This window comes from Cricetulus griseus, chromosome 6, assembly GCF_003668045.3.
Source record: "Cricetulus griseus strain 17A/GY chromosome 6, alternate assembly CriGri-PICRH-1.0, whole genome shotgun sequence".
NCBI classification, from domain to species: domain Eukaryota; kingdom Metazoa; phylum Chordata; class Mammalia; order Rodentia; family Cricetidae; genus Cricetulus; species Cricetulus griseus.
The window spans coordinates 140,959,734-141,248,091 of record NC_048599.1 but is presented as its reverse complement, the minus strand read 5'-3'; the positions used below and the strand labels follow the sequence as shown (position 1 = coordinate 141,248,091).

The 288,358-nt window shown below is 46.6% G+C and overlaps 1 protein-coding gene across 2 annotated transcripts; it reads right to left on the bottom strand.

The window, feature by feature from the left end:
• Window positions 1–68,992: 68,992 nt before the first annotated feature.
• On the bottom strand, window positions 68,993–244,771 carry Med27 (mediator complex subunit 27). Of its 2 annotated transcripts, none has more exons than XM_027423097.2 (8): window positions 244,526–244,762; window positions 241,431–241,575; window positions 174,056–174,186; window positions 119,544–119,637; window positions 90,836–90,943; window positions 83,602–83,643; window positions 70,976–71,053; window positions 68,993–69,432 (listed from the first exon to the last, which is right to left on the bottom strand). In XM_027423097.2, exons 1-8 carry the CDS (start codon window positions 244,621–244,623, stop codon window positions 69,298–69,300), a joined length of 831 nt encoding a protein of 276 aa, XP_027278898.1. In that variant the 5' UTR covers window positions 244,624–244,762; the 3' UTR covers window positions 68,993–69,297. The 2 variants fall into 2 exon arrangements, with proteins under 2 accessions (XP_027278898.1, XP_027278897.1); XM_027423096.2 differs by having other exon boundaries at window positions 68,994–69,432; window positions 244,530–244,771.
• Window positions 244,772–288,358: the final 43,587 nt, after the last annotated feature.

Here is a 288,358-nt window from a genome sequence, read left to right as displayed (position 1 = left end):
GGGGTGGCAGGGAGTCAAATTAGAGAAAGAAGCTGGGATGGTAGTATATGCTTGTAATCCTAACACATGGGAAGCAGAGGCAGGAGGATCACAAGTTCCAGGCCAACCTGAGTTTCATTGCAAGACAAATGAACAATGGGAGGATATGGGACAGGGGAAACAGAGGTCAGAGACAGAGAGAAACTGGAGGATACCTTGCTGGTTTTGAAGACAGAAGGAGCAAGGAATGAGGAAGGGTAGGGTATGGGCAAGCTTCCCTGGCCTGCAGCATGGGTGATTTAGGACCTTCTGATCCTTAGAGCTGTCACATAGTCTGAGCAGCTATGTAGAAAGTCAGTTTAATGATCAATCCACTCCCTAGCCGCGCCGCCCCCCCCCATTTCCATTCTGCAGTAAAGCATTGGGAGCCCAGTGGGGGCTACCCTGCCTTCACAGGAGGCTCCTTAGTCCATATCTAACTCTTCGGCCACTGTATGACCCTAGAAACATTCTTGACCTCATGGAACCACCATTGCTTCCTCGATTGAAGGGCAGCACCCAGCTCACAGTGCTCCTGCAGAATAAGTTAAGGAAAGGTATTCTGTGTGTGCATGCATGCATTTGTGCATGTGTGCATGTGTGTGTGTGTGAGAGTGTGTATATGTGTATGTGAGTGTGTATGTGTGTGAGTGTGTTTGTGAATGAGTGTGTGTGTGTGTGTGTGTGTGTGTGTGTGAGAGAGAGAGAGAGAGAGAGAGAGAGAGAGAGAATAGGCTAGAAGACAGCCTTCAGTGTTCAGTAGGTGATGTCTTCCTTGTTTTTGAGGCAGAGTCTCTCTGAACCTGGAACTAGCCGGTCGGTAAACTAGATAGACACTTGCTTGTCCCCTCCCTAGTCCTTGATGTACAAGTGTTTGCATGACTTTAAAAAAGTATTAGTATTAATTAATTAATTTTTGAGGCAGAGTCTCACTCTGTAGACCATGTTGGCCTTGAATTCACAGAGATCTACCTGCCTCTGCCTCTAAGTGCTGGGATTATAGGTGTGCACTATCACAATTGTCTTGGCTTTCTCTCTCTCTCTCTCTCTCTCTCTCTCTCTCTCTCTCTCTTCTGAGACAGAGTTTCTCTGTGTAGCCCTGGCTGTCCTGGAACTGGCTCTGGAGACCAGGCTGGCCTTGAACTCAGAGATCCACCTGCCTCTGCCTCCTGAGTGCTGGGATTAAAGACGTGTGGCAGCATCATGCTGCTTCTTCTTCTTTTCTTTCTTTATTTTTTTAAAATTTTATTTTCATTGGTGTTTGACCTGAATGCCTGTGTGAAGGAATCAGATCCACTGGAATCTGAGTTACAGACAGTTGTGAGCTGCCATGTGGGTGCTGGGAATTGAACCTAGAAGAGCAGCCAGTGTTCTTAACTTCTAAGCCATCCTGCCCCAAACCCCATGTGAGTTCTGGGAACCAAACTCAAGGCCTTGTCTCACAAGGCACTTTCCCAGCTGAATCTTTCCCACATGGTATTCTGATCATGTGCCCAGGCATTGACTCTGCTGGGGATCTGTAAAAGTGCCAATGAGTTTAAGGAACCCGGGGCCAGGCAGCCAGGCCAAGGGCACCATTAAAGCCCCACCCCACCTCTATGAAGGTCAAGTAGCTTGTTATAGCTGTTGGGTAAGGATCAGCCTGCCAACAGGTTTGGCTTGGCCTGATACTGTTTTGTAAAATAAGAATGTACTGGCACTGCATTAAATTTGAGTAATCTTGGGTTAAAATTCAATTTGTGTTTCTCCTCAAAGACTGGAAAGAACCCAAGGCCAGAGGCCCCAATTCCTCCAGTGTGGACTGGTTGTTAGTATTCAGGCACTTGTACTGGCCTGTCCTTGGGGTTCTGACAGGATACACCCTCAGCTGCAGCCACGAAGAACATCGATGGCCTGTGCACATTCATTATGTTCCCTTTTAAAAGGGCCCTGCTGTAGTGGCATCTTGCCTTGCCAGTGAACTTATAGTAGTGGCCACACCATTTGGGCGTGGTTTTAGGTGCAGGTGTGGCCCTTTAAAGGTAGAGGAGCTGCTACAAGTTTACTCACTGGCAGGGCAAGATGCCACTACACCCTGCCTACGTCCCATCCTTTTCTCTCTTTCTTTCTCTCCCTCTGTCTGTTCCCCTCTCTTTCTCCCTCTTTCCTTTTTCCTCTCTCCTGCTGCTCCTATCTCGGGAGGCCAGTCTCCCTGCCTTCTCCTTTTTATGATCCCTTTCCCTAATTAAAACAAAAACAAAAACCTCTCTACTTGAACCCTGTCACATGGCGTCTTTCTTGAGTGCTGCTTTTCTTAAATTACAACACTGGTGGGAGATCAGGAGCAGCTGCCAATCAGGACTCGGCTTGTGGCCCTCTTTGCTATAGTCCTTACTGTTCCCCAGAGCCTTCCTGCTGCTTTCCCTGAGGCGACCTGCTGTCCCCATCAAGGCATTCTGCTTTGTGACCCCTACCTTCTGTGCCCACTGCTGTGAACATCCAGACTTTCTCCTGTCGCCAAACCAGTAGCCCCACCGTGTCTGGGCCTGGACACAGCTCCCCAGGTGCCTGCAGCCGCAACCCTTGCAGCTCCCAGAATTTGCCATCTGCCTTCTTGCCCCATTGCCACCCATTAGTTGTGCTGGTCACAGATTTCCATTTGTTCCACGTCCTTCATCTCTTCCAAAATATCACCAGGGAGTCCTTCTGTGGCAGAGCTCACAATTTAATAAATTAATCATGTCCTTATTTGGCAACACAGACTTGCCTGGAAGCCACGGTGTAGCCCAGGCTGTCCCTGAACCAGAAGCAATCCTTCTGCCTCAGCCTTCAAAGTACTGAGATTATAGGAATAAAGTTAGTGCTCCTAACCTATGGCTTATTTATTTGAAAATTGTATTTACTTTCTATGTGGTGTTAGGATGAACTCAGTCTGTGTATGCTGGGAAAACAATCCACTAAGTGACATTCCTTGCCCTGAGTTAAAAAAACTTCATTGTGTCTATTTTTTTAAATACAAGATTGCACTCTTTAGCCCAGGCTATCCTAGAACTCTCTATGTTGCCCAGGGTGGCCTTGAACTTTCTACTGTCCTGCCTATCAACCTCCAGACTACCATGGTTATAGTGAGACCATCACACTCAGTTGAAGAGTAAGAGCTTTTAAATAGACTTCCTTTTTAGAGAAGTTTTAGGTTGACAGCAGATGGAGAGGAAAGCATAAAGGTTTCCTATGGTCTTTCAAATTCTCAGTCTCCCCTGACAAGGTGGAACCTGGTACAGTGTGAACTCACAGGACACATCACAATCACACAAGATCTAGAAGTGACATTAGGGATCGCTCATGGTGTGGAATGTTTTGTGGGTCATCCTTGCCCTAAAATCTCCTCTGGATAACTGAGGCCAGGATCAGAACTCTGGTTTTCTTTGAGACTCCTGTCTGACCTTTGCTCATCCTGGAATGGCTAGCTTTGAGCAGTGTTCCCAAAAGGGAAACTGAGGGCAACCTAGGGAAAGCTGGTGAGAGTCAGAAGACTACCCCTGTCTACTCCTGTTCTGTTGTGGCTAGATGCATCCCTCTGGCCCAGAGTTCTGAGGACTGACTGGCAGGCAGTGTGGGCTGCAGCTGGTATCAACGAAGTGTCCTGGGGAGGGGAATGGGAGGCTGTACCTTTAAACACAGATTAGCAGCCCTTTCCCTCTCCCTCTCTGTGCATCTCCTTTAAAGAGAGAGCTTGTCAAGGTCTGCATCAATAATAGATAATGGGGCTTCACCATGGCAGGTTCCAGCCAGAGGCTGTTTTGATATTTTCTAGAGAATTTGTCAGCAATCGGACAGTGGGGAGAGGATAGAGGCGGGAGAGGAGGGGGAACAGGGGGAGGGAGTGCCTTAATTAATTTGTCCTCATTTGCATTCTTGCTGTTAAATAATGTATCGATTGGTCTCTGAGTCTCCAGCCCTGGCCCCTCCCTCTGGGTCCTGGAGTCCATGAGGGATGAGATTACACAGGCCTTTGACAGCCAGGGTGGGGGCAGGGTGGGGATACCTCAACAAGTCTCAGGAGCCCCACTGAGCCTATCCTGGGGCAACCATAGAGGGATGCTTGTGTCATCTGGTCTATTCTTGACAGAGCTGGTCCTGGACCCAGTGGTCTGCAAGAAAGCTGGCGTAAAGTCTTGAGGGAACCCTTGGATGCTCACATTAAATCTATTTTGTAGCTGGGAAAACAGGCTTAGAGAGGCCAGTCCATTTTACAGTCCACACAGCCAGGAAATAATGAAGCCAAGATTTGCTGTGTAGAATTGGTATCGGGTCAGCCTCAAAATTGGCAAAGCTCCCCTCCCTCACCTACAGTCTTGAGGAGCTCATCCTGCTGGGGAAGCTGCTCTGTTCCCTGGTCCAGGCACTGAGAAGGTGGCTGCAGATGGGCTTTGGGGTGGAGATGAGTTGACTGGGGCCAAGGAGCTGACAGTCCACACTCCTTGAATGCAGAATGGACACTGGTGTGGGGAAGTTTAGGAAACACAGTCAGTCTTGACCTTGGGAAGGATGTCCTAGATCCTCATGAAAATGGGATGTGACTGCTTGGTGAGCAGTCAGCACCTGTCACCAGGGGCATTTCATGAAAGCTGTAGTCTGCTGCCAAGGTCATCTGCAGCCAGGTGACAGTTCTCTGCTCCAGCTGTGAGTTTGATTCAATTAGCGTCTACCAGTATGATGGACTATAACACGGCCAGTAAAAGGATGTTTTTCATACACAAGGGCACACTGACCACCCCGGAAGGAGAGCAGTATGCTGTACAATGTCTCTCTAGCTGGTGCTTGAGATGGTGGAACTTGGGCTAATCATTCTTTAATCGATGTTTCTGAATTTTTTTTTCCAAGACAGGGTTTCTCTGTGGCTTTGGAGGCTGTCCTGGAACTTGCTCTTGTAGACCAGGCTGGTCTCGAACTCACAGAGATCCACCTGCCTCTGCCTCCCAAGGACTGGGATCAAAGGTGTGCGCCACCACCGCCCGGCTGTTTCTGAATTTTGATTACATTCTATTTATTTTGGTGGTAGGATATGTGTGCTATGGCATGCATATGGAAGTCAGAGTCCAAGTTTTGGAAGTCAGTTCTGTCTTTTACCACATGGGTCTTGGGGATTGAACTCAGTTTGTCATGCTTTGTAGCAAGTCCCTTTATCCACTTAACCATCTTGCCTGCTATGAGTAGTCCATTTTCTTCCACACAGCATCTCTTGTATGTCAGCCTCCGGCAGGAAGTCATTGCTGCAGGTTATGAAGGCTTTAGAGGCAGATGGAGCAGAAACCTCCCTTTTGGGACCCTGAGCCCCTGATGAGAAACCAGCATTGTGTTTTATGCGTGTGTATTAGTCAGAGTTCTCTAGCGAGACAGAACAGGGTTCTCTAGAGGTTTTCTTTATCTTCTATCTGTCTGTCTGTCTGTCTGTCTGTCTGTCTATCATCTATCTATTGTTGGACCCAAAAGTGAAGTCCAATTCCGGGAGATGCACCCCACAGAGTCACTCACAGAACACAAGTTCCATTCAAAAGCAAAAGGATTTTATTCCAACGTGTTGGGGTCATTCACTGGGAAGAGAATGGCCCCAAGTTTCCAAAGCAGGCAGTTTTTATGTCTTTTTGGTCACTAGGCAAGAGTATGATAACATATTGATTGGCTATAACATACATGAGTCATTTACTGATTGGTTGGGAACTGAATTTACAATTTTGCCCACAAGGGGTTTGGAATGTTATTTTGGTTTTTACACCTGCAAGGTCATGGGACAGCTAGTGGTTTTTCTGGGAACAGGGTGACTTATACTTATTTTCAAAACTTGGGTGCTCTGGAGCAGGGTAACTCATAACAATTTTTAGAAACCAGAGAGTTGTTGAAGATAATAGAAACTAGTAATAATAACAATTTCCAGAGACTGGTCATCATGACCGATCATTTCATGTGTTTTTTGTCCCAGAGCTGTGTGTGGCCAGAGTGATTTTCAAATACATGCTGGTGGGTATCAGGCTAGGCTTGAGTTGGGGTCTTTCACTATCTATCTATCTATCTATCTATCTATCTATCTATCTATCTATCTACCTATCTATATCTATTTACCTGTCTGTCTGTCTGTCTGTCTGTCTGTCTGTCTGTCTGTCTGTCTCTCTCTCTCTGTCTGTCTCTCTCTGTGTGTCTCTCTGTGTGTGTATCTCTCTCTGTCTCTCTGTCTCTCTGTCTCTGTCTCTCTGTCTGTCTCTGTCTCTGTCTCTGTCTCTCTCTCTCTCTCTCTCACTCTCTCTCTCTGAGGCTGGATGTCTCAGCTGGTCTTCAGTATACACTGGAACCCTGAAGTAGGCTCTCATGCCAGTGAAAGAATGGTATTGCCAGGAAGAGGGAGAACAAGCAGGCAAAGGGAGTGAACTTCCTTCTTGTATGTCTTTATTAGGCTGCCAGTAGAAGGTGTGGCCCAGATTAAAGGTGGATCTTTGGGTCTCAAAAGATGCAGATTAAAGGTGGGTTTCCCCACTTCAAATGATTTAATTAGGAGAATTCCCTCATAGATGTACCCAAACACTTGGATTTTAGTTAATTCCAGATGTAGTCAAATTAACAACCAAGAATAGCCATGGCAGTATGACGTGTATGCCCAGTGGGTGTGGGTACATGTGTGCGTATATGCAGGTGTCGAGCAGAGATCAACTTTAAGTGTTGTTATTAGGAGCTATTACCAACTCTCCCTTTATTTTCTTTGAGACAGGGGTCTCTCAATGTAGCCCTGGCTGTCCTGGAACTCACTGTGTAGACTGAGCTGGCCTTGAACTCACTGAGATCCTCCTGCCTCTGCCTCCTGAGTGCTGGGATTAGAGGCGTGTGTCACTATGACTGCCATCCCACCCCCTTGTCTTTTGAGACAAGCCTCTCACTGGGACCTGAGACTGCCTTATTAGGCTAGTCTGGCTGGCCAGTGCCCCAGAGGTCTGCCTGTCTTTACCTCCCTGGCACTGGGGTTACATTTGTGCTGCCATGCCCAACATTTTTACATATGTTCCTGAATTCAGACTCAGGTCCTCAGGCTGAGACATCTCCCCAGTCTCCCAGTGTTAAATTTCTGTACTGCCCTGGCTGAAGCCACACCAAGTTATTCCTTCATGACTTTCTTTCCCTACCCTCCTTACCAGTACAGAACAGACTGACTGGGATGGTCCTTTCTTCTTTGCCAAGCTTACATCAAAATCCTGGGGATTTGGGGAGGAAGGATTTGTACCTCCCTTTTCCGAGGAAGATGTTCTGTGGATCACTCACTCAAGATCACATATTCAGTAAAGGGGGCCTGGGGAGCAACTGCCTGCCCTGGCTTTGTGGGCTGATGTCACCAGCTCTCTTCCTATCTATCTTTAGCACGGGTGTGCCAGGAGCCCAGTCATGGTGATGTGATCTGGTAGAGCCAGGCTTTTGGAGTTGTGGCCTCTGTCAGGTTCAGGGCCATTCTTCCCATGGAACTGATCCATTTCTTTCCTACTCTAAACCGCCTCTTCTTTTCTGGGCCTTCATTCCCACCCCCCCTCCAGTTGGGGCAGTATGGGGGAGGGGCACTTCTGCAAGCTAATCCATGGTTCAAGGCCAATGTGTCCCACTCTGACATCTGTGGCCCCACATAGGCCTCCTTTTCAAGGGAGCCTAGGGCTCTACCCTCTTCGTTGACAACATCTTTGCATCTGGGGAGGGCTTTGGGGGCTGACCTTGCATGGGATGGGTGGGACTGGACTCACTGCCACTAGATCCCCTCTCTGCTTGTAAAACCTCTGACTAGCTGATCAGTTCACCTAAAGACACTGGGTTTGGTGCTCTAGGCACAAGTAAAGCTGGCACGGCACCATTCCATTTCACAGGTAAATAAACTGATGCCTAAAGAGGATAAGTGATCCATCAGAGCTCAGCTGCCTGGGTTTGGAACCTGAACTGGGAAGCCCAGGTTGGAAGGCAGGGGAAGCAGGAAGAGAGCTACCTCTGTTTGGGACACAGGTGGAGGCTGCTGTGAGTCATCCTACAGGGACCTGAGCACCTATGAGCTGACTGGGACTCACATCTTCACAGGCATCCCCAGAGCTCAGGGGGCTTGCAGAACCGTGGACACACATTAGAAATTGAGTTTACAGATCTATTCAGATTTAATAGCGGATACTGGGGCGGCAGAAATGGAGTTTATAGACACAAACATGTAGTTACAGCTGTAAAGATAATGACAGAGCAATCATCTCCTCATTTGTTTGTTCAGCAATGTCTACTGAGCCCAGTGGAGACAACAGGCTGGGTTCTGGGGCTATGCAGATGAAAGAGGTGCAGTTCCCACTTGTGACCACAAGGGAAGCCCTAGGATTGAGGGCAGAGCAGGTGGCTCCTTCAGTGGCAGAAGAGAGATACTTCCTGTTAGAAATAGTCTCAGAGGGAGCCCCTGACGCAGTTCCTGGTGGGTAGGGGAGGAAGGGGAGAGGCCTGAGGAGCTCTGGTACATAGACACACAGACATGCAGAAACGCACGCACACACAAGCATATAATATGGAGGTATAATTAAGGCTCGATGAAATTTTGTAAACTCTGTAGCGCCCTTCCAGTTTCAGGTAGTCTCTCTACCGTATTACACCACAGGACATTGCCATCAATGAAGTTTACTGTCCTCTTGAGAGCTATGTGATTGAGTTACCTAAACAAAGAAAGAAAGAAAGAAAGAAACAAACAAACAAAAAAGTCAAGGCTGGAGAGGTGGTTCAGTGGTTTAGAGCATTAGATTCTCTTCCAGAAGATGTGGGTTCAATTCCCAGCACCTACATGGCAGATCAGAACTATTTGTAACTTCAGCTCCAGGGAACCTGTCTCCTCTTCTGGCCTCTGAGGGCACCTTCACACATGTGACATACACACAGAGACAGATACACATACACATAAAAAATTTACAGAAAAGTCTCATGTTTTAAGTAAGCTTACAGTTTTGTGTTGGGCTGCATACATCATTATCCTAGGATGTATGTATGTGGCCCATGGGCTGCAGGAGGCATACACCTGGGATGGGCCATCCTAGGCAAGGTCCCCCTTCATCCTCTGATACCACTATGGACCATTTTGCCAGCTGTAGAGTGCTATTGAGATGAGCCATACCTAATTCCTCAAGAGTCATTTGTGATGTATGAATCAGTCACTTTTCGTAGCTGGGCCACATCCCATAATAACAGGCCATTGGTTTCTGCACTGCTATACTGATGGACTATTTCTAGGCTCTGGCCATTCTGAACAAAGATCCCATGAACCCCCTGAGAACCTTCCCCAGGAAGGAGTATGTGTTTCAGATCTCCTGGAGACCTGTGGGCCAAAGCACCTAGTTTTCAAGTCCTCAGTTCACTTCTCAGCACCGCAGAAAACTAGTGTTGGTGACGCACACTCACAGATCCTGCACTGAGGATATGGAGGCAGAAAGATCAGAAGTTCAAAGTCATCCTCAGCTAGAGGAGTTCAAGGCCATCTTGGGCTGTGTGAGAGCCCGTCTCAAAAGCAAAACAAAACAAAAAAGCCCACGCTAAACCATTCTATGCAGTGGTTGCATTTTTCACACCTAGGAAAACCGTGGTGCTTTTGATTGAACTGTGACCCCAGTAGATATGCCAAAATTCTATAATATTCCCATTCTGTGGATATGAGCTCATTCAGAAACAGAATCTTAAACTGGGTGGTGGTGGCACACGCCTTTAATCCCAGCACTCAGGAGGCAGAGGCAGGCAGATCTCTGTGAGTCTGCCGGCAACTTGGTCTACAGAGTTAGTTCTAGGACAACCAAGGCTGCACAAAAAGGTCCTGCAGGTGGCACAGACAGGAAAGGGCTTGCTGTGCAGGCATGAGAACCTGAGTTCCATCTTCAGAACCCAAGTAAGAGATGTGCATGGCAACATGCTTATCACCACAGTGCTGGGGTCAGGATCAGAGATCCTGGATTGGCCAACTGGCTTAGTTTAATTGGTGAGTTCTAGGCTCAGTGAGAAAACTTGTTTCAAACATAAGATGGAGGGCAGCTGGAGGGATGACTCAGTGGTTAAGAGCATTTGCTGCTCTTCCAGAGGACCTGGGTTTGATTCCTAGCACCCACATAGTGAGTCACAACTGTCTGTAACTCCAGTTTCAGGGGCTCTGATGCTCTCTTCTGGCCTTTTCAGGCACTGCACACATATGGTGCACGTAACGTGTCTACAGGCAAAACACTTGCATGCATAAAATAAAAAATAAATCTAAAAAATTTGAAATGAAAAAATAAGATGCAGAGTTGATCAAAGAAGATGCCTGATGTCGACCTCTGACCTCTGGCTCCACATACATGTGTACAGCTGTAACTTCACATATCCAGAGAACAGGCCTGCCAGTGCCCTGACTTTGAGCCTCTGGCTTCCTGAGTGGGAAATGTGGTTCCTTTGTGTTATGGAAATTCATTGCCACACATGGAGCCAGGTTGTCTCTGCCCTCACTCCTTATCTCTTCAGGTATTTGCTGGAACTAGAGATGCCCTTCCTTTTAGCCTCTTCAACACTGTAGTATTCCATGCCTCTGATCTTCTGGCTTTACATTCACTCAGTGGCACTGTCTTAGAGAGGGTTTCTGTTGCTGTGAAGAGACACCATAACCTCGGTAACCCTTATAAAGAAAACATTTAATTGGGATCGCTTACAGTTTCAGATGTTCAGTCCATTATCATCCTGGTGGGAGACATGGTGGCACGCAGGCATGTGGTGCTAGAGTTGTAGCTGAGAATCCTGCATCTTGCTGGCAACAGGAAGTCAATTGAGACATTGGCTGGTATCCTGAGCATAGGAAACTTCAAAGTCCACCTCCACAGTGACACACTTCCTCCAACAAAGCCATACCCACCCCAACAAAGCCACACCTAATAGTGCCACTCCCTATGAGCTTGTGGGGGTCAATCCCATTTAAACTACCACAGGCACCAACTCTGTTTCAGCATTCTGTATGGTCTATTTGCTAGAAGAAGAGCCTGTGCAGCAGTGGGTCTATGTTCCTGCACCTGGTGCAGAAGATCTCCCATACCCTGAGTGTCGGATGGATGATTGATTGATGCTGGATGAATGCTTACACCCTGTAGCAACTTGGTAGTCCCATTCGTGGTGCAGCTGCCCAACCCTTGCACAGTGAATTTTCCCCAGAAGGCACTAGCATGTGAGCCAGGCCTGGGGGTGGAACTCTCTTCCTGACCATGGAGTTCAGAGATCATTTTTGCTTCAGCCAGCCTGGCTTTGCAGTCTGCAGGGTCAGTGATTAGCATGAGGCTTAATTGGCTTTACAGAGTCATAGTCTAGGTGGCATCTCTTATTACTTCCCTGTCCCACTAAGATCTTTGACCCCAAGTGCAGCAAGAGTTGTCATCTCTGCAGGAAGAGGACAGAAGCTCCCAGGACACTCAATCCCTGAGAAATAAGGACACTGGCTGGGAACCTCCATGGACAGGGCTGTAGGCTTCCTGGACCATGGGACTTCTAAGCTTCCTCTGTGGGTGTCTGAACTGCACAGTCCTTTGCTGTCCTGGGTCCTTAGCCAGCTTAGGGACATGTATATGTCACACAACCCTTCCCTGGGCTTTTGTGTGAGTGGAACCTCTCTGGCTTGTGTGCCACAATAGCTTTCATACTTGACACCCCCAACCCACTATGTAGCCAAGGACAACCTTGAACTTCTGATCCTCCTGCCTTTACCTCCCAAGTGTTAGGATAACAAGCATGCAGCATTTTACCTGGCTTGCAGTCTTGTGGTAAAACCCAGGGCTTCCATGCTAGGAAGCACTCTACCAACTGAGCCACACCCTTAGCCCTCATTTCCCTGCTGGGACCTCAGTCAATGTGCAATGTGCAACAAGGATACCAGCTCAGCTAGCTCTTCCCTCAGTTTCACCAACTTCTCTAGGGCCACTACGAGAGCCTAGGTTCCTGGTGCTTGCTCATGGGAAATGTCCAGGCACTCTAAAGTCAGCCTAGGTGGCAGCTCTTTCGTCAAGCCCTGCCACAACCAGTTCTGTCTCCTTCCTGCCCACTTGCAGACTTTGCCCCATCCCACTCTCCACACATTTGTCTTTGTCCCGGTGACTAGCCTTGGTCCAGCATTGCCCTGAGCTTGGTTTCAGCCTCAAATACAGTGGGAGTGAGCTCTGCTGCCTCTGCCTACAGACGACAAAGCTGCAGTCCTGGGAAGTGAAGCAGTTTGTCTCGGGCCACACAGTCTGAAAGTAGCAGAGATCAGGGCCTCTTCCTCTCCATGTAGACTTTTCCTCCCAGAGCTGTCCTTCTCTTGTGCTGAGCACCATAGAGGGAGTGGACCCCAAGGATGAATGCAGGCTCTGCCTATTGGCCTGGAACTCCCTGAGGGAGGGAGGAAGGAGGAGCTGGCTGTGTTCTTCAGGCCTGGAGCATAGGGGTCAGGGAGCACCCATCCCCTCAGAATTTGGGGATTGTCTTAGGGTTTCTATTACTGTGAAGAGACACCATGACCATGTAACTCTTATAAAGAAAAACATTTAATTGGGTCTGGCTTACAGTTTCAGAGGTTTAGTTCTTTATCTTCATGGTGGCATGCAGGCAGACATAGTGCTAGAGAAGGAGCTGAGAGCTCTACATCTTAGTCTGCAGGCAGCAGAAGCAACTGTGTACTGGGCATAGCTTGAGCATATATGACACCTCAAAGCCCACCCCCACAGTGACACACTTCCTCCAAGGCCACACTACTCCAATAAGGCCACAGTTCCTAGTAGGGCCACTCCCCATAGGCCATGAAGCTCCATCTCTGTCTCCTTCATGCTGCTTCTTACCCACAGCTTCCAAAGACCTTCAGTTCACCACACCTAGCACAGGACTTGGCATGTGGGGGGGGGCACTTTGCAAACACTGGCTCAGTATAATCCCATTGGCACTAGCTCAGAAGTGAGAAGTGAGAGCAAAGAATGTTCCAGAGGCCAAAGGCACACCTGGGAGCCTCCAGCTTCGACTGAGTCTGTTTTCTGTCTCTCTCTGTGAATCTCAGAATCCTTTGTAGGGCACTCAGAATCTAGCTTCTACCCTGCTTCTGTAACCACCTTTGCCTACAAACTGAGGCTGAGTCCACCTGCGTACATCACTGCCTTTGTTTCACTATAGGGGAAGTAGACCCCAGAATGAGGTGAAGGTGTGTGAGAGAGAGGCCCTTGGGAGAACTCTGTGCCTCAAAGGAGAAGGGAGAAGGAAGCAGAGTCAGATGATGGTCTTTGGAGCAGGCAGCACCCTCCAGTCACATCCCTGCTCTATGGGTAGTACCTGGAAGTTCCTGGGGCTGAGGGAGCATCTATAAAGAGCAGGTGCTCTAGAAGCCCTGCTGCAGTGACCCTGGTAGTTTGTGCAGGGTTGGAGATTGTGGGCAAGAACTAGGGTGCAGAGGGACACATAGCAAGACCCATATGGTAGCCACAGTGAAAACAGTGACATGCACTCCATGGTGCCATAGACAGTACGGGGCTGGGATCCTGACTGTGCCCCTCTCCTGCCCCCAGCCAAGCAGCATTGTACATTCACTGGAGGAGTGGTCCTGGTTCAAGATGTCCATGTCCTCTGATTCCGAAGCGGCAGAAGAGACAAGGAAGGGAAGGGGCTGGGAGAAGGAGGGAGAAGTGTTGAGGTGAGTGGCCCTTCAGCTAATGAGTGGAGAGACAGCGATCACAGGAAAGGGCAGTGCAGAAAGAAAGGCTGAGATAAAATGTGTTGAAAGTGTGGAGTTAATGGAACTACTAAGTGGTTCATATTTCCCAGCTAATGAGACCCCTCCATGGGGGGGGGTGCGGGACAGAAAGCACTGGGGCTGAATGACTGAAGGCACTGGAGTTAATGAAGTCACCGGAGACTCGGAATTCCTTGGGCGAGTCAGACACGCTCTGTGGCAGTGCTATTTTAATTCAGTCTGAGGTTGACCAAAAGAGAGAAAGCTGCTTGTCTGTGAATGTGGAGCTTGGGGGACAGGAATGCTGAAGAATTCAGGCTTGGGGGTGGTGGTGTCACCTCACTCAGACCTAGGGCAGATGCAGGGACAGGGAAAAAATGAGATTCAACTATCCAGGGAGGCAGTGAGCACATCCCAGAGGATACTCAGAGCCAAATGCCCTCCACAGACAGGTGCACACCTGAACCCATCAACTAATATTTATATAGCATGGCGTGTGTGAAGGGCAAAGACCAATAGGACTCTGCTTCCATGGGGCTGAGGCTTAAGCATTCCCAGCTTGAAGCTGCATCTTATTCTCTGGGCACAAAGTCCCCCAATGCCCACCTTTTGAGACCCATCTGGCACCTCTTCCTCCCTGCTGCTGTGCCAGCCTTCTGGGCCCTTTCTTCAGGTTCTCCTTGATTCAGGACTTTGCACCTGTAGCCTCTCTGAGAATGTTCTCAGCTGCCAACCTTTAGGCTTCAGGTCTTTGATCAAATGTCACTTCCTCTAGGGGGTTCTTCCTGATTCCTTCGGCCACAGCAAAGCTTTTGACGGTACTCCATTTCCTAGGCTTACAAATGACTGCTCACAATGCATGACTCAAAACAATAGCAACTGTTTTTTGAGACAGGGTTTCTTTGTGCAACAGTCCTGGCTGTCCTGGAACTCACTCTGTAGACCAGGCTGACTTTGAACTCAGAGAGATCCACCTGCCTCTGCCTCCTGAGTGCTGGGATTAAAGGCGTGTACCACCACCACCCGGCAACAAAAGCAATTTTAAAAAGATTTTCCTTTTTGTGTATGAGTGTTTTGTCTGCATGTACATATGTACACCATGTGTGTGCCTGGTACCTGAGAAGGTCAGAAGAGTATATTGGATACCCTAGAGCTGCAGATCACACACAGTTGTGAGCTGCTGTGTTAGTGCTGGGAATTAAACTCAGGTCTTTGGCAAGAGCAGTTGGTGCTCCTAACTGCTGAGCCATCTCTCCAGCCCCAAACAATAGCAAATTATTTTCTTAATTCTGATGGGAGAAACAAAAATCTAGCCAAGGTGTTGAAAGGGTGATTCAGAGAACCTTCTATGCCCCCTTGATATCCTTAGGCTCTGCAACCCCTGGCTTTTGACAGTATCACTCTGCACCCTCCCCATGTAGCTTCTGGTGTGTGTGTGTGTGTGTGTGTGTGTGTGTGTGTGTGTGTGTGTGTGTGTACAAAACACACAATATTGGTCATACGTGAGAAAAGTCGGGAGACACAGAAGGAACCCAAGAAGTAGTTTAAGAGGTTCAGATTCTTTGAATTTCATTCTAATGTCTTTGCGGTTCAGTCCCACCCTGTCACCACTGCCCCACAGCCAGCACCCAGCATAGGAGAGGTTTCCGTGGGTGGGTGAATGGATGAATGAATGAATGAACGAATGCAGCAGTTTTCTTGTCTGCGGCCACAGAAGCTGCTGTGTTGTTAGACCTTGCATTTCCCGCTCCATTTCTCTTTTCCCAGCCTCCATGTGCAGTTAGATCATTGACATTCACAGAACTCCTCTTTCCAGCATTGATTACTAGGACAGAGCACCCCACCCCCAGGCCCCGTCACCTTTCCTGTCCCTCCTCACCAAGCAAGACTCCATCGAGCCTCCTGATTAATTCCCTTCCATGAACGTTCTGATGAAAACTGTGTGTTCATGACTAGCAGCCTCTGTGTCCTGGATCATTTCAAAGCCATTTTGCTCTTTGTGGCTTGTATTCATTAGCTGTGGCAGAGGTCATGAGGTCTGGGCTGGCTCAGTGGGGCCACCTCGGAGCAGGCAGTTTCCCTGGAAGGGAAGTTATCCCAGCCTGCTGAGGGTGATAGGTCACTGCTGGCCAGACCTGGTGGTGTGGAGTCCATGAGAGGGAGCAGACACCTGGCAGGAGAAAGGGTTGCTCTCAAAGGAATGAATATTATTAGACTGAGCTGCACGAGATTTCTGATATGCAGGCTTTTGTGCTCCTGTGAGAGCAGCAGGCCAGTGGAATCGGATTTTCTGGAGTAGATTGTGCAGGGAGGGGGAGAAGGAGTGGACTCTAGAATGCAGGTTGCCACAGGAGTGGTCATTGGCTCCTGGAGGGTGGTTCGGGGTGCTCCTATAGGGGTGGGGGGAAATTGCTCGCATTTGAAGCCTTGGAGCCCAGAGGCCTGGGCTCTGGAAGCTGTCTGTGGTACTGGACTGCAACTGTTGGGGCCGAGCCTGTGGCTTAGGCGGGCCACCTTCCTGGAATGCCGGAGTGTGGTGCTGTCCATGGTTCTGAATCTCTGTTGTTGGGGCTCAGGTGTGTGGCTCTTGCTTGAGTGCTGTGGAAGAGTATCCACCTTCTCTCAGGAGTCCTGAACCAAAGAAGAAAGTGGCAGAGGTCAGAGGTCAGGGTGAGAGTCACTTGCCCTACAGAGGCTGTTGATCAGACATAGCTGCTAGCTGACTCTTGGGGGAAGGATGACTTTAGTTCTCACTCTACTGTCATTGCTAAACTATTATTGCCTCTGGGAACATACACTCTATTTCCCACTATGTCTCTGATGCTATCCTAAAAGCAAAGGTCAAATAAGCCTGGGTCTCCACACCCTCTGTCTAGACTGACCCTCCTGTCTCTTGCCTGTAAGCTCCTTGCAGGCCACTTGATTCTCGCTGTTGTACTCCTGTGCCCTGCCACCTCATCACCTGACCCCTCGAGTCCCCTCCTCACCACACCCTTCCAGGAAACCTCTCTTGACTACTTCAGCCCAGCGTGGCCTCTCATTCCTCTGACCTCCTTTTGACCTCAGAGCTAAGTTTAGCAAGCAATGCTTTTCAAGGCATTCTTTCTCAGTTTTCTCTTTCTCCCTACCAGCTGCATGCTCCCAGGGGACCTGGCTCTTGCTTTCTCTGTCCTTGCTGCAGAGCCAAGGCTGCTGTGTGCATGAATATCAGTGGCAGGCAGCACCATCAGCTACCATGAGTGAGGGCTACTGCTGTGCAGGCACTTTTTTGAGCTATATCTCACTGGAGACTCACAGGAAATCTGCAGAGTTGGTCCTATTATGTCATCATCATAATAGGAGGCTCAGGGGGACCCAGTAGCCTGCTCAAGCTATGGAGGCATGAGAACCAGAGTTCAACTGAAGGTCTGTCTGGCCCCAGAGGCCAGCTCTGAGTCACCAGCTAGTCTATCTGAGTCATGGCAATGACCCACAACCGAAACTCATTCTGCTGCTTACTTAGGGTGAAATTGTGCCACCAAGGGACTGGTGTTAGAGAGTGTGTGTGGCGATCATGACTTTTTACCAGGAGGGACCTGAGAGGGCTGAATCACTTTCCCGCCTTGAACAACATTCTCATTTCTTATGAGAATGGCATTAATGTCTACAAACATATTGAGCACCACTGCATACCCTGCATTATGAACTATGATGAGGACTGGGTCAGATAGCCACAAATACAACACAGGCTGGCAGGTCAGTCTATGACAGAAACTTTAAGAGAGAGAATTAGAAAATAATGTCACAGCTCAGCTCCAGACCAGGGTCCCCACCAATAGATGGCACTAGCTTCTATGCTTTCTTTTGGAAAGACCCTGGAGTATTCTAAAAGCTGTACGGACTCCCTAGAGACAAAGGGACATCCAGAGCTATGGCTCTGGAATTTTCAGGAGACAGCGAGTCTTAGACATCACTTACCTAGGGGTTACTTGACATTATGAAGGTATCAGCTGACATGTTACCCAGAGACCAAGGTAATCCATGTTGTGTGCCTGTAGGCATGTATGCATGTATACATGTGTGTACCAGTGTGTGTGCATGCTGGTATGTATATTGTGCAAGTGTGTATACATGTGTGTGCATATGTGTGAATGCATGTGTGCATGCAGCTGTTTTTTGGTGATAGGCACACACACACACACACACACACACACACACACACACACACACATTTTTATGTGCCTGAATTTCTTTTCAATTAGAAATATATTGGTGCTGACAGGGAACAGGAGCAGCAACATGGTGTAATCATAAGGCTACTGAGGCGTGGATGCCTGATGGGGAAATAAGATAAGCGGAAATCAATTCTTCCCCGGATCTGTGTGTGCAAAACTCCAACCAGGGAGAAAGCGCTGCTTCCTCTGAGTGGCTCTGGAGCAGACTGGGTGGAACACAGGCTCCCTGAACAGATCAGCTCCCAGAGTTTACAGGATGGGTGGACAGGGTAAGCAGGATGCTCAGCAAAGCTTGCCCTCCCGCTCTCTCTCTCTCTCTCTCTCTCTCTCTCTCTCTCTCTCTCTCTCACACACACACACACACACACACACACACCACAGCACATTCCCTGAGATGTACTTGGGCCAACCAGGCTTCATCTTAGCCTGTACTAAGCGGGCAGGCTTCATGTTCTGACACAGTGGCCCCAGTTCCCCAAGCCCACCCTGCATCTTCCTATGGGGGCTGTCCCCACATCAGAAGACCTGGTAGTTTCTAAAGAACCATTCTCTACATCCTTTGATGTTGCCCTTGTCTCCCCCAGGTCTTCCAGAGAACAAAGGAATGATTGAGCGGTAACGGGTCCCTGGTGCCTGCCCCTAGTCCAGGCTCCTGTTACTGGGGAGAAATTTGATTGCTGGTTTACTGGCTTCTTTCTCCCCCCTCTCTGGGAAAGTCCATGCCTGTGGGCTTCCTGAGAGCAAGAAGGGCCTCTTAGTTGCTGCCACTCAAAAGCAGGGGCCTTCCACTCACTCAACAAACACTGGTGATTGCTGCATGTGGATACCATTATAGTTCCGGGATCAAGCAGTTGTCAGATCTTTGAACAAAAGCTTGGCCTGAGCAGAGGTTGGGATCTGATAGACTATGCACTGATTAAAGAGGCTTCAGGGCAAATCCAGGTGCTATCATTTATCAGATGTAATACCCTGAGCAAAGCACTTAGCATCTCCTAGCTTTACTTTTTCTGTCTTTAAAATGGAGACAACCAGAGTGTAATAGTGACTTATTGCTACACAATAGTGCTACATAACAAACCATTCCCAAATCTTGGTGGTCTGCAACAGTACACATTATTTCTCACACATCTGGAGTCAGCTAAGAGGAAGGGTCAGGGTTTGTGCAGCCTTGATGGACCCACTCTTTTGTCTTTGGGCAGGAAGACTGTCGGCAGGGGTAGCTTGAGTGACCTGAATTTGCTTAACACATCTTTCATCCTCCATTAGACTAGCTCGGTGTGTTCTCAGGGTGACAACAGAGGCACAGGAGTGAGAGGCCCAAATCCTTCAAATCACTTTGGTGCTGGCATTGAGTCAGCCACAGGGAGCTTCTTGGATGAACCAGAGTGGGACTGGATGGGACTGCACAGTTGCACAGCAAAGGGGTCAGGGGTCAGGGCTGTGTGAAGTGCCAGCTCTCTAATCATTTACTGGGCCTTTCAGTTCTGGGTTGTTAAGGGGTGAGAGATGAAGGCTCTGAAGTTCTTAACCCCATACCAGCTCCTAGTAATACTAAACGATGGACACCAAACAGAAAGGCTGGAGATCTGGACAGGGACAGGGGTCCAGGTAGGTTTTCTTGTTAAATGAGAGGGGGAGACTCTAAGGTGAGCTGTATATTTAACCTGCTGGAGGCCCTGGCTAGGTCAAACTGTGTCCACTTTGGTGACCTTCAATTCTTCAGGACCATCAAGTCCAGCAACAGCTCCAGGCATGAGTTGTAAAAGCATTCTTGCTGTCCAAATGTCACAGTTTTAATGTGAAATATCCTCATAGGCTCATGTTTTGAGGTCTTGTTTCTCCATACTCATGCTATTTTGAAGGGGGTGGAGCCTTGAGGAGGTAGGGTGTGGCTGGTCAAAGGGTGAGGTCACTGGGGGGTGGGCCTTTGAAGTTTTAGTCAGTATCTTTTCCTTTCTGGTGGGTCATAATGAAAGAATGCCTGCCACACTCTTGCCACTATGCCTTCACCATCCGGAGGGGCTGTAGATCTCAAAACAAACAAACAAACAAACAAAACCCCCAAAACAAAAATACCAGAAGCCCATGTGAATCTTTCTTCCCTTACGTCGCTCCTAGCAAGTATTTTGTCGCATAGAGGAGAGATGGCTACACAAAGCTTCCCAAGAGAGAGGATGAGAGCATCCATGTCAGGGTGGCTTGTTGAGGGCCAGAGGTGAGGCAGAGGAGCAGATGACCCCTGAAGCCTCTTCTAGTCCATTTCTCCCGAATACAATGGATATTTCCCAGCCTCCTTTGCAGTAGCCTGAGTTCTGGCCAACAAGATGTGGAAGAAAGCACTTAATGCCACTTGTAAGCTGTGGTGCAGTCCACTCCTGCACAGTCCCTGTTGTACAGTAAGGTTCACCAAGCAAAACGGCTGCCATCTTCATCGGGTCAGCTACTACTGATTGCAAGAGTGCATCTACAATTGGCATGCCCTCATAGAGGAAGGGGGTGGGGACAGTCATTGACTCTCACCTGAGGGTCCAGCAATTCCTTCCAGCCATCTCTAACAGTACATGCCTTTGGAGGTCTCATGAGGTATCTAGTCTGGGGAAGGTTCAGTGAGGGGCTCTCTCTGTTCTGCTATGATGAAGCGATCATCACAGGAGCACAGATTTTCCAGTGCAGCTGCTTTGGGGTCCCCCATGCTCTGGTCACTAATCTCCCACCTACGTTCTATAAACAAGCCCAGTAAACTCATTGGTTCTCCCCAGGGTGAATTTTAGTGGCTCTGTACTTTGGTTTGTCACTGGGACTTTATGAAGAGGAGGTAGGCATTGCTTAGTCTCCTCAGGGAAGGGATTCTCCCAGGGGTCCCATCACTCTTTCTTGTCTGGTGGCAGAGGGTCTGGTGAGAGATTTCATGGCTCTGGAGTAAAAGTCAGGAAATTAAAACCTAACAGTCACACTCAGCCCTCTCCTTGCTTTTGGAAATAAAACTTTATTGGAACATGGTGGTGTTGATTCCTCTTATTGCATTTATAGCTGCTGATACCTGCTGTACTGTTTTTTTTTTTTTAATTGTAGTGGTAGAAATGGGTAGTTGCTGTTACCTGGCTGGCAATGCTTATGGTATTCCTGTCTGGTGCTGCTCCAGGGGATGATACAAGTTTGAAGGAGACTCGGGTACTGGCTTTCCAATAGCAGACTTTGAGCAAGACACAGGCAAGAAGGACACACTTCCCATGTGGAGTCATGGAAGCCTGGGACCTGCCTGATCTTGAGGTCAGCTTACTCTAAAAGCCCAGTTCTGGAAAGAGTGCCAAGGTGCTACCATCTGGGAAGCCAGCTCACCCAGGAATGAGGCTTGTCTCCAGGTTGGGGTCCAGGAAGGAGCCAGACTGGGACTGCTTGGTCACTCAGACCTGTGACCTTGCATTGTCATCTGGGAGATGCCTCTTGTATAGAGTGGAGAGGCCTTTCTCTCCTCAGACAATGCAAAGCAAGGAGGGCAGAGGGAAAGAGACATTTCGGGCAGCCAGCTCTGGTGCCAGCCTGCTGGCATCACAGTCTCCAGGCCCATCAAGCTTGGCAACTTGAGCTCTGCTGGGGTTTGTCTATTACTGGGGTTTGTCTATTACTGGGGCTTGTCGATTAGCAGCTGGCGCCATCTACGTCAGGTAGCATCTCTCCTCAGCTTCAGGTTACTACCTATGCAATGTGATCAGGATTGCCCGAGTCCTACAGTTGCTGAAATAGCAGGGCCTTCAGCCCTGAGATACACCACTGCCCTCAAGTGCCACCTGTGGACACATATTCCCCATGTCTGTTCCCAAGAAATCCCCCAAAGCTTAACCTTGATGGCCTGGCACAGCTGCCTGAACCTGGGAGCGACATGCTCATTGCAGATAGGAATAAACTATCTTTTTCTGCCCTTCTGGAGGTTGTGGCCTAAGCACGACTGAGGTGATGGGAGAGCCCAGAAAGGGTGGGGAACTGGCAGCCATAGTGGGCCAATTGCCAGAGCAATATAAAGAAGGACACAGAGAGAAAGAGGGCTGTATTCTCAAGCAGACTCAGTCTCTGGGAGCCACTGGTCACATGGAACTTTCTGGATGTTGTGCTTGCAGCAGCAGTGAAGGCTAGCTGCTTCCTTGCCTCAGCCTGGGTGTGTAACACGTGACTGCTGAAGCCTGGAAAGTGCCTTCAGCCCACTCTAAGTTACTCTTCCACTAGTCTGCACTCCATGTGGCTGTTTCTCACCTTGGGTGTTTCTGTCTGGCCATTCCTTGATGGTTCCACTGGGTTCTCCTTCAGGACCTCCTTCCCTGAAGAACAAGGCTGTCTCACTTCCCAGCCTCTGCCTTCTGTCACTTGAGCTGTCCTAAATGGGATTTCCCTGGAAACCTGGACTGTTAGTGCTGAAGTTAGACCAGAGGCTGCTAAAGCTGTGTGTGTGTGTGTGTGTGTGTGTGTGTGTGTGTGTGTGTGTGTGTGTGTGTGTGCCTGTATGGTTCCTGGTTTGCTGGGTGACCTCAGATAAGTTAGTTAACATCTCTGAGTTTTAGTTGAGTCACCTGAGGAGGCAGTAGTAAATGAGGTATAGAGAGGCCTTGGAAGGTATTTGTATCCTGTGTGTTATGCCATATACCACCAGAGGAGCCTGGAGATAGCAAGCAATTTGCTTTTAATCACATTGCCAGTCAGGAAAAACATGAGTAAAGCTTAACTATCAAAACTGACTGCTTGGTGTTTTTTTAAAAGGAGGGAAGAAACTGACAGAGAAGATGTGAAGTCCAAGCTTCAAAGACAAAAGGCTCTGCAAAGCAGAGCTGTGGGGAGGGGGGCTGAGAGGCCAGGGTACCTCAGAATTCCTAGAGAAACCGGCCTCACCAGGGCCTTGTAGCCAGAGCTGCAGCAGGATTCACAACTCCCTGAGGTACAGCAATTTCCTCTGAATTGAAACATTCCATCTAGAAGGGAAACTCCAAAAGTAAACAACAGGTAAGTCTCAGGAAATCCCTGAAACTTAGCAGATGGCAAGTTCCCTCCCTGTCCAAGGTTGCATAAAACCAGTAAGAACAGCAGAGGAGAGGAGACTCTGCTCTGTTGAGTCATGCCTGCTAGTCATGCAGAGAGCTCCAGGGTCCCAGTTCTGTTTTCCATGCTGGGGTGGGCTGATGCAACTGCCTTTGAGTTATTTCTGCTTGGTGAGTACCATCAGTAATCTCATTGGTTTACCAAGTTGGGCTTTAGTCTGTCCTGTGATCACTGGGGTAAGTTTGTTCACATTTCCCCAGGAATAGTGTCACACGTTTCTACCCTGAGATGTTGGCAGATTTGTGTCCCAGTCCTAGTCTCCATTTTGTCATCTGTAACACAGTAACTCGCTTACAGAGGCTGTGTGGGAGCATTCTCCATACAGTTAAAGTTAAAGCTGGCACACAGTAGGTGCTAAATAAATAACCTCAACTGTTGTAAAGTTGGGCTCATCAGGAAAAGGACCTTCAAGGTGTCTGTTTAGTCCTCTTTTACCATATCCTCTGAGCTTAGAGGAATCCATGGCCCTGGCATTGCAGGAGTGACAACCTTGGGGGAACCTTTCCCTGGGGAGTGGTGGGTGCCTTGCTGAGAGTCAGGGGTGAGATCCATTGACCTCCAGTCTTCAAGTTCCCAGGAACCACTGAGATCCCGAATCCTGCTTGGCTGCTCCATTCTCCCTGAGGTCTGAGCTGTGAAGTAGAGGAGTTGGGCAGAGAGAGGGAGGGAGGCAGACAGGGAGGAAGGAGGTCTGGCTTCTCACAGACATGCCCTGGGGTTCCCGAAGACTGTGAATTCATTAGCTATTGCAGCTTTGAGAGTTGATTAAAAAGATGATCCCCCAACACTTTTTTCCCTTTCTCTTTTCCCTTGGTTCTTTCAATTTTCAGCCAGTGGTCCCTGGGGGCACAGCCAGCCTAGGCGAGCAAGGCTGTGCCTACGGATAGAGGTGGGGTCCATGGGGCTCCTGTGCTCCTCCCACTCCCCCTCCTCCCCTTCTTCTTGTTCTCTTCTCATTTTCTTCCCTCCCTCCCTTTCTTTCTCTTTGCTCTCCTCCCCTGTGCTCCCCTCTTTTGCTCATTCCCCAGGCCAGAATTGGACTCACCTGCCAGGCACAGTGGTTGCCTGATTAAGGGCGGATTGATTGGCCTCGGCTCTCATTAGCATATAGTTAGCAGTGACCTGCTGCCTGGGCTGACCTGAATGGATCCATTGCTGGTGGGAAGATGCTAGCTCAGGTCAGGAGCTCAGCTTGGGGACAGAGGGGGCCTCTTGTGAGGGTGGGGTGTGAGCTGGAGAGCAAGCCTGCAGGAGGCCAAACATGCTCTTGCCTCCTCTAGAAGGGGGCCTGGGATGCAATGCCTCCTGGGAGCCTGGCCACTGAGGGAGTAGAGAGGCCCCACCCACCCAGGGTAGGTGGTGGTCTCAGGCCTGAAGCCCCTTTCGACTCTTCAGTCTTTACTCTGCAACAGAAACTGTTCAGGGCTTGGGACTTTTTAATGTCTGGACCCTGCTTGGTCTGTCTGTAGCCTCACATGAACAGAGATGGGGTGGGGCTATATTGGTCCCTCAGCCTCTGGAGGAATACAACCTAAGGCTTCTGTCTGTGCCAGGCAAAGTCTTCCTGTTTTCTTAGTGACCATAAAGGGTACAGTGTCGTCATACAAAGCGAAACCCAGAAACACTGGGGATTGGTACAGTGGACATCCCCAGAGCATTGTGTCAGGGGAGGCATCCAGCCTGGCCACTGAGGGCTGTGGAATCCTAAGGGTGGGGTAGGAGCCTCTGGGTGAATCTTAGCCTTTCTCTTGTCCCCTGTGCCGACTGATTGTATGGCCATGCTGACCTTCACTGGTGGTGATGGTGTGTGTGGTCTCTTAGTAGTTAGCTTTCAGAGACTTGTATTATGTGTGTGTGCACATGACTCCAGGTACCCTGGAAGGCCAGACACATCTCTGATCCTCTGCAGCTGGAGTCACAGGTGCTGGGAGTCACTGGCAACTGAACCTGGGTCTTCAGCAAGAGGAGTATGCATGCTCTTGCCTGCTGAGTCAACCCCCAGTACACAGGCACATTCTTTTGAGACAGGGTTTCTCTGTGTAGCTTTGGAGCCTATCCTGGCACTCGCTCTGGAGACCAGGCTGGCCTCAAACTCAGAGAGATCCGCCTGCCTCTGCCTCCCGAGTGCTGGGATTAAAGGCATGCACCACCAACGCCCGGCCTCACAGGCACATTCTTTTCAAACATGTAAAAAGGGCTGTTGTGAGCCCCACAGTCTCAGGGATCTCATCTGTGATCTCTCCCAGCATCACCAGGGCACTGCACAGTGCCTGAGATGGGGGTGCTGTGCAGGTGTTGGCTGTGTTAATACACTTTAGACTCCAGGTGATTTAGGGGCTTGTCTGTTTAGGGATCCTGGCTCTTTTCTGGGGCATTAGCCTGAGCTTTTAGAAGCTAACAGGGTGGATGAAGTCAAGTCCAGATAACCCTCTGGCAGGGAGATATGGGTGGGGAAGAGAAAAAGCCTGAGAAGCAGTCCTTGGTCAACAGAATAGATGGCTCCACTGGACTGGCCAGATATCTACATCCCAAGCCATGGTGTGAGTCCCTGGGATGTGGAACCTCCTGGGTCATGCCGCTTCAAGCTCAGGCCCAGGTAGGACTGTAAAGATGGCCGCTGGACTGGAACTGCAAGCCCAGACCTTGGAACAAGGCTGGCCTGTGGGCGCTCAGCTTAATACCTGGGCTTGTGGATTCTCTGGCAAAGCCAGACAGTGCCAGTCAAGGAGGTGAGGCAGTCCCAGCTGGCTGGACCGGAGAGGCTTCCTGTGAAGTCGCAGCCCTTTGAGACACTGACTAATAAGATTTCCTTCTCTTTCTAAGCCGAATGAGTCAGTCACTTCATATAGGATCCCATCTGTCTGTTCCATCCCTGCCAGTCGGTTTCTAGGCCTCTGGCCAATTAAAAAAAAAAAAAAAAAAAAACCAACTAGCTTTGTATGAATCTACTGAACAGCTAGTCCTGGTGAATAGTGTTTTGCCTCCATGAAAGGAGGCCTCTTGGCTGCCCTTGTAGATCCTGCCTTGGAGAGAACCTCAAGTTGTGTGGACAGAGAGCCTGAGTGGTGTCCAATTTAGGATCAGGAGGCAGCAAACTGCAAGGGGATGGACCCCAGCTAAAAAGGCTAAATAGGTCTCATCATCAGGGGTCTGTATGGGACAGAAAGTAGAGATCTCACTGTCCTTGGGTCTTTTTGAGTTTTGGTACTTGGTACCCTGGAGGTACTCTGGGCTTCTTTCCTGACATAACTGGATGGGGGCGGGGCAGGTACAGACAGTCTAGCTCATCACCAGGAGTGGTCACACAACGGTGTTTTCAGTCTCCTCTGTGCCTCTCAGACAGTTGGCCTTGATAATGTCCCAGGGTTGCCTGAGGCTGAACAAGCTGCTGAAGCCAAGGGCATGGGCTGGGGCACCTGAATGCTGTTGGTGACAGGTGACAATGTTCCTGAGGGTAGCCACCCCGAGGCAGATTTGAGCAGAATTAGCAAACTCCTTTAAAGCTGGGAGAACTGTCTGTGTGGCTGGCTAGGGTAGAGCTGCTCAGGGTGAGAACTGAATAGTGGTTTTGCTAGCAAAAGCCCTAGTTCCAGAGGCTCCAACAGGCTGAGCTCGGCCATTGCCCTAGTACTTCTAGTATGCCAACTGAAGAGGCTAGTGATGGCAAAAACAGAGAGAAACTGTTTCACTAATGTGCACCCACATGGCAGCTCACCATTGTCTGTAATTGCAACTCCAGGAGTTTTGACACCTTTATAGAGACACAAACACAGGCAAAAACACCAGTGCACATAAAATAAAAAATAAAAAATAAATAAAGTGTGCCTGCTTAATCAGCCCTGGCCGGGTATGGTCTTGCTTATCACTCTCTTATGGTCTGCAGGGTGCCCTGAGAAAATCCTTCTTGTCTGAGGGGACAAGCTGGTTCTCAGGGGGTGGACACTCAGTTCCAGGGTGCATCCTCGCCCTCATGGACAATCACCATCATCTGGCGGTGCTCTGTCCTATGAAGGTTTCTGGTATCTACGGTGACTGCATGTTGAGGACAATGGCTGTGGACTATTATTAGGTCCCTTTGCGGTGCCTGGGACAGGGCACTGAAAGCTAATAGTAAGATGCTCGTGTCCCTTACCTTGTGATGTTGGTCTTGAAGGAGAATGAGAAGTTAGTCATCTCCTGGTTCTAGGTAGGTATTCTGTGAGCAACTAACAAGTCTGCAGGCACGTGACCCATGTCAGAGATGGCACATGACAGACAAAGGCACAAAGACTCATCTGGCCTTTGTTTACCTGTCTCTAAGTGAGGAATCATTCTTCATTTTGTTTGTTTGTTTGTTTTTCAAGATAGGGTTTCTCTGCATAGCTTTGGAGCCCATCCCGGAACTAGCTCTAGTAGACCAGGCTGGTTTCAAACTCACAGAGATCCTCCTGCCTCTGCCTCCCAAGTGCTGGGATTAAAGGAATGTGCCACCACTGCCTGGCTGAGGAATCAGTCTTTGTAGCAAACATCTCTTCTAGGTGCTTTACAGGGGGTGTAAGAGCACTGTGCCTAGCCCACCATGAGCAAAAGATCTGCTGGGAGTGCCAGTTAGAGATGACCCTGGGCAGACAGATGGAAGTTGTCCACAAAGGAAGTGGGGACTGGACCATGCCTCTGGGAACCACTTAGTGCAGGGGAACCTAGCGGGGTGCAATCAACCTGCTTATCCTACTCCTACTGCCCCCTTCTTTCAAAACTTTTTCATCATTGATTTGTGTGAGTGTGTGTGTGTGTGTGTGTGTGTGTGTGTGTGTGTGTGTGTGTGCATGTGAGAGCTGGGTGTGAGTGTGAAGGGCAGCAAGGACAACTTGTTGTAGTTACTTCTCTCTCTCCTTCCACCATGTGGGCTTCATGGTTATTGTCTTTACCAGATAAGGCATCTCAGTGCCCACCTACTCCTCTTTGGGTCCCTGGTGCACACCATCGATTCCTGGGTCTGGCAGTCTTTACCACGCTGCTTAAAAGCCTGACCTGCCTACCCTCCCAGCCCCGTCTCAGGTTCCCGCTACCTCCAGCCACTCTGGTCGTGCTCCCAGAATCCCCATGACTCTTAAATATCGCACCAGGGCCTTTGCACAGGAAATGCCTTTTGTTCCACAACACTCCACTTCTACTTCCTGTTGTTGCCGTCAGTTTATGTCTCTGGGGCCGCCCAGGCCTCTTGCTCTGGTTAGAAAAACCGTGTGGATTTCTGCCCTGCGTGTGTTGTCTCAGACAAAGTGACAGGAGTAGGAAAAAGGGGACTCTGGCACCAAGAGCCTTGTTGCAGACCCCATCTGGCACAGGTGCTGTATGGGCAAGGGTACTTAGTGAGTGCCAGTCTCTCTGCAGTTTGAATGCCACTCCGCTCTGGCTAGGGGCCAGCTGGAGGTGGGGTGAAGGGTTTTCTTCGGCTTCCCTAGAACTGTCCAATGCAGCAGCTGCCTTGAGCTGGCAGGGTGGTGAGGTCCTGTGGGGACCTGGAAGACATTCAGGCCACAGGCTTGCAAGGCTCGGCTGGTGGCAGGCTCTGCTCCAGCCAAGTGACCTCTGCCTGTGACCCCTTTGGCCATGCTGTGTCCTTAGCTAGCAGAGATTGGGGATCACCAAAGGGAAATGCAGTCTCCTCAGGACCTGAAACCTTCCCTGTGTTTCCAAGGACTCAGGGCTCCCCCATATCATCTCCCTTCATAAGGTCTTTGGCTGGCACTAACCATCAGCAGGGACTGAGCATCAGACTTGAGACCAGACACTCAGTTTCCTTACCTGTGTACTGTGCACAGCAGCCCCGACAGGTCCTTAGTTTCCCTATCTGTTCACTGTGCACAGCAACCCCTGACAGGTACAATGAGGGTACCTGGTTCACAGGGCTGGTGTCACCCAGCAGTTAGTTAAGACATTTACTGTTCTTGCAGAGGACTCCAGTTCAGGCACATCAGAGAGCCTACCACCTGTAATTCCTGCTCTAGGTGACCTGGCACCCTCTTCTGGCCTCCAATGACACCAACACTCATGTGTGTGCACATACTTACACACACACACACACACACACACACACACACACACACACACACACTTTCCACAGTAAGCCTTTTAAGAAAGTGTCTGGCACTGAGCAGGTCTTGGCATTGTCACTTCTCTTCTTTGTCCCTGCACTTTGCTGCTTTTCCAGAGCATTGTCCCCATCATCTCCACCCTACAAGCACACACCTCACTTTCCCCTCATCTTAGAAGTGGGTTCCCAGACCCTTCTGACAAACTGATGATTTAAGGTACCTGACAGACACCCTCACCAGTAAGAGTGGTCTTTGACAGAGAAAGAGGGCTATGATGCTCACTCCAGCACTGGCATTTGTGGAGAGAGCTTCTGAGTCTGGAGATGCTCTGACTGAGAATAGAGAGCTTCAGACAAAGAACAGGATGATGGGAGGAAGGAGAAACTGGAGGAACTTGGGTCCCCAAAACATGCCACAGGAAGCCCCAGCTTCTCTCTGCCAGGCTATGTGACATTGTCCAAGTTTCTTGACTTCTCTGAGCTTCATGGTCTCCAAAGTGCCGGTAATAATTGGGTAATTCTCATCTCTGGGGTCCTTCAGTAGAGCCCACCGTATCAGAGGGACTCGGAACAATGTGGGCACTGCCTCCATTGCATTTGTTCTTATGGGAAGGGGTTGGTGGTACAGTCAACAAATTCATCACCTGAAACCTGACTCCCAGAGCATGTCTGAGAGGACTCAGCAGAGGTCTGGAGACAGGCACATGTGTCCAGATTCCTGTCAATCTGGTTTCTCTGAGACTTGCTCCGGCTAACCAAGTTTGTAGCTGAATGAGTTTCCGGAGGGAGGTAGGTCCAGCCAGGCCAGGAGACTTGGCCAAGGTCACAAAGTCCCAGGACCTCCCTTTCTTCCTATGCCAAACCTCCTCCTCTCAAAGCTTTCCCTGGTTTCCCAGGGTCTAGCCAGTGGGATCATTGTGAGCCCAAGTGACAGGAACAGGCCAGGGAGGTGGAGAGCAGCAGGCAGGGAGTCCATTGGACATCCAGAAACTCAGAGCATGAGACAGCTGGAATTTTCCAGGCCCTGTCTGCAGGAGCAGTGACCCTGGACAACCTGCCACTCCACACAGAACACCTGGCAATCATCCTCAGATGGCTTCCAAAGGCTCTCAGGAGGAACGAGGATACCTAGAAGCAGGGGGCTCCACAGCCTCCTAGCTCCTGCAGCCCAGTCATTGGAAAGCAGGGGTTACTAAGCTCAGACTCTACAGCTGCTCAACTTCAGCCTTCTGGTACCCAGAAGGAAGAAGCCTGCCATGGGGATTGGAAGGGTAGCACAAACAACAGAATGCTTCTGTCCCCAGGTCTCATAGCCACAGTGGTGGGGAAGTGTGGGGAAGGCAGGAAAATTAAGTGAAGGCCAATTAAGTGATGGTGGGGGGAGAGGAGTGAAGAGATGCTTCATCTCCAGAGAAAAATTAAATCACACATTTGCAGAAAAATGAGTGAACTTAGAATATATAACATGAAGTAAGGTCACAATCTCAGAAAGAAAAAAAAAAGCGTCTAAGTGCATGTACATGTGGGTGTGGTATAACACGCAGAAAGAGAATGAGAGAAACTTAATATTAGGGAATGAAGAAGGACTAAATGCAGATGATGGACATGAGTTAGAGAGAGTAGAAAGCTAATTGTCTTCCTAGGTCTAGTGCTTCATGGATTTTTTGTTTTGGATGGTGGATAAGTGCATAAAAATATATTCGATAGTGAAAGTGTAAAATCCATCACAAAGCCCCACAGTTTCTGTTCCAAATGGTCACTCTAACTGCATAGACTTTCATTGAGTTGTATAGTCTTTAAGTGTAATTTTTTTAATTTGCAACTTTTTTCTATAATAAAGTTTCATTGTTGGTTTTTAAAAGGTACTGGGTTGTGTGTGTGTGTTGGGAGGGCTGTCTTCTTATTCATTGCCTCCATTCCTCCAATTTCAGGTCCCAGAACTCTGGTGCTGAGTCAGGGCTAGGTCCCTGCTAGAGTTCCCCTGCTACCGTTCTCAATAGACATCGCTAATCAGTCTGGGTGCTCTTTTCCTTGAAACCAACCTCCTGTGCTTCCAGAACTATCATTAGAAATCAGGACACACTAGTATGTGGAGCTATTGGTGGCATGATATCTGGGATGTGGCCTGTGTCCAGACTATTGCCTGGACCCAATACATTCCACAAGAGGTCTCCGGGCTAAGGTGAAGGGATTCTGGAGTTGCCTAGGAGAGAGAGGTTATAATATGAGCAGGGACAAAGGCCGATGTGGTAAGCTGGACTCATGCCCATCTTCCTGCCTAAATGTTTATATATAGTGTTATCTAAAGGCAACTATGACAGGATAACATATACATTTAGATTCTAGGGGGTCTCAGTCCTTGTTCCTGACATTTGGAGACCCCAGTAGTCTCTGGCCTGGGCAGACTGTCTCTGAGGATGCTTCATAGTTTGGCTTCAGGATAGGGTTGGTACCTGAGGAACCATTGTGTGATGAGGGCTGGACCATTTTTTATGATGGTGCCTTGGGGATCCAGGACTGTTTTGCTTGTGGTATGATGACAGTCAATGAAGCAAGAGTTGGGAAAAAAAAAACAAGAGAGTCGAGAGAGGCGCAATGTGGCCAAGACCGTGTCAGCCTCTGCATGGAGGCTCGAGGGATATTTCTGGGAGGCAAGGAGACAATTGGAGGTTAGGAAAGGTGATGTCATCAGTGCTCTGCACATGCAGGCTCTTCTGGACTCAGGTTCAGCATGGTGTCATGTTCTGAAGGTAGAGTGTGGGCTCTCAGGTAAAAATTAATCCCTCTTCAGATCCAAGGGAAACATTGGTAGCTTTACCCCACTGGAGCTTTCCTAAAAACCAGCTGGGGCGTGGGTCAAGAGTGTGGCTCAGTTGTCTGTGAGTGTGCACAAGCGTGTGAACAAATGCCTGTGAATGAATGGATTCTCATAGACCAGGGCCCCTACATCCAGCACCTTAGAGGCCACCTGGAGGCCTGTCTGTCCAGCACATGGGTGGATTGCACAGGGTGGACCCTTCTTATGTCTGGCTCCTGGCATCCAGGGCCATGTTTGGGAGACTCATTCATTCGTAGTTGATGATCTGTTTTCACTGCTGGGTATTGGTACAGTGGGTGAGAAGACCACACTTCATGTCATGTGCTATTCCTGGTTTTCTGAGTGATTGTAAACAGAATTGCTAGGAATGTTCTGGCAAAGGGAGGTCTCTTCCTGACACACGTGTGTTACTAGTTAGAGCAGAGTCGCCAGGGCTCTGTGTTCTGCTCTATCAGACATTGTCAAAGCTTTCCAAAGGGCTGTTCCATATCCCTCCAGCTAGTGGAGGGAGCGGGCTGAGGTTGGCCCACCCCCTGCCCTCCGAGGGTCCTTTCCATGCCAGCTGCGATTAATGTCACACTGTGGCTTTATGCCTGTGTCTCCCTGATGACCAGTAGGTCTTGAGCATTGGAATCCTGTGGCCTCTGTAAAAGGCCTGTCCAGTCTGGTTCTCTCTAATCCTGATCAACAACTCTCGCTGACTTGTCTGTAAGCTTGTTTTACACAAAACTCCTTATTCTGTGCAGTGTCCTCACTACAGGCCACCTTTTCACTCTGGTGGACAGACCTCACCACAGCCTAATATGCTCATTTTCCCCCCTGGTGGCTGGTGCTGTCTGTGTCCTGCTATTGACACCGTCACTAAATTTTCTAAGGTCTCTCCTCATCATCTTGCACAGACAGCCCTCCAGTCCTTCCAGGCTGGACTTTGGCTTGCCTGTGAGGAATGCTTTGGGATAATGCTGGCCCTGTGACAGTGGAGTTGCCCCACTACATTCTGGGCAGGGAATACCTGTGTCTGGATTTGTTCTCTGTTTTGTTTATCTTTCCTGTGTGGGTCCCTTACCAGCCCTGAATGGGGTCTCCTATAGCCCAGGCTATCCTTGAACTCTGTATATAGTCGAGGCTGACCCTGAACTCCTGATCCTATTGTTTCTACCACCCACATACTGGGATAGCAAGCATATGCCACCATGCATGGCTTGGCCAAAGGAAGCTTTGATGCAGTGGCCCAGACTTCTGTACCCAAGGTGACTTTCCCTCACAAATATAGTGCTGACATCAATTATTCAGTCTGAGCATTCCTGAAGGAACTCAGAAACATGGGCCAGGCTTTTTGTTGTTGCCCCTCCCATCCATCAAACCCGCATAAGGCAGAGAAACAGAGATGGGCATCTGGGAGGGGTGGAGAGTGGAGCACTGCAGGCTCTGGTGACTCTCACAAAGGGTTCTAGGCTCTGTAGAAAGAGCTGTCACCCACACAGGGCCTTTGATGCCTCCCCAACAGCTGCTGATGAATTGATCTGCTACTGTGCATAATTCATGAGCCCCCAGTAGCCGTGAATTCTGAGTGGATCTTGGCCACAGTATGGGCAAAACTAGGCTGGAGAGAGGGGTGTGGTATATGAGGCCTTCGGCTACCCATGCTGCAGTCACAGGAGATTCTTTCAAGAAGGTGTGGGGAAGCAAAGGAGGCTCCAGGGCTTGGAGAATGTGGCCCATGAAGAGGGGTGACTACTTGTTGGGGTTCTCCGATGGGTGGGAACACTATCCCATCATCTCCCTTAAGCCAGAACACACCCTTCAGAGGACCCCCAAGGGACCCCTCAGCCCACCTCAGCACACACAGCTAGCTGGAATCCCTGGGGCAGATGGCTGGCTCTGTAGCATGGGCCCTCAATAAGAACTCTCCCCCAATAAGAACACGATTATAGGCTGGTAAAAAGGCACAGCAGCTAAAGTGCTTGGTATGCAGCCTGAGGACATGAGCTTGGATTCCCATCACCCACAAATAAGCCGGGCTTGGGGGTAAAAATCTGTAACTCTACGGGGAGGAACTGGGGGTTGGGGGGGACAGGGTGGGTGTGGGAGACAGATGGATCCTGAGGCTCAGAGGCCAGCTAGTGGAGTTTAATGAAAGACTTTGTCTCAGAAAACAAGGGCTAGTAAGATGGCTCGGCAGGTGAGAACAGTTGCTGCCATGTCTGATGACCCAAGTCCATCCCCAGGAACCATATGGTAAAAAGAAAGAGCCAACTTCCACAGTTGTCCTCTGACCTCTACACACGCACTATGGTACCCTCTCCATGTATAAAGTCTAAAATAAGGTAGAGAATCAATTAAAGAAGGTTCTCAATATTATCCTCTGGCCTTTTCATACTACCTACACAGGTACATACATGTACATGCATTTGTACAGGCATGAAACATGCACACACACACACAAACACGCACACATACACACTCATGCACATACATACACAACAATGTACACATGCCCATGTACACACACACACACACACACACACACACACACACACACACACACACACACTACAAGGCTGAGACCCTCAGGGAAGGTGCTTCACTGCATCCACAGTTGAGCCTGGTTTGCCTTCCAGAGGTGATAGTCGCTTGGGTTGAGTGTCCCCATCCTGCTTGGCTCCCTGGGGCTGGGGGTTGTCTGTCTTGGAGTGTACCCTTAGGTAGTGCCTTGGAACCAACTGCATAACTCCAGCTGAAGCATGGAGCAGGATCCAAACTAAACCAAGAAGTGCAAAACACATTTGCCAGCTGGTTGAGATGCTGTTCAAACGTGGTGACTCAGTACCCTGACGTCAGGCTCCCAAGCCCAGCGAACAGCAGAACTGCCAACACACTGTGCACGTACCTTCCCCGCCTCCCTCCATTGGTTTTTGTTTTTCTTTTTAATTCTGGAGTCTTGCTATGTTGTCCAGGCTGGCCTTGAACTCTTGGGCTCAAATGATCCTTCAGCCTCAGCTCCAAGTAACTGGAATTATAGGATGTGGGACAGCACACCCACCCTACAGACTTAAAAAGGGAAGATCTACCCCTAATGGACTCAGGTTTGGTGGTTGAGATGGATTACAGAATAGCCCAGGTGGCCCCTGCCTGGCTAGAGACAGATGCTGGGGGGACCTGATGCTGCTCCTGATTTTCTCACTGGAGCCTAGCCAGAGGTGTTTTTCAAATAATTAGGTTGTACCTTTTCCCCCACTTCTGTTTTGGTTGACAACATTGATTTTTTTTTCTCATAGTATAGATGTTTTTCAAACTGAAAAAGTAATACATACATCAATGTTTTATTGTTCCCCATGCTTTTCTGTATTTAAGTTTTTTTCAGCATTAGAAAGTGTGTGTGTGTGTGTGTGTGTGTGTGTGTGTTTAAAGCCCCCTAAGTGGAGATTGGAGAAGCTGAAAAAGGGGCTGGAGTGATGACCCAGTGATTAAGAGGGCTTGCTGCTCTTGCAGAGGACTGGAGTTTGGAGTTCTCTCAATTCAGGTAGCTCGCAACTGCCTGTAACTTCAGTTCCAGGGAATCTGATACTCTCTTCTGGCTTCCAGGGAGGACTGTATGAATATGCCCGCTCCCACCCCACACAAATGAAAATAAACCTTAAAAAAAGAAGAAGAAGAAAGGAAAGAGAAAAGGGCAAAATGCTGTGCATGGTTGTGGACACCTTAACCCCAGAGCTCAGGAGGTGGAAACAGGAGCAGGTGGGTCTCTGTGTGTTAAGGATAGCCTGGTCTACATTGTAAGTTTTAGGCCAGCCAAGGCTACATAGTGATGCCCTGTCTCAAATGAACCAACCAACCAACAAATAACACAGAAACAAGCAGCCAAAACAAATAAAAAAGCTACGTCCCCCCAGTCCCAGTATTCAGAGATGAACCCACAAGGCCTGTCTTCTAGGACCATGGCAGCATGAGCAGGGACATCGCCCCAGAGCTAGCTGTTTTTTCTATCATGGTAAAAGCATATAACATACAACATCTTTGCTTTTATGAGACATGATGTCATATAGCCCAGGCTGGCCCTGAACTCCTGTTTCTCCTGCCTCGATTTCCCAAGTGCTGGGATTATAGGTGTACGCCATCATACTAGCTGAAAATTTGCATTTTAGCCATATTTTAGCACACACTTCCATGGCATTAAGTATATGCTCTCTGCTGTCACCACCTTCTTCCTCACCAAGAATTTCCTCACCTTCCTGTTGCTCACAACTCCATGTGAGCAGCCCCTGGGGACCAGTGAGCAGTGAGTGGGTGAGTGGGGTTGGAGACAGCTCATTGTTTTTCCCTTGTGGATTAACTGTAGGTATCAACCTGGCAGGAGTTAAAAGTAACGTAGATAGGCGAACGTGCTACACCCAAGCGACTCAGTGTCACTGGGAGAAATGAATTAAAGCGAAAGTGTCCCGGGCTCATGCACAGGAGGACAGCAGCCCTGTGCAGGCGATGCCTCTCCCTAATTACTATTTAAATTCAGCGCAATCACAATCGATAGCTTTTTTCTTTTTTAACAGAATTTGACAAACTAATGCAGAAAGAAAAGATCAACCTGTAGGTCATGACCTCTTAAGGGGTCAAATGACCCTTTCACAGGGTCACCTAAGACCAGCAGAAAACACAGATATTTACATTATGACTTATAACTGTAGCAAAATTAGAGTTATGAAGAAGCAACGGAATAGTTTATGGTTGGGGGGTCACCATGACATGAGGACCTGTATTAAAGGGTCACAGCATTGGAAAGGGTGAGACCCACTGAGAGGAAATAGCTCAGGGAAGGTGAAGATGCCTGCAGTGGGACAGACAGCACTAACCATGTTAAGAGGAAACGGACACATGGCTACAGCAAGTCTGTAGCAAAAGAGCCCCGAGTAAAACCACGGCCCCGAGAGGAGGGAGGATTAGGGCAGAGTACTGAGTGGTTCCCCAAGAGGACTAAGGGAGAGGTGCCAGGGAGATGTTCTTGGGAGTTGGCCTGGAGAAAGGGACCAGGGAGAAGGAACACAGCAATGGAGGGCTCACAGTGAGAGCCAGGGAACCCAGGGAGAGAGAGTCAGAGAACAACACAGGTTGTGGGCACAAGGAGGGCTAGCACTCAGCCATCCTTAGAGTTCTGGGTCTGTCCTCCTGTATCTGCCAAGATTGTCATGTTGCAAGCAACAGAAAGCAACTGAGAGGGATTTTAGGAAGAATGGTGGGCTGGTGTAGCTGGCAGTGATGGCGCCCGCCAGTAATCTCGTCAGTACTGGAGACATAGGGAGCCTCTGCCTGTCAAGCAATAAATCAAAATGTATGCAATTCTTAACTAATTCAACAAAACATTATTTTTAAAGAGCTGTAAAAAGGTTTATGAACAGGTATGTTAGGACAGGATCACATGAGTGTGAACAAAAGAGAAAATAATTGTTACAGTTACTGTTGTCACCTTGGCAGCATCTGGACTCACCTCAGAGACAAGCCTCCGGCATGCCTGTGAGGGATTGTTTAGCCTCTGGGCATGCCTGGGAGGGATGTGTTTATTAGGTTAATTGAAGTATGTTGATTCACCCTAAAAGTGGGTGGTGACATTCCAGGACAGGGCCCTAGATAACACAAAAAAGGGAAGCCAAGGCCCCTGGGATGACTCAGTGGGTAAAATTGCTTACTGCCAAGCCTAGTGACCTGAGTTCTTTTCCCAGGACCAACATCATGGAAGGAGGCAAGCAACTCCCACAAATTGTCTTCTGAATCTCTACCCATTTGCTATGGAAGGCATGGTATATGTATGTGTACATGCACACACAAATACTTTCATACACACACACACACACACACACACACACACACACACACACACACACACTAAACAAACCAGTCAGTGGTGACACACACCCTTAGTCCCAGCCCCCAGAGATCACAGGTGGATCTCTGTGAGTTTGAGGCCAGCCTGGTCTACAAAGTGAGTTCCGGGACAGCCAAGGCTGTTTGAGACAGAGAAACCCGTCTCAAAAAATAAAAATAAATAAAAAATAAACAAACAATATTTTAAAAAGAAAGCTAGTTTAGTGTAGCGGTCATTGTCTGTTTTCTGATTTTTAGATACAGCATGACCAGGTCCTGCTTACTCTGACTTCCCCTGGGTGATAGACTGTACTCTTAAACTGTGAGCTAGTACAAGCCCTTTCTCCTTTAGTTGCTGTTTTTTGGTGTTTTTGGTGTTTTTATCACAGCAACAGAGAAAAGAAACCAAAACACTTGCAAATGTTTGCAGGAATGCGGGGAAACTGGAGTTCCTGTGCTCAGTTTGGGGGAGTGAAAACGAGCAGCTGCTGCAGGAAATGGTGTAGTGGGTACTCAAAGCAGTGCAGCCAAGGGCCAGTGAGATGGCTCAGCAGCTGAGGAAGGTGGCCTCCCAAGGTGACAACCTGAGTGTGGGTAGAAGGAGCGAAACAACTCCCAAACCTTGTCTTCTGATCTCCACATACATGCGCACCACACACACATATGGCCACAAATAGAGAAATAGTAGAATATTGAATGCATCCTGGAACTAGATAGGATGAGCAGCTTCTTGGCAGTAGATACCCACTGCCACAGCAGCATCAGTGTAGCCCAGGAGGGAGTGGTCCACCATACCTCAGGTCCATGGCTGGGTGAAAAGTGGCTATCTACATGATAGAATGTCACTCACTCTGCAGAACGAAGGACCTGGTGACATATGCTCCAACACGGATAAGCCTTGTGGACATTCTGCTGAATGAGAAATAGGCAGTCAGTAAAGGTCAAACGTGGACGGGTCCATCCAGGCACCTGAGAGATTCGAGTTCAAACACTGAGAGCAGAGCAGAGGTTGGGGCTGGGAGGACGGGCTGGTGTTTGCCGGGACCGTGGGGGGAGTATGGAGTGTCTCGGAGATGGATGGCAGTGGGTGCTGCACAATGATGGTGCCGTGCTTCCTGCCACCCAAAAGCCCACCCTGAAGATGATAAATTTCATGGTATGCATATGTTAGCATAACAAAAAAAAAAATCAAAGAGGCAATGGAGAAGACTGGTAAAGAGGTCTGGGCAACAGGAGTGCCTGGCTGTGCTCTGCTCCTTAAAGAGCACAGTCCTGCAAAAAGGAGCCCAGGAAGCAAGGAGGCTGGTCCCTACACGACACTGTGCCAGTAGTGTAGAGGTAGAGCCCCAGGTAGTGTCCTTCATAGGAAGACAGGAAGGCCAGAAGAGTGAGGGACCCAGGCTGAGAGCTTGGAAGCTGCTTGGAAAAGTGATATAAGAGTAACTTCACCGGGGGGCCATCCTCACAAGAACAACACAGAGGGTGGGTGCCTCCAGAAACTAAAGTGACTACAACGTTGCTAGTCAGTCAGCGTTGCCTTACTGGACCATAGCATATAAACCACCTTGGATGGGTGGGGATTGCTTGGTGGTCCATGACAGAATAGAGACAGCCTGGGCCCGTCTGTGACCATGGCTACTGTCTAGAGGGCTTTGGGGTACAGCTTCAGTCTCATTCTGTGACTCATTCTGTGAGAAGGCCTTGGGCTGGGGTATTGGGATGCCCTGGCTGAAGGGATGATTGACAGGAGGCTGACGTTGCAGAGAGCCTGGAAGGTGGGCTTGGGAGGGCTCACTGTGATTGTGGTCTCACATCTGAGGTCTCGGTGATGCTCGTGGAAGACCCATGAGACAAGTGATGTCCACTTGTTTGATCCCCACTCTGAGGATGTGGGTTGGACACCTCACCCCTCTCAAGGAGAGCTAAGCAACCCTTGGCTTCTAGATGTGGTGCTGCCTCCTGAGCAAGGCTATCCATCAGCTCACACTGCAGCCAGCCTGGCCTCCTAAAGGCCACATAATGAGAAGATGCCAATAAGATATTTGTGTTGCTCCCAAGCATCTGCTGAATTGGATTTTCCTCCTACTGCCCCCTTCACGCCTCCAGATCCCCTATCCAGGCTTTTGGGTCCAATTGGGGAAGGATTTTTTTTCTTCTTTTCATTTTCTGTATTGGGTTTAATTAAACCAAGGTATGCATGACCCTGTCGGATCACATCAAAATGGGCCACTTTGCTGCATGAGGGAAAACACCAGCATAAATTATTGATTCATCGTCATTGAAATTAATCTGCCAATGACTTTCGTTGGCTGGGGTTGGGGCAGGGACCTGGGGCACCCTGTGATGTGCCAGCACAGACAGCGTTTGAAAGTTCCATCTCAGAGTGACATGAGATTGAGTCACAGGCAGCAAAAGGTGTCAAAGATGGGCACAAACTAAGATACCACTTGCGATGGCTCAGATGCAGTTTATGAAGTGGCTCTCCTTCAGTCCCTGAGTCTTGACCCTCCCCCCACCCAGGGCTGAGGTTTTAAGATATGGGAGGAGAGAGCAGGTTCATGACGAGCTATTTGAAAATTAATTGGGAAAGACAAAGTAACACAAACTCTAAAATTGTCACTCAAAACAGTGTGTATCAAAGAAATTAAATCCCAAGTTACAGACTATGGAACAAAGGTAATTCCAGGTCCAGAGTTATTTACTGGAACAATCCAAGTCTGTACAAATCTAAGATGGTAGACAAAAGTAGACAAAAGGGACAATCTCCAAGGCATTTTGTGAGGATGGTGTGGCCTTAATGTTCTGACATGAAAGTTATGGTCAAGGAAGCAAAGAACATTGTGGGTCCTCATGAAGACAGTTGTGAGAATCCTCAGGCTTCCTGGCAAGTGAGTGGACTCGCTTCTGGAAGGCAAAGTTGGTTTGATATTCAAAAGCCAATGAACACAGTAGAGGAGGGAGGTCACATGATTATTGCTGAAGAATTATCCAATAGTATTCATAAAGAAAAGCTCTTAGAAAACCAGAGAAAGGAGATTTCTTGCCTTGAGAAATAGTATTGTGGGGACTGCTCTCAACTTTCTATAGTTCCAGCTATATAGGGGTGCAGTGCCCTCTTCTGACCTCTGCAGGAGACTGCACTCACGGACACACCCCAACACCCCGCTTCACATACACATAATTAAGAAATAATTTTTTTTTAAGAGATAGGGTTTCTCTGTGTAGCTTTGGAGCCTGTCCCAGAACTTGCTCTGTAGACAAGGCTGGTCTGGAACTCACAGAGATTCACCTGCCTCTGCCTCCTGAGTGCTGAGATCAAAGGTGTGTACCACCAATGCCCAGCAAGAAATAAAATTAAAAAAAATTCAAATTAGGCATCCTAGAGGCAAAGGCAGAGAATCTCTGTGAGTTTGAGGTCAGCCAGATTTATATGGAATGTTCCAGGCCAGCCAGAATAAAGCAGTAAGACCCTGACTTAAAAATTAATCAACAAACAAATAAATGCCCCTTCTTCCAGCCTAAGTCTGAAGCACAAGGTTCGGTCTCTTCAGCTCTTTTAACAATGCACTACCCTCTTTGATGCAATTAGAATTAGAAGAGAAAAAATTGTCAGCCTTTGTAGGTGATAAAACTGTACACATTCAAAATCTAATAGAATCTGCAGAGTACCAAGAATCATAAGCAAATTTAGCAAACTTGTTGCGTATACAGTATCCTTATTCTGAAACAAAAGAAGAAATTAGACAAAATAACACTTGCAGCAGCATCAAAGAAAACAAAAACCAAGGAAACAAAATAGGAGCCGGGTATGGTGGCATACATTGATAATCTCAGCACTTGTGAAGCTGAGGCAGGAGGATCATTACTTCAAAGTCAGCCTGGGCTACATAGTAAGACTCTATTTCAAAACACTGAATGAAAAGATAAAGAATAATAAAACTGAGTGTGGTGGGGCACATGCTTGCAAGCCCAGCTTTTTAAAGGCAAAGGTTCAGGGTTATCCACAGCTACATAATGAGTTCAAGGGCAGCCTGTGCTAAATAAGATCCTGTCTTAAAAGCCAAAACAGAGTAATAATCAATTATAAATAAATAAATAAATAAATAAATAAATAAATAAATTTAACCTGTGTCCTCAGCAGCCAGAGCTCCTTACTGTGGTGCCATCTCTCCTGCCTCAATAATCAGCTTTTGTTTCCTCACTGCCTCAGTATTTTTAAAACTTATTTGATTTATTTGCACTTGTGTGCATATGTGCGTGTATGTGCCTCTGTGTGTGTGTGTGAGAGAGAGAGAGAGAGAGAGAGAGTCTGAGGAATAGGGCATCGGTTCTCCTGTATCTGGAGTTACAGGTGGCCTGGTGTGAATGCTGGGAACTGAACAGGTCCTCTTCAGCAGCGGTACATACTCTTAACCGCTGAACCATCTCTTCAGCCCCTCCATTTTTTAAAAAACAGGATCATAGCCCAGGCTGGCCTTGAACTTCAACGTAGTTAAGGGTGACCTTGAATTTCTAATTCTCCTACCTCTACCTATCCCCCCCCCCCCCCCCGCCCTTCCCGGGCTGGGATTACAGGCATGTGCCATCACACCTTGGTGTTTATGTGATGTTGGGATGAAACTCAGAGCTTTGTGTATGTTAGGTAAGCCCTCAACTCAGCCAACTCGCAGCCTTTTAAATAAAAGTCACCCCATGTCTGTGTTGGAAGGTTCTGCTGCAAAGCAGCAGCTCTAATCTCTGGGTGTTGTGATTATGAGATATTTTTATTTCTTCTTTGTGCTATTCTTTATCTCTTGCTTTTGAAAATAGTGAACATGTATTATTTATGTGATAATTTATCAAAAGAACTTATTAAAAGAACTTTACAGCGCATTTTATTGCTTGGGCATTCTCTAGGGACTACCACCAGTGATGCCGGCAACTGACAGGCTCTTATTTGTAAGCAAAGCAAATTGCTTCCTGTCCGCTTAAGCAGAAAATGAAGTCACCAGCCAGGTGTTGGGGCTTTTGGGATCTCCAGAGGCCAGAGGACCCAGCTGTGAGTGCAGAGCCTGTGAAGACAGGAGGAAGGGTCTGCAACAGCAGAGCTGGGTCAGTAAGGATGCTGAGCCATTGTCACTGCTTGTTCCCCGTGGCACCGGTCAGTTCTGCCACCCAGGGCATTATCACTGCTGCCCTTGATCATGCCCCCGTGACCAGGCCTACCTCCACTGCCCTTGCTCCTGTCCACTAGCCTCTGGTGAAGGCCTGGACCATGCTGCTGGGGCACCCGCAGGGCAGGAATGTATGTTTGCTCTGGACAGTTGTGACAGGGAAGGGAGGCTGTGTCTGCAAAGCAAGATCCTGTGTCTAGAATAAAAAAAAAAAAATGGAGTCGGAGATGGAGAGTGGAGACCAGGCTTTGTCTTCTGGTTCAGTTCTCCCACTGGTGACCGGGTCACACCCCCACCCACCTCCCTTATACATTCTTATCCTTATCCTCTGCTGCCCTGTCTTTAGGCCAGGATGTAAACCATCCCAGCTGTTTCGTTGGCATCTGATTAGAACCACAGGGCTCCTGCATAGAACCACAGAATGTCTACATCCTTCTCTTGTCAGCCTGCGATAGGCTTGATGGAGCATGCAGGAGGTAGGTAGAGGGGTGGGGTTGGGTCTCGGCCAGGGTGTTCTAGCTCAGGCGCTGTGATGGCACAGCACCTGCATGCTGCATCTCCTGGGCCTCCTGTTGTTTCCACTTCCCTGTTTCTTCTCCAGAGGACCCCTGCCAGTTTCCACCTTCTCGTCCCAGAAACTGGCTCAGAGCTGTAGCCCCATCGCCATGCCTCTTTGTGGTTCGTCTCCCTCTACTTGGTTTAGACTATAACTGTTCTCAACAAGACTTCGCACCCAGAGCCTGGAGAGATGACTCGGAGGTTCAGAGCACTGTGTTCTTCCAGAGGGTCCAAGTTTGATTCCCAGCAACCACGATTGCTCACAAACACCTACAACTCCAGTTCCAGAGGATCTGTCACCCTCCTCGGTCCTCTGCAGTTACCAGGTCCATGGCCCACAAACACACATGTAGAAAAGCACTCATACACATAAAAACAAAACACAGGACACTAAACTTCTGTCTTAGTCAGGGTCATTATTTCCATGAAGAGACACCATGAGCACGACAACTCTTATGAAGGAAAGCAAAATTAATTGGGTCTGGCTTACAGGTTCAAAGATTTAGTCCATTATCGGCATGGCGGGAAGAACGGCAGCACACAGGCAGACATGATGCTGGAGAAGGAGCCATGTCTGGATTGGCAGACAGCAAGAAGAGAAAGAACCAATGGGCTTGGCTTGGACATTTGAAATCTCAAAGCCCATCCCCAGTGACACATTTCCTCCAACAAGGCCACACCTACTCTAACAAAGCCACATGTCCTAATCCTTTCAAATAATGCCACTCCCTATTAGCCTTTGGGAGCCATTTTCATTCAAACCACCTCACCGTCTTTGTGGTCATTGAGCATCGTGTTCCTGGGCATCCTTGTCCCCATGAGCGTGACCAGTGGAGAGATTTGAGTTCCACTCTGACGCAGAAGTTGGAGCACAGCCTTCAGGTGTTACCCATTCCTAGGTTACCGAAAGTAACTCTCATGTGCCCGGAGCAAGGGAGGGGTGCACAGGGCTGCATGTGGGGCTAAGAGGTCTGTCCTTGGTGGACAGAGGGGAGCTGATGGACTGGGCAAGCTTATTCCTTGTCTCTTTGTTTTAGCACAGTCGTTGTATTTCCAGACCCCTTCAGCTTGGTGTAGCCCTATGCTGGTGCTGGCTATGGAAAGCCTAGGGGAGCAATGGGTCACTTCTAGTCTGGTCCATAGAAATCTTTGTAACCTCTCTTGTCCTGCTAATACACCCCATGGCAGAGCAACTTTGATCCTGGACTCTGAGTACTGTGGGCAGCCCCCTGGTTAGCCTCAAATGCACTATCCAGCAGAAGATGGCCTTGAACTTGTGATCCTGTCTCCATCTCCTAAGAGATGGGATGGCAGGCATGGGCCACCTCCACAGGCACCAACTATGAAATGGCCGTAGTCACAGTTCTATCTTCTGCCTTGGAAAAGAGGGGTCTCCACCCCCCCCCCCTTCTTCAATTGAGTGTGCTTGGTTCTGCTTCCACCAATAGGACCTAGCAGATGCAACCTTCTTCCACGTCTGGCTCCCCAACCTCCTGTCTTAGACTGTGCTGGATGAATTTTGGTCATCCTCCCTCTGGCTGGCGTGGAACAAGACTCTTCCTCCTCAGAGCACCCGTGAGCCTCTACCAGAGCAAGGGAAGATGGAGAGGAGCAGCCATCTCAGGGAAGGGAGAAGGTTCTGGGGTCCCTGGTTGCTCCTGCTTTTACCCATATTTCAGCTTGTGCATGTTGGCCATGTCCCCAGCTCAGATGTTTTGTTACTTGTCCTTTGACTTGGTAGCCTTGTTATCCTTAGGGACCTGGTGTGGAGGGTAGTCCTCTGCCAGCACCCAGGGCCGGCTACTCTGTAGCAAAGGCAGGGCTCCTCCCTGGCCGAGTTTGTGGCCATCCTCTGTCCCCTAGCTCAGCCCTGTTACAACACCTACTGACTTTCACACCTTTGTACGAAACAGGCTAGTGGCCCAGGGAAGATTAAGGGTGAAGCCACACCTTTCCTCCCTGATACAGGAAAATCCACCAGAAATCTTCATGCAGGCCTCACAGGGGAAGCTAGCAGCTTCGCCGAGGAGGCCTAGACTTGGGGGGAGGGCAGGTATTTTTAACTGAAAACTTGTACCAGAAGAAAGGCCGCTCCAGACCCAAGAGGGAAGGACGTCATCTGGCTGTCATCTCTCGTGCTCCAGGTTCCTCTAAAAGAGGGAAAAGCCTGGGATGGCTTGAAAAGCCACCCTCTGTGCCCGCCCACCTGCTACAGCTGCACCCGAGCTGTTGGGAACGTGAGAAAGGCATGGACAGTGGGGATCTGAAGTTGCCTTAGGTTTGCCCCAGGGTAAAGGGAGTTCACTTCAACCACTGGGCTCTCCTCCAGCTGGAGGCACCCGAGGTGCAGAGGGCCAGTGCCACCTCCTATCCTTACTCCAGTCCCTCAGCTTTGGGACTTCCACAAGGGCATGGTACCTGTTGGGTCCTGGGCCTCCTGTGGGTGTTTTCTTTTGCTTTGTTTTTGACAGGCTCTTACTGTGTAGCCCAAGCTGGCCTTGAAATCATTGTGTTGCTCACGCTGAACTCGGATCCTTTAGCCCTTTGCGCTGCTGGTTCCCACGGGGCCAGCTCTACTCAGCTCCCCTGCCTGAGTCCTGCCTGTCCTTCTGCTCTCATTTTAGAAGTCAACACCTGGGGAAGCCCCATTTGATGGCTACAGAGCCACATGTCACTCTTCCACACTCTTTGTGACCCTACAGACTGCTTGTCCCTAGGGTCCTGCCCCTAAAGGGCTGAGGGAAGAAGGGCCCTTTCAGGATGTATGCAGCCCTGGAGCACGTCCCTGTCCATCCTCTACACTATAGCTGGTGACCTAAGGGAATTTCCTTATCCTCTGTAAAATCTTGGCTTCTCTGTGAGCTAAAGGAGAGAAGACAGTCTCATGTTGAGTATTTTGTGATGGTTGGTGGTGTGCTGTGAATAGCCCTAACTATCTAGGGAGTCTGAGTGAGGCCATGGGCAGGGACCTGGGCCTGGGTCACTCCAGACTGTGAGAACACCCACTTTCTCTTGGATTCAGGCTTCACTTACAAACCCTATGTGACTGCACAGCTGACCTGAACCCTGCTTCCCACTGCTTAGAGACAAAGTGATAAACCTGGGGAGCTATGGGAGGGGGCTGAAGCTGTCCCAGGACACCTCCCTATGTTGCCCCTGCTCTTAGGTTCCCAGCTCAGATGTTTTGTTCTTTGTCTATTCTTTGACTTGGGGAGGTTCTTGTTACCCGGGGCCATTCTCGGGACCCAGCACACAGCCCATGCAAGGTGGTACCTCTCAGATGGCCTGTTGACAGGATTTTCTGTGGCACCTTGTCCCATAGCCAGTCAGTCCCAAATAAACACACAGAGGCTTATATTAATTACAAACTGTTTGGTTGATGGCTCAGGCTTCTTATTGGCTAGCTCTCTCTTAACTATTAACCCATTTCTATTAAACTATGTATTTCCACGAGGCTGTGGCTTACCAGAAATGCTCCAGCATGTTTCTCCTTCAGTAGCTACATGGGGTCTCTTTTGAGACTCCTTCTCTGCCTTTCCTCTTCCCAGAATTCTCCTAGTCTGGTTGCCCTGCCTATACTTCCTGCCTGGCCACTGGCCAATCAGAATTTATTCATCAGTCAATAAGAGAAACATGTCTTCACAGCATACAGAAGGACATCCCCCATCAGTGGCTTTTTTCACTTTATACCTTGTGGCAAAAGGACTTACACTGTTTTAACTGAGATACTTGACATGGATTATGCCGTTTGCTGGCACTGTGTAGGGGGCCGGGGCTGGTTCTAGTGTAACCCATTTCTCAGGAGGGCCATGTTCTGAAGTTGAGAGTGCCGACGAGTTGGGGACACAGGGTTCTGATGGCCAAGGGTGGTGTATGCAGCCATGAGCACCACTTAGTCCTTGGCCGGGGTCAGGGACCAGGAGGCAGTAACCAAGGAGGAGGGAGGCTCTGCAGCTGCTTTGGGAAAGCTATAGTGACCACGGCTATAGGAGGCAGAATAGGGAGTATGGAGGAAGATGGCCGCATGGACCTGTGTAGGGAAGAGGCAGACAGGCCAAGGGCTGCATTTTGTGCCTCTCCTGGTCCCCTGTGCCTTCCTTGCCCAGCTGGGGTGCTTAGTCCTCAGCTGGAGCAAAGTATTATCCTTGGCAGTAACATGCACATCCCAGCCGTCGTTTGTTTTCCTGAACCACAGCTGTTAGAGTCCCAAGGGATCCCTGGGAACCCTTAGATGCACAGCTCTCTGCTCTATTCCCCAGCTCAGCAGTGTCCAGGTGGGAGCAGCCCTCAGCACCAACTATGCTCCACATGGATTGATCACTCTCCCAGAACTGTCTGAGTATCCCATGTTGCTTTGCCAGTTGGTTTTTGCCTCTTGGCAGCCTGACTTTAGATGTCTGGTGGGATGAGTTAACATGACAGTCCCAGCCTCAAGGCTTAACCTGAGTTAAAGTGAGGATGCCCTCAATGCCACTTGGGCAGTCAGCAGGACCTTGAGAGGTATACACCACTTTTCAGGTGGCCACCAGTGATGAGCAGGGCTAGTGCATCGTGTGGGGTAGCACTTGCTGGGCCACAAGGTACACAAAGGGCTGGAGGAGCCCTCAAGATTAGAAAGTGGCTCCTGGAAGTGAAACTGTGATGCTAATGACATCACTGAACAAGCTGCCCTAGGAGGAGGAGAGCTGGGCTTTCAGGACAGTCCCATTGGCCACACAGACCCAGAGGTGGAGCCAGCTGAGCCCACACCAGTCCTAGCCCAGTGGCCTAGGCCCTGCCTTGCTGCCAAGAGATAAAGCCTGGCCAAGAGGGAGGTGTAGCCTCGCCCTGTCTGGAGCAGCTTTGGGATGGAGGCTTGGCTCCACCTTGTATAGGAAGCAAGCTCCCAACAGCTTCAGGAGCAAAGCCAGCTCTTATGACAGCCAATTATCTATGTCTTTTCTCCTCAAAGTCAAATGACCCCCATATTTCAGAAGTGGCTCCTCTGTAGGTGGCTCTGACCCAGTTCACTTGAACTTACCAGGAGGTGTGGCCCTGTCATCCCAGAAAACAATAGCTGATTGGGCCAAGATTGAGGGCTTCCTTATCATTTTCCTGAAGAGCATCGTAGCTTCCACCCAGACAACACATGGGGGCTGAACTAACAATGCCTGTGGCTCCTTTTAACCAGGAGAGACTTATTCCATACCTAAGAGTCACTGAGGTGATAACTGAAGTGGCAGCTAATTCTTATTTGTCTGCGAACCTGCCATTCCTTCCCGGCAGCCTTCTAGTCCACACTTGTTTGCTTCTCCTGGCAGGGTGCTCATCACACTGAGAAGCCAGTGCCGTGGCCACCAGATGTCCCATCTCACCCATCAGCATGCTCAGGGTCCCAGAGTGAAGCTGACAGTAGGGACAGCTGATTAGCTGAGCCAGGCACACATCCTGCAGGGCTGCTGAGGTTTGAGGTCTGGGATAGATTAGGAGGGAAAAGAAGAGCTGGGTTCCTTCTGTGTCCCTCAAGCTGTGGCACCCCAAATCCACTCCTCAGCAGCCGGCTCCCTCACAGTATCTAGCCCCTCCTATAGCAAGAACACCTCCCATCCCCTGATGAACAGGGGTCATTGTGCAGAGGTAGGGGCCTGCATTTGGGGTCCCCTCATGGGTTTGGCAGTTTGGAGACGGGTCTCTGCAAACCAAATGCCCTGGTGTTAACAACATCTTTCTGGCCCAGGCCTGGCATTTACAGAGAAGACAAGTCTATTTCTGTGGCCCTAAGCACTGCTGGGCTGGCTGAGATTTCCTCTGCCAACAGCAGTTTTCTGGCACCCTCTGCTCAACCCTGCTGCCTCTCTGCCCCTTTTAGGCAGCTCTCCTGTATGGTTTGAGTACATCCCACCCTACTTAGACCCTCTCCCTCCCACTCTGCAAAGAAATCCCCGAGTGAGGCTGTACTCCAGATACCTTGTTGAGCAAAGACTGAGTCTGGCCTAGCTGGGTCTAGCAATTGGGTCTAGTTGCCTCCTGCCCCTGGTATAACACTGGCTTTCCCCTGGGGATGACTCCACCCGTCCACCCCAGCTTCCCAGCCTCCAGAATCATGAGCCAAATAAACTCCCACCCAGTAAATGTCCTGATCGTGGCCTGTGGCACTACTATAGGTATAGACAAGACAAAAACTCCTGCTTTGGGGGAGCCCAGCCAGCAAAGGGCTTCAGTACCAAGATGATTGATACTACCCAGAAGTGCCTGTCACCCCACCATTGTTATTTATTCAGCCCACCCTACCCAAAGGTCAGGCTGGAAGACCAGCAGATGAATTTGAAATTGTGGGAGGGGATGAGAAACCAGAGCCCAAGTCAGACATCTACTGCCATGGCCTAGTGCCAGCAGCTTTGGGACCCATCCATCTACAGCCTGAGGCAAGTCAGACAATGAGGGGAGGTGACGTCATGGTTGCACGTGTGGTTCCTGATGGTCTATCTCGCTTTGGAGATATTTCCGGAGCCAGTTGCTGGGAGCTGAAATGCCAGCTTCTTGCCTGGTACTCATGTTGATGTCACCACCCATCCAAGTTCATTTGTGGCAGGATGACGGACGCCTCACATATGTACACCCACATGAATTGAGGCTCAGAGGAGCTAGGATGAAAATCAGAATATCTTTGTTATTTGATGGCGGGAGGTGAGAATGGGAAAGGCTTGCACTAAATGCCCAGCGTCAAGGATGGAGGACAGAGTGACAGATTGTAAGATGACACTGGAGGGATGGAAGGGTGACCTGTGTCTCATTTGACCCTTCCTCTCTCCCCTTCACTCACTTGGGAGGCACAGAAGGCACCCTGCCACGCCAGCCAAGAGACAGTGGGTACTTGCTGCCTTTGTCCCATGCCTGACCTGTGGTGTGAGCTGGTTCTGTGAAGGTTCCAGCACTTGTCAGATGAAAAGAAACTCCTCCCTCCCGGCAGGCCAGAGCCTTGACTTCCACTGACACTATCACGGTGTATATTTTAGGGGGCTATTGGCAGGAAGGGTGAGTACATTTTGCATGGGAAGAGAAGTGCAAACCATTTGGGGAGAAAGGGCCAACTGTGAGGACATGAAATATGTCCAATAACTGGCATGAGTTTTGGGGCCTCTGCCCTCCCTTGTCCAGGGGCCAGGAGGAGGGGATTTATGTCTACTGAAGAGAGGAGGAGGACAACAGGGGAGGGCAACGTCATAGAAGGCACTAGCTTCCTGCCTGCTCCCTGTCAGTCCTCTGCCTCTTCGGGGAGGTGAAACAAAGCTCTGAGGACAGACACCAAGAGCATGGGGACAGAGAGACACTCCAGGAGACAGACAACTCTTTGGCGAAGAGTGCAGGCTTCCTGCAAGTATGCAGATAGGTGTGTCATCTTGAAAGGGGGCGGGCCCAGGGCAGCCTGAGTGACTGCTCTGACAAAGGGTAGTGACTTCCTGGGAGACTCAGAGGCAGAACCACCCGCCTCCAGTGGCATAAGATGTGTGTGGTAAGCCATTTGTTGCGTGTCTAGTTATACTCTGACAGAGAACCAATGTCTGAGCCTGGGTTCACATTGGCCCTTCCAAAAACAAAAGTGCTAGTGGTCTGATTAATGTGGGAGATGGTTCAGTGTTGCTGAGGGAGCCTGATGACCTGAGTTCCACCCCCAGAACCCATGTAAGAAAGCCTGATGCAGCAGCCCTACCTGTAACCCCTGCACTTCCACAGTGAGATGGAGTGCTTGGGGGATGAGACAGGAGGGTCAGCTAGAAGCTTGGTTATACAGCACAGTGGCAGAAACAAGAGAGACCCAGTGTTAGTATACAGGCATCTGTCCTGGCCTGTCCTTGGGGTTCTGACGGGATGCGCCCTCAGCTGCAGCCTCTAAGAGCACCACCTGTGCACATTCACTGTGTTCCCTTTTAAAAGGGCCCTGCCTACCTCCCATCCTTCTCTTCCTTTATCTCCCTCTATTTATCTGTTTCTCTCTCTCCTTCCCTCCCCTCTCTTCCCCTTTCCTCTCTCCTGCTGTTCCTGTCTCCGAAGGCTGGTCTCCCCCTTCCCTTTCTCCTTTTTATGAACCTTTTCCCTAATAAAAAAACCCCTCTTCGTGAACCCTGTCACATGTCATCTTTCTCTTGCACACTGCTTTTCTTAAATTAGAACATTGGTTCCCTGACTAGGAAGGCTCTCCTGGTGTCTCCCCCTGCCCACAGGCAGTTTGAGGCATGCCAGGATACTGAAACCCGGTTCATATACGACAGCCTTGCTTCTCCTGATTGCTGGTCCTTCCATCCAAAATTGTCATGATTGGTGAGCCACTCCACCTTCCCCACCTTAGGCTATTCCCACGGATGAGGACTCATTTGTCTCCCAAGCCTTGTTTCTTTTTGGCCTTGTTAAGTCCTGGTATCAGGCAACCATGGCTCTCTTGGGCTCTGAGCCCTCGGCCCCCACCCTTTGCTCGACAACCCACTGGGTGGCCTTTGCCAGCCTAGTACCCTCTGGTCCTTCAGCCCCTGCCCCTTGATTGACGAATCATTGAGGTGGCTTGTGCCTTTCATGCTTCGTCCTTGCTTGATAAAAGCCAATGGATCTTGTTCTGCTTTACTCCTGTGGAATGAGCCTACCAAAAATCTGCTTCTCAGCACTTTGTAATCACTTCATGCTGGGACCCTACTCACCTGCTTCACATTCAATAGCTCTGCTCTCTTCCACCTGCAACAAATCTGCTTTTGCATTCGCCGATGGCTTTGCCTTCCATTCAGTACCGACAGTTGGTCTCTGGTGGGGTTATCTACTTCTGACCATTCCCCTGGATATGAGGTTTTCTTTCTTGAGAACAGTCCTTTTCTTGCCTTCTGGCTTTTCTTGAAGTCTTGGTACCAGCTGACTGTGTCTCTCTTGGGCTCAAAGCCCTTAGCCCCCACCTTTAAGTGATGTCTCACTGGGTGGCCTGTGCCTGCCTTGAAATTGACCCTCTCTGAATTCCTGGGATGCTAGGAAATGCAGACTCTTGGGTCTTACTTCTCTGCCTCACTCCTGGGAGCTGTTTCATTATCTATACCTCCTTGCTCCAGTTGGGATGTCTTTTGGAGACCCACCACCATTCCTAGTCAGCTACTGTTGCAGGACTAGGAGCTGATGGCCATAGAGCTGGAGGCCCAAGACTACCAAACACACCTGGGTGATGCTGTGGGGATGGGAAAGGATCCAGTGCTTTAGGTCCTGGACTTAGATCCACCAAAACCAGCATTTTGCCAGGTCCAGGAGTCACCTTGATGGTTCCACAGAGCCTGGACACTGAAGTGAAACAGTCAGCTACTCCAGGATGTGACTAGCACCCCAGCTTTCCCAGGTCCCCCAAAGATGAACGATGCCCCCCAGGTCAGCAGGAAGTAGTCTTGAGAACATGGCATCCTCATCCCCCTTACCTGCTAACCCTTTCTAACCCCTCGCCTTTTATAGGAAATAAAAAGGGAGGAATGTTAGTATTCAGGCATTTGTACTGGACTGTCCTTGGGGTCCTGTCTCCAGAGGCTGGTCTCTCCCCTTCCCTTTCCCCCTTCTATGAACCCTTCCCCTAATTTAAAAATTCCCTCTGCTTGAACTCTTTCGAATGGTGTCTTTCTCTTGCGACTGATTTTCTTAAATTATGACATCCTGCCTCAAAACAAGGTAGGAGAGACCAAACTCCTGAACCTCATGAACTCCTGTAACCTCCAAATGAGCCCATGACACACAAAGACACACACACACACACACACACACACAAAGACACACACACACAAAGACACACACACATATACACAAACACAAAGACACACACACACACACACACACACAAAGACACACACACACAAAGACACACACACAAAGACACACACACACACACACACAAAGACACACACACACAAAGACACACACACACACACACACACAAAGACACACACACACACACACACACAAACACAAAGACACACACACACACACACACACACACAAAGACACACACACACACACACACACAAAGACACACACACACACACACACACACACAAAGACACACACACACACACACATATACACAAACACAAAGACACACAACCACATGCACAGACACAAACACACACAGACACAGGCAAAGACACACATACACACAGATACAAAATCAGTATTTCTTCACACATGGGTTAAAATTTTCTTTACATACAGTGGAGTGGCCTTGTGAACAAGACTTAGCTTCCCAGGTTCTCATCTCCCTAATTTCCAGGCATACGCTGCACACAAGGGTTAGATAAGGGAAGGGCCTTTGCAGACTTTTTGTGCAAGGACAGAATCCTCAAATGCTGAAGAAGAGAGCCTGTGGCTTGGGGCTAAAAAAAATTAAAGTTGTTGCCTATGGCTTGATGGCTTAAATCAGTGATCGATACTTGTCATGGGGCGGGAGTTGCAGGCATGGTGAGTCAAGATGAAAAATGGTACAGAGGGGCGGGGAGGAGAGCGAGAAAGCGGTCCTCTGCTGTCCTGCACCAGCCCTGGCACAGACAAACTTCAAAGTGGAGATGGGAAGCCATGGGCAGACCGCTGCTTAAAGCGCAAGATCACGAAGCTGCTTTCTCTCCACAAGGCAGAACTATGCTAATTAATTGCCTTTCTTGACTAAAGATGGATGCAATAACCTTTAGCTGTGTGAAACAGCAGCAGCAACCAAACTAATGTGGTCTGGACACGGGCTGGCAGAATGGAGGTGTTAGTGACTGTGGGGAGCCCTGACATAAATCCTGAATCCAAGAACAAAAAGCCAAGCGAGCCAGCGAGTGAACAGACAAACCAAAACCCAAATTAACCAGCAATTCTCAGTTCCTCCAGAAGGTAACCTAGAGAAGCAGAAAGTGAGCTTGTAGGATGGGGCAATTTAAAGCTAACAGCCAGACACGTCAGTTCAGTCCCAAACATGGACTTCGGCCTCAAGGTCCAGGATGGCTGCCTGATCATCTGCCATTGATCACATCCACATTAGCAAAAATGGGAGGAGGGGACAGAAAAGGCTTCCCTCCTCCCTAAGGAGATGCCACAAGTTATACCTCAGTCACTCATTCTTGCTATAAAGGAGCGGGGATGAGAAGTCTTTGACCCACAGGGTTCTGTGAGAAAGGAAGTGTAGATCCTGGGAAAGGATCTTTCAAGTACCTTCTGCCCAAAGCTGCTACTTCAAAACCCGCCCCTGGCTGTGGGTGACCCTGGGGAGGGGAGGCCAAAGCCTGGGAGGAAATGTAATGGCACAGAATATTGAAGGAGTGGAATTAGTCATGTAAATTCTGACATTTAAGTCATAAAGCCAGAAAACACAATCTCCAGACAGAACACAAACTTAACAATGGCTCCATTGGCAACTATTGCCTGACCCTCTAGGCTTTGGGCTTGTGTGCATCTTACCTGGAGCCTGGGGTCCTGGGAAGGACCAGTCAGCCTCTAGGCAGACACACCAGCCATGGGGACATGCTAGGGTTAGCCAGGCTGTAAGGACAGAAGGCACAAAGCAAAGGTGGCTTAGATCACGGCTTCTTAGACTCGTGGGTCATGACCTCAGGTTGGAACTTCATGTGAAACTGTAATAAACTTGGCATCAGTCAAAGGCTTCTGAAAGAAAAGGACCAAAAGTAATAAAAGATCAAACATGTTGTGAGTCTGAGGTTTTGCAGGCAACATTGGCCCGGGTTTCGTCTCCCAGTGTCAGGTCAGTGTCAGCCTTGGTCCCGAACGCATGAAACATGAGCACCATGTCACACCATGCAGCACCCACGATCACTGCCCCAGTCACCTCAGCTCAGATGCCAATCTCCTGTATTTACAAGTTGCATATTTCGCTACATATGCAAAGGTTTTTGCTCCTAGAGAAACATAATTTAATTACAAAACCCACAAAGACTTGTGTTTTCCTACTATCATGTCTCAGCATGTGAATTCCAAATTACTATACATTTGAATTGTATTGTACTAAAGTGTTTAGTTTTTAAAACTGCTGTTTGAGTTGCTGACTTCAGCTTCATTTAAAAAAATTACTGAATAGGGGACTGGGAGGGGTGGCTTAGTTGTTGTGAGGATGAAAGTTCGGTTCTTAGCTCTTATGTCAGGCAGCTCGCAACTGCCCATAACTCCAGCTCCCGGGGATTCAATCCCTAGCCTCCCTGGGCACCTGTACCCTTGTGCACAACTCCTGCCCCCAGAATTAAGAATAAAAATAAACTAAAACAGTAAGTCATTCACGGAATCTTGACATGGGATTAAGACAGGATTTTCAGTAATTTCTGCAATGGTCCCGAAGAAACTCTTGCTGTGGTGTACCACGTGTTTGTGTGAAGCAGTGTTCTCAGCGCTGACTGTCAAGTAAACCCCAGATTCTGCTTGAGTATCCCCTCCCCCACTGACGTGCATGCATGGGAGGCAGAGCTTGATGCTAGGCGGCATCCTTGGCTGCTCACCACCTTATTCTTTGAGACAGGGTCTCTCACTAAACCTGGAGCTCACTCACACAAGCAATCCTCCTGTCTCTTCCTCCCCAGCGCTGGGATTACAGGTGCGCATGGCTGCACCCAGCTTTTTTTGTTTGTTGAAAATCACACAAGGGGCTCCAAGGTGCATCCGACTGTGTCCTTACCCTTGTCCCTTCCTGCCCCACCCCTCCTGCTGAAGAGCTGTTCAGGAGCTCTGTGGAGGGAGTCTCAGTATGTGTTAGTCAAAGGTTTCATTCTGGTTTCATTGTGGTTACAGATTGGGGGGGGGGAGCAAAGAGACCTACTAAGCCAGAGGCCTCCTCACCCTCAGCAGGAGGGCCACAGCACCACTGTGATGACATGGGCCTCTGGGTGAGGAGGCATTTGCCAAGTGTCTCCATGGTGATGTCATTTCTTCCTTGCATGTCATTATTTATAGATGACCAGGCCAGGTTCACACTCAGAGGGTGAGGAATTGCTACCAAGCCTTGTAACCTTGTTCTTTGGTGACCAAAGCAGGATGAAATACTTGAAAGCAGGTGTACTGGGGCCCACATGGACCCTGGGGACAGATTCAGGGACTGAAGGGTGTTTCAGGGGCCACTGGGGAAGGCTGAGAGGAAAGGGGGCTTGCTTGTGGTGGTGGGAAGTCTGGCCATGTGGTCACCTAAGGTGGAAAAGGAGATTCACCCAGAGAGCCCCACGCTGTCCTTAGACTTCCAGCAAAATGTGAGGAGTCTTTAGCTATCCACTGTACAGCCGTGGGAGGAGATAGGCTACAAAGCTCTGCTTACAGCCGAGCTAAAGGAGCCGTTAGTACAAAGAAGACATAACTTGCTGGGTTTGAAAACAAACCCTTCCTTCCTCCATTTCCAGCCAAGATCAAAGCTAGGACAGGAATGTAAGACCATTGGTGAGATCTCAGATTCCCAAAGTCTTTTGTGCTTGATATCAAGTCAATTTGCTTTTAGCTCTAGACTCACCGTCCATTGTCTGATCTCAGGAATGGGTCTGGGCCCCTTTACTTTTTCCTTTGCCTGCTGGCATGATGCCACATTTTGTCATATGACATTACAGGAAAAAGGGTTTTTTCCTGTAATGGCTCCAGCCACACTACACACAGAAGGAAGCCAGAATCCTATAGAGCAAAGCCTGTCAGCTCTCAGGTCCCGTGTGTCAATTTCAGCAGAAATAGGTGGCTGCTTTTCTGGCAGCACTGAGCAGCATCTAAGTAAGTCTCTTTGGCTGTGTGACTGTCACAGTGCCCATTCCTGAGCTAATCACAAGGAGCAGGCATGTGATTGTGTGGGTGTGAGTGTGTATGTGTGTGTGATTTGGTGTATATGCACGTGTGTGTGAGTATATGTGTGTGGGATTTGGGATGCGTGTGTGTGTGTGTGTGTGTGTGTGTGTGTGTGTGTGTGTGTGTATGTGTATGTGTGTGCGCACGTGCGTGTGTGTGGTCTGGCCAGGAGTTCCCTATTCTAGAGTAGAAGAGTAGGTGGATTTTAACCAACCAGATCAAAGCACATGATAGATAGAGGCAGGGGCGGGTGCTCCCCAAAGACAGAATTCGGTTCCTCATCATGTGGCTATGCCGGCCGCGGCATCTCCAGTTTTCAGATCACTCCCTTGGGGCAGCCACAAACAGGGCTCAAGGCAGGCAGAACTCCTGAGAGAGCTCAGCAGACTGTGATGTTCCCAGAGGTGTTCATGTCCCAATGCAGAGCAGTGACTCTGGGTGATGAGTGAGGGGTCAAGACCTCATCAGTGAGCCTCTAAGTAGATTATCTTGGTTATTGGGCTGTGGACCATGACCCCGGGTCATTAATGGTGTAAGAAGGGTGCCAAGTGAGGGTATGGCTCACTTGGAGTCAGAGCCAGAGGGTGGAGGGCATGGCTTACGGAGGACGTGGCCAACCGAGTGCTTGGCTCACTGCCCCTGGCTTGAGGGGTCAGGAAGCACTGTGGGCTTTGAGGATGGCCCTCAAAGCTGACACAGCAAGGAAATGGCCTGGAGCGTGTAAAGGACTGACAGCCCTGTCCCTGATGGTGGCTTACACCAAAACTGATTTTGGACACCTTAACTCTGGAACTCTGTAATGTTTGTGCCGTTGATGCCATTCAGACTGTCATTTGTGGGATAAGGCCTTAGAGCAATCTTTATGCCAACTTAAACCCTCACCACCTGCAGGAGACCCTAATCCCCTTTCCACACCTTGCTGAGCTACACCCAGTCCCTTCCAGCCCCTTTCAGGGGCATCTGTGTGGTTACTGTCTGCTCTGTTCATTTCGTGGGTTGCTGGTGTCTCCTTTAGCTGAGAGCAAGCATCCTTTTAGATGAACACACTTTTGTGGAGAGCTGACTCCTCAGAGCACCACATTCAGGCCTACCTAATACCTCTCCCAGCACCTTGTAGGGCTCCTTGCTTGGCCCTGTGCTTGGCAAGAGCATGCAGGGATTGCCCCGTGCCTAGCTCCCAGGACACAGGACCAGTGGCACACCCACAGACATATCAGCAGAAATGGTGGGCAAACAGAAGTAGTACGGAAAGTGTGAGGTCAGCCTGGTCTATGGAAAAGGTTCCTGGATGGTTAGGGTACAGAATTAGACCTTGTCTCAAAAAACTAAAACAACCAACCAACCAACCAACCAACCAACCAAACAAACAAACAAACAAACAAATCAAAAACCAAAACTATGAAAAGGATGGAGTCTCATGCATCCTAGGCTGGCCTGGAACTGAAAATATAGTTGAGATTGGCCTTGACCTCCTGATTCTCCTGCTTCCAGTTCCAAGTGTTGGCATTAGAGGCATGTGCTACCACACCCAGTTCTATGTGGTGCTGGGGATCAAGCCCAGGGGCTTTGTGTGTGGGAAGCAGCACTCTGCCAACTAAATTCTTGATCCTCCTGCCTCCACCTCCACCTCTTTTTTTTTTTTTTTTTTTCCAGACAGGGTTTCTCTGTGTAGCCCCATCTGCCCTGGAACTCCCTCTGTAGACCAGGCTGTCCTTGAACTCAGAGATCTGTCTGCTTCTACCTCCTGAGTGCTGAGATCAAAGGCAAATGGCACCTTGTTGGGCTTAAGAGAGGGACTTCCATGCTGTAATAAATTAGAGACTTGTGAAAGTGCTTCGGTTTTTAATATACAATCCTTCTGAAAGGGACACGGCATAGAGAAAAGGCATGCATGGCTGCGTGCTGATGGGGCACAAGATGGTGGCTTTTAAAGTCTCTACTGTGAAAAATTTGTGCCCAGTTTTCCTGTTGGCTAGGACTAAAAGAGTCCTAATCTGTGTCTCTTTCTAGAATAGTCTCCTCCCCAAACTCTCCATTTTATTGGTTTAGGACACAAACCTTATCTAATGAATATTCTGGGCTTGAGTCTATCCCCCTTTCTGATTGTGGTTCAGTCACATGACACATTGCCTGCACTGAGTTCTGAGACTGCCAGCTTCGGGAGGGAGGTGCCTGGTGCCTCCTGCTTCTGTGTGTCTCTGACACACTCTAAGAGTACCTCGCAGTGAAAATGGACTGTAACAATCTATTACTTACACTGTTGATGACATCAGGAGATGTTTAAGTGTTAACAAGCCTCTCTCTGGTGTTAGCAGCAAGTGCTGTCTCTCTGCTAGGAGAGGCTGTAGGGCTGACCTGCAGTGGTCCAGGCCAATGCTCTACCTCTGCCTGAGATGGTGCTGAGGTGGGGGAACCACTATTAGAGAACTTAGGACGGTGTCACACACCCCACTCACAGGGCTAAGAGCTGTGTCACACACACACACACACACACACACACACACACACACACACCACTCACAGGGGACTTGAGGACTGTGTCATACACACACACACACACACACACACACACACACCCCACAGGGGGCTGAGGACTGTGTTTTACATGCACACACACACACACACACACACACACACACACACACACACACACACACCACTCACAGGGGGCTAAGGACTGTGACACACACAACCCACTCAGGTTTTTCAGATCATGCCAGGTCATGACCAGCAGTTGGCTCCATCTCCTGAGTCAACTGGCTTGTCTTACACAACCATGCCCTGACAACGGCTCTGGAGCTTTCTAAAGCTGAGAGCGGCTGCAACCTCCTCATTAGGCACCTGAGCTTTTAGCTTGGAAGTTTTCTTGAACTTTGCTGATTTGCAAACTAATGGAAAGAAACAGGAAAAAGAGTGAATTAACTATGGCCTTTTGGCAATCATTAATTTCACCAACTACTCTTTGGAAATGAAAGGCTGGTACAGTCAAATATCAAAAGGCTACAGCAAAAAAGAGCTGCCTCTTATCAAGGCAAGAGGGCATGGCACTTAGTCGTTTGCAGTGCAGGTATGGCTTGGGGGCAGAGGCAGTCATGATGCTGTTGGGGGCTTTGGAATGCCATGCTGATGAGAGCTTTGCCCCATAGTTGAGGCTAGAATACAGCACCCGAGGAGGGTAAGCCTGTCTCCTGTGTGACTACTGTCAGCCTTGGGGGTCCTGTTCTCAGAGTGGGCAAGGAGAGGCATCCATCACAAGGCCACCGGGGAAGCTCTGATGAGTCTACATGATCTCCCATGTTTCTTAGTTACTTAGCATAGGGAAAGGGCAACGTGGCTTCCCCACCTGTAGAGACTGGATGTTTGTGCCTTCTTTTCCATCATGGATGGAAACCTTAGAAAGCATGACAGCAGGCTGGCCCTGAACTGTATTCTGCTGCTCTTACCTTCCAAATTCAGGAATGCGTCACCATACCTGGCCTCCTTCATCTTTTTAAGGTATTTTGATTAGTGTTTTGTCAGAACAACAGGACAATAATATAGAGAAATGCATTGTTGCTGTGAGAAGCCTGGCATGTGGCCTTTAGGCCTTCAAACTAGTTTGTGGGAGGACTGTGTAAGAGTTTGAAGCTGTGGCTAGAGCAGTCTTTTAGTGCTGTAAGCAGAGCTCAAAGGAAGATTCCAGTGGGGACTTGAAAGCCCCAGATGATGACCGGAGTGTGGATCGTGAAGGCTGAGTTCATGAGGTCTCAGATGGGAAGGAGTCTGCCAGAAATTAATCTGGGTGCTATTCATTTATGTTCTGGCGATGCACTTGTGTGCATTTTGCCATGCTCTGAGACTGTGGGCTGGGAAAGTAAATTTATCGGAATTTAGTAAAGTAGCTCAGCATGTAGGCTATGGCATGGTTCTTGTTTGCTGCATTTATCCATGTTTCTAGTGAGAATGAGGATAAAAGCAGAGTGGAAAGGTTTGGAAAACTTGCAGTTTGCCAAAGAAGTAAGTGAGTGTCAAATGGGGTAAAGAATGAGTGTGTGGCTGCTGACACTTCTAGGATGTTAAAAGAAAGAGTGCCTCATAGAGGGATAGTGGAGAAGACTCCTCGAGGACACCTTAAGGATTGGCTGGACCCTGCTCATCACTGGCATAAGGGTGTAAAGATTTTCATGAGATGGAAGACTTTGCTTTGAGAAGAGAGCCCTGGGGCTCCCTCCCCACACAGGGTCCTCTAGGAAGCTGCTTTCTCAGGAAACATGTTACCATGTTACCAAGCACTCATGAGCTGCTGCTGCTGCTGTCCAAGGGGGCCCAGCTCCTGAGGAATGACATCTCAAATTGTCCTTTGGTCTCCACACGGACACACATGTATACATGCCCAATCATGTGCAGCCAAACACACACAGGCAATACACATATGTACGCATACAATAAAATCGAGACACACTGAATGACCCTGTGCATACAACGATTGTGAGATAAAGCAACAACAGCAGTGGGGAAAGTTTAGTACTTCGCTAGGATGATGACACAGTGAGATAGCCCATTGTGGCTCCACAAAACAGTTCACAGGATAAAACTGCACTGGCAGTCATGGATGCTCATGCATGTGCACGAGCATACACCACACACACACACACACACACACACACACACACACACACACACACACACACACAGTGTGGTGCCCAGGAAACTAAATAGCCTGCTTGTATTGTACTGATTAGAATTTCAATGACTATAGAAAGGTTGAAATGTTGCAAGACCCAAGTTTTCTTGGGACGTCTTCTGCACTCTTGCTAGCCATCTATTACTCTCCTCTGTACCCCACCTAACATCTTTGTGAGCATTAGGCAAATCCTTTGGAATGTGCAAACAGGTTCCTAGTTTCCAGCCAACCAAGAGGTGAAGATGTTGTTAGTAACACCCTTATCCACCTCTTGCCTTTGCTGAAACTCCCTTGCCTAATGCTCCCACCAAGGTATTTAGAAAATGCCTTGATTTTTGACTTTCTTTGTTATAATACAACCTCCACCAAACTGTTGCCACTCTAGGACGTGGAATTTGAGGTAACCTAAATCTGTGTTCCTGGGCACCGCCACTCGTATTTGGCTCAAAATAAGCTGTTCCCTTTAAGGTAAGAGCTGTGATTCTGTTGAAGGCACACCTCCTGATTTGAATACTGTAGTCCTTATATATATATATGAGGTCTCTGTGTATTTCTTTGCAACTTCCTATGACTTATAAATTACTTCAAAATTAAATATTTAAAAAATGCCATGGGAGATTCATTACATAAATCATGTTTACTAAATGGTAGGGGTCCCAAGGAACAGTGAAACAAATACACAGACACGACGGGACAGTGTCACTGATGTTCACCCCACGGGACAGGAGGACTCAGGGCTACCCAGGCAGAGACTACTTCTCCCAGAATCCCTTGCAGCTAGACATAGTGGGACTAACTCCTGCTAAAGGGCTATAAGAGGACGCTCAGTACCAGGCTGGGTCTGGGGTTTTGGGTGCTAATGTTGGAAATAAGAGCAACAAACTCAAGAGAATAGTGGAAAAAAACAAACAAACAAAAAGCAGCTTCTAATACACGATTCTGCAGGAAGTGATAACCAGCATAGAGAAAAGACAAAAAATGGCTGCATGATGATTTGGGACAAGACAGTAGGGTTTTTTGTTTGTTTTGTTTTGGTTTTGGTCTTTTGAGATAGGGTTTCTCTGTGTAGCCCTGGCTGCCCTGGAACACTCTGTAGACCAGGCTGGCCCCAAACTCAGAGATCTGCCTGCCTCTGCTTCCTGAGTGCTGGGATTAAAGGCATGCACCATCACCATCTGGCAAGATAGTTTTTAAAGATCTCAGATTTTCAGAAATTCCTATCCTCATATAAGCTTCACTCATCTTCCCTCTCAAACTCCCCATCTCACCAGCCTAGGCTGTAGGGTTATCTAATGAATAACTTGGGGCTGAAACTGCCCCCCCTTTCTGATTGTGGGCTCAGTCACATAGCAGGGGCCAGCTGCCAGCCAGGGAGAGCGGGGCTGAGTGCTTGCTCCTTCTCTAATGAAGTCATACTGAACACTAACTGTAATGATCTATTCTGGCACCAGCATGTGCTCTCCAAGTGTTTCTCCCCTTCTGCAGCTGGGAAGGTGTCCTGACTCAGTTTCCACCATGCTCACCAAGGAAGTGGGTCCCCAAGGAACTGCCCAGAGTTCCTGTTCACTGCTGCTGGGGCTTTTTGGGAAGAGAAGTGCATAATCTTGAGACTCCATATTCTGACCTTTGCTGAGAGGACTAGCAGTTTCATAGCACACAGTGTGGCCTCGCTTCCCATAGAAGTTATTCATGTACCCAAAGGCTTGCAGAACTGCACACCCTGCTGCCTGGTTTTCCCCAGCTAGCAGAAAGGACTGCATTCTTTTCCTTGCTTTGTTTATTCCCATTACCTAATTCCCTCCAAAGGAACATATGGGTTCCTTTTGTAATTAAGAAAGCCTCTGACTGAGATGGGCGTGACAAAGCCCTGAGTCAATCTGAGTACTTGGTGAAGGCTATGGGCCCTGCTGGGCTCTCACTGCCTTCCTGGGCTGGCTCTGTAGCTTCTGGTTTCCCACACCCTCTCCTGCCCCGCTCATCTGTGCTTGGTGTCTGCTGTACCCATCCATCCTAGGAGAGGCAGGCCACTCATGGGTGAAGCCTGTGACCCTCGAGGCACTCTTGCCTCTAAGCAGCATGCCTTGTCTACTGGCTGCACTTCCTCCTTGGCCACTGGTCACCTCAAGGCTGCTGCGAGGAGGAACCTTGGTTTGCTTGTGAACTTGAAGGCTTAGCTCTTCAAGTAGTGAATGTGCATAGGAACCATAACAAATCAAAAAAATTCTATTTACGTATTTGTGCACATGTAGCCTATGTGTACCTGTTTGTATACGTATGCTCATGCACCCATGGAAGCAGAGGCTGACATGGGGTGTCTTCCTCTGTCCCTGATCTCTTCTCTTGCTCTCTTTCCATATCTATTTGTATGTATAGCATTTTATGTGTTTGTGGGCACACTCATATGTTTCTATGTGTGGGCTGTAGCATGTCATAGCATGTGTGTGGCAATCAGAGGACAGCTTTGTGGAATGACTCTCTCCATTTACCCTAAGAGTCTTGGGGATTGAGTTCAGGTCCTTAAGAGTTGGTGGCAGTTGTCTTTACCAGCTGAGCCATCTCTCCAGTCCTCCACCATACATTTCTTAAGACAACATCTCTCCCTGAATCTGGAGTACACTACTTTGGTCAGGCTGGCCGGCCAGTGAATTCCAGTGATATGCCCATTTCAGCCATGTTGCTTTGGGGTTATAGACATGTGTGTGGCTATGATGGCTTTCATGTGGTTTTCTGTGGGTTGAACTCGGGTCCTCATGCTTACACAGCAAACACTTGACCCACTGAGCCATCTCCGCACTGTGTTTTGGTTTTACTGAGACTGAGTATCATGATTTAGTCCATGCTGGCCTTGAGCTTCTGGCAATATTCCTGCCTCCCCTTCACCAGTGCTGTGATTACAGGTGTGAGCCAGCATGCCTGGCTGCAATTGAAGATTTGGTTGAGGTTCTCTTATCTTTAGTTTAGGGGCTGGGGAGGGTAGGATGGCAGACCCTGGAACAGCCCACTGTGCTAGGTATTGAGCCAAATTAGCTACCAAGTAGAGGACAACTAGTGTCTGGTCCTGGGGACTTGGGTGAGTTTTGCATATGTGTGGAAAAGCTCTAATGGCTGCTGTAGCAGTGCTGGCCAAGGTGGGACATGATTGGGTACAGTCTTTCCTGCCCAGCATAGGCCCAGGTGACCTCCAATCAACTTCAATGTGTCATTGTCGATATGAGGCCAGGGCACAATGTAGAAAGGCCAGTTTTCAATTTCTGTCTCTGCTGGACCTGGATGATGCCTCCTGTCAGGTTTGCAGGGGGTCCAGATCTCGGGAGAATTCTTCTGGCTGAAGATGTCCCTCCTCCACCCAACTGGGGTGACCTTAAAAGGCTCTCAATTTAGCATCAGGCCCACTCTCTGACACTCCAAATGTAACACCGACTTTGCGCATTAACACTGAAAGATCACCGTTTTGTGGTGTCCATGGTGTTAAGTGTGAAAACATCACTCGATACCAAAAGGCCAAATCCTGATTTAGTTCAGGGGAAAAAATCTGGACACCCTTTCACAGGCCAGTTTGCTCCAGTCTGTCAGTTGCTAATGGGTGCCAGAATAACTGGCCAGCAGAAGGCTTGGGGCAAAGGCCTGGCTACCCAGAGGCAGGATTCCAGCAGGTGGGCTGGACCCCAGAGGGAGGGAGCCCTCATGTCCATCATGTGTCAGTGTGGGAGACCCTCCACCAAGTTCCTCATCTGTAAAGTGGGAACTCCACATGCCTGCCTAGGATGGAGCCGGACAACATATATGGAACACTTGGTAGAGAAGAGACATTGACCTAGAGGGTCACGACACAGTACTATAAGATAAATGCCTTGCAAGTCTGGCCAGAGGTCACCCGAGTCCAAATCACATGAAAGGTCTGCTGTTGCCCAGGCTGGCCTTGAACTTGATATATAGCTGAGGATGATCTTGAACTTCTGACCCTCCTGTCTCTATCTCCTAAATTCTGGGATTATAGGTGTGTATCAGCATACCCAGGTTTATGAGGTGCTAGGGCTGCATGTATGCCAGGTAGGCACTCCACCAAGTGAGCCACACACAGCCCAAATCACAGACATGCAGGGTAGCAGTCACCCATTGCCTTTTAGCTACGGCCGGGGGACTGTCCTCTGCAGCTGTTTTTGGCTTCCTTTACAATCTACCCTCTGGGAACTGACCTCTATTTAACTTGAGGTTTTATGCCAACTTCAGGTCATTGTCTCCTTTCTATTTCAACAGCCAACACCCAGGTCATCTTACACTGAGCTCCAAGCACCAGGCATGCTGGGATTTCCCACATGCTGGACTCTGTCAAAGGCATTACCACTCTAACTTGCCTTCTCAGGATGGAAGGGTGAGACTATCAGAGATGGGAGCAGGCCCAACTCTGTCGTCTCCTTTCCTTCTTCCTTAATTAGGAAATGTAGAGAAACAGAAAGAGACCAGTAGTGCATGTGCACCCTACACACCTGTGCACCCTACACACATGTGCACCCTACACACCTGTGCACCCTACACACATGTGCACCCTACACACCTGTGTACCCTACACACCTGTGCACCCTACACACATGTGCACCCTTCACACATGTGCACCCTACACACCTGTGCACCCTTCACACATGTGCACCCTACACACATGTGCACCCTACACACATGTGCACCCTACACACATGTGTACATGAGCGCACGCGCGTACGCACGCGCACGTGTGCGCGCACACACACACACACACACACACACACACACACACACACACACACACTAAACACGTGTAAAAAAAGGAGAAAAAAGGAAGAAAATCAGAATAGCAGGCATGAATGACCTGGGACTCTACTGTCTTAGCCTTTATCATGGCTGCCTTACAGCCTACAAGTTTTGTGGGTGAGGCTTCCTTCTTGCACGCTGTATCACCAACCTTGCACTTCTAACAGAGGAAGTCACTTATCCACTGTCACACAACTAGCAGAAGGCTGGAGCACAGGTCCTGGGCCAGGTGACCCTGTTTCTTGTTCACCCTCAGCCTGTGCTACTGTTTATGGAATGCTCCTCTTTGGTGGCCACTTTTCCTTCTAAGCAAATCTGATTAGATAGGCTCCTATGATCCCTGGAAGCAGGAAACAACCATTTGTCCTAAAAAAAGGTGTTTGTGATGATGACAGAGGACACACTTGTTCTGAGTTGGAGTAACAGCCTGTCCAGGGCTGGATATGGGGTCTGCACGTGAAGTGAGTGTTGGAAACAGGCTGAAGCAGATTGGAGAGCTACAGAATGGGTGGGGATGGGGACCAGAGAGGCAAATGGTTCAACCCAAATAGCTTTCTCACAATGTGCCTCATCCTCACTGAGATCTCCAGTCCTCTGGGATGTTTCCACATTTGCACATCTTTGAAGGTGCTGTCTGCCAGCTGGCAGGCACTTGTCACTCTGCACAAGTCCCAACTTGGTCATAGCTGGTGTATTGCTGCCATATCACGTGAGCAGTGCACACCCTGGCACAGCACTGGGCCCACTGTTATTAGGTGTCTTTGGAAAGATCTGCGGTCTTGAGGCAGTGCTAACCCAGTGCTGTTTATTTTCCTTAAACCAATAAACAAGGGTCTTAGGAGACCATCGAGAGGAGGGTAGGATACATCTTTGAAGCTGTGTCAACCTGTGATGGGGGGGTGGTCTTTGGAAAGCATCTCCTACTAGACTGAACAGTCTGAGTTACGGCAGAAGAAATGGAAGGCATCTTTGATCTTGATGAACTATGGCGTGGAATGCCAAGGACCTCTCTGGCACACTCTGATTGACAAGCACACCTCTTACACCTCCCAAATGGGCAGTAAAGGAAGCAGTGTTCCTAGAGTAGAGGTCTTTGAGGCCCATGTCACAGTCACTGGGGTGGCTGGAGAGCAGAGACTGCTCATTCTGGGATCATGAGGGTAGCAGGGGTGGCCTGAAGGACTACACTTCTATAAGCTCCTGGCTGGCACTGGTGGGTTAGGGGCCCCGTGTTAAACGGCACTTCGGTATACAGCCCTCACTCAGTGACGGCTCAGAGGTAAGAGTAATGGGGTGTTCTTCCAGAGAAGCCAGTTCAGTTCCTAGCAGCCACATGGTAGCTCACAATTCTGTAATTCTAGTTCCAAGGTGCATGTGGTACACAGACATTCAGGCAAATCACTCACATATAAACCAAACAAAATCGTTAAAAAAAAAAAAATCCTGCCTTGGTTCCCCCCAATCAGATGGACAGGCGGGAAAGGGCTGGGTGGTCCTGGACCAGTTGGGAACTGTGCCGCTCTACTGTAAGGAAAGGCTTCGTTTTCTGTTTGATGTGGTGGTGTGTGCCCATGAACCTAGCATCTGGGAAAAACAGCTTAAGTTTAAACACTTATCAAGACAACTCTGACTCAAAACGAAAAGCAAACCCAAGAAACAAGGAAGGAGACGGGATAGGAGGAACAAGGGGGAGGGAGGGAGGGAGGGAGGGAGGAAGGAAAGAGAGGAGAGGGCAGGGGAGGGGAGTGGTTTTCCTGTAGGCTGGGCAGGGCAAGCCCTTCACAGGGAGCTCACCAAGCGGGGGTGCTTTGTTAGGAATACAGGATGCAGAGGGCCAACCAGCCAGATGACCTTGACCGCATTAGCAGCGTTTTAGCTCCCATGGGGAAGGCCCCCTCTCTAGGTACTTGTGGTGCTGACTCAATAGCGCCCGCCGCAGTCTGCAATTACTTCCTCAGAAGGAGCCTCCATTTGTCAGCACTGTGTCCCTGCCTGAAGGAAGCAGCAGTGGAGGCAACCTTACAAAGAATTGCCCCCCCCCCCTTTGAGACAAGCCCAGGCTGGCCTCTAACTCCCAGTGTAGCAGAAGATGACCTTAAACTCCGGATCCCCCTGTCTCCATCTCCTGTGGTGCTAGAGACCGAATGAGGGCTTGTGCTTGCTAGGGAAGCAACCAAGAGAACTACATGCCCAGCCCAAGGACTCTGCCTCAAGTGCAAACTCCTCTGGTTAAACTGAATGAAAGTCAGACATCATGTAAGAAGCCAGAGACAGAGCCTTGGCCAGTATAAAAGGTTTACTGTTTACAAAAATAAATTACAAAAACCAACCAAGCAAACCCCAACCCAAGAATAAAGGGTTCATTCCAGTAACAGCTCATGGAAACAACAGACCCAGGGGGCCAACTCACAGGGATGCCAGCACACAGAGAAGGAGCAGACCATCCTCTCATGATGCCCTGCCAATGGGTGACAGTTCTGCCAGCAGAGGGGCCCAGGCTGACAGACACTTGCGTGGTGAATGGATTGCGCTGGCCTGGGAAGGTGCTGGTGCTGCAGGCTAGGCAGTAGCTGGGCTGGGGTCATTGCCGGCAGGTGTCATGGAAGGCTTCCAGGGTTCGGAAGTCCCTCCATGTCGGGGGAAGGCCATCTTGCAGAAACTTCCCACAGCGCTGGCACGGGGCCTGGAACAGCTTTATGTAGCTTCTCAACCAGGTCTGAAAAAAAGACAGAAAGGAGAGAAAAGAGGCTAGGGAACTTCCCCAACTGCCCTTCTTGTAGGCCTAGTAGCCCAAAGACAGGACTTCAGCAAGCTTTGACCCTGGAAGACACACATGGCCTCATAGAAAAGCTGTCTAGCCCACAGCTCTGTCTCCCTGTGACTCAGTTTTGATGCCCCTGTTCCTCCCAAGGTCTTAACACAGAAATCCCCCTTTCAGAGCTGGACTGTTCCCCGAGGCGATCTGGTACCATCGTTGAGTTCCCTGTCATCTGGACAGCAGGCTCAGGCACAGCTGAGGAAGTGCTGGGAGACTCTGTACCAGGGTAATGTGCTCTGGGCTAATCTCATCTCAGAGGTTGTCCCTCTCTGTCATGGTGGGGCCTAATACAGCTAGGGTAGCCGCAGTGTCACCAAGTAACACAATAAGTGATAGTCACCCACCTTTGAGGTTGAGAGCTGAGGGCTCCCAGGCGTCATGCATAAGGATGAGGCTTGGGTAACTCAATTCTCCACCTCAAGGAGACTCACGGGCACCAAGGCCCAGGAATCAGCCCCACCGCCACAGGCAAGCAGTCCTGAGAGCCAGGCAAGTCACATAAGTCACTCCTGAAGGTATCAGTAGGACACTGCTCTCTGAAGGGGTTGATACAGGCAGCTCCCGAGAGCAGCTTTGGCTCTTCCACAGGCTGGGTGTGGGGTTTTGGAAATAAAAACAGGGAGGTGATTGGTGACTCCCCACTTCAGTCAAGAGCAAAGGGAACCTTGGTGTCACAGCATGTCAGGTAGACAGCCAGTCTGTAGTTCACTGAAGACTGTCATTGCTCACTCCTCAGCATGGGGAAGGACTCAATGGGCTTTTGTGGTTGAACAGCCAGCATCATCCTTCCAGCATCATGTAGCTCTCAAGCCACGGGTTTGCGTCTTGTGAGAAGTGAGCACCACTTCTCTCTAAGAAGCAGAGCTACTGAGCTCATGGGACAGTGAGCCGCCAAGCAACACCCCTTGAATCACTACTGCTCAGGAAGCCCTGCAGCCAGACTGGCGTGAGAACAGAAGTAGTTCCTGGGGCAGGGAAGGGCAATGGCTAGTGACTCCCAGGGACGCTATCCTCAGAGGTGAATTGGCTGCAGGTCTGTGGAAGCTGCACCTGGTGATTTGACCAGCCCTTGGGGAGATGCCCTGATGTATACATTTAAACACCTGCTTGTGTTAATCTGTGTTCTTGGTGACTGAAGACCCAGCATGCCATGCTGCCCTGCGCTCAATCTCATCTTGATCTCTTGCTCAGAGAATCGCGGGAAGACATGGCTTGGGGAACTGTAGAATCATCCCAGTCACTGCTACATGCTTAGAGCCATCTACAGAGCTTGGTGGATTAGGAGTGGGATAGAATCACTACTTGTAAGTTCTGGAAACTTTCAGAAGGCCACTTCTGTGGACACTGCTTGTTCAGCTCTGATAGAAGTCTCAGGGATTACTTGGGGCTGGCTCATCAGATCTCTCCTCAGCTGGAAGGCCTGACCCTCAAAGCTACTTACCATGAAGGATCTGACCACAACGTCTGGCATCTGGGGTAGCTGATAGTGGAGCAGGGCAGTGGTGGCATGGTCTGTCACCTGGGGATGAAGGACAGTGACCATTAGCCACAAGTTGCTAGCTTTATAAGCAACAGCCTTGCTTTGGTTCTCCTGCACCCCTCCTCCTCACATCCCAAATAAACTCTCAAATAGGAAAGTTAGTGGAGTCAGGACAGGGAGGAGGCACTGTAGGCAAGAGGACACAGGTCTGGAGACAAGTAGAGCGTGGAAGATTCTGGCAACTAAAAATCTAGACAGGAAGGACTATGGGAGAGGATGGTGCTCAAGGTTGGTGGGGAGAGGGTATCTCATCCTGTTTCCATGCTCCCAGCTCTCCTTGTGGGTCTGCCTCTGTCTAACTCCCTGAAGAATCTGTGTTTAGCCTCCTTGTGGGCACACCCCAGTCTCCTGACTCCTTAGAAAAGGTGGTAGCTAGGCCTGAGACCAGATGGTCTGAGGTCCCTAGGAGGCCAGTGACACAGGCACTGTCTCCTGGCCTTGATCCAGTCACTCACCTTGGGCATCAATAGCTCATCTTTGAAACAAAGAGGCTGGTCAAAGACCCCTGCAGGTCTGAACTGACTTGTATTCAAATTAATGGTTTATTTGATTGCCTTCATTAGACACCCTTAAAAAAATTAAATACATTTTCTTATTTACTTTGTGTGGTATGTATGTGTGTGCTCATGTGTGTGGTGTGTGTATATGTATGTGTGTGGTGTGTGTAAGAGCATGTGCTACAGAGTGGAGGTCAGAGGACAACCTCCGGAGTCAGTTCTTTTCTCCTACCACGTGGGTCCTGGAGATCACACTCAGATTGTCAGGCTTGGCAGCAGGCGCCTTTACCTGCTGAGCTATCTCCCTGGCATTGGAATTTCTTGTCACTACAAATATAGTTAAAAAACAAAAAGAGAACATGGCAGATAAAATCATTAACTTTGCGAACAAGAATCAACACAAGCCTAACACGCACGGACTTGTCGATTCCAGCCTCAGTGGGACACTATGACACACCAGCGGCTGGCAGACCAAAAGCAACAGTGAAGCAAACTGTCTGGGGCAATTGGGAGGACAGGTCTAGGCCAGGGGGACATTGAGGAATATCCTGAAGCTGTATCACAGGTATGAGGCCCACTCTGCAGCCAGGCAAGCTGGCCCAGGCTCCCCAGCTTCCAGAAGTTTAAGCCCAGATGGATTTACACCTAGTAGAGGGGGTTGTGGCATCATGCTTCATATGGCAAGGGAGAGGACAGGCTGACTAAGTTTTCTTCTTCAGCCAGGGACCCCCCACCCCCACTCTCCTGTTCAACACACAGCTTTCTCCCTGCCCTTGTTCTCCACCCCTCCCACCCACCCACCCACTCCCACTCTCCTGCTCAATGTGCTCTCTGCCCTTGTTCTATCCCGGCAGCCTTCCTACATGATGGCTCTTGGTTCATGCTGTGTCCCCAGGCCTAGAACCACAAGGCATACATACATATAGCAGGTGCCCAATGCATGTTTTAATTAAAGAGAGGAACTTGGAAATGCCCGCTCCTGGGGACACAGTACTGCTCTCCCACAGAGACATCCCTGGTGCCTGTGTTGCACAAGCCTGAGGAATTCTTTCCCCGGGTGACTTTCAAGATAAACGTACTTCCCCCCGGTGCCAGGCCTGCTTTTATTTTAAGCATCCTGACAGACAGCTTTCTAAAATGAGCAGTGCTTTTTCCCCAAGCAGTAGTAATAGCTGTGACATGATTGTGGTGACTGCTGGGGAGACAAGCGGGCTTGTCTCTTTTCTTAAAATGCCCACTGAAGCCCCACTGGCCCCCTGTCCCAGGGATGACTACTTCCCTGAGGCAGGTGCTGTCCACAGCACTGACCCAAGGAGGCCCTCAGGAGGGGTCAGACCCATCTGCTCAGCTGCTGGAGCTGGCCTGACTTGAGGCTGCCTTGGACTGGTGATCCAGAAGCAACGTCCAAGGCAGGGCTGCTCTGCTTGGGTGTGCAGTTTTATGTTTTCTTCTCAGTACAAATGACCAACATTTGAAATTCTGGGAGCCTCAGAAGCTATAGGGGTATCCTCACAGGTAACCCCATTCCTAATCTCCAAGTGTGTGCCCCCCCCCCCCCGCCCCCCAATCTAGGTGGCTGACATCAGAGTGAGCAGAGAAAGGTATTTCTGGATGAGCATGCCCTGTAGCTGGCCTGAGTGCCCCATGGTTTTACACTACCTGCTTCACTTATGGTAGCCTTTGGAATTTGTCAGTCAAGACTGTACCTACAAATGCCCCATCCCTTGAATGCAGCCCTGCATCCCCGTGGCTTCCTGAGCTTTACTTGAGCTCCTGTTTACTGGCCTGACAGACACGAGGTCCAGGGTCAGAGAGCTGCTCTTGCAAGTGAAGTGGAGGAGAGGCTTGTACACACAGCTGAGGTGTCCAGGCTAGCCCAGAGAATGGGTGGGCTAGTGAGAAATATCTTCTCCAGATATGGGGAAGCCAGGTACTATCTGACTTGGCATTAGATTCACAGGCAGGGAGGGCATCTAATTAGTCTGCCTGTTCCTGGCCTGCCATCTGGCCAGATCTGGCCTTCTTTTCAAAGGGTCCCATTTAAAGTCTTTTCTTTAACTGCTAAGTGGTGGTAGTTTTTGCTCTGGCACTGATGTGATCATTTAGGTTCTCAGTATCCCACTGATTCCAGCAGCATTTTAATAGAAGGAAACAAAACCAGTTGACTTCCGATTCTCCCCACTTCTTCCCCAGCCCTAGCCCAGTTTTTTGATCCCATGGTTGAACTCCCAGCACCGGGCAAAAATGGCCACGGGACACTGGCACAGCCCACCCACATGCTCTTCTGAATCCTCAAAGCCATGCTCCGCTGTCAGTGAATTTTGTTTTTGTTTTTCACTTCCAATAACAAAGTTGTGTTTTATTCAGCATTGAAGATGTGGAAAAACATGCCAGAACAACAAAAGATTGCTATCGGCTAATTTTGGGAGGGCCCAGGGTTGGACCCATTGTGCTGTAAGCTAATAATGTTCCTCCGGGAGATAAAAGCAGCCCCTCGGAGGCGCAGGAGGCCAGGGAAGAGCACTAATGCTCCTGAGAGAGAGGCCAAGGAGGATGCACTGCCTGCAGGTTGAGTGCTGGGCTGAAACAAAGCTTGTAAAAAGATCAAAGTGGCTGGAACCTAGGGAAAGGAGGGAGGGAGGAGAGGATGCAGAGTAAAAGTAACGGCAGACAGGGACTAGGCGGGGTACCACGGAGGGGCATTGGAAGGGAGAGGACTCATGCCAGGCTCAAGGTCCAGAGGCCTTGTTTCCCCTCACTGTAGGGAACCCCAGAGGCCTGGCCTGGCTCCTGGTGGGTCCCCATCTGGAGAGCCAAGGCAGCAAGCTGGGTTGACTGAAGTTTCCTCTGCCTCAGCTCAAGGCTGTAAAAGTCTTTGTGCACCCAGATGGAGGAGAGCTGAGCAAAGGGAGGGAGGAGGAACTCTTTCACGAGACCTTGAAGCAGCTGCCAGTCAACACTCTGGAGAGGGACTGCCAGTCAAAGCAGTCTCCCCAGTCCTCTGCCATACTGTGGTGCAAAGTTCCCTGAGCCTCCCTTCCAGGCTGGAGCTGTTAGCCACAAAGAAAGAAAGTGGTGCTGCGGCTAGTGCCTTACTGGGCTGCAGGCTCACTGCTCTCTCTATACCTGGGTCCTGCCTTTCCTAGGAGTGGGATGACCTTGGGCATGGACTCCATGGGTCAGAAGGACAGCATTTGACTTCACTCAACCCCCACAACAATGGCGGTAGAGGAACTGTTCCAAGTGCCGTTTGCAAGTCAGGGAACCAAGTTACCAGGAGCTCGGGGGTTCCATGGCTACTGTGTATGTAGCAGGGCAGGGCTTGTCCAGACCATGCTAACCTGAACTGAGGGTCAGGCTCTGACCTATGCCCAGGAGGCTCCCACTGCAGGACTTCTGGGGTGGACAAGTGTTCTGAGGGGTGCCAAATCTCAGGCCCTCTCCTCTCCTGAGGGAAAGTGGATATCACTCCTAGGGAGAGGCTGAGATAGGCTCCAAATCCTGGAGGCTCCTCCTTCCTTGCTGGAACCTCTGCCTACTTTGCTGCTAAGCGAGGCTCCCCTTTCCCATTGTCCTGGTCTGAGGGACAACTGAACTCACCTCCTGCCAGAGCTACAAGGGAGGGGCGGGGTGAGTAGGGTTGCAGTACCAGTGACTCAAAGGGTCCTGGTGTTGGTGATGCAGAGGCCAACTGTCCAGTAATGAGTATGAAGGGACATACTCCTTCCTCCCAGCCCAGGTGTCACAGTGACCAGAACATCAGGTAAAAAACAAAGGCCACAGTGGTGACTGAAGGAGGATTCAGAAAAGAGGAGAGCGGGAAACTTTTAGACTATCAGCACTCAGCACATTCCCCTGAAAGGGAAGGGTCTAGAAGGCCAGAAGATGATGATGGCAATCAGCAGCCAGGGGTAGAAACACCTACATGATTTATGGCATGTGCCCGCGGCTGCTGCACGGCTGTGTATTTCCTTCTGACCCCTCTCATTTCTACACAGCTTTCATTTGGGGCGTTGTTTTCTTTTTCTAAAACAAGAGGCCTTTGAACATCTGTGACCTGGGGATTAGCCTCAGGGGCTCAGAAACCTTCTCAGGTGGGAGGCCTCCAATCACTTGCCAGGAACCAGTCCCTTGAGGGGTGCTGCTTAAGCGCTCAGGATTAGGAAGCCCAGGCCACTAGGGGGCAGGATAGCAGGCCAAGGTGAGTTGTCCTCAGCCTCCAGCAACCCTCCATCCAATGCTCCTCCTAAAGCAAGGACTACTGAACAGCCTCTTACCCACAGAGCCAAATGCCCAAGGCTGTCCCTGTCAAGCTGGGGGGCTGGGGCTTCCCTCTAGGCAGCACCGGCTGGTTTCCGCATGCCTACTGTAAAGGTGGATGTGACTAGGCAGGAGGGTGGGGATCTGGAAAGACCAGGCTGTCCTCCTTCCTCCCCTCCCCCCACCATGGCCTGGTCCTGCAGGTCCCCTGTCTAGGTTTCAGCAGCACTCACACTCCCTGACCTGATGAGAACCAGGAGAAGCTCTCCTCTGGCCCTTCCTGGGTGACTTTAAAGCCTTTTCTTTTTAGAGAGGGTCTTCCTCTCCTGGCCTGGAACTTACTGACAGGGATCCGCCTGCCTCTGCTTCTTGAGTACTGGGACTAATGGTGTGCACCACTATGTCTTTTTTAAAAGACAGCAGATGCCAGATGGCAAGTAGTGCTAGGTTTCTGCCTCATTCCAGGTGCCTACCCGATACTTTGATGTGAAGCCATCTTCACAAGACCCTGGTTCTGCTAACCTGTCCCTAGCTCTAGGTTTCACCAAGGTCATGGAAGCACCATGACCGTGTGCTGCCCATGTGCTCATGCCAGTCCCCCAATCTAGAGAGGTGAAACCGACCTTAGGAGGGCAGAGATGCTTTAACACTGTGCATGGGTCAGCCCCGGCATCTGAGCGCCTCCAACAATTTTAACAATAGCCATCCCACCCTTGTGGAGAGGAGCCCCAAACAATGCTCAGGAGCCAGATATATGAGAGCTTGACTTGTTAAGGGCTTAAAGAGATAGAAGTGCCTGCAAGCAACCTGTACCAGCTTTAGGATGAATACTGAAGGCAGTCTTAGAAGTCTCCATTCTATGAAAAGAGGACTCACCATTATTTCAAAATTGGAATGCTCTGAAGTCCTGAAAGTAATGTTGGGGGCCATGGGAATGCTGCAGACAGAAGCTTCTAAAACGAGGTGGGTGGGGTGGGAGGGAAGCAGGGGATTTACCACTTATTATGCAGCCCTAGTCTCTAATCGGAGACAGGATTTGTGTGCCCTGGGCTCAGCAGGCCTGGGGTCTGAAGAGGAAGCACTGAGGCCCACAGGGACGGGGATTACTCAGGCAAGATCGATACTCTACTTTGTGTGATGAAGGAGCCATCTGCATGGGCTCTGCAGAGCTTATCACTGTCACTAGGGCCAGGTCATGCTGGCCTGGGACAAGATGAGCAGGCTTGCTGGGTCAGAAGGGAGAGGTGGAGACACACCCGCTGCCCCATCAACCTTCAGATCCCTGTGCACCTTTGGGATCCAGCCCTGCGATTGAGAAGTGAGAGCCTGCGGCTGCAGTGTTCTTTACAGTCTCTGGCAGGTGCAGACCGGCTATTCCAAAAGTGAACATCTGGGTGGGGAGTTCTACACTACCCCCTAGAGTGACAGGCGTGACACCACTAACGTCTGGAAGAGGCCTCACTCAGTTCCCCAGACCCGGACACAGACTGGCTGTTGATGGCTTCCATGGTCGGCTGTGTAAACACCCAGGCATAGAATGCAGGGCCCCCGATCCCAACCTTGCCTCCTTTCAGCTCGCAGACAACACTGTAGCAGCTGGTGAGCCTGTCTAACCCACCATAGCTGTCTGACCCTGTCTGGAATGCTCCTTTCACCAAGCCCTTCCAGTCTTGACATGCAGCATGGTGGTTACCTGTCCTGACTAGTACCTGGCACTTAGCGGTAAGCTCCCGTGTGTGTGGGGACTTAAGCCTGGCACTATCCATGCCTGAGACCAGATGTCCCTGTCTCCAGGCTGCACTCTTTGGGAATAAGGCCACCTGGGCTGCATTCTTGTCCCTGGGCCAGCTTTGGACATTGGAGAGCAGCGTGTCTCTGTACTGGGCACCACTGACATAGTAGGACCCCAGACTAAAAGAGATTAAGTGGGAAGGTCTCAGGCAGCTGGAGGGGAGGGGAGGGGAGGCAGCCTGTGGGATGGGAGGAGAGCTGAGGAACCAGTGAGAGCAGGGCCATCTCACTCCTCTTGGAGACAGGGAACTCTCCAGGGTCCTGACCACTATGCACTTCCACATAGCAGGGCTGAGGGCACATGGTGGGTCCTTGACATTTTTTTCAGGGTTAAGGAATTGAGGCTCTTCATTAGATGAAAAAAGTTTAACGCTTTCCAGATGGTAAAATGCCAGATTGTCTCTGGCTGCCAGCAAAGTCTTGGCCTAGAGGCACCTGAAATGTTCTGCTTTTACTTGGTTATTTCTGCAGTTGACACACAGTCATGCCTATTTCTCCATCAGATTTGCAGCAACATTGTGGAGTCAGGACCAGTGCAGCCACTTCAGGCCACATAGGCGTGGTGTCACGTCCTCTTAGGACAGTAGGCACTATCCCGGGTCCTATCAAGTTGCTCAATGAGTATAGCTGGGAGCTGTAACTCTTGCATATTCAGAGGAAGAGGTAACAGGGTCAGAGAAACACAAAGATGGAGGAGGCTTTGGTGGGAGTGGTTGGGCTTTTCATCGTGGCTGGATCTTCAGCTTAGTTTACAAAAATACCTCCCCTAAAACGGGGCCATACACATAGACTGCTGCAGATTCCAGGTTCTGTGGTTCTTAGCCCCTGGGATAGCAGCAGCAACAGTATCAGCAGCAGCAGCACAGAGCACACACTTGCTAGAAAACTTAGTGTCAAGCACTTCGACACTGATGCTCTTCACAACATGTACCTCACGAGGGAGGTGTGATCTGTTTTGCCTTTTTGCAGAGAAGGAACTGAATTTACAGAGGACAAATTCTTGGCCTGAGGTTGCACAGCCTATGCTCTAAACTACAGGGTCTGCTGTGAGGAAGAGCCAGGAGCCCTGTGCAAGAGAAACTGGCCAATAGGGAGCAGAGGGAATGGAGGTGGCCTTCCTTGGGAGGAAGGGGTCACTGCCACAGCACTTCAGAGGCAGAGTTGTAGGGACCACATGTACACAGAGGTTACCTTCCATGTCCTGCCTATGACATCAGTTCACCTCACATCATACTCTCTCCAGTAGAGATGAGTTATGGGAAGGCGTGGCCAGGATCTGACCACCTGCAGATGGCTCTTGCTGAGGAGTCACCACAGGGAGCATGACAGGAAGCAGCCAAGCTTGGAGTATATGGATCAGCAGTGCTAGCTGTTTGAGCTGTGGGATGGGGTACCTAGGAGTGGGAGGGACCAGTCTTCCCAGAAGTGACTGTGGGCTCTGATGGCCTGTCCTGTGTCCCTTCACTTCAGGAAGACAGGAGCTATCAAGATGACGCATGGCTGCCCTGTGGCCCCTCTAATGGCAGAAAATCACAAGCCATTCCTGGGGTATGTTCAAGCAACTCAATTGTCAAAGAGGCCAGGGGGCTGGCCAGGCTTTCCTGGGTCTCTTTGCTGTACAGAGCTGCGTGCATGTGAACTCTTGAGCCGTGACTGCACTACTGTGCCCAGCGGGGAGCCTGAAGGAAAGGGACCTGGGTTTACAAGAGGAAACCTGTTCTGAGAATAGACTTAACTTATGGGTAGGGAAGGTGGTGGCAGGGACTCTCTGGCAGCCAGCCCAGCCCAAATACTTCTTTCTCTTTTCCTTGGCTCCCAGGCCTGGGCTTAGTTACCCATTTGATCTAGACCAGTTGGTGGCTGAGGGCATGGCACCCTCTAAGATGACCATGGGACCACCTACCTCTCTTTTTGCTAACTCATCAGCATACTCCTAGGTACACACCTAGCTACCTGCTCATCTGTCCTGGTACTTGTGAAAGCTGTCCTCTCAACTGTCCATTTGGGACACACTTGTGAAGCAGCAACAGGACACACAGACACAGAAGGAAAATAATGCTATACTGAGCTCCTCATTGTGCTAGCGGAGGGTCCCTCTAAGCGTGACAGCCTCCCTGGTACAAGGGCTGGGTAGGGTGTGGCCCGAGAGTCTCACTTCAATCTCTACTTCCCCAGGCCTTCAGGTGTGGTGTCCTGATAAGGGGGAGGGGGGGTCTTGGTTACTTTTTTTTTTTTTTCTGAAGAGAAATGTAGAGGAGATTGGCATAGCAGGGCCAGTGCTCAGGTCACATTTAACCCAGTCTCACCGGATATAGGAGGGCTCTTATCCTCTGGAAGTTTCTTGTGTTGGCATGGTTATCTTCCAAGGACTTAGAGCTAGCATGGACTGGATATGAGGGGCACTATGGGAAGGTGCTGAGTCACGCAAGGCACTCAGTGGACACAGCCTCCTGTCAGAGTCTCCTGGGCTGACTCAGCCTGTTCACCAGTAAAGTGCCTGACGGATGCCCAGTGGCATTTCTGAATAGAATGTCTTCAGGGAAGGCCCTGTCTTTCACATCAAAGAATGAGTGCGTGAACAAACAAGGGGATGAGGGTGATGGCACCCCGCTGGGCAACCCACCTGTCTACTGTGGTGTGGGACTTGATGGGCCATGCACCCTTCTGCTGCCTGTGGAACAATGGCAATGGTTAAGAGTCTTTGGTGGCCACATGGCTGTGTTTTGCTCCCTACCTCCAGGTGGAGACCCCCAAGGAGCAGGGGCTGGCCCCTCAGAGACTCTTTTCCTACCCCCCACCTCCTGTCTGGGCACTTAATGCAGTGTGTGGCTGCAGACTGGCTCTTACTCCTCCCAAGTTGCTGGAGGAAAATACACACTGTTTTGAAATGAGGGGGTTAAAGATCAAAACAGTGAGTGCCCCTGCAGAGTTTAAATGCCAGGAAAATATGAGCTTGCTTGAAGCCTTGCTGGCTCTGTGATTCTGGCCTTTCAGAGGGTCCCCTTATTTCTAAGTCTCATTCTCTGAATCCACACTGCTGGAAACTTGCTGGCTATAAAAAGCTGCTTCACCCTAGGAGGAAGTGCAAGGTGCCTCTGGGGTAGTGCAGTAAATGACAGGCACCTGTTGGCAGCCATAGCCTCACAGCAAGCTGTCCCCCAAGCAGCCACTGCCTTGCACTTGGGTACAGAGTCTAATGAGTAAGATAGAAAAAGGCTTGCTGACAGTCAGTGTCCACAGACAAAGAGACACATTTTACTCCTCATGACTAGTGTGCTGCAGAGCCACAGGGGCTGTGGCTCTGACAAAGGGACTTGGGCAAGGGCCTCTGGACAATATAACAGTGGCCTGCCCTTGCTCCTGAAGCAAAAAGACGTGGGTAAGCCTGCTTTGGCTCAACAAGGTAGTCAGTCCTCTTCTATCCAGAGGGAAAGAATGCAGGGGTTTCCTGCCTTCCTAATAGCACCTGAACCATAAACAGCACCTGAACCAAAACAATGGTACCAGGAAAGGGAGTCCTTGGGTGCCATCAGAGCAGTGGGGGGGGGGGGGCGGGAAGGGGGTAGGGGTAGGGCTGCAAGCTGCTTGCAGTGGTTAGGGAGTCTCTGCTCAGAAGGTAGACTAATGCAGTCTACCCTGAGGTCCAGCTCTTTGGGAAGTGGGTGATGCTGCTGGAGATGTCCCCTTACTCAGGACACAGAACCTCCTTGCCATAGTAAGCTGTCCTCCTGATGCACGGGACACTATTGCACTGGGCTGGGCTTTTCTTAATAATCTGCCATTGAATGCATGCATGCTGGTCCACTGGGCAGGCATAAGCAGGCTGATGAAGTACAGAAGAATCATCTCTATGCTGTCAGCTGGCATCCACTACTAGAGCATCAATAAACATACTCCACATTAAAGTGGGGGACAGGAAAACAGAAGTGAAAAAGACTGGATCCTAAAAAGCAGTTTAGAAGGCTACCAATCAACCCTGTTCTCTGGTGCAGACTCTCAATACTAGCCATCACTTTGAGGGTTGTGCCAGACAGAACTGGTCTTGCAGAGTGGCCTCAGCTCTGCCTTCGATGTGGGGCCTGACTGCAGGAAGAGAACGGAAGTGGGGCAGAGTATCAGATGCACCTTCCTCATGCCACCAGCCTCTTCTGCGAGCATGGAGTACAGGCTCCTTGATGCTACACCATGCACACCCATTCATTCCATGGGGCATGATTAGTTGGCGCTTTACTCAGAGGGTTAAGCTGGATTCTGTAGTACATTATTTTCTCAGATATCCTTTCATCTGACAGTACAGGCAGTCTCCTCTGGCAGGCTCTCTCCCTGGGAGAAGAGAGACCTCACCATTACCTGTCTTTACTTCTAACAAGAAATCGGACACCTGCACAGTGGTAGTCTTTAACCCAGGGCAGGTCAGCACTGGAGGTTAATCACTGAGATATAACAGAGCAAGGGAGAGAGGACAAAGAAACCCACAGGGTCTGGGCACGTGGAGGAAGTACTGCTCTACTTGGGTAAAACACCACCACTTGGGATCAGTCCATTCTCACTACTTCAAACACACCATGCAAAGTACAGAGGAGACTGGCAAGTACCTATAAATCTCTCCAGCTGCCCTCATAGTCCATTTTAGACTCTGCCGCCGCCGGGTATGTCTGTGGGCTCAGACAAAGATTGGCATGTTGTTTCCAGGGAGGGGTAGGTAAAAACATGGTAGCACAGTCTAAATCTGTGCTTCAGAAAATCCCCATTTCATACCCTGCCTGGGTTTCTGATAAGTTTCCAATATGCATGAAAACAAAAAGAAAAACAAAACAAAACAAAAAACAAAACCAACTCACTTGGCACAGAACAGTTTTTAGGAAAGCAGGGCAAGGGGGCCCCACTTGAAGGGAGGGTTCACTACCAAAGACTAGGCCCTGGGCTGCAGGCTTCCAGGCTCCAGGGCTTGAGAAGTCCTGAGGGCCATTGTGGGGCATGGAGAATAAATTCATTGCCATGCCACAGAGGGCATGAAGGGAACACAAACACTGGTTTTAATGAGGCTGACTCTTCTAGCAAAATAAGACCCCAATAGTGAGTGGTTTTCCTTCTTCTTTTCATAGTCAACATGTAGGGAAAATTGTCAAGAACAACACAGAAAATACCAGTGTTTGTAGCTGAGATGGTGTCTGTGCTGCCCAGGACAGCCATGTGAACACTCTCAGCTTGGCAACTTAGCAAGAGTGCAGAGCCTGCACAGGTCCTAGGTACTGAACATGGCAATCACAGTTTCATCCATTTGGCTCTGGACCTGGTTATGTGACACTGGGGACACTGGGGTGAAGGAATGCATGTGGAGCCGTACAGTGGGGAGACACAGTTTTTCCCACTCATATAGCCCAGGCAGTAGCCTGTGCAGGAGAGGATGACCTTGACTTCTGATCCACCTGCTTTTGTCTCCCAGTGCTGGGCTACAGGTGTGTGTCACCATGTCACCCAGGGCTTTGTGCCTTCTAGGCAAGCAATCTACCTAGGCTGAGACACAGCCCCAACCTTTCATTTTCCCCCTCACTTTTTTTTTTTTGGTTTTTTGAGACAGGGTTTCTCTGTATTGTTTTGGAGGTTGTCCTGGAACTTGCTCTGTGGACCAGGCTGGCCTCGAACTCACAAAGATCCGCCTGCCTCTGCCTCCCGAGTGCTGGGATTAAAGGCATGTGCCACCAATGCCCAGCTCCCTCCTCACTTTTAAAAAAGCCTCTGAGTAGCCGGGCGTTGGCGGCGCACGCCTTTAATCCCAGCACTCGGGAGGCAGAGGTAGGCAGATCTCTGTGAGTTCGAGACCAGCCTGGTCTACAAGAGCTAGTTCCAAGACAGCCTCCAAAGCCACAGAGAAACCCTATCTCGGAGAAAAAAAAAAAAAAAAAGCCTCTGAGTTAAGAAAGTTTATACCTAAAAGCATTCATGGTTTCCCTGTGCCTCCGGAGAAAAAAAACTTACCTTCTGAAACACTTGATAGTTGGATTTGGACCATATGTCAAGCTGTAGGGGGAGAGAAGAGAATCAGCCATCAGTTTCAGTTAACCCAAGAAAACAACAGCAACAGAGTTGGAAAGGGACCCAGGTGGAAAGGCCTTCGATAACCTGCTTAAGTCTCTCTTCACCCACCTCCAGGTGACTTAAGAAATGACGTGGGTCACCAAGCCCAGCCATGGCTGAGTTTCCTGCTCACTGTAGAACCTGATTCTTCCCGAGGTCTGGAATCCCTCAAGGTGCCAAGTCACCCCATGCTCTTTGTCTGCATTGTCCTCACCATGAGCTTGTGCATGGCTCCTCTTGGACTGCCTTCAAAGTTCAATGTCACCATAGTCAGGAAGGCTTCCCCCAGTTACATATGAAAATATTATTCCCGACACCTACTTTCTTTGCTCTTTGAAAAGTTAGAGGTTTTCTAACCTAAGGACTGCCTGAAGTACTACTATTTCTTTGCTCCTGACTTGGTCTATACAGAATGGGAGCTCAGTGAGGGCCAGAGCCCACTTGTGAGCCAGTTTTTTTTTTTTTTTTTCCCCAGCATCCCTACTGGAACTGGCTGGGTTAGGAGGCTCTGACCTAAGGAGACTCACTCCATTGCACAAACAAGGAAGCACTAGGCCCCAGATGCGATGTGGGCAGAGTTCATGGAAACCAGTCCAGTTCCCCACACATTGGGGTCTCAGTGGCTTATTCTAGTGGAAATCATGCATGCCATCTCACTGTTTCAAGACTTCAGAACAAATGGTGAATGGCAAACCCAGAATTATCCCAAGACACAGACTGCAGGAGCTGGGCTGCCACTTACAGATAATGACAAGTAAGGAAGCCTCTGTGTGTCCCAGAGGTGCTAGACAGGTGACTTTAATATAATGAGGTCAAGAGCTGAGCAAATAGAAATGCCCAGTGAATGGTCTCCTGGACCCGCCTCTGGAGTTGACTGGTGGTCAAGGTGGAAGTCTGACCCAGGACAGCTCAGGCCTGTGTGCTTTTGCATTGATTTGCAGCACTAGGGCACACAAGAAGTGGCATGTAGAACATGCCTCTGAGCCACAGGAAGTGAGTGCTGCACTTGACCCGGCTACTTTAGAGTCCTTTCTGTTCTGAGGAAACACCACAAGGTGGTTTTCTGAAGAGTCCTTGGACATTAGAAGTTGAATTGCACCCATGCACACACTCCTTCTCCCAGGTCCTTCCCAATTGTGACTGGTTTCTCATTAATTCTCAGGCTCTGAAGGGTAGCATGGGTGTAAGGGCTACTTGCAGGATGGCTGGACTCTGCCTGGGGAGAGCAGAGCGGGGCAGCCCAGCTCCAGAGCTGGTAGACAACCCGGATCTTTGGTGACACATTCATGTATGTCACTGGGAAAATGTACCCCACCACCCATGTCAAATCCCTCCTGGTTCTCCATAACTCCCTAAACAGCACATCCCCAATACCAAATTGTACCTCCTGTTCCAGAGAGGCAACACCAAATTCCAGCCTCTGTCCCCTTTAAACCAATAGATGCAAAGAAGAATTTGAAACATCTCCAGGCATTAGAGATTGACAGTGTGTCAGGGCAGAGTGACAAGAATAACTCTGCCAGAAGCCTCAGATACAAAGGGCATCTGTTACTAAGCCTGATGACCTGGGTTCAACACTCAGTACCCTCTGCATGTGCATTCTCATGTGTATAAAAAAATAAGTGTAAAAGAATACACAGTTAATTCTCCACATTGTCCATTGTGTTGGGTGCCAGCCCTATGTAGGAGAAGTCAGGTCAGGTGACTTCAGTGCAGTGGTTCAGCTCAGGGTTTAACAAATGTGGCATTTAAAGACTGTCGAGGGAACACAGGGCGAATGAGAATGACTTTTCATCTTAATTCTACCCAAACCACAGTGCCAGAGACTTTAAATTGATGTTTTAGGAAGAGCAGCATTGGTGCTGGAATTTGAAGAAACTTCTCTCTCTTCTAGTTTCCAATCTGCAGGTCTCACTGTTGATGCCTCCTACCCACTCACACCACACAACACATTTCAACAAGGATACCAGTCACAAAGATGCAGAGATGGAAGTTGCACACATTCATAGCTGCAGATTTTACTTCAACAATTATCTTAGGAGACCTTCAGTATCTACAAAATCTTTAAATAAAAAACCACCTTGAGAGAAAAGATCAGAGGCTTAATTAAGAGATGGACTCTGTAGCCTAATTGTGGATTCTCAAAACATGCCTCTTTTTTGAAAGGTTTAAATATGCCATTCAGAATGCTAGGGGATGATTCTACCATCTGGGACAGCAAGGTCTTGGACAATACAGTCCATTTATCTGGCGCACATGGCTGAGAAAGGGACCTGGAAACAATGGGCTCTCCCTTTGCTGGGAACCTGCGGCAGGTGGCTTATACTTATCTTCCGCTAGGTTTATGCTGGAGAAAGCTGTTTAAATGAGCGTTCTGGAGTCGATGCCCTGTCTCTCCTTAGGGCTAGGGAGAGCTCAGAAATTCATTTCAGGAAGCCAAGGCTGAGCTCTGTGAATATTTATTAGCTCTTGCTTATTCGCTGCAAAGGCAAGCATTGTTAACATTTTTTTTTTTTTCTGGTTGCAATATTAAAAAAGGGAACCTTATGGAAGCTGCAAACCCTCAGCTCAGTGAATAAGACATTATACTGAACTGGGGTGTCAGGAAAAGAGTGAACAGTCCCTCAGAACACTGGGCAATGCTTGAAGGATTTGAAAGAGCCAAGTCAGCCTCTTGGAGCCTGGTGGATGAAGCTGCAGTTCCAGAGGCAACTAGGGGACCTGGCATTGCAGTGTGTTCAGGTGGGAGTGGGGTCTATTTTCAGGGGTGTGAAATGCCACCCTGTAGATGAGTGGGTGCCCATGTTTGTTCTCAGGATAAACACCAAGATGTTAAAAAAAACCTCTACACCTAAGGCAAGGTCACGGTGTCCTTGCTGATCTCGTACCCCTACTGCAGTTGCAGAGCCCTCTTCCAGTTCTGACACACAGAAATTGTTTCCTATTCACAGATGAGGAAACTGAGGCTCAGAGACCATCATGGCTAAGTAGTGGAAAATTTGAGAGCAGGCCATGAGAGCAGGTCCAGAAGCCCACGGCTTACCCTGGGAGAAGGCTGCCTCTCCCTTGACTTCAGAGGGGATGTAACTTGGGGGGGGGCTCTACAATGTCACTGACCCACCTCTCTGGCGGTGCTCCTGCAGAGTTCAGCCTCACAAATCCATGCCAGGCCTGCTGCTGTGCCAATCATTGCCGCTAACATTCATTTAGCAGTATGTGAAAGTGCTGGCAGCTTATCAGAAAGTTATCAATTCTTTATTTCATTTCAAAAGGCGGCACACACAGAGAATTTTAAATGATCTAAAATGGACACTTCCAAATGAAGCTCCTAAGCCGCAGCGGGGCCTCAACCTCTAAAGAAAGCCTTTAAAGGGATGCCTGTCTTGCAAGGCCAATGGGTGACAGACGTGTCAGTCTGGGTGAAGGATACAACTGGGCACCACAGAAGCATTTTTCTTCAGCTGCCCAAGTTTTCAGAGCCATGGAAACTTCTGTGTGGTCATCTTCTTCAGTCTGCCCACCCTCCCAGAGGAAGAGAGGAAACGAGACTCACCAGGAATGCAATGCTACAGCTCTATTATTCTTCAACTTTTCACTTTCAATCAGGACATGCATTTGTTACTAAAAAAATTGCTGAAAGCACAACTTCAGGGCACCCTCTGCAAAGGAGCCCAGCTGGAGTCATCCCCTTTCCCAGCTCTCACCCTTCTCCCCAGAAGTAACAAGAGGCCATTTTTCTGAAGGTCGTCTGAACAATTTCAAAGGCTATAACAAATCAAAATGTTCCCTGCATCTAATATCAAACGGGGCTGATGCCAACACTTATTAGAGAAATCAGATTCAAGCTTCCCCCAACCCCCTCGACCCAAACACACACACATATCCAACTTTGAAGTGGGAAGAATGCAGGATCAGAAATTACCCTGGAGACAGCTCTGGCTGTCTTTGAAGGCTCCCTTTGATACCGCCATTTCTTCTCCTCTCTTACGCTCCGAGGCTAAAAGCTGCCTTTTTTTTATTGATATGGGGTAATTAATGAAGCTATAGCATTAACATAACCTAAATCCCCTAATAAGATAAATTCAACTGAGACAGTTGTATTTTTCCATCCCCTAAGTCTGACTGATATAAAATCAGGACAATGGGCAGGTGTTCCACACCCTGCCTGTTAGCATGCTGAGTCACGGCCTTCACTCCCTGATTACAGTGAGTAGTGGTTGGTAAGTCTGAACAGCAGTTTTATTCTTAGAGGAATGAGGCTACCAGTGCCTGATATCAAAAATATGCATCACAGGTAAAGAGACAGGGCATCAGGGAGTGGCTGCTACAGCAAAGTGCAAGGTGACAGTGTGCTGGGATGGATGCTGATGGGAAAAACTTGCTGGGTCTGGCAGCTGTGTAGGGAGGAAAGGAATGCCTGGCCACTACCATATCATTAAAGACAATGTGCTGAACAACCACATAGGCAGGGTGGAGGTTATGGCCATGGGAGGCTCTCTGAGCCCATCCATTTCACCCCAGAGTGAGCTCCAGATGATTACAGCAAAATAAGCCCAGAAGCTGGGTACTGGTTCAGCAAACTCAGGGGTGCATCTTCTCCACAGCAAAGCTGCAAGGGATACTGTGTCCTTGCAGACCAATGGTGTTCTCCAAATCTTAGGTTTTATTGGGGAGTGTGACACAAGTGTGTGCACACTAGGCTCAGCACTCAGGACGACACTTATGGTGTCTTGTCTTTTGTAAAAGGCTAGACTAGTCAGTGAGGAGCAGTGGCAGGGGGCAGGCCAGCTGAGAGCTTCTCTACCAAAAGGCCTGGCCCTGGCAGTCTTGCTTGGTCTCATTTTGAGGTCCCTACCTGCTACATGGGGCATGTACATAGGTGCAAAAGGGCTCAAAGGTTCCTGTCCCACCATAGTCTGAGGCCAGCCATCCTCAAACTCAGATTCCTTCAAAATGCCCATTTTCTGCTCTATAGTGGAGAAATAGCAATCTTTCATGAGGAAGGTGTGTATGTGGGCTCATATGTAACCTTTTAGTCTGATCATTTATGATTCCAATGCCCACTGTTTCTTGATTCTTCATTTTCCATTTTCCATTTCAGCTAAGCATGTTCACCTCAGGTAGGCTATCCCACCAGCCTCCCTCCCCTTGGCTCCAGTTTCCCTCTCTGTAACAAGAGTCTGACAGCAGTGTTTAAGGCAAAGCATGGCCAGGAGGACAGGCTGAGCACTGCACGACGACTTAAGAGAGGTGAGAGCCAGCATGTGCTGACAGCCCAGCCCTCAGGGATGATAGGCAAGAAGGTTTAGGCAGCTGGGTGGTGGAATGGTTAACCAAGACAAGGGACAGGGGCACCAAGTTAAGGAGATGGAGAGTTGAGGCTCCCACAGAAAGAGTGTGCTAAGAATGGCTAAGGGGAATGGGCAGAGGGAGGAGGGAACCCTGAGTTAGCTGGAGTCATGGAAGAGATGGGCAAGAAGAAAGTGTGGCAGCAGGCCGCCAGAGAGCGCTTCAAGAGGGACACTGTAGAGACCACATCCCAATTTCCTGTTCTGAGTGCAGCATAAAGTAGCAACCATTACTTCCTGAGTGTTCCCCAGGGGTAGAGTGCGGGTGTCCCTGTTTGTGACTGTGGACAGTTTGGGTCTGGTCAGCAGAATACCACAGGCAGCTTGCCAGCAGCGTACACGGCTGGCAGACTCCCCATTCTTGGTCTGAGTTTGGAGGGTGGCTCATTTGCATCCTGACTTGGTAACTTTGCAAGCATGGTGCTGGTTACAGCTTTGTTCTCAATCTCCAAGCCACTAGGAAGGGAGCAACAGCAGCTTCATACAGGGGTGATTACAGCATCTTCCAACCGAAGTGGGGAAAGACCCAAGAGAAATGACCTTCTACATGCCCGCCACTGGCCAGTCTTCCTGGGAGGTGTACACTAAGCCTGTCTGGCTTTTGCAGTAGACCAGTAATCAGGAACTCCAGCTCCCCCCACCTAGGCAGAATTTAGAATCCCATTCGGGCCATGCCATCGGGACTGTCACTCTTTGCTCAAGGACAGTTTGCTTTTTCCAGAGAGAAAAAGGAAATCTCTCCACAAATGATTTGAAAGCAACCAGGAGACCTATATAAAGCAGGCAGAGAACTTGGAAGCACAATCCCTTCTCTGGTAGCTGTGGTCTGTGGGACGTAGGAACACTGGGTGCTTTACTCAGAAAAAGTGACCCTGAGCGCAGCAGCACCACCACACCTGTGACAGGCTAAGCCTCATCTACCACCTGCTTTGCATGAGTTGTCTATTCTCATTATAATGTGGCCACTGAATGGCCACAGCTATTACCAAACACATTGAAATGTTAACATTTAAAATGAGGAAAGGGAAAGGTCCCAGGAGAGGGAGAGGATCCCAGGCTGGAGAGTGACGGGGGAACCTGGGTGGGTGTGAGGGGCAGCTGCTCATCACGCTTGGGAGCAGACACAAATGAAGGCTGTCAGCTCTCATTAGTGTACTCCACTGCTTCCCACAGAACCAGATGGACAATGCGAGCTCAAGAAACTACAGGTCCACGAAGTGAACGCTCTAGGAAACCCATCACCTGGGGAAGCACCTGCCTTCTCAAGGCCCTCAGCGTGCTTGGCTGTGGAGAGTAAGCTTTCTGTGAGACAGACACTGTAGGAAGAAGCAGTCTTTCTGCTGAGGCATTCAGTGTGCAGCTGAGATGGGTCTTCCCAAGGGCCACTTGTGAGTGTCAAGGAAACAGTGTCATTGGGTTGTGTCAGACTAACTTGAATCTTTCTCATGGCTCTAGGAAAAGCAGAATGCTGAACCCTAGGCTATTGATGTGCTGGTTGACTTGGGGAAAAAAAATCTATTTCCTCAGAAGACATGTCTAATGAGGCAACTGGGGTCTAAGGTGATCAATTAGAAATTCAAGTGAGGCCATCGGGCTTGGTGTGAGCAGCAGAGGCTTGAAACAGCAAGTGGAGGGAATGAAATAGTTTTTGTCAAGGGTTCGTCTTCATGCTGACTAGTCTGTTTGTGATTGCTTCGGTGCTGAATTGCTGGTTTTTAATTATCATTCATCTGGAACTCCATTCTGGAAGAGAGAAGAACCCCTGCCCAGGACTCCGGGATGCTCACCTTACCATCCTCTGTGTAGACGTTCTCATTGTACCCCTTCACAATTGTGCGGTCGATGAACAGGCTCCTCATGACAACGATCACTTTCAAAACCTTTCCCAATGTCACCTGTCAAAGAGTACATGCATGTGAAGGCTCACATTCAACATGTAAACCACAAAGAGCTGGGCCGGATAATGGAGGCAGAAACCATCATTTATCTGTCCTACTTCTGAGCGAGGCAGCAGAGGACATGGAGGGAAGTGTTTAGTGTTTAACCTTAATGTACTTGACAGACCCAGTCATGGCAAGCTCTTCTGTAATATCTGTGGTGATAGCTTAGCTCACTCCATCAGCACCATAGCTTTGCCTTCTCATCTCTTATCAACTGCTAGATAGAGTACCTACTCCACCACTTTGCAAGGTCAGGGTCCTCTGAATTTGTTCTGATGAGCTTGATGAGCACACTAGTGTTGATCTGTGTCATGGCCAAGTTTATACATGTGGAATACATGGAATACAGTGCAGTGAGCAGAAACAGGCACCCAGCACCCCTTGGTGGAGCTGCCCATTAATAGCTGGTGAAACATGGAGAAACAATGTCTAAGTGAACCTGAAGGGAAAGAAAAGTGGCTATGTGTTATCTAGGGGGGAAACATGGCCCTGACAAGTAAGTGCTTTACTCTCTCAGAACCTAAGCAGCATCATGGATTAAGAAAACAGCTAAATAGCTGAGAGTAGTGGAGCACATCTTTAATCCCAGCTCTCGGGAGGCAGAGGCAGGTGGAACTCTGTGAGTTGGAGGTCAGCCTGGTCTACAGAGTGAGTTGCAGGACAAACAGAGCTGGAACATACACACAAAAGAAAACACCTAAAAAGGCTCTCACAATGCCAGGGAAGCATCAGGCTCTCCATAGTAATAGAAGTAATGCCGCCTTTCCTCAGGGACTCAGGCAATGCCTGAGATGTATGCCTGCTTTGTTCCCAGGTGAGACCTTGGAGGCAGGCCTGGTCCAGAGCCCACTGGAGGTCTGTGGGCTTGGATGTTCTGCTGGGACTAGCGATCTCAGATTTGCTGAAAGGAAACCCTGCTGGTCTGAGAGAGTCTAGGACACACAGCAAGCCTGTTCTTCCAGGACAAATTGCTGCCAGTGTCTAGAGACTACTTTCAAGCATCCCTTTCTTGTCCACTTGTTACCTGAAGCTTTCTGCCTGTCTCTGAAGACTACCTTCCCATTTCCTCGAGCAGTTCTGGGTGCTGGTGAGCATTCTGACACCTACCTCCCTTTACTGGGGCTGGGATGATGCTTCCTTCCATTTTGTGTGCCTTACCTGTGCAGAGCATAGGCACAGTAACAAAGAGCGAAGACATACTTGTTTACATTTATGGATGCTAACAAACACATCTTCCTGTGTACTTTAAATAGTTGACTTTCTTTGAGTACCCAAGAATCACTACTTAAGGATGCCAATGCACTACAAGGAAAAATCAGCACGGGCCTCCTAGAATGGAAGGAGGGCAGGGCAGAGCCCAGACAGACCTAAAAACTGAGGGCCCGTCCCCTACCACACAGACGGTCAGCTTAGAAGCTTCAGTAACTGAGAACCGACTCTGAAAACACCTGAATCTAGATTTTTTTTTTTTTTCGAGACAGGGTTTCTCTGTGTTGCTTTGGAGCCTGTCCTGGCACTCACTCTGGAGACCAGGCTAGCCTCGAACTCACAGAGATCCTCCTGCCTCTGCCTCCCGAGTGCTGGGATTAAAGGCGTGTGCCACCAACGCCCAGCTAGATAGTTTTAATTAACTGAAAATTGTCTCAGGAAGTTTCTGGAGATGGATCTTAGAAATGCACACTAAGGGCATCAGAAGGAAGATAATGGCTCCTCGGTCTTTCTACCAAAAGATGATCACTACTTCCTTTAAATACTTTTCTTAGTCAATACATGTTTCCTGACACATACAAATATATGGAACTGCAAAACAAATTCTGACATAATTATGCCAGGGTCTTCCTCCATACTGCCACACAGTCTTCAGAAACAGTGCCAAGTACTACCTGGCCTGGCCAGCAGCTCCCCAGCCCCTTTTCACCCCTCTCCTGCTGCCACGTGCTTAAGGTGCTCCCAAGTTTCCCAGTATAAACATGGCTGCAGCAGGTACTTCTGGTACAGTACTGCCACTGCATGTGGCATCAATATTATTTTAAATTACATTTCATTTACTTATTGTGTGTGTCTATGTGTGTGGGTGCATGTGTGCTACAGTGTGTGTGTACAGGTCAGAGGGTAACTTGTGGGTATCTCCTTCCAGTATGTGAGTACCAGGGGCTGAACTCAGCTTGTTAGGTTTGGAGGCAAGCACCTTTACCTGCTGAGCCCTCTCGTCATCCTAAGGGCTATTTTCTATTTTAGCATAGATTCACAGAATTCTAATTACTGGGGCAAATACTACAGTCTGCCAAGCTGCTGTCAAGGAGAGTTGTGCCAACCAGAAAGCTGCCCACAACACCTGTTTCACTCTTCTTCACTCCATTCTTGTCAGTAAAGGGGACTATTAAATTGAAAACAACAGGACTGGAGAGATGGTTCAGAGGCTAAGTGCTGACTGCTCTTCCAGATGACCTGGGTTCAACTCCTAGTACCCGCATGGCAGCTCATAACTATCTGCAATGCCAGTTTCAGGAAACCAGAAACTTCCCAGGGCACTAGTGCACATAAAATTTAAAAATTAAAAAAAAATTAAATTGAAAGCAACAAACAAACCTGACTCCACTCTCATCCAGCAATAACAATTTAGGGTACTTTAGGGGTGGGAGGATTGTAGTTTGTGACAAGGTTTTACTCGGTAGCCAGGCTGGCCTCAAATTCTGAGAAATCCTCCTGCTTTTGCCTCCTGAGTGCTTGAATGACAGGTGTGAGCCACCATGTCTGACTTCGAAGTTTGGATTTTTTTTAGATTAATTTGTATTTTAAGAAATACATGCATGTGTGTGGCTTTGTGAGTAGGTGGCTCTGTGCACATTTGTGCCGGTGCTCTCAGAGGCCAGAGAAGCCAGACGCCCTGGAGCTGGAGTTACTAGTACTTTTGTGCTGTCCAACATGTGCTGAGAACCACAGTTCGGGTCCTTTTCAAAAGGCATTCTCAACAGCTGAGCCATCTCTCCCCAACTTGGTTAAAAAAATACATTTAGTACAGTAGGGTGTAATGGTGCATGGTTTTAATCCCAGCACTTGAGGTTGAAGCAGGTGCATCTCATTCTGGTTTACAGAGTTCCAAGTTAGGCAAGGCTACCTAGTGAGACTCTGCCTAAAAATAAACTAAGTCAAACCCAAAAAACCCCTATGGACCCAACTCCTGGCCACCTAGTGTCACCTCTACCTTTCCCCTCCCTGTACTACTGTGAACCAAGTAACAAAAACAGCATTAGGTCTCCGTAAATACTTTAGTATGCATCTTTAAAAGACAAGGGCGCTGCAAACAAAAAAGCTAAACTGCGACAGATCTCATGTCTAGAGAACAGCAAACATCTGGTGTATTAGTTATCAGATTTCCAAAAGTCCCCTAAACACTACTTGGAAAAGAATAAGAACTTGTTCACACCATGATCCAACTGTGGGCGTAAGTGACAGCTGATGTACCCCATTAGCCCAAGCTGGGCCTCTCTCCTGCTTTGCTGGGTGAAGAGGTGGAAGAAGTTACTGTCCACAAGGCTCAGGTCTGCACTCACAGACACTTCTCCAGGGAGCACAGACACATCTCACCCTGCACTGTCTACAGATGGCCAGGAGATGAGGCTGGGGTTTGGGCTTTTGGCAAGAGCCTACTGTACTCTATGAGGGCTGGCTGGTACTGGGCAGACTTGCACTACTTTACTATCTTTCCATTCCCATAAGGTTCTGTGAGGTCTGTCAGAGAGGACTCTGGAGTTAAGGCCTTTGAATTTCAGCTTGCTCTTGGTATCCAAACTGAGTCGTGTCTTGATTCTGCTGCCGGGAGGCTTGGAGTCCTTGTACCTCTGAAAGAAGTACTTCTGTTGATACAAGGCTGCCTCTGTTGCAGGACTGGGAGGAGCCCAGCAGACGATGCCTGGTGCCAGAGGCCGGTGTGGAGGTAGGGCTCAGTAGCAGCTATGGCTACTCAGCCTGAACATGTGTTTGGAGTATGTCGAGGTTTGATGGTTTGAGGCCAGTTATCAGCAAAGATGGAACCAGAACCACTACCCAGGCGAGCAAACCACCACTTGGGGCTCATCCTCCCTCCTGCTGCCACACTCAAGGCAGTAGGGAAGCTGTGGACTGTGGTGCTAAACCTCCAGGATGAAGAAAATGGTAGGTCTCATGAATGAATTCTAGGCAGAAAGTACCTGCCAGCCTGCAAGGCAGGGAAGATTAAAGCTGCCACAAGGCTGATCAACCAGATCTCACTGACCACAGTGATGGTCATTTGCTGTGCAGACCAGGTCAAGGGCCTGTACTTTTGCATGGTCTTCCATCACACAGGCATCATGGACAGGAAGTATGACATAGGACAAGTCAGTCTCTCGTGCTTGTCTGCTTAGAAGAGGAATGAAACAGGGTGGGGCTGGCTGGGTTAGGGAAAAAAAAAAAAAAGGATGCAGGTCCTAATGCTCATTGGCTCATTGTAGGGTGAGGCTGACCCCAAAGCATCCTTCTGTGTGTGATGTGGTAGAGCAAACAACACCAGCCATCAGTATGGAGCCGAGCACACATTCTACAATGTGCATTCTAGCCCCAATGTTACTCCAGTGAGCCAGATGCTCCCTGATGTGGAGTGTGCAAGTTTCTAGCATATCTGGACGCACCAGGGTGCAGTGACCTTGGGCTTTCGATGGACGGATACAATACACTACAGATGGGCCATGGCTATATATCCAGCCAAGGCTGCCATAGTCAGAAGCAAGATGCTCACTGACAGGGGGTATGGGTTGGTTTTTGGCAATGGCTATGGGGTGTCATGGATAAAAGCTAATGCCATCTGGTAATGAAGCATGCTTGCTGTTGCCAAGGTAACACTTTTCTATACTGAACAACACAGCTCCTGAGAGCTCACTCACCACTGTGGCAGTTGGTCCAGTAAGTTTAAGTGGTACACTTGAAAAGACGGTCAAGGAAGCAATGTTCCCTGAGCAGGGTCCACAGGGCACTTGGAACGGTACCAGGCAGCCTCCCCGCTGGCCTCCTCATCCCAACCAGGGACAGTGTCTGGCACTGCCAGGCTCTGGTGGGTCAGCTATGCTCTGGGTGGATGGTGGTCACCAGCAGCTATCTGTCAAGTTGCACTCTGCTGAAAGGATCCTAGCTCACTGTTGTCAGGAATGTCATAGACAGGAGAGGAAGTGTGAAAGCCAAGAAGGGAAGAAATGCTTGGTTCAGCTCTGTCACTGTCAAAAACCTAGCAGACTTGGTGGCTGAAGTGTTATCTTACTGGTGACTATCTCTTGGCAGCAGAGATCGCCACTCACTCACTCCTGCAGCCTGTGTAGAGCCAAAGCAGTCTGAGAAGAGCAACATCTATGTGTAGGATTTGGGGGAGGAATGCTGACCACATGCTGAGGAACCCAGGTCAGATGCCCCCGACCCAGCACAGTGCATGTGTGCTGAAGTTAAAGGGAACTTCACAGGGTTTGCTATTCCAACAGCTGGCTGTATTTCTGAGCCTTGCATTAGGGAGAGGGTGTCTTATTTTTAAAAAGCCAACCATTCCTATAAAGTCACCCATGAATGCTTTTTTCCATTCAAATAAGGTATTTTTTTTTTTTTGGTTTTGCGAGGCAGGGTTTCCCTGTGGCTTTGGAGGCTGTCCTGGGACAAGCTCTTGTAGACCAGGCTGGTCTCGAACTCACAGAGATCCGCCTGCCTCTGCCTCCCAAGTGCTGGGATTAAAGGCGTGCACCACCACTGCCCGGCTTCAAATAAGGTCTTAAGGGGCCCATTGCAATGGAAGAAATGCTTTAGAGGCAGAAAGGCACACACACACACACACACACACACACACACACACACACACACACACACACACACACACACACCTCTAGGGGGCTTAGGAATAATTTTTTTTCTTCACTACAATCTCAAAGAACTTCCTCCGCACTAATTCTGAAGGACTAGAATGAAGCGAAAGACTCTGACAGGGGTTTATTTATCATGTGTGATGTGCCCCGCTGGCTCCAGGCACTGTCCAGAGACTGGAGTAACTGTAGAGCTCCTATCCCTGACCTTTATCAACACTGTTTATCTCTTTAAAGATTTATTTTTATTTATGTGTATATGTGTCTGTGTATAAGCCACCTATGTGTGGATGCCCATGAAGGCCAGAAGAGGGCATCTTCTCTCCTGGGGCTGGAATTACAGGAGGTTGTGAGCTGCCTGATGTGGGTGTAAGCCAAACTTGGGTCAAGTGCTCTTAACTACCGAATCACGTCCCCAAACTCTATCTTCCCACTGCTAACGGGATAAACTGATGATAAAAGTGGCATGCACCTGCACAGAACTGGAGGACACCCAGTGTTCCCTACATGCAGCCCCACATGCAGTGCTCAGTATACACGAATTTGGGGGAGGACAGGATGGTGCTATATCACAGAGCCATCTGACACAATCAGAAAGGCTCAGGGTGGTCCCTGGGGTGCTCCAAGGACACCCCTCCAAGTACGGTTTGTAGGCATGGAATGGAAAGTACATGGGCACCCACCCAGGCCTTTTCACAGCTTCTTGGAGCTTCTTTCCCTAAGGATGGGGCATGCTTGCATGGCTGCGGTGCACTCCTCTAAGAACCGGGAGGCAGCCAAGGCAGCTGTTTTATGTCCATTTTTAACAGAGGGAGCTGGAGATTTGAGTCCAAGGCCGCTGCTTCTCTGTGCAAGGCCAGGGGCTATCCCTTGCTGTTTCCCCGTATCTTGACTGGCCCATGAATCCAAATGGCGGCGGCGGCGGCGGCGGCAGCAGTGACCACAGAGCCAGGAGTCACCTGACCTTCTACCTCCCAGCAATCTTCTCTGGCACTGTGCTAAGTAGCTCTAAATCCTACTCCCTAGGACTCCGGCTTCCCTCACCTATGGCTTTGTGCAGACTTCCAACCCTGTGATAAGACGCTAATAATATACCTGCTTCGTCTAATTTTAGTGCATTTTAAAAAGCCAGCCTTCTGGATTCCACACAGCTGCTGGGTATGTGCAGCCCTGCTAGAGTCATGCTGGGCAGAACTGTCCTCCAAAGAGCAGCCTCGGAACCTGCAGCAGCGAGGGGCGTTGAGGTTGCAAAGTGCTGGTGGCTGCTTCTTTCTAGGAAACAGTAGGGCTGGCTGGAGACACAAACATCTGAGTCAGGCTGACTCTTGAGTGGTCCAAGCCCTGGCAAGGATGGGGGTCAAGAGCTTGGACTGCCTGCAGGATGGGGGTGTGGAGTCTGGGAGGACAGGGCAGCAAGCCCATTTCCAAAACAATGAGGGCTGTGACTAGGAAACCACCAGGGCACACTGAGGACCAGCACAGAAAAGGTCTCTCTGTATTTCAGGGTACGTGCAAGAGAAGGACTCAGGTGTGCCACTAATGGTAGTGAATCATGTCATAGATGAAGGACAAACTAAGGAAGAAAAACTCAATCTGGGAAGAGACTCCCGCCTGGAAACTACATTTGAGACACAAAGTCAAACAGCTGAGGGGGTGGTGGTTTCTACTTCTCCTGTTGACAAGGACCACAAAAATTAGGCAGGAGAAATGCCTAACAAGACAGAGAGCAGTGTTCCCTTAGATTCTTCTGCAGATCCTGGCTCTGCCCCACTGGCAGTGTGTCTGGGCAGGTTACCCTCCTTGGAAAACGTCCTACTTCTTTAGCCAGTTAACAGGAGGAAACAAGGGTAGGGTGGCTAGTGATTGCTAAACATAAGGCAATGAGTCAGCTAGCAGTTTTGTAGGGTCATTACTGTCAGACCCATGGCACAGGATAAAGACACAGGAGCTATGTAGTTCAGATTATGTCCTGCCACCAACAGGATGGCATGGCCTGGGAGAAGCCACCAGTGAACCCTGGCCTCCTCTTCAAGGTGGGACCTCTGTGAGGATGCACAGTTGGCGCTACCGTCTCCCAGAGCCATGCCCTCAAGCTTACTACATGGTGGCAATTGCTATATTACTGTCATCATTATTTTTAATAATTACTAAACACCTCACCTAATAAGGTTTATTTCTCATTAGGTGGCTTAGTCCATTGATAGGTAAATTGGAATCATTTGCTAAGGAGCCATTAACATTAACAATTTGGGCACTCTAAACTTTCCTTAACTCTTGCCTCTCTAGAAAATCTAAAGCTGCCCTGATTTTTTTTTTTTTTTTTGGAGGGGGGAGTTATCACAGGAGACCTAGCTACTTGGCAAATTTCACAGAAATGTTCATGGCAGAGAGTTACAAAATCATTTTCTACTTTGTATTACAGACATAAAATCCCTCACAATTCTATTTGTCTTCCTCCCAATGACAAAAATCCAAAGAAGATGGACCATGCTCATTCTCCTTCAGGCTTCCCTTGTGCTGCTAGGGATTACCAAAATCAAATCCAGTCAACTTTTATATTTAGATCTATACATGCATAGAGCCCTTCCAGAGCAGTGAGGATGGACACAGGTTGCTGATGAAGAAGCAGCCAAGGATTGCTGACCATACTAAAAACAATGGGTGCTGCGGACAGCCTTGAAAGCAATCCTCCACAGCACATGCCCTGTATCTGACCTGGCACGGAGCATGACTGTCAGGCATGAGGCCCCTTCCCAAGGTACTCTGTAAGGAGAACCTGACGGATTGGATTTAGCAATGGAATCAAGGGAACGTGTAATGGCCTGGCAGAGCAGGCTCTGCTGGAGCACATCCTAGTTTAAACCTTTGCAGCAAAAGACTTGAGGACAACATGGAGTTGAAGGGAGAAAGGATAATACTATGAGAAGGACTGAAAGAGAGGAGAGACGGGATGGGGAAAGGAGACCGGAGAGACAGGCAGGCAGATGACACGGCCCAGAGCTACCCTGGAAAGCAAATGTCTTGCACTTTGTGTTCCTTCTGCCATCTACGTATTAATATGTATTATGTGCAGGCCAGGCATTAGCACCTAGAGAGGGAAATGAAACCGACAGTTCATGGAGCTAGTGGTCTAGTGGCAGGCAACAGGCAGGTAAGAGATGCACAGCCACTGGTATGAAGGAAATGAACAAAACAGTGACAGCTTAAAGGGCTTGTTCAGGAAAGGATGATGTGTGGAAAATGACACGAGAGGGGACACACCAGCAGCTTGCTTCTACACTCAGCTATTCATTAGGTACTGACAATGTGCCAAGAGGGATACAAACTCCTAGGATGCCTACTCCTGTGCTTGACATTCTTGGAGGGTAGAGGAGGTGGTGGGAAAAACTTGCTCTGTACAGGGGTCAGAAGACAAGAAGGCAGGGGAAGGGATTGGCTCAAGTTTCATTGAAGTTTCCTAAGACCAAGACAACCCTAGCCAAGAGTAGGGTAGAGCAAGAGCAGAGCAGGTGCAAAGACTGGGGGAGGGGGGCTTGGACCAGACAGAGTCTCTGATGGGGAGCTCTCTCCCCTCCTCTCCTCTCTCCCCTCCCCTCCTCTCCTCTCTCTCCTCCCCTCCCTCTCCCTCCCCACCTCCCCTCTCCCCTCCCCTCTCCTCTCCCCACCTCCCCTCTCCTCCCCTCCTCTCCTCTCTCCCCTCCCCTCCCCTCTCCTCTCCCCTTCTCTCCTCTCCTCTCCTCTCTCCCTTCCCCTGTCCTTCCCTCTCCTCTCCTCCTCTCCCCAAGACAGGGTTTCTCTCTGTGTTAATAGCCCTGGCTGTCCTGGAACTTGTTTTCTAGACCAGGCTGGCTTTGAATTCACAGAGATCTGCCTGCCTAAAGGGAGTTTACTTCTGAGTGGCAAGGGACGCTTTGAAGAGCTAGGCAAAGGAGTGACAAGTCTGATGTGTACTGTTAAACAATATCTGCTTCATGGAAGGATCATGGAAGCAACCAAGGAGACCACGAACAGGGAAGATGGCACCAGTGTAGGGATGGGGTGATGCCATGGACTGGTATGATTCAGGGCTGGGGCAATGGCTCCATGGCTCAATGGGTGGAGTGCTTGCCATGCAAACATGGGGATTGGAGTCTGGATCTCCAGCACCCACATAAATGCCAATGACACCATTCATTTAACTTCCACATGTATTTGCACACCAACCAAATAAGTGACATACTTTGCTGTTGGACTGAATATGAGGGAAAATGAAGAGTCTGGGATCTTCCCAGTCTCTCGATTGAGTCCCAGACAATTGAATGGTCTTGGGCATGTACTGAGATGACAGAGAAGGGAAAGAACAGGGAAGGGATCTCTTCCCCGTACAAAGTCTGAGCTACTTTAGAAACAGCGTGTTGAGGGGGAATTCTGAGACTGGACTTGTGACAAAGGGCTAGAGGTAATCCCACCCTGCTTAACGGGTCCTAACAGGCCCTCTTTCCCTGGGGCCTTTGTGGAGCTGAAGGCTCATCTTAAAGAAAGTCTGTGTAAAAGGGATGCTCTTTCTGGACTTAAAGGAGTGGTACCTGTGATAGTGGGGACCAGGAGATAGTGGTCTCCATGTAGACCTGCCAGTCTACTTACAATGGTATGACAGTGCCCTCTGGGGTAAACCTGGCTTTGTTAAATTTCCATTTTTTCCCCTGTCAATACCGTGTTAGGCAGCACTTGGCGTTTTAATATTTTGTCTGTAGGATGTATGCCAACTTGACCTTCGTGTAGAAAATTTTAATTCAAATCAATACATGGGCAAGGTCACTTTAAAATCCAATTAATATGAATGGAAGAAATGCCCCACAGTTGTGTGAGCTGAAAATGGGAACAGTTGTAAGTTAACAACTACAAAAGGGACAAGTCCACAGCCCAACCTGGGCCCTTCTGGGTTGGATAATGCAGTTATCTGTGCCCTTAAATATATGTGGTAGTTCAAATACAAACATTATTTAGGGTGGCCTAAAATTAAGCTGAGTTTGTTTGACGATAAACATAAAATGTACTAAAATTGTGAGTTCCTATAACCTGATTGAAAATAAATTAAACCCTGGACTTCAACTCACCAGGACTCCCTGGGGAAATCTAAGCTCCACTACAGTTCTGACACTAGCACTTTGCATTTATAGAGAATGCAGTTCCCGAAGTGTGTGCACTAAGCTGGACACAGGGGGAAACTGAGGCATTGCACTTTAGTTTCTTGTTTATTCCTATAAACATTATGCAACCAAGATTCTCTTTGAGTTGCCATTTCTATGCCTGGATTTTAAACCTGGTTCTTGTGGGTCCCCTCCCCCCCATAGCTTTGGAGACTGTCCTGAAACTCTCTTTGTAGACCATGCTGGTCTTGAACTCACAGAGATCTGCCTGTCTCTGCCTCTGCCTCTGCCTCCTGAGTAATGGGATTAAAGACGAGTACCACTGCCACCTGGCTGGTTCTTGGTTTTTTGTTTGTCAGTGCTGGGCATATGCTAGGCAAGTATTCTGGAATGAGCCACATTCCCAGTCCTGGAGACTGGCTAACGGGAAGTATTTACTTATTTTTGGTGCCGAGGTTTAAAGATGGGTCCTAACATGTACCTTACTACTGAGTTACACCCCAGGCCCCAGAATAAAATGGATACCAAGAAACAAGAATTAGAGACTCGATCTGGTAGCTGGTGGATCATCACTGGGTTCTGCTGTTCGCATCTGTTTCTTTCTTTTCCATTTGGAGCTTCAGCTTTTCTACACTTACGTCAGGTGGGGGCAGAACACGAGTGACTAAGCATCCACCTAAGGAAGACAGAGCCGTGTCTGCCTCCAAGAACAACTAAGTTATGTAAGACTGAGATGTGATATTAGAGGTGCCAAGGAAACACCAGAAGCTTATTTCTCACTTCCCTGCACGTTTGGATTTTCTAAAAGGCTGCTAAAGGGCCCAGAGCTGTGTAATGTGAGCAAAGCCCCATACCTTGCATGGCTTTTCCAGCCCCCAGGTACCTCTGTGGCCTGAAGGGCAGATGCCCCACACTGCAGGCCCAGTGGCAGAGGCAGTCTGTGTGTGTGGGGAGGAGGCAGGGTGACGGGGATACTTCCACCTGCCACGGTTGGCTACGGTTGCAGACGAATGTGAGAGGTGTCTGTTTCCCTCTACAGATTACACTGCAGCAACGAATTAAAAGCAGCCAGCCCTGAGCAGCGAAGGACAAGCTGCTGCCTTGCGTAATGCCTGCTCTGCCCTCCCATCCCTGGCCAGCATCACTCTGCATTCTCCTTCATCTGAAAATCATACCCACCAGCAGACTTCCATCGCACTCCCCCATCTGCCGCTAGTATTAATGCTCTTCACAACTCATTACTCTTTAATGATGCCTGTTTGTAAATAGCAAGACGGATGCAATTAAAGCATGAGAGGCTAAATAAACACACACTCTAATTAGGCTCTTTACAAGAGATTTTTTTTTTCATGTATAGACTGGAATTTACCTTTCATTAATCTAACTTAATTGCAATAGTGCACCGATAAAGAGTCAGCCCAAATTAAGTGCTCTAAATGATTTCCCCGTATTAAGGGTTAGCCAGGGATCCTTCCTTTGGGTAACAAGTCTCAGTTTGTGGGAAGAGAGAGACTAACTGGGGAATATAGCCATGGTGCACTCACCGGAGGGAGGATCTCAGCAAGAAGACACAGGACTCCTGCAACAACCAGAACTTAATACTTCAGACGTCTGAGGCTAATGAAGTCAAGGGCAGGGGTTCCAAGGCCGGCTTCCCCTTTGTGCAACAATCAGCTTTGCTCAATTCTGAGCAGCCACCCTCACTCCTAACACTTGTCAACTTTCTAAGACACAGAGAGTAAGAGTTTGGAGCTGCTGGTTCAAATCCTTTCCTTCTTCTGAACACTAAGTCCTAGAAGTATTTGCTTTGCAAACAGGGGAGCAGATAGCCATACATGAGGATGTACAGGAAAAAGAAACATCTTGTGTTTAACCCTTGATTTTAGGAGTGAAAATCTATACACACCAGGCAACTAAGTAGAACCCCATGGTACACAGTATTAGAATCATCCAGCAAAAGCCTCCAAGAAATGTCATCCTTTCCATATTTTTCTGCTCCTTCCCTAATCTTGGCTAGTCACTCACTATCTCCCTGACTTTGTTACACACAGGAGCATGAAAAGGCTTAGTTCTGGCTTCTCCCTGAAACTAGCAGCTAAAAAGACCAAATCAAAAAACCAAAACCAAACCAAAACAACAAAAAAACCAACCAAAAAACAGTCCAGAAGAACAAAAGAAAAAAGAACTTGTGTGGGGAGCAAGTTCCAAGCCAAGTACTTTCAGTAATTTTCTGGTCCAGGACAATTAGAAATTTTAGTTACTAATGCTAAAGCAAGTTCTTCAAGGCAACAATGCAGGGAGCACACTCCATAGGAAGGGGTCTGTAGTGAGACTGGCTTAGGCAGAGCCTTTGCTGTAAGTCACACTGGCTCAGTAAGTGTCTGCTCTGTAGCTAGAACTGGTCTAAAAACATTCTTCTTATGAAGAGTCAGTGTGCAGGCCAGTTCAGTAAAGGCTCTGAAAAGAACTGCAGCTAAGCAAACGGTTGAACTGTTTAGCTGGCAAGTGCCTCCGTGTACAGTACTGTGCACACTGGCTTCCTTACAGTGTGTTGAGAGACCCACTGTGGGCATTGCCACTACACTAGCATCAGGGAAGAAGTAACTTGCCTGTTTAGTGAGTCACTAGTTGCCTGGGTCCCACCAGGCCTCATTCACGCCCACTTCGTGCTCTGCAGGTAAAACTGGGCAGTGCACTCCCCATGCTTCCTCAGAACAGGGACCCATAACCTCAGCTTCTGAGTCGCTGACTAATGGAGGCTCCAAGGACAGAAGACAGCTTCCTAACAGACTGTGGATTAAAAACCCATCAACTTTCAGATGTCTAATCGCTCCCAGTTGAAGAACTTTCAGAGACTCGCTCTTCAATTCACTTTTATGGGTACATTCTAAGCCTCTGAGAGCCCAGCTTTCTATCAGCACCAGCAGTAGCTCTCGCCTAATCACTATGGTAGATCGTATATAAAAACAAAACGGCTAAAAAAAAGCCCTCCATGTTAGCAAGCAGATGTCGAGCCCATTTGCAATTAATACGACCCACTTCCACACAATCAGACTGCTTAAAATTCCTGGAACTAGATGTAAAAGCTAAGATGCAAATGTTTCTGATTTTAATGAGAATGAATGGAAACTATAAAATCCTCTTCCCCTTTGAGGGTAGGTACAGTCTACATGTAAGTCCCAACTGAACACTAAATTTATCAACAAAAAAATCATTTGATAAAGCCTGTGTGCAGGGAGAAAATAGAACTGGGAACATCTCAAGTATTTTCAGAAAGCATTTTCTACCAAAATTAAATTTTATCAAAACCATCATTCTTTTAAAGAGCTTTAAAAAACTCAACTCACTTCAACACATTTCCCCCAGTCACCCACATGTTTTAGGAGCTTTTTGTATGTCTTTGAATTCATGTAACTTTTTATGGATAATGACAGAGGGTGACAGAGGAGCCCAGTGCTCTAACATTTCAAGGAGCTCAATGCAAGTTTGGGGCATACTGGACATGACCTTGCATCTGCTGTGGAACCTCTTCACTTGCAGTTTCTCATCTAAAACTGTGATGACATCTTCTGTTGAGGGGCTGGCATGAAAGGGCCAGACGGTGTACAGGCTTGTTGTCAGTAGGCACCATCAGAGGATACTCAGGGTGGGGCGGCCTTACAGGGTGGGACTGTGAGCCTCACTAGCCCTGCTGTCTCTGCTTCCATGGTCTGTCCACTCACCTCTTCCTGGATGATCTGGCTGGCGGTCCCCTTAGTGGGTGGCTTAGGGCTCCAGATCCTTTTACTCCAGTAGTTCTGGGGTGAAGCTGATGCTTTTAACTAGTACCTATGGAAGAGGGCTGTGGCCAGTGGGGAGTACTTGCCTAGAGTGTGTGAGGTCAGGCTCTACCCATATACTGCAGAAGCTAAAGAAAACACCAAAGACAAACCCAGCAGCACCCAAGCAATCTGAGGCTCCTCCCTGGAGAGTGGGGTGGAGCCACCCCAGAGTTCCACTCTGGCACTACCAAGAACCAAGTAGGGGTCTGTGAACCGTGGCATGGTGCTGAACTGAACAGTGGATGAACTTTACACGTGTAGCACTTGCCTTCCTTTGTCCATCCAGAGACTCACCAGCAGCTCCTACACAAGCACACACAGTTCTGAACTTGCAAATACAACAAGAACAAGACAGAACCAGGTGCACGCATCCTTTCCTAGGTGGGAGGGGGTGATGAACATGATCAATGTATACCACACATATGCCTGAAAATGTCAGAATGAAATGCATTTCTTTCTACAATGAGGATCTGATAATACAACTGGAAATAAAAAAGAATTCTCTTCTTGGGGTGGGCTTCCAGCTGGGGTTGTTGTGGGAAGATATGCTCAAGGGTGAGAGTACAAAGGCAGGGACCAAAATGCTGGCCCTCCCTAGTCTTTTGTGACCGGCATGTGTCCCATGGAAAAAAACCATTCAGAAATAAGACAATAAAGAACAAGACCAACATGGCAACACTTCAAAGACACTGAGATTCTTGGATCTTAGTCTCAGGAGCACCACAAAGATGAGAGTCACATAGCACAGCAGAGAGCACTTGCTGGCAGTCAGAGTGGCCCAGGCTTGTTTTTTGGGAGGGGCTGAGGCAAGTTCTCTTCCTTCTGGGAAGTGCACACCTCTGAGGTCTGGTGTGGGACCCCACTGTGAAAGAGCATTCTTTCATTTCAGATATGCTCGGAGGGGACCCTGCAGTGACAGACTCTGTGTGGGACATGGAACCATTACTACCCTCTTAGACGTTGCATTTAAGTGAGCAGATACTGGCAATATGCTGAGGAGTTGGCAACATGGAAAGGGACAAATCAGGTGGGTTCAGAAGGAGACCCCCTCTTCCTCACACAGTAGGAAGTCAGTGGTGTCTCTGGGAAGAAAAGCAACACTTCACAAGTAGCACTCCAGCTACACAGTGCAGAAGAAAACAGGGCAGAGGCGAGACTGCAAGAGGTGTGGGACTGCAGAAGACAGGGCAGAGAAGACGGCAACTGGCACTAGGCTACTGTTAGATGTCCATGCAGCATCTGGCAAGGTGTACTGTTTACAAAGGAAGTGTCTCTGAACTGTGTTTAGCATCACAGTGATGTGGTGAGCATGGGCAGAAACGAGGAGGATGGAACGCCAAGATCTTCAGTAGGTACCTAGCAGACTCCTGTCACCCCATCCCTGAGAGGCAGGGCTGCCCTCAGCTCCATCTCACTGGAGTGCTAATGGGAACACAGTCAGCAAGTAGACAGCAGGCACATACCTAGAGAGGGCCAAGCAAGCACCTACACCCAGGTGGATTGCTGCTCCAGAGCCTGTGTGTACTACAGTCCCCTCCATCCAGGCTGTGGTGCTGTTCTGACTGCAGACAGCAAAATTAGTGCAACTAATTGTAATTAAAGTCCCACACGATATAGCTAACAAGGCCATGGGCCATCCTGGTGCAGACTCATGCTCATCCTTTAATCCAGCTGTCAACAGCTGGGCTATGCACAGCACTACAGTTGAAACCGAGCAAATGCTATCTCATTCTGTGGATCCAATGAGAAGATTAATGGGAGGAAAAGCCACATGTGTAGACTGGGATTAAGGAACAAAGTAAACTGCCAAGATGCGCTATTTCAAAATGGGCTGAAGATTTAGTACAGCCCTGGAAGGTCTCAACTGTTTACATGCTTGGTGTATGCGGTGTGATTGTGGGCTAATGAGATTCACCGTCTGTGTATAAATCTGAATCAAGACAACCCGACCATCTAAAGAGCAGCCTGGACTCCCATGCTAACAGCTCTTGTGACAAAGCTCTGTCTCTGGAAGCATGAGGCATTCTTTCAGCGTATTATAGACTGCAGTGGGTGTTGAATGACAGGGCTCCACTGGGCCAAATACAAACTGAGGGTCCAGACTACCTACCACTCAATGCAGTTGTTTTCTAATAAGACCAACAATAGTTCAGGTAGCTTCTCTGTGCTGTGGAAGGATGCCCCATGAGAACCCTTCTTTGTAAAGTCCTGGGTTCAGTAGCAAGGGCTATTACGGAAGGCTAACTACAGATAAGGAAAACCACAGATGCTCACGGCAGATCTCAGCCCTTCCTTCCCCTTTGGGACCTTCATAAAGGCTGTGCACAGGGGTGCACAGACTGCAGATACTGTCAAATGGTGCTTTAAAGCAGGGCACTCTTTAAGATCAGTTTGTGCCTCTTTTGTACACAGTACATTCTGTCAATGCAGGTATATGCATGAAGGGCTAGAGGAGCACAAGGAAGCGGGGGCCAACCAAGCAAAAGGTAAATGTTAGCATGTTTCATGAGAAAGACGGTAGGTAGCATCTTAAAGAATGCACAGCGGTTCCGCCAGGGGCAGGTAGGGAAGGAGGCCACAAGCAGAGGAAACAACAGGCACAAAGCACAGGGCAGGCAGGTGAGGAGTTCCCCAGAAACCAATGGAGAAGAGGACTGCTGCTTATTGCCATAAGTGCAGGGAACTCCTGGCATTCAGCAGGCTGGAGCGAGGGTACTGAGCCCCCTGCAAGACACTGGCCTGCTTCAGACAAGGAAGAACGGTCCCATTCAAGATGGCAGTGAGCAGCATCAGAGAGCTCTGAGCACAGCCAGGCAGGAGGGAGAAGGGAAGGAGGCCAAGTTATCATAACCACACCAGCATCTCTAAGGAGAAGGCTCTCTCTTGCATACCACTGGGGTCAAGGGCGAGGCTTCTATGGAGTGAGCACTCCAGGGAAAGATGGAAAGCAGTGTCTAGAAAGTAGAAAGAAAGTAGACTAAGAAAAAAGCAGAGGCTAGAGTCTGGGGACAGAAGCAAGCATAGTCAAGACAGGCAGAGTGCTGAGGAGATACCCAAGGCGGGACAGGCAGCTCATGGGGAGCAGTGTGCACGTGGCGCCTGCCCAGTGACTGTGCTGCTGGAGAGGAGGGGCTGGGCTATCTTTCAGAGACTGATCAATAAACATCTGTGACAGGACAAGGGGACACGCTGGCACAGCATAAGGCCAAATTGGGGGCAGAGTGTAAGATAAGTTATCTGGCTTGAAAACTGGCCCAACATTTACTACAGAATAAATCAAACTAGACAGCCTGAGACAAACACACACAGTTAAGGCCGGGAGGGCACTTTTCTGAACAGTGAACACACAGCTTCACCTTGCCTCAAAAAGGCCAACGCTAGCTGTTTCTACCACACATCAATTTCACATAATATACACAAACACAGAGAGTAACATCTACCACTATTCCCTGGGTATTGGAATTGCCTTCAATTCACAGCTACAAACTCCAGCCTAGGGAGGCAGACCTGTTGGAAAGGAGGAGTCACACAGAGGTGGAGCTGTGGGGTTTAAAGGGCTTCACTGGGAACATTGATGCTGAAGACTGCTGGCAAAGGGTCAGCCTTTGGAGCAAAGGAGACAGCCTGGCTGCCTACCTAGGCTGTCATCAATTTAGTCAGTATTTTGAGGGGGGTTTAGGATGCACTCAGTTACTGCTAATCCGTAAAAGGATACAGGTATACACGTCTGTGGAGGGCTGTCCTGTAACTAATTAAAGAAGCTAGAGATGCAATGGATGATTCTTAGCAGTTTTGGGGGAAATCAAGAAAAAGCATAATGTACTCAAAGAAATTAGAAGACAAAAAACAAACCCAAACCATTTGACTTGGTGTCAGAGTCAGAAGCCCCAAGATGCACAACGCTTTCTTCATACAGCCAGCCAGCCAGCGACGAGACAGCGTTGACAGCTTCCATTCTCTACACACCAGCTCCTTCTCCATCTTCCACACGGTCACCATGTGTGAGTGCAGCATTTGACAGTGTCTGATCTGTAAGCCCCTCAAGGGTCACCCAAAGGAAGCCGAATGTCCAAAGAAATGAACAGAAAGCAGAGGGAGGGAATGGTAGCTGTCCCGGGAGGCACCAGAAATTCTGGAGAGGACTCAGTTCCAGAACTTTCCCTAGGAATGGATTGCCCTTTCTAATGAAAAGTCCTGCCCTCTCCTCCAGAAAGACCCACAGGACATCATCTCACAGTGAAGTTGAGTCCTCACCCCTTAGGAGGTTCACGGCTCAAGTGAGAGTTTTGAGGTCGGAATAGTCATTTCAGAGCAGGAGGAGCAGGTAATGGCCATGAAACACCTCACAGAGCACTGTCATCTCTACAGAACCCAAAGTCACTGGCCTTCAAAACAGTTAACTATGGTATGAGTGCATGTCCCCACAGAAGCATGGGACAGACTTTAGCTCACACTTCAGAACTACAGGCATCCACAAAGCCTCCTCCTGAGGTCATGGTCCCTTCCTAGCCACCCTGCTCCTTTATTTGCTCAGTCCTCAGTTCCTCTCTGGCTAAAAGCAGTAAGCAGTAATGGTAAGGAGCCGGCACTCACAGCAATGACATATGTCTGAAGACGTACTGAGGTGTAGCCCAACCTCCCATTTCCCCCCAAATGTGAGCTCTTTCCTCACACCTACTGTGAAGCTGCACTGATGCTTCTCAATACTTTATTCATTTCATCAGGCGGACTCACAGATGAGGACTGCAAGCTGTGGGTTTATGATGAGTGATGTCATATACTCTGCAGTCCCAGGTGTGGCAAGTGATGGCCTCTTCAAAATGATACTTATGCCTGCTGACACTCTACACCCATTGTTCTCTGGGCATTTCCCCTACTTGCTAGCATTAGGAGATGCCCCAGGCTCATCCTGTATGGCCCTCAGCTGCTCACTCAAAGGATTCCTGCTAGCAAGACTGGCATCTAGAGACCAAGACGTGCATGAGAGAGTTGCTCACTGTCTTTAGGCTCTAACTTAGGCCTTCTTAGTAGACAGGGTTGGAGCACACCTGCAAGCAAGCATGCATGCATGAGCACATCAGCATTTCTGTTTATACTAACACTCCCAGTTGCCACCAGATACCAAGTGCTTATTGTGGCTTTCTTTCCACATTGGCAACTTCCCTTTCTATAGGAGCTTGGCTTCTATGGCCTCCTATTTCTATAGGTGCTTCATCCTACATATACAGAGCTCTAGACATACCAATCCTGACCTCTGTGAAGCTGCTCCACCAACTACACTGTACGATTTAGTTCACAGCCATTATAGCATTCAACAGAAAGGTTGGGTCAGAACCCCACGTTCAAAGGTTCTAGAGTCCCTTCTCTACTTTCTTCCCTGCTCTTTAAGGAGTGAACACATTATTTGACTGAAATATCTTTAGCTTTCTTTAATTCTGTTTGCTTTCTTTCTGGTTAAAAACAAAAGTAAAAAAGATATACAGCCTAGTCTGGACTTAATCCCAGAAGCTCGTCACTCTGCCGGACGCATTGTGCACCTGCCGCATCCATTTTCAGCCCTCGTACTTAACACACCTCTCAACTGCCTCCTAAACAGACTGCTTCGTTTCAGGTCTAACCCTCCATGTGTGCCCTCCCCTTAAAAATGGACAGGTAATGGATGTCTTCTTTCTCCTTACAAAGAGAGGCCATACTGAAAAAAGCATTTGCTTTTCTCTTTAAATAGCAGTACGCCCTGGAAGTCACTTCATATAGGTCACAGGTCTTTCTCTCATCTTTCAAAGATGAAAACAGAAGTAGTGTAGCTCTATTGTGTGGCTGTTTCATGATCCCCTCAGGCATCGTCCTCTGAGTGTTCGGGTTATCCTAAGACTTTGCAGTCACAAACAAGCCGTTAATGAACAGCTAGCTGCACATGCGTGCTTCCATATTGTTGGAAGGAGCCTTCAGGGCCACCTCCTAGTATAAGTCCTGCTGGTCAAAGGCAAATGCAGACACTGTACACACTGTGAAGGGTCCTTCTTCTAGGTGGCCCATGTTGCCATCAGCAGTGACAAGAGAGCCCATTCCCTTGTTTCGGCAGCAGACTGTAGGGTGGCTTTTTCAGTTCTGTTAATCTGTCAGATAGGCGACAGCCCTCAATGTGATTTTAACCTGCAGCTCTCTGGGGATAAGGTTGGACATCTTTACATCTATTTAAATACTGGGTGTGTTAGTTGTTTTCCCACTTTAGAGCCCATTTTTACTATTTTCCACTTTGTTTTTAAAATTAACAAAATTATTTCTCTGTACCTAGGACACACATGCTACATACACTAGAGATGTCACCTGTAGCATTTGCTGGGTCAGTTTTCACATCAGCTCTGGTCTATTTTAGTCTTCTAGTCTGGGGCCAAATTTTTTGACTCCTAAAGACTTGTAGGTGTGTCTCAAGGAACACAGGCCTTATTCTCCAAGCATCTTCCCTTTTTAGTTGTTGATATTCTTTTGTGTGTAATTCTTTATCCCCATGAGCTTAAGCAGCACCTTTGGAAAAGCCTGTATTAATTCATGTTAGCATAGCCTTTTAGCATAGTATTAATTCACATTAATTGATGTGACTAATACATGTGTTTGCAATTTGATTCCATAGTTAAATATATTACATGTTTAGTATTTCTTGGTATTCCCTCCCAATTTCCCCCTTTTCTCTCCTTTATTCCTGTGTGTGCGTGCATGCGTGCGCTTTGTGACAATGTCTTATAGACACCTCAGAGCGACCTCAAATGTGCAGTCCCCCTCTCCCTACCTCATCCTGAATGCTAAGACTGCATGTATGTACCATGCCTACTTTTCTCTGATGCTGGTGATGGAACCCAGGACCTCATTCATGCTAGGAAAATGTTCTACCACTAAGCTAACCCCTTTATTAGGTCTATACTTCTCATGCTTACGTTTGAATCTCTATATGCTAAAGCTTTCAGACCCCATTTTCTTATTCATCACTTTAGCCTTTTTCCCTCTTTTATTGAAAATAGTCTTTCTTACATATATATCCCGATTATTGTTTCCCTTCCCTCTACCCTTCCCAGTTCCTCCCCACCCACCCAGATCTACTCCCTTTCTGTCTCCCATTAGAAAACAAGCAGGCTTCTAAGGCAGTAAGATATGATAAAACAAAAATTACATCAAAGTTGGACAAAACAAACAAACATAACAAAAAAAGCCTGAGAGGGCACAAGAAACAGACCTCTTTTGCACACTCAGAAATCTCATAAAAAACACTAACCTGGAAGCCATAATTTTCCTTTTGTTTCTTAGTATCTAGTAGTATCCTTGATTTTCACTGACTGCATACACAAAAATCAATACACTGATTTCATCTGCATCTTTTTGGACTCCTCCCTGTGCAATTGAACACATGCTTACAGGTTCTCTCTCTACCCTTGTGGCTACCTTGTTTGTGCCTTGCTCAGCATGCCCCAGGGTCCATCAGCCTACTTTTTCTTGGCTGGGGAAGCTCAGCCTCCAACAGATGCTCCAGATAGGCTCTCAGGTATAGAATCCTGATGATGCTTGAAAAGACACTCATGTCCTTGACTCTTCTTTGAAAATTGTCTTGCCTGTTTTTGAGTTTTACATGTATGAATGTTTATCTGTACATATGTATGTGCACCACATGCATGCAGGTGCCCAGGGGAGGCCAGAAGATGGCGCTGGAACTGGAACTGGAGTTGTGTGTGGTTACAAGCTGCCCAACATGGATTCTGAGAACCGAACTTAAGAACTTTACAAGAGCAGCAAACATTGTAAACTGTACCTAGGACACACATGCTACATACACTAGATGTAAACTGATGGGCTCCTTTGTTTCACAGCAATGAGGCCCTGACCTCACCTAGCAAATCACCAACATTTGAGAGGAAGTTCATGTGTCTGGGTGCAAATTCAGACAAGGTTGTCCATTGCCCAGTCTGTTCAGTTTCCCAGATATCCAACTTTCTCTACTCATCTGCTGACTTCAGAATTAACTGGTTGAAGAAACAGATAACTGTCTGATGGGATGTGTCAAGTTCTTGTGTTTTTATTTCACATCAAAGGTTTTAGTCACTGATAAATTTCCAATCATGAGTACCATAATAACAAATATTTTAGAATGTCTCTTTTGAGATTGGTCTGATACATTATTTGATGTATCTTTTTGTTGAAGAAGTTTCTTCTTCCTCCACCCACCTCTTTTTTTTTTTTTTTCTCTCTCTTTGTGGTCTTCCCATGTTCTGCAGGCTTAAGTGATCTGATCTTCTGGTTGCCTCCTCCTCAGCAGCGCACAGACCACATCACTCAGCTGTTGTATTTGTAATATTTGTAATTCATTTCTTCTTAAAAGAGTAGTTCTCATCCTTTTGGTCTCTGAACCTCTTTCTACTGAAAATGGCTGAGGATCTCTAAGAGCTGTTGCAACTATGGGATGGAGCTATTGATACTTATTGCAACAGAAATGAGAATGAATGGAGGTGAGTCTGAAGCACCAGAACACATGGCCCAAGAGCTCAGCATGCCAATGATCCCCAACCTACACCTTGTGGTCTGCTGGGCTGTGCATGCTCACTGCAGGAAAGCACATGTAGGAGAATCTCTGGTCTCCACCCACTCAGATGCCAGCATAAAGTGTCTTAAAAACACCGCCAGGCATTGCCACATACCTCTTAGGAGGCAACAATCAGTCAAGAACCACTGACCTAATATTCATACGAGTAACATTATACAGTACAGTCTGAGTAGGTTGTCTTTACATATTTAGGAATACACACACACACACACACACACACACACACACACACACACACACACACACACCCCATAATAAAGAGACAATGAAGATGAAAGAGAACAGGGGGTGGGTGGTATATTGGAGAGTTTGGAGGTAAGTAAGAAGGGAAAGCAGAAATGATGTAGCTATATTATAATCTCAAAAATTATTTAAAACAAAAAATAAACAAGTACTGTCCTAAAGCAAGTCAGCCCATGGTGAGAAGTAGAACAGATACCAGGTGGGAGGAAAACAAGGTAACCCTTTAGTTCATCAGGACCAAAACCCAAGGGACAAGAATGCTCTGAGCAGAATTGTTTATAAAAATTCATAAACAAATCAAATGACCACTGACAGAAAAATAACAGAACATTTCCTATCAGAAAAATGAATAAATCAACAATTTGGATAAAATGTACTAAACAAAAAAGGCTGAGTGAAAAATTAGTCCTTAAAGACAACATATAATAGCTTCCAAACACACTGAATTAAAAATGGGAAAATGAAAAATTATACTTAGCAATATAAATAAAGCCCCTTGAGGAGTGCTGAGCAAAGGGAGGCGGTATGATTTCTGTGGGGGGGATGGGAGGGAGAACTCACACATGCCACACACTGCAGATAATGTGCTAGCTCTTATCTGTGGCAGGTTTTATATTACTACAGATTTTAAGACATTAACGAAATGTTATGTATATGTGTGTGTCTGTACATGTGCACATGAGTGCAGGTACCAGAGGAGACCAGAAGATGGTGCTGGAGCTGGAGCTATAGGTGGTTGTGAGCTCCTCAATGTGGGTGCTAGGCACAGAACTCTCATCCTTTTGAAGATCAGCAAGCACCCCAATATTAATAAATAGATACAAAAGGGTTATACCTAGATCAGCAATAGCAGATATCACCAAAGATTAGGATAAAACCAAATTACATGGCCCCTGGACTTGGGTGGTTTCCTGGCTTCCTGCACTCCAGCCATCCCCTCATGAGTCTGTTTACCTGAGTTGCTTCCCTTGGACCTGTGGATCTGGTCTCACTTCCCAACACATTGACCACTACCCACAGCACCACTCTCCCATGTTCTTAGCCCGCTTCTGCCGCTTAACCTTGTCATTCTGACAGAGGAAGACAACACTGGCTGGTCTCTGGTCCTACTTTCTACACAGCAGCCCTGGAAGTGTGGGGACTCAGATCTGTCCCAGTCTTGCTTGGTGCTTTAGCGAGAATTCACTGAATGGTAGGATGAGCTTCTGTATCAGTTCAAGTATCAGTCTGTTTCTGTATCTGTATCAGTTCATGTTATCAGTCTGACGCCAGGGCAGGGGCGCACCAAAGGGCTGGGATTCCAGGGAACTCTGATGGTTGTCTGATTTGTTCCTGCGGTTTTCTATCACAAACAATCCTGGAAAAGTTTCTCTTAGACCCACTTGCAGGAGCAGAACTGCTGGCTGCAGGGCAGTGGTTCTCAGGGATGTCATCTCCCCAGGAGTTTAACATATTTTTCAAAATGTACTCCACAGCTCCAGCTGCTCTTGGGGTACATGGACATGGAGATCTATGGCTCTGCCTAGAGCTACCAACTCAGGATTTCTGAGCAGCCTGCAAGGAATGTGCATATGTGGGAAACTAGCCAGGGAGTCTGAGGACCACTCAGGTATGAGAGCTGTTGAACTCAGTGAAGAAATCCAAGTGTTAGCAGGGCAGCAGTTTAGTTGCTAGTGAGTTTCCCAAGGACTCAAACAACTAGGGCAGAGTGAGAGTGAGATGGGAGAGTGCCCAATGGCTCAAGGAAGGCTGTGTCATCAAAGCAGGGGGCTAATGTGTAATTTTGGAGATGTAGACACAAACTTAGTGATTTTGTAAATCAAATTAACACCTAAATAAACATTATAAACTACTAGGGTATATTTCAAACATTACAGTGAAAGCTCCATTTTCTTATACCTAGCTGATCAGTCAAAAACTGGAGATGATAATGTTTTAAGTGATGGGAGAAGCCAGCAGCTTGCTCCAGTCTGACTCAGTTAAGCTCTTACAATATTTTGACTGTTGGAGGAAAATTAATAATGGGATGTTAGGCGGTAGATTAGCTGAAACTAAATATCAACACAGCTAGATTTATTTTTGGATGACTGAGCTCATCCCTTCAGAGAACAGAAACAGCCCTCATTATACCACAAGCCACTAACTCAAACAGCAGCAGGATAACTCCCAGTGAGCAGAGTGCTGTGTGCTGCACACAAGAAGCTGAGGATTTAGATGGTACATTTGCTATGGCTTGGAATGTACAGGTCACAGGTGATGATGTAAGGCTCACAAAGACACCAGCAACTGGCTGACTGGTCAGGATCAAGCCAGTATAATCCCCTACAAGTAGAGGGCAAAGCTCCATCCTAGCCAGTGAACCAAGGTACACCACTGAGGTCAACCAAGTTTTTCTATCCTTCCCATTTTCAGCTAGTTTTTACTAGGTACTTACTTGCCCCTAGCCTCATCCCAGCTTGCACGCACATGTTAGCCAGCTTACTACGCACATGGTGAAGAAGGTTCCAGTGTGTTTTTCCAGGTCAAATGTCCAGGGTGGATGGTGATGGCTCCTGTTTCTGAGGGGCCTAAAGCACTGGTGCTTCCAGACCAGCAGTGAAGAGCCACTTTGGCTTTGGATGAGCCAAAGAGACCATAACTGCCTAAGACAGAAGCCTCAGAAAGTGTCAACTTATCCTGTTTCCCCTATACCTTCTACATAGAGGAGAGGCTGCCAATTAAAGCGGTGGGATCCCAAATTTCAGGCTGCCCAGCAGTGACCGCCTAGAGGGTGAGAACACCAAAATCAGTTCATGCAACCTGCCTTTCCTCAATGGACTGACTGGGTCAGTGACTCTGTTTCCTATGCTGATGCACAGGCCGGCCAAGAACCTTTCCACTCACATGGCAGAAAGGGAGACTCCTAACATCAGTGGAACTGGTGGGACTAGGACTTAGACCGGGGCTTAAGACTGTGTGTGTGTGTGTGTGTGTGTGTGTGTGTGTGTGTGTGTGTGTGTGAGTCTGTGTGTGTGTGTGTGTGTGTGTGTGTGTGTGTGTGTGTGTGGTGTGTGTGTGTGTGTGTGTGTGTGAGTCTGTGTGTGTGTGTGTGTGTGTGTGTGTGTGTGAGTGTGTGTGTGTGTGTGTGTGTGTGTGTGTGTGTGTGTGTGTGTGTGTGAGTCTGTGTGTGTGTGTGTGTGTGTGTGTGTGTGTGTGTGTGTGTGTGTGTGATAAAATACAAAGCTGGAAAGAATCCCTGCGTATCTTGGCAACCAAGGAGAAAGCTACTTAAATGGACTTCAGAAATTATACACACATAAACACACACATTATATTTACAAATGAAATATTGCAAACTTAGGAAGCTCACATCCTTTCCAATCACTGGGCAAAAATAAGCATGCACACACAATCAGCTTTTCCAGGATGAAGGGGCTGGATGCAGAATGGCTCACTTGGGTGACTGGTGATCCATAAGGTTATACACAGGAAAATGCCATAGCAAGGGGAGTTCACATGGGACCCAAGGCAGCAAGATTACTTGTAGAGCCTTGATGCCCAATGCCCACCAAAGCCCATTCTCTGTACAACATACAGCCATAAAACATGTGTCCCAGGAAAGCTCCTCAGGTACCTATTATACAGACATCAGAAACTGCCTAGTGGATACCACAACACATCCCTAGGCCACTGGACTTCAAAGCTTGCTGTCTTTGGTCAATTCATGAAAATACAAACATCAGTGGACTGTGAGGCCAGAATGCTCAGTGCAAACCCAAAAGAAACAACAGAATCAGAAATCAGTGACAGGGGGCTGGAGAGATGACTCAGAGGTTAAGAGCACCAACTGTTCTTCCAGAGGTCCTGAGTTCAATTCCCAGCAACCACATGGTGGCTCACAACCATCCGTTATGAGATCTGGTGCCCTCTTCTGATGTGAAGATATATATGAAAGCAGAATGTTGTGTATACATAATAAATAAATAAAATCTTAAAAAAAAGAAAGAAATCAGTGACAAAGGTCCAGGTGCTTTCTCCTATACTGCGAGGGTGGTAAATGACTTTCATAGTCCATGAAGTCCTGAGGCAACATCATGTTCATTCTCTTTAGCAGGATACCATAGCTGAGAACAGCTAAGTCTAATCTTTTAGGGAAAATATAAAATTTACCCAGTGCTGCTGTGAAGGTCTTCACATGACCTGACTTGAGGTCAAATAGTTTAAGGTGCCTTCCTACTCTTGGTAACTCTCACCAGGGCTACAATTTACTCAAAAGCAAGGTTTCAGAGTGCAGGGTTCATTGTGAAGCAGTGGTTCTCAACCTGGGGGTGGAGACATCCTGGGGGGGGGTCTAATGACCATTTCACAGGGGTCACCTAAGTCCATCAGAAAACACAGATATTTACATTATGATTCATAACAAGTAACAATGGAGATAGCTTTATGGTTGGGGAGTCACCACAACCTGAGGAACTGTAGTAAAGGGTTGCGGCATTAGGAAGGTTGAGAACCACTGCCCTAAAGGATGCCAAGGAAGAAAGCTGCTGACCTGGGATTTCCTCTCCAGTGTCTAGAGCTTCTGCAACAAAGCATCGTGTGTGTGTGTGTGTGTGTGTGTGTGTGTGTGTGTGTGTGTGTGTGTGTGTGTGTGTGTGTGTGTACACTTGTGCAGAGGCCAGAGGTGGTTGTTAGGTGTTACTCTCCACCTTAAGTTTTCCAGACAAGGTCTGTCATTGAACCTAGCGCTCACAACTCAGTTGGGCCAGCATGCTAGCCCGCTGTAGGCCCCTCCTGCCTCTACCCTCCAGCACTAGGCTTACAGTGCTTCCCATACACAGCTTTTGGCACTTTCCTGAGTCATCTCCTCAGCCTCACAGGGAACTGAGCTTCAAGACTGGTTTTTCCTCCATGAGTCCCCACACACAGACAAGCAGATCTTACCAGAAGCATTGCGGAAGTCCCATTGGGTCTGGATAAATGAATGGACATTTCTGGAAACATCCTGTCAATGCGGCTGATGACATCATCGACGTACCTGGGTGTGGAAGAAGTACGTAAGTATCAAGTGCAGTCATGTTGGAGGCTGGGAATCCACAGGCCGTGAAGACTTCATTTTGTACTTAATACCCAACTTTTAGTTGTGATACCTTTTGAAGAAGACAATATTACAAGGCTCCTTATGAGAACTTCTCTTTTTTCCCTCCCATGACCCTTTGCAAAGGGGCTCTGTTTTAAGTGATTATATTTATATTTTAAATAAAGTGCCCTGAATGCACCTTAACTTTCCATTGGGATATGTATGTCCCCCCAACAGGACTCCACTGTAAGCACAGCCCTGTGCTTCAGCCATATCTTCTTTAGACAGACCTAATAGCTGTGCTTTCAGTTTTCTTGGATTTCTGTTTGGCTTTTATTTGCTCAGCTTTCTATGTCCCTATTACCACTTTATTCCTAACTTTATTCCTAAACTCCCTGACTCTAAAACCTTTCTTAGTAACAGTCAAGTATATCAGGCAAGCTAGAAGCTCCATTTTCACCTCTCTGCTGGCCTGCCTGCATATCCCAGGGTTTAATACTTACTGAGACCACTGGCATTAAGCTATTGGCATGGTGCCGGGTACTTATTAAGGACTCACAGATGACAAGTGTGCTGGCGGGTGGTCCTAAGAGCCCTCCTGCCCTGTAGTGGAGGCTCACTAGGAACATACTGGGCCACAGCACACACAGGGCTGGCTCTGCTCCCTACATAGGAAACCATGCCAGCTCACTATCTAGTCACACCACCACAAAGGATGCGTACAATTCACCAGCCAAGACCCAAAACTTCCCACTAAAAGACCTTGGGATGGGTTTCATATCCACTGGATGCAGCAAATTAAATTACATGCCATCCATCAGGGACAGGTGAAGGTATACTTTCTGGGGGAAGGCAAGGATAAACTCCTTGATCACATGATACAAAATTTCAGTTAGGAACCTGGGGATCATGAGATGCACACAGAAGAATACCATCTGTTAAAAAGTGAACACCAACGTTTCTGCTAGTGAAGTCAGAAAGCAGTTCTCAGGATCAACCTGTCAGGTTCTCATGAGGAAGGAGGACAGGCGAGGGAGGCTGCAGAAGGCCTGGCAACTACTAATGAGGCCAGTGGGCAGGTGGGAGCAGAGACTATGAGAAGAGGTGTGCTGTCTGGGGTGTTCCAGAGAGAAGGTGGCAGCAGGGCTTCCAATAGTCCTCAAGTAGCCCACAGATTCCATGTTGCCTCAGCAGTGGCTAACACTCCCCCACCCCCCAAGAGGACCATCACGTGAGTGAGGCTTGCCATTAAAAGCTGAACTTGCTCCAGGCATTTCTTGCAGGTGAGGCCTCACCCTATTAAGATACAGCAGCTTTGGAAATGTCATTTCCTGAGTGATTAAGAAACACTGTGGTCTTCTGAGATCCCCTTGACTCAGCCTCATAGTACATCCTGGCATCTAAGCACAATTCTACTGCAGAGGTGACTGGAAGAGAGGAGGCATCAGTGTGGCTCTGCCTGGTGTCTACTGGATAGCAGAAGATGCATGACAAAACCATGCCAACTCAGGTGCTGGCAATACTTATCTTCAGATACTTTTCCAAATCTATACATGTGGTTTCAACCCATTTCTTCAGACTCAGCGGAAGCAAACAGCCTCTGTCCTGTGTGAATGGAGGTCACTGCTAAGTCTATGCTAATGTGAGGGGGTAGGCCGTGCCTTCTAAATAGTCCTCAATCAATAGCCATCATAGTTCTGGGAGGGAACTCAATGAATATGCACTAGTTCAGCCCAAAGACACATCATAACCTGCTCTGCCTTGTATCTTTCACCTTGAAACCTTCAACATACCACTTGGAACATCAGACTCCTTAGCAAGCTGGAAAACCTGAACAGTGGTTTATGTGATGGATCCTGGGCCACACATGAAATTAGAACCAACCTTACCTTGCACTTTGCTAGAATTCTAAACCAGCCACCTGGTCGGGATTTCTTTTGTAGTATCCAGAGTTGCAGTGGGCAAATAGTAAGCACCCCTGGCCATTTCTGGACCCTATGGCTAATGGAAATCTTTACTTGGAAGGAAAGGGAGTGGCAGAAGAAAGATAGTTCCCAGGAAAGGTATCTCCACTGGCACAGGAAAGTTAAAAAGGCCTAGGGTGGGTTTTCTGTGGTTTCCTTCTGCCCACCTGCCTGCCTGTGATCTTAGATAAGGCTCAGCAAACTCATTTGAAAACTCCATTGAGGAGAAATGAATTTTAAGGAGACTGTTTTTCTTTGCAGGCCTAACAAAAAGAGGATGCAGATTCCTTTGTTACAGGTGACATTATGCATTTGCCAAAAAGAGACCAAAGAAAGTCAGCTGCACCTTTAGCTGAGGAAAACAGTGTCTAGATTTTAGATGTAGAAATCAAAACATTTCATTTTTAAATAGATCCAGCCTTAGAGATACAAATGAGCCACTAGTTACTTGACAGAAACCAGAGAAGCTTGCCACACCAGACTAAAAGTCTGGAGGCAAAAATGGCTTTCTTTCTGCAGAGGGTGGGGGCTGGTATGTGTGTGTGTGTGGGGGGGGGTGGTCTTTGGCAGTGCTTCTAGAATGCTGCCTCCCAAGACAGCAGGTGTTGCTTACGCCAGCATGGAGCTCACAGAGTGCATCGTTGGCACCCTGCTTCTAGATCAGGGCTAAGGACAGGTAAGAACGGCTTGCTCTCCTCCCACACTGCCACCATATGTCACACTCCATTTTGTGGCAGAATAAAAATTACTTTAATTTTTACCTTTAGAGTGAAGGCAAACAAGCAGCCACACCACAGTGGTGACGAGTCCACACTTGAGCAGACGCGGCCCGCACGGAAAGACATTAATTTGGAGCCAAATTGAGCAGTGAGTCACAATTTGCACATATCTGTCAACCTGTTAACAGGGTAATAACTTGGAAGGATTGCTGTTCCTATTTACATTTACAGGAGCCTTTCAAAAATGGAGAAGCTGCTGGGTTTTCTTTACTCTAACACTTAGCTACAAGGCTTAAGAACTTGCCTGGAAACACAAAATTCTAGAAACACAGTTACAGATCAAGGTGTGAATCTTAATTTCAGTACTTTCAGGCAGGAAGTTTTGTTTTGTTTTGTTTTAATAGTGTCTTTCTTTTAAAAGATTTCATTTATTTATTTATTTATTTATTTATTTATTTATTGTGTATGCAATATTCTGCTTCCATGTATATCTGCACACCAGAAAAGGGCACCAGATCTCATAAGGGATGGTTGTGAGCCACCATATGGTTGCTGGGAATTGAACTCAGGACCTCTGGAAGAGCAGTCGGTGATCTTAACCTCTGAGCCATCTCTCCAGCCCCAGGCAGGAAGTTTTAAAGCAACTAGCGTGTCCTGTTTCTCTACCCTGCCATTAATGAAGGCCAGGCACTCAGTGGTTTCGGAGATCAGATTGTCGGGAGCAAACAGCAACTCCTCCCCATGTTCCCATGGATTCCTGGGACTGGATCACAGACTCACTAACCAGTGTCTCTGCAGAAGCAGAAAACACGCTCCCTATCCACCCCTAGCACAACACTCACACCTAGGCCCTAAGTCTTGTTTTCTTGTTTCTTTAAATGGCCTCCATGGGAGAACTGAAGAACACTGGGGACCCCACCCATTGACAGCATCTCCAAGAGGTGGTCTGCAGATAATACCACTTTACAAGGCAGTTAGTTCTTGTCCTGTAGGATGGTCAGCATCTCCACGTAGCCACACATCCGTTTTGTAGAATGCTACTCAGCTATTTCTTCCAAACGCTAAAGGCCTTTTGTAAATATGTAAGACTGCTGGGTCTTCCAAACTTCTTCACTGGCGCTTTTTAGTCTTCCTTGGGTCACAGATCCTAGAGAAGGCACTGAAAACTAAAACTGATGTCTACATGGCATTTTACATACAACTTTCTGTAGTTCACAATTCTTAGAGTCTATTTGTGGACCCAGATGGAAGTATCCCTGTCTAGATCCTTTCAGAATTAAGGCCTCTGGTTTTCTTTGTTATCTTCTGAAAGGGAATTTTTTTCAGAAAAGGTATTTTCATGAAGTGGGCATTCTGCCTGCCTGCCTGCCTGCATGTATCTTTGTATCAGTCACTCACAGCCTTGATATAAGCACAATTACAGCAATGTATATAACATCTAACAGTTGTGTGGCTCTTCTATAATAGAACTGTTAGGTGAGCTTCTTTACTTCATAACTGACAACTGACAAATTAAATATTGCACATATTTTCCCTGTATGTGTTCTGAAATAAGCACACATTATTGAATGGCTAATATCAAACTGACGAACACATGCTTTACCTCACATACCACTTTTTATGTCAGCAAATTATTATTATTATTTTTTTTTTCAAGACAGGGTTTCTCTGTGTAACAGCTCTGGCTGTTAGGCCAGGCTGGTCTTGAACTCAGAGATCTGCCTACCTCTGCCTTCTGTGTGCTAGGATTAAGATGTACACCATTTTAAGACCGTGATAAATTATCGCTAACTCTAGCTGCTATGCTCTATAATGGATTTTTTGAATTTACTCCTGAGATTGTATCCTTTAGAAAACATCTCCCTAGTTGCTCCCCCATTCCAAGCCCTTGGTAACCACCATTTTACTGTTTTCCTCTATGAATTAAACTCTTTCAGATTTGACACATGAGTGACATCTTGTAATATTTCACCTATCTGTGCCTGGCTTATTTCATTTAACACAACAACTTCCATGTTCCTCCAGATTGACAGGGTTTCCCTCTAGTTAAAGTATGTATTGTGCCCACACCATGTTTTCTTTATTGGTTAATATGCCGATGGGTACTTGTGATGATCCCAGATCTTGACTACTGTGATTGACACCGCAGTGAGCATGCCAGTGCAGAAGCCAGTGTTCTGATCTTACAGCCTGTGAACAGACATCCAGAAGTGGGACTGTCAAGCCACATGCTGCTTCTATCTTTAACTTCCGAGGAACTTCCATGCTATTATTTCCTAACACTCATTCACACTCCCTCCATCAGTGTGCAAGCATCTCTTTTCCCAGTATCCTTTCAGTACCCATCTCTTGTAACAACTCTCTCTGCAACAAGGTCACGGACCTATATACAGGACTTAGAGGTGATCAGTCTATGGGTGACCAGCTTTGCAGGCCAAAGCCATACTGCCCATGCCTTCTAGAGGGAAGTATGCCCTGCTTTCTGAACCACTTCTGAGGCAGGGCTTAGAAGGGACTTAATTCTCAAGTCTTCAGAGGTCAAGGAGATCCTCAGTGCAGCTGTGGTTACCTTCTAGCCTCAGTTGCCACCATCTTCCCTGCATTGAGCAGTTCTTCCTGGAACACTCATTGCTCAGACGGGACCACCACAAAGCCCTGGTCACTCTTCCTTCCTCAGGAAAGCCTTCTCTGGCCCTGTTCTTGTTCCCATCCATCAATCAGTACACTCTACCTCATACAGTACTTTCAAATTCTGTCACCTCTTCACATTTGTAATTACACAATTTGTGAGAGATCATCTCTTTAAATCTCCATGTCCCTACAGGATTCTCTAGGATCACATGACTGCTTTCTTCCTTGCACTATCCCAGCATTTTGTCACATTATCTGGTGGTGTTCCTTAAATACTCGTTGAATGGGTAGACAGTACATTAGAGATTGCCACATGCACCCAGCTAGGTCATTATGCAAAGAGATGTACAGTTCTCTGTAGCAGATGAAGAGGCGAGGCGTGGCAGAGGTCACTACATTAGCCACAGAAAGTCATGCACAATGGCAGCCAGAGCTCATTGCAAAACATACCTCAAAGAAAGCAGCAGAGATCCTTTCAAGTCTTGAGGCTTAATGTCTGTACGTGGAACCCCTGCATCTGTTCTTGCAGAAGCTTAACGCCTCTTAGAAGCAAGAGCCTTCTAAAGAAGCACACTGTACCGACACACCGGTTTTAAAATGCCACTTTTAATGAACTAATTAATTCTGCAAAACAGTAGTACAAAGATGTGCACTATCAAATTGAGGCAACAACACCAAGATGATAACAACAGGGAATGGGGAAGACGTTTCTAAAGATAACACTTCTGCAAAATATTCATTTTTCTGCTGTACATGGTAAGAAACATTGCAGATGATTTGTTATTAAAGACTTAACATATTAAACTGGACAGATGGCTTAGCTCTCTAAGTCTGACCCCTCCTCAAAAGGGAAGAAAAAAAAAAAAACACAACTAAAAACTCCAACCCATAAACACAACAAACCTGGCCCTAAGCCAGTGATCTCATATTAGTGTGTTGCTTAACTGTTCCATCCAGATTTAAATAGCATTTACCACACACAGTGTGTAAGATCCATGCTGTTCATTTCCTCCACCCATACACACCCTCAGAGTTATGGGTGCATGCATTAATAATAAACTATGTTTCCAGAAAGTATAAAGCCAGGAGTGACCATGAATGGGGACATTTGCAAGATCTGGAAGTGAGTGAAGACTTTCCTCCACACTTGTCCATACCCATGAGCCTGTGTGGCCTCTGACAGTGGGAGGAGCAGATAGGGGCTTGTCTAATGACTCTATGGGAGTGAGACTGGCTGAAACAGCCACTAGCCATCTGATGCTGAAGGAGACTGGAAATGCAGGTCAATGTTGCTCACATCCACATTTGTAAAATGTCAACACTGAGGCTTGCAAGATGTCTGGTTGTTCTCTGAAGAAATGAAAAGTTACCTATCTGTCTGTCTGTCTGTCTATCTATCTATCTATCTATCTATCTATCTATCTATCTATCTATCTATCTATCTATCTGTTTCCCCCCTCCCCCAAACAGGGTTTCTTTGTAGCTTTGGAGGCTGTCCTGGAACTCGCTCAGTAGAACAGGCTGCTTTGGAATTAAAGATTCACCTGTCTCTGTATCTCTGTGTCCACCACCACCACTGCTTGGTGAAAAGTAATTTCTAAACTGTGTTCTGGAAAGCAGGAACTGGTATACAGAAAGAGGAGTGCTTGCTTCCTTCCCATTCCCGTCCCAATACAGGTAACTACTAGGTGACCCTTCCAAGGAAAGATGCTCACAAGCTCAAAGTCTCCTTGTGAAACTCCACACCTATGTGGGATGGTTGGTAAATCTAGGGATAGTGGCTTCCTAGGAATGAGAGTGGCCAGGGAAGGGTGACCCTACTCTCTACTTTGCAGCTCATGAGTGTGTGCAAATGTTCCCTGAAGGTGAGCACTCAAGCAAGCAAAGAATTCACCACTCCATCTCCAGAAGTTAACCAGCAAAAAGAAAGCCCCAGCACATACTGAAGCCAGCCAAGCCTGGCTGCTGTCTGTCCAGCAGCCCTAAAGGTTTCTGCCCATTTTATGAACTAAACCAGGCAAACACCATTAGGAAAGGAGACCTTTTACAGATTATACTGGCTAGTTTTATGCCAACTTGACACAAGTTAGAGTCATCTGCCAAGAGTAACCTCACTAAGCAAATGCCTTTTTAAGACTGGCCTACAGGTAAGTCTGTAGGGCATTTTCTTGATTAATGACTGGTACGGAGGGTCCAGACACTGTGGGTGGTGCCACTCCTAGGCAGGTGGTCCCAAGTTGTTTAAGACAGCAGGCTGAGCAAGCCACGAGGAACAGGACAGTATTCTTCAGTTCTTGCTCTGGCTTTCCTCAGTGACTGAGTGTGACCTGAGACTTATAAGATGAAATAAACCCTTTCCTCCCCAAGTTCCTTTTTAATCACAGTAGGAAGGGCCTCTGTAAACCATCCCTATCTATCTCTGCATTAACAGTATTTACAGAAGGCCTACAGTTGTCAGTATGAACATGTCCCTGGAATGATGATAAGCACTGAGATGGAAAGACACCCAGCAGGCTTTGAGGGAACTAGGCAGCTGAACTGGCTCTCCCAGGTGTCCAAGAATAGCCTGACTCTGTTTTCAAAACACTCTCTGGTCTTTGACTCACTCACACTTCCCCCAACTCTGGGAAGTAAGTGAGGCTAGGGCAAAACACCTGCTTCAGGAAGGAGGAAGAAAACAGGTTCAGTGGCTTTCCCAAGGTGAGCATGAGGCTAATGGGTGAGCTGAGATTTCTTACATGTCCTATTCCTCTGTGAGGACCCTGTGGTTGTAAAGCAAGTGAGGAAGTTTTCATATGCACAGAACAAAATGCAATCACCTGAGAATTCCACCCTTTCTGCTCCTTCAGTAAATGTCCATCCAGTGCCAAGGGAGTGCAGGGACTTGAGAGCGGCCATGGCAGAAACTGGGCTAACAGTGATTTCACTACATTCTCTATAAACCCTTGAATGCTTACAAGAGGGAGGGGAAAGCCCATCCACACAACAAAACCATGCAGGCTCCACTTCCCCCAATACTAAGTAACAGCAGCTACCTTGTCACTTGTCACTCATCTCCTCAGGATCTGGTTAAAGACACAGTTCGGATGGACTCAGTGTGGTGAATGAATATGAGACAGGAGAAGGCCGCTCCTGGCAGACCACAGACACCTTCCCAATTCTAGGAGTGTCCTTTGGCATCCCGTCAGTTGAACATTGGTCACAAATGCACACTGGCCTGCTCATCTCCAGCAGTACTCTGAGAAGGATGACTAGCTGTGGTAGGCCAGTTTGCTTCCTACATACAGAATGAGATTTCATTCTTGTGTGGTATTTTACTGTCCCAAGAATGTAGAAGGTGGTGTTCACAGTGATCACCATCCCTGCACACACACTTGGTCCTGCCAGAACAAAACCTTAAGCAAAAGTGTACTGGTTGTCCCAATGAGTCAGCACACTCTAGGAAACCACACAACAATCCAGGGGCAAGCAAGCTTTTGTATTACGGTGTCCACTCATCAGAGAACTCCTTGATGAGGGAGTCTGAGGCTCCATTTCCAGCCCCTGGGATGCTCTACACAAAACATGCTCAATAAACACTTGGTTTTATTTAAACTGGAGATTTAATCATACTGGATCAAAGCAAAAGAGATCACATGAATGAATCAAACCTTCTTGTGCATCTGTTTCTTCTGTAAGTCAAAGCTCTAAACCAAAAAGGTCCACCCAACACAAGTGTGGCCCTGAGAGGCTGGCCCTTCTTGACAGCAGCGACATGGGGCAAATGGGTTGGGAGGAAGCGGAAGTGGGGTGAAGGGGGACAGGCAGAACTCGGCCAATCCCCTACTGTTCTCCCTATGCCAAACCCCTACAAGGCTTTGGAACTTTCTCTGGGTCCCCACATGAAAACCACTCACCCTTTACATCACTTATCATAAGCTGTCCCACACATCTGCCTGCCTGATGCTGCCTGGACCACTAGAACAGAACACCACGAATGGCCAAGTTCATCCTGTTCCTGTTGGCCACAGCAGTCTCTCATCAGACAATGACAAATGGCCCTTAGACACCTAACAAACAACAGCTTTGGGAATCAAAGGGACCTAGGTGTTCAGTCGTCCTATGCCCTCATCTCAGCCCCCTCTAGCCTTGGTTTTGGATCTCACAAATAAGAACATCATCTACTTCATGCAGTCTCCAGGACTATCAGAAGAATATAACACGTAAGCTTTCAGCTCTGAATAAGCAGTTAACGTTAGCTGCTCCCTTTACACAAAAAATACTGTCTTCCTTCCCAACAAAAGGTGAGACCTGTGCCTGAGTACAGAGGAATGTAAAGCCTCCATGAGTCACTGCAGCCTGAAGACCCCCAAGAAAGGCCCAAGAGTAGGGAATTCCTTCAGACTTTCTTCTTTCTATCATCTCACTCCATTCCTATTAGAAAGGAGAACTCTTTTCCTAGCACGGTGCTTAGGAGAGAAGGCAGGCGCTTGCTTAGGCAAGATCCTAAAATATGAGTTAGTATGAGGTGGGCTAGAGCAAGCAGGTCAGGCTCCAGGTCAGATTTGTGCTGGGTGTCTTCATTTGACTCCATCTGCACTGCATTGTACCGAGAAAGCTGGCCCACAAAAAAACAAAACAAAACAAAACAAAAACAGAATATTAACTAGACTTCTGGCCCTCTGGTCAACAGCAAGTGCTGGCTGGGGAGCACTGAGGTCTGGCTAAAAGGCTACAGACCTGCAGGGTTGAGTGTTTGCTAAACCTACCATCCAGTAGAAACAAGGTGTTAAGTTTCAAACCCCAACAAATGGCTGAGACACCCCTTTAACATATCAAAGGAACCTAGCCACCAGTTACCATCTATTCTGAACTCTGCAGCCCTGTGGCTGGGCTGCCCTTCCTCCACAGGCTCTTCCCTATATAATCCAGACATTTTGGTTACCTGCGCCTTTGGTATCCTGGCTGCTGCACCTGGTTCCCCTCTCCCCTGTTTCCCTCTGCCAGCCTGGTTACATCCACTCTTGGACTGTCCCAGACGACCATGCCTCTGCCTCTGCTCTCCCTATATCTACAATAAACTTTCTTCTCCCCCATACCTAGCTAGGTGCAGTCATGTCCTTTCCTTTCCTTTTTATTTTTTCATTCACACGGCAGCATGGTAAGGGCACATGGACTGGGTGGCTTTGTCTCCCAGAAAGGCAGAAAGATGGCAGTAACAGTTTCCTGTTCACGTGACACACCCCGCCCCAATCCTCCTCAGCTTACATACAAAACCCTGGGTGGAGGTTTCCTCTGGTGGCTGGACCCTCACTGGCTTTGTCATGTGGTCTCTACACCCACAGGCTTCTCTGCTCTCTATTTTCTGTCTGTGTTTGGTCAGAGAGGCCTCCTGGTTATCATTATTTTCTTGGTCAGAAATGCCTCCATCAAATTGGTCTGTAGGCAAATCTGTAGGTATTTCTTTATAAATGGCTGATAAGGGAGGGCCTAGTGCATGAAACAAGTCAAGGAGGGCAAGTGAGTGAGCAATGTTCCTCCATGGCCTCGCTTTAGTTCCTGCCTTGAATACCTGCCCTTTCCCCAGTGATGGAGTATCAGAGTTGGAAGCTGAAATGAACCATTTTCTTTCTTTTCTTTCTTTCTTTCTTTCTTTCTTTCTTTCTTTCTTTCTTTCTTTCTTTCTTTCTTTAAGATTTTATTTATTTATTATGTATACAACATTCTGCTTCCATGTATATCTGCACACCAGAAGAGGGCACCAGATCACATTATAGATAGTTTTGAGCCACCATGTGGTTGCTGGGAATTGAACTCAGGACCTCTGGAAGAGCAGTTGGTGCTCTTAACCTCTGAGCCATCTCTCCAGCCCCGAAATGAACCATTTTCTCCCCAACTTGCTTTTGGTGAACTCAACTAAGACAGGAGGCCTGAACAGGAAAGGTGGCCAGCAGTAGTGCTACCTTCTTGTGATGTCACCAGCAACCAGTTACACTGGGCCATCAAAGCTAGAAACCTTCTTCACAGTATTTGACTGCCCCTTCTATCTGTCTCCCCCCAGCAACAAGGCCCTTCTCTCACACTGGAGGAAAGACAGCATCGTCTCTGCCCATTGGATGGAACTTCCTCAAGCCATGGAGGTCAACCACTACCCCAAGCAACTAACAACTTCATCATTAGTGGAGACACTCCCTCCCTCAAGTCTCCTTCCAGTACAGGGAAAAGTTCTTCCTAAGTCAAAAACAATGCCAAAACAAACTGAAATTCCACATGCTAGAGTATGAAATACAGTGACCAGTATATTGAAGTTAATTGAAGGTAACAGCAATATGCATGCTCTTGACTAATGATGAAATGAAGTGTTACATATTCCGTTCCTTAATTAAACAGCATTCTATTAGCAAAATTTCCCTGGACTATTTAGCTGTGGATGTGGCTTTGTTTAGAAATCTACATCACTCAAACAGAACCAGCAGGTGAGAAACAGTACCAGGTCTGGTTCTTCACCTTTATTCTCCCCTCACACCCTTTGCCATCCTGGGGGTGGAACCTAGGGCCTTATACAGGCTAAGCACATGCCCTACCACTGAGCCCCAGCCTCAACTCCATCCTTACTTCTTCCGTATTCTACCTCCTAGCTTCAGATGAAGAACATTCTCAGACCACTGCCAAGCTAACCAGCTTCCCTCTAAATTCACTGTCAAATTTATACGAGCTCCAAAACGTGGTAAATATATCCACATAGTGGCACATGAACTGACTATAGGTGACACATGGATGATCATTTTTCATGTCGACATCTACATAGGTAGAAAAACATACAACCAGTAAATAAAAACCAGTGACTTCATAAATACCATTTTGTTCAACCATGCAGCTACAGAGGCTTAGTCTAAAAATCTATTTGAAGAAAGCTATGTAGACAGTGGACTAGCTGAAGAAGGTTATGACAAAAATCTTATATGCAACTAAGCTTAGAAATACCCACCAACACAGACAGACAATTCAACAACAGCTAGGTTGCAAAGGAGTTTGCCTCTTTGTAAATTGTTACGGCTCTTTCACTATTGTGGATAATTCTTCCTTCTATACCTTACAAAAGGGATTTCCATGCCTCCACTTGGAGGTATCAAAGGAGGAGAAATGGACAGGCATCCCAGGAGAGGCCAGGATGTTTAGCTCATCAAGAACACAGCAAGGGCTGTGATGACTGATCACAGGAAAGCTGACCCTGCTGGACTATGTGTCTGAGAATGCAGCATGCACGTGCCCAGTGTTCAGTGAGAGGAAGGAAAGTGGCACAACTTCTGTCATATTCTGAGTAGTTAAAAACTTCCAGAAGACTCCTCTCAGTGGAGTCATACTTAGGATTCTCCCATTTAAGTACTAACCAGGACAGATCCTGATTAGCTTCCGAGATCAGATGAGACTGGGTGTGTTCAGGGTGGTGTGGCTGTTGACCAAACCTACGATTCCACTTGGGACAGAATGGTGGTTTATAATACCTGAAACAAACTGTGACAGTGCATCCTTGTGGTGCTTTACATAACAATGGTCTCTGTCTTAGTTAGGGTTTCCATTACTGTGAAAAGACACCATGACCACGGCAACCCTTATAAATGAAAACATTTAATTCAGAGGTTTTCGTCCATTCTTATCATCTTATCATGGTGGGAAGCATGCCAGTACATAGGCACACATGGGGGGGGGGAGAAGAGAGAGAGAAGAGAGAAGAGAGGAGAGAGACACCCAGAGACAGAGACAGACAGACAGACAGACAGAAAGAAAGACAGAAAGACAGAAAGACAGACAGACAGACAGAGCCTGGCTTAAGCATTTGGAACACGTGCTCCAACAAGGCCATACCTTTTAATACCATTCCCTAAGCATTTAAATCAGTCTGTGCGGGTGATTCTTATACAAACCACCACAGCTCTTCTTGGCACATACATCTGAACGCTTAGTCCTCAGGCCGTAGCACTACATGAGAGGGATTAGGAAGCATGGCCTTGTTGGAGGAAGGGTGTCACTGGGGGTGGGCTTTGAGGTTTCAGAAGCTCAATCTCTTCCTGCTGCCTGCCAATCCAGATGTAGAGCTCCTTCTCCAGCATCATGTCTGCCTGTCACCACCATGATCCCCACCACGTTGGTAATGGACTAAATCTCTGGACCTGTAAGCCAGCCCCAGTGAAATGTTTTCTTTATGAGAGCTGTTGTTGTCGAGGGGCTCCCTGAGACACAGACATCTACTGCACAGAGAGGACTGAGAGCCTTCATCCAGTAACTGATGGAACCATGGGTGTGTGGCTGCTGGGCTGAAGCTTCGGCTTTAGCACTGAGGCATGGAGTTCGCTACTGGGCTTCAATTTTCATGGAATGAGAACAGTGGCATAACAGCATCTTTGTCCACAGGGCAGTTCTGAAGACCACATGAAATAACACACCCAAAGCCCAGAATGCTGAGCACACATGTGTACCCCTTGACACATAGCCAGGGAATAAGTGCCTAACCACATGGAACCAAGTAGCAAGGTCCTTCTACCCCTGTATTCTCTTGCAGCTCTCCTTAACCAGAACACACAGGACAGTGCACCCAGTGAGAAAAGCCCAGATGAGGGAAGACATCCTGGCTCTCCAACACCAACAGTCCCATCAGGCAAGTCCCTTGTTCCTCCTGGTGTCAGTTTCCTATGGTTTTTTCTAGCTCTAGCTAATTCAACACAAATTTCCTTAGAGGTTACTGTATGCACAAAGAAGCAGTTGCATAGCTTTCAAGACCCGCCCATCACTGAATGATAATCACTGTAGAGAATTCAGGTAATTGAACACTGCATTCCCCGACCTTTAGGAGCAACTGGAATCTACCAGAAAGACTATCAGTATTTCTAACACAGAATTATCCCAAGGGTAGCTCTAATATAAAACACATTGCCTTTGCTAATCTCTTGAAACTTCTTTAAGACCCATGGCAGTAGGGAACCAGCAGCTCCATCTGTGGGCTGAGGATGAGTGTCTAAGAACCCCAGGAAGCAAGTTTCCAATCAAGGAATTTACAGGAGGCACCTGCCCACCAGAGCTCACAGACCAGCACTCACTGGAACTGTGTGGGCTGCCCTAATGTGGCCGAGTAGGATGTGCAGAGTGCATGGGCAATCAAAGTCCAAGGGAGAAAACAACTATTCACTTAAATGGCAACAGCTTTAGAAATGGAAGCCAAGAGAATAAGCACCAGGTCCTTTTCCTCTGAAATCTCAGATGCACACATCCATAACCAGAATTCCAGCTCTGTTCCACTGAGGTATGCCCATCTCCCAACGCCATCACAGGCACATGAGGTGCGGTGAGCGTGCACAGGGTCACATGGGACTCTCCAATGGGCAGTGCAGACTGCTCCAGCGCCAGGGCCATGGCTCTCTCTCAGGTCCCTGGGTCTTATCTGATGAGGACAGCGGTGACTCATACTACAGTGAGTTAATGAGACAATGCATTCAAGTTGACTACTTGGAATTGTGCTAACATGGACAATTACATGTACAGGAGAGTTTCCCATGATGAAAACAGCAGCAGTAGTGATGTGACTGATGAAGAGGGGTAACAAATGGGGGATGAGGGGAACTCAACCAGTCATTTCTTGGGAACGAGGTATGCAAAGCTTCCCTTCCCAACTGGCAAGAGAGGCAGCTCATAGTAACAGACACCTCAAGCATGCAAACAGGAGGCTCCTAGTGAGGACAGCTCAGTGACTTGTTATGACCTGTAAAATGGTGAAAGGACACACTGAGGTTAGACATCAGGGAAAACTCCACTGCTCTTGGAAGGGTTGCTAGGAGAAGATGTGAGGGTGCAAACTTACAGCCAGCTAATCATGCACAGTTACTCCTGCAAGGTCTGAGGGGATTGGGGCAGGGAATGTACCCTGGAAAAGTTCTTTCCATCTAAATGAATACCACAGCCAAGGAGATTAAACTCTCATTAACAAAATGGTTAGCTCATCAGCTCAAGGGAGGCTTTGCCCACCAGGTCAGGCTTAACCCCACTACATGTCAGGCAGACGGCTCAGGTTGGCACAATGGAGACCTTTAGAGAAGAGGGAGGGAAACAGTCTGGGTGGTGGCTCTGAACAACACAGCCTTTCTGTCCAGCTTGAAATGCTATGGCAGTTTCCAACTCTAATTCAAAGGTTTCTTTCTTTGTGGTTTTTCAAAGCGGCTGGCAGATTACTTGCCGTTAAACAATGCAAAGTGTTTGCTTATGATTAGAGTGGAGGACTTTTCATCATTTCCATGGAGGTTCTAAGACCTGCTGATAGCTCTGGGAAACAGCTTTTTCCAGACTTCTACAGTAAATAACGATTGGCCACTGGCCTCTGTGTGTCAGGGCCTAATGAAGGCAGCAGGGCACATGGCAGAATTGAGCCCTCACTAACCAGCTGCCACTGCATTAGGGAAACTCTGCACTCTGCAGTTCCTTAACACCAGAGACAGCAGGTCCGGTTGACACTGCTAGGATCCACACACGTTGGAAAGCTGACAACATGTGGCACTCCACCTCTAGCAATTCTCTCTCCTTGTGGAAGGTAGCAGGACTTGAGTGAACCATGTTTGGAAACATGCTCCAGGAGTCTGACATATTTCACATTAGAGTAATAGGCTCCGGAAGACTAACACAAGTTTGGAGCTGGGAGGCAGCTGTAGCACTTTCTACCTCAAACCTTTCCCTCTATGGAGAAGCTGTGATGGCTGCCCCTCACTATCAGCCTGACAGGGTTTGGAATCACTTAGATGACACACCATTGAGCATGTCTGAAAGGGTATTTCCAGGGAGGAGAGACGAGTCACCTCGAATGTAGATGACACCATCCTGGGGGCTGGGGTCCTAGACTGAATTAAAAGAGAGCAGGATACCAGCATCTAATCCTGTCTGTTTCCCCAAATGCATTTACGATGCGACCAGCTGCCTCTCACTGCCACCACGTCTTTTCTGCAGTGATGGACTGTCCCTTCCTCCCTGAAGTTGCTTCTGTCATGTTGGTCACAGAACAAGTGTTTGATACTTGTTGAAGGCAATATGGTACTAGAACTCTGACCTTTGAGGGGATTTCTCCTTCTAGATCTTTAAAATGTTACCACTGAGAAGCTCACAGAGCTCATGCTCTCCCAAGAGGCACCTGGAGCAGTCCCATGGTGCCTCCCACAACAGCAGGGTGCTCTTACCTGCTTTGCCTTCTTAGCAGGGAACTTTGGCCAGTGTTTAAATGTCATTGAAACCATGCTAAAAAGAGGTTTTGAAAAATATCAGTCTATTTTCTTGCATATACTTTGGGGAAATAGTAAGTGTGTTTAAAGTGCGAGCTTAGACACACTCAGATGACCCCAAGTCAGGGGCTAGCCCATGCCCAGTTAATGTCAGCTTTGTAATCTTTCTGACAAACTTTTGGAATAAAACAGTAATTGTCTTCAATCTCCTTTCCTTCTATGTGAGGGAAGAGCTGGGTCAAGTCCACATCAAGACACCTCATCTCACCTGGGTCTCAGGGAACTAGCACTATTCATGCTGCAGATGTGGGTGACATTTCAGCGCCGATGCAAACACACTTAATTCATCTTTGTTTTATATAAAAAAAAATCCAAATTAAACTACAAAAAGCCAAATGTATATTTCTGAAACCTGGACACAACGACCAGTAAAATATCAAGGCATAATGTCCACTCAGCCATTTCCAAGCCACGCATGATTCCTGTTTGGTCCGACCCAACTGTTTCAAAGTTCATTTCTACAGTGTTCAGGGATAATAGCAACCATATCATTCACAGGAACCATGGCTGGTTTATTTCTACAGAAAGTAAATGGAATTTTCCAAATAGATTAAATTTTAGTGTAGAGAACAAAGACCCCCTGGGGTTAGTATTTCTGAAACAAAATGGCTAGAAATTAAGTCCACATAATTTCAAGGGTTATTTTTCAAGTATGACTGGCACAAAATGGGAGCCCCTGTCTTAACCATGAAATTGTCTAGAGTCCCCAGAAGCAGCAAACAGAAACAGAAGACGGGACCCATCAGGATTACTGCATCACAGTAAAACACTTACTCCAGGATGGTTGTGGGGGGACTCAGTACCAGTTGCCTCCCTTCGGCTGTCCACCTCTGCTGAAGAAGGTGGCTTCTCATTAGCTAAGGGCTCAGACACTCCTGCCTCACCTTTTTGGTGATGACACTTAATTTACTCCCCAACCACAAATGGGTATCTTTTAAAAACAAAGACTTCCATTTCTTGTTATTCCTAACAAGAAAACAATTTAATTTTTGTGTTAGTGTAATGAACATCAACCCAAGCCCCATGTTTTTTATAGTCTTCCCCCTGTCTTGCTCTTGTTATATAAGCACAGGCGCCTGGCTGTTGTGGGTATCTGTGCTACATGTTTCCAACCACGTTACCCTGACAACCTGGAGAAAACAGGCTTTGTGAGAGAGGCTTTGACAGACTGAAAATCTGATATCAGGGATGGCGGCTAGGCCTGTTAGCATTCTTCTTGGATCATCACTGTGTTATACTTTGTTGTGGGGTTAAAAAAAAGATCGTGAATAACGAGTCTACGCTTGCATGGTCCTAACTATCTGTCCAGGCCAAGTACTTCTGGTCTGAGGTGAGGATGGCCAAGAAGTTGTCATATGGATGCTGGAAGGGCTAAGAACATCAGCTCAGAGATCTCAGATAACTAAGTACCCCAGCCTCAGTTTCTCACCTATAAATGAAGGCTACAGCTATGGCCAGTTCAGGGCACAGGCAGGATTCAATGTGTTGATCTGTGTTAAGTGCTGACAGTAATGCTAGACAGAGTAGCTACTCAGTAAACAGCAGCCACCATCAGTGCTGGTGTGAAGACCACCACCAGGCACCACTCAAGATCACTGTGCTAGTGTTAACTCCTCTAGTACCAAGATGGCCAATGAGATTCCACCCATGAGGGCAAATCACCATGGCCACAAGTCAGACAGTGCCACAAAAACAAAACTGTGAGTCTTCGATGGCATGGGCTAGGGGGTTGGGGGCTTCCAATGCTGTGATGTAGACCTGCACATCTTCTTAAACCTTGAAGCAAGGACATACCGTTTTCACAAGATGGTGGTCTATTTAGAAAGTGGAAAGATTAATGTTTAAGCACAAGGGATCAAACTGAACTGCTTTGATAAAGTCCTTTTAGACACAAGGACGTATTACCCGCACTCCAAGCTTTCCCATGGCACTATGCTAATGTATGTTCAACGTTACATCTAAAATCCCGCACCCCTTCGAGCAATTCCATACCCAGCTCTTATTTTAAACTCTTGTTTGCATGCCTACACCTTTCTCCACAAAGAGTTTAAAGAATGCAATGTATAGGCTTGTGCACATCTTGTCTTCGTTCTCATATCCATTGGTCTGCATCCTAGCATTTGGTGGTATTTACTTCCACTCTAGTCAAAAGGTTTGGAAGGTGAATTAAGTTCAGATCCCTCAATATTTTCTTTCAAAAATAAATTATTCATGAAGCTTTCTCCCTTGTTCCCAAATGGTTAGGTTTAAACAATTGCTTAAAGTGCTGTTTTTAACTGAAGAACACATTATTCAAAAGCCTCTGGCCCAGGAAACACTTACTTGCTAACTGGTCACTTTCATCTGATCAATGGCTTCACCATGCTGAAACACACCATAGTGGGATGTGCTTCCAGCACAGGGCTAGTGGCGTTAAGTGCCTGGCTCTCTCATAAACAAAGCGAGTTGGTCACTTTACAGTCCACATATCACCCTGAAAATCTATTACAGTCTGCCTTTGTGATTCTCATCTGAGGTGATCTGGGGTACTAAGCTCAGAGGAAACCTTCCTGTAACAGGTTAATGGATCAATTTATTTATTTCAAATTTGTTCTTTTCAAGTTGAAAAACCACTGAAGACTTTCTAAGCAATCTGCTCAATAACCACAGGGCAGGCAGCCTTGCTGGGCCTGCTGCTGATGCCCTGGCATCTCTCTGGTACTGATGGCTCTTATATGGCTGCTGGCTTGCTGGTAGCCTGGTGCCTTTGCCCAGTTATCTACAGAGTGACCAGAGTCTTGGGCTATCATATGTTCAAAGGCAGTGCTTCACTTTCTCTAGAAACAAATCCAAAGGTAGGAAACAGTTCAAACAACCCAAACCACAGGACTCTGTTGAAATGACAGCCCTCAGATCACTCTCTCGGTTAGCAGTATTACTTCAAAACCTTCGTGAGGACACACCACTAAGGGGTCTGGAGGATGGGTCAGCAGTTAAGAGCATGTGGGGTTCTTGCAGAGGACTCTTGATCACCTCTTGTAACTCCAGCTCCAGAGGACCCTACCCACCCTCTTTGACTTCACAGGTACATGCTCTCTCTCTCTCTCTCTCTCTCTCTCTCTCTCTCTCTCTCTCTCTCTCTCTCCCTCCATCCCCCCTCACACACATAAACACACACAAAATAAAAATAAATAAAACATATCTTTTAAGAACATACCACTATAGCCCCTTGGGTTCTCTTCTTGCATTAGTGCCTTTCCAGTGCACACTTTTCTAGGCACGATAGCACCAATGCATAGTTTCCATGCACAGAGGGACAGCAGGTGACCAGCAGGTAGTTGGGAATCTCTAATGCTCCTTGGTGATCATGGTCTTCCTAGAGAGGAATGCCCTTTGCAATACGCTTCTGACACCTGTAACTGTGAGTGTGTTACAAATGGCTCCAAAACTCAGGATTTCAGGGGTGGGGCATGAGCGTCAGGTCACATGTAGCATGGCTAAAGAACTCAATGTGCTCCTCAGTATAAAGAACCAGCTGAAAAGTCCTTCACTTGGGTCCTTTCCACACCTAACATTTGCAGAAATGGCTGAGAGCTCCTTAAAGGCCGTTTTAGCTATTTTATGACACTAGATCACAGTGTCCTGCAGATAGAACCTGGGCTGTAGGTACTTCTCAAGCTCACATTCTTTGATGGGAGGATCTGAATTAGCCTGGTAACTACGGACAAACCATACACAGTCTCTGTGTCCAGTCTCCTCATCTGTAAAAGATACAACAGCAGCCTCCACATGGGGAGTTGGTGGACAAGATGACTTAACAGATGCAAAGTGCTCAGAGCAGATCCAGTGCCAGAAGGACATCTGAGTGCTCATTCACTGCGGCCATGGCCACCTTCACTCTGCACTTGCTGCTCTGGTTAGCTTTCCTACATCTCAGCTTTTACCTAGTGAATGAGAACAATGATCAGGGTGGAGTCAAGTCACAGTGTGTTCAATGTTCTGGCACATGACACGTGCTCAATGAGGTTGCTATTGTCATTAGCTCAGTACTTCCTCACATGCCTTCACTCTGTGTAAGAACCACTGTGTCTGAATAAACAATATGCTGTAAGCTTACTCAAAACACAAACCCCAGGCCATACCAATCTGTGGGTGTTAATTCAAAATTTCCTGGAATGCCTGCTCTATTTTCAGAACTGTATTGCTCCAAGAAATCTCTCTCAAACGCATCCCCCATGACACCACCACTGTGAATCAACAACAAGAAATATTCAGTGGCTACTTGCAAATGGGTAATTGCAAAATGAAACTGAAGTGTTCAGGCTTTGGGTGTGCTGCTGCTCACAGCGATCTATTTACAGCAGACACCACTCAGAAAACACTCGTTCTCTGACTCCTGTGCTTGGGGGTTAGCGCTTGTCTCCAGCTAACAGCAACTCAGGCTTACAAGAATCCTAGTGCTCGGAGCCAAGAAGGACATAAGCTCCTTCATTTATGAATGGGACAAAGCCTAGTGCCACTAAGGGGTAGGCCCAAGCTCACATGATACTAGAGGACAGGGAAGAGGAGTCTGGCTTTGTTTCTGGCTCCATGTCAATCTTCCTTCCCATTTTACCACAGGTCTCACTAATGTGAGTGTCATCCACGGGAATGAATCTAGAGACCACACCATCTCAGATACCAATCACTTATGTCTTTAATCATAGTGTGGAACACATGCGCGCTCGTGTGCACACAACACACACACACACACTCACAATAGACTCTATCACAGAAAGATATCTGTCCTCTTTGCTGGGAGAATGAAAGCCAGGACCTTTATGTCTGAGAGATATTCATTTCAGCATATATTTCATTATTAATTTAGTTTCTTAAATGGAGCTCGATTTTTTTTTCTGGGTATTATAATCATAGTTAAGAAAAAATAAAAAGGTTTAGAGTTTTGGGAGAAAGTCTCACAATTTCTGGAGTGGCAAGGAAGGAAAAACCCAGTGGTGCTGCAGACTAGGCTGGTGCTTGGCCCAAGGGGTTTCCCAGAGGGAGCATCTTACTAGGCTGGTGTTCAGCCCTAGGGATATTTCAGAGGGAGAACCTTACAAGGCTGGTGCTCAGCCCAAGGAGTTTTCCAGAGGAAGCGTGATGGTCTTGACACATGACCAGAGAAGTCCTGGGTGAAGACAAAGGAGCAATATATACCACATAGACAGCTAAAAGGGGGGCAATGGCATATGAGAGGAGGCTACCTTTAATTTAATGGAGCATGAATGATTCTAGAATTTTTCTTAAGCTTCTCCTGGAAACCAAACTAAGCAAGTAAAGCAGAGAGAGATGGTGACAGCTCCAGGAAAACTAGAGACGTCTTTGATAAGATATGAGGCAGGGTCTTAGATGTCCAGCAGACCCTAAACAGAGCACTGAAAGGCAGATGAAGGAAAAGCTGGCCCCAAATAGAGGTCCTGTGAGGTGTGCGTACAGCTGGTCAGCAACAGCCCAGCCCACACCCTCTAGCACATGTTGCAAATGCAAAGCAGTCCTCCTCTGCAGACAGGCTGGGAGCAGAGCAGAGAGTCTACCTAGATCAAGTCAGGGCAGCAAAAGCTTCTGATGGCCTAGTAGCCATGGAGAGTCAGACCAGTGCTTGGGTACTTCAGAGTCTGGGAGGGCTGCCCCAGGGGCATGCTAGAGGTGTAGCCTCCACACAAGGACAAGGCTGAATCCTGATTGTACTTCATACTGTACAAGACAAAAAAAAATCAAACAGAACAGTGGTCTACACCAATGTTCACAGGAACCAATGACTTCAAACTGGGCTCAAAGAAATTAAGGAACAACTTAATCAATGCAACAGATAAGCCAAAAACAAAAAACAAGCAAAAACAAAACAAAACAAAACAAAACAAAACCCACGGGCATAGAGCAGAAGTCCTCAGAAGTGAGATGGCTGGGAAGAAACACAGGCAATGACAGCTAAAACTCAAGGACAGTGAGGGAAGAAAGAGGAAACAGAAAGAAAAATAGAGCCAAGAGATCAGAGAAGCAGAGCTGGAGAAACTGGGATGGAGGAGCCAATCAGAGACCACAGATACCAATACAGCCACGTGGAGTCTGTCTAGACCACAGACACCAAGCAAAGGGCATTCATATCCAGGGGAGTCAAATGCGAGCAGGGCTGAGGAGACAAGCTGGGGAGTTACCCTTACTTCTGTCATCTGAGCTAATGGGAATATGATTACAAAAGCAAGCTTTTCTGTTTTGTAGAAACAAGTATTCAGAAGAGAAACAACAAGACATCAGGGATTTGCTTTAAAATACTATGGCACCACCAACAAAAAAGCAAACACTGGAAAAAAACAAAGGGCTGGGAAAAAAACATGGACAAACGTTGCTAATCTGGGACCTGGAGCACTGTCCCTGTGGATTCCAGTCTACTTCTATGTGTCTAAACTCAAATGATAAAAAGGAGTGAGGTGGGGAGCACTTGCCACGTGGAAATGGGAGGACCAGCAGGCACGCAGAAGGCCACACAGCAACTGCCCCAAGGAAGAACAGGCAGAGAGCTTCAGGAGCAGGCAAAATGCTGGTGTCTGGGGCAAGTTGAGGGCGGGAGGGCCCAATGGAGGGTTTGGGTGGTGAGAATGTGTGGAGAAGCATCTAGATGGATGGTTAGTCACCAGAGACATGAGTATGACTTGATGTGGATAAGGCAGAGGAAGATGAGCCTAGGAGGCCAGCGTGCAGGTGCAGGTGGACAGGAGGGTAATTAGGGTGGACAGCTTAGTGGAGAGAGAGAGAGACCTGGGTCTCCCACAGGTAAAGCTGCACTGGGGACCATGTCACAATTTAACCCCCTTTTCCCAGAATGAAGAGGGAAACTTGGCTCTCGGTGCACTCTTGAGTCTCCACAAGAGCACTTCAAAAGCTTCATCAGATTTACACCATGGTCAGAATCAGGTGACTGAGCCACATCCCACACAGACAACAAAGCTATCAAGCAAGTAATCACTAGAAGAAAGTTTATTCAACTACTTTGTCACTTAAAAACAGGCAGCAAATTGACACTAGTGCCTTCTATTTGCCTCCCAAATACCCTAATTCTAGAACAGGCATCTTCTAGTTCAGTAATTCTCAAACTGTGGGTTACAACCCCATTGGGGGTTGAATGACCCTTTCACAGGGGTTACATATCAGATATTTACATTATGATTCATACCAGTAGCAAAATTACAGATATGAAGTAGCAACAAAAATAATTTTATGGTTCGGGGCACTACAACGTGAAAAACTGTATTAAAGGGTCCCGGCATTAGGAAGGTTGAGAACCACTGTGCATGTTCCCTCACAGACATGCAGGCTTTAGGCAGGACATTGTTGAACCAAGGAGTATTTCAGATACTTTAGGAGGGATGCTAACTAAAATCACCCACCCTGTCTCCCCATATGGAAAGTGAGGTCACTATTGTATTCCACTACAGGAGTGGCTTGGTTTACTTTTTGACAGTCATCTCTCTGTGATCAGAGCATATGGGAGCATGTACATATTCATATGTATGTGTGTGTGTGTGGGGGGGTGCATCTGGAGGCCAGAGGCCCAAGAGTGTCTTCGTTGATTGCTCTTCATTTTAATTTTTGAGAGAGTGTCTCTCACTGAGCCTGGGATTCATCATTTCAGTAATGCTGGCTGGACTACTCCCCCAACCCCAGCTCTGTGTTCCAGACACTTGCTTCCATGCCTGTCTTTTACATGGGTGCTGGGGATCTTCCCAGCTGAGCCATCTGCCCAGCCTGACTTTACTGATCCATCCCACAGCTCATCGCCATATCCAACAGTGGTAAGAAGCCAGGAGTGGTACTACTATCCTCTAAAACCTGGTAGAGATGCCACAGAAAGGAGATGTGTGCTATAGGGAAGCAGTATGATAAACTTCCCAATGCTTAAACAAACAAGGTTCATAAAGTCTGAGGAAATGTCATCTTCCTCCTTGCTTTTTTGTTTGTTTGTTTGTTTTGAGACAGGGTTTGTCTGTGGCTTTGGAGGCTGTCCTGGAATCCTCTATGCTTTAAACTAAAAGGTGGGGTGGGGTGGGGTGCAGCAGTGGTACAACATGATGAGGGGTTGGGTGACCAAAGCCAATGAGGACACAGCCCTGGCCTTCAAATGCTCACTCATCACAAAGAGGGAATTCTTCTCATTCAACTCCTCCTAATTAAAAATAAAAAAAAGTGTTGGGGGGGGGAGAATACAGGTACCCAAGTCAGGTGAACTTGAACTGGGCTTTGTCTCACTCCATCTAGGGACCTAAGTACACACCTAAAGGCCACAATGCTAGGCTGTGTCACCCTCTCCACATCCTCACCTCACACAATAAGGTGTGCTCTCAAGAGAAAAGACCTAGAAGAGATAAGCCTGGCTTCAAGGACATTAGGTTATCCTGGTCTGACTTGGGGTGAACTCCCAGGCTGAGCACCAAACCCATAATCAGATGTGAAGAACCGATATTAGTTCCCAAATCTCACCTTCTACCACACACAGGCCTTGCCAGGGAACCAAAGCTAAGCCTGCTAGCAAAGACTCAAGGAAGTTAGCAAAGAAATGTCTTGAAAAACTCTGGGCTTTCTTGAGAAGCTAAACTTTTGACCAATTTGTTTCATTATTTGCTTTTTTAAAAAAAAGAACATGTAAATATCAACTGTTTGTAGTGATTATGGAAATAGCCACCAAAAGAACCCAACCCAGTAACAAGCAAACACAGCAGTCAACCTCACTGGCTCCATCTCTAACACACAGCTCCATTACCTAATAAGGAAAGCCCCAAACTGCATCATTATGCCTTAAGAACACTGCAATTAGGAAGGGGCCTTCCTCCTTTCTGCTCTCCCAACACCAAGCACAACAGCTTTGCAAGACGTAGTGCAGGAGCCCATTTAAACAGGAGAAGCACTAATTGGGCACTAGTCACAGCTGTACCGCTTTGATGTCAGTTCCAAGGATGAACTTGACCAGATTTTTTATTTTTTTGTTTTTTGTTTTTGCCATTCAGCCAGGCCCCAAGGTTAACCCTTTATTACTGGTAATACAGGCCACAAGGTTAAGCCTTCACAGCTGGTCACTCAGGCCCCAGGGTTAACTCCTCACTGCTGGTCATCCCAGGCTCCAAGGTTAACCCTTCACTGTTGGTCATCTCGGGCCCCAAGGTTAACACTTCGCTGTTGGTCATCCTAGGCTCTAAGGGTAACCCTTCACTGCTGGTCATCTCAGGACCCAAGGTTAACCCCTCACTGTTGTTCGTCTCAGGACCCAAGGTTAACCCCTCACTGTTGGTCATCTCAGGACCCAAGGTTAGCCCTTCACTACTGGTCATCCCAGACTCTAAGGTTAACCCTTCACTGCTGGTCATCCCAGGCTCCAAGGGTAACCCTTCACAGCTGGTTATCTCAGGACCCAAGGTTAACACTTCACTGTTGGTCATCCTAGACTCTAAGGGTAACCCTTCACTGCTGGTCATCCCAGGCCCCAAGGTTAACCCTTCACTGTTAGTCATCCTAGGCTCTAAGGTTAACCCTTTGGCTGCTGGTCATGCAAGGTGTGCTTTTGGAACCTTGTTAAGAGTTGCTTCTGCTAGCACATTCTCCACAGGACAAATTTTCTGACCATCTCAAGGCCATCCAGGATAGCCAGTCAGGGAAAGTATGAAGAGGCAGATCTAGTTCCAAGTGCAGCAGGGTCATACTGTCCTACTGCCAATGGCACCATCCTGCAAGTCACAGAATTTAGGTGCTAGCTGCCATGTGCAACTATGATGTGGCCTCAGACCAGCTTTCTGGGCCCACTTTCTTCCTCTGCACAAGGAAGACAGTCTGGATCCTTGGACAAGCAGGGCTTATTGAAAACAAAGGCTGAGCGACCATCCAGCCACGGTTCCCATCAGCTCTCAGGGCATGTGGGCCACTCTTATTAGCTGCTGGTCTCAGAAGTCAGATGTTGGTCAGTCCATTTCTTCACAGGGTTTTGAAGCGTAGTGAACACAGCTTCCCCACAGAAATTGGTGTTTCCACCAAGGTAATAATCATGTTTATAACAAACTAGGGGAAAGCACACTAGTTATTACTGAAAGGTGCTAAAGAGCCAACCCTACTTTGGAAATTGGGAAAACAGCATCAAGCATCTCTTCTGATGACCTGTTTGGGTGACACCACAGGGTGCCCACCCAGCTGACAAGGGAAAGCCCCTTTTCACAGGAGCAGTGTCACTATGCCACCTTTCTGCATCCAGCCCCAGCTACTGCCACCAGCAAAAAAGTCAAAGAGCCAGCCATCTTGTGTTTCCTCAGAGGACACAAAATGCCACTGGAAATGACCCTGAGAAAACATACAAGCATATCACTGCAACTTTAGAAAATGGTCTGGATCTAGCCAATGGTACCATGGGTACAGAGTTGGCAAAATCCAGACAACAGTCAACAAGTTAGTTCTTAGACAACAAAATTTCACAGAAAGCAAAGTGGGCAGGACTGAGGAACAATACAGAAGACTACCAGCCAATCACAAATGTGGATTCTATTTGGATTTGATTCAAACTATTAAAAAACCACTGATGACACCTAGAAGACAACTGGAAATTTGGAACTGTCAGGGCAGCTGTTGTGAGATTGTTAATAGTTTGATTTTTCAGCAGAGTTGACTGCATTATGGTTACACTTCCTTTATAGTTTTTGCACCTGGGTGGGGTAGTGATGGCACACACCTCTAATCCTAACACTTAGGGATTAATGACCATGATGTCTTTTTGTTTGTTTGTTTGTTTTATTTTCCAAGACCATGATGTCTTAGATCTGCTTCAAATCACAAGAAAGGCTGCTGGTACCTAGGGTGCACAGTCCATTACAGTATCTGTCTACTTTTGTGTACATTCAAAGTTTGCCTAGACACAAGACTCTGTGCTATTCTGTACATGTCTGAACACAATGAGACACATATTACTCTTCAGACAAGCACAGATGCAGGCAGCCACCTCAGGGGCCACTGTTCAGAGATGTACATTCTGAATATGATAAGCACTTAGGACAGCAGTTTTCTTGGCATCTATAATGTGGCTACATCAATTCTGCAGCCCTTGTCTTTCCTCTTTACTACAGAAGATGACACACACAGAGCCCTTATAACACAGGGCATTGGATCACCAGGCAAATTTTTACATGCATGGGGTAATGGAACACAACTCCCCGGTGACATTTTAGGGCACAAGCTTGTAGCACAGGGATGAGGGTTTGGAGGGTTACTTCCTCCTTGCCTGTTTACTTTTCCTCAGCCATCCTTGGGATCTAGGTGATCTGTGGGCATTGCCTGGCTCTCCTGATACACAGGGGTGGAAGAGCTAGACATCCAATGTAGGTCTAATACAGGGTCTGACACCCTCCTCTTTGCCCCATTTTACATAACAACACCAGACCAACCAAAACATTAAAACACACAGGAGCCAGGGTACCTATAAAAACTGAGACTTCATTTTAAGCAGATCAGATAATTTAAGTCATACTCTACATCTTCCTTTCTGTATTAGAAATCATGAAAAACTCCATTATTTTATTTATTCAACTAAGCTCCATTACTAACCTGCTATTGAACATTAAAAGCCCCTGTTTAAGAGAATCTGAGTGTTTCTACTGAAGACAGACAACAAAGGGGACCCTGGTCACACTATATCTACTGTGACCTTTGTACAGTGCCTGGAACATGCCAGGTGCTCAATGAAGCACCTTCTGGATGAAGAAATGATGGGGGCTCTTCAGTGAAGAACTTGTCTGCTTTGAAGTGGAGGGTTCATGTACCACCCCTATGGAGATATCTGCTCAGTAGCAAAGCCACTAATTCTGGAACATTCCTTTCAGAAATGAGTTCTTCCTACAACTAAAGTAGAACCTGGCATGAGAGACAGATGGATGAAATGATGGGTCTGGATACAGACAGAGGATGGAATCCACCTTTAGGAAATCTACAGGCTCTCTTTGTTTCTAAGAGAGAATGTGCTTTGCCTAAATTATCAAATTGCTTTTATTTAAAGCATAATGTAAATGTACAAATTACTGGGAACTACAGACTCAAACATTAAATAAGTGTTTCTTTAAATGACTTTTGGTCCGTGAGTTTTTCAGAAGTACAAATACATCACTAACAAGAACACAGTTCACACTGTGCAAGCAGCTTTAGGAAGGGAGTTGGGTGGAGGGGAGAGAGGAGAAAATGAGGGCTGGTTGGCCAGAGCACCAACTGTGCTGCTCTGGAAAGAAAGCAGCCACCCAGTTCATTAGCTATCAGATGTTGGGGCAGGCAAACTACTACTCTCATTCAGAGCACACCTGATTTTGACCCTGGACGGTGGATTCTGGCAATCAACAGAAGGTTTCCTGATTAAGAGATTCCATTGCTGAGAGAGGCTGAAAGGAGACTGGCAGGCACCTGCTCACAGCCGAGGCAAGCCGTTTCATGTGCCTGCCCTTTGTCTTTGTGAAACAAATGGGACCTCAGGGCAAAAAGGTAAGGGGCACAGAAGATCATATCACTCTTCACTTGGTGGGAGGAACCTGCCAGGCACAGGGATGCTTTCCAATTAGTTCTTAAAAGTAAGCATAGGCAGTCAATCATGTGTGAACTGAGCTCTCATGGAAAACTTCCTCAAATGCATTTTAACTGCTTATTGGAAAAGGGGTTGGAACACATTAGGCTGCCTGGTCCCTTTTTCAAGAGGCACTTTAACCACTTCACTGCTGCCTGGTGCTAAATTCTTGTTAGTACAAGAGATGGCTCAATGGAGCACATTAGAAAATGAAACCCCAGAGGAAGAGCTTCAGTCACTCACATTTTCTGACAGAACTTGCACATTTTGAAAGCAAAGATTAGATACTTTTTTTGAAATGAGAAATCAGCATAACTTTCTTTATCCCAACTCAATCTGGATGAGGGTATGGTATCTCCAAGCAGCAGGGCTCCTAATTGCAACAAAGAATGCCACTGAAATTGTTACCTAAAATATAAAGGCTGCTGGCTGGGACTCACATTGGTGACTGCAAGAAACTTAACTCACACCTTGTATAAACACTTGCTCATTCACAGCACTATTGCAAGTTTTAAGGGAAACCATTATTTGTCTTGGCTAAATTACAATAAATCTCATTCTCTGATGCTCGCCCTGAGTGATGGCTAAAGATGTTCTCCTTCAAAACAGGCACAAGCCATTTGGACAGATGCAATCTGGGCCCCTGTGCCAAAATGAAACTAAAATACAATTTCTGATAATGAAGAAGTCAAACACACGTGATGCACAGATGATCTGATCTCTCTGGGTTTATTTTAAAACGCAGCCATTTGTGAGCACCAATCCTAACTGATGCTACTGCGTTCCAAGGGAAGGGAAATCTTGTTTGAGGAGCATGAGAAGGGCTCAGGATTGACAGTGTGTTGTGTGTGTACACTCTCCTACACAATGAGGCTCATTTGCTCCCACAACAACAGGAGGATGGCTTACCACACTAACACAATGACAGGGAAAAGCAGGACATGAGGAGGGAAGGCAACATGAAGAGGAACGGCAACTTATGGCCAGCTCCGCAGGCCCAAAGTCACCATGCTACTGCTTAAGACAGCAAGAGATACAGAAAGAAGGGCACGCTGCCAGGTAATGGACTGGCACACTTTCTAAGAAAAGCCAGGCCTCAGATTTCCAACCAAATTTAACAAGTGACCCCATTTTCTTCCCACACTATTTTGAAGTGTTAGAGAAGGAGGATTCCAGTCAGGAGGAAATCACCCAGGGAAAGGCCCACTCCCAAATGCAGAGTATCCCCACAAATAGCAAAACCACATCTTGAATTCTCTGTGCACTCTTCCACGTGTGGCAGTCTATCAACTGATAGCTCCCAGTAGGAGCTGTGTCACCTCCTTCCTATGAGTCTGACATGGTCTTGTGATGCTCTGAGTAATAAAGTGTGGTGGCACCAGCTACCAGTTTCAGGCCTGAGTCGCAGAAAGGCTCAGCAGCTTTTGTTTCTGCACTCCTGAAAACCCCAGAACACACCAAAGAGGCAAGCTCTTCTGCTCAATGGAGCAGTGAGACCACACTGAGCAGGAAGGGAACTGAAGCTACAGAGAGAAAGAGCTGAGGAACACAGGTGTGTGGCCAGTCCAGATGAACAACTGACCAGCTAAGGATCACTATAAAATAAAACATTTTGATATGAAGGACACGGTGAGTCATCCTTTGCTCTCTCAAGGACATCACAAACAGGTGCTATGCCGTTATGTAGCCAGGAGAGGTGATGTGGACTTGAACCCAGGACGCATAACCAGAACTAGTCCTTGAAGTCAAGGACCAACAGAACTTTTCTTAAAAGGTCCATAGAGCAAATACTTTTAGCTTTGCTGATCACATGACTTCTGTGGCAATAACTGACCTCTGAGCAGTCTCCTTGGATTTACAAATGAATGGGTGTGGCTGCCCACAAAACTATATCTACTTAGGGAGCATGGGCTGGTGAGCCTTGGCTTGTTTGCCAATCACTGCACTGAGCCAATGTTTCTTCTACTTTCAACTTGTGTCTGTGTGTGTATGATTTGTGTGCTCAAATGAGTGCAGGCCCACATGTGCCATAGCACACATGTGAAGATCAGAGGACCTCAGGGGTCGGTCCTTGCCTTTTACCCTAGACTGGGTCTCTTGTTATCTATCCATTTCATGAGCTCGGCTGGCTGGCTTGCATGCTTCTGAGGATGTCTCTTTCTTCCATCTTGCCAAGGAGCACGGGAGTTACAGATGTGCACTAACTACCCTGCCTGGTGTTAGTTACATGGGCTCTGGGATTTGGACTACGGTTTTCACACCTGCAGGCAAGTGCTTCATGTGCTGACTCCTCCCAGCCGCTTCCTCCACTTCACTATGCACACTAACCACCTGATGACTTTGTCTCCATGCAGTTTCACAGGGGTAGTGCAGGGATAAGAGGCTTCAAACAAGTCCCCCGGAGGCCTTGCTGCAGGACTACAGACAGCAGGAGGACCATTACTCTGTTCTCACTTCGTATTTTATAACCCACTCACCACCACTTGACAGAGGCTGAAAAGGAAGTCAGCCAGGCCAAACCAGACCTTCCTACAAAGAAGCCCATGTCCGCTTCCTTTTTTGCCTCATGGCTCCATGACTGTAGTTTGATGCAAGTCACTCAGTCTCCTCATCGTGAAATTTTACAGCATAGACAATAGTGGCCCACCTTTCCAGCCAGACTTTCCCATCATACTCAGTCTTCCTACAGATGCTCTTCTTGGACCAGGTGTGATGACTGCTTGGGGAGAGTCCCCTCTTATTCCAACAGTAGTTCCTATTTCAAAGACTGCCCAGGAGACTTTATAGAAGTGGCTTTAACTTTGGTGTGAGACAAATCTGAAATATTTTATTACTGCATTAAACCTCCCCCACCCCCGTCATTAACAATGAGTATTTTTAGCATCTAAAAATGTGAACCTCAGACAGATAAGTAAATATTTAGCACCATCCTTTCAAGACTGTTAAGCTTTCATTTTCAATCATGCAGAGGTATGTGAGTGTCTTCATTAATAGTCTAATTATATCATATATTTTCATCCCGTACAATATTTTGCTTCTATATTTGAAATAATTGAATTCATTTGTGCAAATTAACATTCCAAATGGACTTTTAAATAATTGAGATTAGCACATATTGTTCACCTAAAAAAGAATGTATAAAACAAGAACTCTTGTTTGCATCGACCATGACAAAGCTGCCTGGAATCAGCAGTGGCTCAAGGTCATTTACAGCCCAAATTCCTCCTGCTCAGTTGATCCAGATGAGTCAGTGTCAGAGCAGGGCCAATGTCAGGCTTACAGTCTCAAGAGAAAGTCCAAACTTGGTATGCAAGGCCCCAACCTACTTTATTAATACCCCTTGTCCTTGGTGTGCCTGTCTGAAACACCTTCTCCCAGAGGGCTGTATGGCTAGCACCCCATCTGCTCCTCCATCACCACCTCAAGGCACTTTTCCTGGCCCAGGTTTCTGGGCCCTTACTGCCAGCTCTACCCTCCCTAAGGCACTACCCTCCTCCAGCCTGCTGCATGCTACCACTGATCATGTGCTTGCTCTGCTAGAAGAGAGGTACCTGAGGCAGGGATCTGTGCTTGGATTGTATTGCATTCAAGAGTTCCCACAACAGTGGGCATAAAGTAGGAACCCTGCAGATGTTTCTTAAACCAGCAATGCTTTGGAAGGCATGTTCCAGGCTCTGGGGGCTATAGCAATGAAAAAAAAAAAACAAACAAGTCCCTCTTTCAAACAGAACTTTGACATCTGACAGAACATGGGATAATGAGTCAGTAGGATCAGAGAAAACAACAGGTTTATAGAAGGCCTGGAGAAGCTTCTTCTGACCCATAGGGATGACATCTCTAAGGGAGTGGCAGCTCACAAATGATGGGGACAAGGAGACATTATGTAAATCATGCACATGCTTGTTGGAGTCTCTGTCACCCTGATCTGCCATGGGCTACTCAAGTGAGTCTTGGTCTCTCCCTTGGCACTTCCTGTCTCTCACATAGCTGGTAATCTTGCCCATTAGGCCTTACTATGGATGCCACTCTCTTGCTGGAGTGAGACTGTGCCCCCCATCCCCCTACCCCCCCCACCCCCATTGACCACCAATACTGTCTTGAACTTAATGGGATCTCTCATAGGTCTTCTTCTTCAGGAGTGCAGAATCTGTCTCTATGTCTATTTCTGGCATGTGATGCATGGCAGTGTCTTACTGGGGACATCTGCTTCTTTTTCCATTGGTGGGAATTTTTTCCATTGTTGTCAACTGGCATCAGACTATAGCCAGTCTCACATCTAGACCTGGTGCTTCCTTTGTTCTCTGTCTTTTGCTGTCTTTTGGGTGGGGGGTCACACTGTATCATCTTTCTTAAACTGTGAGGGATTTTCCCCCCTAGTTTTATACAATATGCCAAAAACTTAATTTCTTTGTATGTGTGTATATGTATGTGTATCCATGTGTAGAGACCAAGGGTGACAATGGGCCTCTACCTTGATAGCTTTGTACTTTATCTTTTGAGACAGGGTCTTTCAGTGATCCTGGAACTCACCAATTCAGCTAGGCTGGGTGACCAGCAAGCCTGGCATAGGAACTGTAAGTGTGCACACTGTACCTGACATTTTACATGGGTGCTGGAGATTTGGACTCGGGTGCTTATGCCTGCATACAGAGCCACCCCAGACCCTAAAATCTTGATTTCTTGTTAGATATAATTGCTTACTCCTAAATAACACAAGAGAGCTCACTAAACCCAAGTTGTAGTTGGATGTCACAGCCTTTGATAATGTGACCTCAGACCAGCATTTGGCCTTGGTTGTGCATTTACAACAGATGGCCTTGCCATTCCCCACCAGAACCATCAGCTAGAGCATTGTTATATTCCCAATGTCTCCTGCAGGAACCCACTCATGGCAGGCAGTCACTAAACACATGCTCAACTGTGGAGCAGCTTAGGTGGTTTCTCCACTTACTATACTTTGTAACTTAGTAGTCTTTTCAAGGAAGACTCATGACCCTTTTCCAGAGGTTATGAATCTTAAAAAAAAAAAATACATAATACAATCGAGCTGAGACTAAAACTCTTGAGTTGAACTTTCCCCTATATACTGTCCTGCTGCTGGCCTGAATGGATATCATGGACAGGACTCAGATGGCAATTCTATAATCTGTACCACCTGTCCTGACTGCCAGCTCCTCCTGTGGGTGCATCATGGGTTTGGGCATTTTCCTGTTTAACTAAGTTTGCAAGCAGGGAGAATCTAAGGTCTTCAGGGTGTCTGTCTGTCTGTGTGTTCAAAAGCACCTTGCGGGCAAGTGTATTACATGTCAGTAGTGAGGACTGGATGCTGGGTCAAAAAACAACATTTTAATGAGGCTTTACTAAACTAGGGCAATAAGTTAAAGGACAGGGTGAGTCTATGCAGAGAGTAGTAGGGATGCACTGCAATCACAAGACTCCTGTGGGGAGCAGGTGGAGCATTGGGTCAGTGAGGAAGCATGGGCAGGCAGGACCCAGCTCCCTTGTAAGGCTGCTCCAGGTTCAGGAACTTCATCTGAAGCAGGTCCTACCTAGAGAAATCACAGCCTCCCCAAACACCATGCCCAAAAGTGCCAGTGAGCAAGTGTCTTTCTGATGCTAGGGAGTCAGCCTTTTAGGTATTTCAAAGGCATTCTTATTTTCTTGGAGATTTACTCAATTTTCTACTTCCTCTTGTTTTCCATTTATATTGTTCCAACCGTCAGGAGGACAATATTTTGACACAATAGCAAACAATTAAAATGCTATGAGCAGTCATGACGAATTATGCGTGAAATTGGGCCTCTTCCCGCTGGACTGGGTGTAAGGAAACCTCATTAATCTGGAGTCCACTGAGGCAGTGGGAAAGCAGTCCAGGGGGAACTGGGATGCTGGGGATTATATTTTGCCTGGTGACCAGGCACCTCGGAGGTGACAGCTCTCCTGCCAGATCTCAGGGTTCCCAGTTACACAAGAACACACCAGAGGGGCCTAAAGCCAAAAGCTGAGAGGGACAGAGGCCATGCCCACAAAGACTGGGGTGCCGCTTGGAATTTGGGGGTTGCAAATTTTAAATATAAGCTAGTAGGAGCAAGCACCTATAAGCCAGCACTCAGGAGCTTAAAGCAGAAGGACTGCCATGAGTTTGAGTTCAGCCTGGGCTACAAGTGAGGCTGTGCCTCAAAAAACAAAACAACAACAACAAAAAATGCACTAGGAAAATTATTTCTGTAAGTACAATAATCAAAAGGTAAAATAAAATCGCATTAAGAATGTTAAATAATGCCAGGCATCATGGCATATACCTATAATCCTAATACACAGAAGGCTTTCAAGGCCAACCTAGGCTATATAGTGAGTTTAAGGTCAGCTTGGGCTATACAGGTATATCCTATCTCTAAAAAGGGGGTAGGGGAAAAAGTTCAATTATGAGCCTCTTTTGTTTTTCTTTTAGAATTCTTTAACATTATGACTATACCTTTTAATTTGAGAAAATAATTAAGTATAGGGAAACTGTCTCTGTCAGCTATTTTTCCACCTAAGAATAATGAATATATCAATGACGACTATACACTAAAGAAGCCATTCACAGCACATGCTCTCTGAATGAGCTTGGGGGGGTGTTAGGAAAATAGCCATCATCTCATTTAAAGTTCACAATAATCTCCTTTGTGTGAGTGATGGTGCCAGGGACAAGTGCTGTACAAATGAACAAGGCTGATGAAGGCTGAAAGTGCAGATTTACAGGGAGTGCTGAGTTTGCATATAGAGACTGAGTTTGCTCTTGGAATACCTCAAGGCAAAGGAAGGCGTCTGGGTTACCACTGTACCTGACCCTCCCTCTCAGCATGACAGCAGGCCTTCGCCACGAAAGCCCTGTCTGTGTACAGAGACCTTGGCAGCAGGCCCTGTTGCCAGTCATCTGAATAGTATTGCTCTATAGGTAGGAAATACATAATGTAAAGTTTACCATCTTAACCATCTTTTAAAAATGCTTTAAATCATCCACATAGAACCATGACCACTTTCTAAAGTTCCATGGCACTAAGTGCAATGCACAAACACTTCTGTGAGACTTGCTGTTTGTAGCTCTCTGCTATAGAAATGCTTAAACATTCCCACAGGAAGGATGAGTCATAATGGACTGCTGTCAGGCAACTCTGGCTGACACACATATCTTGACACCCTGCTTCATTGCTCCTTCCCATTGCATAAATGCTCTTTAACTAAACTTCAAAGAACAATGCGAATTCCAGACATTGTAACCAAGCCCCCATTACCTATTTCAGCAAGACACAGCTGGTCCTTAGAACTGTCAATAGTAACTATATTAATAGGGCCATGCATAGTTTGCCACCAAGAAATCCTGAATTCATCCTCTAGCCTCCACAGCCACTATCACACACTGCTCTGCTCGTCATCTTTCCAACCTGCATGGAACAAGGCCTCAGATCTTCCTCAGATCTTCCTCAGCTGCCCCCAACACTTCCTCCCTATGCCCTTGTGACAGGGTGTCTGCTTCCTCTGAAGTCCAACTCCACTCTTGTCTGAAAGGGGTCAGAGTTCTTAAAGTTTCCTCTGCCCATGTGGAACCCATTCACTCCACAATAAAACACCCACAGAACATCTCCAGCTACGCAGTAATGCTCAGAAGTGACCCCTGCAGCTGCTTTGTGTGGAAGGCTCTACCCAGATTTCTTTCATCTTCCATGAAAGTTTTGGCCTGGGCTCCTGAGAGAGTGTGTGTTGCTTATGTGACCTCCATAACAGCAGGGTGGTTGCCTTGCTAGGTCCCTATCACTTCACAGCACACAGCAGGCTCACAAGTTTGCTGAGCAACCTCTAAGTTTTCTAAAGGGGAGACAGAGGTCAAAACTGCTGCCTTGTCCTTTCAGATCTATGCCTGTATCCTATATAGAGCACACTTGGCCATCAATTTCCGTGTCATCTACAAGAGGGCAGCATCTTCACCCTTGACTCCACGCACTGCAGCCTGAAAGCCTGCCTTGCCTAGGAAATGCAGGTACTGTCCACATCTAGGGTTTCCATTAATGCAGTGGAGCTGGCAGCCTACCCTCTCCCAGGACCTCAGCTCACAACGCACTCATGACAGACAGTCTATACAAATCACCAGGAATTGATATTCTCTTACCTGCATCTGAAAACAATCTCGTCCTTCAATCTGATTATAAATTCTTCATAGTCAAGGGCACATAACTCTGCACTAATCAGACATGGGTGGGAAATCCATAAACACTTGTGGTCAATTTATTAATCAGTGTAATTGTCATCACAGCTGCAGGATACAACGGGAAACTTGAGTGTGTGCTAAATTGCAGAGCAAAGAAGCCTTACCTAGCTTTTCAGTCATAACTCAGAACACAGCAAGAGGAGCCTGTTTTCTCTTCCAAGACAACTTTTGACAGTTTCTCCTAACTGCTACTTGTACCCAAATATCTTGGAGGCAGCCATACAAAACAACAGACGCTTGCTAAGTTAAAGTACAGCTGTGTTCCCAAAATGCAGGTGCCACCAAAGACCCAAGCTTGCACCTGTTGAGGAAGACATACCCTCAGCTACCCCCATTCAGAAGTGACATTTTATAGCAGAGCTGTTCCTTCCAAATCCTCAAACCCAGCAGGAACTCCTTAGAGTCTGGGCAGAAGCATTCTAATTGCAGTGGCTGCTGGGGAGATTCAAAATGGACTAATTTCCAACTGACAGTCAGAAACAAGCAACTCCAGGGTGACAGGCGAGTCTTCACTTGACTCTATAAATGATCTGTCCTTGAAGCAGCTATCTCACAAGGTATTACACGTAACATATGAATCAACGATTTTCAAAAATTAAGACATAATAACACATACTTTGAATAAAAATATATAAAGCAGGATTTAATTTTCCTTTGAAGGCTCAGGAAGGAGCACATAGATTTCTCACTGTCGTGATTAATTAGTTATAAGCAACCAAGGCATTTATTCCAACTATCTGTTAGGAGAGCTCCCCCCCTCCCCCCCAGAGACAGGGTTTCTCTGTGGCTTTGGAGGCTGTCCTGGAACTAGCTCTTGTAGACCAGGGTGGTCTTGAACTCACAGAGATCCGCCTGCTTCTGCCTCCCGAGTGCTGGGATTAAAGGCGTGCGCCACCAACGCCCGGCAAGGAGAGCTTTTATAAGTTCATCTAGTGACTGCTGTAATGACATTACCCTTTAGTTATTATTTGGGAGGAAAACTGTGTGCTCTGCATACACTGAGTAAATGCACACATGTGCAGGAAAAAGCTACAGCTTGACCCAGGTGTGCATGGAGGAGACAGTCTTGTTACTTTCCACACCAGCAAGTGTTTTTCTACAGGTTGTGGGTGTAGAAAGCATGTGTGTGCAGAGAGGGGTTGAAGTTCTGAAAAATTCTAATGAACATTTCAAGCCACACTGTATCATCTCTTCTGGTACCCTGCTTTGAAAAGGGAATGCACTAATACAAACGAAAGCCACTAGAGCCTGGCTCTACCACAGACCCTTCCTCACAGCTCCCTGCTGGAATCCTGAGACACTTGATACCCACAAAATTCATTTGGGACATACTACTGCCACCATATATAATAGTTGCCATGACATATGAATATCTAACACATAGTGACTGTCATCTGGAACATAATATGAACGATGCTTCCATTATTAATACCCCTTTTGACAAAGGAGAAGACTAATGTAAGGGGAACATGGCATGCAGATAAACAGGAACCCCAGGTTCAGACTCACAGTCTATCTAGAAGCCGTATAGTTTGGGCCTATCTGTCTTCATTTTCATCCGCCACATATCCTAAGAGTTCTAAGAACAAGGCTTCTCTCTATTCCTAGGGGCTGACCTAAATCCACTGATAAATAGTAGTTTCCTGAGTTGCTTCTTATGGTCAAGTTTTGTTTTTTTCTGTTACAAACCCTTTCTGCCATTTGGCAAAGCACAAATCCTAGTCCTAGGGAACAAGGGGTATGGATCCCTGTGCTCCAGTGTTAAAGTTGGGGCTCCTGGAGGAGGACTGGAGATAACCATAAGCCCACAGGTGGAGGGCCTCACTGTACACTATGTCTGATGAGGAGGCATCTTTGTGAATGCCATCACTGAAGGCAGACAAAGCCATTTCAGAGTGAATGCATTTCCTTCTTATCTCAATCAAAAACAGAATCAAGCCCAATTCATAGTCCACAGAATGGACAAAGCTTAGATTCTCTTCTTTGGGAGTGTTCTCTTGTCCTCTGCCACAATATAAGGCCCATCATGGCTGTGTCAGCTCCCTCTCATGGTTCACGCTTATAGCTGACCAGATGGGGACCAACAGAAAGAGAAAGTCCCAAGTTTGGTCTACAGATGGGTCATCTTGGTAAGTGGGCATCAGCCAAAACCACAGTCAACTTGCTTAAGACCCAGCAATGAGGGGAAAGTCACCCAATGAGTGGTACTTCAGTGGGACTTCAGTACAGCAAAGCTGTACTTCCCACAGAAAGAGTAGCAAAGGTTAGATGACACATGGTCTCATGGGCAGAGGTGGCTGGCCCACTTAGATTGGGAGTCAGGACAAGGACAGAAGTAGACAAGTCCTGATGCCAATAAACAACACGTGTCAGCAAGAGAGACCAGACACCAAGTAGCCAAGACAGGCTATTCCTCAGGGATGCCTGCTTGGTGAAGCTGATGATCCGATATCTTCTTTCCTGGAGGGTTAGCAATTTGTTCTCACAGGAATGGTGTCTATGACACCAGGACATCACTATGCAAAGATGAGGTACCATCTCCTAAGACATAGTCTAGCATCCAGTCAGGGAGCTCTGTAGGATGCTGTCTCTGGGGAAAGAATACACAGGCCTGGGAGTAAAGAGGAGCAGAGAAAAATGTCCTCTACACTCCTAAGAGACTTGGAGCATCCCTTTCCTGAGACTCTGACCTCTGTGTTGAGAACTCTTTGCCCCTAAAAGGAATACACATCTTGACCAGTAGATGCTGTGAGAGTTTCACTGTATTATGGCATGGTTGCCTCTCCAGGTACTCTTGCAGTCCTAGTCTAAGAATCAACGAGAGCATAGGGATGTCATCAAAGATGCTTCAACACTGGCTGTGACAAGAATGCAGTGGAATGAAGAGGAATCTAGGTGGCATTTGGACACCCACATCGTGTCCCTAGTATATTCACTCATTGTGACTCTACGTGCCTGGTTTAGAGGGGCCTGGTGACTGGGGTCTCACATGTGGCAAGAATGCAGCTCTGTACCTCCCTGGGTTAGCACTACAGCTAAGGGTAAACAAAACCCAGAATGAATATTAGAGGAGAAAGTGACTACCAAGGACAGATCCAAGGGCAACTGCAGTGAGGGCTTTGCAGTGAGCCCCCTAAGCTTCCAAATCCTCCCTCAGAAGGAGAAGCTCACTGAGAGGAACACATCTCTAGATGCACATGGAAATAGAGCAGGACCCTGCAGGTAGACTGAGGCAAGTGCTGCACCCATATGATAGCTGCCACTCAGCAGCTAAGCATGGGTGGGAGTAACAGCAATCACTATCGGTGTTGGGAGGTTGTGCAAGTATGCCACTTCTGGGGGATGTGGAATTAAAGACTACCATTCTGAAACACCATTTCATGGTAACAGTACTGAAGTTGAAAAGTTGGTGAGGTTGGGCCACAGAGTTCTCTTCTAGGAAGCTCTTGTAGCCAGCTTCTGGCAGTCAGCTCATTCAAAGCCTTTCCCAGATACAAGCTAGGGCCTCACTGCAGTGTAATCTTCCTAGAACCCCTGCCTGAGTCTGCTGACAGAGAGTGGCATGATACAGAGGGGCACCTCCTGCTGAGCACCAGGCTGTACTGGCTCCAGGCAATTCCCAGGAGGCCCAGGACCTACTGGATGCAGGCAAACTGTTTTCCTCTGGCCTTGGCCTATTCCACCCCTTCCTTTCCCAGGCACTGACCCCTAATAAACACACTATACCCCAGCAGCCATGCTTTGTACAGCTAATAAGTGCAGTTGCTGGTATCTGGGGACTGGACAAATTATGAGCTCCAATGTCAACACATGTAGAGCTGAGGAGAGTGACAGCACCTCCCAGAATGACTCAGGTACCCTATGTGGTCACATTTATTTTACCCTCTATGGCTGCTCTGGCTTTGGCCAGTAAGCTGTCATCTCATTCCTTGGACTCCGAGGTTATAAATCTAGACTCATTTGTAGCACAGAAGTATCTGTCTATCCTGGCTGATAAAGTACTGCCTCTGCCAAAAAGCAGTGTGCACTGGGCAAAGCTCCAGGGCCACCAGGCACATTGAAGCATAAAGCTCTGCAACTGAGGGAACCACACCCTTCCACCTGCAACCAATCAATCAGAAGCCTTGGGCTCAGGGCTAGGTTCACAGGCAGGTCTCCAGTAAGGGAGTACAGCATCTCCAGGAACAGCAAAGCAAAGCAAAGCAGAGGAAGGGTTCAGAGACCATGCAAAAATCCTGAGAAAAGATAGATGTAAATGTGTTTTGTAGCGTGGATTTGTCTGCCTTTGCTCATGTCCTACCCAAGAGAAGAAGGGGGGTGTAATGAAGTATCAGCACTGCCACCCTGAGAAAACCTCGAGAACTCAGAAAGTGCTCTGCAGCCAAGTTCCCCTAACATAGCATGAGGGTGGAAGAGACGCCTCCTGGCTCTTCCAGTTGGGTTTCATGGTGCCCCAAATATGCTTCCTCAATAACACGGAAGTTCCTCTGGGGTGAGGACAGTTCTGTGTAGTGTCTGCATGTCTACTGAACAAACTGCATTGAATTAATTGGTCATAGGGGACCTCTAAATTATAAGTGCTCCTTTGTTAAAAATAAAAATCTGCCAAAACCCCAGTTATTTTGTGAAAACTCATTCCAACCTTCATGTGATGTAGAAAAGACAGGTTTGTGCACAGCCTATGGGGGGTAAGATCCACTTTAACTGACAGGAAGAGGGAGGAAATATAATTGGTAACTTTAATTTACTTAATGTTTTACATAATTTCATTGTTATATTTTTTTTCTCCAACATGCCCAACTCTAACACCCTTCCCCACCCCAAATTAACTATTTTGCTATGTGACAAATGGGGAGAAGAGCTTTCTACAAGCACCATGTTTGGAACTCATGCTCACAGTATTAAGAATGAAGTCAACGTTACCGTAAGAGAATCGGGGTTATTTTCTTTGTAATACCATGATGCCCTGCAATTCTCTCTGATGACAAGAAGTCCTCAGATCTAACTACCACATGGGGATCTGGAAAAGCTGCAATGGAGAAAGTCCCTAGAACCAAGAGTCACAGCCCTTCAAAGGTGTACCTGAGCATGTAGGGAAAGAGATCTGGGAACATGCATGTCACTCAAGGAGTCTCTCTGCAGACTGTGCACAAAGGAAAATCTGGGGCAGCCTGTATGTACTATGACAATGCATCCTCCATAGTTCAAGATGAAACTTTTTTATTTGATCTAAGTCCCAAATCTAGTTACAGAAGGCTAAGGATGAGGTAGGTCACTGGGCAAAAGGATGAGATGAAATAAGCAGGGGAAGTATCTGTATAGCTGGCCTTCTTCTGGATTGCAGGGAAGTTTACTTGCCCCCTACAGCTTATTCAGCACTCAGCGCCCAGCATCCAGCACAATGGACATCTGGTTTTATTCCCTGAATCATGAAAGTGAATGCAAAGTAGAGCTTAGTACAAGTAAGCAAGAATGCATTAAACCAGGTGTAGTGGCCCTAGTAATGTCCGCTCAAGAGACAGCGGGAGGAGACTCAGTGCAAATCTGAGGCCAGCTTGATCTATTTAGTGAGTTCTATACAAGCAAGGGCTACACAGAAAAAGACACGTCTCAATAAGCAAACAAACATCAGTGGTTCAAAGATTAATAGTGTACACACACACACACACACACACACACACACACACACACACACACACACACACACACCAAACCAAACTTGCTAGAAGTCTATCACCCACCAACAGTAACGCCAGACCACAGTTATCATGCCCACATAGGAAGATGTCAAGAGCCCAAAGCTAAGGAACAGAAAACACAGGCCTTGTGTTTAGACCCCCTGCACATTTTGGTTTCCATCTGTTTCCTCTAAAATTCCCATGCCAGCTGAGGGGATGATGAGCACACAGTAGGCACTCAGTGGATAAACAACCACAGAACTGAAATTAACAGTGCTTACAACAGCCATGTGTTAACACTAACAGGCCTGACCTCTGCCTGCACTTCACCAAAGACACCTGGGTGTTCAGTCAGAATCACTAATTGTCGGGGAAACGCCTGTTTGGAGCCACCTGATGCACACCTACTCATACAGCTGCTGCTATCAGCCACATGCAGCAGAGGTGAGAGCATGGCCCACCGCCTGTTGGGGACATGAAGCCACACAACATTGGAAAATCGTTCAACAATTTCTTAAAAAGTTAAACATATATCTACCATGTGACCAAGATACTGTAATTCAAAGTCCTTCCTTACACAGGAAAAATGGAAACACATGTCTACCAACAGAAATGTCATCATAGACAAAGGGACACATTGTGGAATATTCAGTAGAATACTACACAGCAGCAAAAAGAAATAACCTATACATGCAACAATAAGCCTGAATCTCAATGGTAATGCCAAGTAATAAAGACAGACTTGCAAAAAGAAGGCATATGTTACATGACTTCATCCATATAAAGTTCTAGAAAATACAAATTAATTTACAGAAAGAATGATAAAGGGGCATGGGACAATATTTGAGGTGGGAAATAATATTCATTTTTTAGTTATTGTAGTGTGATACTTACATATGTTTGTACATATTTCATAATTTAAAATACAAATGATTTAATCATAAAATAAAGCTGTTAAATAATGGCTATAAAGAAAAAATACACATCAGATCTAAAATAAAGTGTCACATGTATACAAATACACACATATACACACAAAAAATTTTTAAATAATTGTGTACTTGTGGTTTTCATAAATACATTCTCGAGTACCCATAGGGTAGTACAGCATGCCTAGTTATATAGATTAACTACATGACTATAATATAAAATAGTATAGTGAGGAATTAAAGTGGAACCTCCAGCCTTTCTGTAGTCACAGGCTAAAATGAACGAAGGAGGTATCAGTATCAATGCTGGAAGTAGACTCTGGTGATGTGAGGCCCCATGATCTCCTGAGATGACATCAGCAGGCCCTATCCACTGCCTTGGTGGGCTCTACAAACTTCTTCCTCACAGTAAATACAGCCTCTGACAGTTTTTCCAGGTGACCACCCCTGGAGAGCTCCTTACATACATCTCAGTGGAGTTGGCCCTCAGAATCTCGGGGATCAGCAGGAATCCTGGGAGCTGTTAACACAGAGATGCCTCTCCCAGGAGTCCTATGTGGGGCCAATAGGCAGCTATGGCTATCTCTGGCTGGCTGGGCCCCTTTACTTGGGAGCCTATTCTGCACTGACCCAGCTGTCTGTCTGCCCACTCCACCTGCTTCTACATTCAACAACACTGCCTTCACCATGCCTCCAGATTGAAGGAAAATAACCAATTCTTTCTACACTAGACCCAATTGGAGAGATTTATGTTCCAGCAAGCTAGAAGTCAATATGACAGGGGCAGCAAACAGTGCTTCTCGGTTTTACTGCTGAGAACTCCTGCGTGTCCATCTACTGGTAGCGAGTGCTGTACTAACTGGTAGGTAGGTACCTCAAGTCCATTCTACTCTAAGCGACTCCAGCCAAGGCACAGCCACTTCTTCCTCAGACCCAGGCTCACAATGGTCACTGTCCCTGTGAGTTTTTGGACTCTTCAGTAGAAGTGAACAGAAAACCTGGCTCACTATTTCTTCATCACCTATATGCTAGGTGGAGACTTTTGTGGCTGAAGCCTATGGCTTCCTAATGGCCAGTGTGGCAGAAGGAAAAACATCCGGAGATCACAGAAATTACTTTTCAGCTCAGGCAGAACAGAAGGATTTCAAAGAGTCTCACTCTCACCCAGCTTTAGTTGGGAACCCTATGGTGTGAAAATCTAATAATCCCAGGCTCCCGCTCTTCGTTATGCAAAAGAATTAAACAAATACGCTTACTTGCAATTACTTTATCATGTCTGCTGTTTGGAAGACTGTACTAAGTAAAATCCAACATATAATGAAGCCATAGCTTTGTTTACTGTGGTCCAAACTTGATGTGATGCTTTAAAATAAATGTTTTTAGAAATTAAAATAAAAAAAGGGCCAGCTCCTATCTATGAGCCTTGGGGAACCACTCATTCTTTTCTTCCTTTGCCCTGTAATGGCCAGTGATGTAATAGCCACAGCAGACAGCTGTCTTCCTGGATAAAATCACCTTGTAAAGGAGAAATGCAATTAGAGGGCGCAATGAAATATCATTTTAAACTGATTCTGCAGGCTGCCACGTTCCACTCAGGGCTTAATGGCAAGGTTCTTTATTACTGTTTTCTAGTCTAGGTGACTGCTCTGTGATTCAGTATCTACAGAAGACACTGGGGTTCTCAGTTCTCTGTGTCACATGTTGTCTGAGACAAATACGTGACAGGGCAGTTGAGAGCAGGACTGGGACCAGAGTCATTGAGGGCTGCAAGTGCCCGAGGTGTCCACAGCTGGGCACTAAAGGCTGCAGGTGTCTATGTGGTCAACAGGGCAGGAGTTGATATAGTTGTCACCATAACTCTGGTCTCCCTTGCCATCCTTGCTTGGCTTGTATATTCCCCTAGACTTTGCCTAACACTCCACTGCTGGTGGTAGTTGCTGCTTTTGAGGATACAACATTTTCAGATACAGTATCCTGCATCATCCATGACTTTGCAGTCTGCTCTTTTAGGTACCAGGACACAACTGCGGTCTGAAACATCAGATAAACCATTTAGCAACCCAGAACTTGCATTCCAAGAACCCTTATTCAACTCATGCTGCCAGCAGCCTAGACATGCAAAAGAGAAAGGGAAAGGGCTCTCTGTAAGTGAAAAAGCAAAATTTCCAACTTGATTTTCAAAAATGAAAATAAAAAGATGCTGAGGTCCCTAAGATCTGTAGCCACAAAAATCTCTGTCTGTGAAACTGGGGAGAAAACACACTGCTCCCCTGCTGTATGGAACATGTGTATTAGGATTCATCACACACATGGAAAAAGTACTTGTACTCATGAGATTCAGTACTCGTAGTTTCTGTTATCTGTGAACATGGTCTGTAGATAAGGAGCATGAACTCACACATAAAAGCAGGCAAGAGTGCAGTGAGCCTGACAGCCAGCAGCACCTTCCACAGCAAGACCCTACTCCAACAGCAGCAGTATGCTGACCACAATACGTGGCAACAGGATGCTGGTATATTTAAAGTAAATGTGGCCCATCCATCACTCTGCCCAAGATTTGTGAGCACCTAATGCTGCGCATGCCTTGAGAGGAAGGTGTCATCTCTCCCTCTGTTTATAAGAAGTCCTTTCTGGGCCATGATGTTCCTGGCCTGGCCATCCACACACCTAACCTACTCTGAGTGAAAAGGACACATGGGTGCTTGGAAATGGGAGGCTGGAGTGGGGATCAAAGGTCCAGGTGGGGATCAAAGGTCCAGGTGGAGACTGGATGGGAATTGGGTTAGGGACATCAGGCACCCTGCCACAGGCAGTACCTCTGAGTGCAGGAGACCAGAACCTCTCTGGCTGAAACAGGGAGCAAAGTTCTACCATATATCTCAAGTATTACAGTCCCGACAAGCTACAGATTTTGGTCTGTGGCTATTAGTTGAACAGAACCAGTTCTCTCAAGGGAAGAGAAGAGGCTTTTACAACATATATGCTAATGAATCGCCACGATATAGAGCATTTAAAACAAAATGTCCCTATATTTATTCTCCATGGACAGATTTTTGCATTAATATTTATGAGGGATTCCTCGTTTATTTCTCCCAGAGACTTTTCTCCTGCCCAAAGAGAGGGAATAAAAGATAAGTAACATGAACCAATTATCTTTTAAACAGCTACAAAGGACTAGCTTATTCATCTGCAACCTGCCACTTGATTCATCTTCCTAATATACCACTTTCTACACACTGGGCCCTGCTGGCCAGCCCCAGGGACCTGGTATTCCTCAGTGTGCTAAGGCAGGCTTTTGGGCCCTGTCCTCTGTGAAAGGCTCCAAGCCCACCTCTACATCTGCTCCCACAACCCTTTTCTGTCTGTCTAAATAGCACTTGGTTCCTGGCCACTTAAACATCCAGTACTTACAAATACAGTTCACTATGAGTCCTGGGTACTGTGAACACATCTTCAGAAGCTAGAAAATGACTCAGTAGTTAAAGTAGCTATCACAAAAGCCTGAGGACCCAAGTTCGATCCCTAGCACCCATATAAAAAGCTGGGCATGGTGCTGCACATTTATAATCACACCACAGGGGAGAAAGAGACAGGAGGATGCCAAGAGCTAACTCACCAGCCAACCGAGGAGAATCATGAGCATCTCAGGTCCTTGTTAAAAACAAAACAAAACAACAACAACAAAAACACCCTGACTCAGAAAAGCTAGGTGGACAACTCCTAAGGAACACTATGGGGGGGGGGTAAATTCTGCTGTCCACAAGCATGGGGGCGGGGGGGGGGAGAGGAGAGAAGGGGAGCATGACTCAGCCTTATCAACCAGGGAAGCCACATGTCAGTGTTTCAGATATTGTAGAGTACCTGGGTAAGGTGCCATAGAGAAGCCTGGGCTCAAGCCTTACTGAGTGAGGAGGGAGGGAGCACCCTTCTGCACAGGAACCCTCTTAGGGACAGACTTGGACTCATAACATGAGGACATAAGCATAGCAATGATTATGGGCTTGTCTCTCCTCAAATAGAGACTCTAAAGATCAGCAAGGATGTAGAGCCAGGAGGAAATCTATTCCACACCCTTGGCCTCAAAATGCTTTCCAAGTTGATTTCAAAACCAGTGGGAAACAAGCAGGTGCAAACAGCAGCACAAACGGGGAGTGAAATGGTGTCTGGGCTGTTAGGCTTTTAAAGCCAGTAAGCAAGGCTGCGTGGAGAAAGGTTCTGGCCTTGTCCTAGCCCTGAGGAGGCTGAGTGTCTAGACTGGCTTCAAGAAGCTCTGGAGACCAGATGTCAGCTACACAGGAGTTTCCTTTCTGGGCCTGGGTTGAGGTGGCCCTTCAGCCACAGTAATAAACATAGCTGGCTATAGCAGAGTTACTATCAATAGCCTTACTTCTGCACGCAAACTGGCTAACGGGAATAGAGTGGAAACTACTGTGTCCACAAGAGAGGGCAGCAGGGTTTGAGATTCCTGTAAAAGGCAACTCTGGCTATCTCAACACCACTCTTCATATTCGGCATCAAACAGATGTGGGCTTTTCTTACATGGGTGCTGGAGACCTGAACTCAGTCCTTCAAACTTGTGCAGCAGCACTTGGCCCTCTGGGAGCCTCCCCAGCCCGTATAAACTGTTTCTGAGGGAGGCTGGTGCTCCTATCCAGTCTTGGAGGAGAAAGGCAGAAGTCCCGAGTCAGAAGCACAGGCATGACGAGCTGAGCTAATAACTGAGCTCAGCGGCAACAGTTATTGGAAACTGATCTCCTCCTTATTAATATGGTCCCACAATGGAGAGAAAAGATTTCTCCATGTTCTAGAATGCAAACAATGTTTTAATCTTTAATTATATTCTCAATTTCAGCTCTTCTGGAGAACTGTAGCCACCTAGGCCTAGGATTATTTCTTTATTACACAGCCTCTCTGTGGTATTTAATGAATATTGTTACTTAATGCTCGCCAATGGGGGAAAGAAGGACTTAGTGAATTTTCACCTAAGTTTTGAAGACTTTTCCCCAAACTTGGCAAACTTTCATCTGCACGCTTCCCTCCTCTGTGGGACATCAGTACAGGTCAAACACTCGCTCTGCCCCAGCTCCAGCTCAGGCTGAGCCAGTTGCACACTGGGAAGAGCCTCCCTGACAGAGGGACTGAGCCAGCATCTATAGGCTATGGCTCAGCTCAAGTCAAACTGAACTATGAAAGGAAATGCAGGGTCCTATTCAGGTTAATATAACCACCAAGGCCAATGAATTTAATATAAATTAATCATCACATAACCACAGTCTGCCCTCAACAAAAGTGTCTCGGTAGTGTAAAGGAAAAAAGTCCAAGACACCACCACCACCACCAGGATGCAAGCTCCTGGTCACCACAGAGATGACTTTTCCAATAGAGCTACAAAATGTTGGATTTCATGCCTGCTGCGGGGAACAACGATGGAAAACAAAACAAAACCTCCTTTTTAAAAAGGTCCTAAAATCAGACAGAAAGCCACAGGATAGTCTCACACACAAACACTGCCTTGCTGGGGATATATCACTGACCTCAGAAATTCCCACCCTTTGCTCCCATGATCCCTGGTGTTTTTACTTTAAACAAAAGACAATGTGAGCCTTTTGAGACTAAAGCAACAAGGAACTCCAAGAGGATGATCTTGGGAGCTGGACATGTAGTGGCAGCAGGAAATGTGCCTCATTTGACTCAACTACCAGAGCAAAACCAGTGGCACATAGAGGGCAGTGTGTGTTCAAGAACAGGGTTGAGTATGGTGCCATTTTCCCCTGCCCTGAGCATCTATCTCTCCAGCAACTGTGTAGTACGTTTGCCACTGGTGATGCTATTATTCAGACACACACAGTGTGACGATGCCGCCCTTGAGGGTCTCAGATAACACACAACATATTGAGGAAGGGCCACCAGGAGACTCAAAGGCCATCAAAGAACACCATTCAGCAACAAAATGGATTGAGGCACTGACACACACAATGTGAATGAATCTCAAAAGCTACACGTCGAGGAAATGAAACAGTCATCACATTCTGCACTCCATTTGTGTGATGTTCTAGAGACAGCAACTGGAGGGGCACCAGAGACTACACAGGGGTTGCAGAGACGTGACATTACCTCTGAGAGCTTGGCTGTAAATCAGAGCTGTGTGAAGTGGCTACTGGCAGGGAAGGGTGGTTTGGAGACTGGGTTCCTCCAGGAGATGGTTTTGAACAAGCGTGCTTTGTCTACTAACAGGAACAAGTCGAGGAAAGGAAACACTGTCATACAGACTGGAAAAGGAAGACCAGTGGGGAAACTGTGCAGGGCAGGCAACAAGCAGAGAATGGCTTGTTACTCTCGAAGGAAGGCCCTAATGGAATGGTGCTAGGATTCAGCAGGAGGGATCTTTTCATGGAGACAAACATGGTGAGAAGAATCTGCTGGCCCAGCCAGCAGGGGATAGTGGTAGTATTTTCAAAAAGATCCTTCGGGGGAACTAGTTTTCCCTCAAATCTAAATGAGGCATGCTGAGTTGGAGCAGAAAGGGCTCTGGCCCCTGAAAGCCAGCACAGCGTTAGCTGTTGAGGCCATAGTGTTGTGGACCCTTGGGCCTGACCATATGGATCCAAACTAACATCCCATGTTAACAGAGAAGGATACCCAAACTGGTACTGGGACAGCACAATGTAACTACATCTGACATATTAAATAAATACAGGTGTCTAGAACGAATCACAAACCAACTAAATGAGACAGCCATTCTAGAAGCTAACTTCAATCCAATGGAGGTCAAAAGCCAGACAAGGTTTCCTCAGCAACAGGGGGACAGCCTCTTTCAGACAGACAGCATCCCCTCTACTGAGGAGGAGCACTCCCGACAGCTGGAAGGGGGGTGCTCAGCAGCACACTGTGAGCAGTCGGTACCATGGGTGGTAACATTTTTATCTCTTTAAATGAGTCTTTAATCCCAGCACGCACTCAATCATGTGTGCAGGTGACTACTGTTCAAGCCACATGTGGAACACATTCTACAACTGTCCCACAGGCCTGTTTATGGTAGCTGCACAGTTCAACAGGGCCAGTACAGCAGGTGCAAGAGGTGCTTTCTAGTTAAAACCCACCCTAGCCTTAGAAAACTGGAAGTCTGGAAAAGCTGGGAGGAGGGAAATCTGGTGAGACTTCATGGAATCTAAAAGTGGATCTCCCCTAGCACCTGACACGGGGACTCTCTTGCTCAGGGACCTGTCTACAACACCTACCCTCTCCTTACAGAGTACCCAGAACAAGTCAAAGTCCAATTCCACAAAAGCCCAACCTGGGGAACCACTGAGTTTAATAGGCTTCAGAGTATGGGTGCTCCCAAAGCAGCCATGCTTGGGCAAGTCTCATCCACTACAGATGACGTCTTTCCTAACAGTTAACCTTTCATACTCAGTACACTCTAGCAACTCCATACCATGATGTCAAGTGCAATTAGGGCAGAATTACATGCAAAATACCAGGAGGTACAGAAGAGAACCTCCAGAACCTTGGGTGAGGGGTCAGTGACCCCCATCTCCTTCTTCTATGAGGGAATGTCAACAACCAACAAGCCTGATCTTGAGTCTCGTGCAAGGTGATGAAGGGGACAGCTACTATGCTTAGAGGAGAGCCCTCTACAGACAGCACCCTGACTGGGACCACAGATCTTGTCCATCACAGGACTTGGCAAATGCTCTTATGATGCCTGCAACTTATTTGTTCCCCTATCTCCTGAAAGCCAAGAGTGCACCTCAGTCCTCCCTGAAGCTCCTGCTCAATGCACAGACTGGGAACTTGTGGGTCTGAGTAAGCAGACCTGACTGGGGCTTGCTCTTAGCCACCCTTCCTTTCAGTGTTTCCACTGGCAACTATGTGCTTTTAAATCTTGTCCACACCTTCCTTGCCATGCTTTCATTTCTTTCTTTTTTTTTTTTATTTTTCAGGACAGGGTTTCTCTGTATAGCTCTGTAGAATAGGCTGGCCTTGAACTCACAGAGATCCGCCTGCCTCTGCCTCCCGAGTGCTGGGATTAAAGGCGTGTGCCACCAACCCCCGGTATTTTTCTTTATTTCTACATTATACATCTATTAATTATAGCTTTTTTAGTTTTTAAAAATATTCATAACTCCAGTAGGCTACCAGCTATGCTGTGTCCTATTCCTAGCCAACATCAAACACAGTGAAGAGCTGTGTGAGAGTCTAGATATAGATCCTGCCTACGAGGCAATAGTTCTATGAAGAGATTTCAGGAGGCTGAGAGCCCCAGAGCTTAGAGATGTGAAAGAGGAGTAGTCAATCTTTGCAGGAAATGGCTCCCGCAGATAGGAAATCATTCCACTGTTGTATTCTTAGGATGCTGTAACCACTTTTCACTTTGAAACCAAGTATTTTGAGTGATCTATTATAAATGTATGATGACAGTTGTGAATACTCCTCTCTCTTTTTCCCTTTGGCATCTGAACAGTATCTGTTGATTGCCTTGTTGCTTAAAATAGCTTCTAAGTGTCCTCATAATAGCATGTCACCTGTAAACAGGTTTCAAGCCAATGCAAATTAACAAATGGTGAACAGATGGACCAAGAACTGACTTTTGTCAGGAGAGAGTTAGCAACAAACACTTTTTGGCTTCGGTCTTATGGGACCATTAGAAAGTCTTTCACTTCTTGCCAAACATCTTGCCTCAGTAGACAATCCATGCAGGGAAAATGACAGATTACAAGGCCCATCAGGCTTCGGGGAGCTTCGTGCTGAGATATGCAGAGTCACCAAGTCAACACGATGCAACAACAGAGTAACACTCTGCAAGAAGCTTTCTGCTTCTCAAGTCGGCGTATTTTCAAGGACCACAGCACAGGTATATGCATGCAGCATGCAAAACAACTGGGGGGACGGCTGCCTGCTTGTGCTCATCTTGTCTGGCAGATGCAGACTGAGAGAGGGTCCACAGAACATGGAGACAGCTGCGGATGGGTGCCTGCTGCTGGAGAGAGCCCCAGTCACCTTCCCCAGTCCTTCTCTTTCCTCAAGTCTGTTCCATAAGCTATCACCAGTTAGTCCTTATTTGACCACTCTATTTAAGCAGGCCTCTCCTTCCCACTTTACTCCTATTTATTTTTTTCCCAGCATTAATTATAGCTGGAAATTACAGTGTTGGGGGCCATCTTGCTCATAATTTCAGCCTCAAGAACTGGAACTTGCCTGGCACATAGTAGGCATAAGTATCTGCTAACCAGACAAAATCAGAACACTCTTGAGTAAATGGGAACATACATACCCTGTATGCAAATGATCCTTCGAGTAGACAACATAAAGATGCAGTTCACAGCCAAGAACAGGAACAAAGGAGAGGGTAAAAAATAATGCCATGGGGAACATCTGAAGCCCACATAGTCTCTGGGAGTGTGATCCCTCTGAGGAGTGTACACATTGGGAGAGAACCTAACAGCAAGGCCTCTCAGCATGCAGCTTGCCAGCCAAGATGATGAACCAACTGAAGTAACAAATATTATACTGTGTAGAAAAAGACATTCATGCTCCCCCTCTTTTTTTTCCTTGCCTCAGTGGAAAAGCACATTCTTAGCAGACACAGGACTTTGGGTCCCCCTGTATACACTGTGTTCATGTACACATACATAGAGAGAGGGAGAGAGGGAGAGAGGGAGAGAGGGAGGGAGAGAGGGAGAGAGGGAGAGAGGGAGAGAGAGAGGGAGAGAGAGAGGGAGAGAGAGAGAGAGAGAGAGAGAGTACAAATGATGACATATGATTTTATTTATTTAAAGTTCAAGAACTGGCAAATTTAAAGGCTTGGGTCCATACAGACTGGGAGCCTAAGGACTCTCCTAGGGTTTTGGAATTGGAGCTACAGTGATGTCCATAGGAGAGGAAAAGCACCATGTGGTCTGTTGTGCCTATCATTCCTGCTAGTGAGGACACAAGAACACACAGGTTACTAGGTGAAGGCAGTATCCAGCTAGCTCTAATGCTACCCCAGTTTAAGCATGTCCTTTACCTGTGTTTACCAGTATGTTCTCAGGCTAGCTCTACTACTGTTCTGCCAGCTTCAGGACTGGGCTGAGGAAATAGTAAGATATAAGGCATCTAAAACTCCCAGCTAGAAAGTCAGCACTAGGCATGTAAACTAGGAACTGTCACAGCTGCTCCAGAAAACCTTGGGCAAGCTATGCTTTCTAGTCCTATGCTAGAGTCCTTTTAAAAAGGAAGACACTATTTGGAAGGAAAACAAAACCTTCCTACCAACTCCAAAAGAGCACAAAGCAATGTTCACTCAGGTGGAAATCCAGCCCTCCGAAAACCTTTCACTCACTGAGGCGGTAGAACCAGAGTGGTTGGCTGGGCCTTTGGTCTCCTCTTGGCAGACACGCCCATCTGATTTGCAGAGCGCTTCAAGGACTGTTGGTTCAAAAGGCCAGACGCTAGACCTGCGTGGTACTGCAGCTGCAGAGACAAGAGGGAAAGAATATTCCATAAGCGCAGGACAGCAGGCATTAAACTATCAATCTCAGGCCATTCTGTCACTGTTCACATTTTAAGTTATTTCAGATACTGCTGCTAACATTCTGCTACAAGGCACTCATTCCTAAGGTGATAATTAGATGAAGACAAGAAGCAGCAAAGTTGTTCATCATGGCAGTAATGCACCAATGAAAACTGAACACAACTGAAAGTGGTTAAAATATCAAAAGGCTTCACAGCACCACTGTACTGATTTAGAAACACAGCAAGTTGTGCTGTGAACCAAGAGACACTGCACTGTGCATTTCTAAATACTAGCAGAACTGCAGAGATGTGGCTGTGGAAAGTAGCCCAAGTGATTTCATGGAGTAGTCTGAAAGCCTAGTAAGATCTGGACAGTTTTCCCAGGGACAAAGTTAGTTCCAGGAACTCTTGCTTTTAATGAAAACTATAAAACTGATCCTGCACTGTGGAAAGCTGGGACCTCCAACTCAAGCTGGAAGGAAAACTTTCTCTAGAGTCACTTTTCCCATTGGTAAAGGTGTCAGTTTCAGGTTAAAAGCCAGCTGGGGATTCAATCTGATAACAACCTATATAAACAGACCCTGTTTATATAGGCACTAGAGGAAATGACAGAGACAGTAATTACATTTCCACTCACATGCTACTGAACAGTGAGGCAGAGAGGAAGCTGCATATACGGTGTGGGCTCAGGGCCAGCATCCTTTGCTTTATTCCTGACAAACTGCTGAGCTTGAGGTTACCTAAGAGATCATTTTACTCACTATAGTATGTATTTTGACTTCTCTGGAAGAGAGAAATGGCACTGTCCAGTATTAACCTAAACAACTTAATACAGAAACCACCTACTAACTCAGTTTGTATAAAGTGGGATGTACATATTTTAAGTGTACCATTTGATGAGTTTAGACCAGCAGTTCTCCACCTGGAGACCAAATGACTCTTTCACAAGAGTCGCCTAAGAGCATCGAAAAACACAGATATTTACATTACAATTCATAACAGTAGCAAAATTGCAGTTACGGAGTAGCAATGAAAATAATTTTATGGTTGGGGGTCACCACAACATGAGGAACTGTGTTAAAGGGTTGCAGGAAAGGTTGAGAACCACTGCTCTAGACAAAGGCATAGCTCTCCCCACTCAAGACACAAAAGACTAGCCAACACTGCAGAAAGCAACTTGGTACCCCAGTCAGATCCCCAAATTTGGCCATCCCAACATCTGGATTGAAAACAGTTTCCCAAGTCTCATACTGCCAAATGAAGCACAGCTCTGTGACATGTGACAGTAACCTCCCTCTGCTTTTATAGTTTAGATCCTAAGAATTGTCATCGATCTCTCTACAATAAAGTTAGCCTTGACAGGTATCCTAGGTCCTGAACAGACATAAACAAGCATTCAGATGTGCAAATGCTAAGCTAAGAATCTGGACCAAGACCATTTCTAACAAACAATATGCTTCTTCATCTCCTCCCAAATGAAGCAAGGTCTTTCAAATATATATTTAGAATTAACTAAACATACAAATAGTAACTCATTCTGAATCAATTTCTTCCCGATTGCTTTTCCAAGGCATGGATTTTCTTTGCTGAGTCAGCGGCATTACAGCTTGTGGTAATGAAATGGTGACCACCATATATAAAGGGCTAGACCAGGATGCAAAGGGCAATAATGCTCTGGAAAACAAATAGCCTCACCTAAGGCCACTGGGCTACACACAGAGAAAAAAACAAAGACGATTGAAATGATCTCCTTGCAAGTGGCTATAAAAGAGAAGCTAGTGACCCAGTAAGGTGGAAATGGCTGTGTTTGGAGCATCCAAACTGCTTCATAACAGACACTTGATTTACCTGGTGCATCTGCTGGGAACCCTATGGCCATTGCACACAGGACAAAGACAGATGGCCTTCGTAATAAAACGGGAGCAATTCTCAGGGTGGAAAGGGGCATGGTTTGGCTCTAACAACTCATCTTAGGCCAATGAATTTTGCTCAGATTTGGGTTTTTCCTACAGATTCCTTAAATGGGAAATCAATGGGAGCAAGGGACAGCAGAAGTTTGAAAGACAATGTTTCAAAATGTCAGCTGCTTGAGCTTCGATCTTCCCCACCAGAATCTGCAGTGAGAGCAATAAGCATGGGCCTTTCTGGAATGAAGGGAGAGACAGCTTGGCAGGGCCGCTCCTGGCCAAAGGAACCCTCTCTGCCTTTGGCTCTCCATCTTCTTTGTCCATGAAAGCTCAGCTGATCCAGCCCTGCTGACTCTTTTCAGGGCAGAGTCCTGCTAACTATGCAGAGTGGCAAGGGGATTCTGCCCACCTGGCATCACTTGGATCATGTGCCCTACAAACAAAAACCAAAACAGCAGAGCTGCACACTGACTTCTGTCTGTCTTTCCAAGGGGCCCTGTGAAGTCTCCCCATCGTGGTGGCTCTCAGCATGCAGGGCAGCTCCACAAGCACATGTAGGTGGAAGGACTTTCCTTCTTCCAAAACAAAACCTGCCCTTGCAAGCAGACTCATAATGATTAAGTGACATTTGTTAATCATATATAAGATCCCAGTTTCCAGGAACAAGGCTCCAACTGTCAAGATCTATAAGGGGCCATTAAATATTAACTGAACCACCTTTATAATGGGCGAAAAGGTCAAAGTTAATAAAACTGACAGGCAGCTCCTGTCCAACTGGATTTATACATTATTTAAGCACCAAACACTTCATCCCATGGAACACTGTTTAGATCTGAAAGGACTCTTGGAAAATGTCTACTCAGTCTATGGTTCTGAAGCAGAAGGGGCTTCAGAGCAAATCCATATAGATCAGGAACATATTCTGCCACAAAATGCTGCCATAAATTTTCAGTTATAGGTTCTGTAATGTTTTCCATAAAAATGTATTTCAATAAACATATTCCCTTCCAAATGTCTGCGACACGTTAACAGCTCCATCTCAGAACACCCACTTGTCAAAGTTCTAATATGATGTCTCCATGCAGGGTCATTTCTCCACAAATAAGGAGGAGCACAAAAGAAGCAAGAAATGAAACAGCCTAGCCTCATACCTTCCACACCCTACAACTGTGGTGAAAGAGCTTATGATACATGTGGGACCTTCATGTACCATGGAGCTGCCAGCCCCATAGACATGACAGCTCAGTCTGTTCTCTGGGGTTGAGGGTACTCCAGCTACAACTTCACTGTGTGTTAACTCTGGCCTTCTACCTTCTATCAATGTCCTCTGATCATTCTATCAGCTCTTAACCTAAAGCTCTGTCTAATCAATCATATCTGCTAATCACCTCTATAACTAGGAAAAATTCAACAACTTATCTTTACTTGAGGAAAGACCAATTAGAATTAGGGAAACCTTGATGACAACTAATTGTAAATTATGGTGAAACCCACTGCCTGTGGGAGAAGCCCGGGAGGGGTCCATGAGACTGAGAGCCAGCACAAGTGTCCTCTGGAGAGACTGCTCCTGGGCTTTACTACCAGGAGAGCCTGTGGCTGGACATCCCACGTCCTCTCCAGAACACACCCAGCTCTCTAGAGGAGCTGGGAGGGTATCTGACTCCAGCATAAAGGTGTGAAGCAATACCACCTCCCCTAATATTCATACAACATGTGCTCCATGAGGAGACAGAAACACCCCCTCCCCTCGAAACTACAACCCCACCAAAGTCCAACCTGAGTGCCAAAAAGTTTATTGGGCTTACAGAGCATAAGGTGAGGGGTTACCTACAGGAGCGTATGTAACCCCAACGCAATGGCACCTCTGAAGACTCTCACCCCAGCAGGCTTATAGCTGTGTAGGTGGAATCCCCCTTTTGGTTTACCCTTCCATGTTGCATCTGCTCCCTAGACCACAAGGCCATATGCAATTAGGGCAGAGTTTCCTACAGTAGGCTGAGAAGTGTAGGAGGGAGCAGCCAGAATCCCAGATTCCCTCCTGCGAGGCAATATCAACAGCCACTTGCAAGCAGTCACAGCAGCTCTGGTAAAGTCAAAGGCTGCTACGTTTGGAGGGCAGCAAACCTCTTCCTCTGGGTAGTCTAGACCGTACAAAACTTTCTTTAACAAACCTAGACTGCTGGAGTCCAAGTTCTGTGGGCTTGAGTATGCTCTGAATTACAAATAGTAGCATATACTAAAAGGATATTGAAACAAAGAAAAATGATTAAGGCAGGATTCAATGCCAAGTTTCGGGCCGTTATTCAAGTGTTTAGAAAACTCAATGAGACTGGACCCTTCAGGTTAGTTCTCTGTTTGCTTGAATCTTCCCTGCGGCTCTGATGGCTTCTAACTTCTCCAAAATAAAGAAAATGCTTTGCAATGAACCAAGAATGAGAAGGAAATACCTTGGTCTGCTCAAGTTCAATGTACTAATTAAGCCAATGCCCCTGGGATCCAAGGCCACAGCATTTCTCCATGTGCAACATTACCCATGACATATGGCCTGGAGCCCATATTAAGAGAATATGACATTCAAAAAAAAAAAATCTGAAAACTTAAAAGCCAGATCAACTTAAAAGCTTTGATTTTATTTCCTTCTCAAGGATTGACCCAATCCTTATACAGAGAGACCATCTCTTGGGAGGCCTGCAGGGAGGATTCATTCATTTCACAAATCATTTACCTGTACATGTTTAAGAAGACCAACAAACATATCAGCACTGTCAATCAAACCCTGTGGAATGAGCTAGGACTAAGCTCTAACAGTCTAGCTAGCCTAGACAAGAGAACCTGAGGGACGGGCAGAGAGATGGGAGGACAGGGAGCCCAGAGTCCCTTCTACCTGTCACTCTGGCCCTTCTCCAAGCACACAACTGTTACTATCCTGGGATTTGGACTCAGGAAAGGCAGCCTTGTGTCATCTCTTGGTTCAAGAGCACAGCTCTCACCCAGGAAACTTCTTGAAGGAGCACTATGTATGCTCCTGGTTCCCCATATTGCCCGTGTCCAGGGCCACTCACTACACACAGGGGCTGCTGGTGCATCTGTCAGTGGACAAGCAGATAGGCCACTTAGTGAGAAGACTATGGCCTGGCCTGACACTGTTACCAATCTGGAGAACAGACACTATTCTTACTGAAGACTTTGAGACCTGATGAGAAAGCAAGAGTCCCTGCCATACTTCGCAGACATCCCTGGCTCAAAGGTGCATCAACAAACGAATGAATGAATGAATGAATGAATGAATGAATGAATGAATCTTTCCAAGGTAGCTTCGAGCATATCAAAACCCAGGGCCGAAATCTAAGCACATACTTTATAGACTCACTGTACACCTGAGTTGATTGCTAGCTCACAAAGCTGGGATACATGCCTGTAGCATGGGTGAACATAAACCCACTGTACACCTGAGTCAACTACCACCTCACACAGCTGAGACACATGCCTGCAACATGGGAGAACAGAGCTAATTTGAGATTTTCAGACAGTCCTATTTCCCCAAACCATTAAATACCAACTGGAACTGAAAGCCAGGAATACACAGCTTTGAGCTGCAAAGACCTTTGGCCCTCATTACTGCAGCAGCTTAGCTTCCTGCTAATGAGACAGCGCAGCACCACTATGAAGCTCAGCTCCTCCTGAGCCCAACTCTAGGCAGAGAGCAGGGAAGCTTGCCTGGCATTGTCTGAGCCAAAGAAAACAACCACAGAAAAATACCATAAATCTAATTGTTCTGCTTGGGTTTCAATCTAAATATCAGACAATGGCATTGGCGTCAGTCACCCTTTTATCTCATAGCACTCCTTTCAAACAGCCATTTTCTTTTTTAAGCCGGTGAGTTGAGCTTTTATAGGTAAATAATCTTTTTACTTGGTCAAAACAGCATCAATAAACCATAAGAAGGAGGCCTCCAATTTACTTGCCTATTTGTTCTCCACCGGGCAGCTGGGACTCAGACCCTCCAATTACTCTGAAAGCAGCCCTGAAGCAGGCTGTGCTTCCTGCTCAACTGAGGCATTGTGCATGACGCGCTAACTGCCATTTGGGTTTCTTTCTGATGTATTAATGCACGGACCTGCTCCACTAGTGCTTCCTGGAGTTCACGCCTTTATTAATAGTCCATTCTCCCCACCTGCTCCTGTTTACACCACAGCTGTATGCACGAAATCACACTTGAAAATGCCAATCAGCAAGGGGAGAGATCACTCATGAAGTGGAACATTCAGGAACAAAACAAACTGAACACAGCTAACCCTGAAGGTAGAGCTGTCATGGGGACAGCCCTTGCACAGGACGGCAGGCAGGCGGGCAGACGACAAGGGGAAAATGAGCAGACCTCTAAAGAAAAAATGGACACGGGAAGGTAGGACAAGGTGTCTGTCTCCCTGAGGGTCAGACCAGGCTTTTATCCCAGTTGCCACACCGGGGTCACAAAGAGCTGCGTGGTGAATGGACTGATGTTTTTGTACCTCTAGTCTGCTGAAGGCCCCACTTCAGTACTTGGAAGTAATGGCATTAGATGATGAATGACATTAGATGAGGTCACCAAAGTGAAACCCTGTGAAAAGACTATTGCTTGGACAAGAATACATCAAGAAGGAGGCCAGCAGCACACATGGGAGATTGTCCTCACTCGACTCCCAATCTGTGGGAACCTTGATCTTGGACTCTGCAGCCTCTAAAGCTGTAAGACACATATGTTGTCTACGCCATTCATTGTATTATAGTTTATGACAGCAGCCTGAACTACAATGACACATCGCCATTTAAAAATGCAACCAGAAAACATAAATAGGACCGAAAACAACATTGACAGTACAGTATCGAGAATATTACACAAGTGACTGAAGGGCAATAACAGAAGTGAGATGGTACCCTCCAAAAAATAGCATGGTGGACCTGTGTGTCTGTGATCCTTTTGGAGGGGCAACATGGTGGGCCTGTGTGCCCATGGTCCTCTTGGAGGAGGAAGTCCATTATGCTTTTATTAGTAGCTATGCTTACACTCCCCCAGAATAGCTACCTGTTTACTTCTGTACCCAATAAAGGACAATGTTCACTTCCCCTTTCTTTTTATTGACCAACGGTAGAAGCAGCTGGGAAGAATGAAGCACCAAGAATTACTTCTATGCTGCCAGAAATGGAAAGTACTAGTTTTTGATCAACAGTCTACAAAGCAAGGCTAGAATTATGCCCACAGTTCCTTCAACCTGAAATGCTACCATATTATAAAGATTTCTCTGGCTGACAAGCTGGTTTGGCAAGTAAAGGTTCCACCAAACCTGATGACCTGAGTTGATCCCTGAAACCCACATGGTGAAAGGAAAGAAGTGACTTCTGCAACTTGTCCTCTTACCTTCACACGTACACACATGTGCACACACACAAATAAATAAAATAATAAAATAAATATTCCTCTATGAAAAAACCAATCTGAGTCTGGCTTTCTACTGCAAAAATTCCATGCCTGTGAATTTAAGTCCACTTGTGATGGAACTGTTTCAGTGCTCTTCAAGTCTCCAGTTATAGCTAGTTGGAGGGTTGGGTTAGCCTTGACAGGTAGTCCAATGTGAGCTCACAGATGGAACTTCAATTGAAACCCGGGCACCTCTGCATCCCAGTGGCAGACACTAAACCTCAGCACTGGCTATCTGACAAGTTCTATAAACTAGGAAACATGAGGTCTCAAAGACTGCCAATCTAATGAAAATAAGAATGTAATTAGATCATTATAAATTTTTTTCTCTCACAGGTCGTCAGAGAAGGGATGGCTCCTTGGGAGAGAAAAAAAAAAAAAAGAGTCTTATATGGCTGCTGTTGTGTTTAGATTTCACTGAGGAAATAATCAAACTCTTCTTGTTTCCCAGTTGCGACACGCTTGCTTCTGAGGTAAGCGCCAATTTAATGCTGTGACTTGCAATCCCCCTGCTCTCTCCTTCCCCATTAATCAGTAGTCTGCTGGGGAGGCAAATGGCTTCCAGCCAGGAGGCTTGATCTACCTTTTCCCAGCCTTTGCTTACCAGATGGAGAATATGAGGAAGAGAGCAGGGTAGTGAAGAGAAAACACACATGAGCTGGGGTACAGCACGGTGGTACAGCATGTGCTTCCCATGCATAATGCCCTGATTCAACCACAGCATGAGGATGTAGGTGGGAAAAGGAGAGAAGCATATAACCAGATTCTCAAAGACCGATGTCAGAAGAGACAGCAAGCACGAGTGGAAGGAGACCTGCAAGACCTCCAAAAGCACCTTTTTATTGACTCTTTTGATGGCTGCATTATCTCCTCAAGGTAAAGAATCATGAGGTGGCACTGGTCCAAGGTCTGTCATGCAACAGCAAAGGCAGAGCTTGACGGTGTGGTGTAGCCCAATGGGCAGGAGACAGCCCTACAGTCAGATGGCTAGTTCCATAGGAAGGATCCTGAGTTTCTCTTTCTTCAGAGCCTGTATTTACCATCCACTGTGAACAGCAATGTTCATCTAGAGGGACCAAGAGTTGTCTTCATGTCAACTGAACCACTCCCTATGTAGACTTCACAGTTTAAGACTGTTCTGTTGGAAAGTGGCAGTGCAGGAAGAAAGCCAAGAACATCTAAGGATGAAGTGATATGATGTGAAGAGTCTCAAGCCCAGCATTCTGCAAACAGAGCTGCTCCATGTCTGCAGAGGGGTCCATTCAAGCACAGAGCCCGTCACTCTGCAAAAAGAGAGACCAGAGCTGTCCAAGGGTTGCAGAAAGGTCTATATCAGAAGTGCCTCCTCATCCTGTTAGCAAGCTGATCACTTTTTATTTGAGTGCTGTTGCCCTAACCACAGCGGATAAGAAACCAGGAGAATGGAAGAAAGGAAAAGATGAACCTGCTAGCTGCACTGAGAAAGAAACATAACTTAGGATTCTCCTCACACTGTGGAGGAAGATACTCTGGCTGGCAGAGATGCCTCCTAGCCATCTTGGGTGATGCTCTCACTAACAAGGATGACAACTATGTGGGGCCTCAGACACCCTGGAGCAAACTAAATGAAAGGCAACCTGAGGATCAGTTGAGATGTGCCTTCTAATAGAATAGATTGTTCTTTTTAATCTGCACTCAACCTACATGCCTGTTATGTTTGCTCAGCATAGATGCATTAAGCCATCAAGCCAGGAGCACAAAGATCTCAGTCAGGCAAGATCAGAGTCTCCTTCTACCCCCTCATCCCCACAGGATCACTTTCTTTCTTTGTGGGACTGTTGAAAGGTTTTCTCTAGTTTCAGTTTTAGTCTGGTTTGGTGGTGCCAAGGATTGAACTCAGGACCTTGTGAATGCTAGGCAAGTCAGTGCTGCAGCACTGAGTGGTGGGCCAGGAGCATTGCTGTCTACACAGAAAGAACGAGAAGAGGCAGACATCTGTCAGCCGAGATGCTAGAACCTTCCCACACAAAATACAGGGCTGTGATTTTTTTTTTTCCACCCTTGGAAGCAAAAATAGTCAACCAGTAGGGATGTTTTTGGTTCAAAACAAGTAACAGATCAGAGTGAATGTCCTATTGACCAGTCAACAGGATCCAGGCAGAGAACACCTTTAGATTCTGAGAATGTGGGCCTGTAGTCATCTGTCCAGATATATGCCAGAGGCCCTCTACAGCCTGTGCCTTGTGACCACAGGTTCATCAGTCCACTCCGCAAAGCCTCTTCTCATGTTGGGATAGTACTGCTTCTCAATGCTATTTGCCTGCTCTAGAGGAAACCTGGGTCTCATCCTTGGGTCCTCAGAGTTGGTGAGTGGTACACACATATAGAAAACTGAGAAAAGGGGCTGGCATCGAGCATATATCTGAAATACGTTAACCATGGTTGCTATTGACGGGCTGAGGTTGCTGGGCCATTACCAACAGGACTTCCAGAACAAGCCCATGGCTGGAAGGCTTGTTCCAGACAAAAGAATTAGAGGGCACAGATGAGTTCTGCACCTTGGGGAAGCCAAGTACACAGAACAGCTAGGCTGGGACCAAGGCCAGCCTCTGATGCAAGGGCTGCTGCTTTCTCTCTACCCCGCCTTTTCTTCTCCCTCCCTCCCTCCCTCCCTCCCTCCCTCCCTCCCTCCCTCCCTCCCTCCCTGTTTCCCTTTTCCTTCCCTTCCCATTCCCTTATTCCTCTCTCCCCTCCATCTCCCTCCTCCTCTCCTTTCCTACTAGAGAGGACTTGATGCATACTAGGCAGGCACAATACCACTGGGCCGCACCCCCAGCCCAAGAAGAGAAGCTTGGATGAATGTCCGCTTCCTTTGAAGATGTGGTGCAGCATATTCAAACCATCCAATCCAATCTACTATGAGGAAACAACAAAGCAACTGAACCACACAGGGGCAGCAGCATGGCAGGAGTGGGTATCCATGAGGGATAATCAAGACCATGACTACCATCACCTGCACCCACCCAGAGGCAGAGCTCAGTATAGAAAGGAGCCGTCCTTGAGCCAGGGCTGAGAAGGTAAGGACAGGCAGTGGGGTCTGCGCCACTAGTGCCCTTTCACCCTCAATACCCAAATGGATAGGCTGCTATTCATATGGGCATCTGAGCAGAGCCAGGGCTTGCTCAAGCCAGTCTAGGCAACCTATCTTGGCCTTCAGAAACATCTATTCTATTACTAGTATGCATTACAGCATGGAGAATTCCAACCATGTCCCACTGGCTCTGCACAGGGACCCATGTAAATGTTCAATAACAACATGCTGAGGATAGGCTGGTGTGACAGATGTAGAACACAGGTCTAGATGTGTCTAGAAACCAAAAGTAACATCTTCGCTTTTGGCTTGCCTCTAGTGCAAGCCCCTTAAAGCAGAGATTCCCCTAGTCTAGAACAGTGATTAGCCTGTGGTAAAAATGCTAACATTAACGGGCACACAGATTTGTTAGTCAGACTGCACCACCCTGGGAAGACTCCCGAGAAAGCAAGGACAGGGAGGAAAGGCTGACTTCTGCCCACAGTGAACCAGCTCCACACAGTGGAGTGAGGCAGAGCGCTGAGCTGGAGGAGCATATGGAGGAGACCCATTCCTTCAAGGCAGCAAGGAAGCAAGGGAAGAGTCAGGGAACAAGATACATCGTTCTTAGGAATGTGCCCAGTGACCTACCTCCTCTAACTAGGCCACACCTACTGCCCATCCCCACCCCAGCAATGCTATGAATCCACCACAGGACTAATCCACTGATTAATGCAATCGCCTGGCAAGGAAGCCCAAATACATGAACCTTTCATATCCAGAGGATAACAAGGGCTCACTAGGAATTAGGGGCTCATCTAACCTGGTTAACTCAGGTGATCTGCATAATGACCTTGTAAAGCAGGCACTGGTGTTACCTCTATTTCGATGATGGGGAAACTGAGGCATAGACAATGAAAGAGTGAAGCCTGAAATCTTGATAGTCTGGCTCCAAGGCACCTCTTCTAGAACCACTACATGCACCCTGCCATCAAGAACTCAGTATGCCCCCTCCAGGTGTTTATAAAGAAATGAGTAATCAAGGGCTCACCTAGTGTGAGAAAGCCACAGCAGGTGTGAAATAAACTTCAGAGTGCTGAGAACCACCTTGGGATGTGAGTGAGGGCCTCGTGAGGGTGGGGGGCTGGATATAACAATCCTTGGATCTAACGTTAACTTAGGTCAGTTCAGATTATAAGGAACAGCCACTCTCAGACTGCCTGGCTATAAGGGCAACAGAGGGAAACAGAGACAGCAGGAGAAGCATCTACGGCCAGGCCTCTTGGAAGATAGAACCAGGTTTACCACAGCCTAGCAAACTGTCCCTGCTGGCCCCAGAGTTCCAATCCATTGGCTGCTTTTCCAGCTCTAGAACAGCCAACCGCCTTGGATTTGCATTTGCTCTTCCAGTGCTCTCTCTCCCTGCTGCTGCTGAGGGAGTGTTCGAGCTGGTATATACACACCTTTCACCCACTCACTGCCTTCTGCTGTCTCACACCCAGAACAGAGGACAGGACAAGAAGCTGCCAGCACTGAGCAAGGATTCCTTCTCACAATATGAAAATGCATGAAAGTCCTCAAAGTCAAAAGCTTTCTCATCAATGTAGGCGCAGAACTCGTGTAGCAGCAAAGCCTGCCATGAACCACTGTGAGTCTATTTAAATCTTAATCTATCTCACTTACTGTGAAGAGGCAGACATTTCTACAGCACAATATCTGATTACAAGGTATTATCCTGGCATCCCGCTGGAGAAATTAGTGTAATGTGTAGTATATCAACACGCTACCTTTCTATAACATAAAATTCTAAGATCCAAACACATTCAGATTCCCAAGCCTTAGAGAAGGAGCTAGAACTAGTGCCATGCTGTGGAGAGTGGGTGTGTTACACATAGTACCCCTGCCAACCTGCTTCACTGGCATCAAGACCATCCCCAGGGTGCTGTCCTCCAGTGCAGATTCCAGGGCCCCATCTCAAATCTGCTGGATGAGAATTTCTATGAGATGCCCAGGAATTCACATCTAAAACACTAACTAAACACACACTAAAACCTGAGAGCCATCACAGAACAAGCAGGAAATATTTATGGACTCACTGATTGGTTCAGCATCTCCCTTGAAGCCATCAAAAACATGCAACTGAGCTGGGGAGATGCTGAGCAGGTAAAGGTGCTTGCTGTTGGGCCTGATGACTAGCATGTGATCACTGAAACCCACATGGTGGAAGGAGAGAACTGACCCCCATAAGCTGTCCTCTGACCTCCACCTGTGTACCAGGGTGTGTTCCCACGTGCACACATCCAATCCAAATGAACAAATGCAGCAGAGGTTTTATGTGCCACAGAGTTTCCCTTCAACAAATCTCAATCACCTCTCTTGAGCTGCAGCTCCTCCTGATTCACCTCAAGGATCCAGGGGTACAGATTCGAATGTGACATGCTTCCAGCATGAAGAGGCATCTACCCTTCCAGTCAGCATGCCCCATTTCCATGCTACCATTGGGGACAGGTAGGGACAATTTTGGGAATTCTGGCTCCCACCCTACCCAGGGCTCAGCTACATGTGACTAAGCAATGACAGATGTGCATTGCCGGAGTCTTCAAATAGTTAAATTTTCAATCTGTATAAAGAAGAAAATCCATCAGACGTGATTGATAAGTGTACTTTTTAAAACTAAAGGTAAAAAAAAAAGAGTGAAGATTGGCAACATTTTCCCCCATATAATTTGCTTTCTTTGCCTTTTTCCACAGCACTGCACATAAATCAAAGAAATGTTAAAGAGGCCCATATATCACCAACTGGCATTTCAAAACTATTTACAAAGTCTTTAACAGACACAGGACAGAGTACAGAAAACCAGGACCAGGGAGGCTGAAATTCAGGGAGAAAATTAACTCAAACACTGACAGAGTTAATTAAGTTTACAAATAATTCTCCAATGAGCAAATTATGATATTTAATAAGTTCTGCCTTGGTACAGCAGGGTTACAAAATGCAGAGGGGGTGGGGAGACAGACAAGCCGACAAGAGTTTTCCAAACAAGAATAATGTATATTTGAGCAAGCTGCCTTTCAATGATTAAGCACAGAAATCTGGGAACAAGGCAGGGGAAATGATGTTTTAATAAGGTCTGAGATAGGCTTGTGAGCTGCATTTTACATTCCCTTGCAACTGGGGTAGAGATACAGCAAGAGCAAGGTGCAAACAGGCCAATGCCCATGAGCTAGCTGAGGCAGGGAGAGGAGGGAGTCAGAGAAAGGTGGGCTGCCATGGCCATATCCCACACAGGCAGTACATCATTTCGCAGAGGCAGGCGACAGATCAACTCGGTGGTTTGTGTTCTGGTTCCCAAAGGCAGAGAGAGGTATGCAAAGGAATTTATCTTCCAACTTATTGGAAACAGCACAAGTGACTTGGGGGATGGTGTCAGGTGGATACCACATGGAGAAGCAGACCAAACTGCACAAGCATAAGAGCCACCCTGTCCCTAGCCCACACAGGAGAGTGACTCTAATATTAATGAAGTCTGCTTGTCTCTGTAAAGCTTAGCTTCCAGGACTGCCATTACCCACTGTGTGCCTCTGTCCTCAACTATTACAGCCCAAGAAGTGTGAACTTCTGACAATCAAGGCAGCAAAACAGACTGCTGTGAGATATGGCTTGCCCTTGGGGAAAGGCAGAAGAGAAGGCCTTCCTCCTCTGGGTCACCCTTAAGCTCTCCCTCCTGCTATAACAACGAACTAGGACCATTTGTATCATCTCAGCTAGGGGGCCCAAAGATAATTACTATTCTACTTCGTTCAAATCAGCAATGTGAAATGCCCAGAGACCTTTCACTAACATGGAAGCACGCTTGTTATAAGATGAAGTCAGGATGGCAAGCCTGCATACAACACAAAGCACAATGTCTCAAATGGGAACCAGGGGCCTCTTGGCTGAACATGGTGGATAAACATGTTCAACTGCACTCCTTCCCCAGCTTGCTGAAATGATGGTGAATGAATAAACAAGATGTCAATTCAGAGGAGGGGGGAAATCTGAGATAACAGAAGAGCTGAGTTAGTCTGCTTTCTGTCTCTATAACGAATACCCATGAGGAATCAACATAATAGTTTATTTGGGATCGTGGATTCATGGTCCATCAGTGGCTGCCTCCATTGCTGATGGTGTGAGGTGAGACACAATAACATGGTAGTGGGAGTGAATGGAGGAGGCAGCAGTTCACCTCACAGCATCCAAGGTTGCCATAAAGAAAAGAGCTACAAAGAGTCAACAAGAGGCTTTCCGATGTTTATGTTCGTACTCAGACTAGCACTGCCAGGCTCAGCCGCAGTCACAGAGATGCTTGCAGTGGATGACAGTAATAACCTGTCAGAGTGCTGAGAAGAAATGACAGTTGAGTGCTCAACCCTAAATAGGATGTCTATATCACCCCCTTTGATGGCCCAGGACACACTGCACAAGAGGGGATAGAGAGACATGACACTCATTGCTGCAATCATGAACACAGCAGCTGTGGTTACCTTCACCTACACACTCTCTCTCTCTCTCTCTCTCTCTCTCTCTCTCTCTCTCTCTCACACACACACACACACACACACACACACACACACACACACACAGAAGAAGGGGGATTGACTAGAAACAAGGGGATCATCAGGAGCGAGAGGGCAATCAGGGAATACAATTGTAATGTATTGTATACATACATGAAAATTGTCAAAAATAAAGAAGAGGGATAGAAAGGGCCAGAGACAAGACAAGCCTCCAAGGGCATACCAGCAAGGACCAAGTCCCGTCATCTGGGCTCCACATCCTGTTTCTTTCACCTCTCAACAGCCCATTAAATCATAAATGTATCAGTAAATTAATCTGTCAATGAGGTCCAAACCTTCATGATCTATTCCTTTCCTAAAAGACCCACACCTCTGTACATGGCTGCAATGGGGACCAAGCCTTCAACACATGAGCCCTCAGAGGACAGTCCAGCAGAAAAGAAACAGATGCATAGCCAACACTTGGCAGAGAGAAGCTCACTGCAATCCTGCACAATGGGGTGAGTTGGTAGAGTGTGGAAGAAGTGAAAGCCGGCAAGCTGAACGGCACACAGAATCTCTAATCACTGAGATGAGAAAGGGGTCTGGAAGGCGGGTTTAAGGGAGGGATAGAACAGGTGGTTGCTTAAATCTTTACTGAATACCCAAATCCCTACTCTCAGATACTAATCTGGAGAGGCTAATCCAGAGGGTCTTGGGATTCATGGACAGCTGGAAAGAGGAGCACAGTGAGACATACCTCCAGTCTTCGCAAAGAAACAGCAATCACAGCACACTACATGGCTCAGTCACCAATAGCACTCCATGTAACATGTAAACTGATGTCCATCAAAACCAAGCCATGAGGGAATGTGCTGTGTAGGAGTCAATCCCTCATCTTCCACAGCGGAGCCTATGGAGCATCTGAGGTAGTCTAGGCAAATTACTCAGAGAAGCATGGGCAAAGATCAAAAGAAAAGAGCTTTAAAAAACTAAGAGTTTCCTCTGAAAAGTAACATGGAAGAGTTGGGCAAGGGACCTGTGCTTCTTGCAGTATTATTTGCCTTTTAAACTGTGTGTACAGTTGTATTTGATGAAAACAAAAATTATATTGGGGGGAGGGAACCCAGAGCAGCAAAGTGGATCCTGAACATGCATGCCCACCCCCACTATAAAATGAGCTCCATCACCTGGGGACTATTAGTTTACTATAGTAACAATTTTATTTCAAGCTTTACTGTCTCAGTTTAAAGGTTTTTACAATAGCAGATGCCTTCCCTCCCACACATCAATTAATTTGCAAATTCACTCAGGTTGTGAGATAATGAGGCACTGAGAGCCTTCTCTAGCATGAGGGAGAGCTGGGTGTTCCATCAGATGTGGACAGGGCGGATGCAACACTGAGCTTCCAGGTGCTTAAAGGAACTGGGCACAAGCGAGGAGCTCTCACAGTGCCCCTAGCCCTGGCTGCCCATCCCTGGCTGCAAATAAAGATGAAAAGTGATGGGAAAATTCTTGAGACACATGAGATGTCTTTTTTATGTCCCACGAAAAAACGTCAGGTTTTTAGGCTTCTTTTTATAGGTTCATAGTTGATGTTTGTTGTGAAAGTAAACTTTTTGAAAAGAAAGAATGTGGTCTCGGAATTCAGCTTAGGTGAAATTTGGCAAGCTGCTGATCAAGCCCAAACATCTGAGGTTTTTCTTCATTCTGAAAGAGCTGAACCAAAGGAACCAATGTTGTTTCAAAACACAGCAGTCAAGAGTCATGCCATGTGTGCCCTGCCAAAGATCTGTCTGTCTTTCTTTTCACTTGGATCTTTTTTTACCACCTAAATGAGAAGATGAACATATGACAGGCTTTCATGCCTCAATACGCCCGTGCCATTTTGTGATAAAACATGCTAGCAACTGTAGGTCTTCCTTTATTAGATGAGTGCATGGTCTCAGGAGGCAATGGCCCCCTCCAAGCCACCAAGATCCATCTCACGGGACCCCAGTCCTTAGGAAGAAGGGCTCTTCTCCACCTCACCTCCTTCCTGCCTCGACTGTCCTCTCTCCCAGGACCCTGTGGTCAAGTTGTCCTCTGTCCTCCAGAGGAGTGCCTGCTCTTCACTCCCCTGCCTGCCCTTTCCTAGCTGTAACAAAGTGTCTGCCTGCCGAGTAAGTGCTTCAGAAGGCCTCCTGCTTAGAGAATCTGCCTTCCCAACAAATTACATAGGCTCCTACAACAGCCTGCCAGTGAACAACAACATATTTTCTTCTCCAAAACTGGTTGGGGCCAGAAGTAAAATCTCACTCAAACATTTTTCATTCCCCACCAGCCAAAGGCAGCCTCATGCACAGCACTGTTTGGCTCCCAAACACGCTGTCTATTAAGGATGCCTACCATGGGCTCTGGATCTTGAAGACAACAATTTTCTTTACACAATTATGAAAGCAATCCAAAATTCCCCTGACATTTTTTGACCCGGCATTGTCTGTAAAGGGCACAGGTTAACAATGTTTAAGAAAAGATCACATACAATATATAAATCATGAAGGTCCGCAAGACACTGTGGTCTGGGGCTTCTGCTTCAATAACACACCAGCAAGGAAAGAGATGGCTTTTCTTTTCACTTGCACTCCACACATCCATGGACTCATAAAGCCATTCAAATGCCAACAAAGACACTTTGGGATCTACAATCATTTGACATTTTTTTTTTCCTAAGGAAATTTAAACCCAAAAAGTTGAGTAAATTTTAGAGTCTTGTGAAGTACCACCCGCCTCCTCTTCTCCTCTCCTAAGAAGGGCAAGAAAATTCATCATCAAAGGTTGCCCCCTGTAGAATGTCATCAGAGCGTGGTATTTCCACGCATGTATTTGTGTACACAAATCTCCAACTGTGCCAAGCTTTCCAACATTGCCCTCACAGGCAGGAGCGGGAGCCTGGGCAAGGGGACAGCTGCTTTCCCTAGCAGTCTTGTAGTGGTTTTTCCTCCACTTTTGTCATTATAACCCAGGTTCCTGGTGTTCTGGGTAGTACTCTGGCTCTACTAGGCACACAGGGAAAAGAAAGAGGGACATTTTCTTTGCTTGCTCAACCATCCTAACTCAAGAACCCAAGGACATTCATATCTGCTGATTAAAAATGCACTATTTTTATTTCAAAACTTAAACCACAGCACATTTCCTCCTTTAAAATTTTTATAGCATCCACACTTTCAATTTGAGACTTTTCATTCATGGTAGGTGAGCCTCTTATGTTCTATATTAAATGCAAGGCATGTGTGATCAGGACTATTAATAATATAACAGTGCCAATCTCAGAAGCAGCACACAGCACCAGCTTGCAGCCCCACGTGAATAGACATGAAATCATGAGTACCACAGTAACCTTTATTAAATATATGAGAATAGAGGATGCAGCTTACTGCCCTGCCCAACCCATGCTAAAAATCAGGAGGAACTTTTCCTTTCTTCTCCCAAGGTACAATGTGTCATTAGCTCTCATAAATATAAACAGATCTGAGGCAGAAAACAAGTGATTACCTTTATTAGAATCAAGGGGAAAACACAGAAGAGCTTAAGTATTTGTGAACACTGCAAGATTGCAAATTCATCAAAGCACATCGAACACAAGGATTTAAGGTCACCAAGGTTACCTGTGATGGCTTCACAAGCCCTGCCCTTGACTTTGATGCCACCCCAGTGTTCTCACCCAAGGACAAAGAGCAACTTGGAAAATGTTCTCTAAAGATGTGTGCAGGGAAGTCACAAGGCCCACCTCACTGCTGGTAAGAAAGAAAGCTCAAAACAGGCATCTGATGGGGACCTGAATCTCAGAATGACAGCTTGGATTTTAGACACATTACATAAAGTCACTTAACTGTATCTCATGTGTCCCCACCAATGTCATGTACTAAACTTAGAAACAGTCCCCTGTCAGCACAAGGCAGATTAAAGGAGAGACTTTGACCATGCACTGGCTGTGGCTTCTCCTCTCCTGCTGGACACAGGTCAATGAGATGAAGGCTCAAGGTAGGAGGGTGTAACAAAGGTCTCTGTTAGAAGAGCAAACACCCCAACACAATTCTTCACAGACCTTGAAAGAACAATTCTCAACTTTATATGGAGAAACAAAAGACCCAGGAGAGTCAAAACAACCCTGTACAATAAAGAAATTTCTGGAGGCATCCCCATCCCTGACTTCAAGCTCTATTACTGAGCCATAGTACTGAAAACAGCTTGGTATTGGCACAAAAATGGAATACAGTTGAAAACCCTGATATTAACCCACACACCTATGAACACCTAATTTTTGACAAACAATCCAAATTTATAATGCTGGAACAAAGAGAACATCTTCAACAAATGGTGTGGCATAACTGGATGCAGACATGTAGAAGACTACAGATAGATCCAAGCCTATCACCATGCACAAAACTTAAGTCAAAATGGATCAAAGACCTCAACATAAATCCAGCCATACTGAACTTAGAAGACAAAGTGGGAACTACCCTTGAATTAATTGGTACAGGAGACCACTTCCTGAACATTATACCAGTAGCACAGACATTGAGATCAAAGATTGATAAATGGGACCTCCTGAAACTGAGAAGCTTCTGTAAGGCAAAGGACACAGTCAGAAAGACAAAACGGCAGCCCACAGACTGGGAAAAGACATTCACCAACCCCATATCTGACAGAGGGCTGATCTCCAAAATATACAAAGAACTCAAGAAGCTAGTCTCCAAAACACCAAACAACCCAATTAAAAAGTGGGGTTCAGAACTAAATAGACAATTCTCAATAGAGGAATCTAAAATGGCTGAAAGACACATAAGAAAGTGTTCAACATCCTTATCCATCAGGGAAATGAAAATCAAAACAACTCTGACATACCATCTTACTCCTGCCAGAATGGCCAAAATCAAAAACATCAACTACAGTTTATGCTGGAGAGGATGTAGAGAAAGGGGCACACCTCTCCACTGCTGGTGGGAGTACCAACTTGTACAGCCACTTTGAAAATCAGTATGGCGACTCCTCAAGAAAATGGGAATCAGTCTACCACAAGATCCAGCAATTCCACTCTTAGGCATATACCCAAAAGAAGCACATTCATACAACAAGGACATCTGTTCATCGATGTTCATAGCAGCACTATTTGTAATAGCCAGAAACTGGAAGCAGCCTAGATGCCCCTCGACTGAAGAATGGATAGAGAAATTGTGGTACATTTACACAATGGAGTACTACTCAGCGGAAAAAAACAATGGAATCTTGAAATTTTCAGGAAAACGGATGGAACTAGAATAAACCATTCTGAACGAGGTAACCCAATCACAAAAAGACAAACATGGTATGTACTCACTCATAAGTGGATTTTAGACAGATTAAAGGATTACCAGCCTACAGTCCACACTGCCAGAGAAGCTAGTAAACAAGGTGTACACTATGAGAGACATACATGGTCCCCTGGAGAAGGGGAAAGGGTCAAGATCCCCTGAGCAAATTGGGAGCATGGGAGGAGGGGGAGGGAGGTAGGAGAATGAGAAGGGGAGAAGAGGAGGGTGAGGAGGACATGAGGGAACAAAAAGGTTGAGTCTGGGGAAGAATAGAAGATAACAAGAATGGAGATACCATAATAGAAGGAGACATTTTAGGTTTGCAGAGAAATCAGGCACTAGGGAAAGGTCTGGAGATCTACAAAGATGACACCAGCTAACAATCTAAGCAACAGAGGAGAGGCTACCTTAAACGCCCTCCCCTGATAATGAGATTGATGACTGACTTATATGCCACCTGATAGCCCTCATCCAGCAGCTGGTGGAAGTAGAAGCAGATACCCACAACTAATCACCCGAACTGAACTGGAATCCAGATGCAGAGAAGGACAAGTGAAGAGCAAAGGGGTCCAGACCAGGCTGGTGAAACCCACAGAAACAACTGACCTGAACATCGGGGAACTCTTGCTCCCCAGACTGATAGCTGGGATACCAGCATGGGACTGATCCAGACCTCAGGAACATGGGTTTCAGTGAGGAAACCTCGGAAACCTACGGGACCTCCTGTAGTAGGTCAGTACTTATTCCTAGCATAGGTGTGGACTTTGGGAGCCACATAGAGGAATACTCCCTGAGCCAAGACACACAGAGGTGGGCCAAGGCCCTATCCCAAAGGATATGATAGACTCTGATGACACCCTATGGAAGGCCTCACCATTCAGGAAGAGCAGAAAGGATATGTGATAGGTAGGGTTTTAGTTGGGGGGGTTGGTAGGGAGGACGGGAGGGACAAGGGAACTGGGACTGTCATGTAAAACAATCTTGTTTCTAATTCAAATAAAAAATAAATAAAACTCATGAACCACAGAAGAAGAAGAGGAGGAGGAGGAGGAGGAGGATGAAGAGGAGCAAGAGGAGGAGGAGGAGCAAACACATCAAATTGTCATAGGATGAAGCGGGCTGTTTGTGCTGAGAGGTCAACTCTTAGGTGATCCTGATGGTGGCCCGGTTCATCCACAGTGTAACACATTGTGATGTGCATGCAAACACAGTTACACTCACCTCAGAAGGGAAGTATATGAACAAAAATGGTGCATCAAGACTGTTGTCTTAGCACTGCAGATATCCTCAGAGGTGCAATAGTGGCACTGACACCTTGGGGTAACCAACAGCTGTCTAATTGGACATAAGACTTACTCAAAAGGAGAGAATTCATGACTGGTACTGTAAATCTAGCCAACTGCCTGTGGCTAGTGAGGTCATGGAATGTAGAGGAGAACCTACTACTGCCCCTTTCCTAAAGCAGTGTAATTCCTAACTACACTCCAAGTGCTCACCCCATAATTCATCAAAGCTTGTCTTTGCAACAGATAGAGACTGTTTAAAAAAAAAAATTAGTGGTGAATGCAGAGAACAACTGGTCATGGGGTGTTCAGGCCCAGCTGACACATCTATAGCACAACCCATATACCTAAGTCTCAGGGAAGACTGTGGAAGAGGGGGTAGAAAGATTTTAAGAACTAGAGGACCAGACATCTGCAATGAGATTGTATCTTCTGAAGAGAACATACAGCTTCACCCATGAAATCTCAACAATATAAGTTTCCTATACAAGACCTGCACAATGACAACACCAGTGGGCATGCCAACATGGGTCAGGAAATCTCATAAGGCTCAACCCCTAGATGAAGTACTAAAGGCAACCGATGAACTGCTAAGGGAGGAAGAATCAGTCTTCCACAGGGATAAGCTCTCTACTTTGTTATCCAATCCATGTAGCAATAAATTAAAGAAAATAATAGACATAACACATGAAAGTAGAAGGAGGACTTGGAGGTAGAGAAGGGAGAGCAGAAGGAGGGGGGCAGGATATGGATGAGGTGATTAAAGATGATCAAAGTATATTATAGACATGTATGAAATGTCATAATGAAACCCATAACTTTGTACAATTAATAAATGCTAATAAAAAGAACAAGGAAAAAAGACTACTGATCCACTTGTAAAACAACAACAACTACAACACAATTCAAGTATCTGCTACACTAGGCATTAATAATGCCTTCACAATGCAAGGGGATACCAGGGGAAGGTATCCTGACAATCCCATCAGAAGATGTTACTTGCCCAGAGTCACACCGCTGATACCAAGTTCATACATAATACTTAAACTATTGGTTCTCAACCTATGAATCACAAACCCTCTGGGGCCACATAGCCGATATCCTACATATTAGATATTTACATTCTGATTCATAAAAGTAGCAAAATTATAGTTATGAAGTTTCAATGAAGTAATTTTATGGTTGGGGTCACCACAGCATGAAGAACTATATTAAAGGGTCACAGCATTAGGAAGGTTGAGAGTCACTGAAATGTTTCATTACAGATGTGTTTTACTGCCAACTATCCAGTGATGAATCATAGCACATATTTAACTTCATATATAAATCTTAAAACATCACTAGCAAATGCCTAAACACACTAGGCATCTAACATCTTAACATCTGACACTGCTCTGAAGGTAGTGCTGAGAATAAGCTCCAAAGGCAAGCAGGACACTCACCGCACGGTGAGCACATTACTGAACAGGAAAGAGACAGGCAGTAAATAAAAGGAATGAGTAAACCACGGAGCTGGCAGCAAGGTGCATAGAGAAAATACAGCAGGGACACCAATGGGGGAGATGGCAAGACAACCACTGCCATTTGGAGGAGTTCCTGCAGAGGTTCACAAAGCTGAAGGATGCAGGCATGGGTATCACAGAGGAAACCAAGGAACAAGGAATGGGGGGGGGCAGGGAATTTCATCATACCTGCAATATACCTCAATGGCAAAGCCTCCCAAAACCAAAGAGGATGAGCCCTCATTGGGGCATCTGAATATTATCCCAACCAGACTCTCTTCCTTTGAACCTTGCTGAAGGGGATAATGGGCCTAATGGATCCCAAGCATGGAGCTCAGCCTTCTTCAGTCGAGATCATATGAGATGCTCCCTTGCACGCTCCTCACTACACACAGGTCCCTCACTAGTTACAAATGGAAGGACAATCATGTGTGCTTATACTCATCTTTTAGATAACCTAAGACCCAAGAAGCAGACTGTGAGGAAGGTAAGGTAAAGAAAGACAGGCCTCTGTGGACAGGCAACACCGGAAGGCCAGAGGGAAATGGCCAAGTGCAGTGGCCCTTGGCTTAAAATCCTTCCTCTGAATGTGCCTGGGTCTGAGCAACAGCTTTCATCCTAGTGTCTTCAATGTAACAGGTCTGCAAACATGAAAGGTGGGAGCTAGCTTGAACTCTCCATGGAGAACTGATTGTGGTCTTCCCAAAAAAGTGGACCCCGAACAGCTGCTGGAAAATAAACCAGCTGGGTTGAGGGTGTAGCTTGGCTCCCTTGCCTTGCATGTCCAAGGCCCTGGATTTGATTACCAGCACAGCAAAGCAAAAGAAAATCCAAACAAGAATGAGTCAGAAGGAAGGATAAAATGCTGGCCTTTCCAGAGCCTGCTTGGTAACAGTAGATAGAGATGAGAACACCACCTTTGTTCTCTAGCAGCAAAGGGAAATGGGCTACAGATGATCTAATTGCTTAGAACAAATCCTAACCCAGACAATACCAAAGACAAACAACAGGAGGCAGAGGGATGCAAGTGAAGAGTTCACAGGGCGCCACATGGACTGATGGGGATATTTCTAGAAGCTGGAAACAAACCCAAAATACGTAGTTTAAGAAAACTGTGAAGAAGATGGCAGGTACTCACTAAGGGAACACTTCACCACACCCAGCTGACCTGAAGCTCCCAGCATTCTACAGGGCCAGTGCTGGAACACGTCTTAGCAGGGTTGTGGCAGAAGCCCTGGCCTCTCCTTGGGCAATGATAAGGGCAAAGCTTTAGTGAGTTGGGGTCAGACCAGTTACTAACCCTGAGGCAGCAAAGCCAGTTCTGCCATAGGCCCCCAGACAGAGCCTATCCCTGCCATCCTCCTAAATGCCCAGCCCAGACTCCTAGAGCTGACATTTTGAATGACAACTGCAGATTCCTCAAAAGAAAAAGACTAAATTGTATTTATGTGGGGGATTGTTGAAAGTAGAAAACAGACATTTTGGAAACATCAGAAAAGAGAGCTGGAAAACAAAACTATTCTCAGGCTAATGCTTAATAAGTAGGAATGTCAACTCTCCCTGAGCTTGTGGATGCAATCAAAAGACAGCTCTTTGGGATGGTACATGGCTGCTGTTAAGGGCCTTGGCAATCACTATGTTGTTAACACCAGTATGTCTGGGTTTTGAAGAAAGAACACCATGAAACAGTTTACCCACCACCTTCCACCCAGGCACTCCAGTGCAGGTACCCTTCTCTGCTCCAGATCCTTGCGTGCACAGCATAAATCATATTGTGCAAACACTTTCCAAAGCTGTCTGTGCAAACTCTTTTACTCTTGTTCCAGGGTCTTGATGCTCAGTGGTGCTGTGAACCTCATGGAGCTACAGTCTTATTAAACAGATCACTCCAAAACCAAAAATGACCTCTGTGACAGATGCCATAGAAGAAAGACCCAGTGCTAGAAGCAAACACTCACCAGAAGTTCATGGCAGGCAGAGGGAGTGGCATGGGAAGAAGCAGGGGCAGCATGACAACCATGTGCTAGGGAAAGAGGAAGAGGGCCAAGGTGAGCCAGCAAACTTAGGGACAGGAGCAGGGCCAGCATCTGAACAGAGATGGTGTGGCAGGAGATGCTACAGGATGAAGCACACAGCCCACATCTGCTCTACTATGGAGTGAGTAGAACTGGAGCTGCACAGCAAATAAAAACTGAGATATGTGAATCTTTGTCTATGAACTTAGAGCAGTAGGATTAGTACACACTGGGGCTTTCTCAAATAGCTCTGATCCGGAGTCCCTGTTGGATGAAGGCATGAAAGGAAACAGCAGTGTGAGGTCTCAAGACACCTGGGCGCTAGTTTGTTCAGTCCCAATTACTGCCCACAATGCCTCCCTAAGAGTAAGCAAGGCTTCTGCAACGGTGGCTCTAACAGTTGAAAGACTAGTTACTGGCATACAAAACAAAAAGCGACTGAAATTCTTGGAGCGGTTGGCAATTCATATTTCAAAATCTAAAGCTTGGATGGTAAAGGGAGCAGATGGCTGTGCAATATGCAAACAAATCCACAGCAACAATGGGGCTTGGGCTTTGGTGGCATCGAAGAGAGTGGAGCTGCCATGCTGGCACAGAAAAATGACAACGGTATGGCAGAATCCCCAGGAAACATCACCAAATGAAAATGGGCAAAACATGTGGGGCTTTCTGCTGTGGGACGGAAGTGGGGCGCGTCTTCCATGCATGCTCAGGCTGCCGCAGCTCGAGTTCCCTTCCCAGAAACAGCACTACCATGACACCTGCCTCCTCAACACCAGCTAGATCCTGCCTGCCCCAGGAAGCCCACATCCTGGGGTGGGGGAAGGTGGTGAGTGACGCATCAACACCACTAGATGCAAAGAATCGACAGAAGTCACAGTTGGGAGGATATGACATTTCATCTAGTACAAGCTGATATTTTACTTTAAAAATCTTAAAGACCCAAAGAGAAAAGTGGCTTTTTCAAGGCTATACCTCATCCATCCACCCAAATGTTTATGAACCACTCCCTAAATGTAACAGGTACTTTTCTAAATGCTTAGAACATAATTGTCAAAGAGACAAAGAGCACCTCTAGGAGAGGGGCATGAACCCAAGGTACACTTTTCAGGGAGAAAAAGATGTCACATAGAAAGATGAGGCACATTATGATTTTTACCGGGACACACACACACACACACACACACACACACACACACTATAATGCTAAACATGGTGCTCACTGAGAAGAAAAGATTGGAAACAAGGTGACAGACATGTGGGCTCTGTGTAGAAAGAACAGTCTGCTCAGAGGCCCAGAGTGGCCAGGGAGTGGAGATGGAAGCCAATCAGAATAGGCTGATGTCAGAGCAGAGAACACAGGGAGTTCAGGGGTGATCCCTGAAGCTTCACTGGAACAAGATGGGAGCTGTTGCAGAGTTGGAGGTAGGTGAGGGACAGGAATTGACTGTCCTTGCTGAAGAACACTGCCTGCTAGTCAAAAGCACTAGAGCAGGAAGAGCAGGAAGTCCATGGCAGGACCAAGACAAGAACAACCTATTTAGTAAAGACTTTGATGCAATTAAATAGCATTATTTGGGCCCCTTGGCCTTCAATTTGACTTCTAAATTGGAAGGAATATAGTTTGTTAAAACAACTCTCATCAGAATGTAGAATACATCTAGGTGAAAAAGAACTTTCTAAGCCTCAACACCAAAAAGCGGCAAAGAGCAAAGTAAGGCCAGTACACAAATATTCTAACTTCAGTCTCTTCCCGCCTGCCATTTTCCAGGTAAGCACTGTGTCAGGGGTTGTGATAGAAGGCAAGAGCATGGGACAGCAAGGAGGGTGCTGGAACTGAACTGTCCTATGAGTTGCTGTTGTGTTTTACATTTCCTCTCCTCTAAGGGGGGAACGTGGAACTAACAGAATATGTGCCTCTACACTGTCATCATGCAGAGTACCCAGCTTCAGTCCCTAGGACACAGCAAGTACTTGATAAATATCAGCACTGTCTGCACTTTGCTGCAGCTGTGGATCCCATGTCCACATTATCCTACCACACAGAGGGAGGAAAGTCTGGGGAGGTCTCAGAGTGAATACTGACTGAGTCACTCTGGACTGTGATGACAGACTCTGTGTGTGAACCCCATAAATATTTTAAGGAAAGTAGCTTCACTTCAAGCACAGAGAATGGACACACACACCATGTCTCGACAAGAAATGGACTAGGAGCAGCAGGCAGATATGCCCTCTCATTGACTCCTCCCTGTGCAGATGCCCTGCCATGCCCAGTGCCGGCTCTATGAAGGGCACTCATGACTTCCTGTCTCTCTAGGCTGTTACTAGAGAGGATACACCCTTCACCTCTATTACCCAGGGCCTCTCTCCATGGCATCTCTCTTGCTCTGAAAGCTCTGAAATTTCAAGGTTCCATTTCTTGTTTGTTTTGTGTTATAAAACCATGGGAAAATGAGGAGTGTCAATAAAAAGGTATTTTGATAGAGAACACACACAATGTCCCCTTCACACAACAGTATGCCATGATAAATCTCAGACCACTCACACATCGAATTTCAAATGTTGTCGAGTAGATTGATGGAGAGTAAGCCTCTTATCTGGTCTGCTCAGTGCCCCTCCCAGAGCAGGGGCCAAGCAACACCAAATAAAGCCTGGCCTTTCAAGCCACTGTGAGCCTCAGCCTATTCCCCTTGGTAGGGAAATGAATTACTAAAAGGTGAAAATGCAAATGCCGGCACCTTTTTTCTTTCTTTCCCTGTGGAAGAACCATTTAAACCACACTAGATGGAGACCAAGTGGCAGGCTCCTTCTGAACAGCTTAGAACAGCTTAGAAAACTACCCAGACCAAGAGGTGGGCCAGAGAAGATGGCTGAGCCCAGGTAGCTCCATCCCAGAGGCCAGCACTGAAGGAAAGCCTGCCCATACAAATGTCAGGAGAAAGTTCTAGAAATAGGACTTTGATTCATATATCAGGCAAAATTTAGGACAGAAAACAAATATGAAAGGAGACATTTGCATTTAGCTGGAAGTAGGGGTGTGCGTGTGCGTGTGCGTGTGCGTGTGCGTGTGCGTGTGCGTGTGCGTGTGCGTGTGCGTGTGCGTGTGCGTGTGCGTGTGCGTGTGCGTGTGCGCGCGCAAGTGCTGATGCCATGTAGACCTTTCAGCTTGTCAGGCTAGAACCTGCATCAGGGACACCAAGGTCTCAATGTACACTAAAGAGGACAATGTATCAGAGTATTATACTCAGTCTGGTTCTTCGGCCAGCACACCCAACATGTGTGCACTCCTGCTTCCTGCCCATGCACAGACTTTTCTAGAGAGGCAGTACAACCATTTTACTTGTCCCTTGAGTAGCTAACATCAGGCCCTGAATGCTTCAGTCAAGCTGAGGTTAGGGAAGAGGAGCATTTGCAGCCTGGCTCCCAAGAGCTAAGCTACAGCGCCAACCACAAGCCTAAAAGAGGAAACAAAGACAAGTAAAGAGGGCCGCTGCCTGGCTGCCCTCTTGGTCCTCAAGAGCCTAGAATGGGTTGCTTACAAAGAGGAGCATGGGGTCAGCCAAAGAAGGACAGAAGAAGGTCATCCCAAGAGCTAGGATCTGAGTAATTAACCTGAGCTACTACTGATGTGGTTTGCCTGTGTCCCCAGGGTTCATGCCTGGTCCTTGGTGTGAAGGTTGGAGGCTAGTGGGACCAGTAAGAGGCAGAGTCTAGTGGGATGGCACCAGAAGCACTGGTGGTAATGCATCTGGGAGCAAGCTGGTTTCCAAGAGGGTGCTTATAATAAAAGAACAAACCTGGTCACACCATGATTCCTTTCTCTGCCTAGCTGTCCACGAGCTCTCTCTCTCACACATGCCCCTGTCATTGTAGTGCCATCCATCAGGAGGTGCTATGGCCAAGAGGGTCTTAACCAGAGCAATTTTGAATTTGGACATCTGAAACCACAACCAGACTGTTGTAACTGAGAAGTAGCTGACCTCAGGTATTTAATTGCAATAACAAAAACTGGCCTAACGCCCTTTCTGCCCAGCACTACAAACACAACCCCACATGCTGTGTCCACATGCACTACCAAAGCTTTACCAAAAGATTTAGATACAAAAGCAAGAGATTACTTTTTAAATGTTTAAATATTCAAATATTCAGCATAGCTTTAAAAGTTGTTCTTTAGGATTCATATCCAAATTAGTGCTGTGTGGCAAACAAGGAAATGGGGGTGTGGACACAGAGAGTTTGAAGCAATTATAAGCAGGCACAGTCACAGGCCTGGCCTGTGGTGGCAGCTGCCACTGACTTTCTTCTCCTCAAGAATGCAAATGATTAAGATAGATTAAATACCTACTTTGCTTAAATACTCTTGATAATGAGTTTCTTTCCTTCTTTTAAGGGTGTTTGATGTTGGCAGTTGATGGATCTTGAGTTAAATTGTTTTAATTCAAAACAGCACCATCTGTTGTCAGGATCTGCCGGCACTGCAGAGAGCTGAGGAGGTGACAAGTACGTGATCTGGAGCTGCGTGGAGATGGGCAGGTGGCAGGGTGCAAAGAGCACTGGGAGAAAAGACCCAGCCTGGCTGCTGAGTGGTGCACATGGTCACAAGACCCGAGACTCAGTTTCTTCCTCTATGAAATGAGAAGGCTGACTGGAGGATAATGGCAATGGTGACAATGGCAGCGATTACTGACAGTTATTAACACAGATTGTGCACCAGGCTCTGAGATTAGGACTCTATAGAAACATCTCACCGTCTCTTTTTGCCTTGTTGAAATGCAAGATGGGAAGAAAAGCAGGGCTCAGAGAAGGAGACATCAACCAGGACACATCAACTAAGGCCTGAATGACTCCAGAGTACACCCAGGTGACCAAATACTACACAGACCAGTGCAGTGGTGTCTGGGACTGAAGACCCCAGTGTCTCTGCCCCTTCAGGATCCACAGTCCAGCAGCTGCAACCTACCCTCCTTGTATTTTCATAGGAGTAAAAGCCAAGCCGAGCTCTTGCACTTCTGGGCTGGTATCCTAGGTCTGTGTGGGCTCCCTGGCACCAGGCACTACTATAACAGGGGTCTTCTCTACTGGGCTCCACTTACAAATCATCTGCATCCCAATGTTCACCTGCATTGTAAAACTTTCCAAAACTTGTGGCAGAAAATCTACACCATTTAAACTTCTGAAAGGCCAGCTGTCATCTGAGACAAGATGACTCACAGGGATCCTTGGTGCCAACTGTAAAGGGAATGGTTCTGCTCCTGCTCGTCAAGCATACATTGCTCTCATAAGTCACAGAGGCCCAAACACAGTCTTTCTGTAGACCCCAGCCACTTTACCCTTGAGAGGCAAGGTAAGCTCTCTGATGATAGCCAGGGAAGCAAAAGCAAATCTCAGCCAAGAAAGCAATGCTTCCAAAGAAGTGGGCTTCCTCTTCAGGAATGGTCATGGTCTGAATTAGGGCTGAGGGTCACGGAAAACACCTACTACCCATAAGGGATGGAAGCCACTCAAGACATGGTTGCCAGTGCCAAAGTTATCCTTATTGCCAGACTCAGGTGCCTCAGCCTTCAGCAAAAGAAATACTCAGACTGGAGAGATGGCTTGGGAGTTAAGAGCACTGGCTGCTCTTCCAGAGGATCTGGGTTCAATTCCCAGCACCAAGGCAACTCACAACTTCTGTAACTCCAGTGTCAGGGGATGAGAGACCCTCTTGTGGGCACCAGGAAGGTATGTGCTGCATAGATTTATGTGTAGACCAAATATTCATATACATACAAAATAAAAATAAAATTTAAAAAGAATACAGATGTCTGTCTTCCATAACTAACAAACCCAAATTTCAGACTATGTCTGTTGGTATGCCTAGAAAGAGTCATAGATGTTCCATGGACAGCGGGGAGGCTGAAATGGTCCCTCCTCATGGAGAAGTACAGAATTGGTCACTTTGTTGACTCATATTTCTCACACATATAGTTCTCTGTACAAATCTCTCATCTAAAAAAAAAAAAGCGCTATTGGGGAAAAATTGACAGAACCTGGGGAGTTGGCTTATAACTAAATGGTGCAGATCCAGACAGCAAATTCACTATCCAAAAGAAACCTGCATCTAGAGTCATCCAGCCCACTGGCCCAAACCGATCCATCTCCAGAATATGAGCCCCCTACGGTGGCAAACCCTCAAACCCCAATTCCCCCAGGAATTCCTTTGGAAACCTCAAAGATCAAGGCCCAGGATGCAGCAGAAGCCAGCCCCTCAGTGTTTGGGATGCTAGAAAGAGTGTACCAGTTCCTTAGCCATTCTCAACTGGATAGTTCAAGTCTGCTGGCTATGCCTGGACCAAGCCCCAATATTATGTTGGGATTGGAACAAATTAAATAAGCTCCACTTTCAACCCTAATAGCTGTAAATGGAACCAACCTAAGGTCACCTGGGGAACCTCCAAGGGAAGGGTACCTGTTTAATGTCACCAAGTTACCACCTAGAGAGTTTCCCCTATGCAAGTTAAATCCAGGAATGGCTGTTGAATATATTTCCAAGCTCCAGAGACTATCTGGCTCACTTGCATTAATGGCTTAACCAAGTTTGCATCTTCTGAATTGTTTACACTGGAGGATATCCTTTGTGCATGTTTCACACAGGTGTTCATCTATGATGGAAAAGAGGGCAGGGCCCACCTAAATCTAGATTCTGGGCTTCCCCGTGTACAGTGAGCAGTCCCATTCTCATTGCCCTGTTGGTGAGGGCAGGCATCGTGGGCTCCGGCTGCAGCAGGAACTTTTAACTCTAGTGATGGGGGATAAACACTTTAAGGAACACAGTACTCAAGTACACATAGACCTGGGCCATCTAGAAAATTCTGGCTTCCAGATAGGAAAGTTAGACTCCTTTGTCGAAGTTGTTCTTCAAAATTGAAGAGGATTATACCTCATCTTTATGAGACAAGGTGGCCTCCGTATGGCACTGGGAGAAACTTGCTGCTTCTGTGCCAATCAGTCACAGGTGATTACAGAAAAGATTTGCCATGGTCAGGAATAACCTTCAGGATAGAGAAAGGAGGAATCAACAGTCTAACAACTGATACCAGTATCTGTTCTCCCAGCCCCTCGTTAACTACTCTACTTGTGGTCATGGCTGGGCCATTAATTCTTTCTGTTCCTAGCTCCGACTGTCAGACCCTGCTTACTGACTACTTAGCTATGAAAAAAAACAATAAATTCTGTTAAACTACTAGTGCTAAGGAGATGATAGAATCCCCTACCTCCAAATAAGTCCATGATTTGACTCATGCCCACAGAACAAATGAGGAATATAATAGGTCCCCAGACATTAGCACAACTGACACCTTGATGGTATTACCACTCAGGCCTTGAAACCCACCATGTAGGCAGCCATACCTTCCAAAATGAGAACAAAGACCTAACTTAATCCATCAAAATCCACAGTTCTGGAAAAGTTCCTAAATGCACTAACCTTGCTTTTTGGCTTCTGTAGGTTCTGTTTCTGGCTGTTTTTGCTAATTGTGGTTATGTCAACACATGAAGTTCTTTTTGTGCTTAAAAGTTCATCCTGAAAAAAGCTTGGGGCTGTACTCAGGTCCCAAACACCCAGTGTAGTTGTCAGCTGGCTAAGAAAGACTTTCTATTAATTTGAACACATGCCAGAGTGATCTCTGGTAGATACCTCCCAACAGAGAAGTGATTAAGGAAGGAACCCAGTATCATCAGCCTTGAGCCTCCACACATACCCACACCCACAAAATAATGATGATGATGATGATGATGATGATGATGATGATGTGTAGTAGATTTTGTTGTTACAATTATTTAGCATACAGGCGTGAATGTGTATGTGCGCGTGCGCACGTGTGTACTTTTGTACCATGGAGCATGTGTGGAGATCAGTGGACATTTTGAGGGAGTTGGTTCTTTCCCTCCACCATGTGGATCCCAGGGATCAAACTCAGGTCATCAGATTTGGAAGCAAGTCCCCTTACTGCCAGGGGTATCTTGTTGGATCAAAAATACAATCAATTTTAAAAGGAATTCTCCTGGACCTTAGCACAATCTATGATTCAGGAAAAGAGATACTGGCATGAAGAAACCAACATTCTACAATGGGGGAGGGGGCAGCACAGGACATGGATGTCTACAGAAACAATAATAAACTACACACCAAAAGATGGGGCTGACCCTCAACCTGAAATGTGCAAAAGAAGCCTTGAAAATATCATCTTCCCCGAAGCTGGCTACAAGATCACACCGGCATGCAACACTTTGGAACAGGAGCATAATAAAGGAACTCACCCACAGTGGATTCCACAGCCCCAATCTTTTGACATGAAGACAACACTGCCATCTACAAAGCTCACACTTGAGAACCATACAAGTGAATTTGTAGTATCAAATCACTCACACACATACACATACAGAGTCTCATTACGTTTTAAGAATTACTACACTTCTGTGTTGGGCTTCATTCATCGCTATCCTCGGCATCATGTGCTTTGAGGCCACAGGTTAGCTCCACCCATGGAGTGTCAAATGGCAGTATTACCACTTCCTCCAAGTTGCTATATTCTCCAATATTTCTATGGCGAACTTTGATAACCAATGAGTTATTTTTACAGTTCATGAAATAACTGAAAGGAGGAAAACTAAGCAAACAAAGCAGGAAGAGAGGAGGAAAACATACGGTCAGAACCAATGAGACCCTGCCTCAGGCTGGAGGTGGCAGAACCTAGCATAGGGCACTAGACTCAGGTTTGGCTTCTCCTGCTGAAAGAGGATGACACTGCTGGTATCACAGAACTGCTTTGACACTTCCCTTGCAGAAACCCTTCCCCCTGTCCCTCCCCTTAGGCAGGGTCTCATGTGGCCCAGGCTAGCCTTAAACATGCTACATGGCCAAGGATCACTGTAAATTTCTTCTCCTCTCCTCCTCCCCCTCCCCCACTGATAGGGCCACAGGAATCAGCACCAATCCCAGGTCACAAGTGATCTATTAAAACTGTTCTTCATGCTTCTCTCTCACACCTGGCACCAAAAGCTATTGAGGACAAGAGAGAGGAAGGGGGTAGATTGTCCATGAAACAGTCTATCCTGAGGGGCCACAGGAAAAGAAGGCAAGGGTGCTGCGAGGGCAGCCCACCCCTCCCTGCCTTCCTGGCAGCCTTTCTGCTCACTATGCCATTCTCTGGGTCCACAGTTAGCTCTGTTTCTCATAAACACAGAGCTGCATCTGCTGCCCTCAAATCTGAAGGACAACCTGAGCCTGCTAAGACAGTCAAAAGCAGCACATGCTCCCCAGCAAATTTTATGGCTGGGAAATCTTGTGAACTCCATCACCATACCCACCCAATGTCTTTTTCACTGTTAGTCAGTTTCATTTTATGAGAAGCTTGCCATTACTAGACAAATTTAAAATTCACTTAACTCCATGAAAATGCATTAAAGACAAGAAAAATTCTAGCCTGGAGTGCTTCCTCACATCAAACACCTGAAACAAATCTCCATATCTTAGACTTCAGAGTATGAGATCAAGTCACAGGGGATGACATGGCAAGAAAGCAACTGTGACGACTACCATCTACTTCTAAAATTAAAAAAAAAAGAAAAAAAAAAAGAGGAAGGACCAATAAATCCCAACAATAAAAACTTAAACCTTGTGGACGATTATAGAAAAAGAAAGTATCACAAAACTTAAAGTAGCCAACAACTTACAAGGATACATGGAAAGCATGAGCCTAACATTAAGCTTTCAAGAAAACAATGACAAATATGTATGCCACAGGTGCCAGGAGATATGCTTGAGACACCCTGCAGCAAATCTGTAACAAAATACACTAGGCAGCCCATCCATCAATAGCAGACAAACAAACCACAGTGATCCATGATTGACTATCAGATGTACGGCATACATGTGAGCTGTACACATGATGTATGAGAAAATCAAAGAAGGTTGTATGTCTAGCAAGAGCCACATTTGTTTTTCTAGAACGAACACACACACACACACACACACACCCCTCCTTTTCGGCCTTTTCTTCTCTCTACTCTCTCATGTCCCAGCTTCTAAGTGATGGAAGCAGAGTGGCGACAGCGCACTGGCAGCAGCAAAGAGAGCCCCCAAGAAGCCTATGAAGGAGCCTCACATTTGAAAGTAAGGAAACTGCCTGTCCAGTCAGGAGCTGTGAGTAGAGGAACTCCCCCCCTTCCCACCCCTCCATCCCCCACCCCCCACCCCACCCCCGTCCCAGGCTCTGCCTTGGTGTTCCCTGGGCCTTTCTACTGTGTCATCACAGTTTCTCAGTCAAGGAAACAAGAAAGCCTCAAGGCAAGGATGGGAAATCACAGAAAAGAAACACCTGGCACAGTGACAGCACCTGAGGACTAGCGCTTGCATCTCTCAAGTCTCTGAAACAGAGTAACTAAAATTCTGTTGCACAGATGAAATAATGAATGGAGCTGATCAAATTCGAAGCACCAGAATAATTAAAACAATTTGTATGAAGAGGAACTCTTGTTAAAGAACTTAACTTACTAATTTCTAAGCATCCCATCAAGTTACAATAATCAGGACGTGTGGGACCAGCATGAGGAAGATACGAGGTCAGTGAGAGACCTCGATGAAATGAGGCAGAGAATCTGGAAGTGCACACACTCATGCATAACTGAGTCCCACAAGACAGCAAGCCAAACCAATGAGGAAAGGGGAGTCTCAACAAGCAATGCAGGGACAGCCAGAAAGTCTTACCACCATGGTCCCACGCCATACATAAAATTTAACTCAAGATGAATCACAGATCTAAATATTAAATGAATACCATGAAATTTCTGGAAGAAAAGATAAAGCCTTTGTGAACCAGGAATACAGGAACTTCCTTGGATATGACACAGAAAGGAAAGTGAAAGAACCCATGCAAATGTCGAGACCACCATTTAATAGGCAAAGATTCAAAACACCCAAATGTCGGTCAATCTGTAATACATCCATACAATACAGAGACACAAAAAATAAAAGGGAACCACCAGCAACTTGGGAACTCAAAGGCACCATGCTCAGTGAAGAAGCTGGAGCAGAAGCCCAGATGAGGCATTCACAGAACACTCTCAGACACACCACTGTAGTCTGAGGAACACACCACAGGTTTGGGAATTGGGAATGATTTTTTTTTTTTTTTTTTTTTTTTTTTTGTCAACAGAACTTCTCTGGATGCTTCTACTGGTGTCCAATCCATAAATCTACACAAGTCCAAATTCACAAAAAAGTCATTGTCAGTTTTTTAACAGGGTTTTCTTAAAGCCCAGGTTATCAGTGGCCCTGTGGTGGTAGTATCTTCGATAATGAGGCAAGGAGAACACAGGTGTGCTGGTCTACAAAGTGGCAGCAGCCCTCTTCAGCAATCTAAATGCCTCTTTGTCACACCAAATACCACAGTCCTCTGACAGTTTCCTTACTAGCCACAAATGCTTGCAAACTGAAGGGCAAAGTACAGTTTCCATGCAACACCTTCCCAGATGCCCTTCTGGCTCTGACCATGCTTATCTAACTCCATCACCCATCTCCCAAGCACCTTTTAGAGCATTCAGTCGTTGTTCTTGGTTTTATTTCCAGTTTGTATCTGTGGGGCTTGGAACATGTGGATGCAGTGCCTGTGGAGGCCAGAAGGTGTTGTATCCCCTGGAGCTGGAGTTGTGAGCAACCTGATGCAGGTGCTGAGAATAGAACATAGTACATACACACTCTTAACCACTGAGTCGTCTCTCCAGCTCCTATTTTGTTGTTGGCTGGTTGATTAGTTTTGAGACAATCTCACTAGATGGCCCTGGCTGGCCTGGAACTAGCTATATAGAGAGCAGGCTGGTCTGAAATTCAAGAGCAATCTTTAGAAAGTATCAGGTTAAAGATTCAAATTTACCATGATAAAGTGAATGTGTGCTCACGAAGACTATACTTGCTTTGGAGATCTCAGTACCTTTAGGCTTTGCTCCTCACTCCAGTAACCCCATAGAAAATGAGGGGTACAGACTACTTCAGTCTGTTCAGTAGTGTGCTAGACTAACAAGAGGCAGAACACAGGGTGTAGAGAGCAGCAGCTAGAGTCAGGGAACATTACAGCAAGCATTAGGAGAAAGAGCACCAAAGGGGTGGATGGGTGGGGGACCGGACACAGATGAGAGTCAACACAGCTTGAAAATCTTAGAGACCTGATTACATTTTGCAAACACGTACTCATACACAGACACAGACACAGACACAGACACAGACACAGACACAGACACACACACACACACACACATACACACACACACACACAATTCTTGATCCAGTTGACATCTTTGCCGTGAGTTAGGTAGCAATCTGCTGAAGCGTGATCCTGTAAAACAATCTTGTTTAAATCCTGGAAGAGAGACAAGACTTTGACTAGCAATCGCTCTGAGCCTGGGTCCTTAGGCAATCCTAAGGTGCTGATCCCATCCGTTTTATAACAACTAGGAAATAGTATGGGAAATCGTGGTACATGTCCTGAATGGAATTAGAACATTTTTTTAAACGTCTAATTTTCTAATGCTATCCAACAATGTCATATGATATCATACACAATTCTTAAAGTTCAGTGAAAAATGGGGCAAGGCAAAACAAACCTAAGCCAAATATATTTCCCTGGGGGTGGGGGGGGGAGGGGGGGCAGAAGAAAAGACATGAACTGTATTTAAGTGTTGTGATTAGAGATGACCTTTTTCTTCTTTACACTTTTCCAGTTAGGATAATGAGCGCGCACCTCTTTGAAAACTGTAATTACCCACTACATACACACACACACACAATGTTAATTTTGTCTCTAAAATGTTGGAAACATTCTCAACTTTCACTCTCAGGACATTTGATAATATTACAGATTATACACCCCAACTTTTTCTCTCCAGATCAGGGGAGGCCCTTCAGGTATGGGGCGGGGGCTTGTTTTGTGAATGGAGGAACCATGGTGGCCCTTGTTTCTGGTCCTTCAGTCAATCACCATGACAAGAAACAAACATTCCTGTAGCTGATGGGCAATAAATAATGTGAAATTATTCAGAACTACTCAAATCAAACCATTCCTCCTTATTAGGGAGAAGTTAATAGGACACATTTGCAATAGTGTCATTCCAACGAAGCCTGGTCACTGTGGACAGTTACAGAATGTCAGGCTGTCACCCAGAATGCAGCTAATAACTGAACTGTTCTCTTGACTCCTCATAACTTAAAGGTCCCACCCTCCCGAACTGTCAAGGAGGCCTCTTCCATCTGCTCTACAACACCATGTTTAACATGCAGCCAGCAGCAGAGCCCTGTGCACCTGTCAGCTAGCTTCATCAACTGCTCAGAGGAGCTGGCCCACTCAGTGGCCGCTGTCCGTCCTTCTTCTGTCTGTGCCACAGGCATGGAGAGCAGGGCTTTGACAGCCTGCTGGGATATCAGCCCATTTACATTAGGATTTCCAGAAGGGAACCCTACCATTCCTAAAACACAGCCAAATGGCTGTGACTAATTTCCAGGATAAAAATGCACACAGAGTTTTTGCCCTTTAAGTGCAGGCCTACCTGCTTGGTGAATTAGAGATGTGCTGTTAAAGGCAAATATCAGCAGAGGATAGCATAAAGTCAACTGTAGAACCCAGGCACTCTGGAATCTTCTCCCAGCTGCCTGCAGTGTGATTAAGCATGACCTTTAAGAGTAGTGGATCAGCTGATCGATGCTGGTGCAACAGCCTTGCATGTGATGCAGGTGTGCTATGCAGACAGACGAGCCTACTATAGGAGCTGGGCAGACTCACCTCACCATGCAGGAAAAGTTACCAAGATTTATCTCCATTGATTTTACTTGTAAGAAAAACACATCAGCATACTGCAGCCTCAGCAGGACACTAAAGGTCGGCCTCGGCTTCTTGAGGGATGAACTTGATATCAATAGTTATTAGGACACATTCATACAAGGTACACAAGAGAGACAGAGGAAAGATGCTGGTAATCCCACTTAATCCTGGTGCAGCCCTATCAGGCTCTGCAGACTGTGGGAAATCAGGGAGAAGTCTTGCCAGTGCCGAGATGAGACTCTGTGTGCATGCGCTTGCACTTGGAGCCAATTGTAAAGTAACAGCACCATAGGAACCCCACACCTGGGGTAGATGGGGTTGGGGAGGCAACAGGCAAGGAGGGAGAAGACCGGCACAGCCAAGGCTCAACTAAGGAACAATCGGTGTGTCTAAGCCCAACAACCAGCAGAGCCCTAGATGGTCCCTAGCAAGGCAGCACCAAAGAGGAGCCAGGAATGCTTGGGCCTGGGCAGGGGCCTTCCAACCAGAAAGGGCTGAGAAAGCAGCACCAGCAAAGCAACTGTCTGCAGCTGCGTCTCTGACACGCCAGGAGTTAACAGGACAGCCCTGGGGCCTCACTTCACCGTAAGCACGCATTCAGTTCTCAGCAAAATCAGGAGACTGAAAGAAAACCCTGCCAAAGAAAGGTGGAGGGACTGAAAAAACAAAAAGGCGAGCTCTCTTCTGAAGAATTGGGGGGTGAGGGGAGGCTCTTCTACATTTTAAAATAAAATTGTTTCTTAGTGTAATTGTTAGAGCCCAAGCCCAAGCCCAAGCCCAAGCCGCTACAATCTAGTGGTTCTCAACCTTCCTAAGCACCTCATGCTGTGCTGACCCCCAACATAAAATCATTTCCTTACTACTTCATAATTGTAATTTTGCCACCGTTATGAATCATAATGTAAATATCTGATATGCAGGATATCTGATATGTGACCCCCAAGGGGGTCATGACCCACAGATTGAGAACTGCTGCTAGAGCGCTTTTTCACATACTGGAATTATCCCAAGCACACTTACCACCAATTCAACAATACCAGAGGATCGTGGGAGACATAATATAAACACACTCAACTTTAATTAGGAAATGCAGGTTCCTGTCACAACTAGCTGACATAAGAAAGTGTCCAAGAATTAGCAAAGGTAAGAGAACCTTCAAGGGTGAAAGGATCTGGAAAGGGTGTTTTTTAAAGAGACCTGATATAGGCAAGAGGGACATTTGCAAAATACAAATTGTGGCCCCTGGAGAGGAACAAGAACACCTAGACTGGAAAGGCTCTGTGTGGGGTGTCAGACAGATGAGGCAATTAGAGTGCTTGGCTAAGAGGGGCAGCTGCCAATTAGATCACCACTGAGGACACTCAGGCAGGAAGAAGGTCAGCTACAGGTAGCAACTGGCCACCTGGTTTTGATAAAAATGCCCACTGAGTAAAGCCACTCTGTGTAATAGGTCAGAGCCTATTATGTTGACGGGGACAGTGGGAGAGGGTATAAAATGGAACACATCGCATCTTCTCTAACAGCTATAAGCCTAGTAAAAAGGTTTCAAAAGACCTTTGGTTTGGGAACAGCAAACAGCAAGAAGTTTGGTTTTTCAAAAGACTCTAAAGCCAAACTTATTGCTGTTTGCTGTTCCCAAACCACTGTTGACTGGCCCCTCTGCTCCCTACTAGGCCTGTCCCCAAGCCCATCTAAAGAGCCCTACCCAGTCTCTCCACTTTCAGCCTGTAGGCTTATGTCCTTAGAATGCTCATCACTGCTTAATGTTGGTTTCTGCCCCTTTGTCTCCCGCAGCTGAGGAGAGTGTCTGGATGCCAAGCCTTTGGTTTTCATTCCTACCTTGCCAACATCTGAACATCTAGTTGGTACTTGGACATAAAGGGTAGGTGAAATACCTCGGGGATGGCCTGAAGCTGTATTTTATTGGCCATTACCTGTCCTGTCCAGGAAACCCCAGGCTCAGCACACACACACACACACACACACACACACACACACACACACACACACACACACACACCATGCACACACAACAGGTGCTGCAGATGCTGTCATCAATCTCTGTGGCAGAAGTGTCAAGGCACAGGGGTTTTGTAATCAATTACGAAGTCCTTCACAAGTAACATGTTCCCGATAACACAAGCTTGTCAATGATTTACTAATAAATTAGATCAGATTCAAGGTTATCCCTAATAACACATCCACCACTCATCTGCATCTTGGTAAGCTTTCCTGTGTGGGAAAGAAAGGAGAAAAGCACATCTGGCTGGCAAATGGATTTCTGAAAGGATTAACATAGAAGCCCAGCATACTTTATTCTTGAATCTAACCATGCAAGGGAGAAAAGAGTTCAGGACTCCGCCATTGGAGAGTCTGCTTTCTTTTGCATCTCACCATTACAGCAGATGCTTTCTAAAGGCGTGACTAACCCTCCTCCCGTCCAAGCTGTGGAGGCTGGGTGTGTAGCTCGTTGAAGGGATCTTACCTAGACTGTGGAGACCCTGGGGGCAGGAGAGGGGGACTGTATAACTAAGTGGAAAGGGAGGTTGGTACTGATCCATATGGCCCAGGAGTCCTTCCAGTCTCCAGATCTATGTTCTCTAATTTGGTGGCTACAACCTACATATGGCTGCTTAACTGCACCTGAAATTTTCTCTCCTTGGTAGCAATGGGCACATTCCAAGAGCTCACAGGATACACATGGCTAAGGGGCACCGTATTGGATAATGGTCACTGAGCGTCTCCATGAATAGCACTCCCTGTTCTAGAAAATGTCTCCACCATGTGCCACACTCTGTGTCCAGAAGGATCCCAATGGAGGAGGCAAAGGTGCCAAAACAGGTCCCTGCCCCATTTTAATTATATCAAGAGCCTGATTGCACAAAAGGCGACAATAAAACAAAGCAAACTGAGGTCCAGGAAAGGGATAACAGGAGAAGATGGCCCAGTCACAATTCAGGAAGGTCCTACTTATTCTTCACAGCCCAAACATGAGGGGGTAGGGGGACAGGCTACAGTGTAGCCTTACAAGTGGCTACACACAAAAGGGAACAGCTAGGAAAAGCAGCCTTAGCTGAGAGCACCCTACCCCATGCATAATTGTATTGTTACCTTTCTTTTTTAAAGGGTCTGTTATTTACTAGGAACTTCTGCTTTCTTCTGGAGAAGAGCCTTCACCTAAAATGTAATCAGTACCCATTTTGGTGTGTGTGTGTGTGTGTGTACATATGACTGCTTGTGCAGAGGCCAGAGACTAACCTTGGGTATCATTCCTCAAGAGTCATCTACCTTTTTTATGAGACAGAGTCTTTCACTGCCTGAAGCTCCTGACTAGGTTAGGCTGGCTACCAGTGACTCCTAGAGATCCAGCTGTCTCTGCCTCCCCATCACTGGGATTACAAGCAGGCATCATCTATGCCTTGCTTTTTATGTGGATGCTGGGAATCAAACTAAGGTCCTCATTTTTGTGCAGCAAACATTAATAACTGAGCCATCTCCCCAGGGTCCCTATTTTGAAGCTTAATAATAAAGGTTTAATTGCACTATTTGGTAGCAATGCAATATGTATTTTTTGAAGTCTAGACTAGAAGTCACATTTCAAAGGTAAGACTCATATACACACTCAGAGAAAAATGGCTCCATAATGAAACACAGGCTAGTACAGCTACAGCAGCTTCTACCCACACTCCAGGTGGGTACACCCCACTCTTCCTGAGCGTGCACCTCATTCAGCCACACTGAGGTGCTCGGTAACCTATCAGCTGATGTGGCTATAAAGAGAACTAAAAAAGTGAGATGGGTATAAAGATGCTGCTTTCTTTGGGATAAGCTCCATGGAGCTGAACACAGTAATCCAGAAGAGACAGCAAGGCATCGTGGGGAAAACGTTACCTACAAAGTTGGGGAAAGAAATCTAACAAAGGCTTACCTTATCGAATCTTTCTCAACTCTCCCTGTTTTTCAATCTGGGAAATACTACATTTTAACGAGCAAACACAGGGTCAGAAGCAACAAACCTGACGTCACATAGCTAGGAAACAGCAGAAGAGGCTACAGACCCAATGGCCCAATGTGAAGATTCAGATCCAGGCCTGTAGCTCCAAGGCTATGTTCCCTGCTCCTCACTGCTCTGCATCACGGACTCTTCTCCTTCAAGGAAAAATAGCCAAGTCTCATTAGCTAAATATCCAGTTGGCCAAAGCATGTGAGACATAGCAGGGGTCCACCAGACAGCTCCTGGGTAATGCCCAGGGACACTGCTTTTCATTTTAGTATATATATGGATAATCTATTAGCAAATACATATGTTTATATAATTACTGAGTGGCAACATTTCCTTTTTAAAGCAAATATACTCAAAAAGCTAATTTAAACAGGTATCAAGTAATCAAAAATAAAGATACAGAAATATATCAAAAAATCAAGAGGGGAACACATGAATGTAATTTCTTAGACTGTTTAGGAATCTGGAGGAAGGGATTATGAATTTTTGCTCAATATGGTCTTCCTACCTGGAACACTCTCCCCTCCCCTCCACATGGCCTGCCAAACACATAATACAACCTAGGGGTGGCCAGCCCCTCACTTGTCTTCTTTTGGGTATATACAGCACTGTATCCCCATAAGACTCTTTAGAGCCCTTCCTTTAACCTTCAGTCTTGCGCCACTGGACATGCCTTCCTCCCACTCTCCTGGAAATGCTGTGAGAAGGCCTGGTTTCCCCAGAGATCAGCAAGCAGCTATGCACAGTAGTCCAAATGACCACAGAGGCACAAAACAAGTATGCCTATGTAGTGTGTGTGTGTGTGTGTGTGTGTGTGTGTGTGTGTGTGTAGGTTATGCTTGCCATGCCAGCATGTGGAAGCCACACACTGCCATCAGGATGTCTTCCTCAATTACTTTTCTACCTTGTTTTCTAGAGAGCATCACTTATTCAATCCAGGGCTCATCATACTGGCTACAATGGTTGGTCAGCAAGTCCCTGAGATCCTCCTGTGTCCACCCACTGGTGCTGTAGCTATGAACATATGCTGCTGCACCTGGCATTTTATATAGATGCTGAGGATCTGAACTCAGGTCCTCATGTTTGCACAGCACCATCTCCTGAGACCTGCCCACATATTTCTTAAAACAAAAGACTAGAGCAGGAATCATTCACCAAGCTACAAGAATTGGGAATTCTCACTTTGATGCTCATCAGGTTTTACTGAAGTCTACAGACTTAAATGGTGATAGAATTTTCTTAAGTCCTCCACAATATGCCCAGCCTCCTGTGAGCACTTTATAAACAAAATACAGTAATTAACCTTGGGACCATTGGAAACCACATGTACAAACAGACTAAATTAATATTTACAAGATCAAACAGGATAGCACACACGATTAGATCAAGAAGGATTTAGATGTGGGTCAACTCATACTGCCAACCACAAATAAAATCTGCTATTAAGATGCCTTAGACTCTCTAAAGCACTGATAAGCCATTTCCAAGACAGAGCATTAGGAAGAGGAATACCATTTGGACTAATATCAGCACAGAAAAGACGCCCCACTACCATCCCCTTGCTGGAGCCAACAGAGCGGCCAAAGCCATTAAATCTGCAGACACTGCAAAACCTCCTGTTAGTCAAACCCCAGCACAGCCCACTCATGCTGAATGATGGTGCCGAGAACAACAGCTGTTTACTGAGCCCTTACTATATCCCAAGTGCCCTCCACAATTCCGTGAAGCAGTGAGGTGGTTAGCCCCATTTTTCAGATAAGGAAGCAGAAAGGAGGAAGTCACATGGACCAGGATACCCAGAAAGAGAACAATAAAACCAGTCTGAGTCTAGAAACTGAGTTACAAGTGCTTGATCATCGTGTCTGAGCTGTGCAGTACTGTCCTCTCAGCTATAACTGACAACATTTCTCATATTCCCACCACAATAACGAGGGCATACTGTTTACTTCATGTCTTTGATAAGGTAACCTCATTAGGGAGGACAAGTGCCGGCATTTCTCACACCTCGTTATTCGGTCTCTAACAGACACTGCTCCGGGAGGATGCAAAGATAAACGTTCCTGCAGCTGCATGGATCCCCAGTTGGTGCTATCCTAACAGGAAAATGGAACATTAGAGCTCTAAAACAAAAGGTTGACACCTGGCTAATAATTATGTTACAGCCAATGTCCCGTTCTAGTAAGAAATGAGAGCGCAGGGTCAGATGACCACCAATCCTCACTTTAAAACTAGAATCAAAAGATCCTTCACTGGGCCCATAGTGCTCAGCTAAGCTGAGAAGGTGTGACCTCAGAAGCACAGGGCCACCTTGTTCCACCACTATAAACAGAAAACCCAACAGAGACGCAATGAAGCGGGGACAAGGGACCATGAGGCCCAGGAGAGCCAAGACCCACATAGTAGTTACCATTAAAAGGAGTCCTACATGGCCTGCCCTTCAGTTCCATAAATTCCCAATAAATGTGACCTTTATTAAAAGAACCTAGACGTATGTAAAAGTGAGCCTCAGACTGCACACCTGATGTAATTTTCAACCAGCCCAGCCAAGCAGGATTAGAGGGCGAATGCCTCTTTGGAACAGAGGAGGGCAGGTGTGCACAGTCTGGGCCTTCATCACTGTCCTGCCTGCTCTTAGGCAAAGGCCTTTGCCTTCCCTGACCCTCTACGTCCTCATCTGACAAACCAACAGTGACTGCCATACTCAAAGGACTTGATTCATGAGTCCCTAGGGAGCAAAGGTAAGACACAGGAGTGAGAAAGCAGCCTTACTGTGAGCAATTACTTCCCTGGAACCTTGATATTGAGTCATCACAAACAAAGGTGTGAAAACTCGGGTGAGCCTCCAGGAGAGACCACAGCTGGCACAGGGACCACACCTATACTGTGTGGTGTTCAAGTGCTCTCTTACACCTGTAGTCAGCTTCCTTCTGCCTAAAATAACCAGAGTAACCTAGATGGGTCCTCATCCAGCCTTATTTATGCTTGGATAAAGATAAGCGAATGAGAAGGCTGAATTTCGTTTCCTAGATACCAAATCAGCAAGTGACCAACAAATTAAGCCAGAACTGGGGCGTTTCCAGCAGGGGGTCCCAAGTCAACAGACTTCCCAAGATTCTTTCCTCAGAGACTCAAATTGTCACCTCCTCCCTTTTCTTAGTGCTTCTTGATGACGGCAATGGGACTGGGCTCAAGGTGAATTTAATAAGCACAGTAGAATGTGCTCTTGGGAGAAAACAGCAACAATGACAGTTTCTCTTATATGCGTGTGTGTGTGTGTGTGTGTGTGTGTGTGTGTGTGTGTGTGTGTGTGTGCGTGCGCGCGCTTAGGACTTCTGGATCAAAACAAATGTTCTGATTGCTGAGCCATCTCAAGTCCCAATAATAGTTTTTAATATCAGGAATTTAAAGTCTTGTACAGAAATGTTAATAGGAAAACCTTCTATTAAGCCAAGTGAAAAAGCTGAATGTGTTCATTTCTAAGTCAGACAAGAAAACGTGGCAACAGGCATTGTCCATCTCCGTTATCTCAAGCAGTGTGGGCACTGGTCTCCCTCTTCCTACCTCATAAAAGCAAGGTTTGTTGCTCTCTCTCTCTCTCTCTCTCTCTCTCTCTCTCTCTCTCTCTTTTGTAATGTAGAAGTTCATGTGAAGGTCACTGAAGAACAACAGCAAAAAAAATCCCCATCTTCACAGCTTCAGTGAAACTGCCTGAAAAGCTAAGATTGCATAGCCAAACCCCACCATCACTAAGTCATAATTCACTTATCCTAAAACCTGACATCGAAACGTCTCCCACCATTGTGGGGGTCCTAGGATTATATGACAAGTGTATTGCTTTCTCCCATAGTTTCCCAGCAGCACAAAAGAGAACAGCATGCCTTATAACAAGCAGCAGTAATGGACAACAAAACAGGACCAACTTTGTGAGTGTGCCCCACACACATGCTGCTCACAACCCCTCCCCATGCTCACAAAAAACACAGGAACCTGCTCTAGCCCCATTCTGAAAATCCCACTTGAGTCAAAGAATAAAGCAGCAGCAGCCAGCTACTAAACCTTACTGCTGAGAGAAAATGGAATTGAACTCACAGGCAAAGATAAAAGGGCCAGTTCTCTGCCCATGAGATGTGACATACCGGATCAGAATCCAAACCAGCGCTTTGCCTCACTTTGGAGAGTCTGGTATCTCGGGGAAGGCAAAAAGAATAAGAAATTCTCTTGCAAAGACTTCGGTGAAGAGCTGTGGACCAGCATGGGGCTCGGGAGGGAAGACAAGTCTCCAGTTTAAACAGTAATTTGTGCATAATTATCTTTGCAGGTTGATACAAGATAGTTAGATTAAATAAATTAATCAAGGTACAAATTGTGCTGGCAAGCTCCAGTGCCTAGCTTCTCCTAAGGCCAATCTGCCAAAGGCTCCAAGCTGTGTCTCGGTCACCAAATCGGAGCTGGCAGGTGATGGGCTGTACCTCTGGAACAGAAGAGGCAATCTGAGGGGCGGGCCCAGGGAGGGCTCTGCTGAGGCATGACAACGGAAGCCTTAAACACAAGATCCATTACAGCCTGCACAACCACAGCCATTTACATATGACTGATGGAAATAAATCCTCAGGAAAGCAGCCATTAATATACCTTGCCCAACATAGCTGGAGAACCCTATCTGCTTTTTAGTGCTGCCGGGACACATGACTTCCCATACCCTACATGGACATTCAGGAACACACCTCATTGCCACACTGCTAACATGCTCATTCTTTACCAATGTTAGCTCCTGGAATTGTCCCAAGAACCCTACACTCTAAGAACCATGATGCCCCCACTTAAACATGTGGAAAGTAAGACTCAAGACAGACCACGCAGTCTGCCCAGGGTCATAAGTTGAACTTGAACTCCTTGCCGGGCTACCTGAAGAAATGGAAAGGAAGTCTGTTTTCAAGGTGGAAAAACATTAACAAAAGCACTTAAAATGTTGATTTCCACCTTTTTTCCCCCCGACAAGCCTTGATTAGTTAAGTGTATACATGATACAAGGAATCCGGTCTCTGCCATGAGGCAAGACTGCAGGGATGTGATCTTGTGGCACCACAAGGACATTCGTACATCTGGAAGAAGTTGGGTCAGGAAACAATAGATAAGGGTTGGCAAAAAGGACAAGCACCTGCAGCCTTCACTCACAAACACAGACGGCCCCTCTGGAACTGTCTTGGGCATAACAGCTCAGAAAGGCTTGCTCTGATAGCAGCCAGGAAACATATGGGGAAAGTCACTTCACACTGCCAGGAAGTGTTGGTTCATCCTCAAAGCAGTGGCCATGCTTCTGTGGAACCTTCAATACATGCTGTCTGGCTTCTACAGCACCTCCATTCAATGCTCCACACCCCCACATCCCTGAGTGTCATAGCTCTGCCATGCATCTGTTGTTCAAGATTCCATTTTCAGTATTCTCAAACATTCCCTCTTTTTTTCCTGGGAAATACATCCTGAAGTGTCACCTCTCCTGACAGCTGTTGATACTGTCTGTGGTCATCTTCATCAACTAAATGGCCAACACCAGACCCTTTCTGACAGACAATCATTCCTGTAGAATTAAGGGACATTATAGAAAAAAGCAAACTGTGGGCACAAAGCAGCCTGGGTGAAGCCTTGAGGGACACAGAATGAGCTTCAACTTTGGAAAGGGGTTTTCTAATAGAGAGAGGAAATCAGGGTCAAAAAGACTAGGTCATCCTACCGCAGCACATTCCTGCTGTCCCTGTCCTTAGGCTATAGCAGGGCCTTAGCCAGCCCTGTTAGAACCAGAAGGGATGCACTGATGATAGGAATAGTGTCTACACCTACAAAATTTGGGTGGAAATTTTTTCTTTTTATACTTACACCAATAACAGTTTGCAAATTAAGTTGATTTGTCACACACTCTGTGTGTGTGTGTGTGTGTGTGTGTGTGTGTATGTATTTATGTATATATGTATGTATGTATGTACGTACGTACGTACTGTGGAAGCCAAAAGACAACTTTGGATGTCATTCCTCAGGTACCATTCACTTTGTTGAGATGGGAATCTCTCGCTAACCTGGGACTCAACAAGTAGGCTAAGCTCTGGCCAGCAAGCCTTAGGGATCCTCCTGTTTCTGCCTCCCTATCACTGAGATTTACATGTATGCACCACCATGCTTGACTTTTTTTTACAAGAGACCTAGGGGAATTGAATTCAGGTCCTCAAGCCTGTAAAGCAAGCTTTCTTCTGACTAAGCTATCCCCCAGACCTGATCTGTCATAGTTTTAAGTTACATTGTTAATGGTTTGAACAGTCTGATAAATAAACCATGTTAATCACCATAAAAGTTACTCACAGCTCCTGGCAAGTCAGCTACTTATCCTAAGCTCTGGGCTCAAAACAACCCAGAGGTGGAGACTGTTCCTCAGCCACAGTTTATACATCGGGAGATAGGAAGCTGTACAAGGTCACAGACCAGTGAAGAAGTAGACCATGAACCCAGATAGCATGGCCCCGGGGGCCAATGCTTTAGTCCCATCTGGACACCACTTCTCCCAGGTCTGAAAAGATGATCACCAGGCCCACACTTCACAGCTGTACGGTGCTATGAGGTGTTTCTCTAACTTTCACTTTATTCTATTCTTTCCCTTTCCTTCTGCCTCAAAATAATCAAGACCATTTGCCTTCTGTTTATATCCCCTAACTAGTTTAAAAAAACAAAACAAAACAAAACAAAAGAACTGGAATGTGCATTATCCTTCAGGAAGCCTCACCCTGAGTAGAGTGTGTAAGTCAAAGACAGATCTCCTGCACCTATGTCAGAGAAGCCAACCCACCAACAAATGGGGACACACCTCTATTCCCCATCTCTGTCTCTCAAAAACATGGGTATGTTCTTGTCAGTTTATTTTCTTAGTGGATACTGGAAACACAAGCATGAACAGGCTGACATGATCCCTGGCTCTAGTCCAGCACCTATAGTTCAACTGAGTTCATGATGACAGCATCACAGGGTGAGCGGACGGCAGAAGCTTACAGAGGGATATCTCACCCCAGCTTAGGGGTCACAATTCTCCCAGTTTATGACTCTTAAACAAATACATAAAACAGGGACCATGTCAAGCAAAAAAGAAAAAAGAAAAAAAAAAAAAGAAAAAAGAAAGGAAAGGCATGCTGTGTGGGGCAGACAGGCTGGTGCAGATTGCTCACTCATGGCAGCAAACACTTCCTGTGCCATCTGAGGATCTCTGGGAAGCACCCTGCCGGCCACCAAACTGCAGGTGCTGTCACTGTTCCTCTAGGACCAAATGGAAGGGGAGATTTACCAGAGAAGCTTCTGCTCTCCAGAAACATACCCAAGGCTTTGACACTTGACTGGGAAAGATGCTTCTCAGCTTGGAGAGGTAGTAAGAGGAAAGGCAACATGCCCCACAAGAAATCTAGCTAGGAAATTACTACATTCTGGCTTCATCAGCAGAGGTCCCTGAGTACAATGTTTTGGCCAAAGATTCCTGTGAACTGCCAGCAGGATAATGTGGTTACTCTGTCTGAGGATGGGAAAACACATTACAGTCTCAATGTCTGAGTGCACCCAAACAATCAGAACCAACACACTGCTCTGTTTAAGCAAGGGGCAGAGAGTAGCAGATTCCACAATCCACTGCTGGCTCTTTAGGTTGCTTTTTGTTGTTGTTGTTATCCCACTGTAGTGGTTTGAATGAAATGTCCCTCATAAGTCTCTGCATTTTAATACTTGGTCCCGAGTTAGTGGCTGTTTGAGGAGGATTAGATGTGGCCTTGCTACAAGTGTGTCATGGGGCAGGCTTTAGAGTTTCAAAAGACTTGAGCCATTCCGAAATGGCTCTTTCTACTTCCTGTTTGCAATTCTAGATGCCAGCTCTTGGCTACTGCTTCAGTTGCCTGCCTCCATGACTTCACACCACCATCCTGTACCACAAGCCCCTGGAAACAGCAAATGAGCCCTTCCTTCTGTAAGTTGCCTTGACCATGTATTTCATCACAGTAACAGAAAAGTAACAAAGACACCCACCTGAGCTTTAGGGTCACCTAAGGTATATGACACAGGGAAAGGAGCTCAAGGCAGTGAAAGAAAACAGAACTACTGAGTGCCTATAACATGCCTGTCCAGTGCTAGATGCATTCCCTCCTGGAAAAGAAGTGTCTTTAGACCTACTCTGTGTGTGAAGATAGTGAAATTATCCCAGTGGTTTAAACATGAAAACATACTCCTCCCTTGTCACACCAAACCCTTCGATGGTGGCCTACTTGCTTCGTGTTCACTGGAGAGTCTGAGACTATGGTTTCTCTGGACGCTTGGGTGGTTCCAGCTCGACACAGAAGCTATGGATGACATACTGGGGAAGCTAGCTGAAATAAAATGTGATTTTAAACGGGAAGGCAGAGCAGAGGCGATGGCTCAGTCAGTAAAGTGCTTGCCTTGCAGCATGAAAACCTGTTCATCCCTAGAATTCACACTTTAAAAACCAGGAATGGTGGCACACACCTATAGTCCCAATGCTGGATAGGATCCCTGGGGCTTACTGGCCAAACAGTGGGAGAACCTGAGAATCAACACCCAAGGTTGTCCTCTGGCCTCCACACAAAGGCAGGCATGTACACATACAGGAGCACAAAACACACACACACACACACACACACACACACACACACACACACACACACACACACACACATACACACACACATACACACACACACACCACATAAATGGTGAGGCAAAAAAACAAAAAAAACCCATGGCTTGATGACTGGATGGAGCACCAGGTGGTTGGTCAGGCAGTAATGGAGCCCCCGGGTGGGGTGCTGAAGTAGGGATAGAAGGCCAATACACACATTAGCAAAATTACCCTTCAGGACTCAGTATCTGAAGAAGATCCTAACAGACTCAGGTAAAAATACAGTCATCCCCTCAACTATGGCTCCGCTCTCTAGTTTCAGTTATCCAAAATCAGCCATAGCAGTCTGGAAATGTTAAATAGAAAATTCTAGAAATATGTAAGTCTTAAGATTTAATTATATGCTGTTCTCAGTAAAATGGTTATGGTGGTGTGGATGAGAATGGCCTCATAAGCTCATATGTTTGAATACTTGGTCCCCAGTAGGTGGAACTATCTGGATTAGGAGGTGTAGCCTTGTTGGAGAAGTGTCTCTGGGTATGGGAATCGAGGTTTTAAAAGGCTCCCACCATTCCCAGTGTGTTCTTTCTGCTTCCTGCTTGCAGATCAAGATGTGCCTTCACTTTGCCATCCATCACTGACTTCACCCCTCTAAAACCAGAAGCCCAACTAAATACTTTCTTTCCTAAGTTGCCTAGGTCATGGTGCTTTGTTACAGCAATAGAAGCATAACTAATTCAGAACTATGGCAAAACCTTGGCCACTCCACTCAGGATAAAAATTATCCCTTTGACCAGGGTCCTCACTGAATATGCTACCTGCCCATGAACACCCCAGCAGCTGTCTTGGTTATGGGTGGGGTGACTGAATAACAAAGCAAAGCATAAAATCAGTGATGCTGGTGATTTCTACATGCCAAAGAAAATCTGTAAAGGCTTCAAGTAAAAAGGCAAAAGCTCTTAGGTTAACAAGGAGAGGGGGGAAAAAGCTAGAGCTCAAGTTTCTAAGATCTACTACAAAGAACGAATCTCCCACTATAAATTTACCAAGGAACCAGAGCTCCACACTAGTCTAGCTGTGCCACCTCCAAGTACAAGAAAGGTGCATGGCAAGCACTCCCTTAGAGAGCACAGGCACTCAATCTATGACTCAGTTCCACTAAGCACTTGGAAGGCCTCTCCTGGAGCTACTACTGTACAGGAAATGAGAAGTGTGTAGCACGTCTGCTACTGTGTCACTAGCTCATGTCATGAAGTTGGGGGGGAGTTAAGACAACAGCAGACCAACTCGGCCAGGTTTAAGGTTGGTACATGTGACAGTTTATCATCACTGTCAACTTGACCAGACATGACTCATCTAGTGTCTGTGAGGGCTTTTCTAGAGACCTACCCTGAATGTGAATGGCACCGTCACTGCAGGGGTGTGTGTGGGGGGGGTCCTGAATGGAGACATGCTGAGCACAGCACTAGTTACTCCTGCTGCTGGCGGTACAATGTGAGCAGCTACACTGCTGCCACCTTCTCCACCAGGGTGGACTATATCCAAAGTCACCCTTGAGTTGTCCTTGTCAGGCATTTTGTCACAGTAGAAAAGCAACTGTAATGGCGCCCTAAAATTGACCGTGTAACTGTTTCTTCCTCCGGACACAGATAGAAGACACACATTTAGTACTCTCTTGAAATCAATGAGAACCCCTTAAAACAAGCACAGTTTGGGCTGGCACAGGCTAAGAGCAAACTAGTCATATGCCAAGGACCAATAAGCCAATATAGGGGACAGCACTAGAGAGCTGCATCTGTATCATTCAGGGGCGGAATTAAAACACAGCCAGCTATAAGAACAAGACGACAGTAGGTGAGATACCCACACAGCAAGACAAAACTGCCTTTGTGTTCAAACACTGTTTAGCTTTCCTCTGGGAGTTACAATCATCTATGACAATAGGGCACAGTATGCTGAGCAATTTAAAGCTCCTGGTTAAAGAAAAGGTGAAGAAAGACTGGCAGAGGGGCCAGAATCATGGTTAAAACCAGAGGCTTTGGGAGTTGCACTCTTTTAGAGCTCAGCCCCAGGTGAGGGTATTTCTCAACTTTATTCACCATGCTTAAAACAGTGCCCACACAGCAGGTGCCTGAACAGTAGTGCCCAATTCATCTGCAATGGGCAGGTTGGGTATGTCCTTGCAAAGGGTGTCCTGCCCTCAGGTAGGAACTGATGACAACTCAGTATCTTACAAGTGCAGGCTCTTTCTCACACAGACATTCAGGACACAGGCACACTCTCACCATACTGATTCTAACAGTACACAGGCATTGGAGAGAGCAGAGCTCAGAACGTTCCAGGTGGCTGGGGGTGGCAACCACTGACAGACAACCAATGTCTAAGAAGCCTATTGACTGAAAACAGCAAATAATACAATGCCATTCTCTAACCTAGAACACACAGGTGGGCGTGAATGGGGAGAAGAGCAACTGGCAGCTCATCAGCTCAGAGCGCTGTGACTCTTGTTGAAAAGGAAGACAAGGGGGTTTGGCACTCCCCTGGCACAGCCATTCACTGGTGCTCCCTATTAGGCTGGGAGGCCAGCTGGACTGGACTGTCCTGTTCTGTTTCATGAAGAGTCCCAGCACAAAAGTCAGCTACTTGTTAAGACCCCCAACTTAATGTATCCACAGCTGCCTCTCTAGTGAGGAGGGGTCTGTGGCTGTTCTGCCCTAAATAGTCAAGGGAATCCCAGACCACACCCCCACCTGGGCTGGGGCCTGTGCCTGGCTGTCCAAGGATCACAACTGTCACTAATGATTCCCTCTACATCATCATGTGTCTAAACCACTGCTCTCACCTTACTAACAGGGTTTAAAAGGGCCTCAGAAGCCTGGCGAAATGACTCTGCTCTTCCCAACACCAGGCAGCCCGCCCTGCCAGCCTCACTAAGGGGCTAGCCACATGGCCACAGGCAAGTTACTCTCTGTAAGTGGAGGTACCGACCTGATTGCTGAGCCTGTGAGGTCTCATGCTCAGCTGGAAAGGCACAGTCTGAGTTTTCTTGAAAATACAGCAGGGTGAGGCTCAGTCATCAAATATCCAGCGGACACTAGGTATCCAAAAGGGGCCTACAATTCCAATGCTGGAGAAAAGGGGACACACTGTATCCCTTGATACAGAGTAGTCAGTGAAGCCACATAAAGGCCTAAGGACAATGACAGATAAGACTATCTCTGCTAGGCCTTTATAGGACAGAGAGAGGGTTATACACACGAAGCCACAAGGCATCCCAGGCAGAGGGCTGGTGGGCAGCACAGCACAGTCGTGGCTCCAGCCTCCATAGAAGGCAACAAACAATGCTGGACATTTGAGAAAGCACCTCCAGTTCACAGGGCTGGAACAACTGTGGCTACACAACCAAGTTTGGAGACAGGGAAGACAACAGAAGTTACTGGCTTCCCCGAACCTGCTAGTCAGGAAAAGAAATCAGGGAGTTCCATTCACTGTCAAGTCAGCAGAGAAAAGGCCCAGCCCAGCCCTGGCCAGCAGAAACTGACCCCAGCAACAAGCCTTCCCAGCCCAAGGAACTGCAGTGAGCTGCATCTCCCAAACAAATGAGTGACTGCAGCAAGGGAACACCCACACTGGGAGAAAGGCCGAGAGCAAGTCCCAGGGCCAAAGGACAGTGCAGCAAGCAGGAGGCAAAACAGATGCACACTTCACCTTCCCAGTCTCGCAGAATCCTGACCGAGGAGCCCTGAAGACAGGGGAGGGCCATGAAAGAGGTAGAGAAAGCTCTTGTTTCCACGTCCATGCCTCCTCCCACAGTCCTCTAATGAGCACAAGGAAATCTGCAAAAGGTCAAGGTGAGGGAAAGACATGATCTAAAGGGAACAGAGGAGGAGGCTGGGGCTTCAGTTAACTTGGTTCAAACACAGAGAGCAAGTCAATAGCAATAACTACTTTGAAATGCCACTATGAGTCCTGCCCTGTGTTGGAGACGGCACGTACAGTTCTCATGAGGCACTGGAAATCTGCACAATAGAAAGAGATTAGAACCACTCTGGGAGATGAGTCTGTGTCTATTTGAGAGTTCGGTACACTAAGACCCTACAGGCTTCAGTAATTGTCCAAAGTAGGGCCAAGCTTGGGGCAAACAGGTGGGATAAAAGCAACAATGGAGACAAAACAGGGGACACCTAACTGGATACATATCAGTCTTTCAGAGAAGAAGAGCAAAATGAGCCCTAAGTGACTAAGACTTTTCTACAAAAAGAAATGAGATGTGAGCTAGAAGAACATGTGCAAAGACCCTTGGGAGATTGCAATTCATTCTACAAGATCAAACTGGCCAAAGCGGAGCAGGTGAGTAGGAACCCAGAGTGGGACAATGAAAAGTGCACACACTGAATGACACTGTGTCAGGTCTTGCTTGCTTTAAAATACTCCAGTCCTGCTGGGAGTGAAGTGCATGCTAGTAATTCTAACACTCAGAAGGCAAAAGCAGGAAAATTATAAAATTGTGGTCACCCACGCCACACAGTGTGAACTGTCCAGCCCTACCCCTTCACCAAAAAGGAAAGTGTTCATGGTGAATGAAACAAGACTGTAAAATAATATGATTTATCAAGCTCAGTTACCAAATATTCTGGTTTGCTTTTCTGCTGCTGTGCCAAAACACCAACTAAAAGCAGCTTGGGGAGGAAAAAGTTCCTTTGGTTTATATGTTATATCCATCATCTAGGAAAGCTGGGGCAGGAGCTCAAGGCAGGAGCTTGCAGCAGAAACCACAGAGAAAGGCTGCTTCCTGGCTTGCTCCCTCTGGCCTACTCAATTGCCTTTCTTTTCTTTCTTTTCTTTTCTTTTTTCTTTTTTTTTTTTTTTGTTGTTTGTTTGTTTTTTCAAGACAAGATTTCTCCTTGCAGCTCTGGCTGTCCTGGAACTCAATTTGTAGACCAAGGTGACCTCGAACTCAGAGCTCCATCTGCCTCAGCCTTCCAAGCGCTGGGATTAAAGGCATAAGCCATGACCAGCTTCAACTACCTTTCTTATATAGCCCAGGCCCACCTGCCTAGGAATAACAGCATCCACAGTAGGCTAGGCCCTCCTACATCAATTATTAATCCAAAAGAAAAAAAAAATGTACCAAAGATATGCCCACAGGCCAACCTGATGGAAGCAGTTCTTCAGTTAAGTCCCCTCTTCCCTTCCAGGTATGTCAAGTTGTCAACTGACTGAAGCTACTAAGAATTATGTAATTCTTATTTCTGTGTATATTTGAAATTTCCCATAATAAAACCTTTTGTTTTGTTTCTGCAGGAAGAAGAGAAGATAGGAAGGACAGGGGAAGGTATTAGGGAAGCAGTGTGTGTCACCTTGAGACCACAGATGAAAGCAGACTCACCCTGTGCCACAGACCACAAGGCACCATCACAGCAACTCTAACAGGCAGAACTGCCAGTACCATTTCACAGAAACTAGGGTTGGGTAACAGATTCAGCTTCATGCACACTGTTGCTAGAATGCGCTGCATCCCATCTAGGGATGGAATCATTCCCGAGAGAGACAGGGATCACTGGAGAGTGACAGATACCATGCCTTGAAATCTGGACAGCACAGTTCACTAGAAAGGAGATGCCAGTGATAGGGCTGAGCATCACCCTGAGCAGCAGCCTGAGGGGAGGGTAGACAGGACAGGATGAGAAGGCCAAAAGAGCTGTTGGTGGTTGTGAAGGCTTGGCCAGCACTCATAGGTGACATCAGGGCCTGGGCATAACACTAGATCCCACCCACCGTGAGGAGCAGGGCTGGCAGTGGGGCAAGACTTTCAATCTGGATTGCTTGTCTATGAGATCCATAAGTGGCAAAAGATAAGTGTCTTTCTTGTAGGCACTGGGATAGGAGGGCTCTCGGGAGATCTAGTAGTGTGGTGGTTGGTAATACATGAACTGCAGAGCTGCTGAGATGGCCCAGAGAGAGCTGAAAGATGAGAAGATGCACTAATCTTTCGACTCTTCTCCAGCCTGCCCACCAGGATGAGATAAGATAACAAGAGGCAACCCTAGTTCCCTGTCTACACAATGACATGCTTCCTTCCCACCCACTGTACCCTGGCTGAGGAGGAATGACATGGGCAGTTGAGGAAAGGAATATGCCCTTTTAAGGCTCTGGTTATAATCTCCAAAAGGTTCTGAACCTATATGTAAACCACACACACACACTTTCAGTCCTGAAAAGACTTAGAAGAGCTGGGTGGGGGTAACAGCTCAAGGCAGAGTGTTTGGGCAGCATGAATAGGGCCCCAGGTTCCATCTCCAGCACAGCAAAAACAAAGGTGTGGAGCGGGAGTAAATGAAGAAAGCCACAAGCCTGTTATACAGCTGCAGCTGCCCATGGATAGGCCAATTCTCTGTGCCACAGCAACAATAAGGGGACCATTTTCACAAACCACAACAAGAACACTGAGATGTGGACCAGCCTAAGCCTTGGGCTAGAAACCACTTCCGTTATGGTGCATCGCCTAGCTCTCATTAGCATTTATATGGACGTACTGCAAGAGCCAAGGCACTGGAGAAACTTTGTGAGGTAATTTTCCACTGAGCCCTCAGGCTGCCTTGCTCTCAAGTCAGATGCTTGGAGCATGCATGGCAGCTCTGCACATCAGGAGAGAAGAACAGGAGAGGTCCTCTCCAGGCCCCAGGAGGCATTCCCTCCCTACCTACAGGCATGCATCAATATTACTACTGGGCCTTTCCAGGTAGGAGCAGAAAGGACCTTGCGAGCACATCCAGCCCAACCCCTCAGTCAGCCAAAGAAGACCAGCAACATCAGATGGCACATGAGCCACATGACTGCTCCATCTAGTCACCTCAGATGAGTTACTCTTAATCTGGTGACAACTCTGAACCAGCAGCTTCCAGAAGGGCACAAACTCACCTGGTCATAATGCCAGTGACACACTAAGAATAATCCAAATGCTTCTTTCCAAATTGGCATTTGTGTTCAACCTGAACCTAAAGCAGCAGTCAGGCACACAGCATCCCCTGCAGCAGAGGACCATGGGAGCAGTTACAATTCTAAACTCCATGACAGACATCTTACTGAACCTCCAGGTGAACCCTCTATGGTTTGGACACTCAGCCTGCTTGACTGGGCCCTTCCTAGCTCCTCCTCTGTGGCCTTCTCATCCCTCTCTGTGGCTTCTTCTGAGGAAGGTCTCCTTGCCAGTATGCCTCACAATTAACCACCCTTTGCCGAACTCCCAATCCCTCACTCCACACCCCAGGTTTTAGAAAGAAAGAACTGACCCTCATACTATGTTGCACTCAAGTGTGATGGGTTGCTGTCCTTGCTCGGGCACTTTGAAGAACTTTCAGAGACAATACAGATGCAATGGTGGGAGGCCTGGTGACAGAGTGGGAGCCATGACAGGAGGTCAGAACACCCTGGAGTCTCTCAGCTTTGCTGTTTGTGAATTCGGTACCACCAGCCCTACTTTATTACTCAGATCTCCTAACCACCTCTCTGAAACATGCCCAACTTAGAAAGCTAAGGAGACAACCAGAAAAGTTAGTCTCACATTGAGGTAATGGGATGTGAACCAAGCTGCTCGGGCCCTGGAGATTACACACATAAGCACACAGCAGCCCTGCTGCACACCACAAATGCACATGCATGTGTACACTACCATGTGCTGAACACAGGCACCACTGATTCAACACTTACTATGTGTAAGTTAGCTAAAGGCAGGTTTTTTTTTTGTTTTTTTGTTTGTTTGTTTTTTTAATTTTGCCATCTGAAGATGAATGCCAGGACCTCTTCTTAGCGTTTCTCTGTGGCTTTCAAAGCTGTCCTGGAACTAGCTCTTGTAGACCAGTCTCGAACTCACAGAGATCCACCTGACTCTGCCTCCCGAGTGCTGGGAATAAAGGCGTGTGCCACCACTGCCCGGCGCCAGAACCTCTTCTATGCTAAAATAAATGATCTACTACTGAGCTACACACCAACATCAACAGTCAAAGCATTTTATAGACATCATCTCTACTTCACCAACACTACAATACAAACCCTAGTTATAGCCTCATTTCAGTCAAGACATCCCCACTCAGGAAGAAGTTTATCACTTAGTCAAGGCACTGGGTAAGTACAGAGCTGGATCAGAACCCAGGCTGCCTGACTCTAAAACCTGCACCAGGCCTGCACAGATCCAAGCCTCAGGGCATGTGGAGTGCCAGCAGGCTGCTTTGATGTTGGTTTCCTGTTTGGTGATGTTGCTCTGCAGTCTTTCTGTCATGCCTCCCATGAAAGGGTACCAGGTCTGAGGCCAACTAGACAGTCAATATCAGTCAACCTGCCAGCAGGTTGGCTGTGAGACAGTAGATGCTATGAGACCAGGTTTGGGAGAAAGCACCTGCAAAAATTTTACCTAACACCTTTCCCAGAACAGTACCAGGTTCCATAGGAACAAGTATTTAAGTAACTGTCTTTCCCATCATCACCTGTGTGATGTGTCAGAGACGCACAGAAAATGGTCAGGGCCAGGCCTGTTGGCAAGGAAGACACTAGAACAGAAATTATTGATAGGTAGTGATGGGAAGAAGGCTCAGACAATAAAGTGCTTGCCATGCAAGCAGAAGGACCTGTTTGTACCAGTGTCCTAGATAAGTAGTAATTTTCACAGCTTAAAAGTCATCTAAAAGGAGAGCCTCTCTCAATTGAGGACTTGCCCCAATCCAACTGTTCTATGGGTAAGTCTGTAGGGGACTATCTTTTTGTTTTTTTTTTTTTTTTAATTAGAAACAAGCTTGTTTTACATGTCAATCCCAGTTCCCTCTCCCTCCCCTCCTCCCCTCCCCCCACTATCCTCTATCCCACCCCCTTTTTGCTCCCCAGGGAGGGTGAGTCCTTCCATGGGGGATCTTCAAAATCTGTCATATCATTTGGAGCAGGGCCTAGGCCCTCCCTCATGTGTCTAGGCTGAGAGAGTATCCCTCTATGTGGAATGGGCTCCCAAAGTTCATTTGTATGCTACGGATAAATACTGTTCTACTACCAGAGGCCCCATAGACTGCCGAGGCCTCCTCACTGACACCCATGTTCAGGGGGGTCTGGATCAGTCCTATGCTGGTTTTCCAGCTATCAGTCTGGGGTCCATGAGCTCCCCCTTGTTCAGGTCAGCTGTTTCTGTGGGTTTCACCAGCATGGTCTTGACCCCTTTGCTCATCACTCTTCCCTCTCTGCAACTAGATCCAGAAGTTCAGTTCATTGTTTAGCTGTGGGTGTCTGCTTCTGCTTCCATCAGCTACTGGATGAAGGCTCTAGGATGGCATATAAGGTAGTCATCAGTCTCATTATCGGGGGAAGGGCATTTAAGGTAGCATCTCCATTATTGCTTAGATTGTTAGTTGGTGTCATCCTTGTAGATCTCTGGACATTTCCCTAGTGCCAGATTTCTCTTTAAACCTATAATGGCTCCCTCTATTATGGTATCTCTTATCTTGCTCTCTTCTATTCTTCCCCAGACTCAACCTTCCTGCTCCCTCATGTCCTCCTCTCCCCTCCTCTTCTCCCTGTAGGGGACTATCTTGATTGTTAACTGATTTAAGAGTGTTGATGGCACAAAGGTCCTTGGGCCCACAGATTACCATGGAAACCAGGAATGTTAATCACCCAGGGTTGCCTCCTCAAAGGCCGAGAGTGGATAGTGCTATGACCTGATAACCTTTGCTCTCTGTAGACCAGACCAGAAGCATACCCCCAGAATGTTTATCCCAGATTCTCCCTCCCTAGACTTTTATTTTTAGCTTTGTTTATCACATGTACTTTATAGCCTTCTGACCTCTATACTATAAAGACCACACCAGATCCTAGGCCCTTAAGCTATAGAATCCATCTTCATAGTCACATGTACTTTGTGTTGAGTTTAGATGTAAGTATGCCTCCTTGTGCATTGGGGATTGTATTACATCAGGAAGACTTTTTCCAAAATTGTACTGTTTAAATATGCTTACAATAAACCACCTGGTGTCAGACTCTTTAGAAGTTTGAACCAGCACCAACTAAGTTTCCCTTCTTGACTCTCATGGTTCATTTCCCTGCTAGCCTTGATGCTTGCAGGGAACCCCCACATAAGAAGGCCCAGTCATCTGTGGGTGGTACAATCCCTAGCTAGGTAATCCTGAATTGAATAAGGAAGTTATTCAATTATACTTATACTTATACTTAGCTGAAGTATAAGCCAGGCTGACAGCCAACCAGGAAGCAACATTCTCCATGGTTCCTGCTGTACCTTGTTGGCTGTGAAGTGAGTTCCTTGGTCAGAAACAGTAAGCAGGTCAGCCTTCAAGTTCCTGCGTCAACTTTCCTGTGATAGTAGTGACTGGAGTGCTAAGCAGAGGAAAGCCTTTCCTGCCCTAAGCTGCTTCTGGTCAGTGTTCTATCAATGGGGAGAGCAACTGAAGAAGACCCCAGTGTCAGCCTCTGGCTTCCATGAGCACCTGCATACACACACACACACACACACACACACACACACACACACACACACACACACACACAAAATCATTGAAAATTCACAAAGTGGGTAACCCCGGGAGGCTGGTGGAGTTGGCCCTGTTCTTCCCAGATAGCTTCTGCACTGTTGGAAAAGTGACAGCTGCCACAGAGAACCTGCATTAGGTTCAACAGCTCAAATTAGCCTGACTCGGTCTGCCCCAAGGATCTTCCACCAAACTGTGACCCCTCCTAAGCACTGGCTGTGGGCCTGGTCCACCAAGAAAGGCATCCTGGATGACAACACTCACAGATGAAATGGCTAAGCTCAGCCTCAAAGATCTTACCATCACCTAACAACTGTCCTCTGGCTGACCCTCCCAAATTACCTTCCTGAAAGTCAGTCCAGGCCCTCAAAGGCCCAGGAATGTTCTCTCTTCTACTAACAGTGCAACTGAACTTCTCAGGAGTGGCTAAAAATGAAGATACCCTATCACACTTCATCAAAAACACAAGCAAGCCACAAAGGGGTCCTCAATTTAAATTCAGCACAAAAGACTTTCGTTTATTCTTTCATTCCTTCAGAGGTGGTTTGTTTGTTTTCCATATGCTATGCTAAGCAAGCACTCCCTAATAAGCTGCATCTCCAGCCCCTTCCATAGGTGAATTTGTATTGCATGTTTATTCTGCTTGTCTACCAGACTCCTTGCACGGTTCGGGGGAGACCCAGCAAAGAACAAGATGGATGTGGTATCTCCCCTCTGGTATTTACAGTTCACCCTCAAAACAAGACAGGGTTCCCACAGGAAAGGCTTAGTGTTGCACCATAAAACAACCCCAGACCTGCCAGTCCCAGAATGCAAAATCAGAAAGCACACTTGCAAAGAGGTGAAACCAGGAGGATCACACATTCAAGGCATCCTGAACTGAAGGCCAGCCTGGGCCCCATGAGACCCTACAGATACTGTGCGCCTCCCCTAGGTCTTGTCTTGGAATCTGTAGACTCAACCAACTCCTAATGAAAAATACCACTCTCATACTGAACATCTACAGACTCTTCCTTGTCATTATCACCTGGGCAAGACAGTGAGGCAGCCATCCGTATAGCAAATGCACTGTATTGGATATTATGTCACCCAGTGACGGTGTTATGCACAGGGGAGAAGGTGGGCATAATAGCACATGCTTCCATCCCAGCTACTCAGAAAGCTGAGAGAGAAGGATCACTTGACAGATGCCTGGGCAACACAGCAAGAATTCTAAAAGCACAGAAAAAAGGAGAAGGTGATGAATGTAGTTAAATGCAAACACAGCATCAATTTACGTGAGGGACTTGAGCATCTGTGACCCCCCTAACTTAAGGCACAGGCGTTCCTGGGATCAAACTCCTACTGGGACCACAGAGGACTTTACACAAAGCAGCCTTCTGCCACAAACAAGTAGAAATCATCAATGCCTGAAATTAAAAGCCTAATGACAGGAGGCTGGGATCCTCAGAAAGGGACTTTCTGGACAAGTTGAGTCTCTCATGTCTGAGCATAACAAGTGACAAAGTCTACATTGACTACTTTACAGCAAGGACAGTGCTGATGCCAATTATTTTCTGCCCAAGTGGAGAGAGCTTGTCACCCTTCTGCAGAACAATTATCTATAGGTGCATCAGAGTCAGAAGCTCAGCTCTTTCCCCGAATCAGCATGGGAAAAGTGCTGCTCACAGCAATTTGACACCATTTCAGTAAATTAGATTAATCTTTGAATGTGTAATTCTAACAATTATGCCAACTACCATGTAATTAATACTCCAACTAACTTTACAAAAATTAGGAAAACTCACCGCAAAGAAAATGAGTAGTCATTAGACATGCATGAGACCTTTCTATGGCCAAGAGCACATAAAGTCCACCACATAATGTGTAGTGTCAAAGCCTTTTCTCATGTCCTTCTATGCTCAGTCATAACACAGAAAGCTGACATGGGCAAGATACCCAACTCCCCTTCACACATTATTGCATGAACTGCTTTAAATTCCTTGAATAAAATGATGAATGGTGAATGCTTTAGCAATTAAAGTCTCTTTTCATTTATAGAAGCAAGAAAAACACATAATTGTGATTGGCCTCTTACATGTCAACAGCTGGAAATGAGAATATTGTTTTGTTTTTTCTTAAGGCTATTTCTTAAGTTTATTGGAGAAATATACATAAAGCATCCTCACCCTGGCTTTCTTCTTCTCTTTCAAGTTTTATGGATCTCATTATCCTAAGTCTTTCCCTAAGTAAGGTGTGGAAAAAATAAGTAACAGCCAAAATAGATGTCATGTCCTGCTACAGAAGTCAAGTCCCTTGCAGCCTAGCCATAGAACATTTGTACAGTTTAGAGTCAATCCACAAACAGCCTGAGCAGGAAAGAATGCAACAGTTGATTAGTAATGTCTGCCTTGGAAGGAGCAAAAGTTCAAAGACCCACCCACATACTATATATTTGTCTTCCCTGCCTTTTGATAAACCATGGAGATTCATATTCACTAAGTGAGTAGAATAATATATATATATCACATGAATTTGTCAGATGTGGCCAAAGGGGAGAAATGTTTTCTAAGTTGAAAACTTTACCAAATTTTAAGAAAACAAAAATAAAACAACCGAACTCAAACTGTAGTCCAGATAGGAGCTACGACAAGGTCAGTTCCTAGGGCTTCAGCTTGCTTGGCTCTAACACTTTTGCTGGTGACACAGGGGACTAGTAAGAATACACTGTGGCTTTATAAGCATATCACCACATGTCAGGGCCATGCCTAAAACCTCCAAAGCTCCCCAACACTGGCTATAGGAGTTAGTCTAGGACAAGCTTCCAAAACTATTTTAACCTGTAACATCTTGAGGCAACAGTTCCAAACACATATAATATTTATTTTCCCCCTCCCTGGGACAAAGGCAAGGGCCAGAACTTGATTCCACAGCCAAACAATCTGATTCTTTAAGTTATGAAAGTAGCGTTGTTCAAACATAAATTGCCATCAGTTCAATGTAAGACCAGCCCAAATCGTCCTACTGAAAAGCTCTCATCACCTGGGCTCATCGCCCATGTGACACAGGAACAATACATCTTCATCCAAACAGGATTTTCTGGGAGACCAGTCATGCATCTGCTGACCAGCTTCCACCTAAACTCGTGTTCAGATCCCAGGCACACCCCAGGAAAACCAGGAAGCTTCCATGGGGCAGTCTAGAAAGCAGGGGCTCTGGCCCCAACAACTGCCACTGTTCCTGCCTGGTGCCTTCTACTCTGGGTGGGTATGTTTAAGTGGGTGTTGTTACCTCCCACCAAGCTTCATTGGTGAGAGGGTTTATCCTCAGCATGATGATGATCCATTAAGAGGGGAACCTACTAAGAGGGCCTTAGGTCGACTGGGGACATGTCCTCAGAAGTGAATGGGAGACACTAGCCTCTCTGACCTCCTGTCTGACAATGAGATCTGTCCCACCTACTCTACCATGAAGTAAGTCCTCACCAGAATCAAGCCAATGCAGCACCTTGACCTGGCATCTCCAAAACCAAGGCCTAACTAAACCTCTGTTCTTTATAAAGCTAGTCTACCTCAGGTACTTCATTACAGTAGCAAAAGCAGACTAATACACTCTCCTTTTAGGAAATGGCCCTCTCCAGTACCAAGAAGAATCACTCCAATGAGCCAAGCTCAGATTTTCACCCATTGATCCAGTTAACCTTTTCCAAGAACGCCTATCACACAGGGCCTGGCACAGTCATTGGGAGCTCTCTACACATCAAGATGCAGAAATCTGCAACTGCTAGGCCATCCTCTCTCCAACAGGAAAGTCTGAGGGCAACAAAAGCAAGCCAGCCTGAGAAGCACCTGAGTGACACAGCCACGCACATGTTGACCCTCATAAGCTCAGCTTCAAGCTAGGGAGTTCCCTGACTATTTTATATGGATCATTTTTGACACGCTGAAGTTTCCTCCAACTGCAGCGTGGGTTTCTACACCTGGCACCACAGAATTTGGGAGAAAGGTCTTAAAAAACAAATCATTATACTCAGAGTCCAAGTTCTTTTAGACCCCAGTGACAATCATCTTTCTGAATCTCCAACTCACTTCAAACCAAATACTAAAATAAGCCCACCAGAGAAATTCTAAGGAAAAGAAAATCACACAGCAGAAAAATTATCAAGACTCATCTATCACCAAGACCCAAGAGGGAGACGACAGGAGGGAAAGGGTGAAGGGTGGACCTGGAGGAGTACAACCGTTCACAATCAATAGGTCTCAGGTGCTATCCGAGCATACTGAGAAGGACTTCTAAACTTGTCCCTAATGTATGTGCCATCAGCAGGAAAACATTCAACACACAGCAGACAAGCAAACTGCTTCCAGCTTTGTGAGCCCAGGGGTTCCTGCTATTTTAGACTATTGCTCAGTTCTCCTCTTCCAGCTTTCCTGACAGCCAGGCCATGGACCTGCCTACTTGATGACATCACAAAAGTCACACTCTGTAGCACATGTTAAGATGGGTGTAGGAGAAAGTGGAGCATAATCTAATCCATAGCACTCTCTAGATATTCTTCCACCATGACAGAGAAACCATGCAAGTCCATAAACTTAAAAAAACAAAACAAAAAAAAATGAGTAGCTAAGCCTTCCCATTACCAGTCTTTAAACTTGTAACTGTCAGGACCTCCTGATAAACTGAGGAAAGCTAGGACAGATGCATCTTCCTCAGGCAAAACTGCACACAACACAGCACACTGTATGCAACACACCACAGCACATTTCATGTACTACCACAACATGCCATATGTAAATACTACAGCACACTACATATAACATACCACAACACACTGTGCATGTACCATCCAGGGTTCTATCATCTGCTTTACACCCAATCCCCAGGCTAAAAACATCTGATCTAGGATTCCCTTTCAAATGTAATTACTTGTGCATCATTATCAACTCCAAAGGCTTCAAAGGGATGAAATATCACTTACAGGAAACCCTAAAATTTCAACTCTACACCCCATGCAGATTCCGAGATACAAAAGAGAGCCTGCTCTTAAGCTCTGCTTTTCTGGGAGAAATACTGGGTTTTGCTCTATCAGCTCCATCTACAGCACCCCCTTACCTTGTTGGACCATTTGTATGCTTGCAGAAGTTGGCTGTAGAGTGGCGTTTTGTCCTGCACAGGATCCAGGCTTAACAGCCCACTGTTGTGAAGAGGGTGGTTCTCAGATGGCTTGCCTACCAAGTTGCTCAGACGTTCCAGCTCACTAAAAGTAAAGAGAGACACTACATAAACCTGAATCCACCTTACTCCAGAAAGCCAAGCACACTGTTCAAGGCTAGATGCCATCAGAAATCTCTTTTCTGGAAAAAGACTAGGGGCTAACAAGAGAATGCCTGAGAGTTTTCATTTCAAACATACCTGTCAAAACCAGGCATGGTGGTGCATGTCTTTAATCCCAGCACTGGGGAGGCAGAGACAGGCGGATCCCTGAGAATTTGAGGCCTGCCTGGTCTACATAGGGAGTTCCAGGCCCATCAGGGCCACACAGTGAGACAAACAAAACAAAACAAAACAAAACATAGCTGTCTCATGCCATTCCAGAGGGAAAATAAAGCTAAGGACACAGAGAAGCAGTAAGTTTCCCAGAAATTAGGATTTAACAACTCAGATCCATCCACAGCAGGGAGAAGGACTTCTTGCAGTGTGGTATAACACTGCCTCTCACTCAGGACTTTCGGACCCACGTGCACATCACTCCATTTGGCAGAGCAGCAAGTACCTGAATAAATCATGATTATTTATCATTTCACATTGGGATAGATTTGTGCTTCACAGATGGCAAAGCTTTAGGAAAACAAAGAAGAGATAAAATAAGCAAATGGAATGGGAAGACACCATCAAGGAGCTGTACCAAACAAACACACTTCAGTCTAGCAGGGAGACTAAGGAGAAGCTTGAAAAAGGGAGCCAAAAATGAATCCACACACTCCAGAAGTGGATTCTGAGGAGCCTGTCCCAGCTGCCAACAAAACTGTGAACCACTTCCGGGCTGCATCCAATCTAGAAACTTCAACCACTATCTCTCTGGCACTACTATACATTTAATAAGTCAAAGTAATGTCAATATTGCTAAGTTTCTTAAGCAAAAAAGGGCTGTAACATGCCATTAGAAAACCAGAGGGGGAAAATTTGAATGGAGGTGTGTGATGGTGGTGGTGGGTGAGTGGGGCAAGTATTACCTGTTGCTGGCAATGCAATCAAAAATGTGTATATGTGTAATTTAAGGAGGGATATGGACTATAGGGGAGGAAAGGTACCCATTATTGTCATGCCAAGTTCGTGATACACCCAAAAAAAAAAAAAAAAACAAGGAGCCGACTCACTGATACAAATGCACAAGGTTTATTACAGTTACAAGTCCAGTAAACTGGCACAGCAGCTGCAGGAAAAGGGTGCCTGCCTCAATTATAATGGGTTTTTAAAAGAAAAAACCACAAGCAGGGTGGTACATGCCTTGGTTGTTCAGAGTAGGGAAGAGTAGGTGACCTTTGGATTCACTGACATGGGGGCTAGGGGAACTTCAAAATTGTTACTAACGGTTACCCACAAGGACAGTTGTGACAAGAAGATGTTATTTACCAAAATTAGTCATTGCCTGGCCATGCTGATGGGGTCACTTTGACCGGGGTGGGTACAGTTTAGGTGCTCCTTGGAACTGTTCATGGTTCCTTGGCTGAAGCTGAATCAGCCTTGTTCCATGCAGAAATTTCTCAGGGTGGCTTTTTCTGAGGATGGAGTCAACTCCATCCTCTCTACTCCATCCTCTCCAGTTTACCTTACTCTTACAATTATTTCACTACCATTTGTTCCTCCATCCTACCAGACCAAAATGGGGGATGTGGGGAATCCTGGAGGTTAGCTGAGTATTGAAGAACTTGCCTGACACATGCAAGGCCCTGGGTTGGAACTAGGCACTGTGGAGGTACAAGAGATGGGAGAAAGGAACCCCGGTCTATCCAGAAATTCTAAGTGACTAGCTCAATTTCAGAAGTAAAAGGCCAAAGTCCTTAAATCCTAAGACAAGAAGAGAATACAAATTCAGGCAAACAAGAAGTACCTAATAAGCTGGGTATGGTGGCTCACACCTTTAATCCCAGAATACAGCAGGTGAAGGCAGGTGGATCTCTATAAATTCGAGGACACCTTGGTCTACAAATCCAGTTCAAGGATATACAAAGGAATCCTGTCTTGGGGGGAGGGGGATGCCTACTATGGACCAGGCATCTGACAAATGTCCTCTCTGTTAATTCTTTTCTCTATGTATCCCTGGCTGTCAGGGAACTGTCTCTCTGTAGACCAGGCTGGCATCAAACTCAGAGATCTGCCTGCCTCTGCCTCCTGAGTGCTGGGATTAAAGGTGTGCACCACCATCAACTGGCTCAGTTAATTCATAGCACATTAATGAAAGTAATAAAAAGTAAAAAAAAAAAAAAAGAAAGAAAAAAGAAAGAAAAGAAAAGAAAAGAAAAGAAAGAAAGAAGAGTCTTGTAAGAACTAAAGTAAATATGTAATGCCAGGACCACAAATTAAGAATTATTAGGGGCTAAGCTGCTCCTTCATACCTTTCCCATTGTAGAAGACTTAAGTCCTCTGAAACTGTGCCCCCCCCCCAAAAAAATACAGGGATGAGTAATTAGCCTAGTTAACAGATGTGAAATTAGGTCTCTGTGAACAAATGGAATGACGGTGAAGTGCAATGCTGAGGAAAAATGGAAAGAGGCAAAAGGTAACGGAGGTAGTGTTTGAGAGTGTGGTGAGGACGGGAATTGGAGCTCGTCAGATCGAGCCAGGGACAGCGTTAATGGGTAGTCTGGCCAGATGTGATGGTGCCCAAGGACTGACAGGTAAGAAACCTGGTAAGATCAGTGAGGTGGAAGTTCCTGAAAAGAGCTTGTTTCCTCCTCAGAATAAGGACGCCACAGCGGGGACAGAGGATCGCAAAAGCAACCAGGACCAAATAGCCAAGAGAACGAATACTAGGTAATGGGACGGGGGGGACAAGGCGTCCCTGTGGGGCTGCTGGAAGCTAGGGACGAACAAAAGAGACAACAGACTGAGGACAAGGAAGAGCGGCCCGTGATTGGGAAAACTGGCGTGGGATCCCGGCGGGTTAGGTGCCAAGAGTCTTCGACCCGGATTCCTTCAGCCAGTACCTACTTGAGGTCCCGGTTGACCGAATGCAAGTTGTCCTGGAAGTGCGCGATGAAGGCCTTCTCGCGGCCCTCCAGCGTCTCCTTGTTGCGCATGCCATCCTTAAGGCAGTCGAACACCCTACTCACGCTGGAGCGCAACGCCTGGATGGCACTGATGGCTTGTGAGAAGGCCTCCAGGTTCACCCCGACGCTCAGCACATCCGCCATGTTGCAGCCGCCACAGCCGGCTTTCGGGAGCCTGGGTGCTGCGCGGCACTTTCTGATGACGTTGTCCAGGGAGGCTTCTGGGATGTGTAGTTTGAGACGTGCCGGGCTCTCGAGGCTGCTAAGTGTGATCTCCTTGTGGAGAAGTCAGGTTACCCTCACCTTTTGCTTGATGGTGAATGACAAAGAAATACAGAATTTCAGCCAGGTGGTGGTAGCGCACGCCTTTAATCCGAGCTCTTGGGAGGCAGATGCAGGCGGATCTCTGTGAGTTCAAGGCCAGCCTGGTCTATGAAGTGAATTCCAGGACAGCTAAGACTGTTGTTACACAGTGAAACTCTGGCTTTCAAGGTCACAGCACACATGTGGTGCTGTAACATATATGCAAGCAAAATGCTTGTACACATAAAATAATATGGAAAAAAGAACACATTTTGCCAGTGATAATTTCACGGGTGAAGCCAGAACAATGAGCTATATGAAGCAAAAGTGTCACAAAACACAAATATCCTAAGGTTCTGTTTCCATGAAATATTGAAGCAGTCAAAAGTCACATAGAGAAAAAGAAAAATTAAGCCGGGCGTTGGTGGTGCGCGCCTTTAATCCCAGCACTCGGGAGGCAGAGGCAGGCGGATCACTGTGAGTTTGAGGCCAGCATGGTCTCCAGAGCGAGTGCCAGGATAGGCTCCAAAGCTACAAAGAGAAACCCTGTCTCAAAAAAAGGAAGAAGGAAGGAAGGAAGGAAGGAAGGAAGGAAGGAAGGAAGGAAGGAAGGAAGGAAGGAAGGAAGGAAGGAAGAAAAATTGGAGCTCCAGGTGTTGGTTTCCAGTGATATCCACACACCTAAAGAAAAGGTACCTAGCATAGATACACATTGTAAGAAGAAGAGACAATTTGGGATGTAAACAAAATATTATCCAAATCTGGCACAGCAGTTTAAGGCATCATACTTATTTTTCTGTCCTGTGTGCTATGGGCAGGTTCTGTCCTGAGATGTGCCAAGTATACAGAGTTTGGCATTGAGAAGATGAGTAGGAAGATGCCCATAATGCTGGCCTTTGTTTTATCTTTGTGTCAGTAAGGGAGAGGAGCACTTCTGGGATATCTAGGAACAACAAAAGAACCAGTAGTAGCCAGGGATATAGCTCAGTGGTAGAGTGCTTGTCTGATATATGTGAGGCTCTGGATTCAGTCTTCCAGTCCCAGGAACAGTAAGACAGTACAGGGAAGCAACAGGGAGGGAGGCTTTGGCCTGCTGTCTCAGGAACATTGAAGAAAATGGACTTGGAAAAGTCTCTGTGGATGGAGGATGGGGATGCTTGTATAGCGATGCAAATGGTTATACGGCACTGTAAACGGACTGAATGCCACAGACTAGACTTGTAAGACAAGAAAGTATCTCAGGGGCTGGAGAGGTGGCTCGGCAGCTAAGGGCACTTGTTGCTCTTGCAAAGGACCTGGGTTTGGTTCCCAGCACCCACTCAGTGGCTCACTGCTGTCTGTAACCCTACCTAGTTCCTGGAGTTCTGATCTCCTTGGGCACCCAACACACCACGATGCAGGCAAACCTGACACGTAAAAATTTTTTTAAATAAATAAAATTGTAAAGCTTTGAAAAATAGCTCAAAACATTTTTTCCTTTGGTTTTTCGAGACAGGGTTTCTCTGTGTAGCTTTGGAGCCTATCCTGGCACTCGCTCTGGAGACCAGGCTGGCCTCGAACTCACAGAGATCCGCCTGCCTCTGCCTCCCGAGTGCTGGGATTAAAGGCGTGCGCCACCAACGCCCGGCATCAAAACATTTTTTTAAACTTAGTAATATAAAATATGGCTCAGCAGATAAAGACAACCTGAATTCAAACTCTAGGCCTCGCATGGTAGAAAAGAACCAACTCCATCAAGTTGTCCTCTGACATACACACACACTTACAGAAACACAATAATAAGAATGTGCTAATAATAACAGTAATGCATTTTTATATGTGGAGAAAACTGGCTAGACTTCACAGACAGTAGCTTACCCAGAGGGTCAAGATCAGCATCACCAGGGACAAAACACACTTCGAACTTCCTGAAATCATGAACTAAAAAGAGGAGACAATGAGACTTCTGTGCTGTTTCTACCCACCAGAATGCAAACCCTGAATGTAATAAGGATTCAGATTGAAAACGAACCTCAAACTGAAAGAGTTACAACAGAATAATTGACCTGTCAGAGTTTTTTAAAGCCTAATAATATTGCGCTAACAAGAACTAAAGGTGGAGAAGCTGTTCCAGGCCATGAATTGCTTCCAGAACGTGACAACCAAATGCAATGCTTTCTTTTTTTGCTCATCTGATTGACACAGCTGAAGAAATCTGAATAAGGTCTGCAAATTAGTTTTCAGTGTTTTGCCCATGATAATTTCATGACATTGTTCATCATATTGTAGTTACAGAAGAAGATACCCTTGTTGGGGGTGGGAGTGGGGGATACATCAACACATGTGATAGAAAAATAAAGACCACCACTGCGTCTACATGAAAAGGGAAATGTTTATTTGGAGGGAGAAAGATAAGAAAACGTGGCAGAATGTCAGCAGTCATTGACATGAAGATTCTTTCTAGCATTTTTTTCTTAGTGACTGTAAGTTTGAAACAATGTCAGAGTCATTTTGAATTGCTTTTCTCTGATGACTAAGAATATTCAGCATTTCCTTAAGTGTCTTTAGCCTCTGTTGAGAGTTCTCTCTTTAGATCTGTACCCCATTTTTTACTAGACTGTTTGGTATTTTGATGTCTAGTTTCTTGAGTTCTTTGTATATTTTGGAGATCAACCCATTCTGTAGGCTGCTGTTTTGTCTTATTGACCATGTACTTTGCCTTATAGAAGCATCTCGGTTTCAGGAGGTCCGATTTATTAATTGTTGCTCTTAGTGTTTGTGTTACATTTAGGAAGTGGTCTCCTGTGCCTATGCATTCAAACCTATTTCCCATTTTCTCTTCTATGAGGTTCAGTGCATGATAGGGGATGTCCTTCTGCTTGCTGTGAGTATGTTTCTCTTATTGGTTGATGGATAACTGCTGATTGGCCAGTAGCCAGGCGGGAAGTATAGGCGGGGATACCAGACTAGGAGGATGCAGAGAAGAGGAGAGGTAGAGAAGAGTTGCCAGAGAGCCACCATGTAGCTGCTGAGAAAGCAAGAGGCTCTGGCATTTCTGGTAAGCCAAGACAACTTGAAGATACACAAATGAGTTAATAATTAATAGAGAGCTAGCCAATAAGAAGCCTGAACCATAGGCCAAACAGTTTATAATTAATATAAGCCTCCGTGTATTTATTTAAGACTAAATGGCTTCGGGACCAAGTGGAACAGAAAATTCTGTCAACAAATGGCATCCAGATGATTGGCAAGAATTTCCACGTAAAACCTGACAAAAGCTTAAAAAGGGTTCTGAACACACAGAAACAGAGCCGCAGTGGGCTTCCTAGTCTCACAGTCTCATGCAGGTCATGGTACAGAGACACTGTGGCAGTAGGGCTTGAACACAGCAATGGTGGCACACAGAGGCCACATCTCCAAGCGACAGAGCATGCTGCATGGCAGATTTATCTTTTACTCATACAGAAAAAAGATTTATGGGCAGTGAGCTACAAGCTGCTTGATGGTGGCATAGACAAGAGTTGAGGTGATGTGCACAGTTCCCAGAGGTGGCTGTAGACATACCACCAGCATTTTGGAAAGCTGAACTAGGTGTAGCCAGCAGCCAGCCGCTGCTTTAATCTTACCCATGCTACTTAGCAGATTAAAGACTCAGTGTCATCAGAAAAAGATAGAGATATACAGTAAGGACAGATTCAGAGAAACAAAACCTCTAAATGGTATACAGTGTGTTTAAAACTATATGTAGGCTTGGGAGAGAGAAAAAAAAGGATAGAGAAAGTCTTTAAAAAGAAATAGAGTAACTGGGTGTGGTGGCTCACACCTTTAATCCCAGCACTCCGGAGGCAGAGGCAAGCAGATCTCTATGATTTCAAGGCCAGCCTGGTCTTCAGAGTGAATTCCAGGACAGCAAAAAATACAGAGAAACCCTGTCTCAAAAAACCAAAAAAATTAAAAAAATAAAAGTAAAAGAAACAGAGTTTTTAAAAAAGCCACATAAAGATGGAAAATACATAGAGTCTGGATATTGTGTGTTATTGTGTTGTCTTTGAATTGTTTGATTGCTGAGGAAGGAGCATCAGCTGCTAAAAGATATTTGATTATAAATGATACTGGATTAATCCAATCTATATATTTTGAAAATGCCTTGACTTCAAAATTTAAGATTAAGGACATATTACTTTTTCTGCTTTTGTTCCCACAGAAGATGAAAAGCTGTGGATTCCTTCCAGACTAATATGGTTTGATCAAGCAAGACCCCCCCTGAAGCAGTGGCCCAGGTGATCCAACATCCAAAACAGCTGAGATGATCCAGACTACTACAGCCAGGATTTGGTCATCATTCTGGGTTTTCTCAGGATCCCCTTGGGATTAACAGGGTCCCCAAACAGCAGGAAGCAGCTCGGAGAGAACTATGCTCAAATTCCAAAATATTGTTTATAAATGCTTGTTTTCATTTAAACGGGGTTGGTTATAAATGTTTAATGATCACAGTCAATCTCTTTTTAAAGAAAAAAGGGAATATGATATAGAACAGAATATTTTGCATTGGTATGGATTTTGGTTTATTGATACAAATTTAAGGTCAATTTTGTTATTTTATATTGCTACTCTTGTTTAGATATTGTGTTTATATAGCTCATTTAAGAATGTAATGTATAGGGCCTGGAGAGATGGCTCAGTGGTTAAGAGCACTGTTTGTTCTTCCAAAGGTCCTGAGTTCAATTCCCAGCAACGGCATGGTGGCTCACAACCATCTGTAATGAGATCTGGTGCCCTCCTCTGGCCTGTAGGCAACATGCAGACAGAACACTGTACACAAAATAAATAAATAAATCTTTAAAAACAAAAGAATGTAATGTATAATTAAATACAGATTATAAATAGTCACCTATAATGGTCAAAACCTATAGTTATGTTAGTTTAGGTTTTCTAGATATCCAGAGACATATTTCAAATGGATAGGTATTCTTCAAAACCTTTCAAAGACCTAGAGAAGATGTCATTTAAAATGGTTTATTAGGGTTTTTCATGACTATGAGACATGACTGCTCCTGGCAACACCAATTACATCAGAGAGGAAGATGGGCATCGAAGAAACTCCTTGAGGAGTTTGCCTTTAACATGGCAGAAATAGCCATTTGGACAAGAAGCTGCTCTTGCCTGGACTGCTTGATGCTGTCCAAACTGGATAGTCAGGACTCACAGGAAAGTGACTACTGAACTTGTCAAAACAAGGTGGAGTTCCTTCTTGTTTCTTCTTCATGGAAGAGTTTTCCAGATATTCTGCAGACACAGAGAAAAATGACTGACAAACTGCCAATACTGGTGATACAGTTTCATATTCCATGAGAAGTCTGCAAGACACTCTAGGCCTATAGGCTGAAGATGGATGCCCCAACATTACAAAAGAACTTTGGGTGACTGTCCAGGCATCCAGATAGTTCTGTCATTTCTAGAGTTTGGGTAGTTGCTTTACAATGCACTTCCTGTTTACTTAGGTAATATTATATCCTTCTGGGGTCTTTGATGGAGTGGAAGACAGATAGTCATGGTTATGGTTTTCCTTAGTTATGATAAAAATAAGTTACAAATAAAACTTTAGACTCACAAATATAGGATAGATGATAGAATATCTTTTTAAATTTTGTCAAATGTTAGTGGACAAAATGCTGTTAATTATAGTTCTTGCTAGATAACTGTTTTGTTATATATAATTTTACTATGTTAAAATTAAAACCTTCCTTTTTATTTAGACAGAAAAGAGGAATGCAGTTGGTTTTATGTTGAGGTCTTTGATCCATTTGTACTTGAGTTTTGTCCATGGTGATAGATACAGATGTATTTACATTCTTCTACATGTCGACATCCAGTTATGCCAGCACCATTTGTTGAAGATACTTTCTTTTTCCCATTTTATAATTTTAGCTTCTTGTAAAAAACCAGGTGTTCATAGATGTGTGAATTGATATCAGTGTCTTCAGTTCGATTCCATTGGTCCACCTGTCAGTTTTTGTGCCAATACCAAGCTGTTTTCATTACTGTAGCTCTATGATAGAGTTTGAAGTCAGGGATTGTGATGCCTCCAGAGGTTTCTTTATTATACAGGATTGTTTTGGCTATCATGGGTTTTTTGATTTTCCATATGAAGTTGAGTATTGTCCTTTTGAGGTCTGTGAATAATTTTGTTGGGAATTGCATTGAATCTGTAGATTGCTTTTGGTAAGATTGCCATTTTTACTATATTGATCCTACCTATCCAAGAGCATGGGAGATCTTTCCATTTTCTGATGTCTTCTTTAATTTCTTTCATCAAAGACTTAAAGTTCTTGTCATACAGGTCTTTCACTTGTTAGGTTAGAGTTTTCCCCAAGATATTTTATGTTATTTATAGCTATTATAAAGGGTGATGTTTCTCTGATTTCTTTCTCATCCCATTTATCATCTGTATATAGAAGGGCTACTGAGTTTTTGGAGTTAATCTTGTATCCTGCTACATTGCTGAAGGTGTTTATCAGCTATATGAGCTCCCTGATAGAATTTTTGGGGTCACTTATGTATACTATCATATATCATCAGCAAATAGTGAAAGTTTGACTTCTTTTCCAATTTGAATCCTCTTGATCTCCTTTTGTTGTCTTGTTGCTCTAGCTAGAACTTTTGAGCACTATATTGAATAAATATGGAGAAAATGGACATCCTGGTCTTGCTCCTGATTTCAGTGGGATTGATTTGCGTTTCTCTGTATTTAGTTTGATGTTAGCTGTTGGCTTGCTGTATATTCCCTTTATTATGTTTAGTTATGTTCCTTTTATCCCTGCTTTCTCCAAGATATTTATCATGAAGGGGTATTAAATTTTGGAAGACTTTTTCAGCATCCAATGAGATGATCATGTGGGGCTTTTTTTCTTTCATTTTGTTTATATAGTGGGTTACATTGATGGATTTCTGTATGTTGAATGATCCCTGAATCTCTGGAATGAAGGCTGCTTGGTCATGGCAGACAATTTTTCAGTTTGCCAGTATTTTATTCAGTATTTTTGCATTGATGTTCATGAGGAAGGTTCGTCCATAATTCTCTTAGTTGTGTCTTTGTGTGGTTTGGGTATCAGGGTAATTGTAGCCTCATAAAAAGAGTTTGGCAATGTTCCTTCTGTTTCTATTGTGTGGAACAATTTGAGAAGTATTGGCATTAGCTCTTCTTTGAAGTTCTGGTAGAATTCTGTGCTGAAACCATCTGGCCCTGGCTTTTTTGTTGGGAGACTTTTGATGACTGTTTCTATTTCCTTAGGGGTTATAGGTCTATTTAAGTTGTTTATCTGTTCTTGATTTAATTTTGGTGTGTGGTACTTATCCAGAAAATTGTCCATTGCCTTTCAATTTTCCAATGTTGTGGAATACAGATTTTTGAAGTATGCCCTAATGATTCTCTGGATTTCCTCAGTGTCTGCTGTTACATCCCCCAATTTCATGATTTTAACAGCAGGAAAAAAGTAAAAACACAATCCATATGGTAAGAAAACTCTTCTATTCTGCCAGGCTATAGTGACAGATAGTGTTGTATGTCACCCTCCTTCCTCATTTACCTCATAAGAATTCCTGGCTTCTCCTTAGACTGATTGCAGTACCTCAACTTTAATCCAGTGGTTCTAAAATTTTAAAGAAAATTCTGGGGACTGGAGGGATGGCTCCGATGTTAAGAGCACTGGCTGCCCTTACAGAGGACCCAGTTTTGGTTCCCAGCTCACAACCACCAGTAACTCTGACTTCAATTGATCCAACACTCTCATCCATCCTCCATGGCACCAGGCACACACATGATGTGCACACTTATACACATAAAATAAAAATAAACAATCTTTTTAGAAAATTAAATTTTACATTTCATTTTGTCAACTATTTCATAGCATTTGCAACACCAGGAATTACAGCTGTATAACACGATAATTAAAAGATCCAGAGACAGAAATAAACAACTTTTTAAAAACATAAATTCTGCACAAAAGTCTGGTTGCCAGTGTTGCTTTGCCTGAGACAAACAACTCTTAAAACACTATTTAAAGGAATTCACAGAACCTGGTAAAGGGAAATTGGTCTGGTGACTTGGGTTTCTACAACAGTCATTTCCTGGCATGAACCTCACCTTCACAGGGCTGCTAATTACAGCTTTTCTTAAGGCTGGAGGGGGTTTGTGAGGACATCAGCTGGGGAGATGGCTCAATAGGTAAGAGTGCTTGCTGTGCAGCCATGAGGACCTGAGTTTGAATCCTCAGTGCCTGTGTAAAAAGTCAGGCACAAACCTCTAACCCAAGGCCACTAGCCTATCAGCAGATTCATAGATTCACACCCCTACACATACACATTTACATACAATACACACAAGCATATGCCACATACACATAAACAATAAATATTTAATCTCAAGCTGTAGAATTTTACCTGAGTTATGTCTTCTTCCTAACCTTGATTATTTTGTTTCTTGTTTTTGGTTTTGTTGGTTCATTTGAGACATGAACTCACCATGACCCTAGCTGGCCTTAAACTAACTATGTAGAGCATGCTGCCCTTGAACTCACAGAGATCTGTCTACCTGCCCCTGCCTCCCAAGTGCTAAGGTTGGTTTGCTGTCTTAAAACAGGTAATAAAACTGATTTTCATAAAATTACCCAGAGGCTTTAATAACTATATATACAGGTAAAATTTTTCAGATCTAGGAGACTGAGGCAGGAGTATCTCCTTAAGTTTGAGGTCAGCCTGGGCTAGAATGTGAAACTTTGTCTCAAAAAATGAAAAGTTTTGAAATAACACTTGATATATAATAAACACACTGAAAACCATAGCCATCAGGAGAAGGTACCTGTGACTCACCACAAGGGGATTCTTTATGAAGAGCCAGGAAAGGGTTAACAGTCTGTTTGTTCTCAAGATTTCTAATGACATGACCCTGTTGCTACTACATTGTTAATTAACTGTGTCCCATGGTTCTCTTATGGGGTAGACTTTTCATCAACTTTGGGATATAGGGTTTTTTATGGTGTTTGCGCAATATGTTTTAGAAACATAAAAGGAACGGAAAGTATCAAAGTCCCTGGACTTGTGTTGGTTTGGCAAGGCTGGAGATCCTAAATTCTAGCTTTGTGTACTTATTTTTTAGTGGTCCCTGGAGGGTCAGGAGATGTGGCCAGCCATGGTAGTTTCTGCCTGTAATCCTAAAACAGGGGAGGCTCTGGAAAAAGAATTGTTGTGAATTCAAGGCCAGCCTGGACTACGAAGAATTCCAGGGCTACTGAGCAAGATAGTGATCAAAACAGGAAAAGATGGGAGGCAGAGACAGGTCTGTGAGTTCAAGGCCAGACTGGTCTACATAGCAAGTTCTAGGACAGACAGGACTACATAGAGAGATCCTGTCTCAAAACAGACAAACAACAACAAAAATAGGATAAGAAGGGGGAGGGGAGAGGAGGAGGAGAAGGAGGAGGCGGCAACCCAAGCTGTGTTCCTTGTACCTAGGGGGAAGGGAAAATGTACCAGGATTTTTCTGCTCTCATCTATATTTACCCATGTGAGATTCTGTGGCACATCTGCCACATCTGTGGGGTTCATGATCCCCATAAAGCCTAAACCTGTTCCTCTGGTTAAGGCTCTCCTGCAGTCTTCACTGTGTCTCCAGCACCTAGGACACAGAGGCTCTGGGTCTGTACATGGAAGCAATGAGTCAATGCAGTGTAGTGTGTCTGCTGTTTTGGCTCCTCTTTCCTAACGACTCCATCTCTCTTGTACTCAGTCGTTCTTCATCTTGCTCAGCCCCTCCCCGCAGCCCCCACACATCTTCCTTTGTCTTCTCCTGTGATTCGGTGGTTTCCACCCTGATTGGAGCAATAAAGTCCAAATAGACTTTGCTCCTGCAGTCATTAGTTTTCTGAATTTCTCCATGGCTCCCCTCTTCTGGGAAACTGAGAAATTGATCAGTGAAAATACACATTTCCCCTGAACCTAGTAAGGAGTCTTTTATCACGTCAACAGAAAACTTTTCATTTCAGAAAGAAATGGACAGGGTTTCTCTGAGGTGTTGTAAATTCTCAAGGATGTTGGCATGTACATGCCCACATCTGTGTGTGTTGGCGGGGTAGAAATTATTTTAAAGGAGTTCATTTTGAGCAATATCAGATTTTAATTATTATGATCTTCTGTTTGGATAAAAGGCAGCACCCCACTGCTAACGTCTTCCAAATGAGCAAGCCATTAGCTGGATGATACAAGCTCCGGAGTATGAGAACAAGCAATTGGAATTATAGTTGTCAGTATTTAATTAAAATACGCTTGCGACTCCCTTCGTATTCTGAGAGCATGCATTTGAAGCATTCAGAGAAGACATCCTCATCAATTAATAATTATTAAGGACACCCTAGATGCAAAGCTATGTATAGGAAAGTTGGGCAGAATGTTACCAGAAAGATTTCACCAGACCTGTCCTGGATCAACCTGTTGTAATCATAAAATACAATGCTTAAGACATTGTGGGCTGGGGCTGAGGACTAAGTGGAGGCAGCATAGAGCCCCAGGGACATAATACACACTCATGTTAGTCATTCAGTATATATGCACACAGGATGTATGCAGTATTTTGCAGCAGCTGGAGGTGGGAGCAATGGTCTGGGCAATCCAATAAGCAGCATGAAAATATCTAAGGTGGATTATATACTGCTTTGTGTTTACCTGGTCAAGGCTCAGACATCAATCATGTTTAAAGGACTTAGCATCAGGCCCATTACAGTCCATCTAACGTGGAGGTGGTACAGACCTCTCACATGCTCCCTTGCTTTTGTCCCACCATGACTCTGATGTGATGCTGAAGACCACAGGGCAGTGACAACAATGATCAAGCCGACCCCAGAGTCAGAGAGGCCCCTGGAAATGAGGCCTCAACACTTCCACACCTGTGATCTTTCATTTTTTAAAGATTTCTTTTTATTATTTTTATATGTGTGTATGCATATCTGTGTGGGTGTATGCCACATGTAAATGGATGCTGGTAGAAGCCAGATGAGGGCGTCTGATCTTCATGGACCTGAAGTTATAAGTGATTGTGAGTCTCTGGACATGGGTACTGGGAACCAAACTTGGGTCCTCTGGAAGAGCAGCAAGCACTCTTAACCACTGAGTCTTCTCTCCAACCTGACAAACATGTGGGCTTGCATGTAGAAGACAAGGAAATGGGGGCCATCGTGACAGCTTAGACAGTAATGTGCCAGCTGCACAAGCATGAATAACTGAATTCAGATCCCCAGGCAGGTGTGCTGGTGAGTATATGCATCCACAGCACTGCTGGAAGAGGTGACAAAGACAGATGAGTGCCCTGGAGATAACTGGCCAGTTATCACTGAGCACCAGGTTCAGTGAGAGACCCTGTCTCAAAAACTAAGAAGGAGAGCAGTAAAAGAAGACACCCAATATCACCTCTGGCTTCCACATGTGTACACACAAAAGTGCATGAACAACCACACATATGTTCACTCAGAGATGCAAGCACACACAAAAGACAGGCTAAGGAAGTGGATTCTTCCCAGAGCTCACATTGTGAGGTATGGCAACAGGAGGGATCTTAATTCAAGGAGAGAAAAAGCTGAACAGACGTCTTGGTGGTTAAAAGTATACTGGGTTTGTAGGAGACTTGATTTTTAGTTCCCAGCACCAATATCTCCAGCTCCTATAACTCCAGCTCCAGGGGATCCAATGCCCTCTTCTGGCCTCCACAGGCACCTGCATTCACACACACACACACACACACACACACACACACACTTAAAATAAAATAAAACTTTTTGTAATGCCAGGCATGCTAGCATAAATCTTTAACCCCAGCACTCAGAAGACAGAGGCAAGTGGATTTCTGTGAGTCCAAGAACAGCCTGATTTACATAGGGAGTTCCAAGCCAGCCAGAGCTGCATAATAAGACTCTTGTCTCAAATAAATAAATATATCTTTGTTTGTTTTGTTTTTCGAGACAGGGTTTCTCTGTGTAGCTTTGGAGCCTGTCCTGGAGCTAGCTCTTGTAGACCAGGCTGGTCTCTAACTCACAGAGATCCTCCTGCCTCTGCCTCCTGAGTGTTGGGATTAAAGGCGTGCTCCACCACTGCCTGGCTCTTTTTATCTTTTTAAAAAAGATTTATTTATTTTTATGTGCCCTGGTGTGTTGTCTGCATGTTTGTCTGTGTGAGGGTGTTGGATCCCCTGGACCTGGAGTTGGAGACAGTTCTGAGCTGCCATATGGGTGCTGGGAATTGAACTTGGGACTTCTGGAAGAGCAGACAGTGCTCTTAACTACTTACCATCTCTCCAGCCCCAGCCCCACATCTTTTCATCTTTAAGAAGAGGAATAATAAACACTGATCCACTATGCTGCCAAATTTGTTTAGTAACACACACCCAAGAAAGAGGCTAAATGAGGTTCAAATGGAACATGCTTCCCTGGAGCAAGAAACACAAGAAGTGTGTATAGGTTGGTTCACTGGAGGAATAGAAGTGGTAGAATATATAGAAAGGGAATTTATTAGGATGGCTTACAGGCTGTGGTCCAACTATTCTAACAACAGCTGTCTACCAATAGAAGGTCCAAGAATCCAGTAGTTTTTCAGTCCACAAGGCTGGATGTCTCAGCTGGTCTTCAGTATACAGCAGAATTCCAAAGAAGTAGGCTCTAATCCGGTGAAGGAACGGACTTGCCAGGGAGAGCAAGGGCAAGCAGGCAGAGAGAGCAAGCTTCCTTCTTCCATGTCTTTATTTAGGCTGCCAGCACAAGGTGTGGCCCAGATTAAATATGGATCTTCCCATCTCAAAGATATGGATTAGAGTAGGTTTAATGGTTTAATTATGAAAAAAAACAAATCCCTCACAGGTGTGCTCAGCCATTTGGGTTTCAGTTCATTCCAGATGCAGTCAAATTGACAACCAAGAACAGTCGCCACAAGGTGCAAGTGAAAAGTAAGAGATGTACGTAGGGAATTCTGGAGTGGCTACAGATGGTGGCCAGCACATCCCAGCTAGGAGAGGCTGAGCCTCATCTGATAAGGAGAATAGGGGCTTAGCAGGTGATGTGGGGAGCAGTGGGAAGGGAGGACCCAAGCCAGGCCTGGACCATGAAAAGCAATATGACATGTAGAGCCTGTGGCAAAATGTCATAAAGGCCTTGGCCTGCTTTCGTGTTAGTCAGGTTTTGTTTTGTTTTGGGTTGGGTTGGGTTTTTTGTGGCTATGACAGAATACCTGAGGAAATCAACTTTAGGAGAAGAAATGTTTGTTTGGGCTTACATCTTTAGAAGTTTCAAACCATGCTAACCTGGGTCTGCTGCTTTAGGACATGTAGCAAGGCTGAATTAAGTTCGTACATTAGTTACCTTTCAATTGCTGTGATAGGACACCATGATGAAGGCAACTTATAAAAGAAAGCATTTAATTTGAAGGCTCACAGTTCCACAGGGTCAGAGTCCACGGCCATCATGGTGCTGGAGCAGTAGTTGAGAGCTTACATCTGATCCATAGGCAAGAGGCAAAGAGCAAGAGAGCTAACTGGAAATGTTGTGGACTTTTGAAACCTCAAAGCCCACCCTCCAATGACACACTTCCTCCAATAAGGCCACACCTCCTAATCCTTCCCAAATAATTCCACCAACTGGGGGCCACACATTCAAATATCTGACCCTGTGGGGCCACACTCATTCAAAGCACGGAAAGTGGAGAGAGCATAACAAAACAAAGGAGACAAAAGGAGAACGATGGGTCTGTTACCTCCTTCAGGAGCACATCCTCAATGACCTACCTTCCTCCCACGAGGCCCCACAGGCACACAGACTGGGAGCCTAGCCTTCACCACACTGGGACTTTCCTGATGTAGACTAAAGCAGAATTTAACAAATCAAAATAATAACTGTCATATGGAGCCTGTGTCATATGGGGATAGGGCAAGTACAGTAGATGATTTTAAGTAGAGATGTCCTGTGATTAGATTTGCATTTCTGAAAGTCTCCTTGCTATGGAGCAAATGGGGAAAAGGGTCCAAGTTTAGAAGCAGAGAGACCAGAGACTCTCTCTCTCTCTCTCTCTCTCTCTCTCTCTCTCTCTCTCTCTCTCTCTCCACACACACACACACACACACACACACACACACACACACACACACTGCTTAGTGGCCAACAGAAGACCATGGGTGAGCTTCGTGCTTCCCATCATGGGAATCCAAGAGGTGTTTTAAATATCTTAAATTATTGACCACCCATTTGGACACTCACTTAATCAGCCACTGGGCGTGTTGTGAGGGCCCCCATTCTCTCCCATATTAATCTGTAATCAAGTACAGTGCATCTTAGGAATAGACCCTTTTACCAACACATTAAGTCTTGTCAGAGCACAATGAGGTGCAAGTTGTTTGTTCAGCCCATTTGAGGAAGAAACTGCCCTCTAATCCTATTACTAAGTTCTGTGGATGATGTATTTTTAACCAAGAGGGACCATAGGCTGCCCACAGCAGACACTTCCAGACACTGCTGAAACTCTCAGCAGAATCTGGGGTCAGAGGCAGATGCCTGGGTCATAGGCTCCCGGGGTGGGGGGACCAACATACATAGGGTGGTGACAGCCCTAGAATCTTTTCTTTTAAAAGATTTATGTAGCCAGGTGGCGGTGACACACACCCTTAATCCCAGAACTCAGGAGGCAGAAGCAGGTGAATCTCTGAGTTTGAGGCCACCCTGACCTATGGAGCGAGTTCCAGGACAGTCAGGGCTACAGAGAGAAGCCCTGTCTCTGAAAACAAACAAACAAAAAATTATTTTATTTTATGTGTATGAGTGTTTTGCCTACATGTATGTCTGAGCAATACATGTGCGTGGTGCCCACAAAGACCAAAAAGAGGTATTAAATCTCTTGAATTAGAGTTACAAATAGTTGATAGACACTTTGCAGATGCTGGGAACCAAACCTGGGTCCTCTGCAAGAGCAGTCAATTCTCTTAACCACTGAGCCACCTTTCCAGTCCCCAGTAGTGGGATCTCTGTCTCAGAGGGCCAAATCCCTTTTAGCTGCCAGCCTCCCCATCTTTCTGGTAAGACAACGAAAGAAAACTGGTGAGAATCCTGTCTAGGAAGAGGACTGTTCTTGAAGCTGGGATCTCCGCCCCCTCCCCTCCTCTGCAGCTTTGGCTTTTTTTCCTAATTAGAAAATACATCATTACCCTGAAATCCTGGAAACTATAGAAAACGCTTACATAAGGAGATAAAGTTGCACACAATTATACCACTCAACGTTTTGGAAATTCACACATACACAGTCTTCCACAAAATGGAAATCACGGAACTTTTGAACTTCCATTTTCCATAAGATAGGTTAAATACCTCTGTCTGTCATAAACACACTTCTAAGACATCATTTTAATGGCCACCAAAGAGTCAAGTCAATGGCTTTGCCAAATAGCTTGAACCCCTGGTATTGGCAGCTAAGGTTTTCCCTAAGCTACACAACTGTGGACGTCTGTGTGTCTCATAGACATGTTTCTTAGAATTGACCAGGTAAATGTTTTTCTTAAGTAGATACAACAGGTGCAGTAGACCCCAGGAGCCTGGTGCTGTGTGTGTGTGTACACATGCAGGCATATGGAGGCCAGAGTAAATCTCAGGTGTTATTCCATGGGAGCCATTCATCTTGATTTCTTTTTAATATTTTCATTACATTTATTTATGATGGGAGAGGAGGTGTGTGTCATGGCACATACAGGAGATCAGAAGACAATGTGCAGGAGTCAGTTCTCTCCTTCCACCATGTGGATCCTGGGGATCAAATTCAAATAGCCAGGCTTGGTGGCAAGTTCTTTCACCTGCTGAAGCATCTTGTTGGTCCTTGCCTTATCTTATGAGACAGGGTCTTTCACTGGATAAACTGACTGACTAGCAACCCCCCCACCCAGGATCCTCCTGTCTCCACTCTCCAGGTCCTAGGATTGCCATCACGCCCGGATTTTTTTATATGGTGTCCTATCTAGTTGTGATTGTCAACTTTATACAACCAAGAGTCATCTAAGAAGAGGGAGTCTCAATTGAGGGACTGTCCACACCAGATTGGTCTGTGGCCATACCTGTGTTGGGATTGTCCTAATTGTTGAATGCTGTGAGAGAGCCACCCCACTGTGGGCAGTGCCTCCAATGGGCAAGAAAGTAAACAGCACAAGCCAAGGGAACAAGCCAGTAAATAGAGTTCCTCTATGGTTTCAGCATCTACTATGACATCCCTCTGTGATGGACTATCAGCTGTAAGATGAAATAAATCCCTCTTTTCCAAGTTGCTTCTGGTCATGATGCTTATCACAGCAACAGAAAGCAAACTAGGACATATACGTTCTACAGCTCAAACTCAAGATACTCATGTTTGCAAGACAAGCACTTTACCAACTGAGCCATCTTCTCAGCTCCAGCAACCATTCTCTATCAGCGCAGGTAGTAGCGGGTAAGAACACATGAGAAGACAGATTTCCTGCTCTGTCAATTACACAGTGATTCCCAGTGTTTGGCTGCAGCCAACAGGAAAGTTACCGGTGGGCTAAAGAGAGAAGAACGTGCTGCTCTTCATAAGTGGCTCGGGGCGTGTATTAGTTACTTTGCCATTGCTGTGACGAAACATGATGACCCAAGGCAACTCATAGGAGAAAAGAGACTATTTGTGCTGATGGTTCCGGAAGGTTAGAGCCCATGATGCAGAGGGAAGCAGCAGGCTATAGGCACAGTGGCTGGAACTGAGGGATCACATCTCAAACCACAGTGCAAAACAGATTGAACTAGAAATGCCGGGAGGATTTCAAACCTCAATCCCACACCCAGTAACGTACTTCCTGCACACTTCCCAAGCCTCCCTAAATGGCAGTATCAATGGCAGACCAAGTACTCAAATGCCAGAGCCTATGGGGCACATTTTCATTCAAACCACCACAGGATACATCTTGAGAGACTGATGCAATGATTCATTGGGAACCCTACCTTCTCATCAGTCTAGCCTACCAACCTGAGATTTATCCTTGTTGCTTTCATTTGCATGTCACATTCTGTCACTTCTGTGGACACAGGATGGCTGTGCCTAACTAAGCATTAGAAAGAATGAAGATAAGGGAGGAGAAGCAAGCCAGCAAACTTCCGCTCATTTCTTATCAGCCACAATAATGTTACATGGCCATCTCTGTCTACAAAGTTTTCTTTCTTCTCAAACTTCTAAAAGTACCACCAACAAATGTAGCCTATGCACTTCCTAATTGCCTAATACCCTTAAATCCACCAGGATGGCTGCAATAAAAATGATAACCATCTGTCTGGGAAGGTGACTCCGTTGGTAAAGTACTGGCCATGTAAACACCAAGGACCTGAGCTTGGTTCCCAGAAACCTACATTTTAAAAGCTATTTGGGCCGGGCATTGGTGGCGAATGCCTTTAATCCCAGCACTCGGGAGGCAGAGGCAGGCGGATCTCTGTGAGTTCGAGGCCAGCCTGATCTCCAGAGCGAGTGCCAGGATAGGCTCCAAAGCTACACAGAGAAACCCTGTCTTGAAAAACAAAAACAAAAAAGAAAACAAACAAACAAAAAAAAGCTATTTGGAGTAGGCATGATGGCACACGACTTTAATCCCAGCACTTGGAGGCAGAGGCAAGAGGATCTCTGTGAGTCCAAGGCCAGCCTGGTCTACAAAACAAGTTGCAGGCCAGCCAAGAACTCTGGTGGTGAGGCCCTGCCTCAAAATAAACAAACAAACACATAAATAAATAGGAAAGAAAAGAAAGCTATGCAGGCTGGCAAGATGGCTCACTGGGTAAAAGCACTTGCTGTCTAGCCTGGTGGAAGGAGAGGATTGACTCCTGTAAATTGTTCTCCAATCTTCGCAAAGAACACATAGCACACAGGATGTGGGACAGGAGAAGTCTTGATATTTAAATAAAACTAATGAAATATGGCCAATTCTGGCTTCACAGAAGTTCTCGAGGTATCAAGTCAGTTCTTAGTGATAGAAAGTACAATGGGGGCTGCCAGGGCCTAGAGAAGGGAGAAATGGGCTGCTGGGTGCAGGCAGAGATTCAGATCTGTAACATTAAAGGGCTCTGGAAGCAGATGGCAGTGATTGGTACACAACAATGGCATGTACATGCAGGATCGCAGGCTTAAAGTGGTCAAGGACTGTGGATGCTGTTCAGTGGGAGAGAGTTTGCCACCAATGTACAAGGCCCAGGACTTAATCCTTAGCATTAGGCACCCTCACAAAAAATAGGAAACAATTTTTTCTTCCTTTTTGACAGTTCGCTAATTCTGCCTTGAACATCAGTGCAATAGAGAAGTACTAACATGTCAGGTATCATTCAGAACTCATGGTGCTAACATGTCAGGTGTCACCCAGAACTCATGGAGAAGACCTCCAGGATGGGCATGGTGGTTCATGTTTGAGTCTGCAAGCCTAGCACTTAGGAGACAGATGCAGGAGGATATCGAGTTCTAGGCCAGCTTGGGTGAGACCTTGTCACAGAAAAACACATCCATTTGGAACTTACAGAAGGTGAGTTGCTTTAGTCATGGTATTTTGTCACAGCAATATCTTTTCATAGGGTGAAAGAGTTAGACTGTTGACTGCCAACCAGCACCAAGATCTAACACATTCAGAGAAGATTCATTTGTCCTGCAGGTGGGCCCATTCCCCTTTAGCTGGGCAGGACATAGAAAGACATTTGTTGTCTTGGGTACTACTATATTTCCGTATTAATACATGTTTTGTTTCAGTAGGAGGCCATATATTAAGCTTGCAGGAGTCCCCCTGGATGTTTGTGAATTATGCTGTACCTGTGTGTGCGTGTGACAGCTCAAACAGCTCCTTACAACATTACTTAGCACATAGTTTTGCTGTTTCAGACACACAGTGATGTACATCTGTAGTTTGCTTCTTTTTATAACTAAAAGAAATAATCATTGGACATTTAGATTGTTTCCAACTTGTAGATGACTATCATGAATAACGGTGCTATGAGGGTTTGTGTACAAGTTCTTGGGTGGATATATATATGTGTGTGTGTGTGTGTGTGTGTGTGTGTGTGTGTGTGTGTGTGTGTGTATTCATTCTACTGGATATTTATCTAAAAGTAGAATTGCTGAGTCATATGGTAACTCTTTGAGATGGTTGAGAAATTGCCAAACTGGTTTCCACAGTGACTGACACACCCACCAGCAATGGTTAAGAATTCTTTCTCCTTGCTTGCCAACACTTCTTACTGTATGCTCTTTGATTCTAACCATCCTAGGGAGGACTATGAACTGAAATCCCTCTGTGGGTATTGGTTTGCATTCTAAATACAGAGGATTCTCAGCATCTCCAGAAGCTCATTGGCTGTTTGTAGACCTATCTGTTTAAACCCCCTGTCGCTGGACATGGTGGTCCATGCCTGTGATCTCAGCACATGGAGGTTGAGGAAAGAGGTCAGGGAGTCCCAAGCATACCCTGACTCAAGGCACTCAAGTGATTGTGATGGTTTGAATGAGAGTGTCACTCACAGGATCTGGCACTTGAACACTTGGTCCCCATTTAATGGTGCTGTTTGGAGAGGCTTGGGAGATGTGGCCTTGCTGGAGAATGTATGTCATTGGGGGTGGGGTTGAGGTTTCAAATCCTCATGCTACTTTCAGTTTACTTCCTGCTTCCAGCTGTGGTCTGTTGCTCCAGCCACTATGCCTTCAGCCTGATGCTTCCACTCTGCGCCATGGATTCTCAACTTCTGGAAGTATATGTCCAAATAAACCCTTGTGTTGAAAACCTGCCCTTCCTAGTGTAATTTGGAGTGCTGGCTAGTGCTTAGGTAAGAGTCAAGATGATGAATAGCTCAGAGGATTTGATGATCTCTGTGGTGCTAACATGTCAGGTGTCATCCAGAATTCATGTATGTCAGGTGTCATCCAGAACTCATGGAGACCTCCAGGATGGGCATGGTGGTTCATGTTTGAGTCTGCAAGCCTAGCACTTAGGAGGCAGATGCAGGAGGATATCGAGTTCAAGGCCAGCTTGGGTGAGACCTTGTCGCAGAAAAACACATCCATTTGGAACTTACAGAAGGTGAGTTGTTTCAGTCACGGCGTTTTGTCACAGCAATATCAAAGTAACTAATACACACCCCGGCAGCTCATGCAAGACCAACTGGACACACAATCTAATTAAGAACAGATGGGAGGTGAGGGCTGGAGAGATGGCTCAGAGTTTTGACAGTGCCTTGCTGCTCTTGAAGAGGACCAGAATTCAATTTCCAGCACCCATGATGTATGTCTCACAACAGACTACACCTCCAGCTCTAGGGATTCAACACCTTCTGGCCTCCAAAAACACCAGAATTTATATGTGTACACACATATGCCACACCTCCCCACATACTCAAACGGTCAAAAATAAATAAATTTTTTAAATGGACAAAGGGTTGGGTGGGATGTGTGGCCAATCAGCAAAATGTTTGCCTTGCAAGAATAAGGACCAGAGTTTCATCTCCAGGACTCAAAAAAAAAAAAAAAAAAAAATCCAGGCATGGGTATGAGCGCTAGTAATCCCAGTGCAAAGACAAGTGAATCCCTGGCATTTGCTTGCCTTTTTATTAAGTTTCAAATGGATGTGTGTTTTTCTGTGACAAGGTCTCACCCAAGTTGGCCTTGAATATAAGACCCTCCTGCTTCTGCCTCCTGAGTGCTAGGATTGCAGATGAAGCATGCACCAGTGGGCAGCACCACACCCACCTGGACATCTCCGTGAGTGCTGCATGGCACCTGACACTACAGTTAGTATCTTGGAAGAGAATCAAACCCTTGGAGCTTTTCACCAGTCCCAACCTTACCCCAAGAATAACCAGGATGCTAAATTACACTAGAAAGGATGGGTTTCCATCATTTAAAAACAATCTCAAGGGCTGGAGAGATGGCTCAGAGGTTAAGAGCACTGACTGCTCTTCCATAGGTCCTGAGTTCAATTCCCAGCAACCACATGGTGGCTCACAACCATCCGTTATGAGATCTGGTGCCCTTTTCTGGTGTGCAGATATACATGGAAGCAGAATGTTGTGTACATAATAAACAAACAAAATCTTTTAAAAAATCTCAAGCTGAAGCTCCAAAACCCTCTCCATTTCAGGTGCAGCTGGTGGAGGGGACATCACTCCTTCTCATGCCTTGTGCTTCCTGGGTACCTACTGGCATCTAACATGAGAGGCAGAAATACAAGTCAATTTACAACCAACCTACCATAGGAACTCGGCCATTGGAATGGTGTGCAGTGGGCCAGGAACCTGGAAAAGGGGGACAGTCAGCTGACATGAGAGAGACCACACTAAGACAAAATCAGTCACCCTCGGGTCTGTCGGTAGCACATTCTTAGGCTGTGTAGATAGGCCCTTGAACATCCATGCAATGTACATTAATTCATCAGTTACTCAATGTCAGAAATGATCTCGGCCCAGAGGATATCAGAGGAATGTTCACTCAGTAAATACATCCCTCTGCAAAGCCCACATCCTACTGAAGGAAAACCGATCATCAGAAAGAATGGGGCTTCTCTGTATGACAGGTCACGTAGTGAGGTGGGTTAGGGGACAATAAAGCAGAATAATCAACAGAATGACAAGGAGGTGGCTATTTACATATTCATTTACTAGTGTGTGTGTGTGTGTGTGTGTGTGTGTGTGTGTGTGCGCGCGCGCGCGCGTGTGCGCACACCCGTGCAGGAGCGCCATGGCATACATGTGGAGGTCAGAAGACATCTTTGTGGAGTCACTTCTCTCCTTCCACCCTTACAAGGGTTCTGGGGGTTAACCTCAGGTCATCAGGCTAGTACAATAAGAAGTTTGCCCTCTGAGTCAGTCCATGATGGCTATTTGCATAGGTTGTTCCAAAAAGATCTTTGGGGTGTCCCTGGCGCGAAGCTGTGAGGACATTGCTGGGAAGAGCATTCCAAGTAGAGGGAATAGCAAGAGCAGTGCAGAAAGCAGGTGTGGGAACACAGAAAGGACAGCAGGTGGAAAATGGGAGATAATGTCACATCCCCAACATGCTTACGAAATCCATTAAGTAGCTATCAGATGCAGGGCAAGCTGGTTGGTGAGCTCGTTTTTTCTCCTTGAGTAGAAGAGGAGAAACTGGTTGGAGGGGAGGGCCTAAAGCTTGTCAGATGGGCTAGTGTGGGGGGTCTCCAGGTCACTCCCTCTGAGAACCTCTCCACTAATTAGAATCTGGTTTCCAGCCAAGTCATATCTTCTGAGAGGGCACACAGAGAAGGAATAGGAGGACTGTGAACCAAACAGAAACAACAGACTGTTGGGTGAGTCTGGCTTTATGGGGGTTCAGACAGGTCTCCTGCTACCATATTGGTTTTTAATATTACCATTCCTACCCAAGCCCTCAGTGGAGCTGAGGGTACACAGCTTGGAAGAGAGATGATAGGCAGGAGGAAGGTCATGCTGGTGACCTTCAATCCACCTTTGTGTCAGTCAGGGAGAAGTGACCTTCTGGATTATTTAGGGAAATAATAAGAGTCCATTGCAGAGAAACTGTTGAGGGTAGGCTCCAGTATGAAACTGTGAAGGACTTCCTATAGTCAGAAGGTGGTGGGCTCCCCAGTACTGAGACTATTCAGGAAGGAATCACAAGAACATTTATCTGGGGTACTCTAGCTGACATCCCAGGCCACTCTTAGAAGAACTAAGGTTCTCTAATTGTGTTGGGGCTGTCTTTACTCTAGGTAAGAATCGTACCATTTTGACAAGAAGCTGCAGAATAAGTTGAAGGTCACTTACAGTACACCCAGAGTTTTTCCTCGAGTCTTGAGCTGCTAAGGGCTTTTAATTAAGCTTTCCCCTCTGGGCACAACCAGCTTGTTTTTGGTGAGTGCAATATGCCGTCCCAGAATATGTCAAACTTCATTTGCAAAATATCAGACTGCTGTTCCCCCCCACCCCGCCCCAGAGCCAATCTGCAGAGTAATGCGTTCAATATCTTTGCTCTTTTTTGCTCCCAAAGATAGGTCTCTTTCTGGAGTCAATAGCGCAATAAATACGGAATCTGGTGCAAAAGCCAATGGAAAGAAAAGATATTGTTATTTAAAGGCCAAATAACGGCTTAAAATTAGAGTCGCGAAGGCATTGAAAAACACCAGACTTCCCAGATGGCTTGGAGATAATTCACTTTGCACTGGGTCCACTCGAACGCTTAAAAAAAAAAAAAAATCCTTTTGACTCCGTTTCTCCCCAGATTGAAAGTTGGTGCCTGCGTTAAACATATGTGCTTCTCTCTTTAAATTTAGCTCTGAGTCATGTTGTATTACATTAGGAATCCAGCAGGCAGGCTCTTGGAAAATGTACAGCCATGCGTTTATTTTTAAAATGATACAAAAATAAAAATATATATGTTTAAATATATTAGCAGTATTTTTGCCCAATTTCAAAATGGCTGTTCTTCAGAACAGATTAGATAAAACAATAATAAGGATGATGACACTGAATTCTGGACCGTAGCCCATTCCCGAGAATCCTGGAGTGACTTGGCAGCTCCCAGGGCTCCAAGCCCCCTGCATAGCTAAGTGCTGGTTTCGTCACTGAAGCCTCCGCCTCCACTGGGGACCACGCAGCTCCCTTAACAGCTGCAGGGTGGCCTAATTAAGATGCTCCTGCCTCTAGAGTGGCAGGTCTCTGGGCAGAAGTCAGCAAAGGATGGGAACAGTCAGGTGGGCAGAGGCCAGAGGAAGACAGTCTGGAGGGACAATTTTGGCTTAGTTGCTGTCGTAATGTTTTATACTTTTGTATCAGAATACCAAAGGATGGGGACTTTATTGAAGGACAGAGATTCATTGGTTGGAGTTCTGGAGTTGGGGAAAGTCCAATATCAAAGGGCCAGCATCTACTGAAGTCAGGAGTGCCAGTGCATGTGTGTTTGTGTGTTTGTGCTTGTGTGTGTGCAAATGTGTGTGTGTTCTTTTATGTGTATAGGTATGTGAGTGATGTGCATGTGTGCACCTCTGTGTGTGAGAGAGACAGAGAGAAAGAGAAAGAAAGAAGGTGTGTGTGTATTCCTTTCTGTGTACAGGTGTGTGTGTGTGTGTGTGTGTGTGTGTGTGTGTGTGTAATGTGCATGTGTGCACCTCTATGTGTATGTGTGATCCTTTGTGTGTGTGTGTGTGTGTGTATAGCTATGTGAGTGAGTGTGCATGTGTGTGTGTGAGAGAGAGATAAAGTGTATGTGTGTGTGTATTCCTTTGTGTGTACAGGTGTGTGTAAGAGTGAATTGCACATCTGTGTGTGTGTTCCTTTGTGTATACAGGTATGTGTGTGAGTGATGTACGTGTGTGCACCTCTGTGTGTATGTGTGTCCAGGCAAGATGGTACTGAATTCACATTCTGTGTGTGTGCATGCTCCTATGTGATTTTGCATGTGTTTATGCCTGTGTATAGAGGCCAGAGTTCAATGACAAGTGTCTTCCTCAATCACTCTCCATCCACTTTTTTTTTTCTTTTTTTGAGACAAGGTCTCTTTATGTATTCCTGGCTGGCCTAGAACTTGCTATATAAACAAGACTGGCCTGCTTCTGCCTGTCCCTCACTCCACCTTCCTAGTCCTGTAATTACAAGTATATGCTGCCAAGCCCACCTTTTTATGTACGTGTTGGGACTGGAATCCTTCATGCTTGCTAAAGCAAGCACTTTACTAACCCGGCCATCTCCCCAGCACCAAACTTCTACATTAATCCACTCTGTTGCTAACAGCATCAACCCTTCATGAGAGCCAGTCCTCAGGAGCACACCTCTCATCAGCCCCTGCCTCCCAACGCTGTCGGACTGAGGACTAAGGTTACAGCACATAGACTTTGAGAGACATGTCCAGGCCATAGAGGGGCTGAATATATGGGTTTTGGGCTGTAAAGTCATGGCTTTGCTCCTGCATTCCTGGAAACTGAGAGGAATTGTGTCTCACTTCTGGGAAACGGCTGATGACTCCCAGGATCTACTGTTACGACAGCCAGGGCTGTGTGGGGCAGTGTATTCCATTCATTTCATCATTCACCCAACATACCTTTATTAAAAGCTTCAGGACAGACCCAGGACTATAGAACCTCATAACATCCAGCCCTAGTGTGTGGAGATGTGAAGAAATGACACAGCACAGTGACGTGATGCGAGAGAGCGTGTGGAGGAGCCCCAGCATCTGAAGGCTTGGGACAGCCACAGCCAAGACACTGAGCATCAGCCACTTAGTGGGTGCTTGCTGGTTCCTCCCTGTGTTTTCTGTGGCTGCTGTCATAAATGGCTGCAAACTTAGTAACTTTAAATAACACATTTATTATCTTCAACTTCTGGGAGTCCTGAGTCTGAAATGAGTCTCACTGGGCTGGAATTCAGCAAGACATTGGCAGGGCTGTGTTCCTTTTGGAGGCTTGAGGAGAGAATCTATTTCCCTGCCTCTTCCAGTTTCTATTTTGTGTGTGTATGTATGCATGTGTGGGTGGGTGTGTAGGTGTATATGTGGGTGTGTGCTTGTGAGTGAATGTGCATGTGTGTGGAGGTTAGAGGTTGACGCCGAGTGTCTTCATCAACTGCTCTCCACCTTATTTTCCGAGGCAGGGCTTCTCACTGGATCTTGCCCGATTTGGCTAGACTGGCTGATCACCAAGTCCCAGGAGTCTTCCTTTTTCCACCTCCTCCATGCTGGGATTATAGGCATGCACTGCCATGTGTAAATTTTTATATAGGTACTGGCAATCCACACCCAGGTACTCACACTTGCAAATACTTGACCAACAAAGACATCTCTCCAGTCTCCTTTTCCAGCTTCTAAAGGCCACCTTCATTCCTTGGCTCTTGGCCCCTTCCTCCAAGGTACACTTCTCCAACTTCTGCTTCCACCATCATGGTTTTTCTAACTTTAACATCGCTACCTTGTGCTTATAAGGATCTCTATGATTCCCTTGGGCCAAATGAAATAACCCATGATAATCTCTCATCTCAGACCCTTCCATGTGACCTCCCCTGCCAAATCCATAGCCAGACAAGCAAACTTCTCAACAGGCTTCAGGTGTTGGAACACAGGTACTGTGAGAGCCATTATTTCGTTCGCACAACTCAAAAGTTCAATAGTCAAAAACAGAAGCTCTGTCTAAGAACAGACAAAAAGACTGAAAGAAATTATCCCAGAAGTAATCTGTGGGCATGTATCTCAGGATTTAGAATCTGTGCACTCAGGGCTGAAGCACATTAAAGGCTTCCAGGGAGGTTGGGGAAGATGGCTCAGTTGGTCATCTATGCCACAAAAATACAACGGCCTGAGTTTGAGTACCAATACACACATTAACAACAGCAACAACAAAAAAAAAAACCTATAATATCAGAACTAGGGCAGTGGAAACAAGAGGATCTTTGGATCTCACTGTGCACCCAGCCTTGCCAAATTGAATTGGTACATTCCAGGGTAAATGAGAAACTCTAGTTTCAAAAAAGATACAGAAGGGTGTGGTTGGCACACGCCTATAATCATAGCATTCAGGTAGCAGAATCAGGTGGATCCCTATGAGTTCCAGGTGAGCCAGCCAGGGTTACATTGTGAGATCCTGTGTCAAAGCAAAACAAATCAAAATAAACAAAAATAAGGTGGAGAGCAAGGCATATTCCCAATGTCAGCCTGTGGTCTCCACACCACACACACGTACATGCACACAAGTATACACATCTGTACACACACAAAAGCTTTTTGAGAACTCATAAATGATAAAGGATCAGAACTGGAGTTTCCAGCCCCATTACTGGTCACTGGATGTCATGGTGAGAATCTTCATAGTTCCCAGGGAAAGTATCTCCACCGTTCTTGGTAATGCCTGACCAAGTCTGCCTCCCAGGCATCCTTTCTCAAGAGACCATTGGAGGATGTGCTACCTCAAAATAAGAGAGTAAACTAAGAAGTCGGAATCTGAACATCCAGGAAATGCCCTGTAACAACAGAGAGGCAAACACTGTCTGGTCCACGGGTGTTATCCAGCCAGCCACAGCAGCCAGGCCTGGCTGGGCTGAGGTCCGAGCACACAGGAAAAACAGAACCATTAGGTTCCTGAGTGCTTTATTATATCAGTAAGAACTTAAGCTATGACATAACACACAGAGAGAAAATGGAAGAACTGTAATACAAATAAGAATTTTACCCAAAAATGCAACTGCCAGTCCCATGAGCAGGGAGACCACATGCAGCTCAGCTGATAACATGTTGTATGAGGCCCCAAATTTGACCCCCAGGACCTACATAAAAAGTCAAACATGGCAGCTTACTCTTACAGTCCCAGAGCTGGGGCAATGGAGACATGGATTCCTAGAGCTTACTGGCCAGCCAGTCAAGATAGAGGCGCGAGAGAGATGGCTCAGTGGTTAAGAGTACTTGCTGCTCTTCCAGAGGACCCTGGATTTGATCCCCAGCACCCACATCAGACAGTTTACAACATCCTACTACTCCAGCTCCGGGGGATCTGTGTCTTTTGGCCTCTGCAGGCATCCGCACACACTTGATGCACGTACATACATAAATAAAAAAAAAAAAGGAATTTGCTTTAAAAGTGAGTGGCTCCTGAGGGACAGATCCCAAGGTTATCCTTTGATCTCCGTGTGTACTCACACATGTGTGCCTGCATATACATGAACATGTATGTGCACAAACACACAAACTCATGCACTAATGACACTTTCGTAAGTTAAAGGACAGTAAACACTGGTGAGTGATTCAGCTAGAATCTGTGGTATTGGGAAGATGGGGAGGGGCCAAGCTGATGCTCTGAGAGAGACAAACAAAGTGTCTACAGCAGGACATGCATTTGGATGATGCATAAAACTGACAAATGGAGATAAACTCAGAGAATTGCATGTGGCAGCCTCTCAGGGAAGGGATGAAATTGGTGAGCAGGGGGTGACATAGACACTTTCTAGTTCTGTTTGACTCTTTTAAAGACTATCAATGTCTGAGTTCTGTTAAAAATGTTTAAAATTCTCAGTGCAGAGGGAAGGAGAGGATGTTAGTGTTCTCTTGAGAAAGAAGGAGGGTGAGTGCCCGGATGAGACAACCCCTCCGGCCTCTGCAGGTTCTCTTTGACTTCGGCCTCATTAAGTCACAGGAAGGGGATGATCTCTATGAAGGACATTGAACCTGTGGGAGGTCCTCTGAGGCCATGCGGCCCTCCACCTGCCCCAGTGGTTGCAGCCATGAGAGCAAGCAGGGTGGCAGACAGGGCCTGGCAAGCAGCAGGCACCTGTCACTGCTCAGAGTCCTCCCAGCAGGCCTGGTGTCCCTGGTGGAGGGGTCATTACAGGAAACAAAGCTCTGGGACAGACCTGAGTGGGGAAGGGGGTGGAGACAACCCTCCAAGTGTGGACTTGAGTGCACCCCACCCTCATGATACCCACCAGAAGTATGAGCACAGGTCAGTTTGCTGCAGCAGCCAGAGACACTCTGTCCTCTGTGGTCTTTTGCTCACCACTCCAGTCTCTGACTGTGAAAGGGTCTCAAGAGAAGAGTGCAGCCCCTGGAAAGGTGACTGTGAAACACAGAACACCAGCAATGAAGCACCAGCTTCTGGGAAGTTAGCCCTGCTACATCTCTGCCCCATTATCATTTCATTTCAAAGGGTTTCAAGATACCTAGAACCAGGAAGGGTTTGACTAAGGCTTCCAGGAAACTCATGGTTCATGGTTCAGACACTCCAGAGCTCAGCACTGTTACAAAGAGAAGTGGTGAATGGTTAAAATAAAGTGGTCACTTGTGAGACTGAGGACATAGTTCAGTTGGTAGAATTCTTGCCTTGCAAGCAAGAAGCCCCAGGTTCCATCACGGCATAAACTAGGTGTGGTGGGTGTGCCTGTAATCCCAGCACTGGGGAAGTAGAGGCAGAAAGACCACAAATTCAAGGTCATCCTCAGTTACACAGAGAGAGAGACTAGTCTGGGCCACATAGGCGGGTGTGGTCATTTCTGCACAGAGTGGAAGGTGACCTTACATGGTTCCCTCTATCCCTCTTTCAAAGGGTGATGTTGTCAAGTTATGCTGTGTCTTTACACGTAAAGACATGCAGACATGCTGTCAAAGCACTAGAAACTGAATGTCAAGGGAGGTTCTGTCTCTCATATGCTATCTTCTTCCCTGGCTTTCTCTCCTTTCACTCATTTGTGGGTGTCTATTTATATTTGCATGTGTGTGCCACAGCGCTCATGTGGAAATCAGAGGACAACTTTCTGCCCCCTCCCCACCCCAAGACAGGGTTTCTCTGTATAATTTTGGACCCTATCCTGCCTCTGGCTCTGTAGACCAGGCTGGCCTGGATCTCACAGAGATCCACCTGCCTCTGCCTCCCAAGTGCTGGGATTAAAGGCGTGTGCCACCAACGCCCGGCCAAAGAACAACTTTTAAGAGTTGATTCTCTCTACCATGCAGGTACCAGGGATTGAACTCAGGACTTGGTAATAAGTTCCTTAGCCATTGAGCCACCTCACGAACCCAAGAAGGACATTTCTTAAAGGAAGGCCTTTGAGTGACAGACTTGAACCCAAGAAGAAACAAGGTCATTCCTCACATTCTCCACAGAATGAACCTAACTAGTCTTGCAGGTAGCATGCTAGGAGGTGTGTGTGTGTGTGTGTGTGTGTGTGTGTGTGTGTGTGTGTGTCTGCTTATGGGAAAATGATGATTAAACAAGGCAAATGGGTGGGTATATGAAAGGCATCATTGCTCATGGTAGATACTCCAGATGTTATATCTTTTGACAATTACACTTGCTTTCTTGAAACATCACAGACTGTTGGGTTCCATGAATATATTTTGGGAAACACTAGCCAAACATCAGGGCCTGGGCATCTTCAGAACTGGTTCTCAATGTGCTTAGGGAGAACATGGCGGCATCTTTGCTCTTCTTCACCCCCTGGTCCCTCACCCAACCCGCAGCCCAAGATGCTAGCAGGATGGGCCCATCCTTTCTACCAGTGATTTCTGGTATCCATGAAATGCATCTTTATTTTCTGTTTTTTAAGATTTGGTTTATTTGGAGGGGGGATATGTCTCTAGGTGCATTGTCTTCAGAGACCAATTGGATTTCCTGAAGTTTGAATTACAGGCAGTTATGAGCACCTTCTGGACATGGATACTGGGAACTGAACCGGGGCCTTTTCGAGAGTGCATGCTCTTAGCTGTTGAGCTGCCTTTCCAGCCCCCACATCCTGTGTTTGGTCTTTTGTTTGTTTTAACTGATTTCCCTGTCTGAGGGAGAGTCTTGGGAAATGGGGCTCTAGTGACCCAATTCTGGCTCTTCTGTGATTACCTGAGTTTCCTTTACTTAGAAAAGAACTTGCGGCTGGGCGTTGGTGGCACACGCCTTTAATCCCAGCACTTGGGGGGGCAGAGGCAGATGGATCTCTGTGAGTTCGAGGCCAGCTTGGTCTCCAGAGCGAGTGTCAGGATAGGTTCCAAAACTACACAGAGAAACCCTGTCTCGAAAAACCAAAAAAAAAAAAAAAAAAAAAAGAAAGAAAGAAAGAAAGAAAAAAGAAAAAAAGAAAAAAAGTTGCACATTTTTATGCCTGAGAATCGCAGTATTCCCCAACTTTGTTCTCCAGCCTGATACAAGCACTTCGTCAAAAGCTCTCTCACCATTTGAAAGGTGGAACATGGGACCTGCACACAGCAGGGCTTCTCACACTGTCTAGGTGCTTCAGGGGCATCAGGTGTGGAGGGACAATCTCAGGAGCCACCCACTCTGTAACCCCCCTCTTTGATTCATCCGTCTAACATCTATTCAATTAAGCAGCGGCTCTGAGTCAGGAACCGAGCTACACACTTGAGTACAGTGGTGATCAAGAGAGATGTCGTGTCTGGCCTAGTGGAGCTGACATTCCAATTTCTTAAATGGCTACTTCCTGCCTGGATGCCATGTGTGGTCATGCAGGGTCACTCTTGCATAAGGGCTGCTGGCCAATGGGGCAAGCAGGAGCCGAAATCCACCCATTGCTCCATTCGCCAAGTGACTCAGTCTCTTTGTCCTGCTATATAACAAAATACTCAAAGCTGAGTCATTTATGAACAACACAAAATGGGTTTTGGGTGGGGAGAGGGCAGGCAAGGAGTCCAGTGAAAGGCCGGCAGTTTTTGTAGTCTGAGACGGCTACTTTGTGCTTCCAAGATGGCACTTTCCTCCAGAAGGGAGGAATGCTGTGTCCTTGCAGGTGGAAGGCAGAAGGAGGAGCACACAGTCTCTTTCCCAAGGGCCATAATCATGCTCACAAGGGAGGTGCCTTCCTGGCCCAATCAGCTCTTAAAGAGCCCATTGCTAAGTACCACCACACTGGCATCACCTAAGCATTGGCGGGGCTATGGTCAAACCATAGCACTAAGTCAGAAAACATGGTGGCGAGAATGCCTAGTTCTAATTTAGTGAAGTCTGAACCATGGTGTTTTTGTCTAGTACCAATGCACCTGAGGGCTATGCCCATCCATACACGGTTACAGCTTAGTAAGTGGCTGTTCAATGAATGACTAAGCTCTCACACCAATAATAGTAGCTGCCGCAGGCAGTGGGCCCCACTTTTCCCTAAGGCATTAAAATTAGAATATGTGGGAGGTGGGGATAGAAAGGAGATGAGAAAAGCTCCAGAGACTATGATGCCTCCCCCAAGGGGGCAACCCTTCTTCCCATTTAGAAATCCATATTCCAACGGGAACTCCAAAAGACATTGCTCCCACTCTTCCAAGACCACGGACTGTTCTCTTGTGTCTCACATAACTCCTTAGAGATGTAAAGAGAGGCAAAGACAGCCAGGGAGCTTGGGCCAGGACCATCATAGGGCCTGCCTTGGAGGCCCTACACTGCTGGAACTGATTCCCTGGGCTCTGTGCTCATGTTTTTTGATGAACTGGCAGACCCTGGGTCAGAACTTGGGCACTGTCAACCTTGCAGCTTGCTGCCCATCTCAGGGCCACCATGCCCCTGTCCAGCATGGAAGTCATGCACAAAGCTTCTGTTTCACCTTCAGGCAAACTGGGCTGCCTGGGCCTCTCTGTGGGCATCCCTGTGTTGACAGTCATGAGGAACCAAGTGTTTCCCTACATCATTCAGAATAGTGAGGCTCCTTTTTGTTTTGTTGATTTTATCTGCTCGCAATGAGCACACTTGTCATGAGAAAAACCTCAAAACATTTGGAGTAAATTAGAGAAAACTTAGAATCACAGCAATGTGTTTCTACCATCAGATTAATGAGTCCTATGGCCATCAAAGTGCAGTGATTGTCTGAGCCTGATTTGCCCAGCTCTGTGCCTGGGGACTTGCATGGTCTGAAACGAAGCCTGCCTGATGCATCCCAGCAATCAGAGAAGCTTGCATCCATGAGATCTTTGAGGAAGGACAGAGTGGGCAGCCACAGCCAGACAATGACCATTGATCTGAAACAAAAGAATACTAAGAGCTGTATGTTGGAGTTAAGAGCTAGACATGGCAGCTCATCCCTGTAATCTCAGCCCTCAGGAGGCTGAGGCAGAAGGAATGCTATGAATTCCAGGTCAGTCTAGGCTACAGAGTGAGACTGTCTGAAAAACAAAACACAAAGGGCCAGTGAGATGTATCAGTGGGTCAAGGTGCTTGCTCTCCAGTTTGATGACCTGAGCTCCACCACCTGAGCCCATGTGGTAGAAAATGACTTGGGCCCATGAACCTCTGACCTCTGCATGCATACCCGGCCATAAACACACCCGCTCCACTCACCCCCACAAGAATGAAGGAAGAAAGAAAGGAAGTGAAGATTGCATTTAATAAGAACTAGGAATTTGATAGGTAGTAGAAATACTATGAACAGTAAACACAGTATGACCCACCACACATTGGGTTTCTTTTTTTATCTTAAAGAGATATTTTTTCCTGATTATAAGAGCTATATTTACCTACTAAAAATAGAAAATAAAACACAGAAGTGTGTGAAAAGAATGGAAAATGGTCCCAATTCTACCCTTTGTGTGGATAAGCTGTTTGTACTTAGCTCATTCATGTAGTCTCAGGGATGAGCCTTCCAGCACAGCCTGAGTGGCTCAGACTCCTGGGCACTTGTGTCATGAGTATGTCCTTGGCACTCTGCACCCAGGATAAGCTCCCTACAGCCACCTCATGAGAAGAAGCCTGATTGTAGCTTCCACATTCTGAACAGTACCCTCCGACCTTTAAGGCACAGGGTAGAATCGGTTTTCCATGTTGGAAGTACTTCAACATGTGTAGCATGCTGCCCAATTGGTCGACAATCTTGGAGGGTTCTAACAACAAAATATATTTCTAATCTGATCACTTCTGGCTACATGCTGTGACACCTCCATGGCCTATGTCACGGTCCCCTCTTATTCTCTCTGGCCTCCTTACTTCATGCTTTTGTCTCTGACACATTCTTCTTACAGAAGGCCCAGAGATGTTTTTTGAAAGATGCATTGTTTTATTATTTTTAATTGTGTGTGCAAGTGTATGTGTGGGGGGTATGCATGTATGAACACAGATGCTCAAAACAGAGGAGTAAACTAGGTTTTTGTTTGCTTTGCTTTGCTTTGTTTGAGACAGGATCTCTCTAGAGAACCCTGACTGTCCAGAAACTTGATCTGTAGATTAGACTGGTCTCAAACTCACAGAGATCCACCTGCTTCTGCCTCTTGCATTCTGGTATTAAAGGCATGCACCACCACACCCACCCTGAGTCAGCTGGTTTTAAGTAACACCTTTTTTTTCTGTTTCTGGGTGTCTGTTTTTCAAAAATGTTCAACCCAAGGATTTGAAAAAATTTTAGTGCACAAGGTAGACAGTACATTTTTAAGTGCTTCATTGTTTGTTTACAATGGTCATATGATTATGCAATACAAATGGCACAAAAAGAGTGAAAGTGGGTATCAATAGCATCATGTATTTGTCTTTCTCCTTTGAATGCAGTTAGCACTGTCTTAGAACTAACTCTGGGCTCCCAGCTTGCTTAATGGCCTTCAGCACCACGGACAGCTACCAGAGCTCCTGCAGGTGGAACAAGAGGCTTGGTGCTGAGTACAACAGGGGTGCAATGAATAGGGTGGGCAGGTCTGAGGATGAGTACAGCTCTCTGCAAAAACATGAAAAGAATATCTCAAGGGAAGAAACATCCTCCATACAGACTCTGAAAATAGGGGAAGATGATGGCTTATTTGAAGACCTTCAAAAAACCCACTGTGAAAGCTGGAGAGATGATTTCCTGGAAGTGTGAAGACTTCATTCTGGACCCCCAGAACCCTTATAAAAGCTGTAGAGTGCATGTTTAATCTCAGCACTCCAGTGAGAAAATAGGAAACAAAGACAGGAAAATCCACAGAAGCTCAGGGTCCGGCTAGCCTAGCATATGCAGAGACAAACGAGAGACCCTGCTTCAAAACAAGGTGAGGACACCTCTGGTCTATACACATGCGCCATGACATGTATATGCACACACACACACACACACACACACACACACACACACACACACAGAGAGAGAGAGAGAGAGAGAGAGAGAGAGAGAGAGAGAGACCTACCTTTAAAAAGCCACTGTGTTAACTACAGTGTAGATAACAAATATGGGTCAGCAAGATGGTTCAGTGGATAAAATGTGCTTGCTGCACAGCCTGACCACCTGAGTTTGATCCCTGGGATGCACATAAGGGTGGATGAGAGAACCAACTCTACATGGTCCACATGTACACCATGGCATGTGTGCCCACATTCATCCAACACACCTACATGCATTAAAATACAATAAAATATTAAAAAGAATGGTGAAACTTGAGAAGGGGGCAGATGATTAAGGACCATTAGGAGCCTAGACTTTATCCCAACAGGTGTGGAAAGCCACTGGGGTGTTATGGGAGGGACAGTGATTTAGAAATAATTTATTTTCAGTGTCCTCTAAAATACTGATCTAGCATACTATAGGACATTTTTCTCCTGGAATTTTATTTTATATTTAACTAAGTGTGTATGTTTGTGTGCGGGTATATGTACATGAGCATGGGTGCTCATGAAGGCCAAGGGAGTGTGCTGGATCCCTTGGAGCTGGAGTTACAGAAGGTTGTGGGCTACTTGGTGAGTGCTGGGAACTGAACTCAAGTCCTTGACAAAAGCTACAAGCATGCCTAACTGCTGAGCCATCTCTCCAGCCTTCAGAGTATTCTTCTTTTAGTTTCCAGCAGGTAATGTCTTACATGATACAAAGTAATCAACGAAAAGACTATTTTACCTCTATTTTTTCCCTGAAGTGATCAACCAACGTTATTCATTTCATATCCATATGTCCAGAGTTATATCTGCCTAGAAAGCAAATATATGCATATATATGAATATAAGATTTATGTATAGATATTCCAACTTCATTGTTAAAAATAACAAATGCATACTTCACCCAGTCTTCAGCACTTAGTTGTTTTTCATTGATATCAGTAGAACTGGGGGTTTTCCACAATGATTGTGCCAGGGTCTTGGGCATGTTAAACAAATGATTTACCACTGAGTTACACCCCCAACCCTCCCTAAATGGCTGTATGCCTTGGATTAGCACTGGAGACATCTCATCTGCCCCAAAGTGTGTCTTTCTATTTTTTATTATTTTTTATTTTGTATGTATTTTTCCATGCATATGTATGGTGTTCATCTATGTGCAGGTGTACTCGAGTGTGCAGTTGCATTGTGAATGTGTGTGAAAGTGCATGCGGGAGCCAGAGGAAAACATTAAATGTTTTTTTTTTCTTGGGGCTCACCAAGGCTAGGCTACTGACCAGGATTCCCCTGGGAATCCTCCTGCCTCTGCTTCTCCATCTATCACTAGGATTACAAATCCATGCTACCACACCTGGCTTTGCAAAAAGATGGATTTTATTTTTTAATTGTGTGTTTGTGTGTGTGTGTGTGTGTGTGTGTGTGTGTGTGTGTGTGTGTGTGTGTGTATTTTTAACATGAGTACAGGTGCCAATGGAGTCCAGAAGAGGGTATTGGTTCCCTGGGAACTGGAATTAAAGGTACTTGGAAACCACTTGATGTGGTTGAGGGAAGCAAACTCTGGTCCTCTGCAAGAACAGCAAATACTGCTGAGCCGTCCCTCCAGCATCCACAGCTGGCTTTTTAATGTGACTCAAACTTAGGTCCTCATGTTTGCAAGGCAAGCACTTTAATGACTGAAACTCTCCTTAGGTGTCATTATTTTTTCTTTTCTTTTCTTTTCTTTTCTTTTCTTTTCTTTTGTTTTCTCTGTGGGAGCCTATCCTGGCACTTGCTCTGTAGACCAGGCTCCTGAGTGCTGGGATTAAAGGCGTGTGCCACCAGCGCCAGGCTTATTTTCTTATTTTTTCTTAAAAGGTGTGGCCTTGCATATTTAGGATGTTCTTTTCCAAACTTTATCTCATATTCACAGCTCTCTCTCTCTCTCTCTCTCTCTCTCTCTCTCTCTTTCCCTGCATCAGTGTTCCCAGAGGAACAGAAACAGTAATATATATAGCTGGATGGAAGATGGATGAGTGGAAGGATGGATGGATGATAGACAGGCAAACAGACAGATAACAGATGAGGGGGAATTATCACAATTGACACATATGATTACGAAGGCTGAGAAGACCCACAGTATCCATTTGCAAGCTGGTGACTCCAGGACCTCATATGTCCCAGTCTGAAAGAAACCAGAATGTAGGAAGCTAGTGTGTAATGTATAATCTAAAGCTGAAGGATTAAGAATCTGAAGCTCACATCTGTGAGTTCTGATGCTCAGGACAAGAAGAGGAGGAGCCCAGATACACTGGTGAGAAAGGAACGGACCTCCAGATAACTGGCTGACACCCAGAAGCAGTGAGGGTGAGTCCCCTCTCAGCTTAGCCACTCACATGCCAGTGTTCCTAGAGGCACCTTCACAATCACACTCCAAATTAGCTCTTCACTGGGTTTGTAGGTAACCCTTAATCTAGTCCTGTTGGTAACTGATACATTAATCATCACCACCCCTCATCCTCAGTTATCTTCGGAAATGTCAGGTAAATGAAGGCCAGTGCCTGTGTTACTGCAGACCTCCCCTGGCTTGTAATGGATTTGGGAATCTCACATTCTTCAATGGAGTCAGGGATGCTCTTTCCCCTGTGCTGCCTCTTAGATACCCCTCTAAGCCTCTTTATGTCATTTGCTGCAGAAAAGATGCTGGGGCAAGTGCCTGACCAGCTCCCAGTGACCAGTGCTGTCTCTGTGCTTGCTGCTGGCCAACACTTTTCTGTCATCAGTCCCTCCCCAGACAAGTTAAAGAACAGTCAGATGAGCACATTCCTAGTCAGTCCAGAGGCTAGACCCTAGTCACCTTGATTAAATCTGAGTGCGCTCCGGGTCAGCAAGGCATGCATGAGCTGTTTCTCTGAGTGAGCAATTGTCTATGTTTATGGAACCTATACCCATGTTTTTGTCCTTTTCACCGTGTGTGTGTGTGTGTGTGTGTGTGTGTGTGTGTGTGTGTGTGTGTGTGTGTTATACATGCATGTGTATGCATGTTTGAGTGTGGAGGGGGCCTATATGTGTGGATACAAACGTGTGTGCGTGTGTGTGCACATGTGTGTGCATGCACGCACACGTGCATGCATGCCTGGGGAAGCCCAATGTTGATGATGGAAATCATCCTCAATCACTCTTCCACCTTATTCATTGAGGCAGAATTTCTTTGTTAAACCCAGAGTTCACCAATATATCTAGTCTCACAAGCCAGCTTGCTCTGAGAATCCCCTGTCTCTTCTTTCTGATGCTGAAATCACAAGTCAGGTCTTCCCTGCATTGAAATCATTCCTGAGACCTGAACTCCAGTCCTGCAAAACAAGTGCTGTAAGCACTGAGCAGTCTCCCTAGACCAAATGCTAATTCTTAATAGAATGGCACTTTAAGGGAGCCTCTAATTCAAAGTTGGAGCATTCACTCCACTCCCTAATAGCTGATTACAGACCAGAGGGCTTTAAGCTCCATCTCCACTGCTGGGTCTACTACCCAGCCCCCCATCCTCAGGTTTGGTTGGGTAGGCTGTTTCATTGGCCAGCAATCTTTTCTCTTTGGAATAACTGCAAAGTCTTTCAAGGCAGAAACTTCGTTCTCTTCTTCTTTGCATGTTTTATATCAACCCCCCACAGTGCCAGGCACAGTGGTGCTGATTAATTATTTTTTAAATAACTCACCGGGAAGGGACAGGTATTTATAACCTCTCCACCTGTCAAGCAAAAGGAAACACATATTGCTCAATGGCAGTCCTGCAAAAGTGTGTACATGGGGTGGAGGCTGATGGGGAATGGTGGGCGTGTTTGCTCTGTACCTGCCTGCCACATCTTCCTCTATCCTTGCTTGCAGAAGATACCCAGGGGACGCTGGAGGTGGTGGGCATAGGCTATACACCTAACTGAATGGTCACAGAAAAGCTGATTATAAGGGCGGGGCATCCTCAGAAATCACAGACTCTTATTCTCCTCACTCTACTTAATTGAGAGCTGTAAAGGAAGCTTGGCTTTCTCAAGGTTCCTGTAGACCTGGGTGTACTTGCCTGGATCTGCCCATGGCAATGCTTCCTCCTTTGTAAAATTTGGTCAGCGATCAGCTTCTGGGATGCCCAGAGCATGCACACAGAGCTCTCAGTGTGGTACCTGGCACTGCTGTTGCTCAGTGTATAGCAGTAACTGTCACTATACTGACGTGAAAGAGTAAGGCTGATTTCTCTGCAGGGCTGATGTCTACCTGTGTCACACACTTGTTAGGGGCCAGCAAATATCTGATGATGGTGACATGAAACTTTCTTATGACTAAGGGCCCAAGTGAAACAGGCCCCAGTCTCCTTGTATAAGATGAAAATAGCCTGTATGGCTGGTTAGGTAAAACTTGAAATGCCCCCTGCCTCAATTTCTCCCTTTTGATATTTGATCAGAGAAAGAAGATAGAGAAAGCTTTGATTGATGGATTCATTAGGGCTTGGAAAGGGGCCGCTGGTCCTCAGAGCCAAGGGCTGTTATTTAAAGAACACTGATGGAAGAGAAGAGTTAGGTATTCAAATCGCCCTCGGAGGACCAGCAAGTCAGCCAGTCATTGTGGGGCATTTAGAGAGCTAATTCCTTGCTTCAGTATTTAAGGCCTCCCAAAAAGCTACATCCATCTTCTAGAAAGAAAAAAAAAATGTTCCTGTGTCTTCCTGCTATCCAGAGATTATTTAGTGCTCTGATATTGACACCGCTTCTGTAGGAAGATTTAAAGACGAAAACGCAATGTGTTCGAGCGCTGGTCATTTTTCATCGTCACTTAGTGACAGAAGAGCCTGGAGTCAACCACAGCAGATTTGTCTTTGGTGATATTGATTGTGGGCATGCATGCACAGCTGCTCCCAAATCTTTGGCTCCGTCTACCAGGAGCCTCAAAGACATAGGGATGAGAAGGGGCAGGGGGGACACTGACTCTAGATCTCTACTCTACCAGAGAGTCTGGGTGACTATTGCTGGGACCAGGTGGGCCAGAGATGGCTGCCCATTAAATACTCTACCATTTGATAGCATGGCCTGCTGTCTTATCATGGTGGAAAACCTCTGAAGTGCTCTGTGATTCTATCCCGGGGCTTATTAAAAATTGCCAAACTGGAGTTTCAGGCTTCATTGACCCCCTCTGTCTCTTTTGGAAAAGTGTGTAGATCAGCAGCTCCCAGGCCTTGGTGAGAGGCAACTAACTAGAGTACCACACCCTCTGCTCTCCCTTCTAACCACAGAGGTATTTGCTGGAGGCTGCTGTGCTCTGGGCACTCTCTAAGCTTTTTTCTTCCCAAAACCCATTGGGGAGGGCAAGAGGGAATGGAGGAAGAGAAGGGGGGTGTGGGCAGTTGTGGTGGGGCACAGTGGTCATTACTGTGCATTGTGCAGATGAGACTGAGCCTGAAAAAGCCAGGTCTTGCCCCCAAACTACCCAGCTCTTCCTTTCATCTACTCCCCACCAGCAATCTTACCCTGGGTCACTTTCCTTCAAAGTCAACTCCAGACACAGGGTTTCCCTGTTAGAGTTTCTCTCTAGACCCTGAGCTCCCATGTGAAAAATGTGATAGGTCGCGGGGCCTGGAAAGATGCCTCAGTGGGAAAAGGCACTGGCTGCACAAGTCTAGAGATCTGAGTTCAAACCCCAGTCCCTGTGTGAAGGTGAATGGCATGAATCAACTCCACAAAGTTGTCTTCTGAGTGCCATATGTGGACCATGGTATATGCACATAGATTCATGCACACACAGAGACATACCACACACACACACACACACACACACACACACACACACACACACACACACGGGGAGGGGATTCCCTGAAACGCTGGACCCAGCTGGGTGTACATTGGAAGCACAACTCTGAGGAAAGTGGCTGAAGTGAATTTAATGCAAATTTAGAGTTCCAGTTCTCCATCCACCCTTGACTAGCTATCCGCTGGTGGACAGAAGACTCCCAAGGGCTCTGCCTCCAAGAAAAACCATCAAAAGTGCTTTAAGAACCTTGGGTCCTGTGGAAGACAGAGCCCCAGCTCTGACTTCTGGGTTGTAGATGCTGAGAATTCATAAGAGAGCCATCTCTCACTGTCAGATAGCCTTCCTCAATATTTAGTCTCATCCACTATTCCTAAATTTCATCAATCATTCCTCCTCAGCCCCGCTAAGTCATCCCTGCCTCTGCCTGTGACTCTACCCTTTTCAATGCTGGTCTACCCTTTCCACATGATGCCTGTTCAGACACCTCAAAGACAACCAAGAGACAGAGTCTCACTCCCTGTCCCGCCTCCGCCACAGACACACAGGTTTTTGAAGCAAGGCGAGGCCTTATTGTTTCTTCTTTTTTGACGAGTAGAAAATATGAGACCCAGGGAGGATGCCCTCTCAACAAGGTCTCAAAGTTTAGAAGAGTTTGTCTTTTTGGAAACGAATATAAAATGAAACAAACTTTCTTTTTTTTCTATTTTTATTTAAATTAGAAACAAGCTTGTTTTGCATGTCAATCCTAGTTCCTCTCCCTCCCCTCCTCCCCTACCCCCCACTAATCACCTATCCCAACCCCTTTTTGCTCCCCAGGGAGGGTGAGTCTTTCATGGGGGATCTTCAAAGGCTGTCATATCATTTGGAGCAGGGCCTAGGCCCTCCCCCGTGTGTCTAGGCTGAGAGAGTATCCCTCTGTGTGGAATGGGCTCCCAAAGTTCATTTGTATGCTAGGGATAAATACTGTTCTACTACCAGAGGCCCCATAGACTGCCGAGGTCTCCTCACTGACACCCACGTTCAGGGGGGTCTGGATCAGTCCTATGCTGGTTTTCCAGCTATCAGTCTGAGGTCCATGAGCTCCCCCTTGTTCAGGTCAGCTGTTTCTGTGGGTTTCACCAGCCTGGTCTTGACCCCTTTGCTCATCACTCCTCCCTCTCTGAAACTGGATTCTGGGAGTTCAGTTCATTGTTTAGCGGTGAGTATCTGCTTCTGCATCCATCATCTACTGGATGAAGGCTCTAGGATAGCATATAAGGTAGTCATCAGTCTCATTATTGGGGAAGGGTATTTTAGATAGCCTCTCCACTATTGCTTAGATTGTTAGTTGGTGTCATCCTTGTAGATCTCTGGACATTTCCCTAGTGCCAGATTTCTCTTTAAACCTATAATGGCTCCCTCTATTATGATATCTCTTATCTTGCTCTCTTCTATTCTTCCCCTGATTCAACCTTCCTGCTCCCCCATGTCCTCCTCTCCCTTCTTCTTCTCCCCTTCTCTTTCTCTAGCTCCCCTCCTCTCCCCCATGCTCCCAATTTGCTCAGGAGATCTTGTCCCTTTCCCCTTCTCCAGGGGACCATGTATGTCTCTCTTAAGGTCCTCCTTGTTTCCTAGCTTCTCTGGCGGTGTGGACTGTAGGCTGGGAATCCTTTGCTCTATGTCTAAAATCCATCTATGAGTGAGTATATACCATATTTGTCTTTTTGTGACTGGGTTACCTCGCTCAGGATGGTTTCTTTTAGTTCCATCCATTTGCCTTTGAATTTCAAGATTCCATTGTTTTTTTCTGCTGAGTAGTACTCCATTGTGTAAATGTACATTGAAACAAACTTTCTTAAGGCTTCAGGTTTCAATGGACAAGTTAATGCCTATAGGGCTGAGAAGTCAGCTATTGGTAAAACTTACAGGCCTGAGTTTGACATCCATAATGCACATAAAAAATAAACAATCACATCTATAATCCTAGTGCTGGGGAAGTAGAGTGGGGCAGCCCCTAGGCTTGTTGGCCAGCCTAACCTATGTGGCATGTTCCTGTCTCAACAACAACAACAAACAAACAAATGGACTGCTCCTAAAGAACAACACCCACATGTGCACACACCTGCACGCACACACACACACACACACACACACACACACACACACACACACTAATGTGTATTACTGTCACTGTGAAGGTCACTTGCCCTTGCAGTGGTCCTTAGAGGTGGGTGTGGCTGAGGCTCGAAGACATCAAAGGCTTCTTCACAGACACACACCAAGCTATAGGCAGAGCTGGGTTTCCATTCCATGCCTCCTAAACTTAAAGGCCATCACTTGTGTCTTGATGACATTTGCAACCAGAAGTCAACAAATTGACAATAAATCACCAAACATCAAATTCTGAAATGAGAACAAAGTGAAAGGGCTCCTTAGGAACCAAATCACTCAGTCATGGTGCCAGGAACGAAGGGCACAGCAATCTCCTGGGCATCCCAGGACAGGGATGTCAGAGACTCTTGGTACCCACAACGTCTGGTGGAGAAGATACACAATAGACGCTTTTGAGTGACAGAGACAGTGAAAAATGACCTCATCAAAGGGAAGACTACATATCCCAGCACATATCTCTTGGCTACCACATGGGAGAAGAGAGGGGTGTCAATGCTACCCGAGATGGGCCAGAAGTCTGCCCTGATTTATCCAGAACATGCCAGCAGAGTCACAGAGAAACAGGGTAAACACTCAGGACCATCCCTTCTCTGCTTTTAGTTTCCAGCCTCCTCTCCCAACACCTCAAAAGGATTGTTTCCCAAAGCCCTTCCTCAGGGATGTTAGAGTGAGGCCTGGGTTCCCTGTCCCCCTCAGGGCCAGCCATTCTGCGAATACACCCTGCTCTCTTGTAAAACTGGTAGCTTCAGTGTGTTGTATAATATTATTTTAAGATGGGTGATATTTGTTTATGCTGTGGAGCATTTGTTTAATGATGCAAAGATGTGTTACATTATTTTATGCTGCATTTGTTTATCTCTGTGAAGCTGTGTTACTTTGTCTAAAACACCTAATTGGTCTAATAAAGAGCTGAGCAGGTAATAGCTAGGCAGGAGAAAAGATAGGCGGGCTAGCAAGCAGAGAATAAATAAGAGGATAATCTGGGAAAATCTAGGAGCAAGAGAAGG

What these genes read in the sequence shown, in the direction of transcription:
- Med27 (XM_027423096.2), bottom strand. Translation starts at nt 244,732, where the DNA reads ATGGCGGATGTGCTGAGCGTCGGGGTGAACCTGGAGGCCTTCTCACAA. An exon ending in ACTCTGGTTCTACCGCCTCA is followed by an intron (nt 119,638 to 174,055) that starts GTGAGTGAAAGG and finishes TTCCACACCCAG; the next exon opens with GTACGTCGATGATGTCATCA. An exon ending in GGACTTCCGCAATGCTTCTG is followed by an intron (nt 90,944 to 119,543) that starts GTAAGATCTGCT and finishes ACTCTTTGACAG; the next exon opens with GTGACATTGGGAAAGGTTTT.